At 39.5% G+C, this 288,358-nt stretch overlaps 3 protein-coding genes, 1 non-coding gene and 1 pseudogene across 4 annotated transcripts; 3 read left to right on the forward strand and 2 right to left on the reverse strand.

The window, feature by feature from the left end:
* Positions 1-51,191: 51,191 nt before the first annotated feature.
* Positions 51,192-56,307, forward strand: LOC124777534 (zinc metalloproteinase nas-4-like). Its single transcript, XM_047252989.1, has 3 exons — positions 51,192-51,285; positions 53,580-53,888; positions 56,288-56,307. Exons 1-3 carry the CDS (start codon positions 51,192-51,194, stop codon positions 56,305-56,307), a joined length of 423 nt encoding a protein of 140 aa, XP_047108945.1.
* A 23,345-nt stretch (positions 56,308-79,652) lies between these two features.
* LOC124777543 lies at positions 79,653-82,400 on the forward strand. The gene is made up of 7 exons (XM_047253002.1): positions 79,653-79,823; positions 80,019-80,300; positions 80,333-80,644; positions 80,748-80,994; positions 81,049-81,205; positions 81,828-82,056; positions 82,140-82,400. The coding sequence occupies exons 1-7, from the start codon at positions 79,653-79,655 to the stop codon at positions 82,398-82,400; spliced, it is 1,659 nt and encodes a 552-aa protein (XP_047108958.1).
* LOC124726997 lies at positions 81,414-81,531 on the forward strand (annotated as a pseudogene).
* Positions 82,401-93,281: 10,881 nt separating the features above from the next.
* On the reverse strand, positions 93,282-208,716 carry LOC124747070 (ubiquitin carboxyl-terminal hydrolase 30). The gene is made up of 9 exons (XM_047248949.1): positions 208,464-208,716; positions 184,854-185,006; positions 162,851-163,023; positions 145,789-146,388; positions 137,333-137,545; positions 131,476-131,607; positions 112,283-112,353; positions 100,119-100,220; positions 93,282-93,550 (listed from the first exon to the last, which is right to left on the reverse strand). Exons 1-9 carry the CDS (start codon positions 208,564-208,566, stop codon positions 93,448-93,450), a joined length of 1,650 nt encoding a protein of 549 aa, XP_047104905.1. The 5' UTR covers positions 208,567-208,716; the 3' UTR covers positions 93,282-93,447.
* A 38,203-nt stretch (positions 208,717-246,919) lies between these two features.
* On the reverse strand, positions 246,920-246,994 carry Trnap-ugg. Its single transcript has one exon. It is a non-coding gene; the product is annotated as a tRNA-Pro (tRNA).
* Between the last annotated feature and the right edge of the window lie 41,364 nt (positions 246,995-288,358).

The raw sequence follows: 288,358 nt of genomic DNA on the forward strand, positions 1-288,358 counted from the left end.
TAAAAATTCATACCACACCATATCTTATGGGCTGTATCTCCCTGACTGGTGCTTGGTGTTATAGTGCTCTCGGTCCTTCTCCTGGGCATCCAGAGTCCATATGCAAGTCCGCTGTCTTGCTTGTTTGGTCCTGGTGATGAGATGTTTCACGTAGTCATCCAGAGTTGAAGTGGCAACAGTGTACCCATTGTCATTTCAGCCTCCTGACCATGTAACAGAAAGAATGGAGTGAAGCCACTAATATCATGCTTTACTGTGTTGTATGCAAATCTCAAGACAGGTAGTATTTTATCCCAGTCTCTCTGTTCAACATCAACATACATCAAGAGCATATTTGCCAACATATTAATAAGATGTTTTGTGAGTCCATTCATCTGTAGATGGTAGGTGTGTCAGTAGGCGGTAGGCAGTTGTCATCTTGAGATTTTCACTCTGCAACAGAGTGTGCGCTGATATGAAACTTCCTGGCAGATTAAAACTGTGTGCCGGACCAAGACTCGAACTCGGGACCTTTGCCTTTTGCGAACAAGTGCTCTACCATCTGAACTACCCAAGCACGACTCACGCCCTGTCCTCACAGCTTTACTTCTGCCAGTATCCTGTCTCCTACCTTCCAAACTTCACAGAAGCTCTCGTGCGATCCTGCAGAACTAGCACTCCTGAAAGAAAGGATATTGCGGAGACATGGCTTAACCACAGCCTGGAGGATGTTTCCAGAATAAGATTTTCACTCTGCAGCGGAGTGTGTGGTGATACGAAACTTCCTGGCAGATTAAGACTGTGTGCCGGGCTGAGACAAACTCGGGACCTTTGCCTTTTGCAGGCAAGTGCTCTACCATCTAAGCCAGCATGACTCACGCCCCGTCCTCACAGCTTTACTTCTGCCAGTATCTCGTCTCCTACCTTCCAAACTTTACAGCAGCTCGCAGGAGAGCATGTTTGCTATGTCATGATCTGAAATTACCTTTGACACAAGTCTTGGCTGGGAAATTATTACACGATCACCACAATGTAGCAGGTGAGGTAGTCGATGCAGACTATTATCCATTAATTTCCTTTTGTCAACTTCAGGAACCTCTCCAAGAGATTGATTCCAATTTGGTGGAATGGTGTTGCTGCAGGTGGAATTGGTACCAGACACCCTGGAGGTAATTGCAGCATCTGTTTCTGCTACTGGCATTCCTTACAGTGGCCCATACATTGTCTAAAGGATTGGTAAAGACCTGGCCCGTGATACTAGGGTCTGTTATTGTCACGAATCTTTTTGAATCACAAGTGACCAGATGTTGAAGTTTCATGGAAAAATTGCAGGTTAGTTGGCCGTAGATGAGTTAGGATGACAAGCAACCATTTTCGATCCATTGGTTCATAGTTCCTCTTATACAGTGTTCCATTTATTCATTGGAACCCTTCTTTGACCATTTCTTCCTCCTTCAGAGATATGGTTTCCCGAAATGCTGGATCTTCTCTCTTTTCAGCATAAATATCATTCAGCACAGTAATGACTGAGATTTCATTTCTGGTGTTGCATTCCACCAAACAATTCCTTGAAAGGCAGTTAGCATCTTCATCTTTACAGCCAGGCAGGGAGAATCAATACATACACAAAGAAGTGGAATACAGAAGTACTAAGTAATGCTGAGATGAAGTTCTTCAAAGCAGTTCAGTTGAAGAGGAATGGAAATCTCTAAAAAGGACAGTCACAGAAGTTACAAAGGATAACATAGGTACAAAGAAGGTAACTGCGAAGCAACCATAGGTAACTGAGGAAATACTTCAGTTGAGCGATGAAAGAAGGAAGTACAAAATTGTTCTGGAATGCAGAAATACAAGTCACTGGGGAATGAAATTAATAGCAAATGCAGGGAAGCCAAGACAAAATGGCTGCATGAAAAATGTAAAGAAATCAAAAAAGAAATGATTGTCGGGAGGACTGGGTCAGGATATAGGAAAGTCAAAACAAATTTCGATGAAACTAAAAGCAAGGATGGTAACATTAAGGGTACATTGGGAGTTCCACTGTTAAATACAGAGGAGAGAGCAGATAGGTGGAAAGAGTACGTTGAAGGCCTCTATGAGGAGGAAGATTTGTCTAATGTGATAGAAGAAGAAACAAGAGTCAATTTAGAAGAGATAGGGGATCCAGTATTAGAATCAGAATCAGAATTTAAGAGACGTTTGGAGGATTTAAGATCAAATAAAGCAGATGGGATAGATAACATTCTATCAGAATTCCTAAAACCTGGGGGGGAAGTGGCAACAAAATGACTTTTCACGTTGGTGTGTAGAATGTATGAGTCTGGCTACATACCATCTGCCTTTTTGAAAAATATCATCCACATAATTCTGAAGACTGCAAGAGCTGACAAATGAGAGACTTATCGCACAATCAGCTTAACAGCTTATGCAGCCAAGTTGCTTACAAGAATAATATACAGAAGACGGAAAAGAAAATTGCGTGTGTGTTAGATGATGATCAGTTTTGCTTTAAGAGAGGTAAAGGCACCAGAGAAGCAATTCTGACATGGCAGTTGATAATGGAAGCAAGACTGAAGAAAAATCAAGACACTTTCATAGGATTTGTTGACCTGGGAAAAGTGTTTGACAATGTAAAGTGGCACAAAATATTAAAAATTCTGAGAAAAGTAGGGGTAAGCTATAGGGAGAGACAGATAATATACAATATGAACAGGAGCCAAGAGGGAATAGTAGGAGTGGACGACCAAGAACAAAGTGTTCCAATTAAAAAGGGTGTAAGACAGGGATGTAATCTTTTGCTCCTACTGTTCAATCTGTGCGTCAAAGAGCAATGATGGAATTAAAAGAAAAGCTGAGGAGTGGAATCAAAATTTAAGGTGAGAGTATATCAATGATACAGTTCACTGATGACATTGCTGCCCTGAGTGAAAGTGAAGAATAATTTCATGATCTGCTGATTGGAATGAACAGTCTTGAGTACAGAATGTGGATTGAGAGTAAATCGAATAAAGACGAAAGTAATGAGAAGTAGCAGAAACGAGAACAGCGAGAAACTTAAAAATTGGTTTTGATAATCAAGAAGTAGATGAAGTCAAGGAATTCTGCTACCTAGGCAGCAAAATAAACCACGACGGTTGGAGCAAGGAGGACATCAAAAGCAGACAAGCACTGGCAAGAGGGCATTCCTGGCCAAGAGAAGTCTACTAGTATCAAACACAGGCCGTAATTTGAGGAAGTTATTTCTAAGAATGTACGTTTGGATGACAGCAGTGTATGTTAGCGAAACATGGACTGTGGGAAAACCACTGAAGCATTTGAAGTGGGTTGTTGTAGATGGATGTTGAAAATTAGGTGGACTGATGAGGTAAGGGATAAGGGAGGTTCTCTGGAGAATCGATGAGGAAAGGAACATATGGAAGACACTAACAAGAAGAAGGGACAGGATGGGGGCATATGTTAAGACATCAGGGAATTACTTCTATGGTACTAAAGGGAGCTGTAGAAGGTGTAAACTGTAGAAGAAAACAGAGACTGGAATACATCCAGCAAATAATTGAGGTTTTTAGGTTGCAAGTGCTACTCTGACGTGAAGAGATTGGCACAGGAGAGAAGTTCATGGCGGGCTGCATCAAACCAGTCAGAAGACTGATGACTTAAAAGCACACACACACACACACACACACACACACACACACACACACACACACACACACGCTGACCATATCACTAGTTGAATTGCCAGAACTTTCAGGCAAATCAGCCAACAAAGGGAATGGTGATCCATCACAATGGTGAATGATCTGCCAAATAAACATGGTTGGAACTTGTTGATTGCTTAAACAACTGCAAGGCACTCTTTTTCATTCGTAGAGTAGTTTGTCTCGGACTACGAGAGTACTGTGCATGCATAAACAGTCATCTTATCATCACCTTCCTGAATCTGAACTAGGACTGCAGCTATCCCTTAACTATTAGTGCTTGTGTGAAGTTCTGTTTTGGTGTTCTTGTCATAAATTGCCAGAGCTGGAAAAGATGTTAGCACCTCCTTAAGGACAAGGAAGGATTTTTATTGTACCTTGTTCAAGGACAGTTTGGTGTCTCCCTGCAACAGTACTTGCAAATCCTTTATGAATTGCCAGTAGTAAGACACAATTTGACCAAATTTATCACATCACAAATGTGCCAAAGAGGTGGAAAATCTGTGACTGGTCTGATTTTCTCTGGCGGACTCCCTTCCCATTAACTAGGTGCCCCAAGACTTGTATTTCTATTTCAATGAAGAGGACATCTTCAGATACGGTTTGAGTCCTGCAGTCTGAACACACTTCAACACAGTTGTCAGGTGGCTTACAGTAGATGTTCCTTGAATGTCTTAAAAAATGACAATGTCATTCAATTAGCAAATAACGATAGACCATATAAGGTATCGAAGGAGGTTGTCCATCATATGTCCGAAGCAGGCTGGAGCATCAGGTAGCCCAGATGGCATAACTTTGATCTCATAGGGAACATTAGGAATAACGAAAACAGTCTGATGATGGCAGCATGCTGCCAAAACGTTTTGTGCTGTTAAGTATTAGTAAAAAGTGACTGAAGAAGAAAAATCATTTTATAAATTAATTTTTTTATTTGAAGATCACATGTAAAAGATAATTTTGTTATGATATAAAAGACCATTTAAAATGGCATTCACATTCATATAACTAGTATTTTTAGGTACACAAGTGTGCGTGACCCTGCTGTATTGTATACTATCAATGGCAGGCCTGTTGTCCATAATAATTGTTGAATAAATGATCCTGGGAGTCATGTATTACAAATAAATCTTGGTTCACTGACAGGGGGAGGACCTCAGACACAGCCAAGCAATTTAGCTCGTGTTTGGCAGGTCGCTTATGTACAAACTAAAATAAAATACTGTAAGGTATTGTTGAGAAAACCACCCCTAAAGTTCATGTCACACAATCAACTCAGAATTGACTGGATCAATGGGTACTTATAAACTGAGCATTTTTCACCATGTTTAGATCCACAAAAGTGTGTATTCCTGGAAATCGAGACAAGAAACTTTTACAACTGCCACTTATGCACCCGTAAGGTAAAGACTGTTCATTGCAAGTGCTGCTGGTGTAGTGACCAAAGCATCTGGCTGTTGCAATGGTTTCGCCATTTGATGCTCACTTTTACCTTCAACTCACGGAACTCACCACTTCTTCCATACGTTCTATGTGAAAATTGCTTTTTACAAAGAAGAACTATTCAGCTATTCAGGAAGATTATCTGGTTTTATTTGTCAGATTACAAACAGACTTGAATTCACAACTCAGATTACAACTTGTTAGTAATACAAGTATGACTGACTCTTCCAAGGCTATTGAAAGAATTCCCCTTTACTTCATTCAACACTCTTAGGTCAGCATTGACCACCGTCACGGAACTTCATAGTGGAGGGGCTCCGTGGTGCGACACACAACGCTGTAGACTCTGTAGCTACTTATGATGATATGGTTTCACCATAAGATGGTCTTTCTCCACTGCAAGACGCCCCAGAAGCATCTCTAACAAAAAATCCAAACATATCAAGGCCAGAACTGGGTCAGTACTCTGACTAACCATAATATCATAATTTAAACTTGATTGCATATCAACTAGCCATGATTTGTCAATTATATCAGCTGTTACAGAGCAAGTGTTTTATGAACTCCTGAATTATTAAGTCCCATATTTTTACCCTCAGACGGTGTTTGGTTTCCAAATGTGTATTCTTTTCTGTTTTGAAATTAGTGGGAATAGGTGGGTTAATCAGTAAAGTGAATCAATAAAGAATAATAAAGTAGGCAACTAAATTTCTCAGATAACATTGACAAGTAAAGAATTAAACATTTAATTTAATTTTATCCATATTTTGCAGCTTAAAACATGACTGTATTCAAAACATTAGCGGTATGAATTAAACAATGCCTTCAGTAACAACTTTTTCGTGTTTTATTAACTACACGATGCATTTCGGAGCCTGTGGGTCCATCGTCAGATGTAATTTGTCTTAATACATGTTTTATTTCTTCTCCTGAATTCCTCATTTCTTCTCCTCATTCAGGAGAAGAAATAAAACATGTATTAAGACAAATTACACCTGACGATGGGCACACAGGGTCCGAAATGCATCGTGTAGTTAATAAAACAAACAAAAAGTTGTGACTGAAGGCGTTGTTTAATTCATACCTCCAATGTTTTAAACATTTAATCCTGGTCGCTTTAAAAGTTCTCTTCCACTAACTCTGTTACATGTCCTCAATTTCCTTTGAACAGGTAGATGGATGGTACTCGTCTACAGTTGCATCAACATGATTACTCTGCAATTCACACGTAACTGCCTGGCAGAGGGCTCATCAAAGCACCGTTAAGCTACTTCACTGTTGTTCCACTCTCAAACAGCACACAGGAAAAACGAACAATTAAATTTTCCCATGCAAGCTCTGATTTCTCGTATTTTATTGTTAGGGTGATTTCTCCCTATATAGGTGGGTGCCAACAAAATATTTTCTCACTCTGAGGAGAAAGTTGGTGATTGAAATTTCATGAGAAGGTCCTCCCACAGTGAAAAACGCCTTTGTTTTAATGACTGCCACTGCAATTCCTGTATCATATCTGTGGCACTCTCTCCCATATTTTGTGGTATTAAAAAATGGGACCAGAAGAGGGAGAACAAGCGTAGCATAAGCAGTCTCTTTAGCAGACCTGTTACATTTTCTAAGTGTTCTGCCAATAAATCGCACTCTTTGGTTTGCTTTCCCCACAACATTATCTATCTGATCATTCCAATGTAAGTAATTGTAATCTCCAAGTCAAATAAACATTCAAAGCCAATAAAATGTGAAGAATGCAGTCTTGGTGCAAGTAGATCATTCCTTCCAACGATTTGACAGAAGACAGACTTAGTGTATGTTTAAAAAGATTTCTTTTTCAGGAATTGCATTTGATGCATGTCGTGCCTACAGTAACATCGCCAAAAAATCAGTGCTGAAAGTTGGTCTTGAATTACACTGTGAAACATTATTGCACCTAAACTGTTGGGCAGTTCCTGCCAGGTTTCCAGAACCAGATTGCAATGTTGAAGTCTCAAAATAAAGTTTTTAGCTAGGCAATAAAAATGAACACCACATGGCTGGCACACAGTTCTACAGTTTGGCAATATTACTTCTGTCATCTAAGTTGAAGCACCCTTGTCATTTATAATCATACAGTTGTACATGATGGTCTGAGTCTGTCCACACTAGGGATCAATATTAGACAAAACTTGTTATCTGCAACTTATGGTTTCAAAATGTTCTCAAGATATGTGTTGTAAATTGGATTTGTCAGTTTCCTGGATTTGGAGCAAGTTACATAAACATTTTTTAACGAGTCAGTTAAACAGTTGACTTTTCTACACACTGAGGACCAAATTAATCATTGGTTTCTTGTAAGTACTGGACGCTTTAGGCAACAATTTTCCAGATGCTATGATTGAATAAAGCATAATGTTTAAATCCATTATTTTATGTATACTACCAGCTGTGACAACAGTTCTTTCCTGTGTTGAATGCTTGTCTTCACAACAGTCTCACTTGGAACTGTTTTCATACAACAAGGCTTAAAGTTTTAATTCTTTACTAAAACAAACACACACACACACACAGCGCATCTCGGAAGGCTGTGGATGCCTTTGTAGCTAGACCATGACACTTATTTAATAGCCTTTATCTTATCCGTGCATAACAGCGATCAAACAAGTTTATATCCCCATTTCCCTAGAAAATGTGTGTGTGTGATTCGCATATACGATGATGAAAAATGCTCAATTTTGAATTATTTATCGATCCTGTCAGTTTTGGGTCTTATTGCTCACTATGAACTTTAGGGGTTGTTGAGCCAAAATATCTGAAAAGTTTCTTATTTTAGGATGTACAAAAGTGACCTCCCAGATATGAGCTGAATCAGGTGGCTGTGTTATTTTATAAATGAACATACCCACTGGAACCATGATTCATCCAAAAAGAAAGTTAGGTTATGGTCAATTTCTCTGTCTTGCACCATATTCAAAATCCTTTCACAGAACTTCAATCTCTTTTCCGGGTTACCAAGTTTAAGATTGTGCACAGGTGCTATTTTATAGGGCTGCAACTTTACCAATTTCATAGCTGTTTCAATAGAGCCATAGGAAATTCCCATTTGCTGAGAAAGCTGTGTAACTAAATCTCCGCATTTATCATTATTTGCGTAAGCCTAATAAAACATTCTCCTGCACCAATATTGTTATTATTTATACAAGATGGATACAGATAGCTGCGGCAATCTTCGTGACGGCGCATTACGAAAGTGAAGGTAAGTGAACATGTCCATTTCTTCCCTTGTGGCTGTCATTTCCGTATTTTTTAATTTGGTCATTTACTGCAACACTAATAAGTACAATCTTCATCATTTCTCTTTTTCTAACGAAGTCCAATTCCTTTTGTTATAATTTTTATCTGATTCTTGTTTCCACCATAACCAATATTCTTTGTAATCAGGCTACAAAAAAAGGTAAATCTAAGAAAATACGTGTGTGTGTCTGTCTTTACCGTTTATTTGTCATATGTGAGTAACTTTTACAATAATTACAATTTCTTACCATCATCCCCAAATGCAGTAGTTATTAGACAGCTCACTCACTTGCAAATGTACGCGCCTTTTCTTGTTGTTGCAGCCAGTCTGTTGTTAAATATTATTTATATTTTATTAATATCCTGTGGCATAGTTTCCACTTGTGTATATTGCTATTGTGACAACACTGCTTCGTGATGAGAATTATTTCGTGACTTTATAATTAAACCCATTTTCCAAATTACTGCACTGGCTGGTGAAATAATCAGAAAGGTTAAAAAAAACCCAAAGAAGGTGAACTACAGCACCATGCATTGATCAGCTAGAAGGAAGAGGTTTGGTTGTCTTTTCTCACTTAAGCAATATAATGCTCTAACGACATTGTATTAAGATAGAATCCATCAGAATGCTCCACAAGTTAGACCAGGGAGGATGTGTTTCTTTATACCTCTAAGCTATTGCAAAGGATATTTAAAGCTTAGTCCTTGTTAAACTGGCACTTATTCATTCAAAGATTCAAAAAAAGTTTACAGTGTTTGCAATGAAGTGGCAACAGGAAATGTGTAAATGGATGGCGATGGTCTCAGAAGTACCCTCCTTCACATACTTTGGGGAGTGTAAATGTAGATTTAATTTAGTTAGTGGCAGAATCTTTGCTATTTGTCTTGTATGAAATTAGTGTGGATGGTTCAATCATTGTTAATACAAACAAGAAAGAGCATTTTATTTTAGAGGAAAAATTAAATGTCCACTCTACAAGTAATAGAAAGTGTGTGGAAACTTATTTGTCATATAATATTCACTTTTTCAAAATTGTCAGCTTTTTGTTTGGCATCACTGGCATTCGTTGTGTCCATTATGTGGTATTTCATGTGCGTATGCTGTCACTTGTGATGTGATCTGTTCCTTCTGTCTCATTTAAACATGCCAACAATTCTAACAAGCATATGTGTTTTGTGAAGAAAATGTGCTTCAACACTAATTGAATGGAGCAACTCTCGATTGGGCATGTGCTGAATTGAAGCTGACTTATATGGCTCTCACATAATTACTACAGACATTACCAGTGATGGGGGCACATAATTGGTTGAAATTACTATGACTCATTAGCAGATAGAGTCTTGTGTAGTTTTTATCAGGAAGTTGGGCTTGTTTTTGGAAGCTAAGGCATGCTAATGTTGAAATTACTTATGCGAGAGAGCACAGATTGATAAGTAACTTTCTCCAGTCACAGATAGTGGTTTGATAAAGTGACATGGCAGTATTGCTTCCTTTTGATTAGCTGAAAATATTGCAGTCAGTACCCTACTGCAGAACCCTGAACACACACTTTGGATACTCTTCCTGTGTACAAAGATGATTGTCACCCTTCTAATTGTAACATTTCTGTATTTTGTAGAAACCACTGATTTTAATATTCTTCGAAACACAAAGGCTGCTACAATAGGTAAGTTATTTGATAAGTGAAGCAAATTTAAGTAAAAGTCATTTATACGTTATTGATACATTAACTGTGATCAGATATCCTTTGCTTACTAATTAAAAATCCTTGGTGCTTTGTTGAGAAGTAATAATAAATGAACTAGTGAAATGAGAAACCACTACTTTCACTGAAATTACTGTGAGGGCAAAGTAGAAAGTTCCTGTACATGCAATGAGATATTAAATAGTTTAAAAATTCTTTTTTTTTTTTTTTTTTTTTTTTTTCGTGTACCTCCCATTCAGATCAGCGTGCATTGTCCAACATTTTTTAGTATGTAGGTTTTATCCTTGGAATGTTATTCTTGATTTTATTCTTGAAGATATGCACAATATCCATCTACAACTCACCTGGACCTTAGACATTTACAAGCACAAATTTCTGTAGTTGTAGGAGGTCCTATTAAAATGACAGATAACCTTTCTAGGCAAGTGCAGTGTTGGAAAGAACTTAAGGAAACCAGCTGTTTTTCATGTTCTATTGGAGTATTCAAAGTGCTAGCTGGAAAAAAATTTTCTGAAACAGGTGTAGAAACAACGCACTGGTCAGGAAATTAAAAAAATGTCAGGAATAAAGTTTTGAATACAAATATTATTATCAAAAATCTACAATTTTTGTAAAAGATTATATAGGATTTTTAAGACTGAATGTACTATAAAGATGGTGAGTTCTCCTCTTAACTAAAGGTGTTAGGAACATTAATGCAAAATCAAGAAGTTTGATAGCTTAGGAAAATATACGTTTTAATGCACAGTTTGCTTGATCTGGACTGAACAAAAATATTTCTATTCTTTAGAAAAGTCATCATCATTACTCATATAAGACTACATAAACCCTCTGGTTGTTGTTTCAGAATGCAATGAAAGTATTGCTACTCACTCACAATTTAGTAGATTGTTGGGTCACAAAAAGATTGCTAAACAAGTAAGCTTTCAGCCAAAAGACCTCCTTCTGGATCAAGCAAACGCAACTCTCCCACATGACCACTGTCTCTGGGTGTTGAGGCCAGACTGCAAGCAACAGTGCATATTGTGAGAATCAATCTTGGTGGTGATGTGACGGTAAGGAGGAGGCTGGGGCAGGATTGGGGAGGGGGGGGGGGAGAGGTGGGAGGGGGGGGGGGGGGGAATCAGAGGAGGAGAGAAGTGAAAAGACTGTGGGTGCATTGCTGGAATTGAAGGCTATGTAATGGGGACAGGGGACAGATAGGTGGGTGAAGGATAGTCACCAATGAAGGTTGAGGCCAGGAGGGTTATGGGAATGAAGTATTTACTGCAGGGAAAGGTCTCACCTGTGTGATTCAGAAAAGCTGGTGTTGGTAGTAAGAATCCAGGCTGTGAAGTAGCCATTGAAATGACAACTGCTGTGTTGGGCAGCATGCTCAGTGACTGAATAGTCTAGTTGCGTCGTGGCCACAGTTTGTCAGTAGATTTCATGCGTACAGTACGCCCTTGTAGAATGCAGCACATTGTTTGCAGCTTAGCTTGTAGATCACATGACTGATTTCGCAGGTAGTGCTTCCTTTGATGGGATAGGTGATGCTTGTGACAGGATTAGGTGGTGGTGGTGGGTGGAAGTATGGGACAGATCTTGTATCTAGGTCTATTGAAGGAATATGAGCCATGAAGCAAGGGGTAGGAATATGGGTTGTGTAGGTATGGATGAGGGTATTGTGTAGTTTCAGTGAGTGGCAGAAAACCATTGTGGGAGGGATGGGGAGGATGTGGGTAGGACATCCCTCATTTCAGGGCATGACGAGAGGTAGTTGAAATACCGACAGAGACTTTGATTCAGTTGCTCCAGTTCTGGGTGGTACTGAGTCACAAGGGGAATGCTCCCTTGTGGGCAGATGGTGGGACTTTGGGAGGTGGTGAGTGATTGGAGAGATGTACAGATCTGTTTCTGTGCAAGGTTGGTCTCAGTGAGACCTTTGGTATATTTCGAGAAGGACTGCACATCACTGCAAATGTGACGGCAATGGCAAGGGACTTCTTGTTATGGAATGGGTGGCAGCTGTTGAAGTGGAGGTATTGCTGGTGTTGGTAGGTTTGAAGTGGACGGAGGTACTGATGTAGCCATTGAACCCTGCACACCTCGCTTCACCCCACCATCCAATCGTGATCCAACCCCACTGTCCCAAATCAGAATTGTTAAATTTTCAGAATTTCTTAATCTCAAACCTTGCCTCACCATCATTCCCTAAATCTTTCAACATGTAAGGTAACCTTACATCCACATAACAAACCACAATCCACCTACAAACCCTGCCACAGTGACCCCATTCTAGAAATCCAACACAATCCGCAGTATCTCCTCAAATTCTTAAATCCACCCCAGACCTGTTCCTGGAATCTCTCTCTCTCCTCACCCGTACCACTCCTTACACTCTAACCTTCTACCTGTTTCCTAAAGTCAATAAATACAACCATCCAGCACGCCCCATTGTGGCCAGTTCCTGTGCCTTCACTGAGAGAATTTCTGCTCTCATAGACCAATGCCTTCAGCCTGTTACCCACAAGCTACCATCCTACATAAAAGGTACCAACCATTTTCACCACCGACTCCCAACAGTTCCTATTTCTTTACCACACGCTGCCCTGCTTTTCACTATTGATGCCCCCTCCGTTCACACTAACATCCTTAATTCCCATGGCATTGTGAGTATTGAACACTACCTTTCCCAGTACTCAAAGGATTCAAAACCTACAACCTCCTTCCCAGTCACCACAACCAAATTTATCCTACAAACAAATGTAGGGTAGAGCAGTGGGCATCTGCATGGCACCACCCTTTGCAAACCTATTCATGGACCATCTAGAGGGACCCGTACCAACCACCCAGGATCCCAAACCCCTCACATACTTCAGATTCATTGATGACATCATTCCCACCCTCAGCCACCTACCTTGATGTTGACCCACCTCAAAGATGACTGACTATACTAGTACTTATATCCGTATCAAACCTATCAACCATCAACAGTACCTCCACTTTGACAACTGCCACCCATTCCATGCCAAGAAGTCACTTCCATACAGCCTAGCCACCTGTGTGTCTGTAGTGATGAGCAGTCCCTCTTGAAATATACCAAGGGCCTCACTGAGACCTTCAAGGATTGTAATTACCCTCCCAGCCTTGTACAGAAACAGATCTCCTGTGCCTTATCTGTCCAGTCACCCACCAGCTCCCAAAGTCTCACCATCCGGCCACATAGGAGCATTGCTCTCATTTCTCAGTACCACTCAGGACTGGAGCAACTGAATCACATTCTCCACCAGGTTTTCGACTACCTCTCAGTGTGCCGTGAAATGAGGAATGTCCTACCAACATCTTTCTCACCCCTCCTACAGTGGTATTCTGCTACCCTGTGAACCTATACAGTATCCTAGCGAACCCAACAGAACCCCTACTCCCTAACCCGTGCCTTATGGTTCATATCCATGTGACAGACCTAGATGCGAGACCTGTACCACACATCCATCCATCAACACCTACTGCAGTCCTGTCCTTAAGTATCCCATCAGAGGCAGGGCTACCTGTGAATCCAGTCATGTGGGTTCAGGCTGAGCTACAACCACTGTGCTACATTCTACCTGGGCATGAAAACCAAAAAGCTGTCAGTCCACATGAATGGCCACTGAAAACTGTGTCCAAGAAACAGGTGGACCACCCAGTTGCTGAGCACGCTGCCCAACACAATGTTCCTCATGTCAATGACTGCTTCAAAATCTGTGACATCTGGAACCCTCCTACCAACACCAGTGTTTCTGAACAGTGTAGGTGGGAGCTCCCCATACAGTATATCCTTCATTCCTGTAATCCTCCAGGCCTCAACCATTGTTAGTAAGTGTCATCCCCCCTCCCCCCTCTCCAATCTCATCCCTCTATTCTCCCACAAGCAACACTTTTACATCCTCCACTCCTACATACTACACCTGCTCCACCCCAGTCTCCTCCTTACCGTCACCAACCAGATTACTTCTCCCATCATGCAATTTTGCTCACAGTCTGGCCTCAGCAGTCAGTGTATCTTCTATATCCTGCAGCCTTTGCCGCCAAAACAGTATCTGCCGTGGAAAAGAATTACATGGTTTCTGAGCAAGATGCATCAGCTATAATGTATCGTTTTCTTAAATTTGCTGGGTTATCAAACTGTTGTTTTTACTGACCACAAAACCCATAGTTTCCTGAAGAGATACAGCTTGAGGCATTTTCGCTTTGGTAGGTGGATGTTATATTTGTAACAATTTGATATGGAAATTAGGTTTGTGAAGAGAAAAAGCAGCATAACTCTAGATGCTTTGTCATGGTTACCAGTCTGTAGGGAAGGTGATTATCAGGAAGAGTGACTGGAGGGACTAAACTTGTTTTATTTAATGTGAAATCAGAGGTATGAAAAGTTTGTGGGGAGAGAGCAGAATGCAAATGAATATATTTAAATAGTTTCTACTTTCAAAGAAACTCCCAAAAGTTGAAGTCAAATACAAATAAGGATGTGTTATTTAGGAGAAGGAAGGCTGGTAGGGAAGAATGAAAGTTGTGTTTTCCTGATGAGCATTCCGATGCTGTTATGGGTATTACAAGATGCGAAAATGCATTGCCAAAGTACAGGAGACAGTGATGTTCAATGACTTATGGCACGGAGAATAGAAGTGGGTAACTGCCTGTGTTTAGTGTGAGAGAAACAGATCTGTATCCATACCTTTTCAAGCGAATATATACAGTTTCATACCTCAGGGGCCATGACAGCTTATTGCGGTAGATCTCTTTGGTCCCATACATGCTTTTTGTGGTGGGTGGTCTTTATTTTTGTTGTATTGAACCCCTACTCAAAATATATGAGATTTTACCTGATCAGGAGGGCTACAGCATCAGTATTAGGAAGTAAACTATAGGAGAATTATTTTGTGCATGTGGGCTTGCCAACAGCACTTTTAACAGACAACGGACTGCAGTTTGTTGCAGGAAATTTACTGCCCTGCTTGAAAGCAAGCAGGCCAAAGATGTTCGCATTTCATCATATTTTCCTAAGCTTACTGAGGTGAAATGTGGGCTAATTATTTGGGGACCTTTACATAAATCATAAGTCATTTGTGGCATGAATCAATGAGTGTCCCTCCACATGAACTGATGTTTGGAAAAAAAGCCCTCAAATATTATTGAGGAGGAGGTTATTTTCCACTACTGCAAACTTTAACGACAACACAACTAGGACTTGAAGCTTTATGTAGAATGGAAAACAGAGCCACAAACCAAGTGACATAACATGACAAAAAGGCAAAAGCTGTAATGTTTAAAATGAACAATTTGGTTTTGGTCGAGAGAGGCCACTGCAGATATTAAAAAGTTTCTCCATGTGTATGGGCCTGAGATGGGGTCTGTTGTTCCTTTTCACCTCATTCCACTTTGTTAATGATTATTGAATGATTTTAGAAGCTAATGTGAGCTCAAATTATTCAAATTAAGAAAAAATGATGTGGTAGGAGACCTTTATTGAAAATTTTGTTTGCGTGAAATTCATCTCGTGCTAATGTTTGCTTGAACTATTCAGCAGAAGAGGGTATGTGTTCAAAAGCACTGAAACCCAACAGGGATGACTTTACAGTGCTTTCTTGTTGGAAAGGGGTATATGGCCAAGAAGGAAGAACAAAGTTTAATGCACCATAAATAACAAGGTCATTAGAGATGGAGCACAAGCTAGGATTGGGGAAGGATCGGGAGGAAATTTGCTGTGCCTTTTTGAAAGAAGCCATCTCGCATTTGCCTTAAATGGTTAAGAGAAATACTGGAAAATCTATATCTGGATGGCCTGATGGGGCTTTGAATCAACATTCTCCAGAATTTGAGTCCAGTGTGCTAACCATTGCACCATTCTGCTTGGTGTTTGCCCAGTGGACAGCTTCCAGATACAGTGGCGAATAATACTGCCACTGGTTCCTTAGCTTGCAGTGCAATTTTCTTTTCTGAAATAATGGGCCCCATTTTTTACCTGTCCAGGGGAGAGACATAAAGTAATGGGAATTTTTTAAATATCTTACTAGCATCCTTCATGGAGCTGAAGAGGACGTGAGGCAAGGGGTATGAATTAACTTTAGTAAGTTCCCTGGGTACTTATAGGAAGGCATCCAGTGAAAATAGCATTTGCTCTTCACTAAACCAAGGCAATAAGTAGGGCCACCTTCTCGTTTTTTGGGAGAGTGGGCTGTGACTGGACTCTAAATGTAAGTCTGTGTCAGCACTCGATGAAAACAACAATGTAGCCAAGAGAGATATGTGGAGCTTATCACAACAAGAACAACAGAGAAGCTACCAGACTGCTCTGTGCTCCATCATGCTGTATTACACCAAGGGCATCTTCAGCACTGGTGAATCATCCCAGCAGCTGGTGTTATGTATTCCTTGGTGTTGGAGATGGTGATGCAGCTAGCCAACTTGTCTCATAAGTTTCCGACATGCTTGTACTTCGTGCTTGCATCTCCCTGACCACAGTACTAAAAGTGCTGAGGGCTCCTGGGTCATGATAAATAATATTTTGATTTAAAGTGCTCTAACATTTGGTGAAATTTTGGAAATCATGAAATAATGTCTTAAGACCAATGTGAAAGGACTAAGATTTGGCTCTCTCTGCTTTGCTGTTGGGTACTGTAGTAAATGGTAAGTGTTTTGTTCTTTACATTGTTTTAGCAAGCCACCACCCTTCAAAATAAATTGTTTATTGTCAAAATATGAATCTCAAGGAATAGAGTGTAAATGAGTTAGCAAATAGTGTACTATGTGAAATGAGCTCATGGCTTATATATAAAATTTTTGATGCTGTTGTGGAATGACAGCAGTCATGTTTAATATTTTAATGAAAAGCAGCCCAGACAGTTTCTTTAAAAAAAAAATAATAATAAGAAAAAAAAGTAGTTTGTGACGTGTCAGTTAGTGCTACACAGTGGCTCTGTGAACTGGCTCCTCAGGCCATCTCTAGCCTTTGGTCTGAGTATGACCTTAGAGACTGAAACTGATTACCAGAATTAAATTTAAAGAAAGAAATGTTGGGATCTGGACTTAAAAATAGACAACAGATTTCAAACATGGCAACTTTTACATTTATCTGTAAAATTTACGAAACTGCAGCATTTTACAACTTTGCGGACAAAAATTTGAAACGCTAAGATTCAGTAAGCACTCCATTTCTGTTTGGTCAATTGTTTGCATGGGTTGAAGGCAAGTCTGTAGTAGTCAATAACTCATTCTGTGATATGATTGGTGCTTTTAACCGTGATGTTGGTTTTGTCATTGGAATTGAATTTAAAGCAGGGATAACAGTTCTTGTTCTTCCAAGTGAATGTGTCGACAGGCTCTGCTCCACAAATTCTTTGTTCCGCTGAGTTCACTCATTGTGATTTAACCTATATTCTTTGACCATGTGTGAACTAATTACATTTGTTCCAAGTGTGTGTATGGTTTTTTTTCCATGTGCATATTCTTTCTTCCAAGGTTGGCATCGTGTTCATTAAATGGTTTTTGAGTGTTCATGTTGTAAGTTTATGTGACATTTGTTCTTGGACATTTTTATACATTATATTCCTGTTGTAGGATTCATGAATAAATCCATCAAGAAACAGAACTTCCAGACAGTTAAAGAATCATATTCTGTTGATTTTCCATTTATATTAAAATCAAGAAAGGGAGGAAAATTTGCCTTTTGCACAGTATTAGAATGTGGGTGTGATATTAATATTGCACATGGTGGAAGAAACAATTTAAGTTATCACCTGAAGCATGGTGAACACGTAAGTTATGTTAAATCAAAGGGAAATAACAAGAAAATCACCTTTTTTGCCAAATCTGGAAACGTTGACAGTGATGTAATTAGAGTGGACTGTCTGTTTACTTCCTTTTCAGTGGAACACCATGTGCCCTTAAGTGTGGCTGATCATGCTGGTACTTTAAGGAGATGTCTCCCACATCAGAAGTTGCAAAGAAATATAGTTGTAGACACATGAAAACAACATGCATTGTAAATAAAATAGCAAAAACTGCATCATCTGAAGTTTTTAAGTGCCTTCAGAGTGGACCATTTTCTTTGGCAATTGATGGAAGCAGTGATACAATACCAAGTTGCATCCTATTGTTATTATATTCTATGATATTCTGTGGGAAAAAGTAGTGAGCACTGTGCTACACAGACCAGCATTAGACAGGGATTCAATAGGGCAAAACATAGGTAACCTGATTTTATCACAGCTAGATTCTCATAACCAACTGAAAACTGTCGCTTTCTGCTCCAACAATGCTGCTGTTATGATAGAACACAAAAAATGGGGATCCAGCAGTTCTGAAGGAAGTTCAGCCAGGTATTGGCATCATAGGTTGCATTTGTCACCTGATTAATCTAGCAGCTGAAAAAGATGCTGGAAGATTACCACTTAAAGTGAATGAGATCCTTGCTGATTATATTTTATTTCTTAGAGAAGAGTGTCAAAAGAAAAGAATGTCTTCAGAAATTTCAGAACTCTCACAATAAAGAGGCAAAGAAAATTCTGAAGCATGTGTATACTAGGTGGTTATCTTGAGACAAATGTTTGGACAGACTACTGGACCAGTGGGATTTGCTTCTTTCTTTTTTCAAGGAAGAAGTAATATTATGTACCCATAACATTTCTACAAGACTGACATCTTTCAAAATACCTAGAATTGAACGACGTGGATCCAAAGAGATGACAATTCTTGATTCTGCTATTGCCCCTACAAGAATATCTTTACTCTTCCAAATGTGACACTCCCATCCTAAAAATTAAAGACTTATGATACAACATGTGAGGAAAAATTGTTTTTGTTTCTCCTCAAACTGGGACAAGGCCTTTTGCATTTTCCTTCATGTGACTATTCCTGTATTTCCTAAATTGAATGTTGCCATTCAGACTTCTTCCCCACGAGTTCACTTTTTATTAGAATTTCTAATGGATTTGCTAAAACAGTTGTTCACCAAATTTGTTAAGTCAAAAATCATCAAAAGCTCCTCATTTGCTTGAAGTTCAGTACAACTTGCTTCAAAATCAAAGAAGTGACGATGAGTTAGTTATTGGCATTGAGACTTCGAACATAGTCAATGATCTCCAGGATACACATAAATCCCTTTTGTTCTCATCAGTAAGAAACTACTTTTGTACTGCCTGTGACTACATCATCAACAAGTTTCCACTCAAGATGACACGTTAAAGCATGCTCAAGTTGCTAGGTTAGACAAAATTGTAGATACACATTTCTTCCATTCGTTTTTCTTGGAAAAGTTTCCTCTCGTAATATGTGGGGGAGAGAATGAAAAGAATGAAACAACAGATGAGATGGTGAATGAGCTTCAGAGGCAGTTCACAGGTCTTCAGGTAGATGACACTTTGGCTGCAAATCAAGATGCTGCAAGTGATTCCAGTTGGGCACAAATATCAAGAATTCATGGAGCTGATGGACTTCTTAAGTATAACCGAATTTCTAGAGTAATGCTCTTTATACTCACCAAATCCCAGAATGTGAAAGCATTTTCAGCCTTGTGAAGAAAAATAGAACAGAATTCAGATCATCCATGTCCAACGAATCTCTGGAGTCTTTCTATTTTAAAGACCAGGAGTTCTGTTTCCTGTCATAACAAAATGTTTTCTCCAGACTTTTTGCAGTAAGCTAAAAAGTCCACAACTATGACTTTAAAGTCAAACTAGCATGTAGTTTGCAGTACACATCACATTATTTTTTGTCTGTGTTACAAGTTTTAGTGTGTAAAGCTTTTTTCAATTATTGCATATCTGCTTAATTTATCAGGGAAGTCCTGTTATGTATGCTTCAGACCAATATTCACCACAGCTGCTGCTGTTTAACATGGATTTCTTCTTGATTGTTATATTCATCTAAAAATCATTGGCTTATGATGATTTGATTTCATTGAAGTATCCTGTTTAGAACATGAATTATTGTATCTTGTAGCTCAGAAGTATTATTATTTTTGTCAAGCTGGGTTATGTCAAAAATCGTTAGATTTTTTGTCACGTGTGAGTTTTACTTATAGCCCTTTTCAAAAGTTGTCAGCTATACACTTAACTGCAACACAACACAAATGATTATAATTATTATCACAGACTGGTCAGACCACATCAAGTCAAACATTTAAAATTATTATGACCGAAGATAGATGAAAAATGCAGAAAGTGGAGGCCATTGTCCCCACTGTAAGAATATTCTTCAATGAACTGTGGATGGTTGTTTTCTTGGTCTAATTTTGGTCTGTTATATAGTGTCATATTTTTTTCAGGTTTGTGCACCCAAAACAGTGTCCTTACTGTAGAAAAGAACAGTCGGAATGACCAGATTATCTGCTTTTGAAATTCATGCAGGCTGTTGTATGCAGCTTGATTATAACTCTTCTATCTCAGTAGATATGTAATATTCCATTGTGATAGTTGTGGTTAATAATGAGGACTCATTCAAACAGAATGGCAGCAGTCATTCAGTGACATGAACAGAAAACTAATTTAAATTTGTTTTAACATTTTTTCAACAATTTTACAGAAAGGTCTGCACTTTTCTGCAAGTTCAGATGTTGAAATCTATGTGGAAAGACTTTATTGTGGTAAAATCCTGTTACTCTGTACAGGAATTTCATACAGTAATTTAAAGCCTCTCACTGTAAAGCTCTTACTAATTGACCTATTCAGATATGACTTGCAACTAACCTTCACAATTTCAGTTCTGCCACTACCTGAATCCCACTTTTCAAACTTCACAGAAGCTCTCCTGAACACCCAACAATACTCCTTGGGAGAAAGGATATTATGGAGAAATAGCTTAGCCACAACCTAGATGTTGTTTCCAGGATAAAACTTTGACTCCAAAGGAAAATACTCAGCCACAATGTAGGGTTGTTTCCAGAATAAATCTTTGGCTCCAAGGAAAAGTACACACTTCATGAAAAATTAAAACTTAGTGTTGGAATGGAATGAACCCTCACACTTTCCAGACAAAACTGTTATGACTGAACTGTATGGGGGGCTGTAAGTCATGCCTGTATGTGAAATACAGTTGGCTTTGTGGGTGGTATACAAGGTTATTACAAATGACAGAAGTGATTTCACATATTTGATATAGGTATATTATTTGACATTTTGTCACAGGACATTGCACACAAGTAGAACAACTCAAACTTTTTTTTTACAAGTTATAAGTGCTCCACATGTACCCCACTACTGATTCTGCAGATATCAAATCGATAGTCAATTTCTTCCCTATCAACCTGTTCAAAAGCACTGTTGATATGAGTCTGCAGTTCTGATAGGTTTGTTGGTAGAGCAGGCATTAACACATACAAAAACGTGGGATTAGATCAGGAAATGTTGGAAGCCATGACATGAAATGCTGATCATCTACACACCATGACTGATCAATCAGTTTTTCAGTTCCCTGTTTAAGAATTCACGAATATCGTGATGGAAGTTGGTGGATGAAGCCCACACTGTCAGTTTCCAGTTGTGGCATGAGCCAGTTTACATGCACAACCAGATACAAGTGTCTTTTAATGGTCTTTCCACGAAAGAAAAAAAAGGACTGTGAACTTTAAATGATGAGACTGCACAGAATTCATTAACTTCTCGTGAATGCTGAATGCGCTGCACAATAGCATGAGAATTCTCTGTCCTTGGATTCGGTATAGTGGCTGTTCACTGTGCCATTCACAAAAAATGTTGCTTCATTGCTGAAGATGAAGCAGCTGAAGCAAACTGTCATGTAATATGCTGAGAACTGATCTATGACTGATTTTCACTTTTTCCATTGTCACCTCAATTGGAATTTGCAAGTCATCTTGTGATTCCCTGTACTTCACAGAAGGGTGGTCTGCCGTTTCATGCTCATTATTGAGACTTGTTTGACCACAGGGTGAAGCACCTGTTGCATGTACTGCTGTGACATATGCTTCTGTATTGTTTCTGTACACTTCTACCAACTAGGCCTGGATTGTTACTATGTTGTTGCTCTTCAAATGCAGAAAACGATACTCCACTTTGTCAGTGGGCTCCACCATCTTGTTTTGGCTCCTAAAGTAGTGAATTTTTGTACTGTGGTGTGAGATTTCATTGTTACAAGAACCACAGACATATTACTGCAAACAAACAAAAAATTATGTAATTGTAGTGTGTCAGAGTGAAAATTAAAACTGTATGATTACCCCCTTGAACAGTCACTAACATAGCCACAGGTATCAGAAATATAAGAATTCTTAGCATACCACTTGAAGTCAGTGGTGAATAAACCACCACACATTAACAGATTTAGGGATATATGAGGGCAGTGTCATACATGTACGTCTGAACAGACTACATCTTCGATAAGCTATCCATATTGCCATTGATATATCTCCAGTGTGAAAGAGCAGCCCACAGGAAATTGCAGTGGACATTACGTTAAACCTGACACTACAAAATGAGATGAAAATGATTAAAATTGTTATATGGCAAGCCAGGGAAAAGCTGAATGATCTACCAACTAAAAACCACAGAAGGTCTCAATCCAATAACATGCCTGAAGGCTGGAATAACAGCAAAAATAACAAAATGTGAGAGATTAAAATAAAATGGGGACAGTATTTTTGGCTTGTGTGTTTAATATGGACAGCTATTTTTATGGAGCCACAATATAAATCTTTACTATGAACCTTAAACATGGTCACACATTCTCTCTCTGCATAAATACATGGCATCCCTCCTCACAGCCTGCAATTTCCACCAGAGTAATTATGTAAGACACTAATTCAAAAAATTCTTAATTATGAGGTAGAGTATGACCTTTAAACGATAACAAATATTATCTACCCTTAACGATCTGTACATTACAGAGGCATTTCATCATGTTTATCTTGACACAATCTCCATTGCTGAAAATTTTTTCTTGCGATGGGGTCTATCGAACATGATGTGTGAATGGAATAATGTTGACTGTGTGCAAATGAAGTACGATACAACCTAAAGTTGAACTGCAGTTGATATTCCCCTGGTAAGTTTAGAATTATAAGGAACATTATTGATTGTGATTTAACTTTTGACAAAACTAACCTGACTCCTGAATAAACTTGACCCAACTATCACTGAAGTCAGATGGCTGAGCTCCTGACTGGAAGATTTGAATCAAGATGTATCCAGGAATATGAAAAGGCTTACCTGTTGCTTCATGGCATCTACCACCCAGAACAGCACGAGTTGCGCAGCTTTCAGCATATGTGGTAGTGGTTCAAAGAGCTCCAGGATGAATTTACTGTATTCTCCTGTCCACCATACTCCCCAGATTTAAACCCAGTTTAGAATCTGTGAGATCGCATCAATTGGCCTGTTCATGCCATGGATCCTCAACCAAAAAATCTAATGCAGCTGGCCATGGCACTGGAGTCAGAGTGGCTCCACACACCTATTGGGGCCTTCCGGTACCTCACTAACACTCTTCGTACATGTCCTTTCTGTAAAAGGTGTCCCGACCCCGGTAGCTGTGTGGTCAGCACGACAGACTGTCGATCCTAAGGGCGCGGGTTCAATTCCCGGCTGGGTCGGAGATTTTCTCTGTTCAGGGACTGGGTGTTGTGTTGTTCTCATCATCATCATCATCATTTCATCCCCATCGACATGCAAGTCGCCGAAGTGGCGTCAAATCGAAAGACTTGCACCAGGCAAGCGGTCTACCCGACGGGAGGCCCTCGTCACACGCCATTATTATTATTATTATTATTCTGTAAAAGGTGATTATTCGGGCTTTTGAGAGGTGGTGACCTTAATATGACTGGACCGTTTAGTTAACACTTTGTAGTCCAAATAGTTGGAGAATCTGAAACAAACATGAAGTATCTGGGCCGCAAGTCTCTGGAAATGATAACCAAATCTGGAGCACTTTTGAAAATACAAAAAAAATTTAAATGAAACTGGAAATATATTATTCAGTCCTCATGGATGCTTGTAGATACTGACCTGAATATGAGAATTCGACATGTGCCGTGCATGAAAAACAATTTAAATACAGCATTTGGTATCAACTGGGTATTCTACATGGATGTCTGTAATGCAAACACACACATCAAATGTGGATAGTTTTGAGCATAGAAAACATACTAAACCCAAAATGAATACAAACTGGGCTCATGCTGTGCATGAAAAATTGTTGACCAATAATGTCTTGTAACAGTTACCACTGACAGTGCCTACTGACATGCATAGTGCAAAATTATTCTGACTTCATTTGGAAACAACTGGGGGTTTGAGATGAAAAAATACATTGATTAATGTGCTGATATATGGAACTACAAATTTAATAACTATGGATCCAACAGGGCCAAAAAAAATGGACTCCCCAAAGGGGAAAAAAATAAAGACTGTAGCTCATGAGCTATTAAATGTGGGAAAATCATCTGGTTCTGTGTCAGAAAGTTGGGTGCCTGACACTAGACACTGCAAAGCAGCACAAGGCAGAATTACATAAAACTTGGCTGAATGTCATCACTGCAGTGCTCAGGCTCTATCTCATAGCAATTATATATCGGCTAAGTAGTAAGGTTCTTGCTACACCAACAGAACATCACTGGCACACCGGAAAGAAAGCAAGTTTCTCACATGGATGGAAATTTCTGGGGAGAAACTTGAGGGGATCAATCTCAATGGTGGTGGAAAGATATTCCTACCACCTATGGTGCCTGCCGTAACGAGAGCACTTCAGAGTGTGTCTACCTGTCTGACTACTAGGAGAGGATCATCTTCTAGAGAAGATTGTGAGGGTCACAGGTCCTGAGATGAGAGAGCACCTCACAGGAGACCTCCATCCACATCCTCAAGAGGAGGATGCTAGGATGAAAACGCCAAATGTAGCACTAGTGGCATCAGTGTTGGCATCGTGCGGAGGTGGCTCTTGAGGAGCAGAGTGATGACAGCGAGGCATGTCAGCATGGCAGATGGTTGAGGGCAGCTGACAGCTACCAGGAAGACAGGCAACCCGGAGGATGGTGTGCTGCTCAGCAAAGCAAACGCATGCCACATGAGTGTGAGGTAGCTTGGGCTTTAACTTGAAAAAAGACATACCTGTATGGCACAGTGACTGGTGTACAGCGTGTGTCAGCCTGCCAAGGAGTTGTGAGGTTGCACGTGGTAACCCAGACATATGGGACATGGACGACAAGGTACTGTGTGGCCAACGCATGTGATTCAGTACACGTTGAAGTGCACAAACGCCTGCGGCAGTGGCTGGTGCTGCTGCTGCTGTCTTCCAGAAGCCCTTGTGTAATTCTGTCATGGAAGTGGGTTATGACATTGAGCTCTGGGCACTAAAGGAAGTGTCTGGTGCTACAACAGAGGCAGCAGTTCTGCTGGCGTCAAAGACACCCGAGCATTGCCAGGAGCTGGAGGAGCAGTGCCTGCAGCTGCATTGGGTTGCAGTAGTGAGGTGACAGGCTCCGTGTTGGGTATTGGATTCCCTCCATCAGGCTCTGCGTATTCTGCAATGAAATCTGTGTACTGAGTACCAAGAGCAGGAAGTAAAATGAAAGGGAGGGAGGTTGTTGCATGTGGTTCCCAGGCAACAGGTGGTGGTTTAGCAGCTCTGGCAGGGGTGGTGCCAGTGGCATCACTGGCTATGACACCAGCAGTGTTGGCGGTGGCAGCAGGTAGGCCACAACTGCTGGGGGGGGGGGGGGGCACACAGGCATTATGCAGGGTGACCACAAACGCTGGATTGAATCTATTGACAGAAACAAATGATGGGGCACTGCGGAGACACAGTGCAAAGAATTTGTCACCACTCTTCACGTTAAGGTGAGGGTGTGAGTACTATGGGCAGAGTAGGCAAGCATAAATGCTTAACATCTCATGCATGCACATTGCAAGGTCACGTTTCATAAAAGCCTTCTGCTCACCATGGCGCTTTGAAGAGTTTGGTTGTAACTGGTCCAAGTAATCTTGAAGCTGCTGTACATAGGCTGGGATACAGGTTGTAGCAAAGTGAGGCTAAGGTCCAATAAAATCACCAGGTAGGGCTAGCAGCTGCCTGTAAATTAAGTCAGGCGAGCACATCCAAGTCAGCCTTGTGGGCCACTTGTAAACCTGGCATGATCAGTGGCACGGTGGCAGAGTTTTTACATCATAACAGATGAGGGCAAATGCAATGTCTGGTGGATACATTCCACTATGCTGTTGGCTTGGCAGTGGGATGGTAACCAATGATGAAATGAACAAGGCTGCTGCAAGTCTCTATAAGGGTCTTGAATAGACCAGAGGTGAACCGGTGCCTGCAGTCTGATGTTATGTTGTGGGGGCACCCAAAATCGATGGCAACAGTTTTAACCAAAATGTCTGAGATGAGACTGGCTTGTGGCCAGTGCATAACCTGAACTGTCAGAAAATAGCAACATCTGTTTTAAAATGGAAGAGGGTCGATAATCTCTATGTGTACTTGAGAAAATAGGTGTTCAACATGTGAAATAAAGCATTTGGCGTGTGCACTTGTTGGCCCGCTTTCGTTTGCTGCCACAGAACACAGGTGTGGACTTAGGTGTGACACTCCAGTTGGGTAATAGGCCAGAAGAAATGTTCTTGGACAAGGGCAGCGGACACTGGAGTCTGCTAGGCCATGTAGGTGATCAAATGCTGGTTTGTGGAAGATTGGAGGAAGCTAGGGGTGGGTGCAATCTTTAGAGCTGTTGATGTACTTGGGATCTGTCAGTTGATCTCACCAAATACTCAAGATGTGGACCACACCAGGGATCTGCTGGACTTGGAGGAAAAGGTTGGTATTTGAGTCCAGATGCAATTTGACTTTGGCAGGGTCAGTGGATTGGGCCCTTGTTAGGACCTCATAATCTAAAGGAGGGCTAGGGCACTGGGGGAACTGAGGCAGTCAGCAAAAATGTCATAAATGGCAGATACATGGCATATATCAGTTCACAATTGCACAATGTATTCCTTCTGGTGGGCTGTCAGAGTGAAATTTTGGCATCATTTTTCTGGAAACACCTTGCCATAAGAGATTGGTGGTCAGTTAAGATGGTGAAAGTGCATCCCTCAAAAGTACTTAAACACCTCGAAGATGGTAAGTAATTGCCTGTTGTACATGACCCATTTGCGCTGTGGCTCAAAGCTTAGCCAAGAAGAAAGCCAGCAGCTGCCAAGAGTCCTTGACACGCTGTTGAAGAATGGTACCTATTGCGGATTGACAGTAGCAAGCAGGGTGGTGAGTTGGAGATGTGCCAGAAGGGCCTCATTAGCAAGGTCACATTATGTGCAAAGCTAGCTGTCATGGACAGTGTCCAAGGCATGAGCTTGTTAGCCTTTGTTCGGTCACCTTGCAGTGCAGCCATGAGGGGCTCCAGAATATAAGCCACAGTTTTGAGAAAGCATTTAAAAATCTTGGCTGGCCCAAAAGTCTCCAAAGTTCCTTATATTTTGTGAGGTACAGAAAATTGGCGATCACTCGGACTTTTTCAGACAGAGGTTGAGAGCCAGAAGCAGAAACGATATGGTCTATGTTGTTTTGGTACCAAATGGTGTGCAGAGGACCAAGGGCCTTTCAATGGATGGAGGAGCACAGAAGCAATGGAGACCACAATTTATGCCTGTGCAAATTTGTGCTCATCTGGTGGAAGAGGATAAGCATGACAGTGGGCAGGCATGCCTAGAGTGGTTATGATATAATGCACCATGTCATGGTGCAATTCACAGGATTTTTGGGGGGGGGGGGGGAGGAGGAGGCTGGAATGATGGGTGAGAAGCAGAGTTCATAAAGAAGATTGGAAGATTGGCAAAGGAACTGGAGTAGTTGTTTGATGTTAAAGGGGGTGGCAACATGGGAAGTGCAGGGTATGGAATGACCCAATGTGCTGTCAACTAGGCAACACTATACAAAGTTGAGAAGAAGGTTAAGTGTGAAATGACATTTGCACCAACAAATGGGTCAGAGGAGTCAGTCACAGCGGAGTACTAAGGGAACTCCTTACCAAGGTTGAGATCAACTTAACAGGTGTGGAAACTGTAAGATGTGATTACAGAGCTGTTAGCGGCACTGAGGAGGAAGAGAGGGGGAGGGCCAGATGAGGGCAAGAGTTTGTGTGGGAAAATGGGTAAGTCTGACATGTTGTCAGTCAGCAGGAGACAGGTGAGGTGGGATTGCAGTAGCCAAGCACAAACAGCACGGAGATATCGCCAACAACCAGGTGCACCTACTGCTGACTGCTATTCGAGTCTAGGGACTATGTGCATCATAATCTGCAGTTGGTGACATTACAGCTGAGACACTCGTGATACCAGCACATGGACTTGTTCTCAGCCAGATCCTCCAGATAGCCAGATGCACCCAGGGAAATGCGCTTGTGCAGATGTGTGCACTTGCAGTCATCATTCAGAGGAGTATCACAACTGTGTGAGCCATGTTAATAAGCACAGCTAAGCTATAATAGACCTGGTGCAGAGGTGGATAGATGCAATCAAACGAGGGCAGTGGTTAGCTTAGCCATCTCACAGCTCATGTGTGTCATTTATATGTGCTAAATCGGACTGTATGTCTTGTGGTACAGGTTGTAGAGGTGTCCCTATGGATTGTGCCTTGGAGCGGCTAGGCGACTTACTGCCATGGTGACAAAAAGGAACCAGCTAGGGCAATGGGGGATACAAGGACTGACTGGCAGCTGCTACTTGGGTGGGAGGGGGGTGAGGAGGAATCGAGAGTCAAATACCTGGTGCACTATTACAGTGATGTTAATGTGATACTTCACAGTGAGCGCCCTATAGATCGCAGCTGGTGAATGCGAGTGCCAGTTATGAAGTAACAGCTTGTCTGGAAAAACATTGGAGTCAGATAGGGCACAAAGGTACTGCAGGAGATGCATGAGCCTTATGTTGAAACATCCATTTGTAGAAAGCATTTCCCAAGAGTGTGGCATCTCGGATGAAGCTGACCACATGATTAAGCAGTCTTTTAACTTAATATAGCTGCCAGGCTGTGGAGGATTTCTAATGATATTGTGAGTCTCTGCCTTGATGATGGACTCAAGTTTTATAATAATCATGGTGAACTTTGTTGCATCGTTCATGATTTCAGGGTCAGCTAAGGAAAAGTAACTTGAAAATCCAACATTTAATATTTAACTTCTTGTAGTCCACACAGTTGGGGAAATTTTAAATAAGCAAACATGAGATATCTGAGTTGCACATCTTCAGAAATTAAAACCAAGTCTTGAGCAATATAAAAATGCAAAAACAACTTAAATGAAACTGGAAATATAATTATTCAGTCTTCATGGAAATTAAAATGTATACAGGAATTTGGCATGTGATGTATGTGGAGCATTTGGTATGAACCAGTTAGTCCATGTAAATGCTTGTAATGTTAACATGCACATAATATGCAGCCAGTTCTGAGTGTTGAAAACATACTAAATCAAACATTAATACAAAATGTGGCTTATGCAGTGCATGAAAATAGTTTACCAAATATTGTCTGGTAACGGCTATAGCTGACAGTTAGCTCCTGCAGAAATCATAGCATAAATTATTCTGACCTTGTTGAGAAACAACTGGGGTTTTGGCATGGAAAAATACATTGATTAATGTGCTGGTCTATGGCACTGCTAATTTAACAGCTAAAGGTCCAACAGAGCCAAAAGGTGGACTTTCCAAAATGACTAAAAGGTGACGAGACTGCTACACATGAGCTATTAAATCTGGTAAAAGCCACCTGCTTCTGTTTCAGAGAGCTGGGTGCCTGCTAAGCTGGTCACTGCAAAGCAACGCAAGACCAACTTACCTAAAAGTTTGCTCGAACTCACTGGTGCAGCGCTCTGGCCCTGTCTTGTAGCACTTGTATTCAGCCAAGCTGTAAGGTTTTTCTACACCAACTGAACATCACTAGCACTCTGGAAACAACGCGAGCTTTGCAAATGGACAGGAATTCCTGGGGAGAAACTTGTGGGACCTGAGATGAGAGAGCAGCCATAATTGATTGAGTACTTTATTAATCTATGAAACAATGTATGGATTTTGTCAGTGACCACACTGAAAAATTAATGGCTTAAAATTGATTCCTTACACACTAATAAATTAACACTGAATTTTCTTTTAATTATTATTTCTGTATTTATTATAATACAGGACTTCTTAAATTAAGTAACATGTTTTAATTCTGGTTCTCGATTGCGGTATAGAAGTTTTAATTTTGTAAGTATTTTTTTATTTTAATTTTGAAAGAGCATTTAGAATCTTTATCTTTTATATGTTTTGGTAATTTGTTTCATATTTTGATGGCTTTGTACAATAAACTCTGCTGAGTTCTAACTTTTTTCTGTCCAAATGAAAAATTATAGCTGTTTCTAGTTTCATAATCATGTACTACACAATATTTAATGTAGTAGTTTTACATACATAACACTCTGAAAAGTAAAGTCACAAGGGATAAGTTGGATTTCCAGCACTTTAAAAAGTTCAATGAAGTGAGCTGTGCTGCCACTTTTGGTCATTATATGCACTGATCTTTTCTACAATCTTAATATAACTAGAATATTTTTCCTTTTCAATCCTCAAAAAAAAAAAAAAAAAAAAAAAAAAAAGAAGAAGAAGAGTATAGCTAATAACAAAATGAATGTAAGCAACATATACTGATCAGATACATAAAGATCACATAACAGTGAAAGAATTTGGGGGACATATTGTGCTGCAGAGATTCTATTACTAAGTATTTTTACATGTTCTTCCCACTTTCTGACATTCAAGATGCATTCCAAAAAATTTTGTGCTTTCCACACGTTGTATGAATTAATTATTTATTTTCAAGTTACTTTAATCTGTTTTTTTATTTACGTAGAAGTTCATAGTGATTGTGTTCTTTATATTAAGTGTGACTTTATTGTTCGTTAACCACTTTGTACACAGCTAAATTTTTCCTCAGCTTTTTTGCTTGTACTTCTGGTGACAATGTTCAGTATCCAGAATGAGACTTTCACTCTGCAGTGGAGTGTGCGCTGATATGAAACTTCCTGACAGATTAAAACTGTGTGCCAGGCCAAGACTCGAACTCGGGACCTTTGCCTTTCACAGGCAAGTGCTCTACCAACTGAGCTACCCAAGCACGACTCACGCCCCGTCCGAAATATCCTTTCTTTCAGGAGTGCTAGTTCTGAAAGGTTCGCAGGAGAGCTTCTGTAAAGTTTGGAAGGTAGGAGACCAGGTACTGGCAGAAGTAAAGCTGTGAGGATGGGTTGTGAGTCGTGCTTGGGTAGCTCAGTTGGTAGAGCACTTACCCACGAAAGGCAAAGGTCCTGAGTTCGAGTCTCGGCCCGGCACACAGTTTTAATCTGTCAGGAAGTTTGCTGGCCGGTGTGGCCGTGCGGTTCTAGGCGCTTCAGTCTGGAACTGCGTGACCGCTTTGGTCGCAGGTTTGAATCCTGCCTTGGGCATGAATGTGTATGATGTCCTTAGGTTAGTAAGGTTTAAATAGTTCTAAGTTCTGGGGGACTGATGACCACAGATGTTAAGTCCCATAGTGCTCAGAGCCATTTTTTGTCAGGAAGTTTCATATCAGCGCACACTCCACTGCAGAGTGAACATCTCATTCTGGAAACATCCCCCAGGCTGTGGCTGAGCCATGTCTCCGCAATATCTTTTCTTTCAGGAGTGCTAGTTCTGCGACGTTCACAGGAGAGCTGTAAACTGTAAAGTTTGGAAGGTAGGAGACCAGGTACTGGCAGAAGTAAAGGTGTGAGGACGGGGCGTGAGTCATGCTTGGGTTGCTCAGTTGGTAGAGCACTTGCCCGCAAAAGGCAAAGGTCCCGAGTTCGAGTCTCGGCCCGGCACACAGTTTTAATCTGTCAGGAGGTTTCATAGTGTTCAGTATGTTAGATCATCTACAAACAATATTGTTTGCCCATGTTTGATGCTTTGTCGGAAATCATTAATGTAAAATAGGAAAATACTAGACCAATCACACTACCCTGTGGTCTGCCTATATTTACATATATTTAGGGTCAAACTTATGTTTTTCAATATAGTTAGAGCTACTTGACTCACTTGTAATTTCATCCAACTGTACTCTGTTTTCTGGATATGGCTGGAACCACTCCATCTTATTTAACAGTATTTTGTGATCCACTGTGTCGAATGCTTTACTTATATCAGGGAATATACCTGTTGCTTAGTTCCCTTTATCCACTGCTTCAAGGACATGTTTCGTGAGATGTGCTGTTGCCGATTCACTACCTTACCTAGGTCAGAAACCAAGCTGTTCATTGGAAAGGAGGTTGTATTAGGTGATTACAATTAAACTGCAGCTACTCACAGAGGTCCAGTGAGGGCTGTAATTATCATATGACAGTGAAACTTGGTAGATATGCATTAATGCACAACTGATCTGCACTGGAAAAAAGTTAGGTCCAATTTTTGTCATAAGTTACAAATCTGGCATTGTGATTGCAAGAAAGATGCCTAGAAATGTTTTCATGTGTAATGGGTTTAGGTGTATAATGTGGGCAGAAAAGGTCAAACAAGTGAGAAAGACATAATTTGTTTTTGTTATTAACTGCCACTTATGCAATTTGTTCAATATGAGCAGCAGAAACATTGATGAGATGATGTACAGTACCACGTTTGTAACTGGTGGCCAAACTTGGAACTAATTTTTTTTATTTTTTTATTTTATTTATTTGTTTAAGTGAAAATCAGTTCTGGATTAATGCATTGGCATATATACCAAGTTTCATTGCCATATGATAATTGCTTAATCACCTGATATTTATTTAAATAGCTCATAAGTCTGTCTTTCACAATAGCTTCTATTATTTTTCCAAAGCACTAGATTAGTGAGAGTGGCTTACAATGTTCTCTATTTTCCATGCCTTCCGCTTTGAAGAGAGGCAGTTATTTAGTACATTTAAAGTAGTCAGGAAAGGAACTACACATGAATGACTGGTTTATAATATGAAATAGTGGTGAGTTAGACTCCTTAATCAGACGAGTTGGTACTTCATCCAAACCCCCTGAAACATTATTTTTCAGTTTTCAAAGTGCTCTGTAGATTTCCTCCTGTGTTATAGTCAATAATAACTTTGAATGCATTACACATTTATTTAGCTTTCTGACATAAGGGACTGTTTGAAATTTTTTTGCATGCTGTAATTTTATTCTAATACTGCTAAAGTAGTTATTTACATAGTTTGCCAAATCTTTTGTATCTTTTCTTACGTTTTGTTTGAAACAGTATTTGCATTTGATTTTTGTTTGTAATTGAAGCACAAACACACTATGTATGGTAAATGTATTTCTACAAAATCTATAACATGACTCATTCTCCATCCTTCTGTCTTGGAATATGTTAATAACTTCAGTTTGTATGCTAAGCTTATACAAGAAATCTGTTGTTTCTTTGTAGGCACAAATAGTTACCCAGAGCTTGGAAAATTTTACCAAGGAGACATTATATTTCCTACTGGTTCCAGAAATGCACTTGCTATACCTTCTTTGCTGTGGCCTAAAGGAATAATTCCTTATAAGTTTGATCCAAGTTACAGTAAGTTACTTAATGTAATGAATTTGTTCAAAGAATATAAAAGAAATTGTTGTAGGCAATCTCTCTCTCTCTCTCTCTCTCTCTCTCTCTCTCTCTCTCTCTCTCTCTCTCTCACTCACTCAATCACTCACTATCACTGTCTCTCTCTTTCTTGTGCTGCATATTCAGTGTGGCACCTGTACTTTGGCATACGATGCCATTAATTCCATTGTAGCTATTCACATGTCATTAATATGATGCAGTTTACAGTTAATAAAAGAGCATTGCTTTTAACATGAGGAATTTCAATAATAAGTTATAGGGTTCTCCTACTTAAATGAATTCAGAGTTTCTCTTTTACAGTCGTGTTTCAAAGTGTGTAGATTGAAAGAAAAATACTACTGAGGAATTTGTCATTGGCCATTCATGCAGACAGACAGCTTGTTGGTTTTCATGCCCTCATAGAAAACAGCACAGTGGTTGCAGATTAGTTTGTAGATCACATAACTTCTCTCACATGTAGCCCTGACTTTGATGGGGTAGGAGATGTCTGTGACAGAACTTGAGTAGGTGGTGGTGGCACTATGTCTGGGACAGGTTTTGCATCTAGGTCTGTTGCAGGGATATAAGCCAAGAGGCAAGGGGCTGGGGGAAGGGATGGAGTTGGGATAGACAAGGATAATACGTAGGTTTGGTGGGCAGTGGGATACCACTGTGGCTGGGACGGGAAGGATAATGGTAGAATGTTCCTAATTTCAGGGCTTGATGAGAGATTTTCTGCCAGGGTTCTGAGTACCTCTTGTTGTGCCCTGAAGTGAGGAATATACTACCCACTATCCTTTCCAACCCTCTCACAGTGATATTCTGCTGTCCACTGAATTTATACAATATCTTTGTCCATCCCTACTCTGCCTCTGTTCCAGCTCCTCACCTCATGGCAATAGACCTAGCTGCAAGGTCTGCCCCATGGACCCTGCCTACAAATTAAGTTGCAACCACAGTGCTGCTTTCTATGTGGGCATGAGAGCCAACAAGCTGTCTGTCTGTCTGCATGAATGGTCACTAACAAATTGTGGCTAAGTGACAACTCAAACACCCAGTTGCTGAGCATTCAACCCAACACAATGTGCTTCACTTTGGTGACTGTTTCACAGCTTGTGCCATGTGGACCCTTCCTACTAACACCATATTTTCTGTATTGTGCAGGTGGGAATTTTCCCTGCAATATATTCTACATTCCTGTAATCCTCTTGACCTCTACCTTTGCTAGTCCCTATCCTCCACGAAACTATCTCCTTTCCTGCTACCACTCCAGCACTATGCAGTCTTCTATCTCATCAATGCACTCACTACTATTTTCCCCTCCCCTACTTCTCTCCTTTTCTACTCCCCTTTCCCTCCTAATCCACCCCTCCAAACTCCCGAATGCACCTAGCAGTCCTACCCTGTCCCCACCACATCCTTGCATGCTCCCACAAGCAGCTCTGCACCTTCCTCCACCCCTACCCTGCTATCCCTTTCCATCTTTGCCCCAGTGTTTCCTTGTCCCTACCACTCACAGAATGATTTTCCCCTCAGGCACAGATGCTGTATGCTGTCCAGTCACAGTGGCCAGTGACAGTGGTCATCTGTGTGAGAGTCATGCTTGTGTGTGTGTGTGTGAGTGTGTATTTTTTCTCTACTTCAGAAGAAGGCCTTTTGGCCAAAAGCTGAAATGTATAGCAATCTTTTTGTCATAGCTGTTTGCTACTCAACATCTCCTCTGTGTGGTGAGTGGCAATCTATCCCTTTCATAATATTGTAGTTATTTTTTATATTACTACAATTTTAGTAAAATTTGAAATACATATTTTTGTTAAATCTAACACTGTTACATTTTAAAAACAGGTTCGAAAGCATCAAATTGCACTAATATAAAGTAAGTATTTTAACTGCTTTCAGTTACAGAGTTTCCAGTGCTAATGTTTTATTATTGTATACAAAGAACTACATGTAGAACCACACTGAAGGTTGTTAAAATGCTAAATGTTGATATTTTGAACACTGAACATTTGAAACAGACGAACCGAATATTAATACTTTCAGTTTATACAACGATATAACGTGTGTGTTACATAATTTACAATTAGACAGTGTTTTTACTCATATTGATGAATGGCTATTAAAAAAAAAAAGGTTTTGATCCAGAAAAGACCCAATAAAAAGTTAGAGTGCCTTCTGTCTAAGCAGTTGAAACCAAATCGTGCTTAAGTACTTGCACTGAACTTTGAATTTTATAGTATAACTATTAATAAAACTGACTTTTTATTTAATGATAGAAAACTGAATTGCTTGATAAAGGTTTGAAATGTAATATCAGACCAGCATTTGATTAAAACAGTGTTGCAGAACTGATTTATATTTTAAACTAGGGCTAGATTCACTTAAAACAGACAGAAAACAACTAACTAAAGTGGCACACAAAATGATGATATTGTTATAGGAATGTGGATTCCAGGAGTAAGAATACCACTACTGACAAAAAGATTTTGAATGCACTGGTAATCAAAGCAACACAGCAGTGATTATGTACTAGGTCTGTTCAGAAAATTCAAAACTTTATCTACAAAATTTTTCTGTGATTACCTTTTACTTATTGTGCATGGTCTCCTTTGAAATACTCTCCTCCACAGTTGATACACTGCTTCCAATGCCGTTTCCATTTCTGGAAACAGTCTTGGTATGCCTCTTGCTGTATCAGACAAAGTGGCTTCTGCGAATTTTCTGTCATCTCATCTATTGGTGCAAATCTTTGTCCTTTCAACAGGATTTTCTACTTTGGCTACTTTGGAAATAAAAAAAATTCTGCAGGGGCCAGGTTTGGAGAGTACAGAGGATGAAGCAAGCAGCACAGTGATTTTGTTATTTGTGCAATAGTCATGCACCAACAGGGATGAATATGCGAGTGTCTTATCATGATGTAAAGCCATGAATTGTCTCACCACATTTCAGTACATTTCCTTCTCACATTTTCTCACAAGCGTTGCAGCGCCTCCTGATAATACCATCAATTAACAGTTTGTCACCACGGCAGGAATTCATGATGAACTAATCCTTGAAAGTCAAAGAAAACTATCAGCATGGATTTGACATTTGACCTGACCTGAGAAGCTGTTCTTGGTCTTGGTGAACCTTTCCCGACCCATTGTGAAAGGGTCTCGACATCATAACCATAGACCCATGTCTCATCACCAGTTATGATTCTGTTAAAAAACATTTAGTTCTCATTTGCAAGATCCAAACACTTTTTACAGATTGCTAGGTGACAGTCTTTCTGGTCTTGGCTTATGAGCTATGGGATTAACTTGGTGGCAACACAGTGATTCCAAGTTGATGTGACAGGATTTCATGACATTATCAAATTGAAATGTTATACAATTCTGCAATATCTGGACAGTCAGTCTTCAATTGGGATGCACAGTTTCATTGAAATCCCTGACATGAGTGTTATTGGGAGACATCGAAGGGTGTCCTGAATGAAGATCATTTTTGACTTCCGCCTGGTCATTTTTAAACCATGTGAACCAGTCAAAACTCTGGGTATGACTTAAGCAATCATCACTGTAGGCTTCCTGCATCATTGGTGCATCACTGTAAAGGTTTTCTTGAGTTTCATGCAAAATTTAATGCAGAACTGTTACTCCTCTATCTCTGCAATCTCCTAATTCGCCAACTATGCGACACTACGTTCTACTTAATACAGCACTGAACAATAACTGACAGACATACAACAACGAAACTTCCGGCAGTTACACATTAACCCAGAGGCATGTGCAGGGATGCCAACAACATTTTGCACCAACACACCATTGGCATGAAATTACGAATGTTCCAGAATTTTTTGAACAGACCTCATATAAAAAGAACTATGTACAAAAAACAGAAATTTTTAATGCTAACAACATTTAGTGTATGCTTGTAACAAAGAAATTAGGAAAGTAATTAATACTAGTAAACATCTATTTTACCCTAAAGATAAACATAAACTTATTTATGTGAATGCTAAAATTCCGTCACTTAGAGTCCAAGTCAAGATTCATAAACAACATTGACCCATTTGATGAACAGTTAATTCTATTGGCAAATCTGATTATCAGCTATGTAAAAAAACTAAAAGCTTTATTAAACAGATTTTATAAATACAAAAATAACTATTCAATCAAAAATCATAAAGCCCAACAACTCTATCTTAGTATCATTTGATATTGAAAACATGTATACCAATGCACCTGTTGTGGAAATCATCCAAATCATTGAGAATAATTTTAGAGCACAAAATATTCTCACAAATGATGAAACAGATGAATTTATTAGTTTATTGCACACTGCACTTAAATACAATATTTTCTCCTTTAATAAGGAGCTATTATTTATTTATTTATTTATTTAGTGTATGGCAAATAAGGAACTATATCAACAGCAAGAGGAATTAGCTATGGGCAACTACCTAACTGGGTGTATGGCTGATATCTTCATTAATACCTTGGAAAATAAATTTGTAACCAGTTTCCTAATGTATATTAAAAAACAAACATTATCTTGTATAAACGATATGTTGGTGATATCTTTCTTGTATACCAAGGGCGACCAGCAGATATTCCATACATTAAGGAAACTTTAAATAGTCTGTATAATAATAGCAATTTCTCCTGTGAATTACAAGATGATACAGGCAGTATTAATTATTTATATTTGTCCATCAAGATCAAAGACAATAACATTAATCTTGATATATTTAGGAAACTTAATACTACCAATAGTATTGTTCACAGTACCTCTTGTCATCCAGAAAGTTACAAAAATATCTATTTCAACTCTACGATTGATAGAATTATTGAAGTTCCACTGTCAATGCTCACTGTCAATGCTGTTCAGAAAGAGTTGCAGAATTTGGACCATGTGGCAGCGAACAATGGTTATGATTCCAGTTTAATACAGAAATGATTCAAACAGAGAACACGTACTTCTAAACATGGTACTTGTGATGAAGCAAGCTGGGATCTTGTTACTTCCTCTCTTGTTTTGACACCTACCTCCTTAAATTCATTTTTTCATTTTACTAATTACCATTGACATACATAAATATAATCTGTGTTTCCATGGAAGAGAAAGTTTGGCCCTCAGCATTAAGAATATATCACCAGGTCTAATTCTGTACTAATGATAAACATTTGGAAGAAGTAGTACTAGTATTCTAAAAGTATCAATTTGGCTCTATTCGGAATCATGTTAGCAAAGCCAGCCCTTAATTAATTCCAAAGCAATGACCAGTTTTGTCGAAAGTATTGTTTGTATAACTATATCTGTTAATTTCAACATTTAAACAAATAATTCAGCCTAACCCTTGTAACAGAAGAAACTGGTAAAATGAAGGAATTTTTTGATGTATTCATTTAATTGAATAAATTATGCTTTAATTATAATTTCTGTAAATTAAACATCAAATGATGTATAGTTTCAGTACCTATGATTGTGATGATATATAAAAGCTTGATTTTCGGTCCTGAGACAGTCAGTCCACAGCCGATTTTCAGACGAGGGACCTGTATTGGTTGGGTTAACAACAATGCATCAACTTAACTGCGAAATAAGTGTAACACCATTAGGCTGTGTGTTAAAACAATGACAGTGTCTGTTCAATTTATTTGAAAGACTGTGAACTGTATGGTTAGAATTTTACTGCTCACAGATATACAACAGTAAAATATTGCAGCAGTATGCTGATGTTTGCCTGCTAACTATTAATGAGGCTTATCGAAAGTTAACCAATAGTGGACTGGCCATATTAACTGTGTATATTGGGGGCAATGTGTTAAGTTGTATCATACAACCAGGGGACTTATACAAACAGTAACATCATTTTATAAAATTCTTAACTGTGGAGTCCCTCAGGGAAGTATTATTGGGCCTTTTCTGTTCATTGTGTACATCAATGATATAATAATTCCAAAAAATGCAGACCTTGTGAATTATGCCGACGACACCTCCTTCATCAGCTGGGGTCCTACAAAACAGCTAGTAGTGCAAAATAATATGAATAACACTAGCCTAAACACAGAATATATGACTAAAAATAAATTGACATTAAATAAAGACAATTCTAATGGAGTTTATGCTAAACTACAAATCGAGACAAGTGGATACTGAGCCAGAGTTATCAATTGAAACAAGTGATAAACATAAATTCCTGGGTATTATAGTTGATGAACATCTTACATGGAAGGAGCACATCAGCTACATGTGTAAAAAAATCTCGTGTAATACCTACCTGCTTAAACACCTTTCTAGCATAATAGCATCACCAGTCTTAAGACAAATCTATTTTGGTACTGTACACTCTCACCTACAATACAGTATTGAGATTTGGGGCGGGGCACCAATGGTATACATGGATAGGGCTTTTAGAGCCCAGAAGAGAGCAATTAGGATAATAGCAAATATTAGTAAATGTCAATCCTGTAGAGAATACTTCATTAAGTATAATATACTAACAGTGTATTCATTATATGTTCTAAGGACTATACTGTTTGTAAAATAAAATATGGAGCACAGTATAATACATAGTGATATCCATAGTTATAATACAAGGAAGAAAGAGGATTACCACATAAAATTCAGAAATAAAAAAGCAACCGATCATAATCCATTTTCTGCTGGAAGATTTTTTTACAACAGACTGCCAAATACCATAAAAATGTTAAAAGGAAACAGCTGTTAATTGCTAAATGTTTGTACTCCATCAAGGATTTTTAATGTTGTATGTACTTTATTTCTACCACTAAACTATTATTAATGTTCATGTATGTACTGACTAACTATATCCATTATTATTATTATTATTATTATTATTATTATTATTATTATTATATAACTGTGCATCTGTTGGATACATCATTTACAGTAGTCAGTGTTGAACTTCCACCCCCCATTTTTCAGCCAGTATCACAAAGCAATATGTCAACACCAAGGACCATCAATGAAGAAATAAAGCAGGTGAACATCACATACTTCACTCCACAACACAGAGAAACCAAATTATGCAACTATTCCTTTTCTTGGCAATATATCTTATCAAATCACCAACCTGCTTAAAAGTGAGATATTACAGCAGCCTTTTCTACTGATAGTAAAATCACCCAATTACTTGTTCACAATGAGCAACCAATAAGTAATGCATTAAATAAACCTGGCACTTATCAAATGAATTTCCTAGAAGAAATAGAAATATACAAGAAATCCAAGCTATAAGAGTGTCATTTATTGAATGAACAAACGCCTTTAAAAAACAATTTTTTTGATTGTGTATCTACACTCCTAGGAGACTCTTAATTTACCATTTTAAATTTATTATACTTCCTAAACAGTGAAATTGCTTGAAACTGCAACTTCATTCGTCCTGAGTGTTACTGGTTTTTGTGAAATGCTTTCCAAACAACAACAGCTGTGTGTGTGTGTGTGTGTTTTTTTTTTTTTTTTTTTTTTTTTTTTTTTTTTTTTTTTTTTTTTTTTTTTACTGATGAAGATTGTGGCCAAAAGCTTTATGTAAGTGTTTTTTAATTGTGCCTGTTTGCAACTTAATGTATCTTCTTTACGATAAGTAGCAATCTGTCTTTTCCTATATTGTTGATATTCCTACCTGGGGTTTTCCTTGTGTTACTTTACAGCAACATTGGTTGAAACTGCAACTTATTTATTCCTAACTGTAACTGGTTTTTGTAAAATATCATGTGCAGACATCACTTGCATTAATATTACTATTTCTCCTAGTTATTCACACAATTCCACCCACCACACCCAAATGCCCCCACTGTCTTCCACCCTCCCCACATGGTATGATATGCTCATGCAGTTAAACTTTTCCCTCTTTTCTTCCCCCTACACCCTTTCTGTTTAGTTTGACACTTCCCTGTTTCCTCTCCCATCTCCCCCACTGCTCCCCCCACCCCTTTCAGTGTTCTGCTATGATTACTACAGTGCTTCATAATCTGCCTAATGTATAATTAATTCTCTTCCTGAGATACATATGATGATTTATAAGGACTGTTTATCTTTCATGAGTAAAATCTTCCCATACAGTAAGCCAAAATTGGTGCTACTGCAGTAATACTTAGTGGGCTCTACTCAGTGTTTTGCAGTTACTGTGTTAGCTTCAATAGACAGCTGAAAGTTAGTATAATTAGGTAGCAATGACTTAGTCTGCTAGCTACCACTTTATCGATCATAAGACTCTAGCTGTTACAAGCTAATTCTTTTCACTTGTTCTTGTTTATCACTTCTCCCCCTTCTGCCTCCACCATTCCAACAACTCTCTACACCCCCCCCCCCCCCCCCCCCAGCCCGGTTTACTACATTATTACACTACTCCCCAAACCCCATACCTGCTGTCAACCCACACAGGTCAGCTTCCCATAATTGTTCTGCTGTAATGGGAATGGTTTATTATTGGTTCCTGATATACAATCAGCCCCACTCCTGTATATAATTAGTTCTGGGAACCTATCAGCTCTCATAGGTAGAATGTAATTATTTAGTAAGCTACTAGCAGTGCCACAATCATTCCATTACAGTTATAATCACTTGATTACACTCCATAAGTTACAATTAGTATGTTATTTTCAGCAGTTTGCAGAATGTTGGTACAATCATGTAGCAACCAATTATCACAATTGCCATGCCTTGTCAATTGTAACAATTTAGCTGTGATAAGCCTATTTTGTTCCTATTCAATACATCCCCCCATCTCTCTCTCCCACCTCCCCCAGGGGGTTAACAACTCTTTGGCGAGTTCGTGCATGGCTGCCACAGGGCCACAACTTTCGGAGCAGATTTTCCCTTCCATGCTGCATGTCTGTCCTCCTGCTATTCTTTCACCCCTCCCTTGGGGAACTTGCCTGGGAAATTTTTGGAAATATGGTGTGAATTTTCAGTAGCCTTTTATCAGAACAGTCCTTCCACTGTTTTTTTCTCTCTTTCTTTGCTCCCCTTCTCCTATCATTCCTCTGCCTAAGTGTGTGAGGTTCTGGTACAGGCCAGCCCCAGAGAGGGATGATTGCCTGAACTGATGTTTTCCAACATTGCCCGTTCAGGAAGTGTGACCTGAGGTGTGAACGATCACCTAAGGTGGGTGAGCCCCTATCTGAGGGGGCCCACCAGTTGGAAGAAGTACACCAACAGATACGCTAGAAGTCACAAGGGATTTTATCATAATGAGTCAGTCATCTTCTTCTCAGTCTACATCTACTAAATGTAAATGGAATGACGCTAATGATTCAAAGACTCTCCCATCTGCATTTCAATTCCTCGTGGTTTCACATACTGAAGATGGTCGGTCCCTTGCTAAGGTTAATCTGTCTATTATTCAAAAAGGTGTTGTTGCAATTGCAGGCCCTGTGAAATCTTAGTCTCACTTCCATAATGCCACTTTGATTTTGCAGACTAATTATGATTCTCAGGCACAACAACTGCCTGCAGCTTCTCTCTTCCTTAGCTATCTGTTCATATTGAGGCCTGTCGAAAGCTGAATTCTTCACCTGGTGTTATTTACACTAGGCTTCTCAGTGGTCTGACTGAGGGAGAAATCCAAACTTCTCTCTCTGATCAGGTCATCACTGCAGTCTGTTGGGTAATGAGAAAGGTTGATGCATCCTTACTGCCTACATGCGCACTTTTTTTCATGTTCAGTAGAGTAGTACTTGCATCAAGGATCAAAGCAGGCTATGAAGTCATCACAATCTGACCATGCATTCAAAAGATGATGCACTGCTACCAGTGTCAACATTACTGCCACACTCAACTGCCCTGTCAAAACCCAGACAAATGTGTAACTTGTGGTAGGGATGCTCACAAGGGTGATTGCCCACCTCCTCCTCCTCGCTGTATCAATTGCAATGGCGTCAATGCAACCTCATCCTGAGAATGTCCTGTGTATCTTGATAAGTGGGCCATCCAGGAGATATGAGTGAAGCAAAAAGTTCTTCCCTGTTGCTCCCAAGTTGTTGGCTAGTAGAAAGCCCTGCAATTTACCATCTACATCTACATCTATACTCCGCGAGCCACCTTACGGTGTGTGGCGGAGGGTACTTATTGTACCACTATCTGATCCCCCCTTCCCTGTTCCATTCACGAATTGTGCGTGGGAAGAACGACTGCTTGTAAGTCTCCGTATTTGCTCTAATTTCTCGGATCTTTTCGTTGTGATCATTACGCGAGATATATGTGGGCGGTAGTAATATGTTGCCCATCTCTTCCCGGAATGTGCTCTCTCGTAATTTCGATAATAAACCTCTCCATATTGCGTAACGCCTTTCTTGAAGTGTCCGCACTTATGGTACCATTCCTGCCATGACGGACATGGTCACCCAGACTTGCGACCTCAAATTCTGCACTGTGGTTGTAAAACCACCCAGTGTCATGGTAGCATCCCTGTCTCCTCCAGCTATGCAACAAGCCATCAAATTTTCATGTCCTGCGGCGAAATCACCTGCTCCACAACCAGCAGGCCGAACAGGACAGAAAGAATACTCCTGCGAAGACTTTTTATGTCTTTCCAGCCAAAAAAACTAAATCTTCATCTACCAACTGCAAAGGCTTCAAGAAATCGAACAAAATCTAATGGTTTTCTCCTTCGCCAACTCGGAGAACCTCCTCAACAGTGTCGCTGCATGATACCACCACCTGCCCGACGTCCGTGTTGCCAGTGTGCAGCGCCAACCATTTTTCTACCCTGGAATCTGCAGACTGACCAAGGGAGAATGCTGATGCCTCTGTAGATCTAATGGAACAGGATCCTCCAGACTCTGTGCCCTGTAGGAGAGAGTCTTTGTAGGCTGGCACTCAGCAGCCACCAAGTTGACAACCATTCATTTTTTCCCTCCTCCCCTTTCCCCATCATGACTCTCCTCCAATAGAACATCCATGGAATTAGTTCCAAGAAGGAGAAATTATTTCTGCTTTTGTAATTGCAGCATGCACTTGTTCTCTACCTCCAGGAAACAAAATTGCATCCTCTCGACTGCTCTGACCTCTTGCATTGCTTTCTGGTCTACTTTGACCTTCCCCCTGAGGACGGCATTCTGTCTCATGGGGGGAGTCATGCTGCTAATCCAGGATGATGTTCACAGTCAAACCATCTCACTGAACACATGGCTGCAAGCTCTTGCAGTCTGCATCTCCTTCCTCGCTTCACCTTTTCTGATTGTACCATCTACATCCCTCTGTCATTCAGTGTCACTAGGACAGACTTCCTTCAGCTTATTGGGCAACTCCTCTCACCCCTTTTTGCTGCTGGGTGACTTTAATGCACACCATCCCCTTTGGGCGTGTCCCAGAACCTGTCCAAAAGATGCACTCTTGGCTGACCTTCTCAATAAACTCAGTTTCATTTGCCTTAACACTGGAGCACCCACATTCCTTTCAGACCCCACACATACCTATTCCCATTTGGACCTCTCGTTCTGCACTTCCCAGCTAGCCTGTCATCTCGAATGATCCATTCTCTCTGACACATACTCGAGCAACCATTTTTCATATGCTATCTGTTTGCTGACTCCTACTCTTCCCCCCCCCCCCCTCCCCCCTCCTCCCCCCACATGCAAACCCAACTGGCAGCTTTCTAGGGCTGACTGGTGGCTTTACCCCTCCCTGGCAACCTCCGATGAACATTTCCCCAGTTGCCATGACCAGGTAGAATACCTCAGAAATGTTATTCTTACTGCTGCAGAATGTTGCAATCCTCACACTTCATCTTTACCACACGGTGTCGCTATTAACTGAGGTGTACCGTGATGCAATTCCACATGGAGACGTGCTCTCCATGTTTTTAACCATCACCCTATGATGCCAAAGTGCATTCAATGTTTGTGTGCACAGTATCGTCACATTATTCAGATAGTAAAAAAGCTAGCTGGATTTAATTTACTAGTACCTTTAACAGTTCCACTCCCTCCTCCATTGTATGTGCCAACCTCTGTCAGCTCTCTGGAACCGAGGCCCAGTCCCCAATTTTCAGCCTGACCATAGAAGACGATGTAATAGTGGACCCTATTGCTGTCTCCAATAGCGCTGATATTTTGTGAAGATTTTGAGCTTCACCCCCTATCTCCCACTTTCTTCCATTGGAGGAGGCTTGGGTGACGCCTTTTTACTCTCAGATTCATGAATGCCACACTGTCTCCTTTACTAAGTGGGAGCTAGATCATGCTCTCACTTATTCTGACCTTCTGCCCCACGACCGGATGATGTTCACATTCAGATGTGACAGCACCTTTCTCTTGTGGGCAAGCACCTTCTCCTTCATACGTACAATCGCATCTGGGCAGATGGCACATGCTCCAGATGCTGGTGTGAAGCCACTGTCATACCCATACCTAAACCGGGTAAGGACAAACACCTTCCTTTTAGCTACTTCCCCATTTCACTCACCATCTGTGTTTGCAAGGTGATGGAACACATGATTCATGCCTGTCTGGTATGGTGGCTTAAGTCTCGCAGTCTACTAACCATTGCACAATGTGGATTTTGAATGCGCTGTTCTGCACATGGCCATCTCGTCATGTTGTCAATCCATGTCATGAATGGTTTTCTGTGGAAATACCAGAACCAGACTGTGTCTGTGTCTTTCTGTTTGGAGAAAGCATATGACACTTGCTGGAGGACACTCTACATGTGGGCTTCCGAGGCCACCTGAACCGTTTCCTTCAGGAATTTTTAAAAGATAGAGTTTTCAAGGTACGTGTGGGTTCTGCCTTGTCAGACACCTTTATCCAGGAAAACAGTGTGCCTCAGGGTTCTGTCCTGAGCATTGTCCTCTTTGCAATCCCCATTAACCCTATTATGGCCTGTCTCCCACTGGGCATCTCTGACTCCATTATTGTTGACGATTTTTGCAATCTATTGCAGTTCTTCATGGACTTGTCTCCTTGAGTGCTGTCTTCAGCCATGTCTTGATCATCTTTACTCATGGAGCATCGACAATGGCTTTTCCACTGACAAAACTGTTCGTATGAATTTATAGCTCCACAATGAGTTTCTTATGCCACCATTACATCTTGGGCCTGCTGTCCTTTCATTCACTGAGACCGTGAAATTCCTGCAGTTCATGTTCGATAGGAAACTTTCTTAGACCTCCCACATGTCTTACCTGGCCGTCCACTGTACCCGGTCCCTCAATATCCTGTGTTTCCTCAGTGGTAGATCCTGCGGAGTGGATCAGACCACCGTCCTCTGTTTGTACCAATTCCTTGTCTGTTCGAAAATAGACTGTGGGTGTTTCTTCTATGGATCTGCACATCTGTCCATCTTTCGCCATTTAAAAAGAATCCACCTTTGTGGCATCTGTTCGGCCACCACCTTTTACAGCTGAGTTGAGAGTCTGCATGCAGAAGCTGTCCAAACTACTGCTGTCATACTGACATGATATTCTCATCAGCAGGTAAGCACGCCGTTTGTCTGCTATGCCTGGCCACCTATCCTATGCCTCAGTCTTTGATGACTCTTTTGATTGCCAGTATGGGGTGCTTCCCTCTTTTATGTTACATCCTGTAGTTCACTTTTGGTTGTTGCTCTGGCAGTTTAACTTCACGGTACCTGCCACTTTCCCTTAGCTTCATGTGGTGGCCCGTGTTCAACTTGGACTTCATTTGCTAAGGACACTACTCCAGACTCACTCTATCACCATAAGTTTCTTGACTTTCACACACAGCTTCACGATAGTACATTTGTGTATGCTGCTGTTTCTTGGAGTGATTGTGGGGTCAGGTGTGCCTTCGTCTTTGGCACTGATAATTTTTGGTATCATCTTCTGGAACACTGCTCAGTATTTGCAGCAGAGCCCTTTGCCCTGTATCAAGCCATGCAGTGACACAGGTTTTTCAATTGTATCATTTGCTCCGGCTGTCTCAGTGCCCTTCAGAGCCTCTTGTATGCTGTACACAGTCCATCCTTTAGTGCAATGGGTCCAAGAAAGTTTCCATTTGCTCACTCTTGATCTAGCCTCTGTGGTGCTTATGTGGTTCCCTGGTCACATTGGTCTGATGGGAAATGAGGCTGCATTCCTCCTACCCTGACCCATTAGTTCTTCCCTTCCCTCTGATGATCTCTGTGTTGATGTCTGTCAGCAGATGGTTTCCCTTTGGCATCACAACTGGTTTTCCCTTCATGGGAACAACCTCTGGGGAACTAAACCTCTTCCAGCAGCTTTGCTGACCTCCTCTTGGTCCTTTCGCCATGAGGAGATCATTTTAGCTAGGTTGCATATTGGACACTATTGTTTTAGCCATTACCTTTTGTTAAGTGGTGATCCCTCACCACTTCATGCTCATTGTTGTTGACCTTCACTGGTTCACCATTTCCTGACTGAATGCCATTTTTTTAATCACTTGTGTTCTAATTTATGTTTGCTGTCTGAGTTATCAGCCATTTTAGTGTACGATGCACAGGCTGTCGACTGCATTTTACTTTTTATCTGTTGCAGCAATATGGTGAAGGACATTTAATCTTTAGTTCAGGACCTCTGTTTCCTCTACGGCGTATTTTATGGACCTTTCTCCAAGAGGGAGTCATGTTTTTGGCTGTCTTTCCATCCATTGATTTGATTTAATATGTAGTCACTTTTAACTCCTTTTTTTGTCTTTGTGTTCTAAGGTTCTGATATGGGCATGTATTATCTTAGTTGTTTTCCATCCCACTCCACCATCCATTTCCCACATGGTTTATCATCTCATCACACCTCTTCCTCCCAGCCTGCCACACACTCTCTTCCCCCCCCCCCCCCCCCCCCCTTCCAACTCCCAAGTTAGCTCACACAGTTAAGTTAGCTCACACAGTTTTGCATATATAGTTTAACTTTTCTCTCTCTCTCTCTCTCCTCCCCCTCTTTTGTATATTTGAAACTAATTTGCCCCTTCCCCAATTCCACCCCTACCCTCCCAAAGACCCATCTGCCTCCCTTCGCCCCTGCCCCCCTTACATTTTTCTTGTTATTGGTCCTATTGTTGGTCTCTTATGATTGCAGTGCTGTACAAGCAGAATCTTGTGTATAATTGGATTCCCTAGGTGTAGATAGTTAATTATATGAGCCTATTAATTTTCATAGTTAGAATTTTGCCCATATGTAAGTTACAGTTGCTACTACAGCTATTTGTTTGTAGCTATATTTAGTAAGCTGCAATCATTAGGTTGTGATCAGTATGCTAGTTTGGTAATTCTCAGAAGTGGCTGTATGCAGATAGTCACTAATTTTCTATTCATAACCAATGAATTTTTTGTAGTATTTTACACACATAGCTTGGCCATACACTGTTGCATTTATTTGCTGTTAGCTATATACAGTCACAATGAAAAAACTGCTTACATCTATGAATAGTCCACTTTTTATTATCAGTACATTTGTTGCAGGTAGTTAGTTTTGCAGCTTTTTTTATGCAGTGAGTTGATCATATATAGCTACAGATTATTAGACATATGCAGTTGTAAGTAGTGAAACATTTCCCATTCTAAGTGGTTAGCCACTTACATTGTCAGGTAGTTGACCATTTATTATTGCAAATGATCTATAGACAATCTATTCTTAAAGTTAGAGATGCTTTGCTCTGCAGTTACAGTTAATGATTAAATCCAATAAGCACTTTTATTGATCCCTGGTCAGATAACTAAACCTATTGTGATTATTCCAGACACCTTATGCGAATATCACTAGTTATATTAACTTCAAGAATGTATTTCTTAGTTTGTATACATTTCTGAACTAGTTATTCCACTGTATCAAAAGTGTACAACAATGCCCATGTTTCCTTTTACCTATAGTTTATTTTGAGCCTTTGTTTTACCTATTGACTAGGAATTGTTTCTCCATGTGCACTAATTGCTCCTTCTCTCTCCTTGATGCATCTTGTGCGCTGTTTGTGTTGGTGTATCTCCTGCTGCCAAGCTATTAACATCTCTACACCAACTCACTGATATGTTCTGAAACTTACAGTATCATACAATTTTTATTAATGTATAAAACACACATTTGACTATCAGCTGCTTTCATTTTAAATCCAAATATTGACCAGTTTCAGTCATGGACCATCTTCAAGACAAGGGTTAAAATGCTTTAAGCTGCAACATTACATTTGTCATTTTTTAAATAATGTGTAGAGCATGTCATGAATATCAATATATGACATAGAACTTTTAGATGCAAACATACTAAGACCAAATGTGCACAGAGCAGTACTGAAGAGAAGATTGTGGATATCTTCTGTTCAGTACTGCTCTGTGTACATTTGGTATTAGTATGTTTGCCTCTGAAAGTCCTGTGTCTTATACGCTGATAAATACAATTCTTTCACAAAACGTACTTGCAACATGCATATCTTCCATTACTAGTTATTTCATTATTATATAACTGTGCCCATGCTTCTTTTCCTCTACAGTCACTTTCTGATACTTAATATTAGCTAACGATGGAGAATAGTCTCTCCACCTACTCCAGGTGCAAGCTCCACCCCATGACGCCCTTTGCACTTTGCTTTTGTTGAGAGGTTCCCTATAAGCATGCTACTGACCTCACTACAGCTGTATGGAGATTAGTTCCCAAATTCCCCATCCATAGTGCCACTTGTTGTCAATATTAACTTATTTGATTTATCATTAGGTTTCTATATTACTCAATATACTTCTTATATCCACTTACTTACAATTTTGTGTAAGCATTAGGACAACTATAGTTACCTTATTATATTATTTTATCATACTTTCACCCCCAACTTCAAGATATGCATGTCATTGGCTGATAAGCTCCTGTGCTGGCACTTGTTATTTCATTTCTTTATACTAATTTTGTACAGACAGTATGAACCACATGTAAGCACCTAAGAGCTATTATTGTATTAACATATTCAGTATTGTATTACTTACTGCTCCTGTATATTTTTTAGAACCATGGCATTTTGCTGTATGCATGTTATTGTTGACAAAGAAGATGACACACTGAAAGGCAGAAGCGCTATGTTGTTGATAGGTACACAAACATAAGGTACAGAGCTTTGCTAGCTTTTTCTGTGCTCAGTTGAGTACAGGGAGACGGTGTGTGTGTGTGTGTGTGTGTGTGTGTGTGTGTGTGTGTGTGTGTGTGTGTGTGTGTGTGTGTGTGTCACTTCTGCCTTTCAGTGAGTCATCTCCTTCATTCCTAAATAATTAGTTACTAAACGGAAAAAAAACAAACTTTCTATACATTCTTAATATTGACACTTGCATGTAATGCATGTACCATTTTTTACCTCTAAATTTTTAATCTTTTTGTCTCTAATTTTAATATTATTATCTGAGTCCTACTTATTTGTGGTGTATTTTCCTGTACAGCCTTCAGAGGAAAGGCACTAAGTGCCCAAAAGTGGCAAAGAAATTACATTTTCACTATGCAACTGGTTACCTATTGTTTCATTACATTTGACAACATCATTTCATAATGGTTTTCAGAAACTTCCATTTGAATGTTCTGAGTATTTTATACAAAAATTGCATCAGCAAAACAAACTTCTGTCTTCCCAAATTTAAAAATATTGAAATGACTGAAGAGGAACATATATATACACAAAGTTACAATCTGTTCAGAATCATAATTTTTCATAAGGAACGAAATGATGAACTTTGTACTGCAGGTCATTAAATTTCTCAGGTGATGTTAAACAGTGATTAATGTATGTGGCACAAAAGTAAAACCATCAATATACAACATAAAAAATTGCAGTTCGTTGAGTACTTTAGTATATGCATTTATCATCTACTCCCGTGTGAAAATCTAGTCCTGTTAAATTACAGTGTGCGTCAATGTTGTATCAGCAGCAGAGTGAACTTTTCCTTTGTCATATTCCTATCCACATCCTGTACTACCTCTCTTTCTCAGTGCTTACCTCTCCCTCACTTTCCCATATTCATCACACATACTCGATCCAACATGAGAACTCAATATACTTAGGTCACAAGAGCAATAAAACTGACCTCACTCTCTTTGAATTCAGTTGTAATTATTTTGAGGAAATGAGACCACTCACCAGAAATCAGAAGCATTGAGTCATCAACAAGCATACACAAAAAAGAAAGAAAACTTGCTAGCTTTTGAGCAAAAGTACAAATACACAAAGAAAAAGCACACGTACCTCACCTCCCCACACTCACACACCTATGCCCCTACGTGGGGCACCGGCTGTGCACACAGTGCCAGTGCTGCATTATGGCAGGTGGGCTAGACTGGAGTTTGGGTTGTGTTGGATGGTGTGCTGAGGGGAGGGGGGGGGGGGGGGGGAGCTGGTGGCTCAGAGGGAGGCATCCAGTTTGCCAGCTGGGAATGCAAGAATGCAAGTAGGAGAGGGGGGGAGGAGGGGGGGGGGGAGGTGCACAGGCTAGGCAGCTAGGCATGTGAAGCACAATTGTCACAGCCAGTGGGGCAGTGGTGCATGCTGAAAATTTCGTGGGGATGTGATTTGGCGGGAGGTGACAGAATGGAGGAAAGGGAAACCTCAGCACCTTCTCCATCCACTTCACAAGATCCTCCTCAACCCAACTTGCCACCTTCCTGGATGTTGACCTTCATCTCCATGATGGCTCCACCCCCACATCCGTCAACATTAAACACACTGAACGCCAACAGTATCTGCATTTCAACAACTGACATCCCTTCCACACCAAAAAGTCCTTCCCATATGGCCTGGTCATCCTTGACAATGTGTCTGCAGTGACGAGAATTCCTTTGTCCAGTATGCTCAAAGACTTCTGAAGGCCTTCACAGACAGGCACTATCCCCCAAACCTAGTCCAAAATCAGATTTCCCATATTTTATCCTCACACTCCCAATCTCCCACCACCCTCAATAATCAGCTACAAAGGAGTGCTTCCCTTATCACCCAGTATCACCCAGAACTGGAAAAACTGAACCACATCCTTCGTCAGGGCTTTCATTATCTCTCATCATGCCCTGAAATGAGGGACATTCTACCCAAGTTCCTTCCCACCCCTCCTAAACTGGTGTTCCACTGCCCACACAACCTACATAACATCCTAACATCTTAGTCCATTCCTATGTCACTTCCACTCCCAACCCTTTGTCACAGGGATCATATCCCTGTGGAAGACAAAGGAGCAAGACCTGCCCAGTTCACCCACCCAATGCTTTCTATTCCAGTCCTGTCACAGGCTTATCCTACCTCATCATAGGCTGGGTGAAAGCAGCCATGTCATATACCAACTGTGCTGTGTCGGTATGGCTACCAACCTGCTGTCCACCAGAATGAGTGGCCACCACCAAACTGTTGCCAATAACAGAATTGACCACCTGGTAGCACAACATCCAGGTAAACATAACATGCTCAATTTCAGTGGCTGCTTCATAACCTGGGCAATCTGGATCCTTCATACCACTACCAGCTTCTCTGAACTATGCAGATGAGAGTTATACTTGCAACAGTAGAACACTGTCTCCACACCCTCCACCTAACAGTTTCCCCTTCCTTCATACATCACCTTCAGCATGTGCCCCCCTCCCGGCTCTGACAACTGTGCATCATGTGCCTAGCCTGTGAGCCTGAGCACCTCACACATTCCCAGTCGGTAAATTGACTATCTCCCTCCAAGCCATTAGCCACTCACCCCCAACCTTTCTGCCTGCCTCCCAGCTCACTCCCTCCACATTTCCTACCCAAAACAATCCGCACCCATTGTATTCCACCTGCTCAACTCCAGCTCTGACATTGTGTGTACAACTAGCACCATGTGGGTTTTCTGTCTTTTTTGTGTGTGCCTCTCAACTGCTCAACACTTCTGCTTTTTTGTGAGTGGCCTCCTTTAATCCAGAGTATTTACCTTATACCAGAACTCTTCTACAAAATTATTCTCTTTTGAATTTACTCGTGCTCATCACAAAACTAAATAATAAATTAAATGTAATACTTTGTTTTAGCAAAGAAGGAAGAAAATATGGTTACTGAAGCCATGGAGGGTATTGAAAATAAAACATGTGTCAAATTCACAAAGCAGGAGAAGCAGAAGCAATATATTTTCTTGACGAAAAAGAGAGATGGGTGTTATTCAATGGTTGGCTATCGTGCAACAGCTCAAGCTCATACATTGAATTTACAGTCCCCAGAATGTTTTGATCAGGTGGGAACAATTCAGCATGAACTTCTACATGTACTGGGTTTACTTCATGAGCAAGCAAGACCTGACAGAGATGATTTTGTGAAGATTTACTGGGACAATATGGATAAGGGTAAGGTTTAAAATTGTTATACTAAACTATTGCACAGTTAGCAAAATTTATTACAAAACTGTCACACATAAATGTGTCCTGAAATTTTATCTGTAACATATTATGGAATAGTTATACTCTAATTTAGCTGCTAAAACTCTTCCTCATTACTCCTTACAGACACAACAAATTGTCCAGGTGCACATAGACGACATAGGAACTGAAATATTGGGTAATAAAACAAAAGCAGAAATGCTGAACTCTGTTTACATGGTTCCTTTGAAAAGGACAGTATGGAAGCACTTTCCAAATATAATTATAATACAACTGGAAAGACAAGTGGAATAGATAACACTGTCAGTGGCATTGAAAACTGCTGAACCACGTAAACTAAACATAACACCAAGGCCTAATGTAATCCCTGTTAAGTACAATACAGAATTTACAGCTTAGTTAGCCCACATATACTGTTATATCGACAGTAAATAATTTGCACAAAAAAGTGTTCCCAACATTGGAAGAAAGCACAGGTCACATCTGTCAAAAGAAGGGAAGCGGCAGAGATTCAAAAACTACCACCCAGAATGCTTGAGATTGATCTGCTATACACTGTGGTGACAAAAGTCATGGAATACCTCCTATTATCATGTCAGAGTGATGACAAAAGTCATGGGATACCTCCTCATATTGTGTCTGACTTCCTTTTTCCCAACATACTGCAGCAACTTGATGCGGCATGGACTCAACAAGGCACTGGAAGTCTTCTGCAGAAATATTGAGCCATGCTGCCTCTAAAGTCACCCACAAATGTGAGAGAGTTGCTGGTGCAGGATTCTGTGCATAATATAACCTCTTGATTATGTCCCATAATATTCGATGGGATTCATGTTAGGCAATCTGGGTGGCCAAATCGTTTGCTTGAACTGTCCAGTATGTTCTTCAAACCAGTCACAAACAGCTGTGGCCCGGTTAAATTGTGCATTGTCATTCATAAAAATTCCACCATTATTTGTGAAAATGGAGTCCATGAATGGCTGCAAATGGTCTCCAAGTAACTGAACAGGGCAGAGGACCTAGACCATTTCACGTAAACACAGCACTCACCATTATGGGGCCACCACCAGCTTGCTCAGCACGTTGTAGACAACTTGGGTTTATGGCTTTGTGGAATCTGCGCCACACTTGAATCTTATCATCAGCTCTTACCAACCACAATTGGGACTCATTCCACCAGGCCATTGTATTCTACTCAGCTAGGATCCAACTGATACGGTCATGAGCCCAGGAGAGGTGCTGCAGACGATGTCATGTTGTTAACAAAAGTGCCTGCATCATTCATCTGCTGCCATAGCCCATTAATGCCAAATTCCACAACACTGTATTCACAGATATGTTTGTCATATGTCCCACATTGATTTATGCTTTTATTTCACTCATTGTTACTTGTATGTTTGCTTTGGCAACTCTATGTAAATGCCATTGCTCTTGGTCGTTAGGTGAAGGCCATTGGTTACTTTGTTGTCTATGGTGAGAAGTAATGCCTGAAATTTGGTGTTCTTGGCACTCTCTTTACACTGTGGATCTTGGAATATTGAAGTCCCTAATGAGTTCCAAAATGGAGTGTCCCACATTCAACGTCTGTTAATTCCCATCGTGTGGCTGTGATCAAGTCAGACAACTTTTCATACAAATCACGTGATTACAAAGGACAGCTCCACCAATGCACTGCCCTTTTATACCTTTTGTATGCAATACTACTGCCATCTGTATGTGTGTTTATCCCTATCCCATGACTTTTGCACCTCAGTTTTGAATCTTAAAAAATATTTGGAGCTCAAATGCGATTAGTTATCTAGAACAGAATGATTCCATCCTTGCTACCCAGCTTGGATTTTGAAAAAAATTGTTCATACAAAACCAAACTCTCACTTTTTTCACATGACTTTGTGAAGGCTATGGATTTATGCAATCAGGTGCATGCCATATTTCTTGACTTCCAAAAAGCAATTGACTAATTACCATACTAATGTTTATTATTGAAAAGAAACATTAGTATGGTAATTAATTGACTAATTACCATACTAATGTTTATTATTGAAAATAAACATTAGTATGGTAATTAGTCAATATAGTGAATATAGGAGGTTGAATGAATTCAAGCTCTCTTGGTAGGGAAGATGCAGCATGTTATCTGGGATGGTGAATCATCAACAGATATAGAAGTAACTTTAGGCTTGCTCCAGGAAAGTATATTGGCACTCTGGGTGACCTGTCAGACAATATTAACAGTAACCTCAGAGCTTTTCATAGGTGACTCTCTACAGCTGTTAAATAATATGATGAAAGCATATTTGTACTATCAGCTATACAACTGTATGTTTATTATCTACTGGTTTTGATTGTTACAATCACCTTTACAGGAAGGCTGGGTTATATTTGACAAAAATGTATGATGGAGGAACACTGTTTTTCTCCTGTGAAGATGATTGTAATAATCAAAAGTGGTAGAGAATAAACATGTAATTTTAAAGCTGACAGCACAAATATGATTTTTTCCCCAAAGTAACCTCAGACTTTTTGTAGATGATTCAGTTACATATAGGAAAGTACTATCTTAAAAAGTCTGCACTAATGTGTAGGTAGAGCTTAATAAGATTTCAAAGTGGTTCAAATAAAGGTAAAACATGACTAACAAGGGATATTGAATGTATGCAGCAGGGGTGTCCAATCTTTTTGATAACCTGCACCACAATGGAAGAAGGAGAGTATTTTTGGGCCACAAATAATCTGTTTCACAATAACAATAACTGCTGAGAAAAACATGAGACACTTGCATGGCAGAAGTTTCAAATTGAAAATATTCAATGTAACACGACTTTACATAAACAGAATTTTATGGATTTTCTCTCCCCCCCCCCCCTTTCCCCAAACACAAAACTGCCATGGTATTATTATCAGTGTGGAGGAAACTGATGGTGGTAGTGACATAATATTCTGCGAAGCATGAAGTTATGCATTTATCTCTTGCGGAATCTATGAGAGAACTGTAACTGATTACTTTTCTTTACAGATACACCTACATTTTTATGAAAATTAATTTCATACTGAATGAATTTGCATATTTTTGCTAAAACAGATCAGTACAGTCAGTAATAACTGTTTTCTTTGCTACATTTTGAGCTTGTAAGTTACCATGTTTGGATTGCTGAAGCTTTTTCATGTGAAAGGATTTCAGTTTATCATTTCATAAATGCTGCAACCTTTTTTTTACATGATCTGATTAGTTGCAGACAATGCTCTGTAAATGACTTTGTTAAAATTACTTGTAACACATGTAATGTTTGCATATCTTTTTCATATTATTTTTTGTTTTGAATGACACCTTCATTCACATAGGACTGTTGTACCAAATCATACATTTTTGGAACATTCACAACTAGCCCTTTGTTGTCTGGAAACAATGAAATTTTCAACAACCAGTACATTCCAGATTGAGTGACTAAGCAAAACATGAATAATGTTTAGTAATGATAAGCCATTTGTATGTGCTAGCATTACAGTCATTGTCATCCCAGTCTAAAGCTATGTGCCACTTGTTAAGAAGAACATATAGCCTTTAGGTTACTAAACTGCTCAAAAAAGAAGGAGAAAGTTAAGATGGTGACTTTGATGCTTCACATGTTCTAAATAGTCTCCCCCACTTGAATCTAATGCATAGAACATTCATACAACCAGATGAAACTGTCAGATAAATCCTTCTTTGGGATATTTTTCAACTCACATATCACATTGGCTTAAATGTTAGTTATGTCACGAAAGTGTTCACCCTTTGTGCAAATTTCTGCAATCTGTCATTTTGTGGTAGGTTTGTATTGTTATGCTGCTGAATAATTTCATTGTACATGCCTAAATTTTTTGAAGTTCTACCCGGCCAGCTCAGAGGTGAGGGGGCTAGCTCGGGGCGGTGAGTCAGTTGGTACGTCAACAAGGCATTTTGCCAATGTAGTGGAAGGTTGGGCACCAGATGGGCATTGCCACATAATCTCTGAGCAATGGAAGCAGAAGTGCAAACGCTTCTGTGCTACACAACAGGGTAGTATGAAGCAACATGCCATAACTTCAGCACTAGGACACCACTGCAGTAGCCAAATGTTGCTGAAAGACTCAAGCTCTTCAAACCAGATTAATTACTGACTTGCCATAGTTAGGCAAGGAGTGCTGACAAGGACCAATAAATGAGTGCAAATTTAATCATGTAGCCAGAACCACTGTGTCATAGGTGCAGGCTCAGCTCTTTAAATAATGAGGCTTTCAGAGCTCAAAAACACATCCAGTCCTGCTGCCATTCTGTCCATTTCATTAGAACCAGAGAGAGTGATGGTCTATTGAGTTTCAGTGAAACCATGACAAGCTGATCAATGGTGGTCTGCCCGATACCCACTTGCAGACTTCAACACCAAGACACAGCCAACCTAATGCAAACCACAGCTGTGGTCCACTGTTGCTGCCCACTGAGGGTCAATTGTGGGTGGTCTGTATGCTGTCATATCCACACTGTCCAGGCACTGAGCACTTGCATAGCCTTCTAGCTGACTTGCGAAAATCTACTGCAGTCATGGTCATTCCAAGGTGGATGACCAGAGCCTAGTCTTCACGAAACCCGATGTCCTGGACTATGCACAGTTGGCTGTTCTCACCTGATTGTGTGATGGGCTGTCTATGAGAGCACTGAGGTGAGTGTCATACTGCACCACAAAAAGTCTGGAGAGGCAATGCCTACCCATCCCCACACTACGGCTGGCACAGCACACAGCTGCAGCCACTGGCCTGTGGCTTCAATGTCATGTCTCATCAGCACTTCTTCGCAGTTCACTCTTACTCCTGTCAACTGTCCGATGCACAGAGATACTTTGTTATTTTGTAAACTCATCCTGGAAAATAAATGTTATTGCAGCTCCAGGCATCCTGGACCACTCCTCACACTCTGTGCCTGGCCTCCTACACACACACACACACACACACACACACACACAGACACACACACACACACACTAAGTGACTCCCACTCCCCGGGTTGCAGCAATACTGATAACCACTAATCGCATCACCCATGATAACTTTTTTAAAGAATTGTCTGACTTTTGTGGCAGCATTCGGTCCCCCCCCCCCCCTCCCTCCCCCCCCTCACACGACACCCCTCTGGGAGTCAAGGTTTGTGGCACAAATTTTGCGCAAACTTTTATGTTCTCAAAACATTCTGGAGGATGTCTTGAATACTTGATTTAGAGATGTTGTTTCATTGTGATTTGTGCCACAACAACACTGACACACTACAACTGCATGTCTAGTGCCTACTACTTAACATTGCCGGCTCACAACTGACTGATCAAATCCACATCTGTTCTTTATAGTAGTTTGTTCAAGCTGCCACTGTAATTACTGTGCTGAAACCACTTAAATGCCACAATAAAATCAGTATTTGAACTGTATGCATGGACAGTGTATGTTTCTGCTGGTCAGAAACCTCTTTCACAATAGATCATTACATATAAGAACAACTAACTACTATCATGATATGCAAACCCACAAACAATGTGCGTTTGAAGAGACTAATCACCAATGATAATCAGTCTGTTATTCATCACTCAGAATGGAATTTGTGTAGCCCATCTCTGTGCAGCTAGAGTAAACCTTATGTACAAATGTGAGAACATTTTCTAAATGTTTGTATAGCACGTATCTGAGGCCAGATGTGGGTACTATCCCAATATTCATATATTTGAATGTGGAAAACTGCCCAAAAACTACATCCGTATTGGTTAGCTCACCAGCTCATCATTATTACATGAGGCGAACTCAGTCTGAGTTAGGCTAACCTCCCCATGTTCCAAAATGGCGCACTCAGCTGTCCGGACGGTTCATTGAATGTGTGCCTCATATAGGTTGACTTGTGTCAATAACACTAACTGATGACTGCTACTTACGAATCTTGGTGCATAGGTACCCCAAGGAGAGTGCAGATCGCCTTTTAGGAGACAACTGGAAAAGCTGTGTCTGCCCATACAGTACGCATCCATCTCCACATGAGCAGTTTGGCCCATAGGCATCCAATAGAAATAACACAAAACCCCTGACTTGCTGATGCTTGGAGGAGGTGGCCAAGGGAAAGCACGGAATGGACCCTGGAACAATGCCATGAGATTCTCTTATTGGTGATTCTAGGATTTGTCTGATGATCATTGTAGAAGAGTGTAGAGGTAGCCAGGTATCATTGCATGTCTCAAGCATGCAGTCCCATAGGTTCAGCAGGGAGGTGGCTCAGTCATGTTTTTGGCCAGTGTCATGTACAAATGTACATGTCTCTCACCACTATTAAAAGTAATTTGAAACCTTACAGTCTCAAGACAGGATCTTTTAACTTAGTTTTTCAGCCGTACAGTCAACATTTCAATGACATGTTTATCTTTTGCAACAATAATGCATAAACACACCACAACCACCTCACAAAAACATTTCTCCAGGATCCAGAAATCAACCAAACTGAATGGTCTGCTGCATCTGGTGACCAAACCTAATTGAACATATTTGGAACCAGTTACAATTTGCTTTGTTTCATCATGAGAACCCTCCTTGAACACTAGAAACCTTGGGAATTATTTATCAGAGTAATTTCCTACTCCTATGTGACTGCATCTATGTCTACAGGCTGGAGAAAAATTGTGTTACAAATTTTAACCCTAGATAACTGATGCCAGTAGGAACCAAAACTACGAATGTTGTATAGGTGGAGAATGCACAATTTTAAAACTACAGAAACTTATCGCCACGTGCTCCGATTGGCCACAGGATTGGCCTGTTACCTGATTCTCTGGACAATGTATGACCATGAATGCTTTGCCTGCCTGAGATCATGACATATCGAAGGACGCCCGCATGCTCGGTGGTAGCTCACCAGCCTTCCACACTGGGGGCCTGTGGGTGAATCCACCAGGGTCTTGACACATTCATTGTAGTTTCATGATAAGATGTACTGGGAACAAACCCATCAACAGCTGTTAGTTTGAGAACAGAAAGGCTTTTGCAAATTGTGTAGGCCCTGAAAAGGACCTTTTTTGTAGCTAGGACATTTTTTACTTAAAACAGGTGATGTAACTGGCGACCCTTTCACATGCCACAAGCTCGGTAATGTCGAACGGTGGTTTTCTAAACTCTTTCAAAGATTCCTGGCATTGCCATGATGTGATTTTGCAGCATGTTGAATGCAACCCATTAATTCGTCTTTGTTTCTAGGTGGTTTGCATTCGGTTGGTTGAACTAGAAACTTGAAGAATCCCCATAGGAAAAGTCCGATGGCGTCATGTCTGGTGATCATGGGGGCCACGTCCTACGAGCATCTCTGCCAATTACCCGGCCGTCGAAGAGTTCCTTTAAATAACCACACACAGCAAGACTGTTACGTGCGTGTGCTCCATCATGCTGCAACCACATGTGTAGCCGTATGTCCAGGGGAACATCTTCCAGCAGGCCGGGTAGAGTTTCTTGCAAAAAGTGAAGCTAATTTTCCCCGGTAAGCGAGGGGATAGACGGACCAGCCCAATCAGATGTTCACCCACAATACCTTCCCAAATGTTGAGCAAAAATCATTCCTAGTGTTTGTGGATGTACGTGATGTGAGGTTTTCCCCTTGCCCAGTGATGAACGTTTCAAGTGTTGTAAAGGCCATCCCGATGGAAGGTGCACTCATCAGTAAGCAACACAATGATGGGGAGGTTGGGATCTCATACAGCATGTCGCAGAAACCACTGGAAAAACCCTAGCCTGTGTTCATAGTATGCCACAGGATGTATGTCTTGGACAGGCCGGAAACTAAATGGGTGCTGGCTGCCATCCCTCAAAACCTTCCAGACTTACCGATGAGTGACCCCCAAGTCGTGTCCAGCCGCTCGAGTACTTGCCATAGGTTCTTCCTCAAAGCACTCGAGAACAGTCTCTTCAAGTGCAGCATCCCGTCGTGTTCAAGGTCAGCATGACCATGATATCCTGGTAAAGAGCCTGTTTCACCAAGTCGCTGGTGAATTGCTGTAAACGTTTGTGGGTGTGGGTGGCACCTTGGGGTACCGTTCCTCATACAACCGTTGAGCTTCATGCGCATTACCATTGGCTAGTCCATAAACAAAAACCGTATCTCATTGTAGTTCAAATGAATACTGTGCTGCCATGCTTACTGTGTGACTAAATTGCAGGTGATGTGTGTGTGCTCCAAAGCGAAGCTTATGTGTGAATGGCTCTGACGTGAGGTGGAGACAAACAGCAAGACCTATTCAGCACGTGAGCATATCACATTGGGATAGTGACAATGGAGGGACGTTTGTGTGTGTGAACTGACAACCATAGCGCTGCTTGTCAACCAACGAATGGCAACAGGGCAATCCCATTTCTAATTGGGTTGTGTGGTGCCAAGTTTCTATAGTTTAAAAATGGTGTGTTATTGGCCTACACAACATTAGTAATTTTGCTTCCTACTGGCATCAGCTATCCAGGGTTAAAATTTCATGACACAGTTTTTCTCTGCCCTGTCTATTAAATATTATTGGAGCATTCTTGTTTTTCTTTCTGATTTATGACCACTTTGCTCTTGTGGTTAACTTGACTGGTCCCAACTTTTACTATATAGGATTACTTTATCAAATATTGGGGATATCTTTTAACTTCCATTAATTTCCATAATTTAGTACTGATAATACAATCAAGTGCCTTTCATATTCTATGACTAACAAGGATGTTATTAGGTATATTAATTTCTTTGTTAAATCAACTGCTCTAGCACAAACATGTAATCAGAACATGAACCACATTGTTCTTCTGTTAGAAGGGCTTCACTAGTTCTATTTAATCATCTTGTCACTATTTTTACGAATTTTTTTGTAAACCAAATTAATAAAACTTTTTCTGTGATGTCTTCATCAAATATGCAGTGTGTTACACTTTCTCATACTGTAAATGTCCTTCAACAAACATTTGATAAGCCCAACAGCTTGTATTTAACTTCCAGTGGTGCATAATAAATTAGTGAAGATTAATTTACAGCCCAATCGTGTAAAATGATTGGCTTGAGCTAAATATTTCACTGAGAAAATGCATTATGTTTACAAACTAATTGACATGTTTCACATTGGAGTGCTCACAAGTCTGGTTCATGAAACTTGCAAATTAAGCTAAATTGCTGGCTTCCTTGGGCTCAAAAACCATGATTTTCTTGGATTCTCTCTGGTTATTAGAAAATTCTTACCACATGATTTGCAGAAACAACTACATCCATGTGTGACATGCTAGCACATCAACAACTACATCTACACTGTGGAAACCACTGTGAATAGCTTAGCAGAGAGTAAGCCTGATTTATCAAATTTGGACAAAGGACAGCTTGTGATAACCTGATATCTGGGAAAGAATAGCATGAAAATGCTGTCATTCTTCAAATGATTTGTTGCAACTATTATAAATATGTATTTGAAATAAACAAACAGTGATGGGTACAGTGATAAACACCATTGTCTAAAAGAATGAAAAGGTTATTAACTCATCTATAGTGGACTGATGTGTAAAGATAGAAACATGTAACAGGCAACCCTGTTCACATTACGGTGTGAATAGTATTTCCTGTTATGTGCTTTTATATTTCACACAATGGTCCTCTATAGGTGAGTGGTTGCCCTTCCCTTTGTTTTATGTATTTTTCTATCAGGGAATTTCCATTATTGTTAGACAACAATAAGCCCTGTATATCCATACCACATCACATATTGTGAACATTAGAAGCTTGTCCATGCTATATAGTAGAACAGATGGTAATTTAGAGTGCAGTTGCTGGAGTAATATACAGTAAGAGATACCAGGTCTCTTCAGATCACACCATTCATTGCACATTGCTGCTGCAGTGTATCTGCAACGCATGGGGTAAGAGAATGTTGCCACAAAAAAGAAAATAAACCGAAAGTTCGTCATCTTTTAATAATGTTAATGACTGCTGAAAAACAAAGTTCTTGCAATTTGGGGGTGGGGGTAACTTGGTATATGAATGTGTGACATCTGTTCTTTTGGATGTGCCCCAAAGAATAGACACCTCACATTCATATAATTGATTTTGTTGATGGGTAATAAATCTACCACCTTCAGTGTGGATGCACAGTTACATCTAATGTCCTGTGAGAATTTCAAAATATGAGCATGGAGGGCATGGACAGGGACTGTGGATAGATGGTACTAGATGGGAGTGTGGGTCGGCTAAGAGGTGTGCCAAAATAGTCTACGCTTTCCTGATAAACACTGTGTCCAGGTGGCACAGTGGTTAACGCAACAGCCTAGTAAACAGGGGATTCCAGGTTCGAGTCCAGGTCTGTCACAGATTTTTCACTTGTCGCCGCTGATTCCACATACAGTCCCGATGCAGCTGACAGCAACAGTCCCTTCTTCCCTCCCCCCCCCCCCCCCTCCCCCCTTCATAACTGAACGGTTGCAATTGTATCTAAACAAACTGATTATATATGTTTCTAGCAATGGATGAAAGTAATATTGATGAATACTTGGACATGATGTTATTGAAAATTAAATTTTAGTGTTCAAAAGGTGAAATTATCTACATGGGTACTACCTGATAATATAACTGTTAATTAAGCAACCTGAATTAGCTTTAGTGTCATTTGAAAGATAAGCTATCATATGAAGAATGAGCTGTTACATTTTGCTGCAAATAATTTTTTGTTATGTTGTTACAAAACTGTGTATGTGTGCATGACTGTTGGTCCAAAAAGTTTTTAATTTGTACTTGTGAGTGCAGTAATATTACAGGAAATCAAGGAACAATTTCACCTTCTTGGTTATATAAAAATAGAATGCAGCTTGTACCAATTCTAGTGACAGTATTATGGTAAAATGATCTGCCTTGGTCTTACAGATAGGACCATAAAATTTGTGAAGTGCATCAGTATTAGTGATGGCCATTCATGACAAATGGTCTTCCCCACTGTACTTTGCACTGTACAGTAGGACAGCTCTTGATATAACAAGGCCGGAATCATGCTACAGGATTTTCACAGCATGCTGATGAATTCTAGTTAATGTCCTTATCCCGCCACTCACATTTGTCTGTTTTTAACTTTATCAAACACACTGAGCAACATTCATATCTCAAAGGCTGTCAGCTCATAAGCTTTAGGACTGTCTAACTGTACATGATAATGTGGTAATGTTCACCTCTGAGTGGCTGTAAAAGATGTGTAAAATCTATGCTGTGACAATATGGTGCAATCATGTAAGTCAAAAGGGAAACAATGTATTATTATTAGGCTGGCGGTGTACTCATCTGGCTGATCCAATCATTCTTTTCCATGAAGTGTAGGGCTGAATTTCTTCAGCATAATACCACTGATGAAATATTCATATGTGAATGAACTACTTATTTGCTGAACTGTTTATTTTTCACACATTTGCAAAAATGATTGAGCTCATCCAAATGTAATAGATTAGAACTGTTCAAAAAACTATTAGAAAATATTAATTTTGTTACAGCTTACCATCCCGATTTTATAAAGGCTAAAGAACCTGAGTTTACAACTTTTGGGTTACCATATGACTACAACAGCATCATGCATTATCCTCGTACTGCATTCTCAAAGGATGGAAAGTTACCAACAATTGTTGCTAAGGTACTGTAACCTGATTATAGCATGCTTTACATAACTGAAGTGATTCCTGCTCAGGTTGTACAAATTCTATATTATTATGTAGTGTGAAACAGGAGCACCCTTACCAATTGCCAAAACAGCAGCAAATGAAGCAGGTATACAGAATGAATAAAATAAAATGAATAAAATAAAATAAAATAAATAATGCTAGGTGTAAAGGCAACCATTCAAGACATGACTGAGGCACTGAAGGGTCAACAGACACTTAAATGAAGTGTAAGACACTCTATATTGTAGCTAACTAATTACAACACACACTCACACTCACACTCACACTCACACACACACACACACACACACACACACACACAGCCTCATTGTCCTAGCACAAAAATAAAGCCTATAGCCTCATTGTCCTGGCATAAAAATAAAGCCCGTGTAACTTTCAGCCAGCATCTTAATCAGTTGGAAAATTGGAAAAATTAAGTGGGAGATGTACATCTATGTAAGAGAAAATAAGTTCTATCTTGAAACCAGATATGAAGCAACTGTAATATATAACAATCAAAATTCAAATTTCAGAGTAGGGAGACAACAGCAGTTATGTTACTACCAGCTCCATTCATGCACTTTACTTCTGGTTCAGGGCCTGGAGCAACTTGCTCTTTCCTCCAGAACTGGAATTCCTTCTCTTTACTGTTTTTCCTGTTTCCAATGTGATTGTTTCTTTTCACAAAGAAACTATGTAAATTTTCCAAATCTATTTCCTTACATCAGATTTTTCCATTTCAGCAGATGGTAATTAGATGTTAGTCTTTTCTTTCATGTAATTTTTACAATAATTTTTATTGTTATGTTTTCAATTTAAATCTCATAATGTAATTTATAATTGCACAAAATATGGGAAAGGTAAACTCTTACTTGTCGAGGATTCATATGTGGCGCACAGAAAAGCATAATAGAAAACAATTAACACTAGTTTCAAGATCTTGCTCTTTTCTTTTAATAAGAGTAGATGCATCCACACACACAACCACACAGACACCCAATGTGTACATTTTTGTGTTAATGTGTGTAGTCTTATTAGAAAAAGAGCAAGTGTTTGAAAGATAGTGTTAACTGTTTTTTATTACATGTTCTTGAGTGTCATACCCAAATCCTTTGTTGGTAAGTGGTTATCTTTCCATTATTTTACATATTTTTCCATCCAAGAACTTCCATTATTGTTATTATACATAATTATATAGTCAAAATATGTTTACAATCTTTTTGTGTAGCTCTACTTAATTTTCTGAATTTCAAAGGGATGCCATATTCACTTTGAAATATTTAGCATAGTGAATTGCAAAGATGACTGCGTTACTGTATTACTGAAGAAAGAGATATGTCAAAAACTTGGAGTGAATGTTATTTGTGACAGTGGTCACTACATCAATGTAATCAGTTTATTCAACCATGGGGGTTGTACTTTGAATATGAATAGTAGAAAAATGGAGACTGCATGGACACCATTGCAACTAACGGAAAAAAATATGGAATGAAAATTAACACGAATAAAACAAAAGTATTGGCACTAGGAGGAAATAAGGAAATAAAAATTATGCTGAATGGAGGAACACTAGAACAGGTGCAAAATTTTAAGAATCTTGGAAGCAGGATAGACACCGACTGGAAGTGCACCACGGAAATTAAAACAAGGATAGCAATGGCGAAAGAGGCGTTTTATAAGAAAAGGAGAATCTTCTGCAGCGGTCTGGACAGAGAACTCAGAAAGAGACTCATAAAATGTCTTGTACGGAGTGTTCTTCTATATGGCGCTAAAACGTGGACTATGAGGAAAAAAGACAGAGAAAGGCTGAAGGCTTTTGAGATCTGGACATGGCAGAAGATGGAAAGAATAAGTTGGATGGACAGAGTAAAAAATGAAGAGGTACTGAGAAGAGTGGGAGAGAAAAGATAGTTACTAGATGTAATAAAGAGAAGAAAAAGAAATTGGATTGGGCACATATTAAGAAAGAATGACAGACTGATAAAAACAGTTTTAGAAGGTTATGTAGAAGGGAAAAGGAAGCGAGGAAGGAAGAGATTCCAGATACTGGATGACATGATGGACAGTGCAACATACAGCAGCCTTAAGAAGGAAGCAATGGATCGCAGAAAATGGAGAGCAGATAACTGATGATGATGAGTAGAAAAAGTTGGCCAGCAAGATGAGAGATATAGCAGTGAACATGTCCTGACCAACAGGTTATCTGCCAACATCTCAGGTTAAATTATACTCTCTTAGACTCTTCATAGTAGCTCGTGGAATGAGGAAATAGACAATTTAAAAGTGATCTGTCTGCTGGGTGGGAAAATAAGCTGTTCTGGAGAAAAATGGGTAAGGTTCCCGTCCAGAAATTCCTTATTTCCACAACCTGGCCTCACCCTCCTTGCCTAGGATCCTTCCCCAAAATACAGTTCTCTCAGCAGAGGAAAAAACAACTACCCATAACCGTAAGACACACCTTGATTTTATCATTCTTTTGGCAGACAAAGGCACCAACTCTATCACGCACAGTGATTACCTGACATGAGATATCCTTTCACCTGCAAATCCTGCTGCAGTGATCTCATCCGAGAAGTCTGACATAACCTCCAAGCTCAACTCAAATCCTTAGGCCAATCCCAGAAAATCTCTCCCACCCCATCCCCCTCCCAAATCCATCTCCCTCCTCGCTTTAACTGCTTCCTGCATACCCATATTCTGCATGCTTTCCAAAATCCATAAACCTAACAACCCCAGGAACCCCATTATTGCTGGTTACTGTGCTTCCAAACCTTGTTGACAAACATCTCCAACCAATTGCCTAGCCTCCCACAGCAAAAATGCAAACCACTTCCTTCACTGCTTCTCAACCATACACAACCCCTCTACTAGCTGGATGCCTGCACATTAATGTTGACACCACTTCTTTACACACCTTCACCCTGTGAATGGCGATGTTACTATTGGAAAAAATATCTCCCAATGTCTTACCTCCCAAAGTCCTACCAATAATAAACCTTCCCCACCCTGATGATCTACTACTCTTTTGGGGGAAGATTTAAAAACAACCCTGCAGGATGGTCTTGGACACCCACCTATGCCTACCTGTTTATCTAGAGATGACTTTCCTTGCCACTTGAGATCCTAAACCCTTTGTCTGCTCCAGGTTGATTCATGATATCTTCATAATCTTGACCCAGAGCCAAGACACCCTATTCTCATATCTCTATGGTCTCGTGCTCTTCAACCCAGCATACCATTTTCCTGGAAGTTGACCTCCACATTTCCAGTTCTCGTATAAAAACTTTTGTCCACACCAAGTTCAAGAATCATCAATAGTATGTGCATTTGGACAATGTCATCCCTTCCATACTACAAAGTCACTCACATACCGCCTAGCCATCCATGAATGGCATGTCTGCAGTGATGACCATCCCCTTGCCCAGTATGCTGGCTATCTTGCTAAGGCCTTAACGTACAGGTATTACCATTCAGACCTAATCCTAGAGCTCCCATACCATACCCATGTATGCCCATATGCCCCTAACCCTCTCACCTCCCTTACAAACCAGCTGCAAAGGAGCAGTCCTGTGTTATGTACAAAATATCCTGGGCAGTCATTAAATCACACCTATGCCCAGATGCAATACCTATCCTTTTCCATTGCCGTCAAGGCACATCGTAATCCTAGCATAGGTGACCCCCCCCCCCCCCCCCATCACCACCACCACCACCACCATCACCAATACCAGTCCATGAGAATATGGTTTGTCCATAAACACATCTTTCTATCCCACACTCCTCTTGCCTTCAGTTTCCTGTAGCTTTTGCTTCACACCCACCTCCACCACCATTCGCTATCACTCACAGCCTCCCCTTTGCAATCTCTCTCTCTCTGTTCTATCTCCCATTCCCAGTTCATTCTTAAATATCAATGTGTGTCACACACAACTCTCCTTTCCACACGAAGGTGAGCCCATTGATACCAAATTCCTATACCATCTGCTAGCAGCCTTTTCCTCCCAGTCATAAGGCAACCTTTATCCTCCTAGCCCCACTCCACCCTTCCCCCTCCTAGCCCCTCTCCACCCTTCCCCCTCCCCCTCCGTTCTCCCCTCAACCAATCTACCTAACCCTACTCCTCACCCAGTCAAATTGAAGGGCTGCTACAATGTACTCAGCTGGGAAAATGTAGCCATGTCTTTGTGTATTTGGTACCAGTTAGCTCTGAAAGAGGTCATTATCTGGAAGCCTAGCAACATTTTCAGTCTTGTTCATGTGCCACTCAACTACTATAGAGTAAATTTCTACCTTTGCTCCTTCCATTATTTGTGTACTTATAAGAAAATTATAAATTATATCCATATCAGAACAGAACAGTTTTTCATGACCAGTTATTAATTAAAGCTATTTTCTTCTGTGCAGCATAATGAAGACTTGGAACTGGGACAACGAAAGGCCCCTACAGATATTGATTTACAGAAGGTCCGAAAACTGTACCACTGTACTGAAAAATAGCAAGTGATACATTTTCAAAACTACACTGCGCAATAGAATTAAAGGATCACTTTTTAGAAACCCCATAATTGCCTCCCATTGTGGTACAAAGGTCCCATTGGCTCCAAGGCACCTACAACTTTCCTCTGTAATGATGATGCCCTGCGACGTCACCCTCGGACTTGGCGACACTTCAAACAGCAAGGTACCGATACACGCCACAGGCCATGGCTCAGAAGTTCATGTAAACTGTTACGTGAATTAATGATGTCACATTGGTGCATTTCTCCACAATTCTGGCCAATGCCACCATGGACATGTCACATGGCGAGGTGGTCATCACAGCCCCCTCTTATCCACATTTCACCCCACCTTTTGAATTCTCTGTGATGGACATCAGAACCATGAAATCAAGCATTGAAATTATGTGATTTTCTTATGAGTGGCCGCTCAGAACCAATGCAAAAAGGCCTCTGGGGGTGGCATAAATGTCAATGAAACCACCCTTTCTCTGGGCATAGATTCACACTCATTTTGTGATCAAAAATGACAGTTCACAATTCGAATGAGCAACGGTTTCTTGACAAGCTTTGACACTGCTGACACCCTTGGATGTTTCAACTCTTCCATAAGGACATTGTGGGGCTGCAGCACCAACAAACATGACCACATCCCTTTGGAGTGCAATGCGACCCTACTTTTTGCTCTCATGTACAGCTTGAAACTAGTACATCTACATCTACATGGATACTCTGCAAATCACATTTAACTGCCTGGCAGAGGGTTCATTGAACCACCTTCACAATTCTCTATTATTCCAATCTTGTATAGCACGCAGAAAGAACGAACACCTATATCTTTCCATATGAGCTCTGATTTCCCTTATTTTACTGTGGTGATCCTTTCTTCCTATGTAGGTTGGTGTCAAAAAAATATTTTCGCATTTGGAGGGGAAAGTTGGTGGTTGGAATTTCTTGAAAAGATTTCCATCGCAACGAAAAACATCTTTGTTTTAATGATGTCCAGCCAAATCCTGTATCATTTCAGTGACAATCTCTCCCATATTTCGCGATAATACAAAACATGTTGCCCTTCTTTGAACTTTTTCGATGTACTCCATCAATCCTATCTGGTAAGGATCCCACACTGCACAGCAGTATTCTAAAAGAGGACGGACAAGCAGAGTGTAGGCAGTCTCCTTGGTAGATCTGTTACATTTTCTAAGTGTCCTGCCAATAAAACGCAGTCTTTGATTAGCCTTCCCCACAACATATTTTGTGTGTTCCTTCCAATTTAAGTTGCTTATAATTGTAACTCTTAGGTATTTAGTTGAATTTACAGCCTTTAGATTTGACTGATTTATCGTGTAACTGAAGTTTAATGGATTCCTTTTAGCACTCATGTGGATGACATCACATTTTTCGTTATTTAGGGTCAACTGCCAATTTTCACACCATTCAGATATCTTCTCTAAATCATTTTGCATTTTGTTTTGATCTTCTGTGACTTTATTAGTCGATAAATGACAGCATCATCTGCAAACAACCTAAGACGGCTGCTCCCAAATCGTTTATATAGATAAGGAACAGCAAATGGCCTATAACACTACCTTGGGGAACTCCAGAAATTACTTCTGTTATACTCGATGACTTTCTATCAACTACGAACTGTGACCTCTCTTACAGGAAATCACAAATACAGTCACATAACTGAGATGATATTCCATAAGCACGCAATTTCACTACAAGCCACTTGTATGGAAGTATGGAACAATGTCAAAAGCCTTCTGGAAATCCAGAATACAGAATCACTCTGAAATCCCTTGTCAATAGCACACAACATTTCATGCGAATAAAGAGCTAGCTACATTTAACAAGAACAATGTTTTCTAAATCCAAGTTGACTGTGTGTCAATAGACTGTTTTCTTTGAGGTAATTCATAATGTTCGAACACAATATCCAAAATCCTGCTGCATATTGACGTTAAGAATATGGGCCTATAATTTAGTGGATTACTCCTACTACCTTTCTTGAATAGTGGTGTGACCTGTGCGACAGTCCAGTCTTTGGGTACGGATCTTTCATTGAGTGAATGGTTATAAATCATTGTTAAGTATGGAGCTAATGCATCAGCATACTCCCAAAGGAATCTAATTGGTATACAGTCTGGACAAGAAGACTTGCTTTTCTTAAGTGATTTAAGTTGCTTCACTACTCTGAGGATATTTACTTCTACGTTACTCATGCTGGCAGCTGTTCTTGATTCGAATTCTGGAATATTTACTTCATCTTCTTTTGTGACGGCTTTTCAGAAGGCTGTGTTTAGTAACACAGCTTTGGCAGCACTGTCTTTGATAGTATCTCCACTGCTATTGTGCAGAGAAGGCATTGATTGTTTCTTGCCGCTAACATACTTCACATACGACCATAATCTCTTTGTATTTTCTGCCAGCTTTTGAGACAAAATTTCATTGTGGAAACTATTGGAAGCATCTCACATTGAAGTCTGCGCTAAATTTCAAGCTTCTGTAGAAGATTGCCAATCTTGGGGATTTTGCGTATGTTTAAATTTGGCATGTTTGTTTCGTTGTTTCTGCAACAGTGTTCTGACACATTTTCTGTACCAAGGAGGATCAGTTCTGTCGTTTGTTTATTTGGTATAAATCTCTCAATTGCTGCCAATACTATTTCTTTGGATTCAAGCCACATCTGGTCTACATTTATATTATTGATTTGGAAAGAGAGGAGATTGTCTCTCAGGAAGGTGTCAAGCGAATTTTTATCTGCTTTTTTGAATAGGTATATTTTTCATTTAATTTTGGAGGATTTGTAAATTACAATAATCAGTCTCATTATGACAACTCTGTGTTCACTAATCGCTCTATCCATTCTGATGCTCATTATTAACTCAGGATTCTTTGTTGCTAAGAGGTGAAGTGTGTTTTCACAACCGTTTACTATTCACGTGGGCTCATGAACTAACTGCTTGAAATAATTTTCAGAGAATTCATTTAGCACAATTTTAGATGATGTTTTATGCATACCTTCAGAATTAAACATGTATTCTCACCAACAGTAAATAATTAAAGTCACCATCAAATATAACTGTATGAGTCGGGTACATGTTTGAAATCAAACTCAAGTTTTCTTTGAACCTTTCAGCAACTGTATCATCTGAATTGTGAGGTCGGTAAAAGGATCCAACTATTATTTTATTCTGGTTGCTAACAATGAGCTCTGCCCATTATAACTCACAGGAACTACCTACTTCAATTTCGCGACAAGATAAACTACTTCTGACAGCAACAGACACACTACCGCCAATCGTGTTTAGCCTATCCTTTTGCAACCAACACCATTACGTTCTTGACAAAAGTTTCGGCTGAGCTTATTTCTGGCTTTAGTCAGCTTTCAGTGATTATAACAATTTGAGTAGCAGTGCTTTCTATTAGTGCTTGGCACTCTGGTACTTTCCCATCACAGCTACGACAATTTACAACTGTTTTACCAATGGTTCCTGTATCTACATTCGTCCTGTGTTCGGCCTACACCCTTTGTAACTGAAGCCCTTGTTGTGTTTTCCCGAGACCCTCTAACCCAAAAAACCACCCAGTCCATGCCACACAGCCCCTGCCACCCATGTAGCCGCCTCTTGCATATAGTGGACACCCGACCTATTCAGGTGTAGGGACCATTCAAAACTATTCAACAAAATTTGAATGTGATCTGAAGCAGTCGAGGGTACTTATCGTTTTTCAGCTATCCTGTTTTCTGGCACCCTGTGGCATGACCACACAGGAATGCAACTTTATCATGTGTGTGAATAAAACAGGGAGGTTCCCTCAAGGGCCTCCCCAGTTTGGAAACACTCTTGGTGCACCTAAGCACCTTTGTTGAGAATATAACAAATGTACCTTCAGACATTTCAACAATCAGCCTGGTGGCTCTAGTGCCTGAGGGTTAGGCAACCACTTGGCACCTCTTGGGAGAGGTTTCCCTATTGTCAGGTACTAGAGCACCTGCATGGCTGAATCGGTGTTGAAGTTTCTGACAGAGACATTTGTAACATGCTCAACAAAGTTATGTGGGTGGCACTGAGGGTATTGCCAAACTGTGGGGTCTTGCCATTTTATTCACAGACCTGTTGATGTTGCATTCCTTTGTGATTATGCCACAAGACAGTGGAAAGCAGAAGGGCTGAAAAAGCATAAGTACCCTTTGCTGCTTTGGATATCATTCAAATTTCATCAAATGATTTTGAAAAATCTCTTGCGATTCCTATCTGTACACAAGAGCAATAATTGTGGTCTTGCTGCACTCTAAAGGGGTGCAATCACATTCAGTGGTGATGCAGCCCCACAATACCCTTAGAGAAGGGCTGCAGTGACGGAGGGTGCCAACAATGTTAAAGGTTGTCAAAAAACTTTTTCCTTTTCCTCATTGCACAACGAAATGTTGTTTTCAACTGTGAACTGTGTGAAAATCAATGTCTCAGGGAAAGGGGTGCTCTTCATGCTGCCCCCCCCCCCCTCCCCCCTCCCTTACAGCTCAAATGAACTTTTTCTTGCATCTGTCGACATCTTGCAGCCTGAAGCATCACTGAGCCTGAGGGTGATGTTGCAGGGTACAAAGCTTTTGCACTAGTACAGAGGGAGGTTGTAGCCACCACTGAGGCAAATTTTAAACTTATGTGTCACTATAGGAGACAATTACAGGGTTTCAAAAAAGTGATCCTTTAATTTTTTGTACAGTGCAATTTACTTGGTGGATACCAAATGCATTATGCCAAAGCTGATTATGACAAAGTTTGTATTTACTCATATGTTTTGGATTCACATTGTCACTGGAAAAATAAATTACCTTAAAATTTTGTAAACTATGGCATGATTAGATTATTATTATTATTCAGATTATAATTATTCAGATTGTGAAGGGAGATGAAAATTTAATAGTCGTGGGTGACTGGAATTCGAGTGTAGGAAAAGGGAGAGAAGGAAACATAGTAGGTGAATATGGATTGGGGCTAAGAAATGAAAGAGGAAGCCGCCTGGTAGAATTTTGCATAGAGCACAACATAATCATAACTAACACTTGGTTTAAGAATCATGAAAGAAGGTTGTATACATGGAAGAACCCTGGAGATACTAAAAGGTATCAGATAGATTATATAATGGTAAGACAGAGATTTAGGAACCAGGTTTTAAATTGTAAGACATTTCCAGGGGCAGATGTGGACTCTGACCACAATCTATTGGTTATGACCTGTAGATTAAAACTGAAGAAACTGCAAAAAGGTGGGAATTTAAGGAGATGGGACCTGGATTAACTAAAAGAACCAGAGGTTGTACAGAGATTCAGGGGGAGCATAAGGGAGCAATTGACAGGAATGGGGGAAATAAATACAGTAGAAGAAGAATGGGTAGCTTTGAGGGATGAAGTAGTGAAGGCAGCAGAGGATCAAGTAGGTAAAAAGACAAGGGCTAGTAGAAATCCTTGGGTAACAGAAGAAATATTGAATTTAATTGATGAAAGGAGATAATATAAAAATGCAGTAAGTGAAACAGGCAAAAAGGAATACAAAAATGAGATCGACAGGAAGTGCAAAATGGCTAAGCAGGGATGGCTAGAGGACAAATGTAAGGATGTAGAGGCCTATCTCACTAGGGGTAAGATAGATACCGCCTACAGGAAAATTAAAGAGACCTTTGGAGATAAGAGAATGACTTGTATGAATATCAAGAGTTCAGATGGAAACCCAGTTCTAAGCAAAGAAGGGAAAGCGGAAAGGTGGAAGGAGTATATAGAGGGTCTATACAAGGGCAATGTACTTGAGGACAATATTATGGAAATGGAAGAGGATGTAGATGAAGATGAAATGGGAGATGTGATACTGCGTGAAGAGTTTGACAGAGCTCTGAAAGACCTGAGTCGAAACAAGGCCCCCGGAGTAGACAATATTCTATTGGAACTACTGACGGCCGTGGGAGAGCCGGTCCTGACAAAACTCTACCATCTGGTGAGCAATATGTATGAAACAGGCGAAATACCCTCATACTTCAAGAAGAATATAATAATTCCAATCCCAAAGAGAGCAGGTGTTGACGGATGTGAAAATTACCGAACTATCAGTTTAATAAGTCCAGTTGCAAAATACTAACACGAATTCTTTACAGACGAATGGAAAAACTAGTAGAAGCCAACCTCGGGGAAGATCAGTTTGGATTCCGTAGAAACACTGGAACACCTGAGGCAATACTGACCTTACGACTTATCTTAGAAGAAAGATTAAGGAAAGGTAAACCTACGTTTCTAGCATTTGTAGACTTAGAGAAAGCTTTTGACAATGTTGACTGGAATACTCTCTTTCAAATTCTAAAGGTGGCAGGTGTAAAATACAGGGAGCGAAAGGCTATTTACAATTTGTACAGAAACCAGATGGCAGTTATAAGAGTTGAGGGACATGAAAGGGAAGCAGTGGTTGGGAAGGGAGTAAGAAAGGGTTGTAGCCTCTCCCCGATGTTGTTCAATCTGTATATTGAGCAAGCAGTAAAGGAAACAAAAGAAAAATTCGGAGTAGGTATTAAAATTCATGGAGAAGAAATAGAAACTTTGAGGTTCGCTGATGACACTGTAATTCTGTCAGAGACAGCAAAGGACTTGGAAGAGCAGTTGAATGGAATGGACAGTGTCTTGAAAGGAGGATATAAGATGAACATCAACAATAGCAAAACAAGGATAATGGAATGTAATCTAATTAAGTCGGGTGATGCTGAGGGAATTAGATTAGGAAATGAGGCACTTAAAGTAGTAAAGGAGTTTTGCTATTTGGGGAGCAAAATAACTGATGATGGTCGAAGTAGAGAGGATATAAAATGTAGGCTGGCAATGGCAAGGAAAGCATTTCTGAAGAAGAGAAATTTGTTAACATCGAGTATAGAGTTAAGTGTCAGGAAGTCATTTCTGAAAGTATTTGTATGGAGTGTAGCCATGTATGGAAGTGAAACATGGACGATAAATAGTTTGGACAAGAAGAGAATAGAAGCTTTCGAAATGTGGTGCTACAGAAGAATGCTGAAGATTAGATGGGTAGATCACATATCTAATGAGGAAGTATTGAATAGGTTTGGGGAGAAGAGAAGTTTGTGGCACAACTTGACCAGAAGAAGGGATCGGTTGGTAGGACATGTTCTGAGGCATCAAGGGATCACCAATTTAGTATTGGAGGGCAGCGTGGAGGGTAAAAATTGTAGAGGGAGACCAAGAGATGAATACACTAAGCAGATTCAGAAGGATGTAGGTTGCAGTAGGTACTGGGAGATGTAAAAGCTTGCACAGGATAGAGTAGCATGGAGAGCTGCATCAAACCAGTCTCGGGACTGAAGACCACAACAACAACAACAATGGCATGATTTTATTGCTTTGAAGGCAAATTACTGTGCTTATTTTTTTCCAATTTACTTCATTAGTCAATGCCGCTCCATACGGCTAGAGCAGCAATGCTTGACCTGGAGGTAGCAGTTTGAATGCTAGTGGTGAGAAAATCCTCATCACCACTACTTTAGTACAAAGGTCGTTGAGGTACTTGTCTTCAGTTACTGGTCACTGTATCCCAGTGTCTTAGGTTTAATATAAAACCTTTATTTAATATCTTACACACTGGGGGACTGTAATGCTGTTGAGAGAAATCTGTCAGATGCAGACTTTACGCATGACAGCTAGAGTGGTGCTAGTCAAGATACATATATTATGTGCAAGAGTTAAGCTTCATAGACTCCTTTCATTGCATTTTTATTATCAACAATATCAATACACACACACCCCTATACATTTCGCACAAGGACTCATCATTTTGTCCACTCAACACAGATACACACTTGATATATTGTACTAAGAAAAGTAGAGGAAGTAGTCTAATGGAAACAATATTCACATTCTTGAACTAAATCTGATTTGGCACCTAAGAACTTACCAATAAGTAGTGTATCAGCAGTGAAATAGCCAGTAGGTACAGTTGGGGAAAAAGCTGTAAGCGCCACTCAGCAATGAGAAGACAAAGAAGTGACTCAGTTGTAACAAGTCACGTGACTCACTGAAAATACCATGCTATCATTCAGCCACAATTACTCTTGTATTCTGCAAAGGAAATTAATCAGAATTTCTAAAAGAGACTTGAACAAATGATAATATGGTTTGTGATGTAAATGTATTCAGGTATGTTGCGCTAAGAGATTCTAAGCAGATCAATGTGTGGAGCACAGGAACACATAACAGAAAACAGCATTCACATAAGCATTTGAGCACTAGCTCTTTTTCTAACAATAGTACACACATTCACACACACAACCACACAGGCACCTGAACACGCACTTCTGTGGCCACAGCAAGGCTATATAGTCTTGCCATGGCCACATGTGTGTGTGTGTGTGTGTGTGTGTGTGTGTGTGTGTGTGTGTGTGTGGTGGGGGGGTTGCAAGAAAAAGAGCTAGCATTCAAAAGCTAGTGTGAATGCTGTTTTCTGCTAAGTGTTCCCGTTATAGGTCAGTGGTTACCTTTTCCTTGTTTTACATATTCCTCCTCATTGCAGAGCATTTGTGGAAATGCTTTAACTTCTTAGGATCTGAATGATTTCCTACTCTTTCTAATCTTCCCCTAGCTACCCTTCTTTCTTCCCTGAGGAAGGATTTAGTGGTACCAAAAGCTAGGAACAGTTTTTTTCACTTTTAAATGCATCTTTTGACACTTCTTTAAGGTAAGTACTGGTCACTTCCTTCAGGTAAGTACTGAGCACCAACTCTGTCTGTAATTTTAATGTAAACTCGAGTTTCTTATATATACAGGTGGGGAGCTGCCAACTGTCAGTATTAAAAGAAAAATGAAGTGTATTGTAACATCTGTGTAATGCTAGTTTTTCATATCTTTGTCATATGTGTACAATAGAATCTTGGGACAGTAGAACAGAGGGTGCTCGTCTTTGTCACAAAACTGAACCTATTGTGTGTGTGTGTGTGTGTGTGTGTCAGAGAGAGAGAGAGAGAGAGAGAGAGATCTTATGCACTGTGTAGTCTGTTTTAAATAAATAATCTTAAAGGGCCCAGACTGTGTGTGAACAGCCGTGAACTAATTTTTTGCTCGTGACTAAAACAATGTGATTTTGCCCACTGTTTGTGTGTTTGACGAAAGTGGCAGCCGTTTTTTGTCATTACAAGATACAAGTACAAAAATTTGAAGAACCTGAAGACTGGGTGAAGTGAAAATGGCACATCTCGATGCTGTTATGAGCGTATGTGCTTGAAGACATTGTAAATGGTACATAGGAGTGTCCTGCATTGCCACACGATGCAATCGCTGAGAAAAAGGTGGCACATCAGCATTGGTGGAAAGATGATGCAAAGCAGAAAGTTGACTAGCGAGTGTGTTAGGAAAATCTGTTGCCAAGCTTGTGTTAACATGCACCCGTGCAACTGAAATTTGGGATAAGTTACATGCACAATTCAAACAAAGCAGTACACAATGTCTGAACATGTTGATAGAAGCATTTTTTTGTGTTCAACGAGATGCCAAAGAGGACATTAGCACATGCATCGCAAAACTGCAGAAGCTTTTTTGGATTTGAATGACAAATTGCAGAAGCACAATGAAACTGTTTTGTCTGAAAGAACTTTAAATGGCCAAATTCTCTCCACACTAGGTAAAGAATATGACAATTTCAAGGACCTGCGGGATACGATTCCATCTGAAAATCAAAGTGTGAACCTTTTGATTTAAAAATTGTGCACAACTGAATTGCATGATCAAAGTATGGTCGAACCAGTTGAGTTTGTTACACACGGTTGCCCTAAAAAGAAAATTCAGTGAAACAAAAGTGACAATACTGGTACTGAAAAATCGAAAAAGAATACTGAATGCGCAAAATGAAGATTTTCTTGTCACAAATGTGGGCAGGTAGGCCACTGGGCAGCAGAGTGTCCAACGAAAAAGAAAGATAATCTTCGCATCAATCATTCCAAAAAGAATATGGAAAATAATGTTGCATTTTTGTCACAAGTTTTTAGTGCTTCAGTCGAAAACTGTGTTGGAATTGGCAGTTGGTCCTGTGACAGTGGTGCCACAAATCACATCACTCCAAATAAACGATATTTCATATCATATACGAAATTCGCCATCCCTGAAAAGATTTCTATTGGGAAAAAAGGTGTGAGCATGTTGGCTGGTGGACAGGGAACTGTAAAAACCCAAATGCAATTGAATAATGCCAGAAAAATGGTGCACTGAAATATGTGCTTTATGTTCCTGAAGCAGGTGCTCACTTGTTCTCTGTCAAAGCAGTTGCACAAAGAGGTTTTTGCCCTAGACTTGGTGACAAAAGTGTTGAAATTGAAGACAAAGCGACTGGGCAAACAGTGATGACTGGGCATGTCACCCATGGTCTCTATGTTCTTGACACATGTGTCATTAAATCAATACAGCCTGCTGAAGTGAATTTTGTGACACTGTCAGATATGCTGCAAGTTTACCATGAGAGATTTGGACATCAACACAAACAGCACATAAAATGTACCTTGAAGCAGGTGAACATCAATGTCGATTGGTGCAAAGAAGAATTCTGTGACGGATGTGCACTCAAAAATATGCATAGGCTGCCATTCAGGAATAGAATGAATTGACCAATAGTTACAGGTGAACAAATCCATGCTGTCTACAGAGTCTCTCAGAAAAGCTTGCTATTACATATGTTTCAAAGGTGATTTTAGCAAGTTCCATAAAATTTTCTTTCTTAAGCAAAGAGGTGAAGTCAGCACAGTCCTGGAACAATTCTTGAACGAAGCCAAGACAAATGGTCATGCTGTCAACCAGTTCAGGTGTGATGGAGGAAGAGAGTTCTATAATAAGAAAGTCTCAGAATTGCTGGCAAGCAGAGGTATAGAGCATTGCATCACTCCACCACACACACCACGGTAAAATGGTGTTGCAGAAAGAGAAAATCACACTGTTTTGGAGTGTGCACGTTTTATGTTGAATCCCAGTAAATTGCCAAAGCAACTGTGGCCAGAAGCTTGCAATACTGCTGCATATCTTTTTAATCACACTGGGATGCTCTCTACAGAAAGCAAACCTCCATATGAACTGTGGTATGGTTGACCAGTAGGCAACCTGGATCATCTGAGAATCTTTGGAACAGAACGTTATGTGCATGTGAATAAGAATTTTCATTCAAAGTTGTGCTTGGACATCTGGTGGGGTACGTAAATAATAGAGATGGTTTTTGGGTCTGCATTCCATCTCAAACAAAAGTTGTACTAAGTCATGATGTAAAATTCAAGCCTGGAGTTGTATGCGGGCAATGGCCTTGCCGCAGTGGCTACACCGGTTCCCGTGAGATCACCAAAGTTAAGCACTGTCGGGCGTGGTCAGCACTTGGATGGGTGACCATCCAGGCCGCCATGCGCTGTTGCCATTTTCCAGGGTGTACTCGGCCTCGTGATGTCAATTGAGGAGCTACTCGACCGAATAGTAGCGGCTGCAGTCAAGAATACCATCATAACGACCGGTAGAGTGGTGTGCTGACCCCACGCCCCTCCTATCCGCATCCTCCTCTGAGGATGACACGGATGACACGGCAGTCGGATGGTCCTGATGGGCCACTTGTGGCCTGTAGACAGAGTGGTGGTGGTTTTTTTTTTTTGAGTTGTATGCAATCTACACACCAGTGCTGCTGAATTTGAAGTTGCTGGTAAAGACACTGTTTAACAGGGTCACCCTAACCAGGCTTCTGATGAGAAAAAGTAATCAGAAGCTGTCAGCCATGATGAGAGAAAAAAGTGAAGTGGAAGAAGACTTGGAGACAATGTCAAGTTCCAGAGGAAGTAATAAGGAGGAAGAAGATTTGGATATGGTATCCAGTTCTGGAAGAAGCAAAGTTTTGAGTGAGAAGCAAAAGCAAGAAGAAGAAACAAGAATGGATGGCCAGTGGAGATTATGTGTACACGGCTGGAACTCCTATCATCCAGAGACAAGGATCCAAGCTCATAAGCAGAAGCTTTGCAGTGTAGCAATAAAAATCAGTGGCTGGAGGCCATTCATGAAGGATTACTGGAGGCCATTCATGAAGGATTGAAGCCCCCGAAAGAGAATAATACATGGATATTAGTTGAGCGTCCAAGTGGTGTACAGATTTTGCAAAATCGGTGGTTCTTACAGAAGAAAACTGCAGAAAACAGGAAATTTTGCTTCAAGGGTCGACTTGTGGCCGAAGGACACGCACAAAGACATGGAATTAACTATGAAGAAACTTTCAGACCTGTCATGCATTATGATACAATTTGAACTCTTTTGGCAGAAAAATTGAAGCTCGATCAGTTTGAAGTCAAAACAACTTTTCTAAATGGTGTACCCAAGAAGACGTATACATGGAACAATCTGCAATCTCTGAAAGATCTTCATGGATTGCTTTGAAATTTTGACACTATGTTGCATTAAAATACCAAATATACTTTACTGAAACACCACCTGGTATATATGTAATAAAAGGGGAAACATTATAAAAATGTAAATGCTGGTTTGTTCAAAATGTTTAATCTCCAAAGGTTCTTGACCAATTGCTTTCAAAATTACCGAACGAAAGCACTGGCAGGTCGATAGACACACAAACACAAACATACACACAAAATTCTAGCTTTCGCAACAAACGGTTGCTTCATCAGGAAAGAGGGAAGGAGAGGGAAAGACGAAAGGAAGTGGGTTTTAAGGGAGAGGGTAAGGAGTCATTCCAATCCCGGGAGCGGAAAGACTCACCTTAGGGGGAAAAAAGGACGGGTACACACTCGCGCACACACACACACACATATCCATCCACACGTACACAGACACAAGCAGACACATTTAAAGACTTTAGGTCCCTCCCCCCCCCCCTCCCCCCAAGGCAAGTCCCCCCAAAAGGGGGGTTGTTCCAGTCCCGGGAGTGGGGGGACTTGCCTGGGGGGGGGGAGGGGGGGCGGAGGGGGGGGGTGCTCGCGCACACACACATGTCCGTCCGCACATGTGCGGGCGCAGGCAGACATATTTAAAGACCTGCCTCTGCACTTCTGCCTCGACTGACATCTCTGCCCAAACTCTTTGTCTTTAAATATGTCTGCTTGTGTCTGTATATGTGTGGATGGATACGTGTGTGTGTGTGCGAGTGTGTACCCGTCCTTTTTTCCCCCTAAGGTGGGTCTTTCCTCTCCCGGGATTGGAATGACTCCTTGCCCTCTCCCTTAAAGCCCACATCCTTTCGTCTTTCCCTCTCCTTCCCTCTTTCCTGGTGGGGCGGCGGTTTGTTGCGAAGGCTTGAATTTTGTGTGTATGTTTGTGTTTGTTTGTGTGTCTGTCGACCTGCCAGCGCTTTCGTTTGGTAAGTCACATCATCTTTGTTTTTAGATATATGTTTCCTACGTGGAATGTTTCCGTCTATATATATATTTTCCAGTCCCGGGAGCGGGGAGACTTGCCTTGGGGGGAGGAAGGGACGAGTGTGCGCTCGCACACGCACACGTGTCCATCCACGCATGTACAGACACAAGCAGACATAATATGTGTATATGTGTGGATGGATATGTGTGTGTGTGCGACTGTATACCTGTCCTTTTTTCCCACTAAGGTAAGTCTTTCCACTCCCGGGATTGGAATGACTCCTTACCCTCTCCCTTAAAACCCACATCCTTTCGTCTTTCCCTCTCCTTCCCTCTTTCCTGATGAGGCAACAGTTTGTTGCGAAAGCTTGAATTTTGTGTGTATGTTTGTGTGTCTGTCGACCTGCCAGTATTTTCATTTGGTAAGTCACATCATCTTTGTTTTTAGATATATATTTCCTACGTGGAATGTTTCCCTTTCCCTCTATTATATATATATATAAAGTAATGTTGTTGTGGTCTTCAGTCAAAAGCCTAGTTTGATGTAGCTCTCCATGCTACTCTTTTCCTGTTCATCTTCAAGTAACTACTGCATCCTAAATCCTTCTCAGTCTACCTACTGTATTTGTCTCTTGGTCTCCCTCTTTCCTCCCTGAGGATGGAACTGACATTTTCAAAAGCCAGGATAGCTTTCTTTCTGCTTATGTATCTATTGGCAGTACTTGGCATTTTGCCACCTGATGGAGAATACTGATCACCCATTTAGTCTCCTCGTGATTTGAAAGTTTGCGCAAGTTAATTTTCCTTTTGATACAATTAAAATTAATGAATTTATTGCCTGGTAAAATGGAAGTTGTTAATGTGTTTGAGCACAGCAGAAGTTCAGGAACTGACGTGTTGAATGTGTGAGATATAAAGCTGTCATCAACCTGAAGGTCATTTTAACACTATAGCGCTTTACTCAGCATGGCCCTGTTTGCAGTCGTATGTCGTTTCTTTCTCCAGCCTTTTAACTGACTTACCCAGGTAATTAAAGAGGGACTTACACTTTAACATAGACTCTAAACTGTGGTGCATCTTTGCAATTTTCACATGAACAAATCATTGCCGGAGGTGAATGAAGCAATAAGGGAAAGAAAATATCATATTGTTGACTGGGGATCAGATTCTGGACCTATGGATTTGTGGATTGACACAGCCCACTCAATCATAATGTTGAATACAGAAGACTATACAGTAATAACCTATTTTTGTAGGAAAAATGTGGAGAAAGGAGGAAAGGCCAGACCATGTTGAGAAGGAAAGAGAGGAGGAAGGAAAATCAAAAAGCAAGAGGCGACAGTTGAGAAGAGAAAAGTAGCAAAAAGAAATTCAGGTGACAGAAGAGTTAAAACAGAGATGGTAGAAAAAAGGGTGAGTGTGGTTGCAAAACAAAATGGAACAGAAATAGAGGCTGATCAGAAGAAAAAGAAATAAAAGGGGTAAAGCTGGGAACACTGACTGGAAGCAAGGGAAATGTAGAAGACAAGTTTAGACTGGGTCTGGAAGGGTGGACAGTTGAAAGGATATGTTGGAAGGCCAGATCCTATCTCCACAATTCACAAAATTGCTGTATTGTGGATGATCTTGTGGAGCCTTTGTGAAGTAACAAGCACTTAGGTATCGTGAGTGCTTGATCCACAACTGCATCCTGGATATTCCCAATGCAGTACATTCATGTGTGTTCTTCCATATGCATTACAAGTTGTATGGTAGTCTTCCCAATGCAGAAAATACTGTACTTAATAAAGGACCAGTTGCTATATCATGTGAGGAGTCACAAGTGTAGCCCTACCTTTAATGTTGTAGGTGGGGATATATGGCAGCTTCTAATTAGATTAGATTAGATTTACTTTCATTCCAATTGCTCCGTAGTGAGGAGGTCCTCCAGGATGTAGAACATGTCAGAAAAACAACAATACAAGACAAATATTTACAACTCAAACAGGTCCCAAGTGAAATGATCGTCATTTTTTAATGAACACTATTTTACAAATACTAATGCACTGAATTTAAAATAAAAAAAGTTTATTTATTTATTTATTTATTTATAAGGTAATGAACATGTAATACAACTACTATAATACTTATTTACAATGAACACATTACTGCACTGAAATGGTGCATAAGTTAGATTGTACTTACACACACACACACACACACACACACACACACGCACACACACTTATACTCATTTACAATGAACACATTACTGCACTGAAATTGTGCAGAAGTTATATTGTACTTATATATATATATATATACACACACACAAATCAGTTGGTTCTACTGAGAAATTCATCAATGGAGTAGAAGGAGTTGACCACCAATAAATCCTTTAGGCTTCTCTTAAACTGAATTTCATTGGTTGTTAAGCTTTTTATTACTGCTGACAAGTTATTGAAAAATGTGTGTTCCTGAATAATGCACACCTTTTTGTACAAGACTAAGAGACTTTAAATCCTTGTGAAGATTATTCTTATTTCTAGTATTGATTCCATGAATTGAGCTGTTGGTTGGAAAGAGTGATATATTTTTAATGACAAATTTCATTAAAGAATAAATATATTGGGAAGCAGTTTTAGTTAGTATCCCTAGTTCCTTAAACAGGCTTCTGCAGGATGTTCTTGAGTTCATACCACATATAACTCTTACTGCATGTTTTTGTGCCCGGAAAACTTTAGTTTGGCTTGATGAATTACCCCAAAAAATAATCCCATATAAAACATTATGGAATGAAAGTAAGCATAGTATGCCAGCTTTTTCATTTTTATATCACCTATGTCTGACACAATTTGCATTGCAAATAGAGATTTGTTAAGACACTTCAGCAGTTCTGTGGTGTGCTTTTCCCAGATGAATTTATTATCAAGCTGTAATCCCAAGAATTTAACACTGTCCACTTCTTCTATCTGTGTGTCATCATATGTTAGGCATATACTCGTGTGACACCCCTTACAAGTTCTGAACTGCATGTAGTGTGTTTTTTCAAAGTTTAGTGACAAGGAATTGGCTAGGAACCAGCAATTAATGTCCACAAATATTTTATTAGCTAATCTTCTTTCTAAGACTACACTTGATTTGCTATTTATTGCAATGTTTGTACCATCGGAAAACAAAACAGACTTGGCATCTGGTAATGTTACTGATGAAAGGTCATTGATAAACACAAGAAAAAGTAAGGGCCATAAAATGGAACCTTGTGGGACCCCACATGTAATTAGTTCCCAGTTGGATGATGCCTGATACCTTGATAGATGTCTCTTTCCTAATAACCTAGTAACCCTTTGTTTCCTGCCAAAGACATAAGACTTGAACCATTTTGCAGCATTTCCTGTTACACTATAATATTCTAATTTACTTAAAAGGATATTGTGATTTACAGTCAAATGCCTTCGACAGATCACAAAATATACCAGTTGCTTGCAATTTTTTTATCTAATGAATAAAGCACATTTTCACGCAAGTGTAGATAGCCTTCTCAATATCAGAACCCTTTAGAAATCCAAACTGTGACTTTGACAGTATCTTATTTGAGATAAGATGGTTATAAAGCTGATTGTGCATTACTTTTTCTAAAAATTTTGAGAATGCTGGCAAAAGTGAAATTAGGCAGAAACTTGATGCTATTTCTTTATCTACCTTCTTAAACAGTGGCTAAACTTCAGCATATTTTAACCATTCAGGAAATATTCCACTGATAAACGACTGGCTACACAGATAGCTTAATATGTTACTTAACTCACAATCACATTCTTTAATTAGCTTGTTGATATTTCATCGTACCCACTAGATGTTTTTGATTTTAAAGATTTTATGATGGATATTATTTCTGCTGGGGTAGTGAGGGTCAAATTCGTATTATGGAAGTTACTTGAAATGTCTGGTCTGAGGTATTCCATGGCAGCATCTACAGAACCTGACAACTCCATCTTTTCAGTAACAGTTATGAAATGTTTCTTAAAAAGTTCTGCAACACTATACACACGTCACCAATGTATCATTTACTCTTAAGGCTATTTGTTCCTCTTCATGTCTGGTTCTACAGGTCTCCTCCTTCACTATATCCCATATTGTCTTTATTTTGTTATCTGATATGACTATCTTTCCCTTGTAATATATTTGCTTTGATGTCCGTATTACAGTCTTTAATATTTTGCAGTATTTCTTGTAATGTGCTATAGCATCAACATCGGAACTGTTTCGGATTGACAGATACAGTTTTCTTTTTGTTTTACAAGATACCCCTGTTCCTTGAGTAATCCATGGCTTCTTTGCAGACTTTGCTCTAACCTTGGTAAGTTTTTGGGGAAAACAGTGTTCGAATAAGGTAAGCACTTTATTATCAAAAAAGTTATATTTTTCATTCATGCCAAGAGCACTGTAAACATCAGTCCAGTGAATGTCTCTGAGGAGTGTCCTAAAATAATCAATTATTGGCTTATTGATTACCCCCTTGAGCTCAGATTTAACAGATTTTATACCCTATTCAGTGTTAACATTTAACAGAAGCAACTGCTTGTCATGATCTGAGAGGCCATTGACTATTGGTTTTGTAATATAATTTTGTTCGTTGGAATTTTCTATAAAGATATTATCAATGGCTGTTTGTGAGCAATTGGCTACCCTAGTGGGGGGAGGGAATTAAGTTGAATGATAGTGTCACTAACTCAAATAAGTTCTTATTTGGAGAGTCTTTAAGGAAGTCTACTTTGAAATCACCAGCAACCACTATTTCTTTGTTTTTGGTTGTTAAATGGGCCAGTACAGCTTCAAGGTGGTTTACGAACAGATTAAAGTTACCTGCAGGTGCTCGATATACACTTAATATTATGAAGGATTTTTTGTTAGATTCTACTTCTGTTGCACATACTTCCATATACTGTTCTAGGCAAAATTTATGAATGTCTATGTTCTTAAATTTATGACAGTTCCTGATGAACGTGGCAACTCCTCCTTTCTCCATTTGTGATCTACAAAAGTGAGATGCTAACCTAAACCCTGTAACACTTAAAAGTTCTATACCAGTGGTCACATGATGTTCAGAGAAGTGAGATCAGTTGTAAGGGTAAGAAAAAAAGGAAGTAAGTCTACGTGTAATATTGCAATGGTCTTTAGATGTAGAGGGCAAAGTCAGGTAGAGGAAGGAAATTATCTGTGTCCTATTCAAAGCATTCAATTTCAGGAAGCATTAGAAAACATATCAGGATAATCAGATGGGAATGTGCACCCCATTTCTCTGTCACTGTAGTCCAATTGAAAGGTTTCTACGCTGTCTGTAATTAGAACATGGTTGATAGGAAGGCAAAGATTGATATGGGAGAGGATTGGCGCCAGAAAATGACAATTTGGTAGTAGCATATGACGATATTTTCTTTACGGAAGACTACACGAATAGTCTCAACTGGACAAAGGCAACATTCATGCACTATATAGCACACACATCTTGGTATGTTAGCAATGAGTGTTCTTAAGACAGTAGTCAGTCAGGCAGTAGTAGCCGACCGAGACAGACACAGCAACGGTGAAGTAACTGCTTTTGTGACATTTACAAGTTCCTAACTTCTGTGTGCTTTAATAGTTTAGTTTCTTGAGTTTCTGCGTGCAGATTTTATATCTAATAGCCACTGTTCTCGCGTTTTCGTTTCTGTCGGAAAGTAAACCAATTTTGTGACATATTATAAGTTCCTAATCAGAGGCAAAATATTTAGTTTCACCTGAGTGCTTTGGTAGTTAGGTTTTTGAATATCTGCATATTATTAGATACAGTTCCTGTGTTTTCGTCAGGGTCTACAGTAGAGTTACGTAGCACGCGCTGATAGTCCATTTATCTGAATAGTTTTGTTTTCCACTGTCTTTAGTATAGACAGGGACTGCGACTGTTGTGTGCGGGTGCGAGCCGAGTTGGTGACACTTTGCTCTCAGCTTCAGGCTGTGATGGCTTCGATTACTCAGTTTGAGGCTGCAGTGGATGGGCACCACTGTTGTGGGCTGGCCGTGGGGATCCAACGGACATCAGCACGTCCAAGTCCTCCGATCAGTTCTCACCGGTGGCCAACCCAGTTAATGCTCGCACTGAGGCTGACCCCTCACATGTGGTCGAGTGGGAGGTCACTCTGGGGTGAAGCAGGTGGTGAAAGACTTCCCAGGCGGCCACACGTAAGGCCTCCCTGGTTTGTCTGACAAACAGGTTCCAGGTGCTGTCTGTGGCTGACACTGTCGCTGAACCAGATGCTGTCGCCTGTCCTGTTTCAGAGGAAACCACTCAGCCTGCAAGATCCGGGCAGTCACAGAGGAGGGGAGTAATGGTAGTTGGGATCTCCAGCGTTAGGTACGTTATGGGCCCCCTTAGGGACTTGGCTGACAAGAAGGGTAAGAAAACCAATGTGCACTCCGTGTACATACTGGGTGGAGTCATTCCAGATGTGGAAAGGGTCCTCCCGGATGCCATGAAGAGCACAGGGTGCAGCCAACTGCAGGTGGTTGCTCACGTCGGTACCAATGATGTATGTCACTTTGGATCAGAAGAGATTCTCTCTGGTTTCAAGTGGCTAACAGAAGTGGTAAAGGCTGCCAGTCTTGCTTGCAAGATGAAACCAGAGCTGACCATTTGCAGCATAGTCGACACGATCGATTGTGAACCTCTGGTACAGAGCTGAGTGGAGGGTCTAAATCAGAGGCTCAGACACTTCTGCGACTGTGCAGGCTGCAAATTCCTCGACTTGCGCCAAAGGGTGGTTGGGTTTCAGGTTCCGCTGAATAGGTCAGGTGTCCACTATATGTAGGAGGCGGCTACATGGGTAGCAGGTGCTGTGTGACGTGAACTAGGCAGTTTTTTAGGTTAGAGGGTCTTTGGAAAATACAACAAGGGCTTCAGTCACAAAGGGTGCAGGCTGAACACAGGAAGAACGTAGATACAGGAACCATTGGTATAACAGCTGTAAACTGTCGTAGCTGTGTTGGGAAAGTACCAGAGCTCCAAGTGCTAATAGAAAGCACTGATGCTCAAATCGTTATAAGCACTGAAAGTTGGCTTAAGCTGGATATAAGCTCAGCTGAAATTTTTGTGAATAACATAACAGTGTTCCGAAAGGATACACTAAACATGATTGGCGGTGGTGTGTTTGTTGCTGTTAGCAGTAGTTTAACTTGTCGTGAAATTGAAGTAGCTACTTCCTGTGAGTTAGTATGCGCAGAGGTCATTGTTGGCAACCGGAATAAAATAATAATTGGATCCTTTTACCGACCTCCCAATTCAGATGATACAGTTACTGAATGGTTCAAACAAAACTTGAGTTTGATTTCAAACACGTATGTAACTCATACGATAATAGTTGGTGGTGACTTTAATTTACCCTTGATATGTTGGCAAAAATACATGTTTAATTCTGGAGGTACGCATAAAATATCATCTGAAATTGTGCTAAATGCATTCTCTGAAAATTATTTTGAGCAGTTAGTCCATGAGACCACGCAAATAGTAAACGTTTGTGAAAACACACTTGACCTCTTAGCAACAAATAATCCTGAGATAATAACGAGCATCAAAACCAATTCAGGGATTAGTGAACACAGGGTTGTCGTAGCGAGATTGAATACTGTAATCCCCAAATCCTAGAAAAACTGTAATCCCCAAATCCTCAAAAAATAAGCAAAAAATATAACTATTCAAAAAAGCAGATAAAAATTCACTTGACACCTTCCTGTAGACAATCTCCACTCATTCCAAATTAATAATATGAGTGTAGACCAGATGTGGCTTAAATTCAAAGACATACTATTGGCAGCAATTGAGAGATTTATATCAAATAAATAAACAAACGACAGAGCTGATCCTCCTTGGTACACAAAACGGGTTAGAACACTGTTGCAGAAACAACAAAACAAATGTGCCAAATTTAAACAGATGCAAAATCCCCAAGATTGGCGATCTTTTACAGAAGCTTGAAATTTAGCACAGACTTCAATGCAAGATGCTTATAACAGTTTCCACAGTGAAACTTTGTCTCGAAACCTGGCAGAAAAATCCAAAGAAATTGTGGTCGCATGTGGAGTATGCTAGCTGCAAGAAATAATCAATGCCTTCTCTGCGTGATAGCAATGGAGATACTATCGAAGACAGTGCTGCTAAAGCAGAGTTACTATGCACAGCCTTTCAAAATGCCTTCACAAAAGACGATGAAGTAAATATTCCAGAATTCGAATCGAACATGAATAATGTAGAAGTAAATATCCTCGGAGTAGTGAAGCAACTTAAATCACTTAAGAAAAGCAGGTCTTCTGATCCAGACTGTATACCAATTGGTTTCTTTTCGGAGTATGCTGATGCATTAGCTCCATACTTAACAATCATATACAACCATTCACTCGACAAAAGATCTGTACCCAAAGACTAGAAAGTTGCACAGGTCACACCAATATTCAAGAAAAGTAGTAGGAATAATCCACTATATTACAGGCCCATATTGTTAACGTCGATATGCAGCAGGATTTTGGAACATATATTGTTTTCGAACATTATGAATTACCTTGAAGAAAACGGTCTATTGACACACAGTCAACATGGGTTTAGAAAACATTGTTCCTGTGAAACACAACTAGCTCTTAATTCACATGAAGAGTTGAGTGTTACTGACAAGGGATTTCAGATTGATTCTGTATTTCTCGATTTCCGAAAGGCTTTTGACACTGTACCACACAAGCGGCTCGTAGTGAAATTGCGTGCTTATGGAATATCGTCTCAGTTATGTGACTGGATTTGTGATTTCCTGTCAGAGATGTCACAGTTCGTAGTAATTGACGGAAAGTCATTGAGTAAAATAGAAGTGATTTCTGGCGTTTCCCATGGTAGTGTTATAGGCCCTTTGCTGTTCCTTATCTATATAAACAATTTGGGAGACAATCTGAGCAGCTGTCTTTGGTTGTTTGCAGATGATGCTGTCATTTATCGACTAATAAAGTCATAAGAAGATCAAAACAAACTGCAAAACGATTTAGAAAAGATATCTGAATGGTTTAAGAAGTGGCAGTTGACCCTAAATAATGAAAAGTGTGAGGTCATCCATATGAGTGTTAAAAGGAATGCGTTAAACTTCGGTTACATGATAAATCAGTCTAATCTAAAAGCCGTAAATTCAACTAAATACCTAGGTATTACAATTACGAAAAAATTACATTTGAAGGAACACATAGAAAATGTTGTCGGGAAGGCTAACCAAAGACTGTGTTTTATTGGCAGGACACACAAAATGTAACAGACCTACTAAGGAGATTGCCTACAGTACACTTGTCTATCCTCTTTTAGAATACTGCTGCACGGTGTGGGATCCTTACCAGATAGGACTGACGGCGTACATCAAAAAAGTTCAAAGAAAGGCAGCAAGTTTTGTATTATCACGAAATATGGGAGAGAGTGTCATGTAAATGATACAGTATTTGGGCTGGACATCATTAAAAGAAAGGCGTTTTTTGTTGTGACGGAATCTTCTCACGTAATTCCAATCACCAACTTTCTCCTCCGAATGCAAAAATATTTTGCTGACACCGACCTACATAGGGAGGAATGATCACCATGATAAAATAAGGGAAATCAGAGCTTGTACAGAAAGATAAAGGTGTTCGTTCTTTTCGCACGCTACTGGAGATTGGAATAATAGAGAATTGTCAAGGTGGTTCGATGAACCCTCTGCCAGGCACTTAAATGTGATTTGCAGAGTATCCATGTAGATGTAGATTAATAGCAATTTTTTAACAGTTTCCCTGGTAATAATAACAAACATTTCAAAATTCACACAGCCATGGCATATATTTAGCAAAGACATACATTTTACCCTTCAAAATATTTTCAATACATATTAAGTACAAATAATTACACTTTAAAAAATTTTCACATTTCCGCTTTACAAATAAATATCTTACACATGTCTGTAGACAGGATTCTATTCCTAATTCGTCTGACACTTGTTATAGAATAGCATGTATGCAGATGTTTGAAGAACTTCTGTCAGTGATGTTTCCATAACTTCTGTGTCTGATATGCAGTACCAACTGTAACAAAAAAGTTACTGGTTTTAGAGCTATTTTCATAAAATATACTTCCATACATAAAACATTTACATAGGAAATAAAAAATATCTTGAAAATTTCCATGTTCATAGGATGGCTAGACTTAAAATTATTGGTCAAAGTGAAATAAAATCACAACTGTGGCCATACAAAGGTACTTACTTGCTAACAGAAAGTGGAAGTATTACCACTGCAAGCCCAAAGCACGAAGTAATACCATAGGTGGGTTCCTAAATTTTGAAAAGTTTAAAATTACTGATGAACATGCACATATTTCATTGTAAGTTCAGTGTTGTTGTCACTCTCAGTCTTGTAATCCCAAGGGACGTACTGATGAATGATGCCATACTATCAATAGTATGCCTTATTACATCTTTGTTCAGAGGGTGAGCAGCAGAGCATCTTTGGATGGCTGGTCACACGAGCCAGTCAGATGGACAATTAAGACCAAGTGACCACAGTGCCATTCTCATTTCCGTTTGACAGCTAATGTGTTTATCTCCACAGACAACTGAAGTACTGATGACAACCCTGCAATATACTGATTATATCTGGATATTATTTGGACTGAATATGTTATTTGTTCATGAGGACTGGACCCTGCTTAGAATCTGGGTATATTGATGTCTGCCTACTGCTAATACTCCTGAGGAATGTGATATCATTTCCACCAACTGAACAAGTTTTTGACATGCTTACACAAACTATGGAGATTTATACAGTATGTGAATTTCCAGTTTTCCCGCCCTTAAGGACACATGAGACTTAAAAGCAATTTTCTAATGCTTTGGAGAGCAGAGCACTGCAGTGGCTGACTGCAGACAGTATTTGTTACTATTCAGTTGCAACTCTGGACCTTGAAGGTCAAATGCCAACTAATTTAAATCCAACTGTAATTGTTTTCCATATAATGTTAGTCTACTAATATTGTGTATGTGCTACATCAGTACATTCACTGGTGGCCTGGCAAAGTATGATACTGGTATGAATTGTACAAGTAAATGTTTGTAACAATAATATTGTGAACTGCAATTTATTGGTCTTATAACATTCATAATCAAAATTACTTGACATGTTCTACATGCAGGGTGAGCTCATTGCTTGGCAGACCTATGGAACAGCTAAATAACATTAGGGTTTTTTTGACAGCCCTTCAAAAGTGTCTGAAGGCAAATTATCTAGATTTGGAATAGGACCAAATCCATATCAAAATTTGATGGTCTCTGCATTTAATGTTCCCCCAGTCTTAGTTTAGTTTTGTTCTAGTGGTTCTAGGGGCTCCATCAGCAATTTAATCCTCTGATCCTTGTTATGAGGAGATGACTCCACCCATGAAAGAGGATTGCTGTTAATGCCATAACATTTTCATTTTTTCATTTTCTAAGCACACTGCTGTACAAAACATAAGGACAAAAGTAAATTTCACATTTTGCGTCACTGCCATGTAACAGAGCTTCATGAAACTTGAACAATACACAGTAAGAACTGCTATCATCTAGCACAGAAGATAAGTGAAAGAAATCCACAATGAGACACACAGAAATGACACTTTTATTCAAAGACAATAATTACACTGAAGTCACACTGATTTATGATGGTCCCCTGGACATTACAAAATTTGCAATGTGGTTCTTAATACGGTGTGTTTGATCACCACAGACAGCAGTGTAAGCTGTGTAATGAATGTGCCCCCATGCTGGTCTGGAAGTTGGTATGTGCTACAAACACCAATGTGGTTGACAACTTCTGAATGGTTGTTTGTGTATATGGATCTGCTGCAATATATCTTTCCAATATATCTCACACGTGTTCGATTGGACTTAGGTCAGAGGGTGGGCAGGTCAGTCCATTTGCTGAATATCCAAGAGCCCCTCCACTTGTATTGATAGGGATAAGCACACCCAAGCACGTTATACCTCCCCACATTATAACTGGACCACCAAAACAATTATGTTCTACAATTTTCTTGGGTCCATCATATGTTCCCACCTCACACCGTATGAGGGACCACCTAAACAACAAAAGTCAACAATGTTCTTGGGTACCTCACACCGTATGAGGGTATGTCCAGAATTTCTATACAGACTGAATCTGCTCCCATTCAAGAACATCCCGCACCCCACTCCTTGTTGGCCCAATCCCCATGCACTTAGCACCATCACAAATCTTTGAACATGGTACACTCACTGGTCAACATCACTGTTACACTGTACTTCTTGCCCACATGCATCTTTTCAGGGGTGCATTTGGTCCTGTGCTCATTTTTATGGATGATAACATGAGACCTTATTGAACAGTGTAGGTGGAAGAGCTCTGTCTTACGTTGTCAATAATTACATATCTTTTGTAAGAACTGACAACTTTATAGCTTGACCCATACAGCATCTCTGTATAAAGTTATAAAGCTGTCAAATCTCTCAAAAAATACATAATTGTTCACAATATAAGACAGTAAGAAAATTATGACCATAAAGAAATCCAGTATATAAATATGTTATAAAACTTGATGCAAGTAAACCTGAATCAAGTTAATAAGCTGTCAAAATACAACCAACTATAAAATTTTATGGAAAACACACATTTGTTCATTATATGACAAGAAGAAAATAGCGACCCGACACAGATGCAGTCCATACATACATTATGAGCAACTTAATGTTGCACTAGAAAATGCCCACAATACTGATGGTTGGTTGGTTGGTTGGGTCATCGGTCTCATCGGATTAGGGAAGGACGGGGAAGGAAGTCGGCCGTGCCCTTTGAAAGGAACCATCCCGGCATTTGCCTGGAGCGATTTAGGGAAATCACAGAAAACCTAAATCAGGATGGCCGGACGCGGGATTGAACCGTCGTCCTCCCGAATGCGAGTTCAGTGTCTAACCACTGCACCACCTCGCTCGGTCCCACAATACTGAAATACGCTTATAGTATAAGGGGCGTTCAAACAGAAACGAGCTGGAGGCATAATTACAGAACCAGTACCTGTGTGTTAGAAGTATTCACCCTGGCTGTTGAGACACTTGTTTCATTGTGACACAAGGCAGTGAATGGCTGTCTCATAAAATTCCCGGGGCTTTGATATTAACCAGTTCCGCACATACTGCTGGACGTCGTCATGCGAGGTGAATCATTTGCCCCTCAGAGCCTTTTTAAGGGGACCAAAACTTGCGTAATCACAGGGAGAGAGGTCTGGACTGTATGGAGGGTGGCCAAGAACCTCCCATTTGAATTTCTACAGGGGTGCTGCGACTATGTTGGTCATTTGAGGCTTTGCATTGTCATGGAGCAGAATGACCCCACAGGTGAGACTGCCTGATCATTTTGATTTGATCGCTTGGCGAAGGGTGGTCAAGGTTTGCGAGTAATGCTGGGCATTCACTATTGTCCCATGCTGCAGGAAGTAAATCAGAAGGGAACCATCTTGGTCAAAGGAGGTCAGCATAATGATTCACCTCGGACGACGACATCCAGCTGTACGTGCAGAACTGGTTAACATCACAGCCCCTAGAATTTTATGAGACAGTCATTCATTGCCTTTTGTCACAGTGGGGTAAGTGTCTCAACAGCCAGAGCCAGTACTTCTAACATATAGGTATCGGTTTCTGAAATTATGCCTCCAGCTCGTTTCTTTTTGAATGCCCCTTATACAAAAGAACAATAAAATTTAAGCAGCTAACAGAAAATAACTATTCATTAAAAAGTCCAGTTAGAAAATTTTGGAGGTTTTTCAAGTATACTTCTTGAGTATAATAGTTTTAGGGGTAGTGGTCTCTGGTGGTGTGTTACGAGTAATAATGTCATTACTGTTTATTTGGCTTGTTATCCCAATTACTTTTGTATTTGTGAAAATACCTCCGCAACAGTAAAAAAGGCCTGTAAGCAATCACAAAAATGTACAACACAAAACACAGAGTAAAGGAAACACCTTCAGACAGTTTCAAAAGTACTGTGTATAACAGAAACCTATTTACACTACTGTGTATCACTATTAACATACAACCACTGCTCAAAAAACAAACCTGAGAGAGAACAGAGAAGTATGAAATGGAAGCTTGATGATGACAGTGAAGAGCCTTTAATATTATCAACAGCAAGTACCGTGATGAAATGGAACCAGTACAGGGTTGAGCAAAAATATGGAAACACCATTAGTAATGCTCACTTGAACATAAATAGGAAAACCTGCAGGTGGTGCTGTTGTATTAGACCACGAACAGCATCTGTGTAATTTCAACAAGTTGAAAATGACAGTCGTGATCAGAACAGTATTCTATTTAATTATGATAGTATTATGTCAGAGCTAAATGAATTCCAATATAAGCAAATTGTTGGTGCTCTTATGATGGGAGGTTCCTTAACCAAGTTAGTCGAAGTGTTTTGTGTTTCAAGAGGCACTCTATTGAAGATTTATACAGCATACAGGGAAAGCACGAAAACATCACCTGCAAAGTCACAATGTTTATGAAAGTGCGCGTCAAGTGATCACGACAGACGGCCACTGAAGAGGACTATGACAAAAAATAAGAGGACTATGCTGCAAATGTCACTGCAAAACTGAATGTCACACTCATGAATCCTATCAACACCACAACAGCATGAGGGGAATTCCATATGTTGGAAACTGCAGGGTGAAATGGAATTCCAAAACCACACTTCAGTGATGCAAATGCCTGTAAAAGGAAAACATGGTGGCAAAATCACAAAACAAGACCATAGTGCAATGGACAAAAGTAATTTGGTCAGGTGAGACTTGTTGCACACTGTTTCCAACTTCTGGGTGAATTAATGTCTTGTGCATGCTGTCCCAAGCCTATGATGCAGACTTCTTGCTGCCAAGAATGAAACATGATGGGGTTTCGGTGATGATTTTGGCAGCCATATGGTGGTATTCCATGGATCCCATTGTTACTCTGCAAGAACACACTACTGCCAAGGATTATGTCATCACTGGGTTATCCCCACCATGGTACAAAATTTGTTCCCAAATAGTGGTGCTGTGTTCCAAGATGACAGAGTCCTGTTCACAAAGCTGGCATTGTCCACTACCAGTTTTGTGAGTTTGAGGATGAATTGTTGCATCTCCCTGACCATCATAGTTGCCAGATCTCAAATAATATTGAGTGTTTTATGGTTTACTTTAGAGAGAAGGGTGCATGATCCCTATCCACCTCCATCATCATTACCTGAACTTGTCGCTACTTTGCCATAAGAATGGTATAAGATTCCCTTGAAAACCACACAGGATCTGTATTTATCCATTACAAGATGAGTGGAAGCTGTTTTGAACGCCAACAGTTTTCCTACACGTATTAGGCAAGGTAATGTGCTGTGTTTTTGGTGTTCCATGTTTTTGCCCTCTCCCAGTGTGTTTCCAAACACAAACAAACCATGAACCATTTACATGTGCACTGCTGTGCAGTATTTTCAGTGCAACACAGATACAACAATAAATGGGGGTAAGGAATCAAATAAAACACAATTATCTATAACAAACCACTGGAGACCATGTCCCATATATCATAATACTTATAAAATATTTCTGAGCAATGCCTGAATTTTTTTCCTTGGAGAGCAGGTTCACCTCGTATGATGCATAAGAGAAGAATACAAGACATAAAAAAAATATACACTATGTGATCAAAAGTATCTGGATGACCCCAAAAACAAACGTTTTTCATATTAGGTACATTGTGCTGCCACCTGCTGCCAGATACGCTGTATCAGTGACCTCAGTAGTCACTAGACATTGTGAGAGAGCAGAATGGGGCACTCCCCAGAACTCAAGGACTTCTAACATGGATGTCACTTGTGTCATATGCCTGTACGTAAGATTTCCACACTCCTAAACATCCCTAGGTGTAGTGCCAACAGTAACATTCGGAGGCGGTGCTGTTATGGTGTGGTCATGTTTTTCGTGTGAAGGGAGCTTCCACCCCTTTTTCTTTTGCATGGCACTATTACATCACAGGCCTGTGGTGAAGTGGTTAGTGGTTACACGACAACAACATCCCTGTAATGGACTGGCCTGCACAGAATTCTGACCTGAATCCTATAGAACACCTTTGGTATGTTTCGGAACATCGACTTTGTGCCAGGTCTCACCCACCGACATTGATACATCTTCTCAGTGCAGCACTTCATGAAGAATAGGCTGTCATTCTCCAAGAAACCTTCCAGCACCTGACTGAATGTATGCCTGCGAGAATGGAAGCTGGCATCAAGGCTAAGGGTGGGCCAATACCATACTGAATTCCAGCATTACTGATGGAGGGCGCCACAAACTTGTAAGTCATTTTCAGCCAAGTGTTGGGATACTTTTGATAACATAGTGTACATGTGAAGGAGTAACAATCTATAAGGTAGTGAGAGAAATTATACACATATTAACATTCTATTTTGTCTTGTGAATAAGAAGGGTCATACTTTGTGAACACAGCAAGATTTAAATTGATGTTTTTGAGTTCACATTACAATATTTCACATGACCACAACTTTTATTAATTTGATGAAACTCTAAGAATACTATTGCAGTTTTACTGAGAAAGGTTACCTGTTTGGATGTGCTGCAGATCTCCGGCAGGTCACAAAATGACCATGCTCCGCATTCCCCTTATGTACTATTACAGCAGACAGTCTGTACAAATGTTTGAACCTATTCAGTCCCCAAAAGAAATGAATATTAGTAAAAAAAACACTGTATTTAAAAAGTAATTACAACACGATTTAATAATAATCTCTACAAAAAAAGTTAAAAATGAAATTTAAAATGACAGCAAATTGTTTGAAATAGTGTCTTACAAAGTGTAACATGAGAAAATGGAAATATTTAAATGCTCTGCTGGCAATCTGACATTTACTCTGAACTATGATGACACTTTTGAAAAGCATTTACCATGCCATAATAATGGGGCAGTTGGAGGTGCTGCAATAGTGTTTCAAATGGTAGCAGTGTGAATTTTCCAAAAACGATATTTCAGAGTCATTATTAGCTAGGACATCAGGTAGAGTCCTACCAGCACATGCTGCACAATTTTGGTGAAATTTGCTCAGTCTTGCAAAACAGGACGACGTCAGACAGAGCCCATTTCCACAGTCATGATTACATAAACAATCATAATTTTCATTACTGTTCAAGATTCAAAAGCATCCATATCATAGCACCAGGTTTATAAAATGAGGTGTACCCTGTCTTGCTGGCTTCATCAGCACAAACTGTTAAACCTACAGAAGCTATTACAATGACAGTAATACAGGCCTGCAATATCACACACGTAACATCACAGACATGTGGTTTCACAGGATAGAGCCATGTAAAATACTGCTTGAACACTGATAGCCATTCCAAGATCAAAGTTCCTGCCACATTAAGAGACAGAATTCCCTGAGACAGTGTAATGAAAAATTAGATTTAACAGAGTGAGTACCAGTCAAAAAATGTGACAATCAACAAATAATGGCACTGAAGAACATAAGATTTCAATTCCAGACAGCCTGGAATGTGCATTATTTAAAGTAATGCTAATATCCCAAGTTCAGTATTCATGAAGTCTTTATCATAAAATATGTGCCACGGAATCTTCAGTGAACTGAACAAAACACTTAACAGCGTCTCAATGGCTTTGCCTGTGGTGTAACACAATATAGTGTGTAACAAAGCAACTACAATATTTAGTAATGTATATGTGTATCCTCCTCTACTTTTCTTCTTACATACATGTGATAATAATAGAAATAACTAAAGGCTTCACCATAATTTAAAGAAAAGAATTTCGTGCCACCCATAAGACAACATGAAATAAACTATTTTATTTCGTTTGTACTCTGGTAACAGCAAGAGGGAGCACTTGAAAGAACACTAGACAGGTGGCCAACTGAACGTTAGGAATGGCAGGTCACACAGATGAACACTCAGCAAAAATGTTCATATTTGCTCTGATGTAACACAGTTCTTTTGAAGCACTATTATTTTTTGGACACTGCTCTGTCCACTACAGTGTGTGAGTGGCAACAGGTTATTCTGCAAATATTACACACAGTAACATGTACAAGCAGACAGTGACTTTGAATATGTGTACAAGTAGCATTTCCAACTGTGACAACTATTACAGCGATGTTAGGAACGCGTTCTCAAGTCGTTATGCTGTCTCAATACAATGTGTCGGTGATTTTACCATACGGCTCGGTGTTTGCGAGATTTCTTATGTTTGTGTGTGGAAGGTTTAACCACACAGATGGCCAAATGGTCGTGTGATGGAAGTACTGAATCCTGATCCTTTATTTCATTCATTATGTGCAGACAAGCAAGAGTATAGTTTAGAGCCATCATTGAAAGATCCACCTGGCAGTGCAAAATTGATTAGTACAAGTGCAAGTTTCATTGTGTCATTTTTCCGTGTTGCAACTGTGTTAAACTGTCACGTGCTTGAGATAGAGTTCGAGAAATGGCTAACATAAGTCAAGTTCTCTTTGTAGTGAGTACTTGATTTGTGACTTGAATTATATTTAACGTAACTGATGGAAGTATCACACAAGGCAATGAAGGGAAGACATTCGCCTGATACCTCAGTCTTTCATGTGCTCTCGTCTTAAACAACAGCTGCCAAACACAGCTATCAATCCTTTGCTACTGTAACTGCTGTTTAATAGTGGAAAAAGCACCTCCCACTTACATTTGTAGGTTAATGCAGTTCTGTTGCTTTTATTAGTGACTAGTCAATCTTACTTCCCAGGCCGCCTCAATATGATTTGGATAATTGCAGTGTTTACCTATGAGAGCAGATTATTAGGGCTATTCCCGAGTGCCTTTTCAACAATACAGTGAAATAGTGGGGTTTGTAGTGCTCGCAGCATTTCAAATAGGTAAATAGTGGTACCTTTGTACTTTCACCATAAGGTCACATGCATGGATGCTTGTGCACGCAATGGGCACGTCACTAAAAGTACATAATGTACAAGAGCAACAGTTTAAGTTTCTACAAAAATAATGAAAGAAAAACATGTGATACAAATCATTTTATTGTTTTGCAAAAATAATCACATTTAAAATTTACACAGTTTATCATGTGTTTGAACCAAACACTTTCCCCACTCTATTGTTGGTATGTAAGAACATAGAGTTGGAAGGATTCAACCACCTCCACTTCTGTAACGGCTCTATTCAAACCTATGTCTATTTTGACTACTGCCATCCCTACCACACTACCAAGTCTCTCCTATACAGTCTGATCACCATTGGATGGTGTGTCTGCAGTAACAAGCAATTCTTTGCCCAGTTTGCTGAAGGGAGCTTTCACAGACAGGCCTTACTCTCAAAACTATTCTCTCAAAACAAGTCTACTATGTCCACACATAACCTCAATCCCCTAACCACCTCCAGAAACCAGCAACAAGGGAACACTCCCTCATCACCCATCATTATCCTGGATTGGAATACCTTAACCATATTCTCTGCCTATGCTTAAACTACAATGCCTGACAAAAAAAGTGAAGTACAGGAAAACCTGGTCGGATGTCAATGTAACTTCATACTAAGCACTTCATTAGCAGATTTGTAAATGACTGAGCTGCAATTATCTCTATCAGGTAGAATGGCCACCAGAGTGCATTAGTGTTGTTCATATTTACATTTATTACCGGGTTCAATAGGATATATAAGGGGTGTGAACAGCATCAGGTGTTGAGCGATCACAGCAAAGCCCATGGGGGTGATGCATACTAGTGAGAGACAGCATTGCCAGTACCTGACAGTTTGAATAGGTACCTCACAGTGGGTCTCCATTTGGCCGGAACATCAAATTGTGCAATGTTCAGATTTGTTGGGAATTTGGGTGTGACAAAGGCACAATGTTGGGCTGCATAGGAACGTGAGGGGAAAACATACTGATCATCAACGTTTCAGTCAACCACCACAAGGAAAGATCACCATATTGTGCACCAAGCCCATCATACTTCTTTGACGTCTACGTCTGCCATCCGAAATCATGTAATAGATTCCTTGCAACATTTTGTATGACTTTCCACCATTCGTCAGACACTAGCAGCAGCCAGGCTACGGACTTATCATCCCATGCACTGGCTGCTGTCACACCACAACACAATGACTGCATTTGGAGTGGTGCCACGAGAAGGAAGTATGACCACTGATAAATGGCGTACCATTGTGCTCAGCAATGAATCACAGTTCTGCATTATCTCGGACGATCATTGTCGCTGAGTATGGAGGTGACCTATGTAAACGTCTCATTCCTCCAATGTTTCGGAAAGGTACAATGGTGTTACTAGTGGTGACATGAGTGGAGAATCGTCACGAATGACTTCAGATAATTACTGGTAGTGACTGATGGTACAATATGGACATCCTGTATCCTCATGTACTACCTCTCAAGTGACTGTATTGTAGTAGCATTTTACATCAGGACAATGCTAGTCCACATATGGTATATGTCTCTACAAATTGTCTGGATTATGTTGGGATATTCATGTGGCTAGTGAGATCCCCAGATCTGCCCCTAATCGAACACATGGCGGATCAACTCGGACAGCAACTCTGTCCCAGTGCCTACATCCAGAATATCAGGGACCAGTTAAACAGTTGTGGGCCAGCTTAACTCAGGAGAGGATACAATGGTTTAGTTACACATTTCCCTATTAAATCAGCGCATGCATCCTGGCCAGAAGAGTCCAATGTCATACTTATAAATGGGCTCATTCTGCCCTGTTCTGAGGTAAATTTGACTTGATTTTGTAATTACTGAAACAACATCACATACCTCTTAATCCTTGAAGTTTCATTCTGTTTCCTCCTACCTTTCCAGACGCTTCACTTTTTTTGTCGAGACCAGAAATGAGGAACATCTAACCCAAACTTCTTTCCACAATCCCCAAAGTGGGATTCCACAACCCAACCAGTCTGTACAATGCTACACCTACTCCCAACCTCTTGCAAAAAGGATCATATACCTGTGGAACGCCCAGGTGCAGACCTCTCAAATACACCCACACACCACATCCTATGCATTACCACCAAACAACCTTGTCAATTGAATGAATGTTTGCAGCAACTCTGTGTCCTAGAGCAGAGTTGACCATGTAGAGGTAGAACATGCTGCTGAGCATAACAGGTTCAATTTCAATGGCAGCTCCACAGCCTGTGCCATCTGGATGATACCGCCCAACCCAAGCTTCTCACACTATTGAGTTTGCAGACGACACTGTATTTCTATCAGAGACAGCAAAGGACTAAGCAGTTGAACAGAATGGACAGTGTCTTGAAAGAAGGAGATACGATGAACATCAAAAAAAGCAAAATGAGGATAATGGAGTGCAGTCATATTAAATCAGGTGATGATGAGGGGATTAGATTAGGAAACAAGACACTTAAGTAGTAGATGAGTTTTGCCCTTTGGGCAGCAAAATAATTGGTGTAGAGAGGATATAAAATGCAGTCTGACAATGGCAAAAAAGCATACCTGAAGAAGAGAAATTTGTTAACATCAAATATAGAGTTACGTGTCAGGAATTCTTTTCTGAAAGTATTTGCATGGAGTGTAGCCATATATGAAAGTGAAACGCGGACGATAAACAGTTCAGACAAGAAGAGAATATAAGCTTTTGAATTGCGGTGTTACAGAAGAATGCTGAAGAGTACATGGGTAGATCATGTAACTAAAGAGGTGTTACTGAATAGAATTGTGGAGAAAAGAAATTTGCAACACAACCTGACTAGAAGAAGGGATCAGTTGATAGAACACATTCTGAGACATCAAAGGATCATCGATTTAGTACTGGAGGGAAGAGTGGGGGGATGAAATTCATAGAGAAAGACCAAGAGATGAATACATTAAGCAGATTCAGAAGGCTGTAAGTTTCAGTAGATCACTAGCCAACAAGAAAACAATTTTTGAATGTTTTCTGCACTTCATGAGTCAATTGTTATTAATTTTGGGTCGAGAAAAATGAATATGACAAAGAAAAATTTTTCTTAGCTCTAGTTTCCGTGATACGCACTAGGTGAAAGTATTTAATATTAATGGATTAAGAGAAAAAGATACATTTTAATTACATATGCAAACAACATCAAAAGTGTATTTGATTTTAGTAATTGCATTTTAAGAGTTCTAAATTGCTGGAAGAATAGCTCGCAGACAGTTGTGGCAGACAGTTGTGTCTGAAGACAATCATGTGGTGAGTGCATGACATAGTTGTCTTTTAGCTTGCCTCTTGTAACGGAGTTCTGGAGCATCCCTACACAAAGACCAACAGTAATCCGCAAGCATTGCTTCTTTCCAATGGCCTGATATCTTTGTTCCATAACAGAAATGTCCTGATGGAATCTTTCTCCACGTCCATTGCTGACAGCTCCACAACTATGAGTGAAAAAGTCTAGGTGGGAGTGGAGAAACTGGATTTTAAGGGACATGTTGCATCCAAGGCTACTGTGTTTTTGCAGGAACACTGTCATCAACACAATGTAGTTATCATCTCTTTTGTTGCCTAAAACCCATGAACAATTCCCTTGAAAGCTTCCCAAGCTTCCTTTTCTTTCCCCTCCGAAACTTGGTCAAATGCAAGATCCTTTACAAGTTCTTGAATTTGTGGCCCAATAAAAATACCTTCCTTAACTTTTGCATCACTTAATTTCGGAAATTTCTCTCTTATGTCCTTCATGGTTTACGCCTTTGACAAAATTTTTCATCAAACCCAGCATGATATGCAGGGGTGGAAGAAGAACGTCTTTTGGGTCCACGAGAGGCTCAGCAACGATATTTTTGTCGCTAGGGTTAAGATTTCTTGCAGGCCAGTCTGCTTTAATACAATGTGATTTCCTATCCATACTGGCCCATATACATAAGAAGCTGCAATGTCTTGTGTACCTCACTTCCATTCCTAAGAGTATGGCAATGACTTTTAGATTGTCATAGATTTTCCATTTCTGTTCATAATATTTGACTGAGTCCACGAGGGCTGTCATATCTGCATATGTCTCCTTCATGTGAAATGCCTGACCAACAGGAATAGAAGGAAGACTGTTACCATTGTGAAGTAACACAGCTTTCAAACTAAGCTTAGAGGAGTGTATGAACAGCCTCCATTCAGCTGGATCATGGTTCAAATTCAAAGATTTCATCAAGCCATTAACGTCACAGCAAACAACAAGATTGTTTCTCTTCTCCAAAAAGAAAAGCAGTTCCATGTAACGTTTTCTGTTCTGTGAGACTGTGACATCACTTTCGAGAAGATTCCATTGCTGCAATCAAGACCCAAGAATTTCTGCCTTCTCCTTTGACAGATCAAGGTCTCATGAGATCACTCATTCCGCTTGAATAAGTCTGTTCAGTTTATCACCTTTTTTTCAAAATCAGAGTCACAGCATGTGCAAGTCTTGTTTGGTTGTTGTTCTTCTTCTTATTCTATACTGTCTTCATTTTCTACTTCAAACACACAATTTTCGGATGGAGTAGGAACTGGTAAACTATCTTAATTCGGAATGGGTCGATTAGAAGATCGAAGATTCAGGCACTGAACTGTTCTTCTTTACTTCATAGACAATACTGTCTTAATGAGTGGAGTCAAGCAGCAATAGCAGTCATCTGTATGGTTTGTAGGCTCCCACCAAACCATAGATACAGCATAAGCCACAGATTGTTTCTTATTTTGCAGTCATTCTTGCAATGTAAATGAATATGTGTTGCAATAAATATTTGGAGCTTAAGACTTATCCTGGTCACCTACTTCCATACTGAAATAATGCTGATAGGCAGTCTTCACAAGAGGCACCAGATTGCATTTTTGCGAGGAAAATGTTATTTCACCACAAATGCAACAAAAATTATTCATCTTAATTATGCATTTTTGTGGCATTTTTATGAATTTTACACTACAAAAGCACACTTGAACCAGAAATTCTGCTTTAATTACAGTAAAACAATATGAAACTCACAGCCACAGCAATAATATCTATGTTCATGACTTACAAATAGCTTAAGAGCATTTGTGTTCTATTATTCGACACGTGTGCTAACTCTGAAAACAAAACTTCTCCCAAACTGAAAGTGTTGACTATAAAAATGAAATGTCACTTTATCTCCGAAGCAAGAGCCACTTTTTTTGGTGATTTTTTAATTCAGCAAATGGAAATACATAAGAATTAACTATTTTTGAGCTCAAAACATTTTCATTGTTGGCTAGTGTATTCAGAGATGATACGGCTTGCACAGGATAGAGTAGCAACGAGAGCTGCATCAATCCAGTCTTTGGACAGAAGACCAAGGAGTTATCAGTTGTACATAAGAAGAAATAACTTATTTCCTTCATGTCTTGGAATGTGAGCAATTGAAATTTTAAAAGTACAGCTTCCAATCACACACAACATATTTTCCTGTAGCTTGTCCTACTATAGACTTAACATTTCTGTGACACACACAGTGGCTAACAAACATGAAAAGACATGTAGAGCTGTTCTTTTAATTTTCTACAGCTCTTCCTTGAATCCAACTTGGTATGAGTCAGACTGACATATAACAGTTGAGATTTTTATCAGGTCTTTTAAAGTAACCTACTTCATAAATGAATTACATAACTTTAGGATTGTTGTAACTGATTCCGTTTGTTGTCTGCCTTCATTATAAGTATGTTCACGTAGAGTTACAACCTAATTATGAATGTGATATGTAGACATTTGATGATCATGATTAATTCTCACAACTGCTTGGCTATGGTGTAATCAAGCTAGAGCAGATATTTTTGTCACTTTAAACATATTACAGCCTACAGCTTCAAGTCATCAAGTGACTAATATGAGGGGCATTTGAAAAGTTCATGCAAAAATAAAAACTACTTACGTGTTTGGGGTAATCCTTTTTTATTTTTCGACATAGTCTCCTTTTAGACTTACACACATTGTCCAATGCTGTTCTAATTTGTTGATCCCTTCCGGATAATAGGAATTGTCCAAGTCTGCAAAATAGCTATTATTTGCTGCAATCACTTCCACGTTTGAATAAAATCTTTATCCCGCCAGCCATTTCTTCAAATTGGGCAACGCCGGCCGCGGTGGTCTCGGGGTTCTAGGCGCGCAGTCCGGAACCGTGCGACTGCTACGGTCGCAGGTTCGAATCCTGCCTCGGGCATGGATATGTGTGATGTCCTTAGGTTAGTTAGGTTTAAGTAGTTCTAAGTTCTAGGGGACTGATAACCACAGCAGTTGAGTCCCATAGTGCTCAGAGCCATTTGAACCAAATTGGGCAACAAATAGTAGTCCGAGGGAGCCAAGTCTGAAGAATAGGGGGGATGTGAAACAATATAGAATCCTATTTCCAATAATTTTGCAATCACAACTGCTGAGGAGTGTGCTGGTGCACTGTCGTGATGGAAAAGGGCTTTTTTTATGGTCCAACTGCCGGTGTTTTTCTTGCAGCTCAGTTTTCAAACAGTCCAATAATAATGAATAATATGCACCGGTGATAGTTTTACCCTTCTCCAGATAGTTGATGAGCATTATCCCTTGCGAATCCCAAAAGACAGTCGCCATAACCTTTCTGGCCGAAGGAATGGTCTTCACCTTCTTTGGTGCAGATTCTCCCTTGGTAACCCATTGTTTAGATTGTTGTTTGGTTTCAGGAGTATAGTAATGCATCCATGTTTCATCAACAGTGACGAAACGACGCTTAAAGTCCTGCGGATACTTCCTGAACAGCTGCAAACCATCCTTGCGACACTTCACATGATTCCATTTTTGGTCAAGCGTGAGCAATAGCGGAACCCATCTTGTGGATAGCTTTCTCATGTCCAAATGTTTACGCAAAATATTATGTACCCATTTATTTGAGATGTCCACAGCACTAGCCATCTCATGCACCTTAACTCTTCTCTCATCCATCACCATACCATAGATTTTATCAATGATTTCTGGAGTCGTAAACTCCACAGTGCGTCCAGAACATTCAGCATCACTTGTGCCCATATGACCACTCCAAAAATTTGGAAACCACTTATAAACAGTTCTAATTGAAGGTGCAGAGTCACCATAATGTTTATCAAGCTTCTCTTTAGTCTCCTGAGACGTTTTGCCTTTCATAAAGTAATGTTTAATCACCACACAAAATTCATTTTCGTCCATTTTTTGACAATCACTCGACTTCCTTGATTCACATGAATGCCATACACAAAGAAGTACACCAATGTGGCTGAAAATTGGTGTGCGTTCTTTGCAAAGATGCTACTAACTAAAAATGACCTTAATATTCACCAGTAGTGCCATCTCTCGGACTTTGCATGGACTTTTCAAACGCTGCTAATAATTGCCTTTTAAAATGAAGTAGGTCATAACCTACTATGTACACATGTCTTCCCATAAATAAGTTTTACTTGTGTATTGCGCTGGCTCATTTCACCATGTCACAAAGTACCAACACAATGATAAAACATTCATTAACATGTCCTTTGTTTCCTCTGATTAGAAAGAATAAGAAACAATATGAAGCAAAACACATGCACAGAGTTCCAATGTGTGGATGTGATCCTTAATAATAAATCTATTCCACAGGAACAAAATCAGTTTAACAGGATTTACAAGACAATTGCGCATTAAATTAATAAGTGGCAGCTTACATCTATCTCAAGACAGAGATTTATTTACTTGTACTTGAAAAAAATATACAGTTTTTCCAGTATGCACAGTACCAAACACAGCAGTATACGAAAGCATCCTTCCCCTTCAAATCTTTTGCGAGAAGGAGGAGCCAGTGGCTCTGAAAGCTTGTAAAAGTTAAATCCTTTTGTTTGTGTGTTACCCTGCTGCCGTTTTATTTACCTGTTTACATTATAATATCCATATATGATTTGGAGCAACAAATGACAGGACACAACTAACAGCTCCCCTTTCAGTTATTTCAGTTGAACAAGCACTCCACTGGGCACATGGAATGTACTTCCAGTAAAATGGAGTCTCTCCATTTTCTGCAACACACGTGAGAGAACATCTCCACTGAAGTTTTCTTAATGACGTATTTTGATAGCAGCATTAAATGACCACTGACATTTTTATACTTGACATTACTAATTTGCTTTTACGCTGGAAGAACACCCTACGCATTTCTCAAATTCTGTTTCTAAGCAACTGAATTTGATGGCTTGAATAGAGTTTTGTCGGACAGACTGATACACATTATGAGGTAAGGAGTTTGTGCGTCAAATCCTGTTCTGCTACATGATGAATTGTCACAGCAGCTAAAGATGTTTGTGATGTTTAAGTAAAGTAAAGGGGTCAAATATTGACACACCTCCTGTGCGTAATGTGTCTGTTCCTAAAGAGTGGGCATATGAGGAAAGATGTAGCCACAGCGAACAGATGCCAGGAGAATGCTGATTACTTGCTGGGAGTCTGGTATGCATTCCATGGACCCAGGAGACGTGCACAGATTATGGAGTCTCTAAGGAGAAAAGCAAATGATGTTTTCTGAATTGTAATGTAAGAAGGCCTTTGTTGGTTGGTTTAAAAGAGGGGGAGGCGGGGGAGGGGGGGGGGGGGCCAAACTGCGAGGTCATCAGTCCCTTGTTCCTGGTAAAATAATTACACAAAGGAAGATGGATGCAAATGAAAACACATGTTCAGTCATCATTTGATAATTTGGTATAAGTTGTTAGTTGGATAGCTTTAGCAATTTACTGCAGCAGAGGAGACACTTTGGAGAAGTCTGCAGGGGTGTGGCATAGCATAGATGATCCACAACATTCCAAACAGTGACTGGAATTAGATACAAGCCTGAGTCATCAAAAAAGAAGTAATCCTTTACCACAACATGTGATGCTTGGTGCAGGGTGCAAGTGAAATATTACTGGGTGATACCAAACTAGACTAAACCAACTAATACAACCAAAATCCAAATGGATATATTTTATTTCTTGCCATAGCTTCTACCTACTAGCTGTTAGCAGACTGACAGATGTATAAAAGCTGAAAGAAACATTAGCTTGCACCACAAGGTTCTGAAAGATAAGTTTATGTTAGCTTTTGCAGATGTCTAAGTCAGCTGCCACCTAGCAATTAAATAGTATTTTTTTTAAATACGTAGCTATGCTGTGTTGTAGCTTCATTTTGTATTTATTTTCTTTACAAATACTGTTACTGTGACAAAATGGGTTTTACTCAAAAAACTGCTGAAAATCAGTACAAAATGTTCCTGCTTCCTTAACCATTTTGCACCATTCCTGTCATTTAAGTTTGATTACAGCCATTTTCAATTTCTTTAGGAGTCTGAATAACATTACCATTATGCTTAGGACTGTAAAATGTTCTACTTTTGTACTACGATTCATGCTTTCATTCTTCGGTTTAGGGTCAAATCTGCAGTACTTTTTCTATTTTTTCCCAGTTTTTGACACTAATCGAGCTTTATAATATGAAACATTACAACTTATTCCAGACACATGGTCTATTCTACACAGTGTACAGCAAGTAACACAGAGTTTGTCTTGGTTTGTCCTTATCATATGCCCATAGTTTTTCCTCTGCACTTTTTATTCATCAGCTTCAGAAAAAGAAACCAACATTCTGAATATTTGACATTTCATTTTATCCACCTATGTCATAGTTGTTTCTCAGATACTGCGAGAGTACAGTTATTCAGTGTGACACTAATAATGTTACATTAAAAACTTAATGTGAATCATGATATGCTCATTATATAAAGGAATGCTATAGAAGTTATCACATACCTGTCAATTACAACAGGTGCTTTTCTGCCAGAACCTTCACCTCCCATAATAGAAGTAAGATCATTCTTTTTCTGTAAAAGTAAACAAAAGATAGAATTTTCATTCCACTAAATTACTTGTATAAATTTTATTTTATGGTTAAGTACACTTATAAATGAGAAAATTGCAATGTCATGATGTAACCAGCAAAAGATACAGAATATGTATCTAACACAAAGCTGGATCAGACATACAAATAATTAGAAACTGAGTGAGACTGAGGAACCATACACACAGTATATCATTATTAATGAACTGTGGTTTATACCAGCTCAATGTTAAGAAGTGTCTTAAAATCAAACTTCAGTCTGAAATGGGCTGAATGTCCAATCTGTGCAGAGAAACTGTATATGCTGTAAATATACATGGAGTTAAATGTCACATAATTAACGGAAGTGTTGAACAGTAGAGTAAAGGGAGGTTGTCAAATAAAAAAATTCTATAGTAAGCCATAAACTGTACAATGTCTTGGAATGATAACCATGAACTATAGTTAAGAGCAGTGTGCAATAAATAATAACTGCGCATTCTTACATATGAATACTTTGACTACTTGAGCTTAAGTAAACGTTCCAGTCTGCAGGCTACTTTTTAAATTTTATTTATTTACTTTTGTTAGGATGGAGCCATCAATATGTTGCCTCTTGCAAAGGTCATACTATGGCTCTTAGTGTTACAAGTAATAATTACGACAATCAATAATAATTATAGAAATTTAGTACACTCTTTAGGAGTATTAGTACTGAAAGGATCATGAATTTACTAAACATTATATGTTGTATATGCAACATATTAAAAAATACATGTGTGGGTTTTTACTATTTGAGGCTTTAAAATTCATGGATTGAATAACACTGCTTTTTAGTTTTTTTAAAAGATCTTTTAGCTTTGATTTTAACAGTCTTTGTTCATAGACTTCAGTTTTCCTATTAGTCTTTGTAACCTTTGTTTTTTAATTTTCCATTTTACTGCCAATATAGTTACATTCAAGAAGCGTGAAGTTATTCTTATTAAGTTTTCTCCATTTTCTGAAGTCATTACAGATGAATGAATGGATATTTCCCACAAATAGATAAATTGAAACTTTACCTCACACTTGTCCAGCTTAACTAGTGTGTGTCTTTGAAGATGTCTTTTTATGTGCTCTTCCTTTTTCTCCCTCCTGAGCCTGCTTGATGGGTTGTGGAGAGTTAATACTAGTCTTTAATCAATTGAAGTAAGGGAAATAGAGAGAGATCCATAGTTTCTTTAACACAAAATGTTCTGTGACCGTCAATTGAGCGCACCAAGACCTTAAGAGTGATAGCAGTTTTACAGTGTCAATCAATTCTCAACCTGAGAAGCCTGCTGGTTCATCAAATCCATATCCAAGCTATGCTTGCTGAACCCCACAAGATGCATATATTTTACCACCACTCAGATGACATACACCTTTACAGGATGCTATCGGGATGGTGAGCATCGATCTTTCTTCCTTCCCAGTAACTTTTTGGTTACAAAGACATGCTGACAACCAAGTTCTACAAGTAAGCCATATCAGACACAGCTAAACAATTACATCTAATTCTGACTTAAATGAACCAGCCATAATCAATGTTTGCAGTCAACCAATAACTCTCAAGGCCTTGTTTCCAGAAATGCTGATAACTGCAGCAGTAACAACAATTTTAAAAAAAGATAACCAAATAATGTCTAGTTACACTCACATTACTCCCAATCTTTTTATGATTTCTTAGAAGGTTGTTCAATGGCAGAATAATTATTCATATTTCTGCCGTATTTTAACAATCTCTCAGTTTAGCTCCTGCATGTGATACTCAATAGAGACTGCCATCTCTAACACCATAGTCAAGGATCTTGCCAAGGTCTTTGATGTATAGTAATAACACATCATATCAGTAAATGCATGGCTGAAAAATATTAACACAAATTCTTTATAGATGAATGGAAAAACTGGTAGAAGCTGACCTCGGGGAAGATCAGTTTGGATTCTGTAGAAATGTTAGAACATGTGAGGCAATACAGACCCTACGACTTATCTTAGAATATAGATTAAGGAAACGCAAACCTACATTTCTGGCAGTTGTAGACTTAGAGAAAGCTTTTGACAATGTTGACTGGAATACTCTCTTTCAAATTCTGAAGGTGGCAGGGGTAAAATACAGGGAGCAATAGGCTATTTCCAATTTGTACAGAAAGCGGATGGCAGTTATAAGAGTCGAGGGACATGAAATGGAAGCAGTGGTTGCGAAGGGAGTGAGACAGGGTTGTAGCCTCTCCCTGATGCTATTCAATCTGTATACTGAGCACGCAGTAAAAGAAACAAAAGAAAAGTTCGGAGTAGGAATTAAAATCCATGGAGAAGAAATAAAAACTTTAAGGTTCGCTGATGACATAGTAATTCCGTCAGAGACAGCAAAGGACCTGGAAGAGCAGTTGAATGGAATGGGCAGTATCTTGAAAGGAGGATACAAGATGAACACCAACAAAAGCAAAACGAGGGTAATGGAATGTAGTCAAATTAAATCAGGTGATGCTGATGGAATTAGATTAGAAAATGAGACAAAGTAGTAAATGAGTATTGCTACTTGGGGAGCAAAATAACTGATGACGGTTGAAGTAGAGAGGATATAAAATGTAGACTGGCAATGGCAAGGAAAGCGTTTCTGAAGAAGAGAAATTTGTTAACATCGAGTATAGATTTAAGTGTCAGGAAGTCGTTTTTGAAAGTATTTGTATGGAGTGTGGCCATGTATGGAAGTGAAACGTGGACAATAAATAGTTCAGACAAGAAGAGAATAGAAGCTTTTGAAATGTGGTGCTACAGAAGAATGCTGAAGATTAGAAGGGTAGATCACACAACTAATGAGGAGGTATTGAATAGGGTTGGGGAGAAGAGAAATTTGTGGCACAACTTGACTAGAAGAAGGGATCGGTTGGTAGGACATGTTCTGAGGCATCAAGGGATCACTAATTTAGTATTGGGGGGCAGCATGGAGGGTAAAAATTGTAGAGGGAGACCAAGAGATGAACACACTAAACAGATTCAGAAGGATGTAGGCTGCAGTAGGTACTGGGAGATGAAGAAGCTTGCACAGGATAGAGTTGCATGGAGAGCTGCATCAAACCAGTTTCTGGACTGAAGACCACAACAACACAACAACAACAACAATATGCTGACGGAATCTTCCACCATTATTTTATAGAAAACTTTACTATGTAACAATGAAAACACTAACGGTGAGTGTTCTGTATCAATATTTTGCATTTTTATCTTTAAATATAACAAATAATTGGACTGAAGACCACAACAACAACAAACAATATAAATGGTGCAGAAATCTAACAAAGGAGATGTGAATTATGACGACAAGTGCTATGAATGATTTAATAGAGAAAAGACATGCACTACAAAATTCTATATATCTATATCCAACAAGTGAAGAAGACGTTATGAGAATCATATACAACGATATTCCAGTGCCTCTGTTATTCTGATTACAATGCAATGTTCCTTGCCATTGCAGTGACTACAGCCATGGTGAAACATCATATTTATCTGCCGAAACAGGGCAAGCGACTTTCAAGTACAATGTCTTACCTGTACAGGAATATCCATAATGGATGTACAAATACAGATCATAGACACATGGTTGACGAGATATGGAAGTTTGAGTCTGGCCACGAGTTGTGCACAGATAGCCAATGGTGAGGTGACTACTCACAATACCGAGCGAGGTGGCGCAGTGGTTAGCACACTGGACTCGCATTCGGGAGGACGACGGTTCAATCCCGTCTCCGGCCATCCTGATTTAGGTTTTAAGTGATTTCCCTAAATCGCTTCAGGCAAATGCCGGGATGGTTCCTTTGAAAGGGCACGGCCGATTTCCTTCCCAATCCTTCCCTCACCCGAGCTTGCGCTCCGTCTCTAATGACATCGTTGTCGACGGGCCATTAAACACTACTCTCGTCCTCCTCCACTACTTGCAATAAGCGGGAAATTCGGGTTCGAGTCCCAATCAAGCGCAAATTTTCATTGTCATCATTCCATTTTATACCTTATGGTTGTCCTTATTTGCAAATGCGAATTCATGTAATCATAAACAAGTTGAAAAACACAAGGACCCAGGACATCTATGGTATCTCAAATAAGAGTATTAAACTTTCAACCAAATAGATCATTACCCCCTTGACCAAAACGATTAATGAGGCAATCACAGAAGGACTGTATCCAGATAGTTTAAAAAATGCTAGGGTGCTACCACTTTGCAAAAGAGGTGACATTACAGAACCTGGAAACTACAGACCTGTTAGTATTATACCAGTAACATCTAAAATCTTTGAAGATTTTGACCTAGTTAATCAGAACATTCTCCCTGAAAAACTAAAGTTCTATGGGGTGAAAGGCATTCGGTCTTATAAGATCCTACTTAATGAACAGAATACCAAAAGATGGTGTAATAACTTCAAGTTGAACAAATATATTTCAAGGAAGACGCAATACATGAAAGTCACAGATCAAGTAAACAGAGTAAGATGTGTGTACACTTAAACACTCAAATGATAACTGAGTCCGCGTAACTGCTTGGTGGCACTTTGAAAGATCGGCGAGTCACAACACTTTTCCCCCCTTTGAATTTTTTGCACAGGTCTTGATGGAGGTGGCCTGTAGATTGCTAACGTCCATAGGTGTTGTTTTACTGGCCGTACAGTCTTGAGGAGGAGGCTTCCCGTATGGATGGAAGTGTCCCCAATGATAACAGGTCGAGATGACAGGAGACGTGAGGGTCGAGTCTGCTGGGGCCCCGTGCACCAATCTGCCCGTTGCGGCAAGTCTGGTTGTTATAACAGGAGACATGGACGATGTGTCCGCATCCGTAGGAGAAGGAAGCGAGTAGAGTTGCTCCGACAGATGATGGTCATCTGGTTCCTGCATGGGCACGTCTCCTGTTGGCGTCAGTTCTTGTGCTGGCACCGATATCATGGTGAGAGCAGAGAGCACTGCGTTTTGAGTAACAAGAGATTCCAGTATCCTGAGTGTCAGGTAGAGCTGAAGGTGGTGTAGTGGCATCCGGAACAGCTGCTGACGGCACACAAGGCTGAACCTGGTCCGAATGACGCACTGCAACACCCGTGTCCATCTGGATTTCATACAGGCGTTGGCCACAGTGTCTTAAGATGCTGCCAGGACTCCATTTTGGCGGCCCGCCATATCCCCGTATCCATACAAAGTCGTCGACGGTGAACCGGTCAAGCGAACACACCCGCGGCCGTGAGGTGGAAGGCCACAGAAGATGAAGTAGCGTGCGGGGCTGTCGGCCATGTAAGAGCTCAGCCGGGCTGTGGTCGCCCATGGGGGTGAAACGGTAAGAAGCCAGAAATTGGAGAAGCACATCATCAGCAGAAGAAGAAGTCAGGAGTTTCCTCATCTGAGACTTAAATGTGTGGACCAGTCGTTCAGCCTCACTGTTTGACTGTGGATGGAATGGAGGGGCCGTGACATGCATGACGCCATGGCGGGCACAAAAATCTACAAAATCAGAAGAGGCAAATTGCGGACCATTATCAGTAACAAGAGTAGAGGGAAGGCCTTCCAAAGAGATAATGCGAGCTAGAGCATTAGTGGTTGCCGCAGTGGTAGGCGACGTGCAACGGACAATGAAAGGAAAGTTATAGTAGGCATCAATAATGAGAAGCCAATAAGTACCTAAAAAAGGTCCCGCGAAGTCAGCACGAATACGCTCCCAGGGCTTCTAAGGCGAAGGCCATGGTGACAAAGATGACTTCGGGGTGGTGGCCTGTGACGCACAAGGGCCACAGGCAGCGACCATGTGTGCGATTTCTGAGTCGATGTTGGGCCAGTACACATGACAGCGCACCAGAGATTTTGTGCGAGAGACACCCCAGTGCCCTTGGTGAAGGAGGTGCAAGACCGAAGCATGCAAAGACGCAGGTACCACAACACGCGGCGAAGCATTTTTGGTGGTAAGGAGGATAACACTAACCCTAGCCGTGAGGCGGTAACACAAAGCGTAGTAGTTCCGCAATGGATCAGAAGTCTTAGCAGACGCACAATCTGGCCAACCCTTCTGAATACAGCGTAAAACCCGGGAGAGGGTAGGATCAGAACCCGTAGCAGCCGCCAGCTGGTCCCCAGTGATGGGGAACCCGTCCACAACCCACTGCTTGGCAACATCCAGGTGGAAATACAAAAGTTCGTCCCTATCGAATGCCAGATGAGGACCTATGGGAAGGCGAGACAGTGCATCAGCATTCGCATGTTGAGCCGTCGGCCGGAAATGAATCTCATAATTGAAATGAGACAAGTAAAGAGCCCAACGCTGGAGGCGGTGTGCAGCCTTGTCGGGAAGTGATGTTGGTGGATGAAACAAGGAAACAAGTGGTTTGTGATCCATAACAAGATGAAATTTGGATCCATAGAGAAAAACACCAAAGTTATGAAGAGCATAAATAATGGCCAAAGCTTCTCTTTCAATTTGAGAATACTTTTGTTCGGCATCCGTCAGCGTTTTGGAGGCATAAGCAATGGGTTGTTCAGAACCGTCAGAAAAATGGTGCGCAAGGACTGCACTGATGCCGTATTGAGAGGCATCCGTGGCAAGAGCAAGATGTTGGCCAGGTCAATAAGTAGCCAGGCACAGGGCCTGTTTCAGCATAGTCTTCAATTTCTGGAAAGCCGCATCGCATGACGTGGACCAGTGAAAAGGCACGTTTTTATGCAACAGGTGGTGCAACGGCTGAGCCACCGAAGCAGCAAATGGTAAAAACTAGTGATAGTATGCTATCCCTAAGAAGGCCTGCAGTTCCTTAACAGATGTAGGGCGAGGAAGGGCATCGATCGCAGCGACAGTTTGCTGAACTGGACGAATACCATCCCGCGAGAGTTGAAACCCCAAGTACATGATAGATGCCTGAAAAAATTTTGATTTCTGAAGATTACACTTAAGACCGGGAGTCTGTAAGACATGAAAAAGTGTGTGGAGATTTTGAAGATGTTCGTCAGTGGTGGAGCCAGTGAGAACAATGTTATCCTGGTAATTTATACATCCAGGGACAGTGAGCAATAATTGTTCCAAGAATCGCTGAAAGAGAGCAGGGGCACTGGAAACCCCGAATGGCAATCGTTGGTATTGATAGAGGCCGAAAGGCGTGTTAAGGACCAGAAACTGCCGGGAAACAGCATCGAGAGGAAGTTGATGATAAGCTTCTGACAGGTCAAGTTTAGAAAAATACTGGCCTCCAGCAAGCTTAGTGAACAATTCTTCAGGTTGAGGCGTAGGGTAAGTGTCGACAAGGCATTAAGCATTTACAGTGGCTTTGAAATCGCCACAGAGACGAATATCACCATTTGGCTTAGCAACAACAACGACAGGAGAGGACCACTCACTGGAAGTGACAGGAAGCAAGACCCCTGAAGCAGTGAGACGATACAGCTCCCATTTGACCCAACCACGAAGGGCCACAGGAATGGACTGAGCCCGAAAAAACTTAGGCTGAGCAGTGGGTTTGAGCATGATATGAGCTTCAAAGTTGTTTGCACAGCCTAACCCAGGAGAAAAAAGGGACGAAAATGTCGTCGACAAGGAATCCAATTGAGCATAAGGAATAGCATCAGAGACAATATTGACAGAGTCATCTATGGAGAACCCAAAAACGCGAAAGGTATCAAAACCAAAAAGATTCTCTGCATTACTATGGTCGACGACAAATATGGGAACAGTGCAAACGACAGATTTGTAAGATACCTCAGCATCAAATTGTCCCAAGAGAGAAATCTTCTGTTTATTGTAAGTCCGTAATTGCCTAGTGACAGGATTGGAGAACCCAACTGAAGATTCGTCTGAGAATTGATGATAGTGCCAGCAGAACCAGTATCCACCTGCATGCGAACATCTCGACCAAGTATTTGGACAGTGAGGAATAACTTCCCTGGAAGGGAAGAAGTACAATTGACAGACAACACTGAATCAGAATCAGAATCAGCGACATGTTCAGGAACATCATGTAAGCGGTCGGATTTGCAAACGGATGGCACATGACTCTTTTTTTTGCATTTGTGAAACACGGCCCAACATTGTGGACAATCAATCTTCTTGTGAATGTTTCGTACAACACCGCGGACATGAAGGAAGTTGCCGTGGGTTTTGCTGCAGTTTCTTAGAGTTTTGTTTACGGTTAGGCCGAGGCTGCATGTGGGAGCATACTGCGGCCACGTCGGCCGGCGGGGACACACCGCACGCTTCGTCAACATCACACAGAGGTTGTATTTCCCCGACGTCGCCCCATGCCCCTATTTGCGCTCCAGCGGCACAAGAAATTTCAAAAGACTAAGCGATGGATAGGACTTCATATAGAGTCGGACTTGTCAACTGAAGGGCATGTTGCCTAACTTCTTTGTCGGGCGTCGATCAGATAATAGCATCCCATACCACGGAATCGGCGTAGGATTCTTTGTGAACTTCAGTAACTAATTGACACTTTCTACTGAGGCCGTGAAGTTCAGCAGCCCAAGCGCGATAGGATTGATTCGGTTGTTTTTGACAACAATAAAAGGCAACACGAGAGGCTACCACATGCGTTTGCTTTGGAAAATAGACGGACAGAAGTGAGCACATTTCAGCAAAGGACAGAGACGCAGGATCTTTCAAAGGAGCCAATTGCGACAACAACCAATACATTTGAGGTGAAATCCATGAAAGGAACAGAGACTTACATGTTTGTTCGTCCGCGACATGAAATGCCAAGAAGTGCTGTCGAAGACTTTTTTCGTAATCAGAACAGTCTTCCGCCGTCTCGTCATAAGTAGGAAAAGTAGGTAGAGACAACAACGAGAGACGCCCCACATTTGATGCCACGACGAAATCACGAATCGCATTTGTGAGAAGTGTTTGCTGTTCTATGAGACCTTGCAATAGTTGCTCTAAAGTAGCCATGGAAGCATGTGGCTCAACGATGGAAAAGAAAAATCCCATCCTCGTCGTCAATTGTAATAAGGAAGACGCAATACATGAAAGTCACAGATCAAGTAAACAGAGTAAGACATGTGTACACTTTAACAGTCAAATCATAACTGAGTCCAAGTCTAGCGGCCGCTGGCTGGCTGGCCGCTTAGGTGGCGCAGCTGCTACATGGCTGGCAGACAGCACCGCATGTAGAGGACGCGTGTAATTGCGCAGCGGCACTTTGAAACATCGGCGAGTCACAACAGATGGCAATAACAGATGACGAGAGAAATAAATAGTACTCAGACATAGGGATGATCCAAAATGGTGTGCCACAGGGACATGTCCTAGGGCCACTGCTGTTCTTGATATATATATCAATGACCTACCGGAGGAAATTCCCAAAAAAATCAATTTATTTGGAGATGAGACAAATATTTCAATTACAGAAATGGATCTAGAGAAAGCTGCACATGGAGCTAAAAGTGTATTATGTAGACTAGAAAACTGGTTTAGAAATAACACATGGATAATTGAGTACAAAAAACAATTGACAAAAAGATAATGAGTTAGTGTTATAAATCAAGAAATACACACTTGAACAAGTACCATGTGTAAAATTTTTGGGTTTCCACATTGATGATATATTAACATGGACAGGGCACATCAGTAGTATAAATAGTAAATTAAATTCAGGCTGCTATGCACTACAAAAGTTAGCCAAAACTGTAAGTATTGAAGTCATAAAAATGTTTTACTTTGCACACTTTGAATCAGTAATTTCATCTGGAATAAAACTATGGGGAATGTCAGTACACATGAAGAAGATACTCATTGTACACAAATGGGCTACACGCACAATGACCAATATGAAACAACGAACAAGCTGTAGCTCAAAATTTAATCTCCTAAACATTTTAACAGTAACAAATACACACACACACACACACACACACACACGCACACGCACACGCACACACACACACACACACACACTAGAACGCACTAAGAAAAAACATTAGTAATTTTAAGAAAAATCCAACGTTATGAGAGAAGTGTAACATACCTGGGGATGTACCTATTCAATTGCCTTCTGAACAATATCAGCAAAATAAAGAACAATAATACCCTTAAGCACACAATTAGTGAAATACTGGAGAAAAATCTATTTTATTCGGTAAATGAATTTATTGATTATTGCAAGGAAAAATAAAAAATGTGATAAGTAACCATCCTTCAATTAAAAAATCAATATACTTGTATGTATGTAAATTTAAATATATGGGAAATACTAATATACTATGATAAAACTGAATACACTGTACAATATCATAAATTTATTATGCTGTAATCTGTGCTACAAATGCATTAAGTTGTAGAAAACTGTTACTGTATAATCAAAATGTCAAGGCCTATATGGAATGATATGACATTTATCAACTTAAATACATCAGATAGCTAAATAAATAAATAAATAAATCTGATTGTAATTAACAAAGAGACTAACTCAGCCTCAAATTCAGTACAGGATCTGCTACGGATTCCATCGGGCCCGGAGCTTTGTCTAATTTTTCAGCCGTTTCTCAACACCACTAACGTTAACATCTCTTTCACTCATCATTTTAGTGGTACAAGAATTAAACTTTGCTCCTTTTCCTTTGCTATACTCAATTTCAGTTCCTGTTTCATGCATAAGAGACTGGATGCCAACTTTGGTGCTCCTAATAGCATTTATATACAACCAGAATTTCTCCAGGTTTTGTGAATGATAATTTGACAGTGTTCTACTACAGTAGTCACTGCTCTCTTGACAACTAAACACGTTTCATTCAGCATCTAAGCTTTTCTCACACCTATTATGCAGTAGTCCCCATTTATTTGCAGTGATTGGTGGTGGTGGTGGTTAGTCTTTAACGTCCCGTCGACAACGAGGTCATTAGAGACGGAGCGCAAGCTCGGGGTAGGGAAGGATTGGGAAGGAAATCGGCCGTGCCCTTTCAAAGGAACCATCCCGGCATTTGCCTGAAATGATTTAGGGAAATCACGGAAAACCTAAATCAGGATGGCCGGGGACGGGATTGAACCGTCGTCCTCCCGAATGCGAGTCCAGTGTGCTAACCACTGCGCCACCTCGCTCGGTTACAGTGATTGTATACCATAAATGGTCCCACCCATTATGAACTGTTTTACTGCGTACATATCTACGCAATGCATGGTCAACTATTATTCTTTTAAACTTGATCTATAGTTCCTCCTCATACCCGTCACATGCTAAAAGTTTCTATTTTCTCATTGAGATACCCGTTACTAATTTTTATCTAGTTTGCTGAACATATAAATATTTCTACTTGCTTGAGTTGCCCTTTATGCTCTGGTAATCATTGCTGTCACAATTGCCTCGTGAGCACTGATACCAGTTTCAATTTGGACATCCTCAAAAAAGTCCGGCCTATTTGTTGCCATCGGACATAATATATTTCCTTTACAAGTGTTGTTCCAAACTGTATGTTATAAGTAATTTTCAGAGAAGACATTTAGTAATGTTTCACAGGATGTCTTGTCTTGCCTACCACTAACACAATCGTAATTTTCTCAATTGATTGTAGGGTAATTCAAGTCCTTACCAACAACTACAGTATGACTGGAGAACTTACACAATAATGAACTGAGGATTTCTCTGAAGTTTTTGGTTAAATCAGGAAGTGAGTCTGATGGTCGATAGAAGGATCTTGTTACAATACTCTGTAACAAACCCGCAAATCTTGACAGCAGCTGAAAATCACTGTGACAGGGAGAGCACAAGGTTTTCCTTAAATTATTATCACCATCTTCAAAGACTTCTATAACCTGTGCCACTATGTTGATAAATAATAGTACAATGCAATCAAATAAACAGTTTACAACCTTTTACACATTTCGCAGAACAATGCATACATTTTGCTATTGACTGTGGGTTTCCAAATTGGATAAAACCATGTGAAATAATCTGTGTATTATACAGTAGTTTTCTGTTAACAACAACACTGCTGAAGTCTGCAGGGAACAGATTCAGTAAATTTCACAACAGAGCATTTTTTTTAAACAATACTCATTTATGCAACACCCTCTTCACATCATGCAGACAATGAGGACTGTGTTAGATGATTGCAGAGAACTATTTTGTCATTCATCACAAAAATAACATGAGCTGCATCCCCCCCTCCCCCAACATGAAGTTGGATTATAATAATCAATTAAATAAGATTATAATTTCTGCTGCAGGTTTTCAAAAACCTCTAGTCTGGAGGTTTCCCTTGTTTTTAATAGGAATGGCTAATGTCATCTTCCAATCTAGAATATTAGTTCTAGAATCTCATATTTCATTTAACAGACTGCAGAGGAGTTTCCGTCCTTGCATTGATAAGTGTGATAATATGATGTAAGGAATGTTGTCTACTCCTGGGACCATGATTTTATCCCACAGCAGTGCTCAGTTAAATTCTTTGACCATGATTGGTTCATACAGAAACTAAGAATTTAAGGGTAGATCACATAAGTCACAAGCTAACTGTTCCAGGAAGCAGTTCACAGTATTTGTTGGCAGTATTGATAGAACACTGCTGCAATCATGTGACAGGCATGGGCACAGTTTGTTATCTTATGCCAAACGAAATCCAGCCATGCCTTCCACTCTGTCTGCATGAGCAGTCTCTTAGTTTTTGCCATTTATCATGAAATTTGTGAAATATTTTGTCAGTTAGCACAAAAATAACATTAGTGTAATTTGCTTATAAGCATTGTGTTCTGTGCATCTTTATTGTCTGTTTTCACTCTGCACAATTGTCATCTCACCACAACAATAGAGCAATAGTTTTGTTTATTTGTCTGGAGGATTTAATTTGCAGAACTGGAGATTCTTCGAGCCAACCAACAAAGTTGGCATGTGTCCTCATTTCTTCTAAGCTTTGCAGTTTCTGTGTTGTGATATCTTTGTCCTTATTGAAATCTACTTTTCAGCCATTCCATCTGTTAATAATGTGAATGACATCTAACTTCAATTTTTTTTTCCAGCCAATAAGGAATGCCAAAAGATCTGTCCCAAATATCTCCGTAACTCTGCCATATAAAATACAGTGTCAGGGAAGCTAAAATGTAACACAGCTTCACAATACTTGCTTGCTGGTTTGATACAGCAATCCAAGTATGTGACCCACCATCAAGCAAATTAGGTGTTCTTCATCTATAATTTTGGCTGGTCTGTCTTCTTCCATGTACATTCTCCACAATGAGTGATAAACATTAGTACTACTTCATGATCTCTTAAGGTGAGTTTACACCCGTGAGTTTTTTCAGGCTTCAATGAAATCCTTGGAAAACTACATTCAACTCAGTTGATGACCACTTACAGAATTTGTTTCTCTGGGCTACAAAACTCTTAGTTCAAGCTTAATCTTTACAGTCAATAGTCCAAGAAGATGCAAATGTGTGTTTATTTCTGAACATGCAGCACTGTAGTGATACAGCAAAAGGAAGTGGGAAAAGAACACACATTTCTGTTTATATTTAGTCAAATCACATCAGCACTGGTGTGTGTGTGTGTGTGTGTGTGTGTGTGTGTGTGTGTGTGTGCTTTTTGGGGAAGCACATTTTTGTTCTAGTTTATTTATTGTTTACCTTCGGCCTTCAAATACTACAAAAGAGTGGTTGGATGTCAGGCAAGATTATTTTGAAGTGAGGTGCAATTTCCCACAATGTGTGCAGGCTTTGAATGGCAAATGTACAGTTCTGCAATACTCATACAACAGTGGAAGCAGCTATTTCAAGTATTAGCATGATTTCAGTGTTCTTTTATTTGCTCTCATCGACACAAACTATTTATGAATTAAAGCAGCTAGTAAGTGAACGAGGGTGACTTCGGCACATCAAGGACACTACAATCACTTCTCTTAGCAAACGCTTTTTATTCTGTTCAGATTTGCCTTTGTTGTTTTCAAGTTTTTCCTATTTCTGAGTAGCTGTAGACAGTTATTCTGTTTACCCTATCTCGTCAATCCACAGAATTAATCATCCACAGAATTAACCAAGCTTTGTTGACCGAAAGATCATTTTGTGATAGTCTTTTGTTGTGTCTATCTGAGACTCAGCATCTCTGCTACATGGTGAGTAGCAACTATCCTTTTCATAATATTGTTACATTCCATTCTGGATTTTCCTTTGTTTGATAATACTCTTCAGTTTTCGTTTGTGTCTCCTTGCCCAAAGTGCTATTGCAGAGATAGATTTGAATGTGTGCAAAAAATTGAATCTTTTTACACTATGATGTAATAAAACAACATATTAAACAAACAGATGCATGACTTTTAATAATTTTCGAGTGTGCAGTCTGATCCCTTCGACATTCTGCCACTATATTTCAGCCCAGGGATGTCCAGCCATCTTTAGGTGAGTAGTCAATTACTGAAGAGCCCAGCTGGATTCACACTATTTATGCCAAATCTCACACTTGTGTTGGTGTCTTTCGGTGCACGTGTCACGTGATGACATGGGCGTCACAGCCGAGTCGTGTGTGCTGCCCTCGGTGGTGATATGGGAGATGATCTAATCATTGAGTATTGATTGACCCTGTCAATTCCTCTGTGACTGGGTAATTTTAATTATAGGATTCCAATTTTTATCCAGCTGAAAGCTGTTGTCACAATTTATAAATTTATCGGCAAGATGCATTTCCACTGATTCTTTGATTACTGAATCACAAATACTAAATGAAGCAAAACTTTTTTTCTATTGTATTCCATTGAGCATCCCATGGAAATAAAGTGTTCTGCTTCTGCTAATTTTAACTGCTGCCAAAGACAGATGTATCTTTGATGTTCTGTGCAACGCTCCTGATCACGTCATCTGTCCTATATATATGCAGCACCACACTCGCAGGGAATTTTGTAAACACCCGTTTTTTTTTTTTTCAGTTGTTAAGTTGTCTTTAATGGATCCAACCAGAGCCAAGCTCTTCACTGGTGGAGGGAAGTTAACCTATCATCTACATAATGCCAGAAGACCATGGACTTTAAAACACCAGATTCCTTTAGAAAAATATCTTCACAGCACACAAGAACTGCAAAAATTCTTCTGTCATTTAAACTCATTACATGAGAACATTGAGCTTATGATGGAGACTGAAAAAGATGCGACTTTACCCTTTCTAAGGTGCTAGTGCACTGTAAGAATGACGGGTCACTGGGACATTCTGTGTACAGAAAACACACGCACATGGATCCATATCTCCAGGCATCTGGCTGTCATCATGCCGCACAAATCATCAGGTTTCCTAGCACCTTAATACAATGGCTGTTCAATAAAAAACGATCATATATATATATATTGTTTTTTTTTTTGGGGTCATAATTTCTCGCACTAAAATTTAATCTTATGATATTCTGTTAGCTTAATGTGCAACAAATTTGTCATAGTAGTTTCATTGTTGGGACTCCTGGTTCCCACCTGTGAGAGGTAGGCAAGGTCAGACATGTTCATATCACCTACCGCTGCAATGGAGGTAACACACCAGAAAAAATAGACGACTTTGAAATTCAGCTTTCGTCTCAAGAAATCTTCAGCTCAGTCCTATACAATGTTACAGGAGGCCTATGGAGAATCTGTTCTTCCCTACAGCATAGCTCGAAGGTGGTTTAAAATGTTTAAAGAGGGGAGACAATCAATTTCAAAGGAAGGTGGACCCGGTGCTCCAGTTACTGCTCTTATGGAAGAAAACATCAACACTGCTGCTGTCATTGTGACAAAGGATGACGAATTACCTTAAGATCACTTTCTGGAATACTAAACATTTCATTGAGTGCCACCCACCTGTTGGCGACAGATAAAAATCACACAATTTGTGCACAATGGGTTCCAAGACTGCCGATTCCCAAACAAAAGGGCATTCGTGTGCAGGTCTGCATGCAGTTAAAGTTGATGTTAGAGGAAGATCCAGAGTCTTATTCAAATATAATTACTGCTGATGAAACTTGGCTAAATCATTTTGATCCTGAGAGCAAACAGCAAAGCCCAGTGTGGAAATCTTCATCACCAACCCCCAAAAAAGCAAAAGTGGTTGTTTTTACTGGGAAAGTTATGGTCATCTCATTCTTTGATATTCATGGAATTTTATCAGCATGTTGTACTTGCACACACACCAGTAACTGGACAATACTACTGAGATGTCCTGAAAACATTGCAAGTCCATATCAGGCGCAAAAGACCACATTTCCGTGAAGCAGCTGGATGCTGCACCACGATAATGTGCGGCCGCATTTTGACAATGTTGTTGGTGAATTTCTTGTAAAAATCAACATGAAGTGCATCACTCACCCTCCCTATAGTCCGGATTTAGTCCCATGTGACTTTCTATTCCCTAACATGTTGGAATTTTGTTTCTACCTCTTGTAGTTTGGAAGCAACAAATGTCTGAAATTTGTTCCTTGTTTTTTAATAGCCCTGTACTGAGGCCAAATATAAAAACAGGAGCTGCTTAAAAAACCACAACAACAAAATATATTTTAAAACAGAAAAAATTAAGGACACAATGTAAAATCATGGAGTTCACTTCTAAGGCCACAAAAGAATGAATGAATGATTCTAAATGGGTAAAACACATTTTCAACATCTCTGATTCTAAACCAAAACCAAGAATATGAAAATAAAAAATGATTACAGGGATGAAACAAATACAGAAATTACAATAACAAGGAAAAGAAATTAATATAATTTAAGACATTACAAGAAACTGCTAAGCCTTTGGAAAACAAACGATGAAGCACAGATTCACAAAGAAACTTAACAAGAAGACTGTCAATAATTGGCCAAAATACTGGGAGAAACAACACAGTGAATTCATGAAAAGATTTTAAAAGTATAAGATGAGAAATCATCGTGTCAGTTATCAAGTTTAAACTGGTATGATGATGAATGATGCTATACACTGTTGCTGTCCAATGGACACGTTTAGACCTGGGAAAGCTACATGCCACCATGTGCCGTATTTACTCGAATCTAAGCCGCACCTGAAGTTTGAGACTCGAAATTCAAGGGGAAAGAAAAGTTTTAGACCGCACCTCCAAATCGAAACAAAGTTGGTCCATTGTAACATGAGACACAATTTAGGTCAAATGAATGACGATACAGCTACAGTAGTTTGGTTCGAGTCGTAAGCTTAGCAGTTAAGCTTTACCGGGTGGGCATTGCTATGCGTCAGGCGCTCCGTCCGTATTTATACAGCTACCTTTCCATTTTCACGTGCTTCGTCTGGTTTGAAGTGATTGCTTATTTTTCTTTGATCTGATAAGTGCCGTTCTCTTTGGTATAGGTTTTTACGTCACTCTAGGCTGAAAATGCATTATTGTACTGTGTCATGCATTGTTTGTCGCATTCTGATAGTGAGTGTTTATGGCCTGTCGCCGCTCATGGCACGACTTGCTTTTGTGCGCGCTACCGCCGCATACAATTAAAAGAAAAGAGAGGAATCACCTCATTAGCAAAACAATGGCAATAGACTGCTATTTGTTGTTACCTACACTGCTGCTTTATTTGATAATGATAAACAAGAACCAAATAATAGACCGTAGAAGATGTTATAAAAGAGAGTTTATCGAAAAATTTTCTCCATTTGAAAATTATTGCAGACGCCTCTTTAGTACATGACATTCTGCACAGAAATTAGAGTCATCTTAGAATTAAAAATCTAGTCAGTTGCCGTGCTTCATTTCTGACTGTACCACTATTCGGCATAAGAATAATGCGAATATAAACATGACATGATTCTTCCGCGTTTGCTGTTGTCTCACTCTTAGTTTCGTAGTTTATTAGGCAGACAGTATTTAAATGAGAGAGCAGCAAACACGAAAGAATACATGGCAAAGTGTTTACATTCGAATTATTCTTATGGTGAAGAGAATACTGCATGTGATTCACAATTCATAAAAGTTCCTATTAGCAACCATCTCCTGTCAAAGGCAGGAAAAAATTCAGAACGTAGAGTTAGTCATATTGACACACAAACATCCCAAACTGTCTTGCCAGTTGGATTTTCATAGTACATTGAAAAGCTGCTACATTAGAAGATGAACAATACAGAATTTGTATTTACTTCGTTGGATAATGTATGAAAATGCAGTGGTCGAAACTCGGGGCGGAGAAAAAAGCTCGTCTTTCACCTTTTTTAAAATTTATTTACTGACGCAGAGATTATGGCGCCAGTATTTATCTTTGTGCCTGCAAAGCATGCCTGTGTAGCGCTACATATATTCGATGACAGACGTTAGTTGTGGCGGCACCTACCAACATTTTTCAGAACTTCCACTTACTCTGCACTCGATTCTAAGCCACAGGCGGTTTTTTGGATTACAAAAACCAGAAAAAAAGTGCGGCTTAGATTTGAGTAAATATAGTAGTGCCAAAAGTGAAGTGTGGAGGATGTGGTGTTCCAGTATAAGGTTGTTTTTCCTGGTTAGGGTGGGGACCTCTTATTGCATTTAAGAAAAAGCTAAATGCAGAAGGATATGAACACATTTTACAGCAATGTGTACTGTGTACAGTAGAGGAATAGATTCAAAGATTATGGCATGATTATATCAGCAAGACAATGCACCCTGTCGTAAAACAGCTTCTGTGAAGCAATTGTTTGTGGGCAATAACTTTCCTGAAATGGACTGACCCGCCCAGAGTCAAAACATGAAATCACAGGAACGCGTCTGAGATGAGTCAGAACGTTGACTTCTTTTCAGCATCTTAGCTTTTCAGCATCACTACCTTGTCTAGTTTTGGATCTTAAAGAAGAATGGGCTGCCATTCCTCCACACACATTCAAGACACTTCATTGAAAGTGTTCTTAGCAGAGCCAAGCAGTCAAAGGCGAAAGGTCGAGACTCACCATATTAATGTATACTATACTTTTGATCAGATAGTGCATTCACCTGGAACTAGTTTGGGGAAACCATGGCAAAACAGAATTATGATGGGTGGATCAAGTAACAAAGCAACTGCTAACCTTAAGAAAAATATCCTAAATTCCATTTACTTAGTATAAGTCTGATAAAACTGATTTAAGTCTCAAAACTGAAATACCCCAGAGGGAGTAGTTCTGCCTTAAATGTACATGGAGTTCAGTTTAACTAAATGAAACTTCATAAATCACAGAATTATGTTTAAACCAAATCTTACCTTCTCTGTTTGATTATAGATATATGAGTGCATGGATAAAATTTCTGGGAATTCTATGTAATCATGCCTTTTTGTCATTCCATTACTCTGCCACGTAGTGCGTTGGATATGAAAAATAAGGCATGGAGGAAGCTGAAAAAAAGATAAGGTTCGCATAAGTGACAAGTTGAAAACTGGAAATCTAAGTAACAGCTGTTAAAAGTGAAGGCTTTTCTCAATACACACAGAACATAACTTGATCGTGATCATAAGTATAGTCAACTGAAATATATTTCTAAACAGCTTCAGCAAAACTCTCTCTTTCTAGAGCTCCATTCAATTATTTCTCACTCAGTCTTTCTGTTCTCCTTTATCATATTTTCTAATTACATGAATTTTTAATGTACCTTTATTTATTTCCCTCTTTTTATTATTCTAGTTGAGAATCTTACTTGCATTTAAATTGAGTTCAATAAAAAGGAGATGATGAAAGTTACTTTTTGAAGTGCCATGTGTTTTTCTCATTCGCTGCCCGAGGCAGTTATGTAATACACTAAAGAATGAAATGAATTTGTCTTCTTAACACTAAGTGGTTAAGAAATATTTTCCAGAACCATTTCTGCTATAGGATATCGGCGTCAACAGCGCTGTTGATGTTCGCTATGCATTAATAAACACCGATTCCTGGAAAACTAAGCCAAATATTTCACAGGAAACTGTTAAGGTTAAGAACCCAAAGTAATACAAAAGCTCAAGTGTCAAGCAATTTTTCAGGTTGGTTCAGCAACATTTTCTGACATCATTTGACACAATTCATGTTATCTAGTCAACTGAACATCTGTTTTTAAACTTTGCTACCATTTTTCTTATATATCTCGTATTACTATTTGTAAATAGATTTGAGATGCTGTTTATTGTTAGTGTAGATGCACAGTGTGTCATAAAACCTGACAACTAGCAACCCCCTTTGAATGTAGCAGCTCGAGTTTTACCGAGTCCCAAGAAACCACTGAGCTTCATTTACAGAATAAAAATGCTGTACAACTTTTATAGATAATGTGTAAAATGTATAAAATGCATGTTTGACCATCAGTATTATGAGAAGGAAAGTTGCTACTCACCATATAGCGGAGATGCTGAGTCGCAGATAGGCACAACAAAAAGACTCTCACAGTCAAAGCTTTCGCCCATGAAGGCCTTTGTCAGCAATAGACACACACACACACACACACACACACACTTTTTGTGGTGCCTATCTGTAACTCAGCTTCTCTGCTATATGGTGATAGCAACTTTCCTTCTCATAATATTGTTACATTTCATCCTGGATTTTCCACGTTTGACCATCAGCCACTTTTATGTAAAACCCAAATATCAACCAGTTTCAGTTATGGACCAATTTCACAGATAAGCGTTGAAATGGTTTAAGCCACATTACATTTGTCATTACTTAAGTAATGAAAAGAGCATGTCATGAATATCAATATATGATGAGGACTTCTAGCAGCAAACATACTAATAACAAGCGTACACAGAGCAGTCTTGAGTACTGCTCCGTGTACACTTGTTATTAGTATGTTTGCTTCTAAAAGTCCTGTGACACATATTGATATGCATGACATGCTCTTCACATTACTTAAGTAATGACAATTGTAATGTTGTGGCTTAAACAATTTTAACCCTTATCTGTGAAGATGGGCCATGACTGAAATTGGTGGTATTTGGGTTTAAAATAAAAGCAGCTTATGGTCAAACATGCATTTTATACATTACTTGACAGCCATTACAAGTCACCTACCAAAATGTATTGTTGATAACATCACATTAGTTTTACCAATGTCAATGCAGAACTGGTGGTTGGTAGTTTGTTTAGAATTAATCTGAGAATTTATGAAGACTCATATAGACATTACATTTGGAGCATAATTATAAGTTTTGATCTTATTGCATTTATAAGTTTTGATCTTATTGCATTTTCTTTTTACTAGATTTTTGTGCTTTTACTATTACTGATCTGATGATATAGTTTAACTGGCAGTGTGATAGCTTGCACGACAGGGAGGTGAGCCAAACCTGTATCAAATCAGCGTGACATATTAATGAGTGTGGTACACTGGCCGGCCTTACTGTAGCTTTAGGCAATTTTCACTCTCATTTAAGCAAATGCTCTGCTGCTCCCCCATCTCCATCTCAAGATATATTACACACAGAGAGTCAAAATATAACAACACACAGAAAAAAGTTTCCATGATTCTCAAACAGATGGTGTAAATGACTTCCCTCCCTAAAGATAACTGACTGTGGGGCAGAAAGGGCATTCAACCACAAGCTGAATAAAATATATTTGCAAAAATCCTGAAAACAGCAGATGCCATATGACGTTGTGAACAGTATGGTATTATTATTATTAAATTATTATTATTATGCTGAAAATAATCATAAATTTACAAACATACTAAGTGAATATCATGAAAAGGGTAGTCGTTACCATACAGAGGATATGTTGCATCACAGAGAGGCGCAACAAAAAAGACTACTATTCATTTTAGCTTTCAGTCAAAAGGCCTTCTTCTGAAGCAGAAAACACACATACATTCACACAAGCACAATTCACTTACCTGCACATAAACTCATACTTTGTGTTGTTTGTGCTTTTGTGAATGTGTGACTCAGACGAAGGCCTTTTGGCCAAAAGCTAAAATGTATACCAGTCTCTTCATTACACCTGTCTGTGACTCAATGTCTCTTCCATATGGTGAGTAGCAATCTATCCTTTTCATAATATTGTTGTTATTTTATCTTGGACTTTCTGTTATTTACACGCATGACATGTGTTTACATGACCTGATTTGCGAAATTAGGGAACATGTTATGTAAACTGATAGCCTTAATAGATGTTAATGCAATGTTCGCCTTTCCAGGCAACACATTTTGTTGGTTGGTTGATTGATTCAGGGGAGGGGACCAAACACCGAGGTCATCAGTCCCATCAGATTAGGGAAGGATGGGGAAGGAAGTTGGTTGCGCCCTTCTGGAGGAACCATCCCGGCATTTGCCTGAAGCGATTTAGGGAAATCCTGGAACACCTAAATCAGGATGGCTGGACATGGGTTTGAACCACTGATCTCCCAAATGGAAGTGCAATGTGCTGATCACTGCACCATCTCGCTCGGTAATACATTTTGTTGCAGAACCAGCCATTAACTGTAAAAGGTGGTAAATTACACCAAGGACAAATCACAGACAAATGAGTATCCCTTTTCAAGATAGTCCACAAATGGCAATAAAGTAGGCAGTTGTTTGGTATGAAACAACAGCAGTTTACAAATGTGTACTTCAAATGCATTGCTCATTCAAGACCTCGTGTTGCCTGAAATATTAATTCCTGACCATTGGTTCCTTATCTAAAAGTATTCAGTTAAGGACCATCTGCATAATTTTGATCCTAAATATTTTAAACACTCTGCATGTTTCTTGGAATTAATAAAACATACTGAACAGCATCTGAGTCCTTTACAGTGTTCAGTTGGTAATGTGTATTTTTTTCACACACACTTTAAATAGATGGTTACACCCTAGTATGAAGTAATGAATAAGACATCATTTGGTATTGGAAGATGAGTACGTAGTGTAAAGGTCTATGTTTGAATATATAATCTGAAATTACATTACAAGTCCAACTGTTACAGTTATTTAAAACAAGTTACAGACATAAAAATACAGATTTACAATAACACGGAATAAAAAGGTTTATTTGGTTCCTAGTGAAAGTAAAAAATATATTTTTAAAGGGCGGGTAGGTTACAGTGTGACAGAGTAGTTGTTGAAGGAATATACTATAACTCTGTATATATAAACCATCCCAGTGTTTTCCAAAATTAATTTAGAAAAACTGCAGCTAATCTCAACGATGATTGTCAGGAAGGCATCTGAATACTCAGGTTTCATCACTTTTTCTTATTGCCACTATGCACATCCACAATAGACAACACTAAGCATCACAAGAGATCTAACAGTACACACTCTATATGCGAACTATAATGAAACAAAAGAGAACACAGTTAATGCTGACATGCTGTTAACAACAGGAAACTGAATATCTGTGGTGAGTGATTGCGTCAGGTGGAGTTGCAAACAGGAGAAAGGAGTTGGGCAACGGGAAGGAAGATTGGGGAAGTATTAGTGAGGGCTGGAAGGTAGGTCAAGCAGGCACACAGAATAGGAATGTCACACTGATGAGTTTATTCTGCCTTTGCATTACTCCCATTGCTTGCAGCTAGAATGAGCTCACTGGTGCCACATTCCTATCCCATGGGCCTGTTGGCTCTCCCTCCCAGATGCCAGTGAACTTTTCCCACAACTGCCTCCCACTTACTCCCCTCCTTTGTACTCTCCTCCCAACACAACCCCTCACCCTACCCTAACAGCACTGCAGGTGCAATGATGTCACCAGCAAGGATGTAACCGTATATATGGTTGTGTTATTGCTCAAGAAGTCAACATCCCTTTGTTTCAGGAATGAATGAGGTATCATTAGTAAAGTTTTTTAGCCAGTTTCTGACATTGCATACTGATTTTCTACTAAAACTTACTATCTGTGGAAACTTTTACCATAAAGGAGACTTGACTATCACTGGCAAAAGGGCATCATAGACACCCAGCTGCATACCTATATTTTATGGAGTTAACTTATTAATCACGAATAAGGACTCCTTTTTAACATTATTTTATTACAAATATCATTTCATTTGTTTTAAAGTACTTATAACTGGATAATTTGTATACAGCTTTGTCACAGATAATAACCGTGACAACTGTGGTAGTCCATTATTTCTGTCTGTTGTGTACGTTGACTTTTCTATACAAATATTCTTTCCAAAATGACAAACATATTTCTCACTGTCACCTTGAATTGCCATTTACCTATTGCTACAATGGCCTAACATGCTTACTGTAACTGACAATGTTTGTCGAGTTAAAGTTCTAGGTTATGCTACCATACTGACAGTCCCTGATCTGGTCATACGAGCGAGGACAAACAATATGAATTCAAAACACATTTTTTGGACTTATGGAAATATATATACAAGGATGCACCACAAATTCATGTTTATTATTTCGTGTCATTTGATTTATTGTTAAAAGTCTTTTCTCTTCATTCCCAGAATTACCCTTACCCCAATGACTACACTTATTCCAAACACTGTCATTATTGAGGGAGGGAGGGGGGGGGGAGGGAGGGAGGGGGGGGGGGGAGAGAGAGAGAGAGAGAGAGAGAGAGAGAGAGAGAGAGAGAGAGAGTTCCCATTTGGAGTGACATCTATTGAGAGCACTGAGCCACACAAAATTATTATTACCAGAATGTATACATGTCTTCTTTTTCCATACAAATTATAAATTAAAACCCTTTCAGTGTTTTTCTGCACCTATGTCAAGGGTAATCTTAGGAACTACTGTAGGAATTTTGATACTGTTTTCACTGATAGACAAATTAATTCACAAGGAAGCTTTGTGTATATAATTTATAACACTATGCTAGACAAGTTGTCTGGCTGTAGGACTTAGTGCTACAAGTGCGAAGCTGGGATGGGTCACTAGTTTGAGTAATAGTACCTGCCTTTTGCAAGCAGTACTCTTTCAACTGAACTCTCAACACACAACTGTCACAAATATTTACATCAGTAGACACTAGAAACAAATTTTATTAAAATACTATGGGAAATTGGTCAGAGTATTTTGATATCTATAACTTACAAAAAGTCACAAAAATCAGGTCACAAAACCAAACAGTTTGGAAGACGTAATTTCTAACGCAAAAACATAGGATAAAATACCAACTCAAATGTTATAAATGTTACATCACAAAGATACAACACACCTTTCCTAGGTTACAAGTTTTAAAGATGCTAGATCCTGAAGATCTTGAATCGCCAAACACTTTTTCACAGTTCTCACAGCTTACACCATTGATTAGCTCTGGAGACATGAACTTCTCCAACAGTTGATATAATGTCGTTTTATTACGAAATACGGTTTCGTTGGGTGGCAGTGTCAAAGATATGCAGCCAAACTTGTCATATTTCACAGGTGACTGCAACAAAACGATATGATAAGCTCAAATTATAAACATATGGTAAAATCAATATTACATAGCAAGGAACAAAACTGAATAAAGAAATTACTCTCGACATGTCCTTAGAAACACAGAAATATGGTATTGACAACATGCTACTTGAACCATAAGACATGCAGTGACAATGAAATTAATCGCTTCACTGAAATCAAGTACCAATGCATGCTCTTTACTATAACTGTAACACTAAGTAACAACTACAGTACAAACTAAAGGACTGTTTTCAATACAAAATTATGCATGCTGCCACATCATCTTCCCTCCCTTCTTTCCTTCCTGGAAACAAATCACTAACATATTTGACAATAGTGTAGTAAGTGGCAGGCACAGTAATTTTTTAACACAGCTGAATACCTCAAAGTAAATCCATGTGTAATTCAATCCACCCATAAAAAAGGGTCAAGCACAATTACCATATAGTCCAAAGACAGATCACAGGTATGCGAATTCATTCACGAAACGGAGAAATTGGTGGTTGTGGTGTACAGCATTGATTGTGTTCTCCAGTGACAAAATCAAAACAAGAAATGGGATAGCATTGAGGTGATATGTAAATGTGTCACTAAATTTACAATTACTAGTTCTCATAAGTAAATCTACAAAAATCTGCAAAGAACTATTCATTTTCTAATATGCTGAAGTCTCTTAAAATTGTTTGTTATATTATATTTAAAGATAAAAATGCAAAATATTGATACAGAACACTCACCGTTAGTGTTTTCATTGTTACATAGTAAAGTTTTCTATAAAGTAATGGTGGAAGATTCCATCAGCATATTGTTGTTGTTGTGGTCTTCAGTCCTGAGACTGGTTTGATGCAGCTCTCCATGCTACTCTATCCTGTGCAAGCTTCTTCATCTCCCAGTACCTACTGAAGCCTACATCCTTCTGAATCTGCTTAGTGTATTCATCCCTTGGTCTCCTTCTACGATTTTTACCCTCCACGCTGCCCTCCACTACTAAATTGGTGATCCCTTGATGCCTCAGACCATGTCCTACCAACCGATCCCTTCTTCTGGTCAAGTTGTGCCCCAACTCCTCTTCTCCCCAATTCTATTCAGTACCTCTTCATTAGTTATGTGATCTACCCATCTAATCTTCAGCATTCTTCTGTAGCACCACATTTCGAAACCTTCTATTCTCTTCTTGTCTAAACTATTAATCATCCACATTTCACTTCCATACATGGCTACACTCCATACAAATACTTAAAGAAACAACTTCCTGACACTTAAACCTATACTCGATGTTAACAAATTTCTCTTCTTCAGAAACGCTTTCCTTGCCATTGCCAGTCTACATTTTATATCCTCTCTACTTCGACCATCATCACTTATTTTGCTCCCCAAATAGCAAAACTCTTTTACTACTTTAAGTGTCCCATTTCCTAATCTAATTCCCTCAGCATCACCTGACTTAATTTGACTACATTCCATTATCCTTGTTTTGCTTTTGTTGATGTTCATCTTATACCCCCCTTTCAAGACACTGTCCATTCCGTTCAACTGCTCTTCCAAGTCCTTTGCTGTCTCTGACAGAATTACAATGTCATCGGTGAACCTCAAAGTTTTTATTTCTTCTCCATGGATTTTAATACCTACTCCGAACTTTTCTTTTGTTTCCTTTACTGCTTGCTCAAAGTACAGATTAAATAGCATCGGGGAGAGGCATATTATTAGTTACAATCCACCAAAAATACTGCCAACAATATTATGAAAAGGATAGTTGCTACTAACCATATAGCAGAGGTGCTGAGTTGCAGGTAGGCACAACAAAAAGACTGTTACAAAATAAGCTTTTGGCCAACAAGGCCTTTGTCAAAAATAGATGACACACACACACACACACACACACACACACACACAAGTGCAACACCCATTCTGAATTCTGTCAACTGTGTTTTGTCAGTAGCTGCCTCTCCTCTAAAATTTGATAGTGAATCCCTACCATTGCTACACCCCCCACCCCGCGACTGGATGTGTAATTGACGCTTTTCACACTTTTTCCACAACAATTTCATTCTTGGCTGCCTCCCTCCACAATGACACATATTTCATGATTCACTATTTACCTTCATTTTTCACTAGCAATTTGACACTCAGATTCCATGAGGAGCTTCTCAGCTTCACAGGGCATAAACTTTGTGTTTATATGGCAGTTAATTGTTTGATTTATAACCACACACATTCAACACCACTAAAATAACAATGGTGTGACTAAAGCTGCCCAGTTTCATGCCTGTATCTTTTTGCAGTTTCACCGATGACATATACTGGAAATCGTTGCTTATACAATGCACCCTTCTTCAAATCTCCACAAATCACACTTCATCTTTTCAGCCACTGAATAATTGCAGCCCTTCTCATTGTCAAAGTTAGCAACATAATTGTGCAGGTCATTACACATAAACACATTTCATAGCTTTGTGAGATTCATCACACGGGATGTTTCAAACCACTTCTGGAAAGTTACATTATCCTCTTATTCATGATAACCACTTGTATTTTCTTAGCAAAACCTTGACTGAGAATTTGAAATACAGCATTCCAGTATGCAATGCAAGTATTAATTTGTCCACCACTTAAAGATTGATTCGAAATTTAACTGTTACACAATATTAATGAAATTTCCATCAGAAATTCCTCGGCAAAATTGTGCATAACTAAGAAACATTTGAAATTTTCATAAATATTTTCTGTCAATTAATAGAAGAGTAGCTGAGATGAATATCTTCTGGCTCTTCACATAGTGCAGACTTCCTTGCTTTTTAAAATATCATCTTTTGAACTGACATGAGTAATATCCATAAATTATAATGTTTCTTTCTCTCATAATTAATGTAATGTATTGCAAATACATAGAAAGAAGGATCCTTTACTGCACGATTATATGATAGCACAACAAACACTGGTAGCAGTTACTTCTGTAAAATATCTGGGAGTATGCGTACGGAATGATTTGAAGTGGAATGATCATATAAAATTAATTATTGGCAAGGCGGGTGCCACGTTGAGATTCATTGGGAGAGTCCTTAGAAAATGTAGTCCATCAACGAAGGAGGTGGCTTACAAAACACTCGTTCGACCTATACTTGAGTATTGCTCATCAGTGTGGGATCCGTACCAGGTTGGGTTGACAGAGGAGATAGAGAAGATCCAAAGATGAGCGGCGCGTTTTGTCACAGGGTTACTTGGTAAGTGTGATAGCATTACGGAGATGTTTGGCAAACTCAAGTGGCAGAGTCTGCAAGAGAGGCGCTCTGCATCGTGGTGTAGCTTGCTGTCCAGGTTTCGAGAGGGTGCGTTTCTGTATGAGGTATTAAATATATTGCTTCCCCCCACTTATACCTCCAGAGGAGATCACGAATGTAAAATTAGAGAGATTCGAGTGTGCACGGAGGCTTTCCAGCAATCATTCTTCCCGCGAACCATACGCGACTGGAACAGGAAAGGGAGGTAATGACAGTGGTATGTTAAGTGCCCGCCGCCACACACCGTTGGGTGGCTTGCAGATATAAATGTAGATGTAGATGTAGATAATAGTGACCTATATGACAATGAACGGCTTCTTTCTACAAGCTGCTCAAACATGTCTCTTGCTTCTTCCTCAGCCAGATTTTTCCTGACGTACATAGCTTTGTTGTGCCAGTCTAACAAAATCTATGATGCACAATTCTTCTCCTGTTGTTACAACAGTGTCACTGTGCTTCATTTCAAATCTGTTGCTGTTCTGATTACTATCAGTGCAACAGGAAATAAGAGCTCACCATTCTCCTTTCCTTTCTCAATGCATTTGCTCACCAAACACATTTTTGTATGTCACTTGATCTATGTGGTTTCAAACAATTGTTTTATTTTGCCTTTGTGAAGACTTCTGTAGTCTTTGCAAGAAACCAGTTGGAGTCAATGTACTGCCCTTATATTGGCCAGTTCAGTGACATAATCTCAGAATCTTTCAGAATGGAATTAGATTGTTACAGAGTGCTTATCATTGGTATTGGGGATACAGATAAATGTGATACTCTGGAATGAATTTCTACTTTGCAGCAGAGTATGTGCGATTCAAAATTTGCCACAGAAACTTTGTGCCCGGCTGTAACTCAAAGTTTGGAAGATGGGAGGGTGGCAGTGGCAGAAGTAAAGCTGGGAGGGCAGGTTGTTGGTCATGCCAGGATGCTACTGGCTGCAGTAAAATTTTGTTTCCAGGTTCTAGCACACAGAACCCTTACATCACATTTTCAAATGATGTTTATTGCTTTCATCCGTAGTGCTCTCATCACTCAGTGGAAGATTGGTACACCATCTTCAACACCAGAATCCAGATAACATTTAGTTCCAGATCCTTTTCCTTCCAATTAAAACTACTGGCATGTTTGACAATCTCTTCACGCCTCTACGTATAGCTTATTGTAATACCTGTCCATGCTACCTAGGACCTGAGTCTTATCAAACCAGATCCGATGGTCTTCTGGCTGCAAAGTAGTATCACAAGGTATTTGTGAATGGTGAAAAAACAGTAACATACAGAAGTCAACAACTACTGTGAAGTTATACAGAAAAACGTACCTATCATTTGACGAAGTGGTTACTGTATCTAAAACTGTCAAAATAACTACACAAATTAATTTCATTATCAATTTTAACTTCCCTATCTATACAATAGAAATGTTAAGTTGAATGTACAATTCCTTTTTATAGAAATATTGGTGATAACTTTCTATTATTAAAAAATAAAAAGAATTAAATATACCTCTTTGTGCAGATTCTACACGAAAACAGCCAAGCTCTTTTCAAACAGTTTCAAAGCTGACAAAGTCCTAACACGAGTCTCAAAAGTTAACTAGCCTATTTTATTTTCATTCATATATTTGAAGCTAGTTTCCTGGATCATTTTTAAGTATGTTCTAATAGGAGATAGATGTATGTATGAAACTACCGGAGGTCATTGATTATCTTAATTCCCTCCAAAATAAAAGTGACACCCAAAGCAAATTTGATACCTAACAACAAATTAACATGACCCTTACATCAAAATTTCATAAAAAGACTACACACAACTGACCATTAAAACAGCAGCACCATGAAGATAGCATGCATCAAATGTTAAATTAGCATGAAATGTACTGCACACGATATGTGCAAATGCTAAGCATTTCAATGCAACCACAGAAATTACATGGAAGTAATGCTGTCTACATTCTGTACATAAGAAAATATAATACAGCAGATTTCTCATTCAGAAGTCACAGCTGAATGTTGTTTGTTTGTAAGCTCATGTTATGCCTTGTGTAAGATGAAGAAACCTTTAAGAGTAAAATGCCGGAATTCAACAATGGCAGAATCACAGCCTCTCGAGACTGCAGTTCATCGTTCTGTGATACTGCTGCTTCAACTGGTCAGAATCCCATGTTTGTAATGCAAATGTGGAAGCAAAGGCTTCATGAGGGCTGTACACAATGCCAACAGGATATCAACGACCCCACAAGACTGATGTCTCCCTCCAGACACGTCACATACCTCGAGACAGGAAATGTAATTGTTTGCAGTGAGACAAGTATCAATACAGACAGTGCACAATGTCTGGAACACCAAAGACTGTCAGCATGGCAACCACTGTTTTGGATTCCCTTGATGCAGCATCAGAGTAGTGCTGCACCCGACAACAACTTTGGACATAGAGTAGCACCTCATTAACTTTCCACACGATTCCCGATTATGTGTACAGCATCACAATGGAAATATCCATGTGTGGAGGCTCCAAGCAGACGGACCATTATCTGATCGCATTTTTCATTGTCAATGGTCCAGCACCCGGCTAGGTAGTATGGAGTGCCACTGCATACACAGCATGATCACCTCTGTTTCGCATAGTCAATAATTTGTTTACCAATTACTACATATCTGATGTGTTAAAGCCGGTGGCTGTGCCTTATCTTTGAGGTCTTTATGATATTTTTCAGCAGGATGGTGGAAAACTGCAAGTGGCCAGTGCTGCCCTGATATACCTCATACAAAGGTCTGGGCAGCAAGTTCTCCCAGTCTCTCACCTCTCATCTGGTCATGGCTAGCTGAGAAACTGGGACATCACTGATCAACAGCCTTACTTTTGATGAACTCTGGTGTTGAGTTAAGGCAGCATGGAAAAATGTACCTGTACCTGTTAACCAAGCTCAGTTTAAATCGATGCCCAGTTAGGTCGAGTTGCTGTTGTTCACAGAGGTGGTAGCTCTATGCACTAAATTTTCACCCTCTGTGCCCCCAAATGGAAATATGTATTATTTTTGTTACACTGTACATGCACATTAAGTAAAATTTTGTTGTTACTTACTATCTTCATGGCGTCGTAATTGTGCGTGCGTGTGTGTGTGTGTGTGTGTGTGTGTTTTCAGTTTCTATCTCAGGTCACTTGAATGCTATCATTAATAGTTACAACTTATTAAATCACCAGCAGATAACCTGTTTAAAAAGAGGGATTTTAAAATACTGTTGCTGTTGTGGTCTTCAGTCTAAAGCATTGTTTGACATAGCTCTCCATGCTATTCTATGCTGTGAAATCCTCTTCGCCTCCAAATAACTATTTCAACTTAAATCTTTCTCAGTTTGCTTTCTATATTCATCTCTTGGTCTCCCTCTACAATTTCACCTCCCCCTTATCCCATCAACCCTAAATTGGTGATCCCTTGGTGTCTCAGAATGTGTGCTATCAACCAATCCCTTCTTATAGTCAGGTTGTGACACAAATTTCTTTCCTCACCAGTTCTATTCAGTACCTCCTCATTAGTTACATGAGCTACCCACCAAATCTTCAGCATGATTCTGTAGCACCACATTTCAAAAGCTTCCATTCTCTTCCTATCTTAACTGTTTATGGTGTATGTTTTACTTTCATACACACCTACACACTATACAAATACTTTCAAAACAGATTTCCTGATGCACAAAGCTGTATTTGATGTTAACAAACTTCTTTTCTTCAGAAACACTTTTCTTGTCAGTGCCAGTCTACATTTCATACCCTCTCTACTTTGGCCATCATCAATTATTTTGTTGCCCGAATAGCAAAACACATCTACTTTTTTAAGCGTCTCATTTTTTAAAATCTAATTCGCTCAGCATTACCTGATTTAATCCAACTACTTTCCATTATCCTCTTTTTCTGTTTTTGTTGATGTATATGATGACACTGTCTATTCCATTCACCTGCTCTTCAAAGTCCTCTGCTGTCTCTGACAGAATTACAATGTCATGAGCAAACCTCAAAGTTTTTATTTCTCCTCACTGAACTTTAATTCCTTCTCCAAATATTTCTTTTGCTTCCTTTAGTGGTTGTTCAATGTACAGATCGAATAACAATGGCGACAGGCTACAACCTTGCCTCATTTCCTTCTCAAGCACTGCTTCCCTTCCCTTTCATGCCCTTGAGAATCTTCTAACCACTATCTTTTTTATTTACAAGTTGTAAATAGCCTTTCGCTTCCTGTATTTTACCCCTGCTGCCTTCAGAATTTCAAAGACAGTATTCCAGTCAACAGTCAAAAGCTTTCTCTAAGTCTACAAATGCTATAAATGCAGGTTTGCCTTTCCTTAACCTACCTACTAAGATAAGTCATACAGTCCGTATTGCCTCGCATGTTCCTACATTTCTCTGGACTCCAAACGGATGTTCCCTGAGGACAGCTTCTACCAGTTTTTCCATTCTTCTCCACAGATTTTGTGTTGGTATTTTGCAACCATGACTTATTATACTGCTAGTTTGGTACTGTTCATAACTGTCAGCACCTATTTCTTTTTTAAATGGAAGTATTACATTCTTCTTGAAGCCCAAGGATATTCCACCTGTCTCACATATCGTGCACACCAATTGGAACAGTTCTGTCATGGCTGGCTCTCCCAAAATACAAGGGAAACTAAATTACAAATCAAATTAATTTCATCAGTTTCGTAGCACTTTACTATTCCACTTTTTATTACCTTTTAAACACATCATCTGATGACTACCTGGTAATAAGTTGAAACCAGTATTGTTCGCTACTTGAGTGTCCTGCAGCTGAAACGTATAACAGATTTTTTTTACACAATGACGCTATGTTTTGCTAAGATAGTGTACACAGTCTGTGTTAATTACTGTCTGCAGCATCTGTTACTACACAATACCATAAAAAATTAACAGAAACAGAGGAACTGCTTCAGTGACATATTTACCTTGTATTTGCATCTTGTGCATGTAGTCTTGCCAGCTAGCAGACCTTCACAAGGTGGTACTGCCCACACAGATCCTTTTACACCAGGTAGGTGGGCATTTTTTAAGCCTGACTGTATACACCTGACAATGCCACTGGCTGACAATGACTGCCTACTTTGACTGTCTTTATTCTTCCAGTCGCTGGGACTTCTCTTGTCCATACAATGTGGATGGTGATGTAGATGTTCTTTACTGCCAACACTAGGCATATCACCCTGTGCATGGTTAACTTCATTGTTCAGGACACATTTTTTATCAAAGTCATTTAGTTTCACCGTCGTAGAACCAGCAATACTTGAGCAATCATTCCCACCTTGAACTATGTGATTACTCTGAGACTTGTTCTCAACAGTCAAGTCAGTACTCTCTGTCAGACAAACAAGTCCTTGCCCTGAAGATGCATCCAAATAACTGTTTACAGTGGCAACATTTTCTTTATCGCTGTCTGAAGTCAACTCAAAATCGCCACTCCCTTCACTTTCTGGCAAGCTAGATACACTTTGATTGGTTTCCTCTTGTTCTGCTTCAAAATCAAGCAGATCGGCAAGTGTAGACACTTTCTGAAAGACAAAAATAGGAACATAAAGATGTTAGATTGAACATATGACATTATAAAAACACTTGCAAAGTTTTCAAAGTTTTTCAAGAACAGAGCAAGTTTTTAAAATGTATCAGAAAACTTCTAATGAGCCTTGCACAACATTTTGCAAAAGTATTAAATGATTTAGGAACTCTTCTCATTTCCCCACTAAAGCACATTTACATAATGGCTCAGAAAGAGAGAACTTTTAACTGTGTGGGGGCATTTTTCATTTACTGTCCATAAAAACAGTGTGGTTCTAAAATGTATCAGTAACATCCACAATGATTTTTTCGTGCTGTAGAAGTGTTTGTGTTGTGTGCTCTAACCTCCCCTTCCTCCCCAATTTTGACTGCCATAACAGACATGACATATGACATCATAGCCAATGTTTGCGAGTAGTTTGTGGGAGTTCTGAAATGCAGTACCATTTGCTTATTACAATACTTAGTGCAAAAATTAATGGTTTAAAACAAATTGTTCATTATATTTACATCATTAATATCAACAAGGGATCACACAATTGCACCAATATTCATTAAACAGACTGAAACACTTCAGAATACCTTTACAACAAAGTGTATTCATATGTACTATATACAATTTACAGTACTGTACGTTCCCTGTGAAGTTTCATTTTTAGTCACAAGAACAGGTAACAAACAATAGGTACACAATCAATCAATTACAATTACACAATTACAATGTTTAAGCAACAAAATAGAAAAGAATCTAGTACAAATTAACAATAAAGCCACAGATCCAGTTGATGAGTTTGTGCTTGATATTTTCAAGTGTGGTGGAAATGGACAAGTGGCCATGACAGGTATCATGCTTGTGAAACCTACAGTAAAACTGGTTGAGGAATCTCAAGGTTTCCTAATTTTTCATCACCACATTTCAATAAGCTTCTGACACCATCATCGTTGTCCCAGGTGGTAACAACCACTGTCATTTTCTGCCTCACAACTGAGGACCAGAAAGAATGGTGTGGAGCCTGTTGAGTCTTGCTTCATTGTGTTATACGCAAATGTTATGACGGGCAGTATTGTATAATCTCTCTGTTCAATGTCAACATAAAAGGAGAGCATATCTGGCAATGTTTTATTAAAGCATTCTGAGAGGCCATCTGTCTGTGAGTGGTAGGGAGTTGGCATCCAGTTAGTTATAACACAATGTGGAATTACCTTAGTCTTGAGCAGAAATCTTTTCCACAGACTTCATCATCACACAGGGCACTCTGTGCTTCAAAACGATGTCTTCTACAAGGAACATTGCAATTTACGAAGCTCTGGCACTTGGCACAGCTCTGGTGTCAGTGTAGCAGGTGAGGTAGTCAGTGCAGACTATTATCCATCAATTCCCATTTATTGAGATGAGGAACATCCCCAAGAGGTTGATACAAAACTGGGGGAAATGTGCTGATGCAGGCAGAATTGATATGAGATGCTCCAAGGAAACAGCGGCAATTATTTCCATCAGTGGCATTCCATTACACCTGCACATAATGTCCAACAGATCGGTAGAGACCTGGCCAGTGATACCTGCACTTGATCTTCTTTAGAGTCTTCATGAATCCCCGGCAACCAGATGTTGGAATACCATAGAAATTCTTTATAGTTCCTCTTATACAATGCTCCATTTATTAACTGGAATTTTCCTTTGGTCAGTTCCTCCTCCTTCAACCCATCTATCGTTTTCAGCAGTGTTGGATATTCCATATGTTCAGCAGCGATGACAGATATTTCACCCATGCTGCTCTGTTGCTCCAAAGGGTTCCTTGAAAGGAATTGGTATTTTCGTGTTTACATCTGATTTTTTGTACCACTGTGATATTGCACTCCTGAAGCCTTAGTGTTCATCTTGCCAGTTGACCCAACAGACCCTCAAGACTAGTCAGCCAGCATACAGAATGTTGGTTAACCACAATGGTGAACAGTTTGCCACATAAAAATGGCTACAACTTGATGGCCCAAACAGCTGCAAGGCACTCTTCTTCGTTGTAGAGTACTTCATCCTGGACTTTGAAAGTAGTCTGGGAGTGTAAGCTATCGCCTCATCATCATCTTTCTGAATCTACACTAGAACTGCATCTATCACACAACCACTAGTATTGGTGTGAAGTTCTGTTTTGGAATTCTCGTCATGCATGCTAGGACTGGAGAAGATGGCAGTGCCTCGTTAAGAAAAGGAAAGGTCTGTCTTGCACTGTATTCCAGGAAAATGTGGCATCTCCTTGCAGCAGTTCCTGCAAGGGGCATGCCTTTGTTCAGAAGTTCTTTGTGACTCACCCTTTGTGCACACTCTCAGGTGGCTTGCAGAGTATTAATGTAGATTCAGTAACAGCACATTCTGAGGAAACTACTTAGATCACAATTGTTGTGGTCTTCAGCCCACCAGAAACTGGTTTGATGCAGCTCTCCTAGCTACTCTATCTTGTGCAAGCTTCTTCATCTCCAAGTACCTACTGCAACCTACATCCTTCTGAATCTGCTTAGTGTATTCATCTCTTGCTCTCCCTCTACAAATTTTACCCTCAATGCTGCCCTCCAATACTAAATTGGTGATCCCTTGATGCCTCAGAACATGTCCCACCAACCGATCCCTTCTTCTAGTCAAGTTGTGCCACAAATTCCTCTTCTCCCCAATTGTATTCAGTACCGCCTCATTAGTTATGTGATCTACCCATCTAATCTTCAGCATTCTTCTGTAGCACCATATTTTGAAAGCTTCTATTCACTTTCTGTCTAAACTATTTATTGTCCATGTTTCACTTCCATACATGACTACACTCCATACAAATACTTTCAGAAAAGACTTACTGACACTTAAATCTATACTCGATGTTAACAAACTTTTCTTCTTCAGAAACGCTTTCCTTGCCATTGCCAGTCTACATTTTACATCCTCTCTGCTTCGACCATCATCAGTTATTTTGCTTCCCAAATAGCAAAACTCATCTACCACTTTAAGTGTGTCATTTCCTAACCTAATTCCCTCAGCATCATCTGATTTAATTCCACTACATTGCATTATCCCCGTTTTGCTTTTGTTGATGTTCATCTTATATCCTCCTTTCAAGACACTGTCCATTCCATTCAACTGCTCTTCAGATCCTTTGCTGTGTCTGACAGAATTACAGTGTCATCAGCGAACCTCAATTTTTTTTATTTCTCCTCCACGGATTTTAATTCCTACTCCAAATTTTTCTTTTGTTTCCTTTACTGCTTGTTCAATATATAGATTGAATAACATCGGAGATAGGCTACAACCCTGTCTCACTCCTTTCCCAACCACTGTTTCCCTTTCATGCCCCTCGACTCTTATAACAGCCAATTAGTTTCTGTACAAATTGTAAATAGCCTTTCGCTCCCTGTATTTGGCCTCTGCCACCTTCAGAATTTGAAAGAGAGCATTCCAGTCAACAACGTCTAAAGCTTTCTCTAAGTCTACAAATGCCGGGAATGTAGGTTTGCCTTTCCTTAATCTATATTCTAGGGTAAGTCATAGGGTAAGTATTGCCTCACGTGTTCCAACGTTTCTACAGAATCCAAACTGATCCTCCCCGAGTTTGGCTTCTACCAGTTTTTCTATTGGTCTGTAAGGAATTCATGTTAGTATTTTGCAGCCGTGATTTATTAAACTGATAGTTCGGTAATTTTCACACCTTTCAACACCTGCTTTATTTGGGACTGGAATTATTATACTTTCTTGAAGTCTGAGGGTATTTCGCCTGTCTCATACATCTTGCTCACCAGATGGTAGAGTTCTGTCATGGCTGACTCTCCCAAGGCTATCAGTAGTTCTAATGGAATGTTGTCTACTCCCGGGGCCTTGTTTCAACTTAGATCTTTCAGTAATATGTCAAATTCTTCATGCAGTACCGTATTTCCCATTTGATCTTCAGCTACGTCCTCTTCCATTTCCATAATTCTGCACTCAAGTACATCGCCCTTGTAAAGACAAGAACTGACAATTTGCAACACGTCAGCCAGTGACGCTATATGCTACTCCACACTGCACGCAGCATAGCTCGCAGCAAAGTGTTTGAATATTAGTCAAGAGAGAACATTACATAATCAGAGTAATGAAAATGCTGCCTCAACTAATGCTTTGGGTACCTGATTAGAAACTGTGCAGTACTTTCCAGCAACTGCACACCTTCACAACTAGTGAAGCCAACATATCAAAGAAAATTCCAATGGTGATAATCCTGTCAGAATCTTTATGTCATTTCAAAGAACCCCTTGACCCTAATACATACTTCTAACTTAAAACTATCATTCATGTTAGAGATATTTGTTAAATGGCAGAGAGAATTTCTGCATGCATTCCATTCTTTCAGTCATTTCCACATGGTGAGAATCTGATGAAAGCAGACAATAGTCACAACAGCAGCTTTCATTTGCAAATACAGGGTGTTACAAAAAGGTACGGGCAAACTTTCAGGAAACATTCCTAACACACAAATAAAAAAAAGATGTTATGTGGACATGTGTCCGAAAACGCTTAATTTCCATGTTAGAGCTCATTTTAGTTTCGTCAGTATGTACTGTACTTCCTCGATTCACCGCCAGTTGGCCCAATTGAAGGAAGGTAATGTTGACTTCGGTGCTTGTGTTGACATGCGACTCATTGCTCTACAGTACTAGCATCAAACACATCAGTATGTAGCATCAACAGGTTGGTGTTCATCACGAACGTGGTTTTGCAGTCAGTACAATGTTTACAAATGCGGAGTTGGCAGATGCCCATTTTATGTATGGATTAGCACGGGGCAATAGCCGTGGTGCGGTACATTTGTACTGAGACAGATGTCCAGAACGAAGGTGTCCCGACAGGAAGACGTTCGAAGCAATTGATCGGCGTCTTAGGGAGCACGGAACATTCCAGCCTATGACTCGCGACTGGGGAAGACCTACGCTCAATGGAGCACATTATCATGATTTCATACGGGATACTCTACCTGTGCTGCTAGAACATGTGCCTTTACAAGTACAACACAACATGTGGTTCATGCACGATGGAGCTCCTGCACATTTCAGTCGAAGTGTTCGTACGCTTCTCAACAACAGATTCGGTGACCGATGGATTGGTAGAGGCGGACCAATTCCATGGCCTCCACGCTCTCCTGACCTCAACCCTCTTGACTTTCATTTATGGGGGCATTTGAAAGCTCTTGTCTACCCAACCCCGGTACCAAATATAGAGACTCTTCGTGCTCGTATTGTGGACGGCTGTGATACAATACGCCATTCTCCAGGGCTGCACCAGTGCATCAGGGATTCCATGCGACGGAGGGTGGATGCACGTATCCTCGCTAACGGAGGACATTTTGAACATTTCCTGTAACGAAGTGTTTGAAGTCGCGCTGGTACGTTCTGTTGCTGTGTGTTTCCATTCCATGATTAATGTGATTTGAAGAGAAGTAATAAAATGAGCTCTAACATGGAAAGTAAGCGTTTCCGGACACATGTCCACATAACATATTTTCTTTCTTTGTGTCTGAGGAATGTTTCCTGAAAGTGTGGCCGTACCTTTTTGTAACACCCTGTACACGCATTTGCTCAAAATTTTGCTGATAAACCTCAGTTGCCACTTACCTTTACCAGCATTTTCTTCTTACCGCAATAATTCAATTATCTTACAAGTGGTTATTGGTAAAAGTGGTTATTTAAAGTGGTTAATTAAATAATTATTAACCATATAAGGAAAAAATAGATTGCTATTCACTGTAAAGATGACACATTGAGTTCAGATAAGCACAATGAAAAGACAGTTGCACACTAGCTTTTTGCCACAGCCCTCTTCAGAAAAAGGATACACACCCAACCCCACTCTCCCCCTCCCCTCCCCCCCCTGACACACACACACACACACACACACACACACACACACACACACCTTCACCCACTCATGACCACCATCTCTGGCAGTTCGGACCAGACAACAAGTGTCATGTAGAATGGGAGCAGCGATCTCGAGGGGGCGGGAAAGGGAAGGGTTAGGATGGTACAAGTGAGGGAAAGAGAAGAGCGCTGTCTGGTAGAGTGTGCAGGGATGACTGTCAGTCGACTCAGCATCGGCAGACTGTGGGGCAGGGAGGTGGTGGTGGGAGGGCAGAGAGGGGAGGGAAAGAGATCGAAAAAGAAGAGGAGTGGGAAAAGGGGAAGATGGCTGGGTGCATTTACAGAGGGTGAGGGGATGAGAACATGGAGAAGATGATAGGGCAGTGGGGGTGGAAACTGTTGGGTGCTGGCTGTGGGGATAGTGGATTACCTTAGGTTAAGGATGGGATAATTTCAGGAGCTGAGACTGTGTTTTAAGGGTAGGAACTCCCATCTTCGCAGTTCAGAAAAGCTGACGGTGGAGGGGAGGCTCCAGATGTATTGGTTACTGAAGCAGCCACCTGAAATCAAGCATGTTATGTTCAGCTGCATGTTGCGCAATAGGGCCGTTTACTTTGCTCCTGGCCACAGTTCCATGAAGTCTATTCATCAACTATCTGTCCACCAGGATGAATAGCCACCACCAAACTGTGGCCAACAGCAATGTAGACCACCCTGTGGCACAATACGCAGCTGAATGTAATCCCAGCCTCAACCTATGGTAACCTTCTCTCTCCAAACCTTCCGTCCTATCACCTACTCCCTATTCTCGTTCCAACCTCTCCATGTGCCACCCTCTGCCAACACATCTGCCTATCTTTGCCCTTCCCTGCTCTTCTCTTTTCCTGCTCCCCCTCCCCCCAACCTACCCCACAGACTGGCAGTGCTCTTCTCCCAAAGCCCCACCCCTACCCTGGTATCTCTTCCCTTTTTTCAGAATGAGGCTTTGGCAGAAAGCTAATGAGTAACCATATTTCTGTTGTGTCTGCCTGTGGCTCAACAAGTCATCTTTACAGCGAGGAGTAATCTATCTTTTCCTTATATTGTTGATATTCCAAAAGCGAGTTTCCAGTGTTGAAATAATCATTAAATATTTCCCCTATTTCGTTGCAGTGTGGTAGCTTTATCATGCCCATAATTATTGCTGGTGGTTCTCTTGAATATATGGAAGAGGGAGACAATACCTCACTATAAATAAAAGAACCATACACAGAAAAAGTACAATGTTTCACTGACACCATTTTCAAAATTCACTATGAAAAGATAGAGAGAGAGAGAGAGAGAGAGAGAGAGAGAGAGAGAGAGAGAGAGAGAGGGGGACCTACATACCAATGAGAATGATCCAGAAGTAAAGTAGAGAGGTTAAGTGCAGGGAAGCAGTCCAAAGGAACAATGGATCAACATTTGCGATTCACGATCCAGACTATTATGAAGCCAGTTTTTCACTTATTATTTATAACTGTAGCTTTTTAGTGCATTCAGTGGAAAAAAAGAGCACTGTCTGAATGGGCCTTAATAATGTACCCTTTCCTTCAGCTTGGCTTATAGCTGTTGTCTTCCTTAAAAGTTCTATAATCAATAATTTAGTTTTTTTAAATTTTTATTAAATCTCTGGTTACCTGTTTAACATCATTCTTATTTTTTTCGTCGTTCTTATTTAGGGCTTAATGTTCCATGTTCCACACTTCCATGAAATGTGTTCCTAATTGTAATCATGTTTAAATTAACTGATTTTTCCATCGGTGCTTGGCAGAACATGATAGTAAAGTTAAAAAGGAAAATAACTTACTAATGTTCTGCAAACTTACATTCACTTGGTCATGAACTGGTTTTCAGCTTCTCAGGCTATCTTCAGGTGACAACTGAATGTTGCAAACACAGATGTACACGATGTGTGACTTACACAGATATTATTTGTACAGAAGATACATAAATGAAGAAGTGTTTACATAGAAAAATGTTAAAATAATTATATTAACTAAAATGGGTGGGTGGGTGGGTGGGTGGGGGGGACAAAGTTTTTACATGAAGATACATGTGATAAATCAGTCTTTCAAACAGATTCTTCTATCGCCCACTAGACTCATCTGCTGATGTAATATCAGTTCACTTGTACATAAGTTCCCCAACATTTAATTGGAAAAACCACAGTATTGTCAACAGTGGGTGCAATAAGACATCCTGTGAAACTTTAATAAATGCATTCTCTGAAAACTGCCTACAACAGGTAGTTAGGAATCCCACTCTCATGATAGAAATGTATTGGATCTAATGGCAACAAACAGGCCTGACATCTTTGAGGATGTCCACATTGAACCTGGATTCAGTGACCATTACATGGTTTTTTGTTCTTTGGGGCCTGCAGCACAAAATATATCTTTCAATAACATGATTATTATGAATAAATCCCGATACACTCCTATGTAAATTGTTTATATTTTATCTAATTCACAATGAGCCATTTTAGCAAACTGCCATCGTCAGGTGCTCTGTAAATAAGATAGTTTTCCACATACGCTGTTTTTCTGACAGCTTTGATGACAGTGGGTCAGTGATATTACAGGGATCGATAGAATCCTTGTCAGATTCTATATCGAATTTGCGGCTGAGTTAGCCGCCTTCTAACTGCAATTTACTGTATACCGCTCATGCAAAAAACTGTGTCCAGTTCTTGGGAAAGGGCACAAGTCATGCCTGTCTACAAGAAGGGTAGTAGAAGTGATCTATGAAACTACCGTCCAGTATCCTTATCATCAATTTGTTGTAGAGCCTTAGAACATATTCTGAGCTCAGACTCACTGACAAGATCTCAAAGTGGCGCAGAGATTGGAAACTTGCTTTAAATGTTCAGAAATGTAAAATATTGCACTTCACTAAATGAAAAAAATGTAGTATCCTATGGCTGTATTATTAATGAGTCACTGCTGGAACTGGCCAACTCATACAAATACCTGGATGTAACACTTTGTAGGGACATGAAATAGAATGACCACACATGTTCATTCATGGGTAAAGCAAGGGGTAGACTTCAGTTTATTGGTAGAATACTGGGGAATTGCAATCAATCTGCAAAGGAGACTGCTTACAAATCACTTGTGCAACCAGTTCTAAAATAGTGTTCAAGTGTGTGGGACCCGTACCAGACAGGACTCAGAGGGGATATTGCACATATACAGAGAGGAGCAGCATGAATGGTCACAGATTTGTTTAATCTGTGCGAGAGTGTCACAGAGATATTGGAGGAACTGAATTGGAAGACTCTTGAAGACAGATGTAAACTATCTTGAAGGTCTATTAACAAAGCTAAAACGGGGTGTATACGGAGACAAGGAAAAAAAATTCCCAGATTTTTCCTGAATTTCTGGGTTAAAAATACACTTTCTCCTGACTGAAAACATGCTTCTTCAGTGTTAAGTGACAGTATATTTTCCCTTATCAATCCTTTGAATGGTTTTGGTTTTATACATGGGTGTAGAAATTCCCGGCACTTTAGAAAACGAAACTCAGGGAAAAAGACACATTTTGGAAATATCGTTGACGTGCAGCAACACGTACGCTGTGTATTTTGGGATTACGAAAGTATAAATCGGAATTCCACCAAACACCGCATGCTACTTTCCGAATCATTGAAATCGAGATTGTGATGCGCTTTTGTAAGCCAGTCATAACTCATGTCATGTGATCTCGCCAGCGGATATTCAGAGCATAGGGCATGTGACGTAGTCAGCCAACAACAACATGACTGTTGAGTAGCATGAACACACAACCACGGAAAGTTAATAGTTTAAATTAATATACATAGTGTTGCTACAAGAAAAGCAAAGCTTTCACATACAATATGGTCTCTAAGGTTAATAAGCTGCAAGAGAAGCTAAGCTTTCACATATAATGTTTATCTTTTTTTGCATGTGTTACACTTGAGATGTTGTTGTTGTTGTTGTTGTGTTCTTCAGTCCTGACACTGGTTTGATGCAGCTCTCCATGCTACTCTATCCTGTACAAGCTGCTTCATCTCCCAGTACCTACTGCAACCTACATCCTTCTGAATCTGCTTGGTGTATTCATCTCTTGCTCTCCCTCTATGATTTTTACCCTCCATGCTGCCCTCCAATGCTAAATTGGTGATCCCTTGATGCCTCAGAACATGTCCTACCAATTGATCCCTTCTTCTAGTCAGGTTGTGCCACAAACTCCTCTTCTCCCCAATCCTATTCAATACCTCCTCATTAGTTATGTGATCTACCCATCTAATCTTCAGCATTCTTCTGTAGCACCACATTTCGAAAGCTTCTATTCTCTTCCTTTCCAAACTATTTATCGTCCATGTTTCACTTCCATACATGGCTACACTCCATACAAATACTTTCAGAAATGACTTCCTGACATTTAAATCTATACTTGATGTTAACAGATTTCTCTTCCTCAGAAAAGCTTTCCTTGCCATTGCCAGTCTACATTTTATATCCTCTCTACTTCGACCATCATCAGTTATTTTGCTCCCCAAATAGCAAAACTCCTTTACTACTTTAAGTGTCTCATTTCCTAATCTAATACCCTCAGCATCTCCCGACTTAATTCGACTACATTCCATTATCCTCGTTTTGCTTTTGTTGATGTTCATCTTATATCCTCCTTTCAAGACGCTATCCATTCCGCTCAACTGCTCTTCCAAGTCCTTTGCTGTCTCTGACAGAATTACAATGTCATCGGCGAACCTCAAGGTTTTCATTTCTTATCCATGGATTTTAATACCTACTCCGAATTTTTCTTTTGTTTCTTTCACTGCTTGCTCAATATACAGATTGAATAACATCGGGGAGAGGCTACAACCCTGTCTCACTCCCCTCCCAACCAATGCTTCCCTTTCATGCCCCTCAACTCTTATAACTGCCATTTGGTTTCTGTACAAATTGTAAATAGCCCTTCGTTCCCTCTATTTTACCCCTGCCACCTTCAGAATCAGAAAGAGAGTATTTCAGTCAACATTGTCAAAAGCTTTCTCTAAGTCTACAAATGCTAGAAACGTAGGTTTGCCTTTCCTTAATCTAGCTTCCAAGATAAGTCGTAGGATCAATATTGCCTCACGTGTTCCAATATTTCTACGGAATCCAAACTGATCTTCCCTGAGGTCGGCTTCTACTAGTTTTTCCATTCGTCTGTAAAGAATTCGCGTTAGTATTTTGCAGCCGTGACTTATTAAACTGATAATTCGGTAATTTTCACATCTGTCAACACCTGCTTTCTTTGGGATTGGAATTATTATATTCTTCTTGAAGTCTGAGGGTATTTCGCCTGTCTCATACATCTTGCTCACCAGATGGTAGAGTTTTGTCAGGACTGGCTCTCCCAAGGCTGTCAGTAGTTCCAATGGAATGTTATCTACTGCCGGGGCCTTGTTTCGACTCAGGTCTTTCAGTGCTCTGTCAAACTCTTCACGCGGTATCATATCTCCCATTTCATCTTCCTCTACATCCTCTTCCATTTCCATAATATTGTCCTCAAATACATCACCCTTGTATAGACCCTCTACACACTCCTTCCACCTTTCTGCTTTCCCTTCTTTGCTTAGAACTGGGTTTCCATCAGAGCTCTTGATATTCATACAAGTGGTTCTCTTTTCTCCAAAGGTCTCTTAATTTTCCTGTAGGCTGTATCTATCTTACCCCTAGTAAGATAAGCCTCTAAATCCTTACATCTGTCCTCTAGCCATCCCTGCTTAGCCATTTTGCACTTCCTGTCGATCTCATTTTTGAGACGTTTGTATTCCTTTTTGCCTGCTTCACTTAAGATATATCACATAAATGTGCCAGGAAAATTTTTAATAATGACATAAATGTCTGATCTTCAGGGTTTGAAATTCTTCTAAATGGATCATCATCAGAATTGATTTTTAAATGAGAGTCAAACGCTCTGCGATTTAATAAATTCATGGTACATTATTGCACACAGTTCAACTTACGTAAAAGGATATTTACTTTGAAAGTAACGCTTTTCAAACCACTATTCACAATATTTTCCCGCGAACTGTTAGAAATAGGTTCGTTTCAGCAGTTGCAAGAGAGCTACCATGATGTAGGAAGATTGTATGTACATAGGTGTAAAACATTGAAACTTCATACGTTATGTCATAAAAGAAAGAAGACATCAGAGGATACTCCAAGAGCATCAGAATTTCATTCAAATGGCTCTGAGCACTATGGGACTCAACTTCTGAGGTCATTCGTCCCCTAGAACTTAGAACTAGTTAAACCTAACTAACCTAAGGACATTCGAACCTGCGACCGTAGTGGTCTTGCGGTTCCAGACTGCTCTGCGCATCAGCCCCAGAGCTACGATATTTGCGAACCGGGTCAATACTAAAAAACATCGAATTTTCAAAAACATGTTCATCTTGTAGCGCACATCTTTTTGAAAAGTCTGAAACATAAAACACATGTGTTCGAGGAAATGTAAGACATATTATTTGGTCTTAAGTACGCCAAAGTGCAGTGCCACGCCTCTTCATATAGCATTCTTCCACTGCACGTCACTGTATTTCACTCTGTGGAATTGAAACGTGTATATTTTGTAATGCATACCATCAAACTATATTCAGGACAGTAGAAATTGGAATGACTTGCCTATTAGCTAATAACTTGCTGCTTTGTGTGACATAAAATTAAATATAGGTTACATAAAACCAATAAAGACAAGAGATAAGCAAGAAATTACACATTTCTTCAATCCTTAGCTCCTAGCATGTTTTCCTCTCTAATCTTGCTACAGCTTTAAATGGTGAGCTTTCCTTTCTGTGAAGGAATCTATTACCTCATCAAAGTTCGTCAAACGTTTTGCTACATGAAAAATCGAAATGTCGTTATCTTATACTGAAAAAGCTGTTAACACAAATATTACCCAAGACCGGTGTGGTTTCTGATTACATCTATTTGGTCACTGTCTGCTAGATAAAACAAAATAGGCCTTTCTAATATGGCAGCAATTTTGTAACACACACCAAATAAACGAGACTGTTTTGGCACAAATAGTCATTTTTATAATGCAACAGAATATAATTCACGAAGAACCAATATCAAATGCCTATTAGGCCTATTACAAGCAAAAAGCTTTATGTTAGGAAATAGTTTCACATTTCACGTTTCTCAAGCACGAGATCAAAAAGTAGTATTACGAAATTTTTATATAAATTTGGGATTGTCTTATTCTTCCATAATTTGTTATGTTACCGTTTCTTCTCCTTCCTTGTTCTAACAACCAATCTTGTCATCACCAATTCTGTAGCTATTCCTGCCATTGTCAAAATTTGTTCGCCGATTAACTTCTCTAACCCTGCCAGAATCACAGGTTTAGTTATTCCGCGATTATTTTCCAGTTAGGTGTTATTGTATGTTCGTACAACACGTTTTCCACGTTACTTCCAGAATAGAACTTAAGCGGCTGCTAGTCGGGGGCTGTGCTACTGGTGTAGCGATCTGGTCAAAAAATTTCTGTCAAAATTTCATTTTCTTGGATACAGCGATAAGATAATACGTAATCTTTCTCACCTGTTATTCCTGTCTGTTGTTTATTTCCATTGTGGTAGTCTGAACCTATGGATTTCGCTAGTAGTTATAACAACACTGATCATTCGTAAACCCAATCAACGACATAATCAGACAGAGATTGGCATTCATCTGTTCAGCTTTACTCTGCTCAGCTCGTATAGCCCCATCCCCTTTTGTCTGTGGAAAGTTTATTTCTAGATGTGACGAGGATTCTCCTGACAGAGACATCACGTACACTACGCATGAATTCAAAAATCAACTTATGATTCATTCAGAAATCAACTTAAAATGTGTTCAAAAATGTTCATAAACCAACAGGGAAGCATTTCCAAATAATATGAATAATCGATAGACAAACATGTGCTGGATGCTAGGCGCTTTGTGAAACAATTTTTTTTCCCTCAATAATATGAATTTGGCGCCCCCTTTTCCCGGTAGCATCTAGCTGCTTGCTGCAACTGCTAGCACAGCCAACAGCCACATTCCTGTTGCCAGAAGCGGGAGACTACTACTCAAACGCGACTCAACTGAGCATGCGCATGAGCCCAATTGTAACAGCTAAAATGTATCTAATGTAAACAGTTGTGACTGCATGCTCATTGGTGGCAATTTGTTGTTATGAAGCATTCCATAATCTTCCTAAAGCCTTTGACACATTTTGCAGTTGGCAGACGACTGCATGAGCACTGTGTGTCGTGGTTGTATATGGCGCATTTCCTTTGCAATTTAAGTTATTTTCGTTTTTTCTCTCATTTATATTTTATTCTTGGAGTATTATTCTGCAGTAGCAGGGTACAGTAATATCCTTTGTTAGAGTATCGGTTCTTACCAGTCAAAATTACAAAAATTTAACTGAAAAATAAAACAATGAAAAATTCCCGGAATTCTAGAAAAATCCCGGGGTTTATCCGGTTTTCTCCTGGATGAAAAAATTCCTGGGTTTTTCCCGGATCTCCCGGTTGTCCCGGGTCGTATACACACTCTGAAAGAACTGGCATTAAATGATTACACTAGGACTATACCACAACCCCTACATACCACTCACTTACGGATCATGGAGATAAGATTAGAATAATTACTGCACACAAAGAGGTATTCACGCAATCATTATTCACACACTCCATACGTAAATAGAACAGGAAGAAACCCTAATAACTGGTACAATGGGATGTATCCTCTGCCATGCACCTCACAGTGGTTTGCAGAGTATAAATGTAGATGTAGATGTAGAACTATAAACCATCTAACAAACTGCTTCATGCATTGTCCACATCTCTGTCCTGACTGATAATATCTACAAAAGAAAAAAAAAGAAAATGAATAAAATTACACCACTTCTGTATGCTGGCCAACAGCAAATCACTTAGCAGTTACAAAGCCTCATGTCCAACAGCAAATCACTTAGCAGTTACAAAGTCTCATGTAAAATTCCATGTATTGGCAGCATTTCAAACCATCTCACAAAAAGAAGTTAAATTTCGCAATTACAGACCAACGCCAATAACATATAAAAATTTTTATTCAATAACAAAGACAAACTGAAAACCTAGGCACAGAGTGGTATATATAAAATCACTTGCAAGCAGTGTGGAAATGTGTATATTGGTCAGTCAGGCAGAGCTGTGGCAATCAGGCTATGTGGACATATTTATTTACAACTGGTTTCAATCATGAAGCATCCTCACAGTGGGAAAACATCAACTGTGACAACTTCACATGTCATACATCCTATTTAACCAGAAAATTATATGCCATTGCTGACTTGAGAACATCAGAAAATGATACTTAATGTAACAATACCAGCTTAAGCAAGCAGAACAATTGAAAACATGTAACATCACTAAGTGCACAAGTGTTAACTTACTGCGTGGTGTGTATGAGCACTGGTACTGTGCACTTACTGCTGTTATATGTTTTTGATGTTTTCTTCGAGCTTAAGCTGGTATCATGGTGGTAAGTATCATTTTCTGATGTTTCAAGTCATTATGGAGTATACTTTTCTTGTTAATTAGCATGTATGACATGTGAAGTTGCCACAATAGCTATCTTCCACTGTGAAGATGGTCCATGATCAAACCTGATTGTGAATAAATATACTGTAAGGCAGCACAGTGAACTTCATGCATTTCTCCAAGTGTATCGATTATGTTGACAGATGACTGAAAAAAAAATTTTTGATTAAGGAAGAAAGATTCGACCTTTTTTGATAATCTTATATCAAAAAACTATTCATATGATGTAGAATGTGAGGTTTTACATTCTGTCAAAAAAAAAGCATAAAAGATGACCCTAATGGAGATACTGGAAATCAACAAACACGTGACACTGAATGCCAAACTAGTATTAAATTTTAGAATTCAATTTCCATCTTACTCTTTGTTAAATTAAGTTTTTGTTACAAATACTAGTTTCAAATTGCAAATACAACTTATTTCTTATCATTTGTCAAAAGTAGCTCCACATGAAACTTTGTTTATCATTACTTTTTTTAGTTAATGTAATTACTGTAATGTTTTCCTTTGTAAACACTTTGTCACTTGTGTATTTCTGTACAAAAATATCTGTGTATGTTGCTATCATGTTTATTTGATTTGCGACATTCAGCTGTAACCCAAAGATGGCCCGAGAAGCCGAAAGCCAGTTCACGACCAAATAAATATAATTTTATAGAACATTAGAAAGCTTTTTCCTTTTTAATAACATTTAAATTGTTTATTTAAGGAAGACTGTTTACCCATAGCTAAGAAAATAAAAAGCTCGTTTGGTTCTACTGTGAAACTAAACTAGTCACCACGGCACGATTATTGTTGATTAAAATATGTTTGTTACCCATACAAATAGGAAGGATGAAACATTGATTGCTCTTTATATTTTATAATATGTACTATACAAAATGTGCTAAATCAAAGTAGAACTTAGAAAACAAAAATCTTTTACCAAAGGGAGACAAAAACAAGGAAAAAGACAACCACCAGCAATTACTCATTTTAATTGAACTGAAAGTATCCAATACCGTAGTATTAGAATGATGGATCTCTTCCTCAATTGTTGTCATTATCACGTTCAGAAGTTCATGTACATCATGCTCCTCAGGTGAAATTGTCCAGCCCTTGCTGAAGAGACATTTAATAACATTTTCCGCTGTGTACGGATCTTCAGATACGTTTGGATGCTGCCCATTCACAACTGAAAGTAAACAGATACAAATATTACCTACGAAAGTAACATAAAATGTAATTTAGTAGCTGTACAACAATTGTAATGTTTAATACATCACAGTCAGGGTAGCATATTTGGACATTTTCTCTGTAATGTATGCATCATTTACGCATTCAAGTTGTTGACGTATTTATTACATTTATTTAATCAGGTCCTTCAGCTGTTTCTTACATCAGCACAGGATAGAGTTATGGAAAAAAGTTCAGATACTTTCTAACATGACATTGCAGATAACAGAATTGAGGTCTGCAGCTTTGTAAATCAAAATGACATGTTTTTAAAGTAAAATCATCAGTCATATAACCAATTTGATCTTATCTTCCACCCTTCTCAATTTTATGTTGATCTTTTTAATCTATGTATCTAATGCAAACACTATCACTTTCACATACTACGATCTTTATCAGCCCCTGTAAATCCTCTCCAATACAGTCCCAGGTCTTAATGTAAGCCCTACTGACCTGTTTTCTTCTGGTGAGGGTTTCAATGTGATTCTTTCCTTGCCTATTGTTTATCACTTCATTTCAGACACACTACTGGCTATCAGCATGACAGCTAAGTGCGGGATGGGTAGCACATCCGATATCAGCACATCTGACTGTAGACAGACAGTGGTTGCCAAATATATGCAAGTTAAGTGTTAAGAGGCACTACGATTTTCACAAGCTACTGTATCAAGAGTGTATGGCGAGCACATCAGTCAAGGAAAACTGTCACCACTAGTGTCACTGCCACAAGCAACAACATGTTGAAGAAAAGTGTTGCCATCAATTATCTTGGGTTCTAGCAGTGAAAAGATCAGCAACCGTACAGCAAATTAGTAACCAATTCAATGCTGGATAATAACGACTGTGAGGAGTCATACTGTCCAAAACTATCTCTACACTGTACCTATAGAAACCACCACAACAAGCATGTAGGTCTGCTCACGGTCTGACTCTGGGTACAGGGATTAGCATCAATGCAGGAACACTACCAACAGATACCCCAAGCACAGAAAAAGGACCTCGACTGATGAGTCACACTACACTTTCAAACTGGTACATGGCAAAGGACAAGAACAATGAAAATCAAATGAGGTGATGAATCCCTCGTGCCAACAGAGTACTGTTCAAGAAGATGGAAAAAGGATTTTCATGTAGCAAGTGTTTACCCAGGTTGAACTCTGGCTGCTGATATATCTGCTGTAATTTATTTATGGTAAAACATACAGTAACCACCTGACATGTGCTTCTATCTGCTTGTTTACAGTACTACAGAGATGACCTGGTCCTTCACTGAGACAATGCGTCACCCCTTTCAGACATTTCTTCTGAAATGTGTCAGAGTAGTTTGCGGAACATTCCAAAGATATGAAAAATCTTTGTTGTTTGATAGAATCTACGCCACATCATCTCACTGCAATTAAACTGCTCAGGAGTACACTTTATTGGGCCATGTAAATTTGCGGCTTGCTTCTGTAAGTGCCATATTCCAAATGATTCCAGTTTATTCTTCCCTACTTTTATAACAAATCATGTTACACTGCAGATGCAAATCAGGGAGGTTTTTTCTCAAATTCATAATATTATTTGATGTCATGGGGCTCTCTTCTTGAACAAAAAGATCCATCCTCCTGCGAAAATTGGCTATTGATTTCTTTCTTAGTTTGTCCACTTTGTGAAATTACACTTTCTAAGCTGCAGAATATTTTGAAAGGCTGTTTTACCCAAGTCTGGTGTTTACCAAGTCACTGTACTGCTGTGGCCCACTGGCTACATCTGTTTCACACTAAAAATCTTGAAGTTGTGTCTTCAATTGGTGTTGGGACTTTTTCTGGCACTCTCTCCTCCAGTAGTGGACTGTGTATGTAAAAAATGCCTTATTGCACAGTAATTCATATTCTACATTAACCTGTAGGTCTCCCTACATGAGTAACTCTCTGAAAGAGGCAACTGTCAGGTCAAGGGTGGTAATGACACAATTTTCATTAGCAATGTGCCTAACACTGGTGGCCTTCAAAATAATCAAGGCTTTCTCTCACTTATTCATCTTTCAAACAATGGAAAACAACAATATGATGGAAGAAAGTTGCTACTCTCTATATGGTGGAGATGCTAGGTCGCAGATAGGCACAACAAAAAGACTGTCACAAATAGGTTTTCAGCCAGCAAGGCCTTCGATGAAAATAAACGACACACACACACACACACACACACACACACACACACACACACACACACACACAACTGCAGTCTCTGGCAACTGAAGCGATACTATAGTGAGCAGCAACTTTCGTTTCACAATAGTATTCATCTTTCAGTTTGATATATTTACTTTTGACTTTGTTTTCCTTACACTCACAATAAATTCTGTGCTAAGTAAACCATTTAAAACGTCCAGCAGCTTTTCTTTGCCTCCTCCGATTGATAAAATCCTGGCAGTGGTATCTATTTTGTCCTCCTCCAGCTGAGTGGTCATATAGATGGCTGCCATGCGGAGGACTCAGTTTCAGTTCCTGGTACTGTCAAGGATTTCTCCTTGATGGGAGGACTGGTATTGGGTGCACTTAGCCTCATGATGTCAACTGAGGGATTACTTGATTGAGAAGTAGCAGCTCCAAGCTCTGGAAAGTCAGCAAAATGGTCAGATGAGTGGCGATCTGCCCCTCCATATCACATCTGCATTATGTCACATGGCAGAAAATAATGTGAGAGCCGTTTGATATTCCTTGGGCCATCAGGGCCTGGATGAGAAACTTGTATTGGCATCTATTGTGTTACACTTTCTGTCTCCTGAAATTTTCTTTCAGTGTCTCCAGTGCTTCTTCAATAAATGAACCCAACAATGACAATAAGCTGCAACCTTGCCTTATAACATACTTGACACAAACTTCTCTCTTCCCGATGTTTCATTTTCGTCATTTCCATTTGGTTTCTATGGTTCATTCAACTGACTTCATGCTTCATCCTCATAACTTTTAACAGTTCATTACACTTTATATAGTTGAAAGCTTCATTTGGGTCCACAAATGCTAGGAAGATAGTCTGGTATATATTATCTCTTCCACGACTAAGCACATGGGCAGAATTGCTTCTCTGATTTCTTCACCTGTCTTGAAGCTAATGAATTTATCTTTATCCACAGTCTTCTCAATTTTTCTTTGTGTTATTGTGATCATGAACACACAAATGTTTGGAAAATCATGGTTTGTACACAGTTGTCTTGTCACTTCGTTAAACAATAAATTTCAGTCTGAAATGGACTATCCTCAGGTACAATGTTATATCATTAATGAAATGCATGACAACATAACTACTAACAAGCATCATACAAAAAAAAAAAAAAAAAAAAAATAAATGTGTTAAGTCCAACTAGTAAATACAGCACACAGTAGCCAAGACACATCATGTGCTTTGGCACATTACCTACTACGTGCTGGACTGCTGGATGTAATCCAATATTATAGTTGGATTTAAAATGTTGATTTACTGCATGATGCTCTTCAATAGTTATGGTTTGTCACACAGCTCACTAATGATGTCACGTTATACCCAAGGATGGTCTGTTTCTGACCAAAATTGGTTGTTTGATAAAGTGACAATACAGTTGTGTCCAAATCATGATTTCCAAAAGTTTCTAGAAGCTGTAAATCATCACCTCCTCAAACTAACAGGTAAATATGACATATCAGACCAACAGTCCACCACTGAGATGTTGCATTGTGGGGTAGCTCCATTTGCTGCAATTATACTCCCCAAATGCATTCTTTTTTCTTTTTCTTTTTACAGTTTGCACATAACACATACATGACAGTTACCTGAAATAGCTGATCTCTTATTCACACTGTATTTCATTAAAATTTGATATCCACAGGATAGTGTTCAGATTACTTATGATAATAGTATATTTGGTTCTTACAGAAAAATTTTGCTTTAGATGATTATTCATGATTTACTAGATGGGTGAAGGTGAAATGTTCCTATGAGCAAATAGCAGTTTCTAAATGAGATAGCTCAATTGAAACCCCTCATTCTCTTCCTCCAAACAATTCATATTTCATAAGTTATTTGTATTCAAAAATTTCATGTTCCAGAATGTTCCAATCTTAAATTGTGATTATTTCCAAAATTCAGTACCTCAGTTTTATAGTCCTGATTTTCCTGATTCTGAAAACATCTACTTTCATTAAGAGAACCTGTATATTAATTATTGTCAAGATTTTATTAGCAAACTTTCTTCTCCTTAAGGCACCTTCTTCTGAGAAAGTTTGGTGGTCCACACCGACATCTTTGGACGTGATGTTGCAGCATGGAAGGCATCTTCCGGTATGTAATTGCACCCTTTCCGAAGTCCTTCAGCTATAAGTTTCTTCCCTTCCAATAGGCCTTTTCCCTTGTATTTTCCCTTCAATGACGAGTTGTAATAACTGGTATCATTCACCTCTCATAATGCATCCTAGATATTAAGTCTTCCTTTTTTTATAGTAAGGAATGGTTCTTTTTGTTTTTTCATCCAATGGAGGACCTCATTTGAAATTTTCAGCACCCAAGGTATGCGTAAGAGATGGTGATATAGACGCATTTCATTATTTTCTCTAGATATTGGTAAAGGATCCAGCTTTCACATCCTTAGAGAAGAAGGGAGAACGTGTAGCAACGAATCATTCACATTCTCCATTGCAGACTAAGATCTGAGCTTATGAAAAGTTTTTCATGCTAATGCATTGTCTCCTGATCTGTCCTATTCCAGATCTGAGCTCTTTCTTTCAGCCACACTGCTTATCCATCACAGTGCCCAAGTACTTCAAGGAGAATACATATTCAATCTAATTTTCTTGTCAAAGAAAATAAGATTGAATAAGGTTGCTTGGATTCTTCTTATAGACAAGACTACAACTTTGATCTTGGAAGTGTTGACAAACGTGCCAAACTCTTTACTGCACTGAACTAACTTGTCTATCTTGTGTTGGGGCACAGATAGGCCATTTGGTATGGCAACACTGCCATTTTTGTACCTAATATTAATAATAATCTTTCCACTTATAATGACCCGAGTGCTTTCTTCCACCAACAGTCCCCTGAAAATTGCTTTGGATTAAATGTTGCACAAGAGAGGTTGTAGTATAAAGCAATGAGGAATGCCTTTACAAATTGTAGTTGCTTATGATGTTCCTTGGGCAGTTTTTACATCTGTGGTCTGATTCTGATGCAGAGTGTTGCTGATACGTAAATCATTTAGGTCAGTACCAGTGGAAGTCAAAATTTCCACCATTTTTTTATGTCTCATGTAGTCAAAGGCTTTTTTATAGTTAGCGAAACAAGCGTACACATCAACATTCATATCTCTGAAACTATGCACTAGTATTTTTTAGGGAGAAGAGTGCTTCACAAGTTCCAACCCCATTTCAGAAGCCAAACTGAGTCACATCCATTTGTGATTTCTTGTAAATCCACATGTGTATGATTCACATAAACATTTTGAGTACATGAGACATCAAACTAATCGTACGATAGTCATCACATGGGAAGAGTTGGTCTTCTTTGGCACTGATATAAAAGTAGATCTCAGCCAATAATAAGGTATCTTTCCAGCTACAAAGATAACATTGAACAATGATGTTAGGAGGCTGAGACCAATCGAGTTCTATTCAGCTAAAACATTAATAACTTCAACACAGACCGCGTCTGGACTGGTGACTTTACCCTCCTTCTGCAGTTTGATGGTATGTACAATTTCACCGTTTGTGACTGCAGAATTGACTTCACTGATCCTTGCATCAGGTGAAGCAGATTTCACCTGTATCCTCTTTGAAAAGGGCTTCAATGTACTCCTTCCACTTTTTGAGTTTTCCTTCAAACTCTGTAAATCCCTTATTTGGTAATAGCTATCTCCCACAAAATTGTACAACTACTATAATTTCTTAATTATACAGCTATTAGTTAAAGAAAATGTTCTGTCTTTGTCTCTCTCATTTTTCCATGATCTTATATTATTTCTATATATAAAGTCAATGTGCTGACTGACTCTCACCATCATCGTCCAGCCCAAATTGCTACGGATAGAAACTCGAAATTTGAAGGAGGTGTTGATCTGATACTGTAGCTGTTGTTTAAGAAGGGATTTTCTGAAATTCCAACCCTAAGGGAGTGAAACATGGGATGAAGTGTTTATTTGAAAAATGTCGCCATTAAGGCAGTTTTGAAGCTAGACCTACGAATATTGGTATTTGGTTTCTCAGTCAAAAATAAAGAAATACATGTTTCAGCATTTTTGGAAATTAAACCCTATAGAGGTGAAATAGTGGGTGAAAGCTTTTTTTGCAAATATATCATTATTGAAGAACAACTAAAGTATTTTTAAAGCTACATCTATGAACAGTGTTTCAGTGTTTTTGGAAATTGAGCCCCTAAGGTGGCGAAATAAGGGGTGAGATTTTTTATGAAAATATTTTATTATGAAAGCATTTTTAAAGTTAAATCTATGAAAATTTAAATTTGACTTGTCAGTGAGGAGTAAAAATATGTGTGTGTCACTGTTTTTGGAAATTCAACCCCTACATGGGTGACACAGGGGATGAAAATCTTTTATGGCAATATTTCATTGTGCAAGCATTTCCGAAGCTAAATCATATGCATATCACTGTTTTTGTGAAATTCAATCCCGAAGGTGGTGAAATAGGGGATGAAACATTTTATGAAAGTATTTCATTTTGAAAGCATTTTAAAGCTAAAGCTAAATCTTTGAAAATTGGCGTTTGTCTTCTTGGTTAGAGATGAAAAATATGTGTTTTACTGTTTTTGGAAAGTCAAAACTTCAGGGGTTGAAACAGGGTCAGACTGATTCAGGGACTCATCTTTGCCCAGCCCAAACAGCTAAGGGCATAAATTTGAAGTGTGGACTTTACACTACAGGCACCATTTAAGAATGGATTGTCCAAAATTCCACTCCTAGGGGGGTGAAATAGGGGATGGAAGCCTTTTTGAAAGTATGTCACTATTACAGGAATTTTGAAGTTAGAACTACGAAAACTGACATTTGGTTTCTCATACAGAAAATAAAAAAATGCATGCTTCAGTATTTTTGGAAATTCAACCACTAAAGGGGTAAAATAGTCTCAGTGAAATTTTATTTGAAAATAGATAATTACCAAAGAACTACTGAAGGATTTTAAGCCTATATCTGTGACAACTGGTATTTGACTTCTCAATTTAAAAAAATATATATATAAAGAAAGAAAGAAAGAAAAAAATACACGTTTCACTCTTTCTGGAAATTCAACCTTTAAGGGAGTGCAATAGGGGATTAAAATTTTAATGAAATATTTCGTTATATTAAAAAATACTTAAAGCTAAATTTATGAAAATAGGTATTTTACTTCTCAATTAGATATAAAGAAATTTTTGCTAGGGGATAAAAGAGGCTATGGAAATATATCCACAACACAAAAGGCATGATGAACAAAACTTTTGGACTCCAGCTACCTGAATCACTTTTTGGTCTGAACTACATTCTGAGAAGATCATGCTTGTATGGCCTTAATTAGTATGAAAAGCTTAGAAGGTATTGCAATATGTGAATAACATAAAAACTCAACCAAACAAACACAAAAAAATCTCTGCAGGCCATACAGTTTACACAAGTGAAGCAGCAGGCACTAAGCTAGTTATTAAATATGTTACGCGTGTGATTATGGTACTACAAGTGTCTATAAATTGGCTTCTCATATGAAGACTCAGTCCAACAGTAGTCAACTACTAAAATGTAAACTTCTTTGTGAATTTGGATTAAACTACCAAAATGTACAGTTCCCAGGTTTCTGCATTTAGTACTCAGTAAGTATATACAGTAACTACATCCGTCAAAGTCAAGTTTGAACAGTAAAAATATGCACTACTACATAAAAACTTATTAAACATTGTGTTATTCATCTGTCACAACTCGACAGTTACACTGCAAAATAAATATGACACAACTTTTTAAAAAAAAAAAAAAAAAAAAAAAAAAAAAAAAAAAAAAAAAAAACCCTCAGTCACAAAATCTTGGTTTAGATGAAGTGTTGACCTTTGATATATTAACTGTCTAAATTATTGAATACAAATCGATCACTGCAAAATTATGTGTGCCAATAAATATGAGATGATCACAAATTAATTTCTGCAGTGCAGTGCTCATTATTTAACAACTTGACACCAAATAAAATAATCACAGTATGACTAATCAAGAAGAATTTTACCTAGACTTCGAAGGCAAAAATCCATATCAGTAAAACTTCAGCTTTTATGTTTATCTGGTTGTATTGTCTTTGTACTGTGGAATTAATTCTTTCCAGGAAATTGGTGACTGTAACTCACATTTCATAAATTCAAGACATTAAATTAAATAACTTTATAGTTTCTACACTACTCACTCAGTTTAGTAATTCCAAAAAATCAAATTCTGCTAAAATATCATATTAGTGGAAGATTCCACTAAATATGGTACATTACTAGATCTTGGATTTTTAGGTGCAAAAATGTGTCCCAAAAGTCATAAAAAAGGTGTCAATTCAAAATGTGAATACTTATTATGGAATGCATATATAAATAATTAAATCATGGACCTCCTAAAAAGAGTTCACTCAAGCAATGAAAAACCTGGATTAAAACATCGCTGTACACATTGATCTACTTCACTCAATCATTCTGAAAACTGTTTAAACAAATAACATTCAACATTTTCATGTTTTAATTGCTTACAGTCACCCTCCTGCATGAGTGAATTCCTGCTTATATATGCAAGAAAAAGTACCACCACAGCTGTATCTTGAGAATGACTATATTGTCTCACACGACTAGTTTCGGCGGCACATTACCACCATCCTCAGGCCCCACCACTGCCAAAGGGGTATTCAATTTCCTTGGCGCATTTATTGTGGAGTCCTTGTTATTAGTACACGTGAGCTAGCTTTCCTTAGGAGTCTCTGCTCAACACCACGTCGTCTCCAATGCATTGGAAATTTAATACTCTTTTGGTAGTGTTTGGGCCTGAGGATGGTGAATGTGCCGCTGAAACTAGTAATATGAGACAATAAAGTCATTCTCAAGATACAGCTATGATGGTATCTTTTCTCATATATATCGTCAGTTGAAGACCCTCATCAATGCAATAGGACAGACATCCATAAATTGAATTCTTGCTTCATAGTCCTTCATATCACTGAGTCCATCATCAAGGGGTTCAAGAAATGCTGCATATCAAATGCAAAATGAATTGTAGTGAGTATGAAGAACTGTGGGAAGATAACGAAGGAAATCTGGGAGGGAGGGAGGGAGGGAGGGGGAGGGGAGAGAGAGAGAGAGAGAGAGAGAGAGAGAGAGAGAGAGAGAGAGAGAGAAGTGAAATAAATACCAGTGCGGATAGTGATGAGAATGAATAAGACAAAATAAGATTGTTAGGTGCCAATGTGTTAAATTGTATGTTAGATCAAATGTTTACCATACATGCTTACTTCCTACAAGTAAGTAGGAGTATTTACAGTATTCTGATGTAAGCACAACATGGATTCCAATAAGGCGAATCTTCAGGAAGACTTATCTCCAGCCTAACAGACTATTATAGTTGTGAAACTTCCTAGCAGATTAAAACTGTGTGCCAGACCATGACTAGAACTTGGAACCTTTGCCTTTCGCAGGGAACCTTTGCCTTTCGCAGGCAAGTGCTCTACCGACTCAGCTACCCAAGCGTGACTCACGACTCATCCTCACAACATTTTAGATGCATTAGACAAAAGACCCTTGGTATCTGCTGTTTCTGAATTTGTCTGAAGCTTCTGACAAAATCACTCACGCAGTTATAACTGAAAAATGTAGTGCAATGGATATAACTATATGTTAACAACAAAAATAGTAAGTGACTACAGATTCTGGGTGCAGATCTGAAATCAGTGCCATTAAGTATGGTGTACTTCATGGACCTGTACTTGGCCCCCTTTTTTCAGCTTATTAAAAAAATATCAAAGTCACTGAGAAGAAACAAAAAAATGCAGTATGCTGATGGCATTAAAAAACAGAGAAAAAGCTAGACACACTTGATGACACATTTATTTCAGAACATAACACAGTGCACTGACTCAAAGAGACTGACTCAATAATAAATCTAAAAATGAGAAAGTTCATAATATTCACTGATAAAGAAAAGAAAAATCACATAGATATATTTCTAAATGAAACAAGATGGAAATAGTTACCTCTGTAACATTTTTTAGAATAATGGCAGACAACGAACTCCAATAGAGACAACATATAGACCATGTCTGCTGTAAATTAAGCACTATTTATTAAGAAACAGCTTGCAAATTATGGAAATAAATAAGTTACGTATACCAAGAACCTAGCTTTCTTTGAACCATACTCACAATATCAAACTACATTTTAGGAAAATCCAGTACTAAAAATGATGCTGCTGTTGTGATCTTCAGAGCAAACAGTCATCTGATGATGCTCTCCACTCTGGCCTACCTTTTGCAAGCCTTCCACCTCTGCCTAGATACTGCACTCTTCATCAATCTGAACATACATACTGTAGTCAAGTCTAGGTCTCCCCTCTACAACTGGTACCACCCCCCGCCCCTCTCCTCTAACTTACCTTGCATTACCAAACTCGTGCCTCCTTGATGCCTCAAGAAGAGATCTATGAACTGATCCCTTTTTTCATTCACGTTGTGTCTTTCCCTCATCATTGGTAATCCAATCTACTCAACTAATTTTCAGTGTTCCCCCAAAGCACGACATTTTAAAAACTTCTAATCTCTTCTTATCTGACCTGTTATCATCCATGTTTCGCTTCTGTACAGGTGTTCATTCCAGACAAATACTTTCTGAAGAAACTTTGTAACAATTAAATTTACATTCTTTGTTAACAAATTTCATTTTTTTCAGAAACATTTTTCTTGTTATTGTCAGACAGCACATCCTCTCTACTTCGGCCACTGTCAATAATTTTACTGCCCATATAACACAGCTCACTGACTACTTTTAGCCTCTTATTTGAGAATCCAATTTCCCTAGCATGACACGATTTAATTCAACTACATTGTATCAGCCTTATTTTAATTTTGTTAATATTCGTCTTATTACCTCTTTTCATGACATTTCCATTCTATTCAACTGGTCTTACAAGTCTTTTTTCGTATCTGAAAGAATTACCATGTCACCAGCAAACCTCAAGGTTTCATTTCTGTTCCCTGAACTTTAATTTCCTTTCCAAATGTATCCCTGGTTTCCTTCACTGCTTGCTCAATTTACAGATTGAATAACGTCAGGAATAGGCTACAACCTTGCCTCAGTCCCTTCTCAATTACTGCTTCCCCTTCATGGCCTTTGCTTACTGACTGCAGTTTAATTTCTGCACAAGTTTAAATAATCAATTACTCAATGCATTTAACCCTCTAGTGCATAGTGATGCATATATGCATCAGTTTATTTCCTAGAGTATTTTCATTCACTGCAGCTTTACTGAGTGCTGTAAACATGCTCGCGCATTTATGAATCGTTCAGCAATTGTTTCCTGGCCAGAGAAAATATTTATTGTGAAGCAGCTGCCTGTTAGGTAGCATTATCTTTGGTAGTGGCATTGTAAACATTGTTTATGCTGTTCACCATTTTCGGCTGATTGTAGATGAAGCAGTAATTCAAGGTAAGTGGCACAAAAATTACAGCCATAACTATAATAGTTTTTGGTAGGAATTATAGGTATTTATATATTTTTTTGATGTTTCGATAAAAGATGTAATATGAATGATTCATATATGAATCATCGTGTGTAAAGGAAAATAACACACACAATATTTGTTCAATATAATAGAGGGAAACATTCCACGCGGTAAAAATATATTTATTTTTTCCTGATGAGGCAACAGTTTGTTGTGAAAGCTTGAATTTTGTGTGTATGTATGTGTCTGTTTGTGTTTCTACCGACCTGCCAGCACTTTCGTATGGTAAATATACAATATTTGTTCACTTACATTTCACGTAGCTATTTCTTTTTACTGTTCCTTATAACATTATGTTTGTTTTATATATGAACACTGTCTCTTGTTCTTGATCACCTAAGTATGGCTTATATAATATAAATAATAAATTATAATTTATAATTGTATAGAACAGTTTCACTACTGATATTAATGCTGTCAAAAATGCCACTCTTATAATGATTTCATCTTCTTTCTAGATGTCAGTTCACTACATAGATGAGAAAGGAATTAGAAGAAAATTGGATGATAAGGGCATCTCTTTCTTATTGAGTAGTATCCCAAGTGACAGTGAGGATGATTTGGATTTAGACAGTGGAAGTGATACTGAAGAAATTGAAGGGAATAATACAAACAGCAGTGATATACAGCTCAGGGAATCACAGTTAACATCATTTTTATTGGACACAGCTGGAGATGCTTTATCTGAAGAGCAATCTTGTATTGACAATATTCTTGGTGAAAATGACTTTGTGAACATGTTGTTTGAAAGCTTATCAGGTGATCAACTTATAGAATCTGAAGTTCAATAAGTGCACAGATTCACAAACAAGCATGCAGTCAGTCAACAGAAAGTTTGTGCACCTATGAAGTGAATCCTCAACCTTGTTCCAGCAACCTCACGAAGTAGTGGAAGACAGTTAGATAAAGCACAGCAGCCAAAATCAACAAAACAAAATACTTCAAAGAAGAAAACTGGAAATGTGATTTGGAGGAAAACAACTCTAAATATGCCAGAACAGCAAAAGAAGTCCGTTGGTTGTAGTGATATTCCTGAATTTTTACAAGCACTTGACACCCATTTCAGATTTTCACGTACTTTTTTTTAGCAAGGAACTAATGAAGAAAATTAACGATGAGAGTCTTCTTTACAGTATTTCGAAGGACCCAAGCAAACCACTGGATATATCAGAAGATGATCTACACAAGTTCCTTGGAATTTGTATTCTTACTTCTGTGTGCAAATATTCTAAAAAGCTTTGTCATTGAACATGTTTGAAAAAATTCGAGCTAATTTACATTTCAATAACAACTCAAAGCAAGTACTGAATAAAGAAGCTGATGGAGATGATAAGCTGTACAAATTGCATCCAGTTCTTGATGAAGTTGGGAAGAATTTTCTTTCTGTTCCTAATGGAAGTGTTTATCAATTGATGAGCAGATGTGCGCCACTAAGGCTAGACATCACCTAAAGCAGTATATGCCTCAAAAACCTCATAAATGGGGCTATAAGTTATTTGTTCTCTGTGGTGCGTCTGGATTTGCCTATAAATTCGAAATATACACTCGAGCTGAAAATGAGTTGAAAAACAGACTTCATCATGAACCAGACTTGGGAGCTAGTGGAAACATAGTTGTCCAACTGTGCAGAGAGATTCCAAGAGGTGTGTTACACAAAGTGTACTTTGACAATTACTATACCAGCCTTTTACTAGTTTCATACTTGGCTGAGCAAGGTATTCATAGTTTGGGCACTGTCAGAAGGAATAGAATCCCTCAGTGTTAACTTCCAAATGATGATTTGATGAAAAAAGAAGAAAGAGGGTTTTTGATAGAGTACTGCACAACATACAACAATGTTGAAGTCAGCAATTTGTTGTGGAAAGATAACAAGAGTGTGTGTTCATTATCTACATTTGCTGGAACCCAACCAGAAGGAACAATTGAAAGGTTTGATAGGAAAGAAAAGACAAAGAAAACTGTGAAATGCCCAGCAGTAACACGTGAATACAATCGTCATATGGGAGGTGTTGATTTGCTTGACAGCTTGTTGGGACGTCATCACATTTCTATACGCTCCAGTAAATGGTATATGCGATTGTTTTATCATATTGTTGACGTAACTGTTGTCAATTCCTGGTTGCTGCATAGAAAGCTGCATGCTCCCATAGACTCAATGAAACTGTCGACGGTCAGAATTGAACTTGCAACTACTCTGTGCATTATTGGACATTATGCACTGCCAAAATGAGGGAGAACTTCCTTCTGAAGTACGGAACAATTATGCTGCAAAGAAATGTAAAGGTCCAACAGCCCCAATTCCTCCTCCAGATGTGCGATGTGACCGCGTGAGTCATTTTCCAACATGGAATCCCACAAGACTATGGTGCAAGTTTCCGACATGTGCAAAGCAAACCTTTGTGGTATGCAATAATTGTGGCGTTGCACTTTGCTTTAATAAGGATACAAATTGTTTTCTACAGTTTCACACCATGTAAATTATAGAGAAAAAAGTACTGTCAGTGGTGTTGAATACTGATGTTAATACAATTTCAGAATTAATTAATGTTTAAAAATTAAATGTTTATGTTCTAAATGTAATGTACTTCTGCATTTACTGTGTGATCAAGAAATGTAAATGGCTTTTAAATTTATACCACGTGTTTTTTCCAAGGTAATGAGTGTAATAAAACTTCTATGACACAAAATACTAAGAATGATTCATATATGCATCAAATGTCCCGATACACGATGATTCATTTATGAATCAAACCAATAAAACATCTAAAATATAAAAATCAACAGTAGAATTTTTTAAACATTTTCCCATTACTAAGTTTGCATTGGCCTATCTGCGAGATTTTTTTCTTTAAGAAAGAAAAAAAATCATGCACTAGAGGGTTAATAATGGCTACCTTCAGGAATTCAATGAATGTATTCTATTCAACACTGTTAATAGCTTCTTCTAAAGCTACTACTGCTACGAAAGTATGTTTGCCTTTTTTCAATGTATCTTCTAAGATAAGTTGCATGTTCCTATATTTCTCTGAAATCCAAACTGATGTTTTCCTAGGTTGGCTTCTTCCAGGTTTTCCAGTCTTCTGCAAACAATTCACGTTAGCATTTTGCAATCGTCATTTTACAATCACGACTTTTTAAAATCCACACTCATCGGCACATACCTGGTTTGGAATTGGGAATATCACACTCTTCATGATGTGTGTGGGTATTCTGCCTTTTTATGTAACAGTAGCTTGCATACTAGGTGGAACAATTGTATCATTGTTGGTTTTCCCGAAGATCTAAATAATCCTGAAGGAATGTTGTCTATTCCAGGGGTCTTGTTTAGATTTAGCTCTTTCAGAGTTCGGTGAATTTGCTTTCATAGTATCATATCTTCCCTCTCATCTTCATCTACTTCCTCTTCTCTTGCTGTAATGCTGTCTTCAAGCCTGTTACCCTAGTACGGGGTGTTCAAAAAGTTTCTCCGCAGTGCCGTATGATTGTTCCCCTGGCTGGGTTTTTCAACGAAACAATAAACACACAACAATACTGCCATGATATTCTGTACCCATTCATAGGAGAACTTGTGTTAAGTGAAATACCGAACAGTTACTTTAAACAAGACGGTACAATCGCACATACAGCTTGCGTTTCAATGTCACTGCTTGCTGAGGTTTTTGGTGATTGCATAATTTCACAGGGACTTTTGCCTCCACGTTTGCCTGACCTAACATCACCTGACTTTCTTCTGGGGTGCAGCAAAAGCAACTGCCAATAAAAACCATCCAAAATCCATCGATGAATTGAAAACTTCAATATCTACTTTCACTGCTTCTGTTACAGATGCAGAACTACCTTCCAAAATTTAACAATGGAAAATCCAGGATGGAACGTAAGAGCGTTATAGAAAGGATAGTCGTTACCCACCATTTAGCAGAGATTCCGACTCACAGATAGGCACAACAAAAAGACTGTCACAAAACGAGCTATCAGCCAATAAGGCTTTTGTTGAAAATAGACAACACGCACGCGCGCGCGCGCACACACACACACACACACACACACACACACACACACACACACACACGCAAGTGCACAAACACAACTCACGTACAGATGACCACAGTCTCTGGCAGCTGAAGCCAACTGCCAAAATGTAAGAATATCAATATTTCCAGGTATGTACACAGTCAGAACAATAGCTCCATTAATAAAAGAAAACACATTACTATAAAACAATAAATAATGAAATAGAAGTAAGGAGAGTCGTTAGGTAGGGGGGGGGGATGAGAAGACATTTCACTTCTTAAGGATTATTTAGTGTAAACAGAATTTTACAGTGCACAAAAGTATATATGTAAATAATGGGTAATATTCTATTACCTATATGTATATATTGTACTCATCTGTATGAAAGAGTGTATCAAAATAATAAGAACCGAATGCAAACCTACAGATACATGTAAATTATTGTACGTGTCCTATGTTTTCATATGTCTGTGCTGCAATAACTCAAGTTAAAACTGTATAAATAAGTGAGATACAAATATAAATCTAAAGATAAATGCACATAAAATTACTATCATTTCTATCAATCTGATGTAAATTATGATATGTATGCCACATATTTCAAGAAATTAGGTGAAACCGGCTTCTCCTGTACTACAAGTATATACACACAATGTATCAAATGAGACCAATCAATACATGATCACTCAGTAAATATAACTGATTTACTAACAGTTTTTACTAGCATTATATCACTGTTCTCTTGCATATCTTTTTACATATCATCATCATAATTTGTTAGTTTGTTATCCACAATGCTGTGACAAAAGTGTTGTGTGTCCAAGTCCCAAAACATTTCTGCATAAAGTATTACAGTACCTTTCCTACGTCCGTTGTATCAACAACTGATCCATAAATGTTCAACAGCACAATGACAATAAATTGCTCAGAAGGTAACAACATTCCCAGTTATTGTACATGTCTTTCTGGGACCTAATGTGTGTCAGAAGTGCAGGAGGACAGTGAAGACCCCACAAGCAAGCTTTCAGCCTTACAAGATCCGAGCAGGTTGTCCAATGATGTTGGTGATCCCCAGAAGGTATGTATGAGTGTTTCAGATAACAAAGCTAAAACTACATTAACTTTTATGGCATAATAAGTTATTTACACTTCCTGGAGTCAAAGTCATGTACTTTAAGATATAATCACAAAGAAAAATACTTAACTGAGTAATAACTTGAGAGACAAATTGAAGCTTTAGATTGCTCAACTAAAACAGTGTAGGTGAAGCATGAATTTCAATTAAATATTGCAGATTTCTACTTTTCATTAGTACATCTACATTTATACTCCGCAAGCCACCCAACGGTGTGTGGCGGAGGGCACTTTACGTGCCACTGTCATTACCTCCCTTTCCTGTTCCAGTTGTGTATGGGTTGTGGGAAAAACGACTGCCGGAAAGCATCCGTGCGCACTCGAATCTCTCTAATTTTACATTCATGATCTCCTTGGGAGGTATAAGTAGGGGGAAGCAATATATTCGATACCTCATCCAGAAACGCACCCTCTCGAAACCTGGACAGCAAGCTACACCATGATGCAGAGCGCCTCTCTTGCAGAGTCTGCCACTTGAGTTTGCTAAACATCTCCGTAACGCTATCACGGTTACCAAATAACCCTGTGATGAAACGCGCAGCTCTTCTTTGGATCTTCTCTATTTCCTCTGTCAACCCGACCTGGTACGGATCCCACACTGATGAGCAATAATCAAGTACAGGTCAAACGAGTGTTTTGCACGCCACCTCCTTTGTTGATGGACTATATTTTCTAAGGACTCTCCCAATGAATCTCAACCTGGTACCCGCCTTACCAACAATTAATTTTATATGATCATTCCACTTCAAATTGCTCCCCACGCATACTCCCAGATATTTTACAGAAGTAACTGTTACCAGTGTTTGTTCTGCTATCATAGAACCATACAATAAAGGATCCTTCTTTCTATGTATTCGCAATAAATTACATTTGTCTATGTTAAGGGTCAGTTGCCACTCCCTGCAAAAAGTGCCTATCCACTGCAGATCTTCCTGCATTTCGCTGCAATTTTCTAATGCTGCAACTTCTCTGTATATTACAGCATCATCCGTGAAAAGCACCATGGAGCTTCCGACAATATCTACTACGTCATTTATATATATTGTGAAAAGCAATGGTCCCATAACACTCCCCTGTGGCACGCCAGAGGTTACTTTAACGTCTGTAGACGTCCCTCCATTGAGAACAACATACTGTGTTCTGTTTGCTGAAAACTCTTCAATCCAGCCACACAGCTGGTCTGATATTCCATCGGCTCTTACTTTGTTTATCAGGCGACAGTGCGGAACTGTATCGAACACCTTCCGGAAGTCAAGTAAAATGGCATCTACCTGGGAGCCTGTATCTAATATTTTCAGGGTCTCATGAACAAATAAAGCGAGTTGGGTCTCTCACGATCGCTGTTTCCGGAATCCATGTTGATTCCTACAGAGAAGATTCTGGGTTTCCATAAATGACATGATACGCGAGCAAAAAACATGTTCTACAATTCTACAACAGATTGATGGCAGAGATATAGGTCAATAGTTTTGCGCATCTGCTCGACGACCCTTCTTGAAGACTGGGACTACCTGTGCTCTTTTCCAATCATTTGGAACCTTCTATTCCTCTAGAGACTTGCGGTACACGGCTGTTAGAAGTGGGGCAAATTCTTTCGTGTACTCTGTGTAGAATCGAATTGGTATCCCGTCAGGTCCAGTGGACTTTCCTCTGTTGAGTGATTTCAGTTGCTTTTCTATTCCTTGGACGCTTATTTTGATGTCAGCCATTTTTTCGTTTGTGTGAGGATTTAGAGAAGGAACTGCAGTGCAGTCTTCCTCTGTTAAACAGCTTTGGAAAAAGGTGTTTAGTATTTCAGCTTTACGCGTGTCATCCTCTGTTTCAATGCCATCATCATCCCAGAGTGTCTGGATATGCTATTTCAAGCCACTTACTGATTTAACGTACGACCAGAACTTCCTAGGATTTTCTGTCAAGTCGGTACATAGAATTTTACTTTCGAATTCACTGAAAGCTTCACGCATAGCCCTCCTTATGCTAACTTTGACATTGTTTAGCTTCTGTTTGTCTGAGAGGTTTTGGCTGCCTTTAAACTTGCAGTGAAGCTCTCTTTGCTTTCGCAGTAGTTTCCTAACTTTGTTGATGAACCACGGTGGGTTCTTCCCATCCCTCACAGTTTTACTCGGCACGTACCTATCTAAAACGCCTTGAACTTCTTCCATAAACACTCAACATTGTCAGTGTCGGAACAGAAATTTTCGTTTTGATCTGTTAGGTAGTCTGAAATCTGCTTTCTATTACTCTTGCTAAACAGATAAACCTTCCTCCCTTTTTTTATATTCCTATTTACTTCCATATTCAGGGATGCTGCAATGGCCTTATGATCACTGATTCCATGTTCTGCACTTACAGAGTCGAAAAGTTCGGGTCTGTTTGTTATCAGTAGGTCCAAGATGTTATCTCCACGAGTCAGTTCTCTGTTTAAGTGCTCGAGGTAATGTTCGGATAGTGCACACAGTATAATGTCACTCGATGCTCTGTCCCTACCACCCGTCCTAAACATCTGAGTGTCCCAATCTACATCTGGCAAATTGAAATCTCCACCTAAGACTATAACATACTGAAGAAATTTATGAGATATGTATTCTAGATTTTCTCTCAGTTGTTCTGCCACTAATGCTGCTGAGTCGGGAGGTCGGTGAAAGGAGCCAATTATTAACCAAGCTCGGTTGTTGAGTGTAGCCTCCACCCATAATAATTCACAGGAACAATCCACTTCTACTTCACTACAGGATAAACTACTACTAACAGCGACAAACACTCCACCACCGGTTGCATGCAATCTATCCTTTCTAAACATCGTCTGTGCCTTTGTAAAAATTTCGGCAGACTTTGTCTCTGGCTTCAGCCAGCTTTCCGTACCTATAACGATTTCAGCTTCGGTGCTTTCTATCAGCGCTTGAAGTTCTGGTACTTTACTAACGCAGCTTCAACAGTTTACAATTACAATACCGACTGCTGCTTGGTACCCGCATATCCTCACTTTGCCCCGCACCATTTGAGGCTGTTGCCCGTTCTGTACTTGCCCGAGGTCATTTAACCTAAAAAACTGCCCAGTCCACACCACACAACCCTTGCTACCCGTGTAGTCACCTGCTGTGTGTAGTGGACTCCTGACCTATCCAGCGGAACCCGAAACCCCAGCACCCTATGGCGCAAGTCAAGGAATCTGCAGCCCACACGGTCGCAGAACCGTCTCAGCCTCTGATTCAGACCTTCTACTCGGCTCTGTATCAAAGGTCCGCAAGTCAGTCCTGTCAACGATGCTGCAGATGGTCAGCTCTGCTTTCATCCCGCTAGTGAGACTGGCAGTCTTCACCAAATCAGATAGCCGCCAGAAGCCAGAGAGGATTTCCTCTGATCCATAGCGACACACATCATTGGTGCCGACATGAGCGACCACCTGCAGATGGGTGCACCCTATACCCTTCATGGCATCCAGAAGGACCCTCCCCACATCTGGAATGACTCCCCCCGGTATGCACACGGAGTGCACATTGGTTTTCTTCTCCTCCCTTGCTGCCATATCTCTAAGGGGCCCCATTACGTGCCTGACGTTGGAGCTCCTAACTACCAGTAAGCCCACCCCCTGCAACCGCCCGGATCTTGCAGACTGAGGGGAAACCTCTGGAACAGGATTAACATTTTCAATCAAACAGACCAAATCTTCAGACTAACTCTTCCACATAACAGCCTAATTAAGGTCCAATGGAATACACCTGTCCCTCTTTTCAAAAACCAAAATGTTGGCCAAACTTTTGAATATGCGTCTTCCATGAAAAATTCTTTCAGGCTAAAACCCAAACATTCAGCAGTGGGTTTAAAAAATAGGGTAAATGGAATTTGTAATGAAGAGTTAAAGAAGTGGACAAAGAAGAAACTGCAACAAAAGATGCTGACTGAAAAAGGTACAACAAAATCACAATCAAGAATGATTATTTGATGTTTTCTTTGCATGACAAGTCATTTACAACATCACCAATGGCAAAACATTTAAGTGCAGCACTTAAAAATTCTATGTTTCTATATTACTAAGCAGTCAAAACAGTCATCCAGCTGGAGGGGCAACAAAAATTAGATTTTCACTACTTCATAAAATTATTGGTCAAATTAAAAAATGTACGATGCTGGCATAATATATTCATTAAGTGGTATAAATATTATGTTAAAGGCTAACACAATAAGTCAAGTATTCTAAAGATTATGCTGCCTGTATTCAGCCAGCATTTGAGAAAGAGAGCACGTAGCAACTTCCAACAAATTTTACACGTAATTTCAAAACAATTCCATACTTTTTTCTTTTTGCTTAACATGAAATATTTAAAGCATTAACTCACTAGTGTTTGAAGCTGTTTTATACGTGAGAGTTTGATTCTTTGAAGAATTGGGGTTGGGGGTTACTGGTACACAATAATTAGTTGCTCAACACAAAGTTCAGTGTTGTGAGTATTCTATATCACATTTTTAGTTTGCAGCTATTTCATCTCGTAAGGCCAGTTATTGACTACTAGTTGAGATGTCACAAAGATAATACAGTACAGTTAAGGTCAAAATTTTGAAAAACACTTTAAGGTTTATATTTTATTTATAATTTCAAAACTTGATCTCATTAAAATTAAGGCCTCAGCGTTTAATGCTACAGAAACATCAGCAATCAAAAAATTCTGCTGGCAAGTTTATATTTTTATAGGTTTATATACAGTTTCCTGATGTGTAGGGCCCATGCCTTATTACAAGATTACAAACCCTAGATTTGGTGCTTTTTTTATTGGTGCAAAATTTCTCACACATAAAGAAAGAATGGAAAATCTATGAGAAAAGGGTAGTTCAATCCTTTACTAGAGGCATTATATGAAATTTTTAAAATAATCTACTAATACTACATTAATCAGGATACAAAATGAAATCAAATATCTCTCACCTAGAAGGGCTGTATGCAAAGCTTCAATGAAATTATTCTTCTTATTGGCATATCGTGACAACCATTCCACAATGGCTGGACAAGAGGCCAAGGCTTGCAATAATGAATTAATAAAACATGTGTTTCCTAGGTTCACAAGACCACATATTTGGCCTGAAAGGAAAACAGCAGGAGTGTTGGATTAAAAAAATGAAAAACACTGTAAATATTGTTTCAGTAACCACATTCTTGATAAAACAAACACTGCTTATTCACTAATCATAGACAAGCTGCAAACAGAAAATCAATAGGCAAAATGTTTCTGTAGTGACTCCTTAAAACATTTCATCACATCTGTTCATTTGATTTCTTCTTCAACAGCTTTCAAAAGCATTAAATACAAAGATTATCATGCCTCATCTAGTCAGGTACCTTTGGAATAACATACAACTGAATATAGTAACAAGGGGCTCAATTTTCTCTGATCTGTGGGATAGATGACAACAGTTGCAACACTCATATTCACCACGAGTATCTTGTAAAAGCCACACATGGACTCAATGCTGATAGATTCTTATTAAAAGGATGTTAAAATGACTGTCAATCGTATCAAAAGCTTGACTCACAAAACAATTGGCACCCCATATGACCTAGCAACTCATAAACCTCAATGAACAAATTGTTAACAAACTTGATGCTCAAAATACATATAGCTAGTTTCACAAGCTGCGACACTGTCGCGGATAAAACAGTGACCCGTATATACAATAAGGTTCCTTTAATTTACGTCTATGGTCACAAACTTTTTGTTAACAGATTACCAGTTTCGGTCTATAATGACCACCATCAGATCTGCAGCAAAAAATGAGAAAGAAACATAAATACACTATCAGATTGTCTACGGCTTAAAAACAATAAATAGACCATAATGAAAAGTACTACTGGCATGTATATGCATTTAAGCACTTCAAGTATGAAGAGATATAAATGTTTTATAAAAACAAAGTCCTAATGTACTGCAGTCATAGTGGCATCGTCAAATGTTAAATTGAAAATCAGCACCAGCATATGCACGAGTCACGTTGTCAGTAGCACTACTGTTCAAAACAAGCTGCCATACAGTTGCCACAAGATATTTGTGTTGTAGGTTCACCAGATGTTTCTAATGTAGGCATACACTAATTTTCAATGATTAATTGAACAGCGTAAAATAAAGGGGGATACAATAGTTGAAGTCTGTAATGAACTTATAATGTATAAAAGGCAATACAGTAATAAAAAGCAATGAAACAGAACACAATACAAGTCAGATTGTTATAAAGAGAAAGAGTTAAGAGACAGTAGTTGGCATATGCTCAAGTGCCAATATTCTAGATAATGACATAAGTTATAAACACCTTTGATTGTGCATGGAATAATATTAAAAAAACTATAAAACAAATCACTAAAGAAGCCACAATGAAAGAAAACATAATGTTGCACATAATCAGTGCCCTCTGTTAGCACTAATGCCAGAATTACGCATAGACGAGAAATGGTTGGAGGAACGTGACCGCCAGAGGGGCCCTCCTACCCTGCGGCACTCCGTTGCAAGCAAAGAATGATAAAATTCCGTAACAGTATACGACCAACATTATCTAGTTAATGCAGTATATGAAATGGACAGAGAAGGAACAAGGAAATACTAGAGTCATGCGTAAAATGTATGAAAAACGAAGTAAATATGTAAGGCACACAATACTTGGTGAAACTATCAACAAACTATATATAACAGAGACGTGCAGTGATTAAAGTAAAACACTGTCAAACAAAGCAAAGTAGGCATTGGGCACAAAGTCACTCTGCCAGTTAAACAGTTTTGTTGGTTCTTTCTTTTTTGCTTCATAAATTTCAAGCTCCTCTAACAAATTAAGAGCACGACCTTTTTCCACTCTGTGGAGAATACACACATAATTCTCAATGCTGCCCATCGAATGACCAGTTTCAGTTAAATACTGTCCCAAAGCAGTTTTGTTCTGTGGCTATGAGTGTTCTTTAAACCTTAATTTAAAAGAGCGGCCCGTTTGACCGATATAATATTTGTCACAGTTACTGCAGTCAACCCTCTATACTCCAGAGCCATCAAATTTGTCATTACTTCCTTTTCAGTTTATGTTTTATTCGGAGTTTTAGTGTGTTGTTAATGTGAAAGCCACATCTGACATTAGACTTTTTAAAACATTTTTCTATTTTCAGGGACTTTTGCCGTTAAATTTCATGGGAATTCTATCTTTTCATTATGGCCTATGTATTGTTTTTAAGCTGTAGACAATCTGCAAGTGTATTTATGTTTTTTTCTCATTTTTTTGCTGCAGATCTGATGATGGTCATTACAGACCGAAACAGGTAATCTGTTAACAAAAAGTTTTTTGACCACAGACGTAAATTAAAGGAACTTCATTACATACAGCTAGCCTGTTCAAACATTGCAAACAACATTTAAAGATGTAGAAGGAATAGACTCTCAACATATGCATCTATAATTGAGGTAATACTGTAATGAAGTCATGTGAAACAGGGGCAATGTGCCTAATGCTGTTTAACAGTATTTCCGGTCTCTTAGGCACTCCAGTTAGAAAAAGTTAATGAATACAAAGCTGCAAAATGTTCTCAATTTCCTAATAATTGGACAAGTCAAAAATAATATTAGGTTGGGGCATAAGTTTGTCGCACATTTTGTTTTCAGTTTACATATTGTCATTTGGAGACAGTGAGTGGAGCTGTAGACACAAGAAAGTGGAGTGCCAAGTGGAGAAATTGCAATACTTCTGACATATTCTTTTGTTTGAGTTCAATAGAAGGGTGACAGCAGGGGAGGCGGCCAGAAACAGTGGTGCCATGGTATGGGGCTAATGCCATTGGACAGAGCATGGCAAGAATTTTTTTTAAGGAGGATCATTTTGACATTAATGACTCTCCATGTTCAGGGGGGCCTTTGAGGTTCGATGATGATCATTTAAATGCATTAATCCACAGTGACCTATGTCAGTGCACTTGAGAACTGGCAAATGCAATGAACTGTGATCATTCCAGCATCATGCAACATCTGCATGCAGTGGGGAAGGCTCAGAAATTGTGTGTATAGGTACCACATGCTTCAAGCCAAAATCAAAAAAGTCAGCAGGTGGCCATATGCACATCTATGCTTGCTTGTTATCAATTGCCTTGTGAACAACACTGACCACTCCTATACTGTATCATTACTGGTGATGAGAAATGGTGCCTTTGCACTAACATCAGGAAAAGAAAGGAATGATTGAGCTCAAATAAAGCAGTAACTCCCCATACAAATGCCTATGTGCATCCACAAAAGATAATGTTATGCATCTGATGGAACAACGATGATGTGCTATGCTACGAACGGCTTTTCCTAAATGTAACCATCACTGCTGACATTTACTGTCAGCAACTGAGACATCTTGTAGACATGAGCCAAAAATGACCAGGAAGAATGCATGAAGTGATGCTGCTCTGTGATAACCCCCATCCACATTCTCCCAGACTGACTCAGAAAACTATACAGAAGTTGGATTTGGAAGTCATTCCGCACCCACCTTATCCACCAGTTATTGCACCCTCAGATTTTCACTATTTCTGCTCTCTATTGAACAACCTTCAAGAAACTTCCTTTCCTGATGAAAATGCACTCCAAACATGGCTCGACAAGTTAACTGCCTGAAAACCACATGGTTTCTACAGTTGTGGAATCTAAAAGTTACCCCAACATTGGCGGTCTGTCATAAATAGTGAAGGAGAATATATTACCAATGACTATAGTCTCTTTTATGTGTATCCACTGTGTTCATTAAACTCGTGGAAAGACACTATAAACTTATGCAACATTCAAATATATATAAGCTTCGAAATTAACAATTCAGATCAACAAAAGTAAACATAAGCACACCGCCCAAGTATTAGTCCCGTCCTGGTGGACACATCATGCTAGTACTGCATCTCGCCTTGACAATGGCTTCAGTTTGGTGAGGAAGAGAGTCAACAAGTTTCTTCAGGTATGCTGTATCCAACTGAAACCACTCACTGATGATAAGACCTCGTAGAGCAACCAAATTTTTGTGGTGTTGATTGCTACACTTCAATTGCTGTTCGAGACCTTTTCTATGGGATTAATATAAGATGGTTTAGCAGGCTAGTCGAAGTGAGAAACGGTGCCTGCATGTTCATAAAACCAGGAATGTATGCACAGAACCCAGTGAACATGACTATTGTCATCTTGAGTGACATCAGTGTCTACAGCCTGAAGAAAGGGCAACACTTGGTCACTGAGGATACTGAAATAAACATCCTGGTTCATATTCATGACAACCTTAATGAGTAGGCCCAAATCGTGGTATGAAAAACATTCCTAAAACATCACAAAACCCCCTCTGGTCTGAACTATTTCCTTGATATGCTGCACGTTAAACGTCTCATTAGGTTGTCAGTATATTATCTGAAAACAGGCATAACCATTACTCTTCAGACCAAAACCATGATTTTCATACCACAGTGCACATGTCCAGTCAGCTAATGTCCAGTTTCCATACTTTTTGCTCCATTGAAGACATACAGCTTTATGCGTCACTGTGACCAACGGCCTTTTGCAAGGAACCCGACTCCAAATGTCCACTGCATACCTTTCTCTTCACAATGTTTTCTCAGAAACTGGTTGTGATGGACCTAAATTCACAGACTATAGCAATGCCAGTTGGGTATGAAACCAACTGTCAGTGACAAGGCATGACTTCTTTAATTCCTGTCAGTTACAATCTTTTTATTACCACTGTGTTACAAGGCTGCAAGAGGTACATCATTCCTTGTAGACAAATTGCACAGTTCACATAATTACATTAACAAATTGTACTATTTCATGGACAGTATGGTAATGGACACATCCAAAACCAATAGTTCCCTGTCATGTCTCTACGGTGACACATCTTAGTGTGCCAGTATATATATAATTAACTTCCAAGACTTACAACAGGTGGCCACTTGACAGCCTGGTACAAGGATTATGCTCTCTACAGTGCTCCAAAGCAATCAATGTTTTGTCAGGGCAGCTTTCATCAGTTATATTTGAAAGAGAAACCATGAAATCAGCTAATAAATGCAAAACCTTCTTTATTAAAAAAAAAAAAAAAAATAGCCAACTAATAAGTGAAATAGTCAGGTAGTCAACATATCACAGAGGTAGCTCAGAAGAATAGCAAGGGACAGTTCAAGCAATAAAGCAACAGAATACACACAAGTAATGTCAATGCCATATGCATAAAGCCAAATCATAGTTACTCCATGCTCTGCTAAAGATGTTAAGAATGTACTGAACACTATATAAAAAATCCTCACAAGTTCATAATACCTCAAGGAAATTATTAAAGTCCTGTTCTTCATATAATCATATACAACCCATTCAGTCACATGCACATTAGGCCTACCTCATTATAACATAGCATATTTCCAGTTCAGTAAAAGTGCAAACTTTCGGAGCCAGCTTCTTGGCAGAAGGGATGAAGGGATACAAAAATGGATGAAGGAAAAGGACTGGCGAGGTTTAGGAAATGCGGAGGTTCTTTCCTTCTCATCCTGTTCGTTAAGTCTCCCCCGACCCAGGGTTCCGGGCGACTTCTTCAAACACTCCCCATTTTCTAAGCCTCATCAATACCTTTTTGTTCATCCCTCCAATGGACTTGTTACGATGAACCAGTTGAGAAACAAGCTCTGACCGGGCAGTGATAGGCAACAATGTTCCTTCTAGAATGCTGGAGAATGTTCCAGAGTCTTCCAGAATGTAAAATCTCTTCCAGAATGTTCCATGATTTCGAAGAATGTTCTCGCATGGAGTTGAGAGTCTGGAGGAATGTGGAAAGGGTGTACTCAACCTCAATCTAAATCACGAAGATGTCATCTGTGAATCTAACCCAGGTGAGGGTTTTGGGATTCTAGATGGTTAGAAAGGATTCCTCTACATGGCCCATGAAGAGGTTGGCATAGGATAGTGCCATGCAGGTGCCCACTGCCATACTTCAAAGATGAAGTAATTGTGGGTGAGGATAGTTGCTCATGGTGGCCAGGAAGGAGGTTGTAAACTTGGAATCCGTCAGGCACTGGGGAAGGTAGTGTTCAATAGCAGCAATGCCAGAGGCATTAGGGATGTTAGGGAAAGGCAGGTGGCATCAACAGTGGCGGGCTGAGCATCATGTGCTAAAGGAACAGGAACTGTGGAGAGTCAGTGGAGGAAATGCTTGGTGTCTTTTATATAAGAGGGAAGGTTGTGGGTAATAGGCTGCTGGTGTTGTTGATCCATGACAGCAGAGATTCTCTCAGTGGGGCCCACAAAGGAACTTCCTGGGTGGTTGGATTTGTGGACTTTAGGAAGCATGTAGAAACTAGGAGTGTGGGGTGGGTAGGGGTGAGGAGATAGACTCCGAGGAGAGGTTCTGGGATGGGCCAAAGGATTTGAGAAGAGACTGGAGACACTACTGGATCTCTGGAATGGGGACACTGTGGCAGGGTTTGAAGTTAGTAGACCTTAGTATAATGGTATGATGCATTGCCAACTCCAGCTACTGCTGTAACATGTATTGACTTTCCACTGACCTGTACACTACTTATGAAATTTCCCTAAGAAAATAAAACAAAACTGCCACTAGCTAAGGCTACCCCTCCCCCCCTCCACCTCCCCCCCCCCCCCCGCATTTTTTTAAATATTCTGACAGATATAAACTTATTGTGCTGGAAATGTAACTGACACTATAAAACTATAAAAACAGTTGCTTGATAAAAATTAAAATCTATTAATCAAGACACAGTTTACTCAATTACATATCCTCATGAGATTGAAATATTGCTGCGTTAACAATGCTTTATAGTTTACTTTGTCTTATAAACTGAATTATTGTTCAAAGTCATTTTCATATGTTACTCAATATGTGAATCCTTTCTCTGCCTAATAGAGATCCACAGCAGTGGTGCAAAGTATAATGGATAGTATAAATTGCATTCCTCAATGATCTAGTAAAACTAATCTAACCACCACAACTAACTATAGCTATTATTACTATTGCATTACAACCATTTTCGCTACTGTACACTATATGTGACTAAAACACATTACAAACAGTAATAACAAGTTTTTTGCCTGCCATATCCCATAGAGCACTCCATCACTTCTCGGTCCATAGGTCCAGATTCTGTAAGGTACTCCGTCACTTCGCAGTCCACAGGTGAAACATGATGGTTCCTTGGGCACTGCAGAGGGTGATTTGGTGGAATCTGACATTTCTGTTGTCTCCTGGCTCCCAGCATTCATGGGAGCATCATTGCAGCCAATGAGCAGCAATGTCACATGCCAGCCCGCATTACCCTGTTATTGGCTCTTTGAGTGGAAAGGACCAGGCCTATAGCTGCACTTCCACTCTGATGTTACAGTCATGTTTGCCGAGCATGTGTTATCAGCTGTTCGTACAACGAGAAGACAAAAAGTCATGGAATACTTCCTAATATCATGTCGGATCTGCTTTTGAATGGCATAGTGGAGCTGCTCAATGTTAAAGTCGTTGGAAGTCCCCTGCAGAAATACTGACTCATTTTGTCCCTACAGCTGTCCGTTACTGTGAAAGTGCAGCTGATGCAGGATTTTGTGCACGAAGTGATCTCTCGATTATGTCCCATAGATGTTTGATGGGATTCATGTTGGGCGATCTGGATGGCCAAGTCATTTGCTCACACTGTCCTGAATATTCTTCAAACCAACTTCAACTTCAAACAATTGTGGCCCGGTGAAATGATGCACTGTCATTTCTAAAAATTCCATTGTTGTTTGGGAACATGACGCACATGAATGGCTGCAAACGGTCTCCAAGTAGCCCAACATAACCATCTCCAGTCAATGATGGTTCAGTTAGACCAGAGGACCCAGTCCATTCCATGTATACATGGCCCACACCATTATGGAGACACCACCAGCTTGCTTAGTGCCTTGTTGACAACCTGGCTCCGTGGGGTCTGAACCACAATCAAACCCTACAATCAGCTCTTACCAACTGAAATTTGGACACATCTGACCAGGCCATGGTTTCCAGTCATCTAGGGTCCAATTAACATGGTCCCAAACTCACAAGGGGCACTGCGGATGATGTTTTGCTGTTAGCGAAGGCACTCGCGACGGTTGTCTGCTCCCATAGCCCATTAATGCCAAATTTGCAGCAATGTCCTAATGGATATGTTCATTGTATGTCCCATATTGATTTCTGCTGTCATTTCATACAGTGTTGCTTATCTGTTAGCACTGACAACTCTGCGCAAATACCACTGCTCTCGGTTGTTAAGTGAAGGCCATCGGCCACTGTGTTGTCCGTGGTGAGAGGTAATGCCTGAAATTTGGTTTTTTCTTGGCAGTGTTGGTCTCAGAATATTGAATTCCCTAATGATTTCCAAAATTGAATGTCCCACGCATCTAGATCCAACTACCATTCCACATTCAAAATCTGTTAATTACCATTGTGCGGCCATAGTAATGTCAGAAACCTTTTCACATGAATCATCTGAGTACATATGACAGTTTCACCAATGCACTGCCTGTTTATATATTGTATACATGTTACTATCATCATTTCTATATGCACATATAGCTATCCCAAGATTTTTGTCACTCCACTGTATGCCATGGTTGTTGACTTCAACTGTCTTCAATGGTTTGCTTCCCTATCTTCCATGACAACCTCCCACAGTGCTGTGTGTGGTAGTTGACTGATAAGCTGTCATGCTACACAAGCCTTTCTTACTACACGAACCTATCTTGAAATTGGATTGACGATATTATCCAGGATTTGAAATGTTATCTTGTAATGCCATACCTCCTTGACGTCTTCAATGCCACATTAGTTGTTATGATCTGGCATTAACTACAGCTGCATACAGTGCAGGCAAAGAGTGTGTTCTGGCATGCTTTCTTCACCACAGGCATGGAGGGATTCAAGTATTTCATTCAAAGTCTCCATTTTACAAAACTTCCTGGCAGTTTAAAACTGTGTGCCAGACCAAGATTTGAACTTGGGACCTTTGCCTTTCGCAGACAAGTGCTCTACTGACTGAGTTACCAAAGTGCGACTCAAGACCCGACCTCACAGCTTCAATTCTGTCAGTACCTCGCCTCCTACCTTCCAAACCAGGAGACAAGGTACTGGCAGAACTGAAGCTGTGAGGATGGGTCATGGGTCATGCTTGGGTATCACAGTTGGTGGAGCACTTGCCTGCGAAAGGCAAAGGCTCCGAGTTCAAGTATCGGTCTGGCACACAGTTTTAATCTGCCAGGAAGTTTCATATCAGTGCACACTCTGCTGCAGAGTGAAATCTCATTCTGGAAACATCTCCATTTCATGTTGGGAAAGAATCTGTATGTGCACCTCGCTGTCTGGAAATCATCCTGTCACTTCTGTCATAGGAAGAGGATCTGACCACAAATTTCCTATGTGGTTGTGGTCCATACTCCTATTATATTCTACTTGTGATAGTATTCCTCTCTCTTCTCATAGCAGATCATCACTTTCTTTTGTATCTGTAGAGTGAATGAAAATATTTCAGATATGTCTTAACTACGTGGAACCAAAACCTCCCATAACTTGAAGAAGTATTCCGTATTGCACTCTGACTTTCGCGGTGGCCAAGCGGTTCTAGGCGCTTCAGTCTGGAACCGCGCAACTGCTAGTCACAGGTTCGAATCCTGCCTCAGGCATGGATGTGTGTGATGTCCTTAGGTTAGTTAGGTTTAAGTAGTTATAAGTTCTAGGGGACTGATGACTTCAGATGTTAAGTCCCATAGTACTCAGAGCCATTTGAATCATCTGAACCGTATTGCACTCTGTTAATTTCCCATGCTGCGGTTATGAGCAGACGCCTGTGCACACAAATGCTAGCACAATGTTTCATTAACATAGTTCGGGTAGTGTCACAACATATCCTTATTGTTCAGACATGTAATCATAACTGTCTAAATCCTCCCGCCCAACAGTCTCTCTTGCTCACTTCTTCCATGTGTGCACTACAATTGTGTATCCTGGTGGTTCTAAGATAATTGTGTTTAGCCAGCTTCATTAACACGTTATTTGCAGCTCCTTAGTCAGTCAGTCACCTTTTCTAGATTTATTAGTTCTACACCAAAAACTTTATGAGCATTTAAGTTTCCCAGTAAAAGGAAACATAGTGTTAGTTGACCCACTAGGTCCATATGTTTGAAAGGAGACAAATATTGCACAATCTGTCATCTGCAGCATCTGGATTTGGACTGCAACTTCTTTTGATGTAGTGCTGAGAAATAATTGCTCACTGAAGGTGTCTGAGCATACTAAAATTCAGACCCTTTGAGACACCCTTTGTGTTGACACAGTTTTTGTAATAAACGTGAGTGATCAGGACGTTCATTTTCTAAAAAAATATTGTTTCTTGAGTAGTATTGCATACTGATGATAGCCATCACCCATCCAAGGTCGGAAAAGTATCCTTCACAGTTCTATTAAATTATCATCACATGTGACACTGACAGTGATGCTAAGAGAATGGCAGTATGGGTTACTTTCATCTTCCTTTCTTGTTACATCTTTGATGGAAGTACCATGTCTGTATTCATGTAGTCAACTTTACATGAGGTGGGATCCACCTCAGCCAAAGATACCAGACCAGTTTTTGCTTTTCGTTTCTTCACCTTGTCCCTCTCATTTGCTTGGGTCTCCCTGTTTTAATTTCAATGACAGGGAATGATTTAAGCTACTCTATGGCCTGGTGCTCAATGTCAGCTATTGGCTGATATCAGGTTGTAGGCCTCCTGTTTCCTGAGGAGTGGACACTGGACGACATCGTTTTACCAGCTGATTCTGAACAAAGCCGTTTCCTCTCCAGCTGCATCAGAGGAATGAAGTTCTCTGATATGAGTGGAACAGGGGCTGTCATAATGGTAGGATGCAATTGTTCATACTGTTCCCTGGTGTCACAGTATTATAAGCAATTAATCTTCTTCTTTCTCTCTCTATTTTCTCTATTCTCCATACTTCTGCTCCATATAGTAACACTTGTCTGACAATAATTTTATATATTCTTATTATGGTTGCCACTGGCAGAAATTTGGATGATAATAATTTGTTAAGTGAATATGACACACTGCTGGCTGCTTTGATCCTCACTTCAATTTCTTGTTACTCATAATTTCTGTTGTTCACTGCATCCCCAGATAATTCAACTCATCTTTTTCTTCAAACAAGTGGTTATCAATTTGCAGAGTTTTCTGATTTTTGTTTTGTAATTTCTTTGTACCCTCAAGAATTTTGTTTTATTGTCATTTCTCTATAATCCAATTTCCCTCTTTTTTAACAGCATTCTTGCCAGAACTTTCAGGTTATCTAGATTTTCAGAAATTAATGCCACATCTTCTGCAAAGGCAAATACATTCATTTACATTCCGATGCAAACTCCCTCTTCTGCTTTGCCTGCTGTGCCCAGTGTTTGCTATATTATTATGTTGAACAAAATTGGTTATATTCCATCTCTTTGTCTAAATCCTGTTTATATGTTGACAGTCATGGGATATTCTTGTTCTGTTTTTACTATCCCTTTAGAGCCTCCCAATGCAACTTTCAAACAATTTCTAATCTTCTTCAGTATTCCAAACTTCATTTTCTCCCACAAATGTTCCCTGTTTATGTTATCATGGGCTTTCTTAAAATCAACAAAGAATATCACCATTACTTTGTTGTATTCCCAATATTTTGTTATAGCTTGATCGATTATACGTAAGTCCCACTTATTTTTCAAATATTAGCTCTTTTAAATGTTATGTAATTGAAGGTGAAGGGGGAAGAAAGGAAAAGAAAGAGAAGGAACTAATGATATCAGCTGCATCATAACTTTGTGCAGAGACAGCTGAGGATTCAAATCAGGGATCTCCTGCCTACTAGGCAGTAGTGTTAACCACTACACCATCTGGATACAGTGTTTATCGCAAATGCGCTGACTATCTCAGCATGCTCCACTGCTGACCTACATTCCCACCTAGCACCAGCTATCCACAATCCCCGCCCATGTCCTAATTTTAGACTCCCACTGGAGGTCGAATGAAATGTGCATCTGCAATGAATGTTGTGGACTCATTGCCCACTGAGGCAAATAAATTATATGAATTCTAGGTGTCTGTTCTTTCTGATATGTACCAAAGAAAAGACACCACACATTCACATAACCTTTTAAATGTGGTTCCAATCTTTTCCAGAGAATCTTGGCAAATATGGGGGGGGGGGGGCTAGTCTAATTAATGAGAAGCCTCTATAATTTATGCATTCTCGTTTATTGCCCTTTCTATGAACTGGTTCTATGATCATTTCTTTCCACTTAGCTGGTATTTGAGACCTCACAAACTTTAAATCTCTCATTATTGAGGGCTTTATAGTTTAATGTTGCACTGGTAAATCATGACGTTTAGCTTTTCTGATACTGCACTTTCTGCAAACACTATGATAAAGGTACCAAAATCATGACCTTAACATTTCTTGATATCTCCTCCCAACAAAAGGAGAAAGGTACCAGAACCTATTCCATTTCCTTTTAGATCTCTCTAGATGTGGCAGGTAAACTGGACTTCTTATGACTAGCTGCCTAACATACTTCTACATGACAAATTTGGACATCAGATCCCTCTTGGACTGCATTGAATACGAAAATCAGCCATGTCTATCCCATAATAAGAGACCTGTAGAACCACTCGGGTCAACGCTGTGACTGCTATGAGTATAGGTCTGCTGAGGTTTAGTATTGCTACTGTGTATCACTATCCCCTTCGGCAGCCATCAGGTTAATGTACAGAGGGAAGGGTTGCTGGGAGTTCAATTTTATGGTCTGTGACAGAATACATATGGGGAGTAGAAGACTGAGAGGTCTCAGGAATTACTTCAAGCAATGAGGAACACCCACCTAGTGTCATGGCCACCCCTTGAAATACAAAGTTGGGTAAATAAACAATAACTAGGACCTTAAAACACTAACTGCTTCTACTATTTTTTGTTTAGGGAAAATAAATTGCAGAGCTTTGGGATTCAAAAATGAGTCAGTGGAGTTGGAAGAGGAGTTTAAGATCAAATATTGTTTGGGTTACGTCAAGTACAACGATAATATCAAGACCAAACAGAATTAAAATCAAGATGAGTTTTATTGCAGTAAAACACAGTATAGAGGAAACTTGGGTATAGACTTCACTGCAAAATCAGAAAATCAACAATAATATTACAGATACAAGACTCATTTTAAAAACAAAGAGAAGATACTCCAGGGAAATCATTCACCCCTGCACACCAATGAGCTCACATTCTGATGAAGAGGTAGAACAGCTCAATGAAGAGTAACAAAAAATATCCCACTGCAATGTAATAGCAGAAGAAAAAGAAAAACTGCAGAATGATTCTTCCCTCGAAATTATGGGTATGGTACCAGAAATGATGGAGACCATATACTAACAGCATTTGCCAAACACATTCATTCAGAATAAAAAGATACAGTGGTCAAATTAAATGTTGAGTATCACTGAAATTTTAATACTGAACATTGCAGTCCAGAAATTAGTTATGATATCAACACAATGGTTTATTTGTAATGTGATTTTAACTGAAACAGTCCATGTTTCTATCGTGAGGGAGCAGTACATGCAGTCTATGGCAACCATGTCATCTGTAAACATTGAAATACCTGTGCTGCGTGTCATTATGAGAGTTGTGTTGGTTCAGGATGATTTCGACAGCAATACATACAGCCAGAGGCTCCGTATAGTCACCCTAACAGAGCATGGAATGAGACTGTTGGGCATTGCAGTGAATGTTGCTGTGAGTCAAAGTGAAGTCTGTAGAAATTGGAAGAAGTTTCTAATGACAGGATCAGTTGAGGATCATCACTGAAGTGGCCACAGAAGAAAAATGACAGGTGTCCAGGACCAATATCTGTATATAACAATAGGCAGAAACCCTCAACACAATGCCAAATGTCTCCAGCTACGGTTCCAAACAGCTACAGGAGTGTAGTTGTCAACACAAACAATACAAAATAGGCTCTATCAGCAGGGATTACATGCCAGAAGACCTCTCAAAGCTCCTCCTCTGATTCATGTTTGGAGAGGGGCTCGTATTGCATGAATGAAACCACTCTCTGTGGACCAGGCAGCAGTGGAACACAATGCTCTCTTTCTGATGAGAACCATATCAGGCTTTAAAATGTGTTAAGTTTATTTTTCTTTTATTACAACTATAGCTCACAGAAGAAAATCAGTTTTGTTTCCTATTATGTCCACTACTGTTAAAAGAGAATGTGACAGTTTAAGGCAAACTGGGATATAATACAACAAGCTAAATAACACACAACTACTTGTAAATGACTTTAAGAGGATGTGAGAAGATAAAATGAAAATATGGCAAGAGAAGCAACTGAAAACAATAAAATTATGATGAAAACATGGAATCCTTACAATTCATATAGAACGAGGGGTTAAAGTCCAGATCAGGGCCAGTGGCAGTCATGGTGGTGTTCCCCAACTGCTCATAGGATGGCAATGTGTTGGTTTTGCATACCAATGGGATGCTACTTTCATGTAACCAATGAGAAGTGAGGAACAAAGCAATATTTCTAGCGCCACATTGAAATAATTTTATTGTTCACTGTTTATTTGTGGTTTTCTTCAGATTTTTATTTTTCAACTACAGCTATGAAATCCATTAACTGGAATGCTCAGTGATTTGGTGATCTATGGTGAAGTAGTATGTCACATGGTTTAATTGATGATGATTGGTTTGTGGGGCGCTCAACTGCGCTGTTATCAGCACCTGTACAAATTCCCAACCTTTGCTCAGTCCAATCTCGCCACTTTCATGAATGACGATGAAATGATGGGAACAACACAAACACCCAGTTATCTCGAGGCCGGTGAAAATACCTGACCCCGCCGGGAATCGAACTCGGTGGTTTAATTGTGAAATAACAAAAATCTATTAAGTGTGATGGCGAAATGATCTAAAAATGTCAAAGGTTACAATCAATAGCATAGTGTCTAAGTACAGCAAAGGCTGCTATTTTTCATATGTTGTGTCTAGAAGAAGTGCTGGTTTGTTGGAAGCAATTAAAAATTGGCACAGTTCTGGAGTTTACATATTTGTGTGTTTGTATGTGCAGATTTAAGTTTATATCCTTTGAAATGGACATGGCTAAGCACACTGCTGATGACTGTAGACAAGTTTTAAGAGATATTCATGTAGAAGTGTGCTGTAGGTGTACAAATGGGATAATACAAATTTTCTGGATATAATTAAAGATAACATTTTGCCAGACAACAATAATTTCACACTGTTTCTTTTTTTTAATATAAGTGCCTGAAAGATGAAGGTCTTCAGTACCTCAAAGTCAACTACAAATTGACTTTTACGGATGCCATGACAGGTGCTCATACCAATATCACAGAGGGCATATGGGCTGCTATCAGTCAGTCACTGCATGTCACAAGGCAGCGCTAGGCATTTTTTGATACCTACTGGTCTGAATGGGTGTGGAGAAAGCAGAACCGAAATGAATCAGATAATTTTTTTTTTCTCTCTCTCTTTTCTGAGAGTTGCTGCCTTAGTTTACAATTCACATGACTAAAATTTCTTCCAGATTCATTTTTGCTTTTTTTAATTCACAACTCTTATTCCTACAACAAGCAGCAGTTCTATTAATAATATTGGTTTCCACAAATATCTAACAGTTTTTCCCAATTATGATACTATTATGAGGTTGTCGTCACACTGGAATGTGGCAGTTTGGTTGTGAGTTGGCAAGGCTAACAAATTAGAAAACTGAAGAACCTAGCTGTGGTGAAAGACTGTTCTTAGCCTAACCTGAGGTCTATGTTTGGCTGAACTGCGACAGTTTGGTTGTGAGTTGGTGAAGCCAATAACTCCGAAAGCTAAAAACCTACTTGTGTTTAAAGACTGAGCTATGGCTTAACCCGAGGTCTAGGTCAGGTTGGAATGTTACAGTGAAAGTCAATAATTTTTGTTGGTACAAATATTTCATTGCTTTTTTTCTGAACATGTCACTAATTATGAGGATGTAGTTAGGTTAAGACCTAAGAACATAGCATACATTGCTGTCAGTGAAAGCAACAGCAATTAAATTAATGATCTTGTTTGTCACAAACATTTATCTCTTTCTTCCAAATGTATTACAGTTTCCGAGGTTGTGGTATACCAAGATGAGGAAGCTGTAATATCCGTAAGTCTTTTGCTTCCAAACACATTACCAAGTGGGACAGTGCAACTGACAGCCCACTGGACTCGCATTCGGGAGGATAAACCACTTAAGGTAAATGTCAAGATAGTTCCTTCGAAGGGCACTGCCGCTTTTCTTCTCCATACTTCCCTAACCTGAGCTTGTGCTCTGTCTCTAATTACCTCACTGTTGATGGGATGTTAAACACTAATCTCCTCCTCCTACTCCTCCACACACATTGTCTGTCAGCTGCTCTCTCAACAACACCATAGAACCAGCAGCTGACACACCCTTTTTTGTTCCTATCATCCCTCATGGTGAGGGCTGACACACTGCTGCACAAAACATGTAAGTGCAACATTGGTCCTAATAGAGACTTTTACAGAATGAGGCAACGAGTGGAATGTAAATAATTTAAGGATTAAAGGTAAAAACACACAGAATAGCAGAGGCGGTGAGCCATCAAACGGCTCATAAACAGTATTGAGAACTCTGATAGCAACATTGTTACACCTACTCCTTAAAATTATCTTTGATCGAACGCCAATGAATACATTAGCTATGTCCGTGCTGATGCTGCTGAAATGTTCGCCTCTTGTGCTGATAAACTTCAACAACAAATGGAAGACTTTTATAGAGCTGGATTGAAAGTATGCCTGAAAATAAATCGTAATGAGCCTAAAATTACTCATCATCAACAATCAGATCTAGTACAAATTAACAATGACATCACAGAATCAGTTGCTGTTATTTTGTATTTAAAATGGTTGAGGGAACAACTTAAGACACAAATTAAATGAATACAAGAGTAAAAATAGCCTGAAGAGCATTTGATAAACAAAGTACAGTTTTCAAAAAGATTCAATTGTCTTGGAAACAGAAAAGTATCAGTCACTGTATTTTACAATAATGACGTATTGACAATTAGTGTGACAACTATTTAAAAAAAAAAAAAAAGAGACATTTTCAATAAATTATATATACGTCCAACCATTTGGCTGTATACATCATTTACTGAAAGTTTATTAACGGTTGCTGCTGTCAGCCATTTTAAAATTGTGCAAAAAATTTAGAGATGTGCTGTGGAGTTTGGAGAAAGGGTCATTCCATGTCAAGTCACCCAGGCCTTGACACCAACCATGTCAGATTTTGATGAAACTTGGTACAATTACTTCTTTTATCATCCTGAAAGCACTTGTAAAATTTTTTTTGCTCTATCTCTTATAGTTTTTTTTTTTTTATAAATTTTTAAAGTTTCTAGATTTGGCTTTGTTTCAGCAGTCGGAAATTGTAACTTAAACGTGTCCTCACAACTAAAAAAATTTGTATATTAAAGAATACTCAAGATATCAGTATGAAATTTTGGAATAAGTTTGTGTATTATATCTAAATGTCAAAAAAAAAATTACCATAAAGATATATTAAATTCTTCCAAATGAAAAAAAATTTATAAGTTGTTTTTTTTTTTTAAGCTAACGGATGTTTAGTTTTACAAAAACTGCAATATCTAGAGTCTCAGACCTGATAGAAAGCTCAAATTTGTTTTAAAATACTCTTAATTGTATAGGCTATTAGATAAAAGAAAAATTATGTTGGCTTTTAACCTGTTTAATAATCTAATTTTTAAAATAATATTAATTATATTTTAAAAATAAAAAATGCCAAGTGACTTAGACACCGAAAATAAGTTTTTGTCTTCTTGGAGTAACAATGTACACTTGGATTTTGTATTGTTACTCCTGTGTTTTGAAGTAAAAAATTATTACAGTGTTAAATAGTGCTTGGATAGTATTTTATTAAGTTTATTCGAACTCTCAGTAAGTACTGTTGCTTAGTTTACAGAGATTCTTTTCCAATATCCTATAAAAGTAACCAGAACAGTAATCAGACCAAAAGTGAAATCAGTATGTCAGATATTCAAACCTGTAGTGTAGGGTTATTTAAAAAAATCTGACTGTTTCCAAACAACCTACACACCTTCAAAAAAGTTACAACCGGTATCAGAATTGAGTGAGGAAGAAAAAGATTTGATCCACTTACGATCTGGAATTAATCTGTGTGAATTTAAGAATATATGTTCACACCACAGCTACTACTTTTTAAATGTTTTTGAAAAGTATCAAACAACATGTGTAGACCCACAAAAAAAACACAAAAAGCCCATCAAAAAATCGTTGAGAAGTGTAGGCTTGGATCTTTCTAAACAATTACTGACAAAAAATATTAGCATAAAACCTGGACAAAAGCTTTGCTCAACATGCCGTAACTTTTGTGAGGAAAAATTAAGCGTTGAAGTCAATGAAAGTGAAACAGATGATGAAGTCATGGTTGAATTAGAATCATTGGAATCCAGAAATGAATCCCTCGTACAAACAAACATTGCTCTTGATTATTTAGGTTTAACACCGATAAAGTTTCATGGCTTGTCAGAACAAAGTAAAGGGTCTTATTTTAAAAGGAAGGTTAGCAGTATTGAAAAGACTGCAAAAAAGGCGGTTTCAAAAGCATTAAAATATGATGCACCAAGTTCTGATGATGACGAAGAAGATAAAAGTGTGGTTGAGAAAGCAAAGGATTTTGATGTAATGATTTCTCTTATGAAAGAGAAGATTTTATCTGTTGGGAGGTCTAGAAAAATCCAGATTCTGACCTTGGCTCCAAATTGTTGGACTCGAAATAAAGTGATGAAAGAATTTAATGTAAGTGAGTACATGGTGCGACAAGCTAAAAAGCTAAAATCAGAAAAGGGTATTTTGGAAACTCCTGGTCCAAAAAAAGGTAAAACTCTTTCTGAAAATACAGTAAGACTTGTAACAGATTTTTATGAAAAGGACGAAAGTTCCAGAGTGCTACCTGGAACAAAAGACAAAGTAAGTGTTCAAAAAAATGTGTACATGCAAAAATGACTCATTTTGTGTAACTTGAGAGAACTCTATTATTCTTTCAAATGGGAGAATACCGAGGTAGAAGCAGGATTTTCAAAATTTTGCTTCTTGAGACCTAAATGGTGTATCCTTGCTGGTGCTGCAGGCACACACACTGTATGTGTATGCAGTATCCACCCGAATGTTAAACTATTACTGGATGCTGTGAAAATTGAAGAATCTGGAAATACGGAAGCGTCCGATCCCACCCGTCTGCTTTGACCCATGACGTCACAAATATGGCGGAAACAAAAACACACACACACTTTCCACAAGAAGCCTAATGACACTAACGGGACAAGCGCGGGAAATGGGGTGTTTTGGGTGGCGTGCAAACTAAATATAAACAAATTTAGACGCCTTGCGTAGCTACAACGTGTAAGTGAAGACAGCCATGCATGAATACCCATCCACCTCCCCAGGGGTCGTAACCCCTGCAACCCATAGAAGATAAAGATGCTTCAGTAGCTGATTAGTGTTTTTTGTCTTTGTAAAAAAAAAAAATCTCACGGGATAGAACGAACAGATCAGAAAGATAAATATAATAAACTAAAACAGAAATTCGAGGAAGCACATAATTAAAATAAGTAATAAGTGTTTTTAAATTTTAAAAAAATCTCACGAGATCAGAAAAGTAAATAAAATAAAACAGAACTGGAGACAGCCACACTCAAACCAAACTCTGCTCCGTCATGACGTCACACACAATACCCTTGCGTCATGGGTCAAAGCCGACGCGGCGGATCGGACGCTTCTGTCGACCCAAGAATCTTATAAAGACCTAATTAAGATGCTTGTGTGCAACACAGAAAACCAAAACTGCATGCTACATCATTGCAACAGCTGTCCTGCAAATACTGCACAAACAGAGTGCTTAACTGAAAAACTAAGTGAAGATTATGATTTAGAAGAAGAAATTGTAATCAGTCAGTGGGTTAACACAGACAGTGCAGAAATGATCAAACAGTCTATCAGTGTTGAAGACTACATTTCTTTATTGGTTAGGTCATTGGAAAAGCTCACCCCACACTCACTTATAGCAAAATCCCAATCAGCAGCCTTTAAAAGATTGAAAGAAGACCCACCACCCAAAACAGCAATTATTGTGATGGAGTGAAAATTATTCCTTTGTTATACAAAATGAGATCCAAAGTTACCACTGGAATAGAGGTGGTTGTACCCTACACCCAGTTGGAGTTTTTCTAAGAAATGAGGAAAACAATGTTTTTGTTTCCAACCACTGTTTTATTAGTGATGACCAAGAACATGACACTGGTTTTGTTAACTTTGTACAAAAAGAAATTACAAAGTGGCTGTCATTACATCATACTGACATTGACTCAGTTCACTACTTTACAGATGGTTGTGCTGGGCAGTACAAAAATAGAAACCGTTTTAAAAATTTGACTGAACACTTGAGAGACTTTAATTTGAAGGCCCAACACTCTTTTTTTGCAACAAGTCATGGAAAGTCAATTTGTGATGGCCTAGGAGGAACTATTAAAGAATTTTAAGGAAAGCCAGTCTATAGCTTTCAGACAAAGAACAAATAATGACAGCAATCGATGTGTATAAGTTTTGTGAAAAAAATATTGAAAACATTCATTTTCACTTTATTGACAAAAAAGAAGCTGATTTGCTACGGTTAAAACTAGAAAAACGTTTTTCAGCAACCCGAACCATTCCTGGAACTAGAAGTTTTCATAACTTCAAACCACTTCCAACAACCAACCTTGAAATTAGAAGGACTACAGATAGTGTAAAACCCTCCTTAGTCTTTTCTTTCCATTCTTCTTCTGATTGGGTTCGTGTTGAACCATCCATAAATTGCTATGTGGCTGCAAATTATGATGGTAACTGGTACTTTGGACTGGTAAAAACAATATACAATGATGAAGAAGATGCAGAAATTCTATTTCTACATCCTTCAGGACCCGCTGCATCATTTTATTGGCCTGAAAGAGAAGATTCCTGCATAGTGCCTTTGGAGCACATAGTCTGTGTAGTAGACGCACCTCAATCAAGCGGCACTGGGAGAATGTATTACTTCAAAAAAGACTGTATCAAAAGAACTGAAAGCTCTTGGATGAAATGGAAAAACAGTTTGAATCAGCATTAATGTTTATTAAAAAGACAAAATTACTCAAAAAATTCAATGTTTCAAGCAATCAGTTGGGTTATACATAAGTGTCGTAAGTAAACTTTCTACATAATTCTAATGTAATCTACTATAATTAATAAACATGTTAAAAAGCCATCATTATTTTTGTTTTATCAAGTAGCCTATATGTTTAAGAGTAAATTAAAACAAATTTGAGCATTCTATCAGGTCTGAGACTCGAGATATTGCAATTCTTATAAAACAAAACATCCGTTAAAAAAAAAAAAAAAAAAAATTATATATATATATATATATATATATATATATATATATATATATATATATATATAATTTTTTTTATATATATATATATATATATAGAAAATATTAATATATTTTAATAGCATCATTTTTATCTTCAAATATGTATAATAAATAAACTTGCTGCAAAAATTCATGATGTTATCTAAAAGAGTTTTTAAGATAAGCAAATTTAAAGTTTTGAATACAAATTAAACTGACCATTTCCGAAGGTTCAGAAAACGCAAAACATAAAAACTTTAAAAATTTATAAAAAAAAAAAAACTGTAAGAGAGACAGCAAAAAAAAAAAAAAAAATTTGCAGGTGTTGTCAGGATGGTATTAGAACCATTTGAGCCAAATTTCATGAAAATCTAAGGAGGTGGGTGTAAAATTTATTTTTAATTGGGTGATTTGATACGGAATGACCCGAAATGCATTTGGAGATTACCGGCAAAGACATGAAAGCAAAAGAATGATCAGGAAACAAAGTGAACTGGAAGATATTGTTATTACAGTACAATAATAAAAATGAAATGGAGGTTGGTACAACATGTAGTCAGGTCAATGGATGCTGGATTCCAAAAGATAAAAAAGTCTGAGGACACGATGGTGAAAGATGGTTAGATGACAGTAGAAACATACGGTAGCAACATGGACGCATGTATTTAATGACTGTAATGCACACAAAAGACTACAGGAGGTCACTATCTAGCAGTGAATATCAAATTCCTGGTGCTTTTGTTGATGAATTGATGTGGTTAAAACATGTAGGTCTAGATAAACTCAATAATCAAGTCTGGCCTGTGTTAAATCTTTCATTCAGACTGTGCTTAGGTGAAGATACAGTACTCTGGAACTGGAAATTATGTATGTACAGTGAAATGAGCACATGTATGTAACTGAAAGGAGGATATGAACTTTTACATTTTTATACTCATTAGATGAAATCTTTCTCCTACAGACTTGTCTGTGCATCACGACCAACAATAAGTAGTTTCATATCAATTTATCTACTGATTCACTGGATTTGAAACCAGTAGGTAGGTCAAATAGGAAATCTATTAGCCTCTGGTTCTTCTTGTACATGTTGTATACCTTTACAATTCGGTGGTAGTTCCTAGCACTTGGGCCTCATAGTTTTCATAGGTTTTTGCCCACGAAAGTCACAACACCAAAATTCTGTACGACTATCAAGATATCAAAACTGAAATTGCTTCCTAATGATCACTATACAAAGTGCAATTTCTATACCTCACTCATTTTCATTATATAATCAATATACGCGACTTCGTAGTACCAATGCGCTGCACCCAATTCTATAACGTAGCCTAATCAATTATAAAGGAGTCGAGTATCCTATTTCAGGTCGTCAGGATAGCTCGTGTCAGTTTATGCATAATTTATGCTTACACCATTTTCCTTCGACTGTGGTCATCATAATCACGAAAGTAACCCCGAAAATTACAAACTCTGAATCATTAATAAATAACAGAGTCTACAGCTAGTATCGCTTGTACTGCCCACTTCTTTCCATGTCAGGCTACGTACCGCAACTTCTGTCCGAATCATTAACGCTTGTACTGTGCCGGCAGCTTAAAGTAGTAGTAACGCGAAATATTGATATGAACTCACGCATTACATGTCTCAAACACCAGTGAGACTTGTTTATTAGCCTATTTTTTTATCGCTGGTTTTTATGCAGCACACAACAAAATTGAAACAGTGCATATTACGAACTCATTGTTCCTTCATGCCGTATGATTACATGTGTTGTTCGAGTATAGGTTTATTAGATCGTAGCAGAACGATTTTCTACTCTACACCAAAACTGCGCACCTTTTCCATGCTCCTAATAGTTATTTGTAAGGTATAGACGTAGATACAACGTCAGTAAGTTAACTACGTGTTGTCTGCCCCCTTATATAATAACTGAATCAGATTTTAACAAATAAACAAGATCACAAAAAAATGATGGCAAATTAACAATTATCCATCCTGTACCTCTCCTCCGCCTAGGGCGTGTGGTAGGTCCAAAAAGGATGAAAGCCCCAACAACTATCACTAACCCTAGTCCAGATATCAGTATTACTTTCTCAGTATCCATTAGCACGTAACATTAAGGAAACTAGATATTCAAACATGCATTTCATCGCAAAAAATTGTAGTGTCAGTGGATGACGAACTAAAATACATTAATTTTCCTTTCAGCAGATACATCTTATTTATATAAACACAAACACACTAACAAGCCTCCAAAGAGTACACACAGATAGTACACACTTCAGTGTAAGCACCAGTGTTGATAGACACGGAAATCGATGAATCGCCAGGAGACTCGATAGTTATGATGATGATGGTGACGATGACATCCCATACTCTAAGGAGTGTATGGGAAGATGCGTGAGACCCGTACCGCCGAATAGCGATGATGATCAAGATGACACAAAAATGGTTAAATCAGCGCAGTAATCATTGAATTGGTCTTGGAATCACAAATGTTCATCAGTACACTCATTACCGCGTATGCGAAATCCTTCTACGAATCCGCCAGAAAATCTTAGGGAACAAGTTTTTGGTTCATCAGTGGACGCTGGCGGATGTCCTGCATAAGATATACAGTACTTCATTTCGGCACACTCAAGACTTTGCGTTTTTAGACGAAACTACTGAGCCGGACGGGTATTGCAACAAGCTGCTTCCATATGTACTGCAGAAACCATTGTAATAAGGGACTACACACAAGCAGCGACACCATATCGATTATCAGAGATACCTAGAGAATTCTTAAAATACTATTTATTTATTTTCTCTGTTTGTTCAAAGGAGTTATTTCTCAAAATTTCTGCTCAGTGTACTTTCACTGTTAGCTGTAAACACTTCTTTTTCAGTTGTACTTGCATCCGGCACCATAATAAATGAGCCAAGACTTACACTCTACTACGATCGCAAATAACGTCCAGCTTTGCCGAGAGGAGACTCCACTTTTGCATGTTGGTCTGGCAACATGACACTTCCACCTTCACCCACTTCACAAGACAGGGGAAGTCACAACCAGTAATAGACTTTTCTTTTGCAAAAATGTTTGGTTTTTCTACTTTTGTCCTTCATATCTCCAACTGGTGGCTCTTATATCATCTAGCATCCAAGTACTTTATAGGAAACTTTTGCTATACTGTGGATTTCTCCCAGTACTCCTACCTTCGTCTTCCCCACATATGATAGTGTGCTATCTCTGAACACATGAGGACAAGTTGTGTCAATGATAAATTGAAGATTTTACTCAGTAGTTAGCTTTAGACAGAGATCAATGCTAATACGTTAGCAGAGCTAATGCATTAGACTTGGCTTGTGCAGAATCATTCTTTATCGGTGCAGTGTACTTATAGCAGATACACACAATGCCATAACAAAAATTTATAACAATCTTGGATTGGCACCCTTTATCCTGCACCGTACTTCAGTCATCTAATTAAGTTGCCCCACCATAAACATTAGCTTCAATGCTAATACAGTGCTACCTGAAGGCCAGAAAGTGGTTCCAGAGACAAACTCAGATATTTAAGGTGTGACAAATGCTGTTACTGATTCACCTCTTCATCACATTTAGTTTTCGTCCCACTTCTGTGTTACTGACATGGAAAATACAGAACTGTGTTCGCAGGGTTTGGCTGCAGGTCGTTAGCCTCATAAAATAGGCAGAGTGATTAAATTAAGTATGTGTCAGTTGCTTTTCTATCTCTGAGAATCTCAAGCTTTCTGCTACCACTACTTTATCGCCAACACACATGAGTTTCCATATGTGATCTGGAATTCATTAATCATCTACGAATATACAAACCAATGCTGGCGCTATGGCTCTCTTTTGTTTCAATTATTCTTCTGGTTCCTCCACCTACTACTTTTCCCCATAGGTTGAACCACAATTTCCTGTTACAAAGGGGATGTTCCATTTAAGGATGTCCCATTTTCAGTGTCAATATTTCAGTTTTGCAGAACACCAAATCATTCCTAATATGAGAAGCACACTGGGCTGGAATATCCTATGTTTTGACAACTATGGTTGTACAGTGGGTGCATGAGTACCGGTACTGTACATCATGTCATTGTGTTATGGAATACTGTGTACACCCTATGACCTACATGTTTTTCTAAAGTGCGAGTTGCTCACTGTGCACCCATTATACGCATGCACTTTCTAAGAAGACTCTCAGTGAGATGGCTGATTAAATATTTAAATAAACAGAAATCAAATTACATTCATTAGTATTAAATGTTTCAGATTGCTACTAGATTTAAAGATCTCAAATTAGATCCTCAGTCAGTCGTAGGGTTTTTATCTGCCCCTTATTCCTTCTTTCAGACCTGGCTATGTTTGTTAGTGTGAAAAACGACGAACTCCATCAAGGATAGGGGTTCATGTTAAACTGTAGGTTACCCTATAACTGTCTGGATAAGTCAGTTTAAGTATTGGGAGAAGGTAAGTGTGCACCACCCCAAATAGAACAATGCTTATGGTGTTTAAACCAACCTTTGTGTTGATGGCAGCCATACATTTTTTTTTTACTTGAGCACAACAAACATGAATTCAGACACAACTGTAGTGTATCTACAAAACTGAAAGCTGAAGTGATATGCTGAGTTAATGAGCTCTCAAATGTTGTGCGTATTTCATTGTGGTATCATCTTATTTGTTGAGATGTCTGACCATTCACTGTCCAAAGTTGGTAACGAAAGCAGTATACCGATAAGGGGCATTCAGTTTCAAACGGTACAGTTACTCTAATCATTCACTTTGCCACAACTCTTCTTAGAGGCACCAGTGGCTTGTATTCAATGGACGCCAGGTAAGTATTGTTCACCCAGAAGATAAGCACAATCTGAAAACAATGGTGAAACTAATGACAGCATTTAAAGTTTAAAAGCATTTGGTTCTTCACATGGCGCCAACAAACATAACATTATGCAATGTTTTAGCATTAGTGCAGATGATCTCTTGTGATTCTCAGCAAACTTTGTAAATCAGTGCACATTGCTCTCTCAGGAGACACCATCTTACATATAACGCTTGTGTGAGAGGGTTTGCATGCTCCTATGATGTGGAAGGCAACACTGGCAGTATCGTAGCTAATGGTAGCAGCACTCAAACTGGTTGGGTCTCAGTGGAGGAGTCAGATTAAGTATGTCTCACAACACCCTTTTTTCCTTTATTCTAGTCTGATTCTTCATATTGTTTTGGAGGTATGGACTTTTTAAGTATGGCCATACAATTCGTACAGGGGAAGGACATCTCCAATCTAAATCTCAGAATTGATAAGCATTTCTGTTAGATGTGATGAATGATGGCTGTATAAGCCACCTTTCATTATTGATTAATCTACATTAATCAAGATTCTAATATCATCTTCAAAGGAAAGTACCCTCCTGTGAACAGAATGGGCAAGGTGTGTGTGAACTTTATTTCATATTTTGGCCAGATTCCTTTTAACTACCTCTTCTCTAGTTCCACAGAGAATCCATAGTTAGGTAATATCTGTGAGTCTGAGAGAATGGATTGATGCAGGAAGGCAGTTCAATATGAGGGGCACTACCATTGCGCATTAACTTTATGTCAAGGACTCATTTTTAATCACTCATCCTGATCGACCGACTGTAGACACAGTAAACGAACCAAGTACTCTCATAAGTTTTGTCGACCTCGTCTTAGGATTTTCGTATTCAGCGAGCTTTTGTGATGCAGTTGTAAGGGGTGTTCAGGTGGTATGGTTCAAGTCATAGTGGGAGGCGATGTGGTCAGCCATAGCATGGTCTGCAGTTAGTTCTGCATCTGTCATTGACAGTGCTGGATTATGTGTAGGCAGTGGCTAGAGTAGTGGGGAAGTTGCAGCCAGCGAGCTGCTTGGAGAGGTAGCTGGTAGAGTGATCATGAGCTCTCCTGTCAAGGAAATCCGTGAGGACGCAACTGCAAAATCCACTGTTGTCGGTGGGCAGATGGATTGGGCGCGACTAGTAGCAATTGGCGAAATCATCGAGTACAGGCCAATATGAGTGGCTTCTACCCAGACTTCTGTGGAAACTTGTTTGACCATGACACCATCTGGTTTAAAGTTATGGATATTGACTGTGATCATTTTTGGATTGTTGGACTCTGATCCAGTCATATGCCAGATGTCAGAATTGTTGGAATCCTCCCTGATGACGAGGGTCCACAAAGATTTCAGCAAGTTGGTGGAGACTGTCATAATGTTGCACTTATGTCAATATCAGATGTGTACCTGTCACGTTTCAACACTTGGAATGATCCATTCGATGGAGGCTGTAAGACCAGCAGCATGATATTGTCACAGAGCATGACATATGAGGGCCATTGAAAAGCCCGTGCAAAAATAAAAACTACTTACGTGTTTGGTGTAAACCTATTTTATTTTTCGACCTAGTCTCCTTTTAGACTTATACACTTTGTCCAACGCTGTTCTAATTTGTTGATCCGTTTCGAATAATAGGAATTGTCCAAGTCTGTAAAATAGGTATTAGTTGCTGCAATCACTTTCTCGTTCAAATAAAATCTTTGTCCTGCCAACCATTTCTTCAAGTTGGGGAACAAATAGTAGTCCGAGGGAGCCAAGTCTGGAGAATAGGGGGAATGTGAAACGAGTTGGAATCCTATTTCCATTAATTTTGCGACCACAACTGCTGAGGTATGTGCTGGTGCATTGTCGTGATGGGAAAGGACTTTTTTGGGGTCCAATCGTCGGCGTTTTCCTTGCAGCTCGGTTTTCAGACGGTCCAATAACGATGAATAATATACATCTGTAATAATTTTACCATTTTCCAGATAGTCGATGAAGATTATCCCTTGCAAATCCCAAATGAAAGTCGCCATAACCTTTCCGGCCGAAGGAGTGGTCTTCGTCTTTTTTGGTGCAGATTCTCCATTGGTAACCCATTGTTTAGATTGTTGTTTGGTCTCAGGAGTATAGTAATGTATCCATGTTTCATCCACAGTGACGAAAAGACGCTTAAAGTTCTGCGGATTCTTCCTGAACAGCTGCAAACCATCCTTGCAACAATTCACAGGACTCCGTTTTTGCTCAAGCATGAGCAATCACGGAATCCAGCTTGCGGATAGCTTTCTCATGTCCAAATGTTTGTGCAAAATATTATGTACCCGTTCATTCGAGAGGCCCACAGCACTAGCAATCTCACACACCTTAACTCTTCTGTCATCTATCACCTATCATGGTTTTTATCAATGATTTCTGGAGTCGTAACCTCCACAGGGCGTCCAGAAAGTTCAGCATCACTTGTGCCCAAATGGCCACTCCGAAAATTTTGAAACCACTTCTAAACTGGCCTTCCATAAAGTAATGTTTAATCACTACACAAAATTCTTTTTCGCCCATTTTTTGACAATCACTCGACTTCCTTGACTCACACAAATGCCAAACACAAAGAAACAGACCAATACGGCAGAAACTTGGTGTGCGTTCTTTCCAAAGATGATACTAACTAAACATGACCTCGATACGTGCCGGTGGTGTCGTCTCTCGGACTTTGCACTAACATTTCAAAGGCCCCTTGTATGTAAAATCTGTGGATCTCTTGTGCATGAATGGCTTTGTGACCGATTGTGCAGATGGAGCAGGCACCAGCGAGTTACAGATGTGGTTTTTGACCCATTGCATCATCACAGAGACTTTCAGTATGTCAGGCATTAGGGTCAGTAAAACAGATTCTGCTGGCAGTGTGAGCGTCTCACCATTGAGAATTTCCAAAAGAGAGGCACATAAGTCATCCTTGAACACTACGTGGATGCCGAGGAGCACATATGGAAAGGCATGAGACTATGTACCCCCATGGCACATGTGTGCTGACTACATCATCTGGTGCCATGATTCCACTGGGTTGTTGGTCTGGCAGGGCGTATACATGGACAAGGAAAAAAAATTCTCGGATTTTTCCCAGGTTACCCGGTTAAAAAATACACTTTCTCCAGGGTGAAAACACGTTTTTTTCATGTTAAGTGACAGTATATTTTTCCTTATCAATCCTTTGAATGGTTATGGTTTTACACACTGGCATAGCATTTCCCGGCACTTTAGAAAACGAACTCAGGGAAAAAGATACATTTTGGAAATATCTTTGATGTGCAGCAACATGTACATTGCGTATTTTCATATTACGAAAGTACACATTGGAATTCCACTAAACACCGCATGTTACTTTCCGAATCATTGAAATCTAGATCACGATGCACTTTTATAAGCCAGTCATAGTTCATGTCATGTGATCTCGCCAGCTGATGACAGCGGATATTCAGATCATAGGACATGTGATGTAGTCAGCCAACAGCAACATCACTGAAAGTAGCACGAACACACAAACATGGAAAGTTGATAGTTTAAATTAATATAAGTAGTGTTGCTACAAGAAAAGCAAAGCTTTCATATACAATATTGGTCTCTAAGGTTAATAAGCTGCAAGAGAAGATAAGCTTTAGCATATAATGTTGATCTTTTTTGCGTGTTTTACTGTTTAAGATCACACAAATGTGTCAGTAAAGTTTTTAATAATGACATAGATGTCTGATCTTCAGAGTTCAAAATTCTTCTAAATGACTTGTCATCAAAGAGTTGATTTTTAAATGAGAGTCAAAGCTCTGAGATTTAAGAAATTCATGGTACATTCTTGCACATAGGTCAACTTATGTAAAAGGTTATTTGCTTTGAAAGTAACGCCTTTCAAACCACCATACACAATATTTTCCCGCGACCTGTTAGAAATAGGTTCGTTTCAGCCCTTGCCAGAGAGGGCAGATAACAGGCGACACTGTGCTTGCGCAGTTATCATGACATAGGAAGCCCATATGTATGTAGGTGTAAAACATTGAAAGATCATAAATTATGTCATAAAAGAAACAAGACATCACAGGATACTCCAAGAGTATCGGAATTTCGTGAACCATATTAAAATGTAAACATTTAAAGTGCATACTTAAAGTGTACATTCGTATGTCCAGATTCCCAATGAAGTAGACCTCGACCTGACATTAAGCTTTTCAGTGTGGTTTTCGGGATGTAAGTTTTCTTGGAGCACCAGTACTGTATTATATCATGTTTGGTTCTTTATTATGGCATACAGCTAAACATGCTAGAAAATGAAAACATGCACTTGAAATGCAGCGAACAGTTGAAACTAGCCAGTACAGTGGAATTAAACATTTCGTTTCAAATACATTGACTGCCTCTGAGGAAAAGGTTAATAAAAGTCAAAGTTCTTTAGCAAACAGACAAAAATAACTTCATTATTCTGCAAGGCAATTAGTGCTTGACTGTCAGAAAGGTGGAAATAAAAAAAAATCTGAAACTAATGACATATTTTAGCCTTTCGTAACTATTTGAATGCATTTTAATTCACTTGATAGCTCCCGGTCAGAGATATCTGTTTTGTTTTCATCTGACGCGAGAGTAAACGAAGAGGAAACAGCAAAATCACTAAATGTAAACACGGGTCACGTGGAGACTACCCACTATAACTCAGACTGCTCTGAGCATCAGCCCCGGATCTGCGATATTTGCGAACCAGGTCAATACTAAAAAACAAAAATGAATTTTCAAAAATATGTTCTTCTTGTAGCGCACATCTTTCTGAAAAGTCTGAAACATAAAACATACGTGTTCAAAGAAATGTAAGACATTTTATTTGGTCTTAAATATGCCAAAGTGCTGTGCCACACCTCTTAATACAGCATTCTTCTACTGCACATCACTGTATTTCGCTCTGTGGAATTGAAACGTGTATATTTTATAATGGATGTCATCAAACTCAATTCAGGACAGTGAAAATTGAAATGTCCTGTGGTGTGTCTCCTGCTCCCAGTCGGCCGGTTTGACAGCCTGCCCCTCTTAAAAAAATATCTCGCAATTAATAACGGAAGGGATTATTTGTAATCGGGAGAACAAGAACTCTTCAGAAAATTTGCACTCTTTATTGCCTATTAGCTAATAACTTGCTGTTTTGTGTGACAAAATTAAATATAGAATACATAAAACCAATAAAGACAAGAGATAAGCGAGAAATTAGGCATTTCTTAAATCCTTAGCTCCTAGCATTTTTTCTCTCTAATCTTGCTACAGTTTCACATGGCATGCTTTCCTTTCTGCGAAAGAATCTATTACCTCATCAAAGTTCGTCAAACGTTTTGCTACAAGAAAAATCGAAATGTCATTATCTAATACTGAAAAAACTGTTAACACTAATAATACCCAAGACTGGCGTGGTTTCTCGAATTACGTATATTTTGTCACTGTCTGCTGGATGAAACGAAATAGGCCTTTCAAATATGGCAGCAATTTTGTAGCACATACCAAATAAACGAGACTGTTTTGGCACAAATGGCCATTTTTACGACCCGACAGAATATAATTCATGAAGTACCAATATCAAATGCCTATTAAGCCTACTACATGCAAAAAGCTTTATGTTAGGAAATAGTTTCACATTTCATTCATATGCACCAGTTTCTCAAGCATGAGATCGAAAAGTAATATTTCGAAATTTTTATATAAATTTGGAATAGTCTTATTCTTCCATTATTTGTGTGTCTCTCCGTTTCTCCTCCTTCCTCGATCTAACAAACAATCTTGTCATCACCAATTCTGTAGCTATTCCTGCCAATGTCAAAATTTGTTCGCCAATTATCTTCACTAACCCTGGCAGGATCACAGGTTTAGTTATCCCGCGATTATTTTCCGGTTAGGCGTTATTACGTGTTCGTACAACACGTTTTCCCGTTACTTCCAGAATAGAACTTAAGCGACTGTTAGTCGGGCCGAGGACTGTACAACTGACCCTTACTAGTGTAGCGATCTGGCCAAAAATTTTCTGTTAAAATTTCATTTTCTTGGATACAGCGAGAAGATAATACGTAATCTTTCTCACCTCTTATTCCTGTCAGTCGTTTATTTCCATTGTGGTAGTCTGAATCTATGGATTTCGCTAGTAGTTATAACAACGCTGATTATTCGCAAAAGGGTAGCGTTCATCTCACGCTAGATGTGGAGAACCCTACGTCATAGTGACGTAACAACACGTCATCGTGACGTAAATAACCTAAATCGACTACATGAGTGCGTAAATCGATCTTTGCGGTTGAACCGATAACGTCAAAGCTAAATGTAAATACATGTGTACAAGCGAAGTGACAGGAGTTATCTGTTACGCTCGTCCCAGTTGAATTAATTATTAAGCTGTAATCCCAACAATTTGGGATGGTATTATGTGTTTCAGGAACATAATGAATGTCTGAACAAAGGAACCATAACGGAAGTTAAAAAAAAGCTTTTATTCAATTTTTCTTTAAAAATCCGATGAATCGTGCATAAATCGTGTGGATAGAAACGTGAAATAATTAATTATTAAGCTGCAATCCAAAGAATGTGGGATATTATTGTGTGTTTCATGTACATAACGAATATCTGAATGAAGGAATCATAACCATAACGAAAGTGTCTAGGCATTTTTAGTCCGATTAATCGTGCGTAAATCATGTGGATAAAAACGTGAAATAGGGAGAAATTAAAGTGTTTCGTATTTTTATAAAAGCCAATGAATTGTACAAAATTCATGTGGGCAGAAACATTAAACTGAGAAACTAAAGTTCGAAGTAGTTCCGAATGTTGCTGGAAATATTATATCATCTAGGCCGATTTAATTTTGCCTTCATGTCGTAAATCAACTAAGAACAATGAACAGTGCAGATTCAAGACGCACACAACAGTCGATGCATACAGAATGCACTAGAGATGGGCAAACTGAAACACGTAACTGTTTCGAAACAAATGAAACAGTACAATGTAATGTTTCGATACGCTGTTTCGAAACAGTGAAACAGTTTGTGTTTTGTTATCTAATAAACCTACACATTTTATCATCTTGAATGTCTACTGTATAAGTTTGTCCATATAAACACAAATGAGGCGCGAGAGCGCTAATCATATCGCAGAAAGTATGAAACTATCACTTAGGCGTCTTGGCAGTTTCGTATTTCCTGCAGCAAATGCGCTGCTTTCGTGTCGTGTGACTTTCATACTTTTCAATTGGCTCAGGACAGCCATAGCCTAAGACAGAAGAACCACCACGAACGGAACTGGAGGTGGGAGCAAACTGCAGACACAATGGATATGCTACTGGGATTCCCACTTTCCGTTAGTATGGGTAATATACCCATCCTGCTAATTTCCATGCACACTAAGGGAATCATTGTGGATAATAGGCACAGTGACTATAGTCTCACAAATAATGCCAAATAATTCGAATAAATAACAAAATATAACAGAAAAAAATTTGTCTTTCAAGGTGTTTCGAACCTTTACTATAAATTGACCATGCTTGCCAGCCCTTCCCGTTCACCATTACACTATCAGTGATATGTCAAACAGATTGCTTGCAATTATACCTACATCAAATTTATGTATATGTCTAATAACTGTCACTCTACGCCTTTTTTTATTCGAAATGTTGTAGGCTTACCTGCGTTTCTTAATATGATAACTGTACATGAACAGAGAAGCGTATGTTATAAAAAAGTGTAATTTAACTGAATGATTTTCACCTATTTATTATTTTCAATGTGAATAGTATGCGTTGTTTTATTGTTTGGCTAGTGTTTATAAAGCAGATGTTACGCCATTTCGGCAGAGGACAGTCAGCTAGAAGCGAAGCTTTATTTTCGGATATCTTAAGCTTCATGCTATTGCTTGTCAAAAAGATTTCGACACTCTTGAAAGTGTTTCACGAAGTGGTATGCTGTGTTTCAGTACCTGTGCCGAGCCCGAATCTCACCCGACACAGAGCGGAATGAAACATCACTGTTTCGATACAATTAGTCCGGTCTAAGCACAGGTGGACTGAAACAGCCTTATTTTGAAACAACGATACAGTTTCTGTGTCTGGCTCGAGATCGAATCTGGTCCGGTTATCCGAGACAGGGGCGGAATGAAACACCACTGTTTCGAAACAGTGAACCACAGCCGTTCCGAAACACTGAAACAGTTCCACGTATCGATACACTGTATCGAAACATAGAAACAGTGGCCAAGTCTAGAATGCACACAACAGTCGATAGGACAACTCATGAAACTCATGATGACGCGTGCTTACGTCACGTTGAGGTAGGGCTCTCCTCCCATAGCGTGAAATGAATGCTACCCATACGCAAACCAAATCAACCTCATAATTAGACAGCGATTGGCATTCATCTGTACGGCTTTACACCTCTCAGCTCGTATAGCCCCGTCTCCTTCTGTCTGTGGAAAGTTTATTTCTAGATGCGACGACGATTCTCCTGACAGAGACATCACGTACACTATGCACGCATTCAAAAATCAACTTATGATTCATTCAGAAATCAACTTAAAATGTGTTCAAAAATGTTCAAAAACCAACAGGGAAGCGTTTCATAATCTTATGAATAATCTATAGTCAAACAAGCGCAGGGTGCCAGACGCTTTGTGAAACAAGTTTTTTTCCTCAAGAATATGAATTTGACGCCCCCTTTTCCCGGTAGCATCTAGCTGCTTGCTGCGACTGCTTGCACAGCCAATAGCCACATTCCTGTAGCCAGAAGCGGGAGAATCTACTACTCAAACGCGACTCAACTGCGCATGCGCATGAGCCCGCTCGTAACTGCTAAAACGAATCTAATGTAAACTGGTAAGCAGTTGTGACTTCACGCTCATCGGAGGCAATTTGTTGTTATGAAGCATTGTATAGTCTTCCTAAAGCCTTCGACACATTTTGCAGTTGGCAGGCGATTGCATGAGCACTGTGTGTCGTTGTTGTATATGCACATTTCCTTTGCAATTTAAGTTATTTTCATTTTTCTCTCGTTTACGTTTTATTGTTGAAGTATTATTCTGCAGTAGCGGGATAGAGTAATGTCCTTTGTTAGAGCATCGGTTCTTACCAGTCAAAACTACAAAAATTTAACTGAAAAATAAAACAATGAAAAATTCCCGGGTTTTTCTCGGTTTTCTCCCGGATGAAAAAATTCCCGGGTTTTTCCCGGATCTCCCGGTTGTCCCGGGTCGTATACACCCTGTCTGGGGATGATGGTATGCTGTGGCATGACGCCAACAACAGAAGTTGTATAGAGCATTGAAGAGCGAGGAATCATATTGAGCTCTTGATCCATGGTGATGGTACATGGACAACCAGAACATGATATACAACCCATTACGAAGGTCTGGGCATGGATTCCACCCATCTGTGATTGGAAAAGCTCCCACTCAACATGAAATGCAGCCAGTCATGGAGAGAAGGTATTTGTACCACTCTAACTCCGACAGGGGTCCAACGAGGTTCAAGTGCACCTGCCAGAAGCATTGACGTGGAATCGCACAATTGATGAGGGATGTCTGCACATACTGGGCCTGGTAGTCGAGGCATGTCCACGACCATTCACAGCAGTTGCACCTGATCTGACGCTTGGCCAAACGAAGTGTTCAGTGACAAGTTGGATTGTCAGTCGAACTTCTGGGTGAGTGAGGTTGTTTAGACGATCGAAAATTGACCATCACATCGACTGTGTCGTAATATGTTGCAGAAGACGCTGAACCCTGAACTAGGAATCGATCAGCACTCGATTTGGAGGTGGAAGGACTGTCATCAAGTAAGGCATGAATTTTTATTATATATACAATAATTTATTTTAGTTTAATATTAATATTCACTTAAAGAGTATAAACACTTGTCAATCAAGAAATGTTTTAGTTTCACTTTGAATAAGTTCCCTTTGTGGCACCTTATAGAGCTCAGTAATCTGTTGTACCATACTTGACCACTAATGCATGGGCTATGGTCTGTTGTTTTTAATTTTGTTCTTTGTCTGTAGTAGCAGTCTTTATTTCTTGTGTTATACGCATGCATATCAGAGCACTTTGTTTTGATGTGTCACAAAAAATATAATTAATTTGTAAAGATACAGTGAGTAGACTGTGAGGTATTTATGACGAACAAAGATTTCCCTGCATGAATCTCTATACCCTAATCCATGGATAACTCTGATTGCTCTTTTCTGTAGGGTTAATATTCTGTTCATATGTATGTCGGCAGCACAACCCCATATCTCTATCCCGTAATTAATCTGTGGAAAAATGGTTCCATAATAAATTGTTTTTAATGTCTGATGTGGAACTACTTTTGATAACTGGCTGATTAGATGTAATGAACTGCTGATTTTATTGCATAAAAATTTGATATGGTTTACCCATCTTAGATTTTCATCTAGGTGAATACCTAGAAATCTGCAGCCTTCTGTGTCCACTACTTCAATTCCACCTATGTTACTGATAGAGGTTTGGTGTGAGTTTGTAAGTTTAAATGGCAATAACTGAGATTTACTGATATTAACTTTCAAACCTTGATCTTGGAAATAAGCAGTTATTTGCTGTAGTCCCTCAGTGGCTACCAACGTTAACTCATCATTTTGTTTACCAAGAAATAACAGTGAGGTATCGTCTGCATAGGTTCCCAATTGGGAGTTGAAAGGTTGCTCTATATCATTTATGTACACTAGGAAAAGGAAAGGGCCCAAAATTGAGCCCTGGGGTACACCTTGTGTGACTGTCTCATATTTGGACTGGAAATGAATGATCTGATTATTGATTTTGTAAGTCAGCATTGTACACTGCATGTGGTTAAATAAATATGTAGCCAGCAATTGCATGGATGCAGCGTTTACATTGTATGACTCAAGTTTACTTAAAAGTAACTCATGGTTTACCGAGTCAAAGGCTTTAGTAAGGTCTAGAAATATGCCATGTGTTTGCATTCCTTGATCAAGGGCACCGTACGTTTTGTGAAGAAATTCCGTAATTGCTGTGATAGTACTATGATCTTTTCGGAATCCGTGTTGTGTCTCTGTTAGGAACTTATTTTTCAAGAATTAGTCACTAAGTTGTGTCAGCAGCACAACTTCAAATACTTTGCTTAAGACAGGTATTAATGATATGGGCCTGAAATTTGAAACCTCTTCCTTGGATCCTTTTTTATGCACTGGTTTAACTGTGCTCCATTTCAATACATTTGGAAATTGGAATTATCAGCTGCCACGCTTGTTCATTTGCCACACTGCTGTAATTGAGAGTGAGGGAGATTATCTGCACTAGTGAAAGGTAATTAGTGACAGTGTTAACTTCCCTATGAAGAAACCAGACGTCAGTAGAGTGTGGGCGACTAGATCGAGATGACGGAATTTTTTTGGGTTGACAGTCATTGACAGGTGGTGTATGGCGCGCCCCCCAGTGGCTTGTGTTATTGGAGATGATCATGTGGCATCCCTTGCTGTCCTCCTGAAAGTAATGTACAGACTCTTACATGGCGAGGAACTCATGAACAATTGCTAAGCATATAATTCGCATTTCATTTAGGACACTGTTACCTTCCAGGAGAACAATTATAGAGGTGGCACATCACCAGCCACCTCTTGCTGGAGGTATGTCCCAATAGCCAAGTAATTTACATCCGTGATGATAGTAATCTGAGCGACAGGTATGGTGTGTGCCAGAGAAACAGCCATTACAAGACATTCCTAAGAGCGGATCAATGCCACTCTCATATCCATAATCCATACCAGTTCCTGTATGCCGAGTGTGTGGACCCGCAGCAGTTTGGGCATGGGTGCTTGAACCTCCATGGTGTGCGAATAGTGTTACCAGTAAAAATTTAGGATTCCAAGGAACCAGCAAAGATAGTGGCATGTTTGAGGCAGTGGCAATTGGCGAACAAGTTGGGCACAGTCTGGTTGGCGTCAGTTTGATCCCCTCAGCTATGAGTGTGTGTCCAAGGAAAATAAACTGCTGCTTCTGCAATTGCAATTTGTCCTCATTAATGGTCACTTATGTGTCATGGAGGGCAGTGAGGATGAGTATGAGGTGTCGTTCGTGACTGGGGATAAGTGGAGAAAATTAAGATGCCATCAAGAGATGCATAACAAAGTCAAACTTCAAAAGCACCCCTTCAATGAATCGCTGCCGCATTTGTGCTGCATTTTTTGGTCCCTAGGGACTTGAACAAGCTAAAGGGTGTAATAATTGCTGTCTTGGGAACATTGTTTGGATGCATGGGTATTTGATAATAGGCTTTGCGGCAATTGATCACACTAAAACTCATAATCCCTGGTGAGCGAATTTGTGAAATCTTGTATATTTGGCACAGAACAGAGATCATAAATTGTGTGGAGTTCTTAATTTGACACCAAATCTGTAGTTCCCACAGAGTCTTAAAAAAGTGTCTTTTTAAGCACTAATTTTAAGGGCGACGTTCAAGCACTGTCCGAAGATCGAATGAAGCCTGCTTGCAACATTTGCTTCACTGCTGTCTTAACTACTTGGGGGAGAGCAGGTGGAAGGCGCCATGCATTTGGTGAGCAGGTGGGCCCAGGATTGTATTGCTGCGGTGCGTCATGCTGTTCCTGACAGCACGCTGGTAGAGCCTAATTCGTGGTGTGTTGTAGGAGAGACTGGAATGTGCTTGCTGAAGTGGTAGAGATGAAGCAGAAAGCACTGTACTGACCTATGTTGTTTGTTGGAGCAGCACTCGCGCATTGTGGTTTCCTCAAGCTGGAAGTGGGGGGGGAGGGGGGGGGGCATCCATTGGGGGCATGGTCAAGTCATCTGAACCACTGCGGCGTGTGGCAGGCGTCGGATTTGATCCTGCACATGTGGCATAAGTGAGAGACTTCTCGTATGTATCCATCAGAGCAGGTGATCGTTTCTGGAGCATAGCAGCTGCAAGTCTTTGCAGGTCACGAGGAAGAGACATCCATGGACTTTGGTGATAACTTCTATCATTGCAACACATTCGTAAAGGATTGAATAGCAGTCAGCAGCAGCAGTGATGTAAGTTGTGGACAGACAAGGGCATTGGTTTGTGGCCCATACTGGTGCCAGGGCAAAAAGCCAGGGAAAAACTGCTGTGTTGTATGGCGAAACAGGGCAGCATGGTTGATGTAGGGGAAGACACGAAATTTGTGGAGAAAGTCGATTCCTAGCACAGGTTTACCAACATCAGTGACGTAGAAAGTTCAAGGGTAGCACAGCTCGCCTGTTTGTTGAATGACATGATTCATAATGTCATATAAACGGATGCTGGCATCATCAGCTGTGTGGAGCCACAATCTAAGAACTTCTAAATACAGTCTGAACAACAGTTGCGCTGTGCATATGTCTGAACCCATGTCAATGAGGAAGTATGTGTTTGTGGATTGATACTGGATATACAAACGTCCTTCAGCAGGTGTCAGCACCATGGGAGGGAGGCGACTTGTTGTGGCGTGAGCCACCACATCTACTGTGGCCCCCTTTTGTTATTTGGGCCGGCTGGAGTGGCCGTGCGTTTCTAGGCGCTACAGTCTGGAACCGAGCGACCGCTACCGTCGCAGGTTCGAATCCTGCCTCGGACACGGATGTGTGTGATGTCCTTAGGTTAGTTAGGTTTAATTAGTTCTAAGTTCATAGTGCTCAGAGCCATTTTTTTTTTTTTTTGTATGTTATTTGGGTAAGAGCAGGACTGCTGTCAGTTGCGTGTGGTGTCTCCAAACTGCACGTGGTACCAACAGCAGTGTAGCTGTGAGGTGTCAGAATCAGCTGACATGACATTGCCTGCCAGCAGTGTGGTGTCATGTGCATTCTGCAGCCCAGCACTCTGGAGGGGATTCATGACATCAGCTATGCATTGAGTCTGGTGATGTCTGACTTGTATGGGGATGTGTGTTGGCTGGGTGTGTGGTATGTTCAGGCAGGTGGCAGATCAGCATAACAAACTTCAAGTTGCATTCACTATGCCCAGTGAAGAAAAGACATCCTCGGCCATTTGCAAACCACAGTGGTGCTTGATCAGGACAGAAAGGGGGATGTTAAGTTGAGTTGTAGCTTGACACTGTGCTGCATAGTCTGGTGGTGGCTGTACCATAGAAGCCAGATAGTAATGTACGATCAGGACCACCAGCAGCATCCGCGATGCAGTTGTAGTATCGAATAAGGCACTGATATTGCACAATGGTTGTGCATCCAAAATGTTTGCGTCAAATGACAGCGATCCCAGCATGATAGGCATGTAAGACGTGGTTGGTGGTTGGGATGGTATTTCTCTGTACAAACACTGAACCCGAAGTATCATTGACACTTGCTGGAGTAAGTTCAGAGTGCGAGTTCACTAATTGTTATTTCATACTTATTGTGTCTTGTGGAACAACGTTTGCACTAGTATCCTGTTTGGATATCAGTACCGTTTGCTGTTGAAGGCAATAAGAACACTTAATGGTGGCCAGTCCTGATGAATTCAGTACAGGAGAGCTGCAAGGAGTGGCGAGACTGCATGATACAAAAGCAGCCATGAAATTGCATCACGCAGCAGTTCAAAACACAGACGGTCCACTCCATTGCCTGGCTGTGTTGGACAGCGATGTTATTTGTCTTGATAACCCCACAAATTCTTTGCTACGGTATTTACTGTTTAGGTGTGGGGGGAGGGAGGGGAGGGGGGAGATTGTGTACTGAAAATTGGAGCCTCACTAGGCAATGCACAGATTGATAGGGCCAAGAGTGAAAAATTTAGTGATGTGATAATAACATTTGTAGTCTAGAGAACCTAAGAAGAGAGGCAAAAGAGAACTTGACCAGCAGGCCAGCACTAGAGAGATGCAGGGAGAAAGTTCACGGAATTCAAACAATGCGGTATCTGCTGCATCAGGGGGACAAAGTGAGGTATGTGAGCCTGAACTGGCAGTTAACAGTAGAGGCAGCATGGCCATGCCAGAAAAGACAGCCGACAGTCATTGTCCATGAGGAGGTGGAACACAGCTCAGTGGGTGGCATGTTGACTCCCTCTGTTCCTACTGCACTTGACTTAGCTGCCCTCCAAGCATTGTTAGTACACATAAACAAAAACCTTATGATTAAGTGAAGAGAATAAGGAACAGTTTGCAAGGCTAAACAAACAGAATGAAGAACAGCTCACAAATCAAATGAAACTGCATAAGCTAAATTGAAGAACAAGGACAGACACACTGAGCAGGAAGAGGGCTGAACCGCACAATAACCCTGGATTCAGTGTGGTGTGGCGGGGGGGGGGGGGGTGGACTTTAGTGGCCTGTGACCTGCTGTGGGGTTGTGAACAACTGAGGGTTAGGGCAGGATGAAGCCTCTCCACCGTTTCTAGGTCCCCGGTTTAATACAATGCAATATAATACTCCAATTAATAACTTAAAAATAACTTTAGATTGAAAAGATAGAAAATTTAACTAAAGCTCATATGATGAGGATGGAAAAGAAGAAGGAACTAGAGTAGAATGTGTGACATCCCCACCACCAATACCATTCCAAATACAAGGACCTCGATAGTACACTTTTAGCCATTTGTCTTTGCAAGACATACTGATTTCTAATCTTACTGGTTGACTGACTGTAGGGAAGCATCCCCGAATGAATTTAAAGTCATGGTATTTAGTCTGTTTTCTATGCTATTCTATTCTAATTACTATTCTATTCTCATTTAATGTAAGTCTTTTTATCGTTCTATGTGTGTGGTTTGTCTATTTCATTTATACATCTTTTGGTTATCTAGTGGTACTGAAATGCCAGTTCATGAATCTAGGTATCTCTAGCTGCGAAGAGGTTTTAATAGCCCATGTTTGTCAGCTCGCATTCAGCAACACTGGCTACTCCAAAACCTCCCAAGAGCAAAATGCCAGTGACAGAAATGTACTGGAACTCACGACTTTTAAAAGCTCCAAACGCTGATGTGAGGCATTTTCAATATTATCTTGCTGATTGTGATCTTATTCTCCTCTTGAGCTCCTTGAATGTATGTGTTATTGTCCGTTGCACTCCACACAAGAATGGGCTCCTGTTTAGTGCTCATAATAATCTGTCTCATGTGCTCTAAGCACCCCATAAGCATTTTTAGAGGTATGCATGCAGTAAATTGCTTGTACTCTGCAACTGTTCTATCCTCTGGATCGTCTATGAATCATCCCGCATTTTCTAATTTGCGGGTGATGCAGAGATATATATTTTAAGGGTCAATGTTATATTGACATTTTGTGTACAGTCAATCTCAGACCCATTGAGTTCATTGGATTATTTGGAGCTATCACTGGAAGGAAGTGTAACCTTGGATCTCACTGTATCACTGCCATCAGTTTTCTTGAATGACCCCTCTAGATATATGAAACTCTTGCATGGAAGTGTGAATGCATCTTGGTGCTGGATGACAATCCTAATTTCATCTTTCTTGCTAAATGTGGTTGAAGCGTAAGGTTTATGAGAGAAGTATTCCTGATGTGTAATTCTCTCGTCATACTCCACCGGACTGGTTATATTGAGTGAGAATGTCATTGCATGGTTTCAAGCCAACTGATTTAAGAAACTTGCACTTTGCACATGTTATCAGTTTGCTGTTCAGTAGTGAAGTGACATGCTGTGGATTGCGTGCCTTAGATGTAATCATACAAAGATCTCCTCACCAAGAAAGTCAACAAGTTGGTTATTCTGGTCCACAAAATGCAGCTCCAAATAATCCAATGTCTGAGCTGTCACTGGAAGGTATATTGCATTGGCAGGGATCTCAACAATCTTCTACCCTGTTGCAACTGAGAGGAAGAATCTCTAAACAGAGTGAATCAGACTATCGCTGAGATAGGAGTTCGTTGCAATGTTACACTCGACTTGGATTATGCTGACGGGAAGTATGTCCACAGTCTGATCTGACTTGTAAAATTTACCTGGATCCTTCTTCCAAACCTGCCCTTTTGTGAAACCCAGTAGGTGCCCTATTGAACCTTTCTGGTTAAAGTCAATCATTGCATTTACAGTCCTTATTTCAGATTTCAGTGTATTGATGTTTGCACGTAGTTCAATACCTATTCCAGACTGCTTTAAGTCTTTGTTTAAATCATCAATATCATATGCATCTGATTCTATCACCACAATATCTTTTTCACCATTAATATCCAGATGCAGTTTGTTGTTAGTCTCTGTGATGTTTGGGATGCTGTTGTACGTCTCCAGTCCAATAATTGCAATACTCCATTCACCGATACTCAAATCAATTTGCGGGAAGTAATTTGCACACAATACAGATGATCATTCTTTTAACATCAAAGTGTATCTGAACCTCAACTGATGAAGGAATGTTTAAAGCTCCTCCTTATACAGCATGCTTCTTCTTCTTTGCAAACGTCAAGAGAAACATGATGCATAGATGTCCACAGAGGTATGTATTAAAGTCCTGAAAGCGCCGATAATTGTAGAACACACATCTTCTGTGAGTATAAGTATTGTTGTAATTCTTCTGGCAGTTGCAGGTCGCCAGACGAGTTGAAATAGTAAACAGTGTCTGGATTTTTCATCACATATGATACCCAGTGGGTGCCAGGGCCTCCAGCAACATCTAAATCCACAATGCCTCATTCACCAGTTTTCTACATAGTCTTTGGTAATGTATCCTTCATAAACACACCACGGAATCTTGGTTTGTTGAATTTGTTTCTAACAAACTTAAGAAGATCGTTATTTGTGAATGTTTGATCTGGTAGGACCGTTAATGGACTTTCTTTTATTTATGAATATACCAAGCCCTTTCCTGTATGGTTTCAAGTATAGTCCTTTTCCAATGGCTGTGGCTTCCATCATGCAGTTATGTCCTCTTGCCTCTTCTAACTGTGGTTGGGAGTTTTGCATGTTCTTGAGCGGTCGAGCAATAGCTGCAGCACCACCAGTGAGTGATCCTACCGCCAAGAGTGCGGAGAGTGCTGGGATGAGAAATGGAAGAAAACCGCCAGATGTCTTGGGTATTAGCAGAACTTGAGGTGCTTTAACCAATCCACTTCTTCTTCTTCTTCTTCCCACATCTCTCTGCTTCAGTGCTTTTTAGATGCATTCATTGCTGTCAGGATAGTTCTTCAAACAGCTCTGCTTCCCAACCTTGTCCTTCTTATTGTTTAGAGCACGAAGTGCAGCATTCATAACTCACTTGAAATTCATCACGCCTAAACCCAACTTAATTTTTCCTCTCATGGTTTTATCAACTGCAAATAATGCGATCTGTTGACCTATACTATTATCCTTTCTTCTCCGTATTGCCTTAGCCTTATCAGCTAAAATCATATCTGCAATTTGACGACTTGATAGATATTTATGTGCAGCATATGCAATGTCATGTTCCATACACACTTAATCCAGCAGATTAACCCCTTATCTCTTCACATCAAGCGTTTCTGAAGCTTTGTCCTAGGTCCACAGTAGTTATACCCAGGGATGCATAATTCCTCTGGCAGTTTGTCTAGAATACCACCACCTCCACTAATGCATCTCCTAGCACGCATGTTATGCTACTGCAATAGTTGCAAACTATGCGCCCCCATTATATAGCAAATCGTCAGCATCAATCCAACTGTTTTGTGTAGAAGGAAAACCAAGCAATTTGAGTAGTGCTTTATTTCCGTGAAGTCTTATGACTCTCTCCTCAAGAAAAACGTCTGGTTCTGACCTTTTCTGCAACTCCTCGGTGTAGAAGCAGCCTACAATTTCTTCTCCTTTACTATCCTTCAATATATAAGTTCTAGCATTCGTTCTTTGCACCTTTGAAACTATAAATATCTCTGTTGACCAGATCGGTACGTGTGATTTCTCAAATGCCGTCTTGTGTTTTGAGATACATACCAAATCACCTACATTAAATTTATGTCTGCGTGGATCCAGCATTTTAATGTGACAGTACACCGTTTCCATGATTTATTGTGGTATGTTTGGTTCGATTATACTGAGCAATTATTTCTGGGAGGATATCTTTCCATTTGTATGATCTGTGAATGTTAAAACACATCCACATTCAACCTTTTGTTGTTCTGTTCAGATTCTCCATGATACTTGCCTTCAGGTGAGTGAATGTTGAGTAGTGATGTATTCCATACCGCCGCATCACGGTGTTGAAATATCTATTGCAAAACTCTCCACCATGATCGGTTTGGAGGTTGTCTGATCATCGATTTGTCCCTGTCTGTATCAAACACTCAAAAACATCTGCGGCATTTCTACCCATTTTTGTTCTGACAGGTAATGCCCATGCAAATTTGGAGTATGTATCAATAACCATTAAAATAAATTTCAACCCATTACTCTCATGTGAATATCCTCTCATATCTACAAGATCAACTTGCCATAAGTCATCCAAACCTTTAACCATAACATGCCTACGAGGATATGGTTTGTGTGCTGTTTTGTGCAGTTCTCGAACTACTGTCTCCATACTTATTTGATGATACCTCTCTCTCTAAACTCAGAGATTATTGAAACAATCTCATTCGAATGAGCTGTATTACCTGCAGCAGCTGAGCCATGAGCAGTCGTAGTCGATCTATTAGCTTGTTGGTGTTGTCATAATATATATACAGTGGGATTCGATTGTTCACTGCTTTATGCTCAGTGTCAATACCATCACCGCTGTTGTTATTGTTGTTGCCATTTTTGCCTTCAAGTATTTGTTTTATAATGGTTTTATATTTCTTGTTGCTCAGGCTTTTCATGATCTTATATACATCATTTTTTTTTTTTTTTTTTGCAAAAACAGACATAATGTCTTATGGGATAACAGCAATCAGTGATTTAAAGTAACATTATATACATCAGTCATCTGCAGTATTTCACGGTACATTTCCCTATCATTAACTGAAATATATATATATATATATATATATATATATATATATATATATATATATTTTTTTTTTTTTTTTTTTTTTTTTTTTTTTTTTTTTTGTAGGTCTTAGGAAAATAAGATTCATTAAGCCTGGTGTTCTCTCAAACTGCATATCACCAATCTGTATTGTGTCATCAGTTACAGTTATAGGATGCATACCCAATATGTACGGTCTTCCCCTGCGAACACTGAATGTTCTATCTATCTGACCAGGGAGGTGACAGATAATGAATTTGTTAATGACAACACCATCGTTACTGTGTGTTTTTGTCTATGCTGAAAGCGACACATGTATATACACAGACATACAGAAAACAGAACAAATGTTCTCCAAATGTGTAGGTTACTGGATACAGTCGAGTACAGTGCTATACTAAGCCTCCCAATCAGTGCATTTGGACTGAGGTATATTGGTTACATGCCACCTACTTGTCAGTACGTGGCGTAGTTAGTATCATGGCAGGGTGGGTGAAACATACTCATCACAAGGACTTTGTTGTCAGTGACTGGTCCTGTGAAGATGCAAAATATGACCTGAAGAAGAAGAAGAAGAACAGAATACTCCTTTCTGATAGTATACAAGCAATTATTGTACGTCCATCAAATTACGGGAAGACTAATGTCCTCATGACACTGCTGACACATGTAGATGGAGTCCGATTTGAACATGTTTGTGTATTCTCAAAAACTCTGTTTCAACTTAAGTATCAGCTATTACAGGAGATATTGCGCGGTGTAGATGGTGTTACATACACTACATTTGGTGAAAGCAGTGATACCCCTCCACCTGAAAAAGCAAAGCCAAACGCAGTATTCATATTTGATGATGTTGCTGTGGAAAACCAAGACTAAATTTGAAAATATTTCTGTTTCGGTCATCATATGGGTGCTGATGTATTTTATCTAAGCCAAACACATTTCAGAACTTTAATACATACCTCTGTGGACATCTATGCATCATGTTTCTCTTGACGTTTGCAAAGAAGAAGAAGCATGCTGTATAAGGAGGAGCTTTAAACATTCCTTCATCAGTTGAGGTTCAGATACACTTTGATGTTAAAAGAATGATCATCTGTATTGTGTGCAAATTACTTCCCGCAAATTGATTTGAGTATCGGTGAATGGAGTATTGCAATTATTGGACTGGAGACGTACAACAGCATCCCAAACATCACAGAGACTAACAACAAACTGCATCTGGATATTAATGGTGAAAAAGATATTGTGGTGATAGAATCGGATGCATATGATATTGATGATTTAAACAAAGACTTAAAGCAGTCTGGAATAGGTATTGAACTACGTGCAAACATCAATACACTGAAATCTGAAATAAGGACTGTAAATGCAATGATTGACTTTAACCAGAAAGGTTCAATAGGGCACCTACTGGGTTTCACAAAAGGGCAGGTTTGGAAGAAGGATCCAGGTAAATTTTACAAGTCAGATCAGACTGTGGACATACTTCCCGTCAGCATAATCCAAGTCGAGTGTAACATTGCAACGAACTCCTATCTCAGCGATAGTCTGATTCACTCTATTTACAGATTCTTCCTCTCAGTTGCAACAGGGTAGAAGATTGTTGAGATCCCTGCCAATGCAATATACCTTCCAGTGACAGCTCAGACAATGGATTATTTGGAGCTGCATTTTGTGGACCAGAATAACCAACTTGTTGACTTTCTTGGTGAGGAGATCATTGTACGATTACATCTAAGGCGGGATGAGCATATGGCATAAAACAAGTGCACGCAATCCACAGCATGTCACTTTGCTACCGAACAGCAAAGTGATAACATGTGCAAAGTGCAAGTTTCTTAAATCAGATGGCTTGAAACCATGCAATGATGTCCTCACTCAATATAACCAGTCCGGTGGAGTATGATGAGAGTTACACATCAGCAATACTTCTCTCATAAACCTTACGCTTCAACCACATTTAATGAGAATGATGAAATTAGGATTGCCATCCAGCCCCAAGATGCACTCACACTTCCATGCAAGAGTTTCATATATCTTGAGGGGTCATTCAAGAAAACCGATGGCAGCAATACGGTGGGATCCAAGGTTACACCTAAAGCTTTATCATTCCTCTTCCAAGAGATACGCTATGAACTCAATGGGTCTGAGATTGACCATACACACAGTGTCAGCATAACATCGACCCTTAAAATATGTGTCTCTGCATCACCTGCAGATATGCATAGTTTAAAAAATTCGAGATTGTTCATACATGATCCAGAGGGTAGAACAGTTGCAGAGGACAAGCAATTTATTGTGTGCATACCTCTAAAAATGCTTATGGGGTACTTTGAGGACATGAGACAGATTATCACGAACGCTATACAGGAGCTCATTCTGTTGCAAAGTGCGACGGACAATAACTCTTATATTCAATGGTCTCAAGAGGAGAATATGATCACAATCAGCAAGATAATATGGAAAATGTCTCACATCAGTGTATCTGATGAGGAGTGTTTGGAGCTTTTAAAAGTCCTGAATTCCAGAACATTTCTGTCACTGACATTTTGTTCCTGGGATGTTTTCGAGTACCCAGCATTACTGACTGTGATCAGACAAACATGGGCTACTAAAACCTCTTCGCAGCTACAGACACCTACATTCATCATACTAGCATTTCAGACTGGTAGAAGAGGTAATATAGCAAATGATTCTACTGTTTTTGACAACTGTAAGTAAACTAATGCCAAAGTCTACTTCAATTCAGAATTCTATCCATATGACAATTTACATCTGCAGTGGAATCAAAATGTATACAGTCTAGCTTATGACATGTATGCAAGATTTCGTGCTTCTTACTATGGAACTGCCGAAGGAGAGGGAGGAAGGTGTCTACTCAGTCCATGTATGTTCAAGGAGCTTTCAGCTATCATTGTAATAGACTGCTCAAAACAGTATGAGATAATTAAATCTGGACCTATAGATGTGTGAATCGAATTTGAATCATTGACAAATTTCCCAGAACACACTGCCGCGTATTCTCTAGTTCTATATGAGCATGTGATCAACTACTGCCCGCTCACCGGTGTTGTGTAACAAGCTGTATAAATGAATAGGTGCTGCACCATATCTAGAGCATTTCACAATGGTGTCTCAATGTGTGAACATCATTGCAGATGCTCTGGGTTTCTATGATGGTGAGCGTAGACAGTTCATATTTAAAGATGTTGCATATGTAGTATACACACAAGATGTTGGAATAATAGAGACATTCTCAGCAAACATCACATCACCGAGGTCTTTCAAGTACATGAAGTGTGCTAAAACATGGAAGAGTGCAAAGTGGTGAACACATTTCTACCATGGAATTCACTGGGATGATCCTAGCATACCCTATAAAGATATGGTGACGACGGTTAAATTATTCGATGACACAGATACCTTCGTCTACGTGAAGGGGAAGGAGAAGATGACATGGATGCGTTGAATCTTTAAGTTTGCTGCTATTCAAGACCTGGAATTCTACGGGTGTCCTTCTCCCCATTGACTCAAGAACATGTATGAAGATAGTGTTGCTGTGTCTGCTTATGAATAGTAAAATTACTTTTAAGTTGGATCAGAAATAAATGAATTTTTAACTCATAACCTTTGTGTTCTTTTTTCTCAACCCTGCTCCTGCTGTGACAGTGTACAGTTTTTTAACCGCATGCTATGTCTGTGGTTTTCTTCAAGTGCAGGAGGTATAATTTTAGACATGTCTGCTATATATCTTTGGAAGCGAACATGATCATGTGGCTCCTGCTCTGATAACCCAATTTGTGCTGTATGATAGGCATAATTCCATGCAACCATTATATACATTTTATTATCTTCCATCTTAACTTTCACCTCCTTAATGGCTCTCATCTCAAGCAAAAGCTAATGTCATTTGAGACGATGCTCCTACACTGGCAGCAGCAGCAGTTTGACAGGTAAATTCATCTACATCTACATCTGCATTTATACTCCGCAAGCCACCCAACGGTGTGTGGCAGAGGGCACTTTACGTGCCACTGTCATTACCTCCCTTTTCTGTTCCAGTTGCGTATGGTTCATGGGAAGAATAACTGTCTGAAAGCCTCCGTGCGCACTCGAATCTCTCTAATTTTACATTCCTGATCTCCTCGGGAGGTATAAGTAGGGGGAAGCAATATATTTGATACCTCATCCAGAAACGCACCCTCTCGAAACCTGGCAAGCAAGCTACACTGCGATGCAGAGTGCCTCTCTTGCAGAGTCTGCCACTTGAGTTTGCTAAACATCTCCGTAACACTATCACGATTACCAAATAACCCCGTGACGAAATGCGCCGCTCTTCTTTGGATCTTCTCTATCTCCTCCGTCAACCCGATCTGGTACGGATCCCACACTGATGAGCAATACTCAAGTATAGGGCGAACAAGTGTTTTGTAAGCCACCTCCTTTGTTGATGGACTACATTTTCTAAGGACTCTCCCAATGAATCTCAACCTGGTACCCGCCTTACCAACAATTAATTTTATATGATCATTCCACATCAAATTGTTCCGCATGCATGCTCCCAGATATTTTACAGAAGTAACTGCTACCAGTGTTTTTTCCGCTATCATATAATCATACAATAAAGGATCCTTCTTTCTACGTATTCGCAATACATTACATTTGTCTATGTTAAGGGTCAGTTGCCACTCCCTGCACCAAGTGCCTATCCGCTGCAGATCTTCCTGCATTTGGCTACAATTTTCTAATGCTGCAACTTCTCTGTATATTACATCATCACCCGCCAAAGCCACATGGAACTTCTGACACTATCTACTAGGTCATTTATATATATTGTGAAAAGGAATGGTCCCATAACACTCCCCTGTGGCACGCCAGAGGTTACTTTAACGTCTGTAGATGTCTCTCCATTGATAACAACATGCTGTGTTCTGTTTGCTAAAAACTCTTCAATCCAGCCACACAGCTGGTCTGATATTCCGTAGCTCTTACTTTGTTTATCAGGCGACAGTGCGGAACTGTATCAAACGCCTTCCGGAAGTCAAGGAAAATAGCATCTACCTGGGAGCCTGTATCTAATATTTTCAGGGTCTCATGAACAAATAAAGCAAGTTGGGTCTCACATGATCGCTGTTTCCGGAACCCATGTTGATTCCTACAGAGTAGATTCTGGGTTTCCAAAAACGACATGATACGTGAGCAAAAAACATGTTCTAAAATTCTACAACAGATCGATGTCAGAGATATAGGTCTATAGTTTTGCGCATCTGCTTGACGACCCTTCTTGAAGACTGGAACTGCCTGCGCTCTTTTCCAATTATTTGGAAACTTCCGTTCCTCTAGAGACTTGCGGTACACGGCTGTTAGAAGGGGGGCAAGTTCTTTCGCGTACTCTGTGTAGAATCGAATTGGTATCCCATCAGGTCCAGTGGACTTTCCTCTGTTGAGTGATTTCAGTTGCTTTTCTATTCCTTGGACACTTATTTCGATGTTAGCCATTTTTTCGTTTGTGCGAGGATTTATAGAAGGAACTGCAGTGCGGTCCTCCTCTGTGAAACAGCTTTGGAAAAAGGTGTTTAGTATTTCAGCTTTACACGTGTCATCCTCTGTTTCAATGCCATCATCATCCCGGAGTGTCTGGATATGCTGTTTTGAGCCACTTACTGATTTAACATATGACCAGAACTTCCTAGGTTTTTCTGTCAAGTTGGTACATAGAATTTTACCTTCGAATTCACTAAACGCTTCACGAATAGCCCTCCTTACGCTAACCTTAACATCATTTAGCTTCTGTTTGTCTGAGAGGTTTTGGCTGCGTTTACACTTGGAGTGAAGCTCTCTTTGCTTTCGCAGTAGTTTCCTAACTTTGTTGTTGAACCACAGTGGGTTTTTCCCATCCCTCACAGTTTTACTCTGCACGTACCTGTCTAAAACGCATTTTACGATTGCCTTAAACTTTTTCCATAAACACTCAACATTGTCAGTGTCGGAACAGAAATTTTCGTTTTGATCTGTTAGGTAGTCTGAAATCTGCCCTCTATTACTCTTGCTAAACAGATAAACCTTCCTCCCCTTTTTTATATTCCTATTTACTTCATTATTCAGGGATGCTGCAACGGCCTTATGATCACTGATTCCCTGTTCTGCACTTACAGAGCGAAAAGTTCGGGTCTGTTAGTTATCAGTGGTCCAAGATGTTATTTCCACAAGTCGGTTCTCTGTTTAATTGCTCGAGGTAATTTTCGGATAGTGCACTCAGTATAATGTCACTCAATGCTCTGTCCCAACCACCCATCCTAAACATCTGAGTGTCCCAGTCTATATCTGGTAAATTGAAATCGTCACCTAAGACTATAACATCCTGAGAAAATTTATGTGAAATGTATTCCAAATTTTCTCTCAGTTGTTCTGCCACTAATGCTGCTGAGTCGGGAGGTCGGTAAAAGGAGCCAACTATTAACCTAGTTCGGTTGTTGAGTGTAACCTCCACCCATAATAATTCACAGGAACTATCCACTTCTACTTCACTACAGGATAAACTACTACTAATAGCAACAAACATGCCACCACCGGTTGCATGCAATCTATCCTTTCTAAACATCGTCTGTGCCTTTGTAAAAATTTCAGCAGAATTTATCTCTGGCTTCAGCCAGCCTTCCGTACCTATAATGATTTCAGCTTCGGTGCTTTCTATCAGCGCTTGAAGTTCTGGTACTTTACCAATGCAGCTTCGACAGTTTACAATTACAATACCGATTGCTGCTTGGCCTCCGCATGTCCTGACTTTGCCCCGCACCTTTTGAGGCTGCTGCCCTTTCTGTACTTGCCCGAGGCCATCTAACCTAAAAAACTGCCCAGTCCACGCCACACAACCCCTGCTACCTGTGTAGCCGCTTGCTGCGTGTAGTGGACTCCTGACCTATCCAGTGGAACCCGAAACCCCAGCACCCTGTGGCACAAGTAGAGGAATCTGCAGCCCACACGGTTGCCGAACCGTCTCAGCCTCTCATTCAGACCCACAACTCGGCTCTGTATCAAAGGTCCACAGTAAGTCCTGTCGATGATGCTGCAGATGGTGAGCTCTGCTTTCATCCTGCTAGCGAGACTGGCAGTCTTCACCAAATCAGATAGCCGCCGAAAGCCAGAGAGGATTTCCTCCAATCCATAGCAACACACATCATTGGTGCCAACATGAGCGACCACCTGCAGATGGGTGCACCCTGTAACCTTCATGGCATCTGGAAGGACCCTTTCCACATCTGGAATGACTCCCCTTGGTATGCACCTGAGTGACGATCGCTAGAAAGAATGCACTCTGTGCTATTCTGGTAAGCATTGGGGCATCTATCTCGGCACTAGAACTGCACCGCAGCTATGCGTCATCGCGCCAGCATCGGTACCTAGATGAACACGTGTTTCGACAAGAATTTCTCGGGTGTCATGTATGAAAGAGATGTCGCCGCCTCAACCTTGCGGGACCTGAACTGACACCTATGCGTCGCTTGGCAGCTGATGGCGGCAGCAGCGGCAGTGGATTCGGAGTTCTAATGCTGGGGGGGGGGGGGATGCATTTTTTATTAGCGATATTTTGTTTAAACTATATTCCATCAATTTGACCAACCAATAGGATGCTGAAAATTAAAAAAAACTACCCCATACATGTGAAAAATATTGATTTAAGTAATTTGCATAAATTTTGTATGTCAACGTATTGTTAGCTGTACATTAGTTAAGGGGGGGGGGGTGGAGGGGAGGATGTGAGTGGGTGACATGGAGCAGAGCAGCAGGGTAAGTGCATAACACTGGGTTAATTTGCATAATTTCTGTATGAAACGCAGTACAATAGTTTAAGGGGGTGTGTGACAAAGAAGACTGCACCAAAAAAGGTGCTCAAAAGCATGTAAAATTCGTAAAGTGTGCCAGAAAATGGTGGGAGGACATAACTAACTACTTAATTTGACATCAAGGGTGGTACAATAGTTTGAAGAAATGGGGTTGACATGGAGAACCACTTAACAGAACAATAGGTTAGGTAAGGCTTATGTCCATCCTATCCAGCACAGGCTGAGTCCTTTTCTGGCCAATTCCTGGGAAGAGGTGGCAGTCAGATGACTCAGGTTAGTGTAGGTAGCCCAAGTTCCTTTTTTTCCCACCATTTTCTTAGGTTAGTAGAGGTTAGTGTTGCATTGTCCTGATGGAACTGAGCTTCCTGCCATTTTCTGAGGGAGGAGAGGGGAGGGGGAGGGGAGGTGATTTATCAGTGGGTGAGAGGTTAATTAATTGATCAATTTAATTAAGTTACCAATCAAATTAATAAGTGTGAGAGGGGGGCCTATTCCAATAACTCAGACCTGAGCGTGCCTGTAGCAGCGAGGGGGGGGGGGGGATGTGGGAGGGGGACGTGGCAAGGGGGGGGCAATAGAATAAGTGCCTGTCAATCAAAAGGAAATGGGGACTTAACGGAACAATAGGATAAGTACCTGTCAATCAAAGGAGAACAATAGGTTTGCCCCTGAGTGCATACCTGTCCCTGATGTAGCCAACCCACACTAACAAAATGTGCTCATACATAGTTTTTTTCTACTACTCCTGTAGTGCATGTTTTGCAGATTCACTTACCAGGATTTGTAAATGAAGTCTTGTCTGTAATCAACATATTGCTTAGGAATACTGGATTACCTTGCAACTCCTGAAGTGCAAAATGACAGAATGCAATGCAGGATTCAAAGTTGTTCCCATATAGTTCTTCGTCAGTGAGATATGGAACAGATGAAACTGAAGCCGATGCAAGATTCTGCACACACTACTGTGGTTTATTCCTGCACCTCTTGTAATTTCTTGTACAGCCACCTGAGGATTACGTGCTACAGCAGCCAGCAAATTTCATTTCCATTGCCAGTCTCTGGCATTGTACATCAATGTTTTGTGGGAGCCCAGCTTCCTGTTTCCGTGAGTGTCTTGCAGATGTTGCCAATGGTTCAACGTGATGGACACCGCCAATCTGGGTAGTATTCAGCATACAGTGTCACAGCTGCAGTTGCATTTCTGTGACATTCACCATAAATTAAAATAAAATCTAGTTTTTCTTCATTACTGAAGGCCGGCATATCATCTAGACGATGGCAAATGTAACAAGCCAGAAGAAAACAGGTTTTAATGTGGCAACGTAAGTGAATTACATTACAGTATGAGAGCAGTTCAGCAAACCAGATTAGAAGACACTTATACACAGAAGGTAGAGCGTTTCTATGGTGATATTGGTTTCTTTACGGCAGGATACAGGCACCAGTGCAGGCATCCCCTGCTCTGAGCACAGTACTACATGTGATGCATTACGTCAGAAACTGTGACGTCATTGCCATCTTTTACAAGCCACATATTTCACAATTTATGAGATTTAGAAACACGAAACCAAGTGTGTTACCACTAATTGTATCTCTAGTTGTCATTTCGCAACAATAAGCATTATGCTCTGGACATCCATCATTCTGATACTGCATTATTTGACACATTATAAGAGGTGAACCTGTTCAAGCAAGATACAGCTCAAGAAGGGGCTAAACTGTCCCCCTTTAGGAGTGCCATCAATGAAAATGAATGCCTTTTATTGTGGCACCATACACAATCATTAACCTGGCTCCCGGGAGGTAGTGGCCCCTTCCCTGTTCCTCCACTGGGGTAATTCCTGTCTGGCGCATCCACGTCGCGGGGGTGGGCATCCTACACTTCAGTAGGCTGGAGTGATAGGATGGCTGAGTTCAGGCAGGGACTCAATCCCGTGGGGTATAACATGGAACCCATGTCCAGGGTTATGGGTGGAGAGCTTAATGGCAGCAATGGTGGAGAAGAAAGACTTCAGAACAGTGTAGGTGGCAAATGAGGCAACCCTCCTTTCTGGTGATTAAATGAGAAGGGAACCACTGCCTTGTGGTGGAGGAGAAACTCCAAAGGTCAATGGAGACAACCCCAACAGAAAATCCTTTCTTGCTTTAAGTCTAGCAAGTCAGTAGGAAAGTCTTCATATATTGCTTTCAAAACACAGATGAGCCAAGGATAGAAGACGGATACATTAATGTAATAAAGACAATGTACAAAGGACACAATTGTAGAATTGGAACATCATTGGGGAACTCTGAATACTTCGAAATAAGACAAGGACTTAAACAAGGAAGTATTCTATCTCCTGCATTTTTTAATGTTGTGATGGAGGGAATGAATAGGGCAGTTAATAATATAGTAAAAGAAAAATACAAAAAGATGATTTTTGCAGGTGGTATGATAATATGGGGCGATAAAGAGGTAGATGTACAGTTACAACTTGATGCATGGAAGGAAATAATGAAAAGGTATGGATTAAAAATAAATAAAGATAAGAGTGAAGTAATGGTATTTGGAAGAGACAAAGGGATCAATGGAAATATTACTTTGAATGGAGAACATCTCAAAGTGATAGACAATTTCACTTATTTAGGGAGTGAAATATTTAGTGATGGAAGAATAACCAATGAAATTAATAGGAGGCTACAGAAAGAAGGCAATTTCTACCAAGCAATAAAACACCTGATTTGGAATAAGGAAGTTTTAGAAAAAGCAAAACTCCATATATGTATAAGAGTTATTACTTCCCTATTGTCACCTATGGAGGAGAAACATGGACAATGACGGAAAGGGTCTGGAGCAGACTGTAAGCAGGTGAAATGAAATTTCTCAGAGCAGTTAAGGGAAAAACAAGAATTGACAGAGTAAGGAGCACAGATATCAGAAAGGACCTTAAACAAGAAAGTATGAGAGAAGAAATTGAAAAAAAGAGATTAAGATGGTATGGGCATGTTAAGAGGATGTGTGGGCAGAGAGACTCCCCAAAATTATGGAAGAACTAAATGTGGATGGAGAAAGACCTAGAGGGCACCCAAGAACGCGGTGGAAAATGGGAGTGAGAATATCTATGGCAAGGAGAGGTGTGACCTGGCAGCAAGTGGAGGAAGAAAAGTGGTGAGAGGACCGAGCCAAATGGAGAGGAATCGTCAGCACCCAGACCCGGCAGTAGCTGGGGCAGGATCCGGATATAGATGGATCAATGAAACATGGGCCAATGATGTGTCATCATACAATACCACATCTTACATTAATACTCCACTGACGTAGTAAGTCAGTCACATCACGATTACCGGCAGCGTGAGGTGCACACTTGAGTGTCAGGACGTGCGCTAGCTGTGTGCTTCATTTATTTTAAGCATCAACTTTGCAATTTCTTGGGATGTAATTGACATATTGCGATGCAACTAACGCCATTATTTTTGTGATTTTTCATGCTATTGATTGCATATGAAATAATAGGGGGTATCCATTAAAAAATGCACTAGTTTGTGTTGAAAAAAGTATTTGTTTATGTTTTATAATTTCACATAGTATTTGATTTCCTAAGCCCCTGCCGTACATTCATGCTGGTGAAAACCGTTTTTGAATATCTATTGTCATTCCAGATATAACTGAGGTAGCAGAGTTTGGTGAGACACCCTGTATAACTGTCGCCGGTAAATGTAACGAATAGTGAGAGCAGGCAAGATGCTGCATAGACCTCTCACAGAACAGAAAACAATGAATAAACGGGTGTGAACTATGTTAGAACATACAAATTCAAGAGTCAAAACTACCAAAACGGAACACAATCATCATAACATGTGGTACTTGTGTAGAACAAATAGGAGGTACGTACGTCTCGATGTCCATTCCTTACACCAAGTTGTTGCAAACGTACATTACACCATGACACAGATACGAATTTGAAAACAGCAAACAGACATGCCAATGACAGATGGACAGTTCATAATTTTATGAAAAAAAGTGTGGATGCGTGTGGGAGGTTTAACACAGATCTCCTGCTTCGCAGTCCAACACCGTGGCCACTTTACCATGATGCCATGGCTGATGAACTTCGCTAGGTGTTGCACATCATAACCTTGGACCATTCACTGTCCCTGTTTTGCTTATTTTTTTTTATAGTTCAGTTCACCTTCTTCCTGTTTTCTAGTTTTTCAGTGGACAAGAAGTGGTTGTGGGCTCCAAAAACTTTCTTCTAGCCAGGATGCTGACCAAGTATCCTGACTTAGACTGGGCATCTGCTGCATAATTATCCATTATGGCGCTGGCCTGAAACATAAATACTGGCTGGGAAACGTGTAGCAGTGTAGGCCTAAACAGCTGTTATTTATTTTATTTTACACATCTAGTTCCATGGTCATAGAATGAGTCAGTACATGAAAGTAACGTAGATAAAATAAAATGTGGACGAATCCTATGAAGGTGGCAAGCTGTGAGTATATACCACCATAATCAACAATATAACACAGAAATTAGCTTACTATGTTCCAGGAACTCCCTATCAGAATAGGAGAGATCTATAAGAAAATTCTTCTGATTAGACTTGAATGTGTGATGCTTACTGCTGAGGTATTTTATTCTTGTGGTAGTTTATTGAAAAATGAATTCACCAGAATACTGCATGCTTTTCTGCGCAAGACTCAAAGTAGTGCGATCCAAATACAGATTGGGTTTCTGCCTAGTATCAACAGAGTGAAACCTGCTAATGCATGGGAATTGTTAACAACAAAAGACATCAAAGAAAATATATATTGAATGATCAGTGTTAGAATTTCCAGAACAAGAGATTCACAAACTTACAGCACATATTGCTCAAACTGCCCATTTCTGAGCCACAGCTACCGTTTGTGAATGGGAGGAGTTACCCCAAAATATAATGGCGTATGACATAAGCGAATGAAAATAAGCAAAGTAACCTAATTTTCGTGTTGGACCCTCACTTATTGCAGATAGTAGTAAATGCAGTAGCATCCAGTGTTTGAACAAGATCCTGAACTATTCAGACTCACTAATCATATACCTATTCTGTGTACTCAAAATCTCAGTTTTAGTAGAATTGCACTTTAGAAACCATAAAAACTGAGTTGTACTGTGATTTAGCATCAATTTATTTTCTGCAAACCATGAACTTCTGTCTTGAACTGCAGTATTTAATGCATTGACTATACTGTATTCAACATTCTTCAGTATTAAGCCAGTGACACCAGCAGACAGAAATATTTTAGAATCACTCGATATGTGAGAAGGTACATCATTTATATATACAGGGTGTCCCATTTATCTTGACCACCCTAAAAACTGTTTGTCCAGATGCAAATTACAAAATGTTACAAGCAAATGTTCTTTAGCCATCAGGGGGGCATCAATCAGCATGATTGCTTTCATTGTAGCTTTGTTTTTTACACAGATATGAACAGATGCATTACTTTTGTAAATGGCACCCAGTATTTTTTATTCAGTAATTCATTTCCTCTCCTAAAGAACTATTCAAAAATGTGTCACAATGTACCATTCACTGAAACACAACATTATTAATTACATAACACAACACTGACTTTGAGCCCGGGATCACAAACTCGTACACTTGCTGGAGTTGTCAGAAAACAACTGAAAACCAAGTAAAAACATAACACAAAATTGACTTTGACTATCCTGTACCATTGCCCAGGAGTAGACCACTCAAAGGTGCTCAAAGTGGTGACCCTGGACAATGATACACTGGTGTACTCATTGAATGGAAGAATTATTTACTGCTTCCAGTGTTGCCTGCCGAAGAGAGTTACAAGCAAGCATGATACGTTCCTGCATGTCCTCTGGCGTTGTTGGAATATCGCAATAGACAACGTCTTTAATGCATCCCTAAAGAAAAATGTCGAGAGGATTTAAATCAGGAGACTTAGCAGGCCAAGTAACTATTCCTCCTCAACCAGTCCATCTGGCAGGATACCTTTGGTTCAGAACACGACGTGCATGCAAGGCATTATGTGCTGGACATCAATCGTGTTGATACCACATAAGCATTCTGGTTCTTAGTGGCACTTCATCCAGAAGAGGAGGAAGAATTCATCTGAGGAAGATGGCATATGCTGTGCCGTTTAGACTACCATTGATGAAATAAAGGCCAATGATTGTAGTACCAAGCTTCCCACACCAGACGTTAACTCTCCATTGACACTGATGTTCCATCTGTCTAAGCCATCGTTGGTTGTCACTGGACCAATAATGCATGTTCCTTGTATTTACCTGTCCTTTGTTTGAGAGGGAACATTGATCAGTAAATAGAACATTGGAGAAGAAGTTTGGGTTGACAAGGATTTGCCGCTGTACCCACTGACAGAACTGTACATGATTCTGGAAATCATTCCCATGCAATTCTTGATGTAGGTGTACATGGTAAGGATGGAAATGGTGACGTGTAAGAATATTATGTACACCTGTTTTTAGGAATACCAACCTCATGTTCAAGCTGTTGTGTGCTCACATGTGGATTCATAGCAACGGAAACGAGAACAGTAACTTCAGCAGCTTCGTCTGTGTGAGTGCTATGACAACTGCATTGTTGTGAGTTGAAACTTCCTATTTCCTGAAGCATCACAACAAGACAAGAAAACATCCATCGGGAAGGTGGGTTCTTGTCAGTATATCACTCTCTGTACAGTTCTGCTGCTTGCGTAGCATTTTGCCCACCTTCAACAACAACAATAAAAGAAACTTTATGTTGATGCAGTTTGTAGGAAGGATAGGATAGCCTTTACTGTATGCCCACTCTGCACAACAGTATTTAAAAGGACTAAACTACTGCACTAAATGTACTCATACATAAGAAAATAGTACTGCAGTTACTGTTCTGCTAACTTGCATTCCCCATAGATGAGTAGCATTTCTACCTTTTCTTCATTGGTGTACATTATTCTCAGACAACTTTTCAACTGACGATGGTTGACAGAATGATGTTTGTCCTCTGTGAAAGTCAGCATGTGGAAGCGTTCCATTACCCCAAGCACCTGCACTAACCGCTGGGAGCATCAACGTCAATGTTGTGTTATGCAATTAATAATGTTGTGTTTCAGTGAATGGTACACTGTAATAGAGTTTTGAATAGGTCTTTAGGAGAGTAAATGAATCACCGAATAAAAAATACAGATTACCATCTAAAAAAGTCATAGCACTGTTCATAATCATTCTCATTACTGTGGAGAATGACCTTTTTCTATCAATTCTTAAAGTATGAGGGGAACCAATTGTGAGCTATTCCCCTTATTCCATAAAGATCCAACTTCTATAGTAATATTTTGTGATCCACGGAACTAAACGCCTTAACTAAATGAAGCCTACTGTTAGTAAACTTTTTGTTTAATCCATCCAGTGCCTCATTGAGAAAAGAGAATACAGCATTTTTAGTTGTTTACCCTCTTCTAAAACCAAACTACACATTTGACAGCAAATTAGGTGAACATTTATGCTTACATATAACTTTTGCAGACACTGATGACATAGAAATAGTTCTGTTATACGAAACTTCCTGGCAGATTAAAACTGTGTGCCCAACCGAGACTCGAACTCGGGACCTTTGCCTTTCGCGGGCAAGTGCTCTACCAACTGAGCTACCGAAGCACGACTCACACCCGGTACCCACAGCTTTACTTCTGCCAGTACCTCGTCTCCTACCTTCCAAACTTTACAGAAGCTCTCCTGCGAACCTTGCAGAACTAGCACTCCCAAAAGAAAGGATACTGCGGAGACATGGCCTAGCCACAGCCTGGGGGATGTTTCCAGAATGAGATTTTCACTCTGCAGCGGAGTGTGCGCTGATATGAAACTTCCTGGCAGATTAAAACTGTGTGCCCGACCGAGACTCGAACTCGGGACCTTTGCCTTCCACGGGCAAGTGCTCTACCAACTGAGCTACCGAAGCACGACTCACGCCTGGTACCCACAGCTTTACTTCTGCCAATACCTCGTCGTCGGGCACACAGTATTTATCTGCCAGGAAGTTTCATATCAGCGCACACTCCGCTGCAGAGTGAAAATCTCATTCCAGTACTGTTATACATTTATCCTTTTTTATGAAGCAGTTTTACTATTGATTACTTTAATCATTCAGGAAATTTACCATTCCTAAAGGAAAAATTACAAAAGAACCTATGTACTGGGCTAATATTGCAGCACAGCAGCTTAGTATCCTGTTTGATACCCTACTATGTCCATGAGAGTCCTTAGCATTCAGCGGTTTAATTATTGACTCAGTCTTTCCCTTGTCAATATCACGCAGATGTATTTCAGATAGAAGTCCTGTAAAGCCATTTTCCAAGAGGGTTAAATAATTCCCTGGAGAAACTATGTTTTTATTTAATTCACCTGCTCTAATGAGAGAATTATCATTAAATACTATACATGTATCTGACTTATTGGTAGCAGAAACATCTTTGATATGTATTGGCTTTACATGCTCAACCTTGCGCTGTCGACCAGACACTTCTTTCATGGCTGACCATATCATTTTAATTTTATCCCCAGAAGTAGCTATCTATTTGCATAACACATGCTTTTGTCTTCCTAATCACATAATTATTTAACAACTTTACAGTACGGTTTGTAATGACCTATTGCAGTTTCATTGTTACTTGTACTATCCCCAATTTTTTGATATAATAGCCACTTTGTTCTACATAATATCTGTATCCCATTAATCAGCCATCCATGTTGCCTGTAAGTGTCAGTATCCTCTTTTAAAGTTTTAATAGAGAGCAACTTTCAAAGAGCATGAGAAATATGTTGAGGAAAGCATTCTACATATCATCTATTTTATCTGCACCATTAACTTCCAATAATCTTTTCTTGCCCGAGCGAGGTGGCGCAGTGATTAGGACACTGGACTCACATTTGGGAGGATGATGGTTCAAACCCACCTCCGACCATCCTGATTTAGGTTTTCTGTGATTTCCCTAAATCACTTTAGGCAAATGCGAGGATGGTTCCTTTGAAAGGGGATGGTCAACTCTTCCCCATCCCTCCCTAATCCAATGGGAGCGATGGCCTTGCTATTTGGTCCTGTCCCCCCCAAATCAATCAACCAATCTTTTCCTTGCACAATCACTTTTAAGATTAATATTAAAGTCACCACACACAACTAATTTGGATGCTCACTATATACTGAACCAAGAGCGTCTCTAGTTTGAGAAGAAAGGTACTGACATCAGAGTTATGGGATCTTTAGATAACTGTAATTAAGAGTGTAGTACCACTAAATTCAGTTGGCCCTGCACAACATTCATTGACTAGTTGAGTGTAGTTCTTTGATAAGTCAATAGTTTGAAACTGAATACTGTTTTTCACATATATCTCCAATCCCCCACTCCACAAATAGCTCCTTGAAAAATAGCTAGCTGATCTCAGAATGAGATTTTCACTCTGCAGTGGAGTGTGCGCTGATATGAAACTTCCTGGCAGATTAAAACTGTGTGCCCGACCGAGACTCGAACTCGGGACCTTTGCCTTTCGCGGGCAAGTGCTCTACCAACTGAGCTACCGAAGCACGACTCACGCCCGGTACTCACAGCTCTACTTCTGCCAGTACCTCGTCTCCTACCTTCCAAACTTTACAGAAGCTCTCCTGCGAACCTTGCAGAACTAGCACTCCTGAAAGAAAGGAAACTCCTGAAGGAGTGGAAACATCCCCCAGGCTGTGGCTAAGCCATGTCTCCGCAATATCCTTTCTTTCAGGAGTGCTAGTTCTGCAAGGTTCGCAGGAGAGCTTCTGTAAAGTTTGGAAGGTAGGAGACGAGGTACTGGCAGAAGTAGAGCTGTGAGTACCGGGTGTGAGTCGTGCTTCGGTAGCTCAGTTGGTAGAGCACTTGCCCGCGAAAGGCAAAGGTCCCGAGTTCGAGTCTCGGTCGGGCACACAGTTTTAATCTGCCAGGAAGTTTCAGCTAGCTGATCTGTATCCCCCAGAACCTGTCTACCATGGAAAAACTTTGCACAGCTCTGGGCTCCATAGGTGTGGCTTTGTAGGTACTTAAATGGATGATCAGGACTTCCTCAGTGGACACATAAATGTTAGTTTCTCCTTATATTTCTTAAACGTCCACACCACACAGTATGATTTTCCATTGAGAGTGAAACAGAGGGTGTAAGGAGTACTTGACAGTGTTTCGGCCTCAGAAGGACTGAAAGGCTGCAACACATAATTATGGTCTGTTATCAGAAAGCAAAACACATGGGAGCCATTTGATGACAATCATTCTGCACAGACCAGCTATTGTGGTTTCAGACATATTACTGTGATGTGTACAATAAACAGAAACCTGCAGAAAGCCTTTAATACTATCAATCAATTTGTGTAAAGAAAGGAGCCCTCAAAAGCTAAGCTATGCTGTTCACCTCTAATATTTCTGCAACTGTCTAAGATATCATAATCCTGTTTTCATGCAGATGAATTGTGAAAAAGTTCTCTTTGAATAACGTGCAGTCTCTTTCCATAGCTATATTTATCACAGAGGTACTGTTATCATCTTCATTTTCTGAAATGGAGCTACAGTAATTTCTGCTGATAGTATCATAATTCTATACAGGACAAATTGAAAGATATTTCACACTTCAAAGTTTGATAACTACTTATGGGGAATTTATCTGTTCTCACAATGAAACCGCTTGCTTTCTTACGCAGGGTTTGTGGTTTTCATACCCAAACAACGAAGTTCCTCACATTCGATAAGGAGAAAACAAAGTGTGGTACCGCCGCGACATCTGTATAAAAGGAGCACAGAAGAAATATATTGGATGGCTATAATTAATGTGCAGGTCCATTGTGGGCTTTAATTATTGCATGGCAGCGTAACTTGGTGATATTCTAATGCATTGCTGAAGCGATTTATGCTGGAAAAAAATTACTCCAAATTTTGGCCACTAGGTGATAATCTGCCACTGTACAACATCTTGTTGACATCTCCAGTGCTTATAATGATCAAATTGTGTAATTGGTGGTTAATAATAATGTGAACATTATGACTTTCTCATTTTTTTGGCCTTATCTGTCCATGTTCCATTCCTAATGTCCACATTCCATTCCTAATCAATTATGTACAAAAACATTTCTGTGTGTCTTCCTTGTATTCACAGCGCCATGTTGCCACCTGGTGGCCAAAACTGGAACTAATTTTTTTTCCATTGTAAATCAGTCTGCATTAGCACATTAGAATATCTACCAAGTTTCGCTGCCATACAATAATCACAATCCACACTGGACGTCTCTGAGTAGCTGCACTTTAATTTGCATCAAGAGTTGAGTTATATACACAAAGTTATCCCAACAGACGGTGTCCAAAAGCAATCACCACCCAGCAAAAGTGTGTCTTCATCAGCAGATTAATAACGAGAATTGCAGAAGGGGCTTGGAACTCTGTTGATCATGGGGTGTATTTTTCCCTCTTTTCCTGCTGATGTATATTTTGTAGGGTTTGTGGTAGGTCTTATACCAGCACTAGTGGGAAGTTGCATCCCCAGCCGATATAACTGGGCAATATTTTGCCGACCCTAATACACCGCCAGATGAAAGTAGTATTACCTTTATCCTCTCTTCTCAGAGTAGTTGTTTGGTGGTCCAGATCCTTCCGTGCCACCTCCCTGTCGATCCACTTGTGATGAAGATTCCTGGAATGATTCCGCAAGTTCTCTCTACTGTGCTACTAAATAAATAGCCACACTTCTCACAAACAGGGGTATATTTTGCCCAACATTTTCACTATTTCTTTTAACAACACAACAAACAATTGCTACGGTAATACCACTCTCTTGAGTACATTAAAAAACATCCATACATACGTACTTTAGGATCTGAGAGAGCAAACCAGATAAACAACTGCTGCTGTTCAATTGTTCATTACACCCTTGTTGGCGCATTGTTTATTCCATGGCTCTTGGACTCAGGCACTTGCTGCACCATGGCATAAATGACTCCCAGATGATTAGTGGTTGTAATTCCATTTTTACTGCTCCCCTTCTCGCCGCCCCATCACTGCTCCACATTCACTGCATACAAGAAAGGGAAGCACACAGTTTCCCTTTCCCACTACATTTATCCTCATTCAACTTACGAGCATCTCTTGCCAACGGCTTTCCAATGGCGTGTTGGGATGTTTACAAATATCCTGAAACACTACATATCCCGCCACTTAGACAAGAGATCTCGTGCTTAAGTCTCTAGTTGCATACACATTTTTGTTAACAATTCTATTATTATTATCCTACCCTTACATCTTAAAGCTGCCTTTACACCTTTACATAATCTCTACAACATAACTTTTTATAATCGTTAATGATAACTTGTGACTGTATCCACTTAATTACTTAACTACTTTGTTCCTGTTTGGCAGTTTCATTCATCTTCTTCATACTCGTAATATTATTTCTCATATCTTATTACTTTCTTTAATACTATGGCTAGCTTTTCTAAATCACCCAAAGTATCTGAGAAATGTGCATAGTAATACAAAAATATTACTTGTCAATAATGTTGTTCTTAAGTTCCTTTTAATTTGTGATCCTCTTGACTCATAACCAATTAACCATTTTCGTTTTTTGATTTAAGACAATATTATGATCTATCTACTGGATACTTGTGAGACATTTATTCTGATACCCGTAGACAACATAATATTATTCATCTTTAAATAGGTAAAGCAATATTAACCTTCTTTGCATAGATAGCTCATCTTTCGTTATTATACTGACTATAAACTTTCTGAGTTTCCATTCTATTTACATCTAAGTCTTCTTGTTTTAGAGAACTTAACTTCTTTAATATCCCACCTTCCAAGAGTATGGACTTGTATTGCAAAGCCTTTGCGCGCAATAATGTGATGTGCAAATTGCCTCCACCACTGCACTAAAATCTTTTCACTTCTTTACTATAAACCATTTGGAAAAACCTCTTGTTATTCATTACCAATTTTAAGAATAATTATGGATTGTCCTTTTAACAAAACATATTCCTCTTTCCACCAAAGAACACTTCTGCGTCTTAGTGCAGTAAAATATATCTATTTCATTCAGTGTGGTAGTACCCCATATTAATTCCTATTCTACTATGGTACTACAGTCAATACTTCAGAATAGGTCCTCACTTCAAAGAGCTCTCTTCACTGATGAAGCTACCTGTAAAACATGGAAAGTTGAACCTAAGAAATATGTATGATTGGGCCACTGAGAATCGGTATTGGCCAAGACATGTTGAACATCAGTGGTAATGGTGTGTAAACGTTTCATGTAGATTGCTGGAGACTATGTTCTTACTTCACTGGAGGAACCTTAAAAGGTAAAAGACATGCACAATTATTTGCTGAAGTGGAACCAGCCCTCGTAGAGAAAGTAATTCTTGAAGTACGTAGATATTTGTGGTTCCAGCACAATGGGTGCCCGGCTCTCAACTTGCTTGTGCCCAGGAAAGTGCTCACCCATATCTTTCCATGCTGCTGGATACGACGTCAAGGCATTATGAGTTGTACTATATGGCAGTGCCTGTGTTGTTAAGAAGAATGATGCAGTGTTCTTTCGGGGACACACACACATGTGAAGGAACAGGTGCTACAGCAGTTATGAATTACATGAAATGTATTTGCAGTTGCGAATATGAACAACCATCAGTTGTATAAGGGAGGGAACTGAAAATTTGTGCCAGACTGGGACTCGAACCCGGATGTTCTGATTTTAGCAAGTGTTCGCCTTAAACATGACTCATGGCCAGACTTTCAATTAAAATGTCCTCCCCTGTATGGAACCTACATAATCTGTGTATACAAGTAGAGGCTGTGATGCAGGAACAGTGACATATGGCAGTTTGAGTCTGGCCATGAGTTGTGCATGGATAGCCAAAGTAGTTAAGGTCTGACAGAAATTTTCATTCTGGTCATTCCCTTATACAGCTAATTGTTGTTCGCAGTCACAACAGTGAATACATTTCATGCATTATCACTTCGTCTGCATGTTCATTTGATTTGATGCTACTGGACTATTTTCTCTGGGGTAAACTTAAAGATGATGTCTGTGCATAAGTTCTGATGACCCAAGAGGATTTAAAACAGCCCATTGTTTCAGCATGTGCAATGATATCAAAAGGATCTCTTCACCCTGTCAAGAAGTCTGCAAATGTGCTGTTTTCTCACCAAATACCCTCCTAACCATTAGTGAACAGCAACAGGCAGATTCCATATTCACAGATTTGGGAAAGCATTTGACACAGTGCCCACTGCAAACTGTTAACTGAGGTCCGAGCATATGGAAAAGGTTCTCATATATGTGAGTGACTCGAAGACTTTTAAAGTAAGAGAATCCAGTACATTGTCCTGGATGGCGAGTGTTCATTGGAGACTAGGGTAATCAGGAGTGCTCCATGGAAGTGTGATATGAGAACTCTTGTTCTCTATAAGCATAAACAATCTTATGTATAAGATGGATAGTAAACTCCGACTGTTTGCTAATGATGCTGTAGTGTAAAGAAAAGTCTCGTCATTGCTTCGTTGAGTGAGTAGGAGAATACAGGATAACTTACACCAGAATTTATATCTGGTGTGATGAATGGCAGCTTACTCTAATGTTGAAAAATGTAAGATAATGCAGATGGCTAGCAGAAACAACCCTCTAATGTTCGAATAATGGTGTACTGCTTGAAACAGTCATATCAATTAAAGTAACACTGCAAACTGATATTAAATGAAACAAACCTCTAAGGTCAGTAGTACAGAAGGCAAATGGCTGACTTTAGTTTATTGGGAGGACTCTAGGAAAGCATCACTCATTTATAAAGGACACTGCATATTGAACACTTGTGTGACCCTTTCTCAAGTATTGCTAGAGTATTTGAGATCCCCTCCAGATTGGATGAAGGAGTACGTCGACACTTTTCAGATATTTGCTGCTGGATTTGTTCCAGTAGGTTTGGTCGAAACGCATCTATTATGGAAATGCTGCGTAAACTCAAATGGGAATCAATGGAGGGAAGAGACTGTTGTTTTCACGAAACATAATAAAATTTAAAGAACCAACATTGATGACTGCCTGCAGAACGATTATGCTGCCATCAATGACATCTTGTGTAAGGACCACAAATATAAGAGAAATTAGGGGTCCTATAGAGGTATATAGGTGTTCATTTATCCCTTGCTCCACTGATGAGTGGAACAGGAAAAGGAATGACTAGCAGCGGTGAAAGGAACCCTCCTACCATAAACGTAAATGGAATTTTAAGGAATTGTTTATGACTACTTTCTTTTGTGATTTCCTTTTTGCTGCCGTTGCTGATGTAATTTTGCAATGTAAAATTGTATCCTAACATTAAACTCATGATGTGAAGTTATTATTTAATAGTATTTGTACGTCAAGTCCCTGTTCTACAAATCCATTTAATTTTTGTCATACATCTTTCTTTCAGGGCTTTGGCAGAAAGAAGAGCAGAACAGTTAACTGGTGAATTATCCTTAGATGTCATATCCTTTGCCTTCCACTTGCTGTCTCACGCTCACCACATTTAGCCAAGTGTGATTAGTATCAGTTTTGAATTAAACTTTTCTCCACTATTTCAATTTTCACGACAACCACATCTGTGATGTTCTAACTCATAACATCAAGCGATTGTGGTTGGATACATGACAAGTGTTTCCAGCATATTCAGTCTAAATTTCACTGTTTCTATTTGACAGAGGTGGATACATATAGAGTGACTTCTGATGCTGGTGACTTTCAGTAAAAGATAATCATTTTATTGATAGACATTCTCAGTTAATTTAATTGTCAATATAATGTAGCTTTTTTCAAAGACTTAAGACATGTACTCCCCATATATATGCAATGTGAATGAGAGGGTCGTGCATTTAGATTTGAGCATTGAACAAAATTACACATCGATCAATGCTGTACTGACTGCAGTAACCTAGTGGAAAATGAAACAAGATGGAATACGGGACTATTGTGGCAATGAGAATTATGTATTGCCTATTTAATTTGGAGGACCCCTTACAACTTGGGAAATACCACTTTCTACACTACTGCTAGCATTGCTATCCGCCTCATAACAACTCTCACATTATACTAACTACTTGAGTAATGTCAATGTAAGTGGATACCCCATGGATAAAATTCCATTTTATAGAGACAATTCCATTTAATATTTCCTACTATTGCATACAGGGAAAATTATAAAAAATAATGTCAGATGCTTCAGCAGTCTGAATCAACCAACATAACGTAAAAATTAAGTAGTTAGGGACTACTAGAATCTGAGCAACAGTTTTTGTGTTCAGAATAGTTTTCTATGTTGAATATCAGCAATATTCATGAACAATGAATACTTCAGTGCACTAACCATTTTTGATATAAGTGTTACTCATACTCTCTGAATGATATTTGTGCTCACATCGTGAAATTTCATTTTATAGAACTTTAAAGTTAAAAGAAGACAATCAGTAAGAAAAATACTTATATTTGTTTATACAGATATAATGTCACAAATGAAGTAAATATTTAGATACATGTACTCATTTTGTGTTTATAAATCAAGATTTTAAAGTTCTGACAGACGAAAATTGATGCAATAAGCTGACTTGTTGTTTTCCATGAAATTGAGGGATGGTTTCTCTGATGACTGGGAACATATCTTGCAGTTTATGGTAGTCCCCCTGCTGCCACATCTGTGAGAAAATTTAATGTTTTAAATTTCAGTCAGCATTCTCTTATGTTATATTAAATGCTGTGCAAGAAAAATCTCATAAACCAGTGTAATTTATATTTCATTTTTATTTTTAAAAGTTCACAACAAAATGTAGAAAACGTAACAAGTTTTCAGAAAAAGATCGTCATTGTAATAATGTGTTTCTGTCAAATCCCATCAGCGTCCATTATTATGGATTTTCATTGTTGATTTTACAAATTAAGCTGAACATTTGTCAGAAACATATCTATACTATTGAGAACTTAGTAATTAGATCATATATAAAAGGCATTACAAACTATGAAATCAGATCCTGTTTTGAAGAAACTAGCTGTCTGACTGTATGCCTAGTTTAGTAGCACATCAAGCTGCAGTTGTGTCTGATTAAAAATGTGGTGTACAGGTCGCTGTTTTTCTGTGACCACACACACTACTCCATTCTCCCCCCCCCCCCCCCCCCCCTCTCTTTCTCTTTGTCATCTCTCCTTCTGTGTATGTTGTAATTTCTATTTTCAGGAACACATGTTCACCTGTTGGGATTGCAAGAGATTTATCCAAAACGTCTCAACATGTGGAAAGTACTGTTCCACCAGAGGAATTGTGTTGTTATGGAATACATCAAGCAGATTGAGTTGGGTGTCATTTAAAATCCTAAGAAGATAACTTTATGAAATTCATACTTGTGAACAGTCAGTCTACTCATCCTTATGTGGAGAAATTCATAAGAGTATTTCACAAGGACTGTTGTAGCCAGCCACTGCTGTTTTACTCTACTAGCCCATTTTACTATAGAGACAACTATTTTTGAAATTTGGTACGGTGGAGATCATCATCAATGATGATTTTTGATAAATTGATAAGTCAGTTTTTGTAAATGACTACCTTTCTACTTAATTAAAGGCATTATAGAGTAGTTTAAGTGATGAGCTATTATAATTGAAAAATTAAGAAATGTAGTATTCTGGTGGGAATAAGTGAGGTAGACTTTTCTAAGGTTGTCGGCACTTACAATTGACAACTTAAGCTGAAAAATCATACTGATGATCTGAACAAGTCCAGTTACTCTTACAAGAATAATTGCCTACTGTAGGAGCTGATCATAACTTCAAGATGGCAGCTGATGGTGTTAGTAGTTAATCAAGTGGAGTATTTAAACATGATAATTGCAAATAAATGTGTTGAATAAGTGAAAATATTCGTGTAAATGGTAGAAAGTATTGTGTTCTTTGAGACTCAGGTGCAAAATACAGCATAAAAAGCGAAGAGTCTTTACACAGCTACAGCTCCACAAATTCAAGTGTAGACATGAGCGATGCATCAGCGATAAAATCGGGTTTTGTGCTCATAAGAAACAGAAATGAAGAAATCACTGAAGAAATTTCATATTTGCAAGGTGTCACGGCTACGTTTTGTGATTCTGCTGATCTGCAGAAAGAACTGTGCAAACTTGATCCTAAAGATAGGATTACTGTGCAACTTAACAAATTAAGGGAAAATTATGTAACTATACAAATAATATAGCTCAACAAAACTAAAGGGGGTACCAAATGTAATTCAGGAATATGTAAGTTCTGAAACTAAATGTATAAGGAAATGGACAAAAGTTTTCATCTTTCAAAAAATAAAATGTTATACATTGTGAAAACATGGGTATGACACGTAATATCACCAAAAAGAAGTAGCAGACAGGAGCAGCAGTGAACTTTGAAAAGGTGACAAAAGAAGCACACTTACGCCCAGTACCATGAGCGACAAAAAACACTGAACACAGGTTCCTTCTTTTGCAAGAAACATGCTATCACTGTTATAATCCACTTAAATTGTAGAACTGTATTGTTTATCACATTAAATGTGCTAATATAAATCTGAAACTAAAAGTGTGGCTTTGCACAAAATGTGCGGAGCTGAGCAAAAAACTAACAGAATTATTATAGTGTTTTTTAGAAAAAAAGCATATTGTAAAACACACATATTATGGTGGGAATACAAGCAACCAAACAAAAATTGCAACAATGAATCATATAGTGATAAGAAAAAATATGGAAAGTTCTTCAGTTTTACAGCTCAACAGAATCCAAGTGCACAGTGATAAAAATGTGCCCGTCTACCAGATTGAAAAAAAATTCAAAGCCACACTGGTCCAAAATTGCAAATAATGTAGTTAAAACATTAATTTTATCAGGCAACCATGAGTGTGGACTAGCTGAAATTAGTAATCAGGTGACAAAGCTGAATGCAACCAGAGAAAACAAAGTGCCCCATTGTCAGAGGTAGGAAAGCCACTAAAATGTATTCACTGTGACAGTTTAAGCCAATATGATTTTGTGTCTTAATAGAGGGTGAAATGATGTATATAAAAATGAATCTCAAATGGCTACATGATACCTTAAATGATACTTGAGCCAGCTCCCACACATATCTGTAAAATTCATTGTCTGCAACATAATACACAGGTATGACTTAATGCAATGGTCCTGTGTAAACAAACAAAACACATTGGCTAATATATTTTGCTCAAATATTAGCAGTTATTTCAGAAATGTCCAGATTCAGCTTTATTGGCCACAGGTTCCCACTGCACATGGCCTATATCTTAATAAACTGCGTAAGCCACTCACAACAAAACAAACTGGCAATATTGCTACAGTAACAACAAAAGCAGCTGTACCAAGGATAGTATTGGTAGCAACAATATCATCAACAGCATGGTCACCTGCAGCAGCAAAATGATCATCTCTGGATTCAAATGAGGAACAGTGCCTTTAATATCCTGCAGCTGATAAATCATCACCCTTATTAGGGACATGAGGAAAAACAACTGAAGATACAACAGAGACTACAATGGATGCAGTATCTACAACAATTTCAGCACCGATATAACTAACAGCACCTCCACCAACTCCAGCAGAAACATCAACATTGTAACGTTACATTTATGTAGGCAAACTAATGGGCCACTTTATTGGTACGAGGTAATATGACATTGTTGTATGGCTGAATGCTAGTGGGCCCAGGCCTCAAGGCACATTGCAGCAGGTCTAGTGAGGTGATCAGTACAGGTGAGCCCAAGTACAAAGACGAGGAGCTTCGTAGGAAATGGGTACATCCCAAAGCAGGGAATTTGGAAGGCTGTTGCAGCTCTTTGAGAATCTAAAATAATTTACAATCAAGTATTAAAGCAAATCTGAATACCTTTGTGATCTCAGAAAAATGAGTGACAACTAATGACACAACAGTCTCTTCAATATCTTCAAAATTACAGAAGTTAATATTTCACAGTGACTAAACATTTTCACAATGAACCCCTGAATTAACAATCTTTAAACACTTTGTGCAATTTCGGCAAACGATATCTCATATCAATCAAAAACAAACTCTTAAACTTACAAGTAGCTATATACAGCAATGGTATAAGACTACTGTTCTCTGTGTAACTGAACATTGGCTAAAAAACAATGAAATAACTTGTGTAAACTTAGACAATTATAATTTAGTATCATACTTTTGCAGAAAGAATTTAAAAAATGGTGGTAGCTGCATATTTGTTAGAGATTGCATCTCTTGCCCTGTAGCTACAATTCCATTGGAAAGGTATGCAACTGAAAAACATTTTGAGTGTAGTGGTATAAGAATTGAACTACAAAATGTAACCTATGTAATGATGTCTATACAGAGCTCCCAGTGGTGATTTCAGTGTGTTCATAAAAAACCTTGATAGGCTGCTATCACAATTTTGGAAGAACAAGTTAATTTTATGCAGAGACTTGAATATTGACTCCCTATCTGAATCAAAATATAAAGTGGAACTAGAGAGCTTACTTATAATGTAGGTTTACATAACACAATTCAAAACTATACGAGAACAGGCATGAACAGTCAAACAAATATTCAGTCTGGCAGATATAATTGCCTTATAGAAGACATGAATTTATCAGATCACAGCTCAAAGACAGTAATACTAAAAGAAGTAGGTAAATTAGATTCACTCAGCTATATCCCTTACAGAGATATGAGAAGTTCTGACATAACAGCCCTAAAGATAAAACTACAAAATGAAAAGTGGCCAGAAATGTAATTATCTAATAGTGTTAATCATAAATATAACAGTGTCCTAGATATCTATTTAAAAATCATTGAAGAGTGTTTGCCAACCAAAACTAAACCAATAAAGAAAAAGTGAGGAAATCTGCCATGGCTAACAAAAGGTCTATTAGTATCCTATAAAAAGTTGAAACTTCTTCATGCAATTTGGAAAGCTCCAGATAGGCCTATTCATTTTGTTGAATATTATAGAGCCTATAAAAAGATTTACAATAAAACTTTAATAGCAGCAAAAAACTGTATAATGGAAATGTTATAACACAAGCTCCCAACAAAGTCAGAAGCACTTGGAAGATAATAAACAGAGAAACAGGAAAGTCATCAGGAAATAAGAATAAAAGCTTATGCCTAAAAATCAATAATGTTGTAACAGAAGATCCAATTATCATTAGCAACACTTTCAACCAATATTTTACCAGCATCTGCCAACAACTTACACAGGGTAACAATACTGATTCTCTGCAATCCCAAAAACTAGTTGAGAATAAACAAAAGTTACCCAGTAACTCATGTTATCTGTCTCCGGCAACTGAACAAAAGATAAGAAAAATAATAGAGAAACTAAAAAATAAAGCATCCACAGACGTAAATGGCCTGTCAAACAAAATTCTGAAGTTAACTACTAGGGAAATTGCTAAACCCCTCTGTCACTTAGTCAACTCATGTCTCGAAAAAGGAATCTTCCCAGATAGAATGAAGATTGCCAGAGTACTACCACTATTCAAAAAAGGTGATCACATGTGCCCAGATAATTACAGACCAGTTAGCCTCCTTCCCATTTTGTCAAAGATCCTAGAAAGAATAATATTTGTTAGGTTGATGGCATTTTTTTGATAAAAACGGTATCATAAATGGTAGACAGTTGGGGTTCCAGAAGGAAAAATATATGTTGTCAGCTGCATTTGAACTTATTAATATAATCTCTGCAGGCCTAGATCAAGGCGAAATCCCGGTTGGTGTCTTTTGTGACTTATCTAAAGCTTTTGAGCTTGTCAATTACCACATATTAATAATGAAGCTACACCACTATGGAATTAGAAGAACTGCTCTTGATATCATAAAGTCATTTCTTCAGAACAGAAAACAAGCAGTGGAAGTGTCACACAATCAAGGGAAACAGCTATCAGAACTACAAGATATAAAACATGGGGTGCCACAGGGTAGTATTCTAGCGCCTCTCCTTTTCCTTATATGCGTAAATGATTTACCTTGTTACATAGACAATGAACTGGTACTCTTTGCAGATGACACAAGTGTAACTGTGAGACCGAGCTTACAGGAGGCCATAAGTAAAAGTAATCAAACAGTTGAAATGCTCACCCACTGGCTTGAAGTGAATAGGTTAATTCTCAATTATGAGAAAACTAATGCAGTCCTATTTAGGAAAAACAAAAAAAAAACAAGTGAACTAACAAATTTGCAAGAGCCAGATGTAACAGTAGTTGAAAGTGCTAAATTTGTAGGGATCACCGTGGACAGTTGTTTAGGATGGAAAGATCATATTTCCAATATAAACAATAAACGCAGCAGTGCTGTTTTTGCTCTGAGACAAATTAAGCCACTAATAACTGAAGGTGATGTGCACATGGTGTACTTATTTTTCATACTTCAATGCTATAATGAGCTATGGTATAGAAATCTGGGTCCACTCGCCTGAGGCAATTAAAATATTCAAATTGCAAAAGAGAGCTATTAGAACAATAGGAAACAAAAGGACAAGAGATAGTTGCAAACCTATTTTCAAAAAATATAAGATTCTAACCTTCTACAGCTAGTATATATATAAAATTCTGCTCATTGCTTGGGATCATAAAGATAAATTCAACAAAAATGAAGATGTACACCACCACCACACCAGAAACGTAGTAAGTTCTAGGAAAAGAAGTTTTCGCCATAGGGACAAGAAAACCCCAACAACTTCTGCTGAACAACAAACAAATAATACAGCGCTAAATACAGATATACCATGCAAACTGCCACAGACAGTGACTATCAGATCAACTCCTCCAACCAATGCCATCTCAGTAGTTGGAAATTCAAGTGTTAGTGACAGGAAAAATAAAATAATAGGCACTGGTGATGACCAAGGAATGCTGTATGGGGAAAAGAGAGCATGGTTTCATTTAGGAAAGGTGAAAAGTGGAACGACAGCAGAAAACGTAATAAACTTTTTGAAGAAAATCCTACCAGGTCATAGCAACTTTCACGTAGAAAAATTGGAATCTAAGGGTGTAAATAGTAGTTTTAAGATTGGTGTAGACTTTCATCTAAAAGACAAGCTAATGGACACTGCTGTTTGGCCCAAAAATGTTGTAATTAAGCGTTTTTTGTTCCGGAGACCATCCGTTATGCCAATAAAATAGATTATGAAGTTAAAAACAAGGACCAAGGATCACTGCACAAGAATGTTTCTAGTACTGAAAACAATACGCCAATAATCATTGCAAGTGTAAATGTGCAGTGCATAAGAACCAAAATGGATCTCCTATCATTTTTTATAGAAGAAATTAAACCAGATGTTTTATGTATTTGTGAACACTGGCTAGCTGAAGCAGAAGGTGATTTCTATAAATCTGTTGAATACTTAGACATGGCCAGTGCTTGGTTTCGAAGAACTGCAACCCACGGTGGGGTCTCTGTGTATGCCAACAGAGATCACAGCATCAAGGAAATTGATTTAAGCAGTTTTTGTGTGGAATTTGATCTTGAATTAGCTGCACTGTTATTAACAAATATTGATTTAGTTGTTGTTTCTGTGTACCATTCACCAGATGGTGACTTTGAGAATTTTATTGGACATATGGAGAACTGTTTGTGTTACCTAACACGCCTAAAGTCAAAAATCGCACTGTGTGGAGATTTTAACATACACATAGGTGATGGAGATGCCAGAGAGAGGGTCTTTATGAGATTAATTACCAGTTATGGGTTGTTTATTGCAAATAAGCTCCCAACAAGGGGTGGTGCATGCCTGGACACCATAATCACCAACCTCAACATCTGGGATTATAAACTCAGTGTAGTTGAACCTATGATAGCAGATCACTGTGCACTAGTAATGGAAACCAGTATGAGGAGCAAACTGCAGATAAGCACATGGCATTCAAATTACACATTCAAAAGAAGATTTGTTAAAGAAGAGAGACTAAATGATCTCAAAGCAGCTCTATCTTGTGTAAACTGGCAGCAGAAAATTGCAGAGTTAGTAGGCAGTGATTCTTTCTTATGTCTGTTCCAAACCTTAAAAGCAATATTTGATGACATGTTTCTGGTAAGACCAGTGAAGAATCCTCTGGACAAATCACAAGGCAGGCAGAAAGTTATCAATGTGAAACAATGGTACACCGCCGAACTCAATAAATTGAAGTGTATTGTAACAATGTGCAAGGACCGAATGAAATCAGCTTTAGACATTCCAGCTAAAGAATTACATCACCGCAACTACCTAAAAGCCAAAACAGCTTATAGGAAGGCAGTAGAGGAAGCAAAAAAGAAATATAACGATACATACATTAAAGAGGCCCAAAATCCTTGTAAAACTGCCTGGAATCTTGTAAATGAGAACAGAAAGAAGACTACCTCCTGCTTAAAGTCGTGTAGCCCTGATGGCTTCAATGAATATTTTGTCAGAATAGTGGAAAAGACAGTGAGTGAAATTCCACACTCTGACCTAGATCCAACTGCAAACATAAGAAATTCAGACAGTTGCAGTATTCAGAAGTGGAAGGAAGTACACCCTGAAGACATGATAAAAATTGTGAACTCCTACACTAGCCAAGCAATAAACAAATGTCTATCTTCTGGTGTCTTCCCAGACTTCCTTAAACTGGTGCGCACAGTACCAATATATAAGAAGGGGGATCCTTGTGAGGTGTCCAGCTTCAGACCGATCTCAGTGGTACCAGTACTAGCCAAAGTTACTGAGTCTGTGATGCACCGCCAGGTACTGAATTACTTTGAGGAAAACAACTTATTCCAAAACACACAGCACGGATTCCGCAAAGGGAGATCAACAGTGACAGCCACACTGGACTTATTAAAAACAATTCGACAGAGTTTTGAAGAGAGAGAGAGTGTGGCACTGACACTCTGTGACCTCAGCAAAGCCTTTGACTGCATCTCACACACAACACTAACAGCCAAGTTAAGATGCTATGGTGTAGGAGGTGTTGTCCTATCAACACTCCAATCTTATTTGGAAAACCGAAAGCAGGTAGTATCAGTGCATGGAGCAACTTCTCTTGAACAAAAACTGGAACATGGAGTGCCCCAAGGATCAGTCTTAGGACCTCTCCTATTCCTCATATATGTCAATGATATGAGCTGTAATAGTCAAATGTTGCAGTTTGCAGATGACACTACCCTTATTGCCAAAGGACATACAGCCGCAGAAGCTCTTGGTGCATCAAATTTGATGTTTGAAGAAATAAAAGAATGGTTCGTAATAAACAAAATGAAGATCAATGAAGAAAAAAACCAACATTTGATATGCAGTCTAACCAACATTGAAGACAAAGAAAACATGGAGACTGTCAGACTACTGGGCTTCAAGATTGACAGCAAACTCTCCATGAATGATCACACTACATGTGTATGCACCAAACTTTCTTGTGTGATATACCTCCTGAGGGAGCTGAAGAGGGTAATAACTGACCAGTTTCTCACAATAGTCTACCATGTACTCTTCCACAGCCACATTAGCTATGGACTGTTGTTGTGGGGACACTCCTCAGGCAGCAAAGATGTGTTGCTATTACAAAAAAAAGCCATCAGGATCACATCCTCTAGCAAAAGACTGGACCACTGTAAGCCTATTTTCACCAGGCTAGGCATAATGACTGTCTTTAACCAGTATGTGTATTTCTGCCTCATGTATATAAAAGAAAATCAAGGGAATTTTAGCATAAGACAAGAAATACATAATCATGACACTCGCTGTAAGAGGAACATTAAAGTGCCAAGGTGTCACCTATCAAGTACACAAGACAGCTTTCCAACAGTCGCCCTAAAAATGTACAATCAACTGCCTCCAGAAGTGAAATCCCTGCCACCTGAATTATTTCGGAAAAAATTGCTCAGGACTTGAAACAACATCCACTATATTCATTGGAAGAGTTTTTCAACAGCGGTTCTACTGAATGGACAAAATAATAAATATCGTTATGTCTTATATATAATTTTGCCTAAATTTAATCTTCTTCTTATGTTAACTACACATTTAATTTTGTGTTTTACTTAAAGTACATATTTTGCCAAAATTAAACTTTGTGTGTGTGACATTTTGCTTTATGGTATTTTCATTTGCTGCTATGAAGTTTTACTTTCCTGTTTAGATATATTTCATTCCCGCTATGTTCTGTGTGTTTTTGTGCACTGCATAAATATTTTCTTTTATTTGTAATATAAATTTTGTATATGGTGTTGTATAAATGTTAGTTGATAAACATTGTATTTGTGACGCAGTCTGTCCAGCCATGGCTGGTAAATGACGAAGATATAGTAAAGTAAAGTAAAGCAAACTAAAGTAAAGAAATTAAGAATTCCGCAGCATAACACAACTGAATATGAGAGAAGCAGTGGTTACTTGGCAATAAAGTTGTACAACTCTTTACCACCATACATCACTAATGCCAAATCGCAGGATAAGTTTAAACAGTCAATCAAACAACTGCTATTAGAAACCCCTTTATATTCAATTCAATTTATTAGCGTCCTTGTAGTACATTATCAAAATGACATAGGACTTGTCAATAAACATTACAATTTAAAATACATGTACATGAAAATTTATAATTGAATTTACTTGTCACTTAGACAGTACAATTTTAATAGAACTATAAGAACATTAACATAAAAATATACAAGTAGGATAACAACATACAAAAAAAAGTTGGTGATTCTCACATCAAAGATTATTTACATTCTTACATTAACACTGTTTCACACTTTCATAGAAACAGCAAGTATTTAAATGTGAGAAATTACACATATTTATTATGTCAGGGAAATATTAACTGCGCTTTTATTGTCAACTATTCAAAAACTCTTCAATACTGTAAAAACTATTGCTCAATAACATGTTTTTTAATTCTCTTTTAAATATGTGCAGTTTTGGTATCATTTTTAGTTCTTTGGGGAGAGCACTGTAGAGGATTTTGGGTTGGTATAGTACACTTTCGTGATACATAACTGTTTTATGAATTTCTCCTTGGAAATCATTCCTATTCCTTGTTTCGTAGTTGTGAAATTCTCTGTTTAATGTAGAAAATTCCTCGTGTTCTTTTAAGAAACATACGCTTTCATATATGTATAAGGATGGTAGCATCATGATTTTTAATTCTTTGAAAGCATGCATACAAGAGTCTCTATATCCTATACCTTTTATTATTCTGACTGCCTTCTTTTGTAGTCTAAATGAGTGTTTTGTTAGACTGATGTTCCCCCAAAACTGTACACCATATCTTAATAAACTGTGCATGAATGAGAAATAAACACATAACACTGTTTTAACATTACATGAGCTTTTAAGCATTCTAAGTATATAACATGTTTGACTTAATTTTTTGTTCAATGATATTACATGCTTTTCCCATTTTAAGTGTTCATCAAACCATACTCCCAAGAATTTAGTGTATGATGCTTGTTCAATCTTACACTTACCCTGTTCTACTGTAAGGTTAGTTTTTATTTTATTTGTAATATGTCTGAAGTTGATCCACATTGTTTTTTTGGCATTCACAATGAGTCTGTTTTCATTAAACCATCTGTCTGCTTCGTCTGTTCCTAATGTGACTTTTTCCTGTAAGTCAGCTTCACTATTTGCTTTAACAAACAACTTGTATCATCAGCAAACAGTACTGCCTCAGCTTCAGATAGTTGACTTGGTAGGTCATTGATAAATATTAAAACCAGTAATGGCCCTAATACAGATCCCTGGGGTACTCCATACAAAACTCTCTCAAATCTTGATGAATATGTTCTATCTGCATGGCTTTTCTCCACCTTCTGATACCTGTCCGACAGATATGATTCAAACCATTTGTGGGCAACTCCACGTATCCCAGAGGCATATAACTTCCTAAGCAGTAACTTATGGTTGATGACATCAAAGGCCTTTGATAAGTCTAAAAACAATCCACAATTTAATTCCTTTCTATTTATGGAATTTAGAACAAGTTGCAAAAACTGAAGATAGCTGTTTCAGTTGATTTATTTTTATGGAAACCATTTTGCGCATTAACCAATATTCTATTCTTAAAAAGAATCTAGAATATGTATGTGCTATGTGACTGTATTATACCATATATATATAAAATGATGGACCCATAGCATAGAATTATTGCAATTAAATGTTATGTAATGTAGGTACAAATATTATGTATGCCTCAGTTTACAGTATCTAAAATTTTGTAACTATGATGTTAATTTTCAGAAATGTTGTGGCTAAAATGTATTAGTTGTCTTAGCAAAACTGTAGTTATAATCAGTAAAAGTAATGTATTTTATGGGAAAACTGACAAAGCAAATATGTACTTGGGCTTACTTCATAGATGTACATCATAAGCTGCTAAATAAATAAATAAATATGATAGAACTGCATGATAGCTAATGTACCAAAAATCCACTACCTTCATATATTTCATTTATTGACTTATGACGTCCTTTATATCTTTTTTCTTATGCAAACGTTTGTCAGAATATTGTATTCTCCACAATTACACAGCATATGAAAGCAGCATGAATGCCTCATATCTTGACATACTTATGTAGTTATTTAATGAACAGTTTACTATTTTACCTGCAATTTTATTTAAGTGTTGACTGCCAGTGCTATTAAAAAACATGCAAATTTAAATGTGATCAATTTCACGTGTTAGCAGACACCACTACTGTGATGCTTCTGTCAAGAAAACATAAATGATCATTTAAACAATATTTAATGACAATTCATTGTCATTTAACATAAGATCACTTGCACAAGAATACCAGTTTATTTATTTATTTAAGAACAAACTGGTATTGTGAATGACCCGAGTGAGACTGAACATTTAAAACATCTGTTTACTTAAATATTGTTGTAATATATTATTTTAGTCTGGGAAATGGTGAAGTTGAGTCAAATCATGTCTGCAGAACTTAAGAACAATGTATTTTTAGTTGTGATGGCCTTCAGCCAACAGAAAAACAGATTATGGGAGTCAAGTTGAGACTGGGGATTTTCAGGTGAAGAACTCAGGGGAGGATTCTGGACTCTTGGGTGTTCATTTTAGAAGAAGGCAGACCTGCCTGTGGTAATGGATGATATTTGATTACGTGGGTGATAGATTCTGGACGATGAATGGCCACTATGAGACTTTATAATTTTTAGTTACACATTTACATTTTTGCTTGAAGGCGGCAGAGCTGCCAGTGGTAAAGAGTGGTATTCAATTATGTAGTTGATTGGCTGGTGAGCGGCTGCTATCAAACTTTAAATTCTGAAGGGACTCTATATTTTGAGAGACCTGAATGTGCTCCAGAGTAGGAGCACTTGCATTATGGAAGGAGGATAGATAGAGTTTGAGATTCGGCTCATGATTTCACTCATATTAATTTGTAAATCATCATGTTGAACTCTGAACAGTTTTGGGCTGGCGAATATTCTGAGTATTGTGATTACAAAATAGACTTAGAATTCATGTATCTTTTATGACTATTTAGTTTGAGGATTTTGATATCATTCTCGTGATGCTCTCGATGTAACTTTACTGCATTTGATAAGAATACTTTCTGTCTGTATTTTAATTGAATATCATAGGACCACTTCCTGTTTTTTTGAGATGTCCTTTTTGAATAAACATTATTCAACATAACTCTGTCATCTACATCAATTACAGGTGTCAGAACAGATTCCTTGCATTATTCATTTAACTTCTATTTTGTATTTCTTTGTATTTTATTAACATATAAGTCTAGCCAATGCATAGACTATTTGACTGCAGTGTCACAGCTACAGCTTATTACTTGCAGTGAATTATGTGCGGGGCATGAAACTAGATGTATGTGGCTCGATGCTGTGACTACATCAAGCTACTCTTTTTAAACAGAGCAAGACTGCTGCAAGATAGGTTAGTTGCCCATGCATTCTGTGATATAAAGGAATTTATCAAGTGCAATACAATATGTAATGTCAATAATTAGCTTCCACTTTCACTTAAATTATCAATTGCATTTTATTATGAGTGTGACGATATCTATTGCTGTTATGGTCCATGAATCTGTTTTGTACATTGTTTGTTCATGTGATATAGGACAGTGGGAAACCTAGTTAGTTTACAATACAGTAGTCATTTTGACTACATTGTTGACATAATAAAAATGCATAATATTGTAGGTTGGTGTGCTGCACTGCTTCTACATGTGATAATAGCAGTTATTAAGTGAGATGACATGATAAGCACAATGTAAACTATATTATGAATTAACAATTAGTGAAATTTGATAAATGAGGTTTACTTATTATGATGTTCCATAAATTCAGACAAAGAATAGAAGCAGTGGTCAAGCAAGAACTGTTTTCTTTATTTTAAATGTTGGTGTGAATTTTACGTAAGAAGGCTTGCTAGTGAATTCAGTCTCTTATTTAAATTGTTTAGGTGTACCTCGCACTTCAGATCTGCCTGAACATGTACACCTAGAAATTTTCAGAATGAGATTTTCACTCTGCAGCGGAGTGTGCACTGATATGAATACATCATATCAGCGCACACTCTGCTGCAGAGTGAAAATCTCATTCTGGAAACATCCCCCAGTCTGTGGCTAAGCCAAGTCTCATATTGAAATATGTCTGCTTGTGTCTGTATGTGTGGATGGATATGTGCGTGTGTGCGAGTGTATACCTGTCCTTTTTTCCCCTAAGGTAAGTCTTTCCACTCCCGGGATTGGAATGACTCCTTACCCTCTCCCTTAAAACCCACTTCCTTTCGTCTTCCCCTCTCCTTCCCTCTTTCCTGATGAGGCAACAGTTTGTTGCGAAAGCTTGAATTTTGTGTGTATGTTTGTGTTTGTTTGTGTGTCTATCGACCTGCCAGCGCTTTTGTTTGGTAAGTCACCTCATCTTTGTTTTTATATATAATTTTTCCCACGTGGAATGTTTCCTTCCATTATATTGATATTATCAAATAACTTATTCGTGCCGATTACATGATCTTTTTCAACTACACTTAGAATACCATTTCACTGTATCAGAAAACTCCACCAGCACTAATAGAAAAACAAGCTTTATCTTGTAAATTTCTGAATCAAAAACAGACTGGATCTTGCAGAAAAAACTTCAAATTCTAAAATATGTTGTCATTTCCTTCTGTGTTCATCATTATAAATGATAATATATTACTAGAAAATAATGTAGCTGTGCATTCACAAGATAGAGGTAGCCTACAACAGGACTAGCTGACAGGTGTACCATATAGCTTTGAGTGTTGGAAAACACCATCAATTTTCAGTTGTTCAAAAGTAAACCGTCTACCAAAGATGGTAAAATACAGAATAACTGAGAATACCTTCTTAAGGATTATTTAATGTCACAATAGTATTGGGTGGGTTATATAAGATGTAACATCCCTTTTATTCTGTGAAATTAAGTTTCCACAAATGGCAGTAGGAAGAGGGATAGGTATTATTCAAGATATTGAATCCAATAAGGTTTTCATTAAAAGGAACAGTATATTATTTTAAAACATTAGGTAACTCTTGAAAAGCTACAACATTAGCAAACATTATATCACAGTCTTCATATTTCCAAGGCATTTTGAATGAGGTACTGGCAGAAGTAAAGCTGTGAGGACGGAGCGTGAGTTGTGCTTGGGTAGCTCAGTTGGTAGAGCACTTGCCCGCGAAAGGCAAAGGTCCCGAGTTCGAGTCTCGGTCCAGCACACAGTTTTAATCTGCCAGGAAGTTTCATATCAGCCCACACTCTGCTGCAGGGTGAAAAACTCATTATGTTTGAAAAAGTTTATCATTCCATTTAAAAACCTGTACTTGGTTCAATATCTCCGTTGATATAAGAGTTAAATGTATTAGCAACGCACCAAAAATACTTGCCCCCTGCAAGCAAATAACCCAATTTCAATATCTTGAACCTCTCACAAAATAAAAAATTAATTCAAAGCATATACAGAACTATCTACGAAAAAACTGATGTCAAAAGATTACTATAAATTTGAGAATTATAGGTTATTTTTCATAACCTTTAATTTTCGTCTCTGCTATAGAAAATCATTCTCCCTTTACTTATTAGTGCACTGTGTTACATTTGTGTCACAGGTGATAGAGTTGGATTTTTACAGTTTTTGAACCTCACTGAACTTCTGCACCAGGCAAAACACATGAGTTTTTGTGCTCTAAAAAAGGTAAGTTATTTAGATTATAATGACAATTAGTTTAGTACAGATTACTTAGTAAATACACATATTAGCTTCCCATACTTTTAAAGGTTTACTTTTCTTTATGTACTATTCCAGAAAACACTAAAATATCGTAAAGTTGGGTTGCAGTCGAATTTTTGTAAATGTTTTGGTGCTGTGCACTTACAGAATCTTGTTGAATGATTCTTTTTTCTTTCCAGCAAATTAAGTGGAGCACATACATTCATTATTTAATTCAAATTTCCCGAAAGTAGCGTAAATTTTAAGTTGTCCAATTCAGAAACTATGCATTAATATTTCGTTTGTAAGCACTTGCCTATAGGCCTAATTTTTGTAAACATGTTGTCTTTTTTATTGTTAACTGAAATTCCTTTTTATCATGAGTGAGAAGTGCCTGACTCACCATAGAATTATTAGTTCTCGTGTTTGTGTGGTGGGTGCTGTAGCAATCTCCGTTGGGGTGACTGTAAGGGTGAGGGAACTGGGTAAGTAAATGAGGCCCTTCAGCAGTTTTGTAGGATGTGTAGCAGAAATAGGTAGATAGCAGAACAAGAGAGAAAAACAGCTACCCTCAGGCTGAATTAGACAAGGCTAGGAAACATTTCTGGACAAGTTTAGGAGGGAGAAGAGGAAAGAAAGGTGGGAAGTGGGAACAGGTAGCAAAAGGAATACTCTTAGAACTTCATCTGGCAGCTTTTTGATGCAAGTGAAACATACTTTTGACCTGTTGGTTCAGTTAGAAACTGATGAGCCTCAAGCAGATGTAGGTGTAGACAGGGCACAAAAAACTTTCCAAAATAAATTGAAAAGGAAGAATGTAGGGGAGCCAGAAAAGAGAAAGAAAGGTTTGCTATTAGATAGTTATCATGCTAGAGGTGTAGGCCAACTTTTTCAGGATGAACTAGGATCAAAGTACCAGGTCATCAATTTTTTTTAAATCTAATGCTGCTCTAGATTTGGGATCACTTGCATAGACTTCACCAAGGAAGACACTGTAGTTAACAGTGGGTGGGCTGGACAACATTACTGACAGAGGTGCTAGGTACAATATAGATTATGGCCTGGTAAAGACTGCTTCACCATCAAGACATGCCAACATCAAGTTTATGTCTATTTTGAGATTTCATGACTGACCTTATTTAAAGTCTTCTGTTAGGAGAGTTCTTTTGTAGTTTGAATGGCTGCAGTTCAAGGTCACATATTGGCGTGATACATTTTGATTCTGTCAGTAGATGGGATTATACTAGGCATGGCCTACACCTCAACAGGAAAGGGAAGGGTAAATAGCTGGGCTAATAGCAGAAAATGAAAGGTATTGGGGGGCACTGTCATGAGTGTTAAATACCAGTGATTACAGGTGCCACAGCAGAACTTTTTTTATGGTGGGAAGGACAGAAAGGAAACAAGTTTTAAAGAGATTAGAATTGAAACAAACATTTAATTTGAGAAAGAAATTGAACAATATAATTCTGGAATATTGCACCAGGACAAATATCTATTGGTTAAAAGTTTCCAGCAATCAGCAGAAATTTTATTTCCGCCCAATTTTATCTGCCAGCGTGAAATGACAACTATCTTCACTCCATCAAAATGTTCGAGAACTAAGAAGAAAATTAATGAACTACTTATCTGTATTGATGAATTAGCCACCAAACCCCTTAATATAATCTGCCTGTCTGAACTTAATATGACCACTGGTATAGATGTGCTAAGTGTTACAGGTTTAAGGTTAGCTTCTCACATCTGCAGGGATAAAATCCAGAAGGGAGGAGTTACCACATTGATCAGGAAACATCATAAATTTAACATTCACAAATTTTGCCTAGAGCATCATACAGAATCATGTGCAACAGAAGTAGATTTTCACTGTAAATCCTTCATAATAGTAAGTGTGTAGCACCTGTGAACACCTGCAGGTAACTTTAATTTGTACTGGCCTGTTTAACAGCAAAAAACAAAGAAATTATGCAAATATTGAAGAAAATAGGAAATTACTAAATTTCAGTTCAAGAGGGTAGTCAGTAAGGCAGAAATGGTTTATTTTAGGACCCTCTTCAAAGACACAAATTTAAGTGATGTACACAGTCCTCATAGCATGAATGAACAATACAACACTTTTAGTAATAAAGTCCTTAGCTTATCTGAATATTGCTGTCCCTCAAAGCTAATGCAGATTAGACCAAAACTACAAAAAAGCTATAGATTACTTGAGCAATAAAGATACCATTACTCGAGCAATAAAGATATCTTGTAAAACAAAAACCAAACCGTATCTGTCAGTCAGAAACAGTTCGATATTGATGCTGTAGCTATATGCAAACATTCTGCAAAATATTAAAGATACAGACACTGCAGCAACTGCATTATGAGGTAAAGATAATCACACCAAATAATAAAAACAATATGGCATATACTGAATGAGGAAATTGGTAGAACTAGACACAATAAGCAGCAGATAGCATTACAAGTAAATGCTACATTGGTAAGAAATGTGTGCAGTGTTGCATGCTGCCATGGAAAAGTTATGATCACTCATTACAAATAACTTTAGTAATATGAATATGACCCTCACTACATCAGTAGAAGCAACATTCACAACAAAATCTTTGAAATCAAAGAATTCTAGTTGTTGTAATAAAACAAAAAAGGTAGCAATGTGCTTCTGAGTTTAGTAAATATTGAGTTATCTGTGTAGCCAGTTAATTATGAGCGGAACATTTCCTGAATAGTTGAAACGTACTGAAATTAAGCCTTTGTTTTAGAAAAGAGATAAAGAAACACTGTCAAATTTACATCCAATTTCACTTTTGCCAGCATTCTCAAAAATTTTAGAAAAGGTGATATACAATAACCTTTTAACTATTTCACAACAAAAAATATATTGTCAAAGTTACAGTTCAGATTTCTAAAACATTTGGGTATTGAGAAAGCTGTCCACAAATATAGCAAGACTCTACTTAATTCATTAGATGCATATTGTAGGCTACTTGTCTATTTTGTGATTTGTCAAGGGAATTTGACTGTAAATTGCAACACCCTTTTAAGTAAATTAGAATCTTGCAATGTAACAGGAAATGGTGCCAATGTTTCAAATACTCCGACATGAAAAAAAAGGTTGTCATTTCGAGAGTGACATCTATTAAGCTATCAGAGACCATCCAAATGAGAATGAATTATATGTGGTGTCCCACAAGATTTAATATTAGGGCCTTTACTTTTTCTTTTGTGTGTTAATGACTTTTCACATGTAACATTACCAGATGCCTAATTTATTTACTTGCAGATGACACAAACATTGCAATAGATAGCAAATCAAGCATAGTCTTAGAAATTGCAGTTGTTAAAATTTTCCTGTATACATTATGTGATCAAAAGTATCGGGACACCTGCCTGAAAATGACTACAAGTTTGTGGCGTCTTCCATCAGTAATGCTGGAATTCAGTTTGGTGTTGGCCCACCCTTGGCATTGATGACAGCTTCCAACTCGCAGGCATACGTTCAATCAGGTGCTGGAAGGTATCTTGGGGAATGGCAGCCCATTCTTCAAGGAGAGCTGCACTCAGGAGAGGTATCGATGCTGGTCAGTGAGGCCTGGCACCAATTTGGCATTCCAAAACATCCCAATGGTGTTCTATATGATTCAGTTCAGGACTCTGTGCAGGCCAGTCCATTACAGGGATGTTATTGTCATGAAACCTCTCTGCCACTGGCCGTGTATTATGAACAGGTACTTGATCATGTTGAAAGATGCAATCGCCACCCTGAATTGTTCTTCCACAGTGGGAAGCAAGAAGGTGCTTAAAACATCATTGTAGGCCTGTGCTGTGATAGTGCCACGCAAAACAACAAGGGGTTTGAAGCCCCCTCCATGAAAAACAAGACCACACCATAACACCACCGTCTCCAAATTTTACTGTTAGCACTACACACGCTGGTAGATGATGTTCACCAGGCATTTGCTAGTCTCGCAGTCTCTCTCAGTCAACAGATGAGGATGGCCTATAGGCTTTTGTGCTGTACATGTCCCTTCATGTATCCACTACACTATCGCATTGGAAACTGATGTTTAGGAGTGTGGAAATCTTGTGTACAGACATATGACACAAGCGACACCCAATCACCTGACCATATTCGAAGTTTGTGAGATCCAAGGAGCGCCCCATTCTGCTCTCTCACAATGTCTAATGATTACTGAGGTCGCTGATATGGAGTACCTGGCAGTAGGTGGCTGGGGGTATCCAGATACTTTTGATCACATAGTGTATTAATAAATCGTTCCTAGACAATTCTTTGTTACTAAACTTAAGAAAAACACACTAGTTTAGAACTTGTAAGAGGTTTTCTACCAGGCTATGCCTAAAATATGACAATGAACAGACAGTAGAGGCTGACTGTTAAATTCTCAGGATCACAACTTGATAATAAATTCAGTTAGGAACAGCAGACCACAGAACTGCTGAAGCACTTAGACAAATGTCTGCTCATAATGCATGTATAGCCAGACATATGTGATATAAAAATAAAAAAGATAGCATAAGATGCTTATTACCATTCTGTAATGTCATACAGGATTATTTTAGGGGCAACTCATAGTTTTCCATGCCCAGGAACATATAATAAGAATTATTTGTGGTGTGTACAAAAGAACATCCTGCAGAAGCATGTTTAAGGAAATAGGAATACTAATTACTGCTTTTCAACATATTTATCCCTTAAAAAAATTTATTTTGAAAGTATATCTCTTTTTCATACCAACAGCTCAGTTCATTGAATCAATATTAGAAATAATAATAATCTTCACCAAGTCACTTACATTGACCCAGAAAAGTATCCATTATTCAGGAACGAACGTTTTCAATAACTTGAAAGGAGCCCTGAAAAGTTTAACCACTAACAAAGTTCATTTTAAGAGGGGCCTAAAGGATTTAATGGTGGCCAACTCCTTCTACTCCACTGACGAATTTTGAAGTAGAACCAGCTGATAATAATATCAAATAATGTGATTAGTACTATAATCTGACTTCCGTAGAAATTCAGGACAGTAATGTAATCATTATAAGTCAGTGTTGTAATATGATTTTTCTATTTGATAATGCAAGGCCTCAATAGCCTAAGAATTATCATATGCACCTCAGTGTACTGAACATTTATAAGTACATGTTTTATGACAAGATATTTATTATCTTTTGAATGAAAATTGTTGAAGATTTTTTTGACTTATTCCACATCCATACAATCATTCCACTTGGGATCTATTGAAGGTACATTGGCAAATTTGTTTTTGTTTGTAAATATTTATTATTCATTCTTGTTTTTCTGACATGTTCTACCCCATAGAGGATCTCCTGATTATGGAACTAGTACAACAAATAGTAAATCTAATCTACTCTAATTTCATCTTGTTATGCTTATTGAAGGATTGTTGAATACCTGCTCTTTCATTCCTGTTTTATAAGTTGTGAGAAGCAGTCCATAACTGGAAACAATTGGCATCTGAATTTAAAAATGTTTTATATTCAGACTGTCCTGCAGCTTTGGTGTAGGTGATAAATAACATTATTTGTGTATATGGATAAGGATAAGGCTGCTCGTTTGTATATTTTTATTTTTCTGGACCGGCACTGAGATATATGCTCATCATCAGGAGTCATGTATATTGTTTTTATGTCCTCAAAGAATTTTTGGCAGCTATTTATGAAGATGTCGTGATTTTATCTGGTTTCCTGCAGGCCCTCATTTTGGTATGATAAAGGGCATATAATAAAATATGTGATCACTGACAATGAGTGTGGAGCTCAATACTGGTTTAGAAAAATAAAAATACAAAAAAACCAGCCTTATCCTTCTGTACATATACAAATAACTTCATTTTTCAATGAATTTAAACATCATTGCTACAGCCTCAATCTCATCACACCACAGATTTACATTAAAATTATAGTATTTTATCATTCAGGTAAAAAATGGGGGATATTTCCAGAATGAATTTTCACTCCAGGAGTGCTAATTCTGCAAGGTTTGGAGGAGAGCTTCTGTGAAGTTTGGAAGGTAGGGGACAAGGTACTGGCAGAATTGAAGCTGTGAGGACAGGTTGTGAGCTGTGCTTGGATTTCTCAGTCAGTGAAGCACTTGCCTGTGAAAGGCAAAGGTCCCGAGTTTGAGTCTCACTCAGGCACATGGTTTTAGTCTGCCAGGAACTGCAGAGTGAAAATTTAATTTCTGAAACATCCCCCAGGCTGTGGCTGTCATGTCTTTGCAATATCCTTTCTTCCAAGAGTTCTAGTTGTGCAAGGTTCGCAAGAGACCTTCTGAAGTTTGGAAGGTAGGAGACAATGTATTGGCAGAATTGAAGCTGTGAGGACACGTTGTGAGTCATGCTTGGGTGGCTCAGTCAGTAGAGCACTTGCGAAAGGCACAGGTCCTGAGTTCGAGTCTCGGTCTGGCACACATTTTCAGTCTGCCAGGAAGTTACATAACTACTATCATCCTGTGTGGTCTGGCCATTTTTCCAGGTGTACCTTCTCTTGTGATTTTTGAAAATGCTTTTGTTATTGCTAATGGATCCTTACTGCAGAACTCAACTAGTCTACTGTCTCATTTACTTTTTATGAGCATATATTCCCTACAGCTGTCTTCTATTCATATCTTTGTCGCGCCAATTAAATCGACACCAACATCGATGCATCCATCTTTGAACTAAGCTAAGGTTATCTTTGGGCTCTTCCGCCATGTTCATTTCTTTGTGAGCCTTGCTTGTGTGTGGGTGAATAAATGAACTACTGCTAAATAAGTCAGGAGTTCATTACACTCAGCTGGCAGCTACATGGGTAGCACAGGCTGTGTGGCGTGGACTGGGTGGTTTTTTAGGTTAGAAGACCTCAGGAAAGTACGGGGTGGACTGCAATCTCAAAAGGGTGCATGGCAAATACCGGACGTGCTTGGATCAAGGAACAGTCAGAATTGTAGTTGTAAATTGTTGTAGTTGTGCTGGGAAAGTCCCTGAGCTTCAAGCGCTAATAGAAAGCACAGAAGCTGAAATTGTTATAGGTACAGAAAGCTGGCTAAAGCCTGAAATAAGTTCTGCAGAAATTTTTACGAAGTCTCAGACGGTGTTCAGGAAAGATAGATTAGGCAGAATTGGTGGTGGAGTGTTTGTGTCTGTCAGTAGTGGTTTATCTTGTAGTGAAGTCGAAGTAGATACTCCATGCGAATTGGTATGGGTGGAGGTTATACTTAACAGCCGAACTAAGTTAATAATTGGCTCCTTCTACCAACCCCCATTCTCCGATGATATAGTTGCTGAACAGTTCAGAGAAAATTTGAGACTCATAACAAATAAATACCCCACTCATACGGTTATAGTTGGTGGGGACTTCAACCTTCCCTCGATATGCCGGCCGTGGCGGCCGAGCGGTTCTAGGCGCTACCGTCTGGAACCGTGCGACCGCTACGGTCGCAGGTTCGAATCCTGCCTTGGGCATGGATGTGTGTGATGTCCTTAGGTTAGTTAGGTTTAAGTAGTTCTAAGTTCTAGGGGACTGATGACCTCAGAAGTTAAGTCCCATAGTGCTCAGAGCCATTTGAACCATTTTTCCCTCGATATGTTGGCAAAAATACTTGTTCAAAACTGGTGGTAGGCAGAAAACATCTTCTGAGATTGTCCTAAATGCTTTCTCCGAAAATTATTTCGAGCAGTTAGTCCATGAACCCACACGAATTGTAGATGGTTGCGAAAACACCCTTGACCTCTTAACCACAAACAATCCAGAGCTAATAGAGAGCATCATGACTGATACAGGGATTAGTGATCACAAGGTCGTTGTAGCTAGGCTCACTACCATTTCTTCCAAATTCACCAGAAACAAACGCAAAATAATTTTATTTAAAAAATCAGATAAAATGTCAATAGAAGCCTTCCTAAGAGACAATCTCCATTCCTTCCGAACTGACTATGCAAATGTATACGAGATAAGGCTCAAATTCAAAGATATAGTAGCAACAGCAATTGAGAGATTCATACCTCATAAATTGGTAAGAGATGCAACTGATCCCCCATGGTACACAAAACAGGTCCGAACGCTGTTGCAGAGACAACGGAAAAAGCATGCAAAGATCAGAAGAATGCGAAATCCCGAAGATTGGCTAAAATTTACAGACGCACAAAATTTGGCTCGGACTTCAATGCGAGATTCCTTTAATAGGTTCCACAACGAAACATTATCTCGAAATTTGGTAGATAATCTGAAGAAATTCTGGTCATATGTAAAGTACACAAGCGGCAAGATGCAGTCAATACCTTTGCTGCGTAGTGCCGATGATACTGCTACCGACGACTGTGCCGCTAAAGCGGAGTTATTGAATGCAGTTTTCCGAAATTCCTTCACCAGGTAAGATGAATGGAATATTCCAGAATTTGAAACCCGAACAGCTGCTAGCATGAGTTTCTTAGAAGTAGATACCTTAGGGGTTGCGAAGCAACTCACATCGCTTGATACGGGTAAGTATTCAGGTCCAGATTGTATACTGATTACGTTCCTTTCAGATTACGCTGATACAATGGCTCCCTACTTAGCAATCATATACAACTGCTCGCTCACCGATAGATCTGTACCTACAGATTGGAAAATTGTGCAGGTCGCACTAGTGTTTAAGAAGGGTAGTAGGAGTAATCCATCGAACTACAGACCTATATCATCGACGTCGGTTTGCAGTAGGGTTTTGGAGCATATACTGTATTCAAACATTATGAATCACCTTGAAGGGAACGATCTATTGATACGTAATCAGCATGGTTTCAGAAAACATCGTTCTTGTGCAACGCAGCTAGCTCTTTATTCGCACAAAGTAATGGCCGCTATCGACAGGGGATCTCAAGTTGATTCCATATTTCTAGATTTCCGGAAAGCTTTTGACACCGCTCCTCACAAACGACTTCTAATCAAGCTGCGGGCCTATGGGTATCGTCTCAGTAGTGCAACTGGATTCGTGATTTCCTGTCAGGAAGGTCGCAGTTCGTAGTAATAGACGGCAAATCATCGAGTAAAACTGAAGTGATATCAGGTGTTCCCCAGGAAAGCGTCCTGGGACCTCTGCTGTTCCTGATCTATATAAATGACCTGGTTGACAATCTGAGCAATTCTCTTAGGTTGTTCGCAGATGATTCTGTAATTTACCGTCTAGTAAGGTCAACCGAAGGCCAGTATCAGTTGCAAAGCGATTTAGAAAAGATTGCTGTATGGTGTGGCAGGTGGCAGTTGACGCTAAATAACGAAAAGTGTGAGGTGGTCGACATGAGTTTCAAAAGAAATCGGTTGGAGTTCGATTACTCAATAAATAGTACAATTCTCAAGGCTGTCAATTCAACTAAGTACCTGGGGGTTAAAATTACGAACAACTTCAGTTGGAAAGACCACATAGATAATATTGTGGGGAAGGCAAGCCAAAGGTTGCATTTCATTGGCAGGACACTTAGAAGATGCAAGTCCACTAAAGAGACAGCTTACACTACACTCATTTGTCCTCTGTTAGATTATTGCTGTGAGGTGTGGGATCCTTACCAGGTGGGATTGACGGAGGACATCGAAAGGGTGCAAAAAAGGGCAACTAGTTTTGTATTATCACATAATAGGGGAGAGAGTGTGGTAGATATGATACGCGAGTTGGGATGGAAGTCATTAAAGCAAAGACGTTTTTCGTCGCGGCGAGATCTATTTACGAAATTTCAGTCACCAACTTTCTCTTCTGAATGCGAAAATATTTTGTTGAGCCCAACCTACATAGGTAGGAATGACCATAGAAATAAAATAAGAGAAATCAGAGCTCGAACAGAAAGGCTTAGGTGTTCGTTTTTCCCGCGCTCTGTTTAAGAGTGGAATGGTAGAGAGATAGTATGATTGTGGTTCGATGAACCCTGTGCCAAGCACTTAAATGTGAATTGCAGAGTACTCATGTAAATGTAGACATAAATGGGGGTTGTTTGGTGTAACTAACCCAAACGTCTCCCTCACTGGTGACCCTGAGTTGTAACGTCTTCCGTTTTCGCCGTTTTACTGTGTCTGCGAACTCTGCATCAGTTATTTTTGCATGTATTACACCAACACAGCATTCGAACAATGACTTCAGCCCAGTGCCTAACGCCGGATTTTGTGATCGACACACATAGTGTTTTGGGCGATGTACACCCGCCAGGACTGCAACACAATGCCTCTCACTCGACCATTTCGCCGGATGTTTCGAGCCTGCAACAATAAGTGAGGTTAGGAGTGTGCATGACCCTGGCTATCAAACGCCTTTGTTCCCACCATATGTGCCCTCCCTCATCGACTGTGCAGTTACCTCTTACGGATCTCCGTGCAGTGTGGGACCAATGCCGATTTCTGCAAATGCTTCGTTGGACAATCTACCATCGCCAGGACAACGATTTTCCATGCCGCAATCCGTGCAGTACCACGCAGATACCTGCCATGTGGCCAGAACTGCTTCGTTCACAGGTCAAGCTACTCAGCATCTGATCATGCCTGCCTCGATTCAGCATCAGCACTTGCCTTCCTACTTCGATACCTCGGCCTGCAACAGGAACAATAACTTGTTATCTGTGCCTGACCTCCACCTCCGTCCCACTGCTACGCCTCAGTGTTTTGTACCACGACATTCACCTTATCCGTACACCGTTTTGAGTGGAGTGACTATGGACAGTGAACATTCACACATTCCGTCCCATGTTCGACATCATTTCCCATACTGTGCTTCTGGACAGCCCACACCTCCGCAGCCTCCCTTCAACACAGATGGACCTGGCTCTGATCATATGTCAAGCTTTCCGCGGACTAACACGCGTTCTCAATTTTTGAACTTTTTCTCACCTGTCACCCCCACACCAGCTCCAGTCAAGCTTCCGCTACTGTTCTCGGCACATCTCGGTGCCTCATCCGTGTCGGTCTTCTGCGACACGTCAATCTGAACACACCCGCAACTTGTTGAGCTTCCGCAACCACAATCGACACATTACAGTGTCTCAACTGAGTTGGCCTTCCGTGTCGCGATGGATCGCGCTCAACCACAACATGTCACCTTCACGCTGCCACCCGAACAGCTGTCGTTGCCATATCCTCTGGAAGCACACTCTCCTGGAATACTACAGCAACAACAGCTCATTTTAGGCAGCGCCCCAACGAACTCAACTCAACCTGTTCTTCCGAATATTCTACAACGCTTACCGACGCTGCCGCCATTTAATCCCGACAGAGCTACAACCTGGTTCAAAATTGTGGACGAAGTGTTCGACCATTACAAACTCAATGAGTCAACCAGGTTTCTGTGCCTCATCACCCACCTGCATGACCAGGAGGACTTGATTGCTGACCTGGTCGATGCCCCGGACTGAGCTACCCGGTACACTCTAGTCAAAAAGACAGTTCTACGTCGGCTTGCACGCTCAACTGAGGGAGCAATATTGCAAGTGCTCCACATCGAGCAACTAGGCAATGACAATCCTTCCCAGCTCTGGAGATGGCTACGCACCCAGGTCAGTGCCGATCTACTCTCTGACACAGCTCTCCTTGCCATCTGGTCAGATAAACTATCTCCTCACATCCGCTTTGCTCTGGGTCAGGGGTCTCCCGAACCTGTCGAGAAAAGAATGACAATTGCTGACAAGCTACACGATGCATCACTGCTCTATTTCGCCAGCCACTGCCTACCTGACAAGTCTCAGGTTCAGGCTCATCATCCTGTGGCCGGGGCTGCACTGTGCCGACCGTTCCGCTCACTCCGGGAAGCAGTGAACAAGCTAATGGGATGTCACCAGCTCCACCCGCAGTCACGCCCCCTCCTGCAACCAAGCCTGCTGCGGCCACCGAACCTCAGCCACCACCACTGGCAACGAACGTTCCACAGGAAATGCAATCGCACTACCCGTACTGTTACTTCCACACACGGTTTGGTGAGGCGGCACAGAAATGCAGATCACCCCGCTACTTCCCAAATGCCAATTGCAGGTAGGTCCGGGTGCCACCTCCTGTGCACATGACAGGCACCCCCCAGTGCTCCATTCTGTCCGGGAACGACCGGATAATTGCGGACGACTTTACATTAAAGACATTTCGTCGGGATACCTTTTCCTAGTACACAGGCGCCGATGTTTCGCTGCTGCCTACGTCCTTAGTGTCGTTGAACATCCATTCTCATCATACTTCACTGCAGGCCGTGAATTCAACTAAACTACAATGCTCGGGTTCAACTTCCCACGTCTTCTCACTCTCTACAAACTGCAAACTCGAGTGGACTTTTTTAGTGTGCAAAATTGACGAACCTATACTAGGCATTGACTTCTTGCGACACCACAAACTTTCACCGGACCTAGTGCGAAACACCGTGTTCCCTCACCCGTCCAAGACTCACTTCCCCTGTGTTCCGTTGAGCAAACCCCCCTGTGACACATCGGTCTGGGCTCATCTCATCCGTACATGCTCGTCTCTGTCGACAACATTACAAGAAACAACGCACAAGTGCCTTGTCGAGCTTGAAAACGTCAGTCACCTATGCAAGGAAAACCTTGAGTTCTCCCTCCAGCTCCACGAAACTCAGCTCCATCTCTCTGAAGCAGCAAAGGAATTACAGACACTATAGCAAGGACAAAGCAAGTTCAGTAAGTGCGCCGAATCTGCTTGCAGTCCCAGCAATCGAGCCTCTGTGTGTTTACCACCCACTACCCCTCGCAACTGTGCTATCAAGACTGCCATAACATGTACTGACAGTTCCGCAGTGCCACACCTTCCTAATGCGGCAGCGTTTGACACTCGGCCGGACACAAGTGCGCATAAGCGACGAGTGTCACGTGCTCCTACCCCACCCCTCGCGGACAGCACCTCAAACTATGCAGCTTAGGCTCTTCCGCGCCGCCTTGCGACCACCATTGACAACACAAACAGTGCACTTGCGCCAAGTGTTTCGCCCGCGACTGTGCTGCCACAGGCCGCACCCTCGGACAATGGACTCACTAATGGCTCACAAGCTCTACTGAGCTCACCCAACCATGGTGCCACTGCTTCGGGCCAGCGGCCATCTTGTTACGTTGACTCCTGGGTCACTTTGCCGCCTTGGCTCCTGTCGGATCTGCCGAGTGGCCCTGAACACCATGACCACGCCTCGCCTGCCCCGCCCACCACTCATTGTAAACAAACCACCTCCCGCACCCCTGGAAACATTTCCGTCATCACCAACGGCACGATTCACAAGCTTTGCCTCACGCCAGGTCCCCTGATCTCCAGTAAACCACGTCAACTTTGTCCTGAGTGCCTCTCCGACCTTAAAAATCAGATTTCTCAACTACTAGGCTCTGGCGTCATTGAACCCTCTGCCAGTAGTTGGTCTATGCCCATACATATGACACCCAAGAAAGACGGGTCCTGGCGCATGTGGGGAGACTACCGTCAACTAAACGCACGAACTATTATGGACACCTACCCCATACCCAACATTGCCGACTTTACCAGTTCCCTCGCAGGTGCGACCACGTTCTCTGTCACTGATTGCAAACGGGCCTACCACCAGATCCCCATGGCACCTGAAGACATTGAGAAGACAGCAATCACCACCCCAATCGAGTTATTTCAGTTTCCATTCATACCCTTTAGTCTGAAAAACGCAACCCAGACCTGGCAACGCTTCATCAATGACGTATTATTGGACCTAAAATTCTGCTTTGCATATCTTGACGACATTCTTGTGTTCAGCTTATCCATTGAGGACAACATTCGACATGTGCAAACTGTTATGAACACTCAGCATGAACTGTTATGAACACGGCAGCAGGCATCAAGACCAACCAGGACAAATTGCAGCTACATCAACCCGCTGTCACTTTTCTTGGTTTTCGGGTCTCTGCCGACGGCATTTTGCCGCCCCCTGAGAGAGTACAAACAATACTAAACCTACTCAGACCTACGTCATTCAAAGAGCTCTGGCACTTTCTGGGGATGGTTAATTATTATTGCCAACATCTACCTCAGGCTGCAGAGATTCAGGCTCCACTGATGGACACCGTGGCAGGCACCAACACTTCTGGATCTCGGTCCATTCCATGGACCCCTGCTATGACTGACTCTTTCACTGTCCTCAAAAATCTTCTTTGCAAGGCCTGCACCATCGCTCATCCTCATCCCAATGTGCAGATTTTCATCACCACAGACGCAAGCAATACTGCCATTGGCGCTGTCCTTAGCCAGACAATTGACGGCCAAACTTCGCCTCTGCAGTTCTTCTCGCGCAAGCTCACCAATGCACAACGGAAATATTCCGCATTTGACAGGGAGTTGCTCGTGGTCTACGAAGCGATTAAGCATTTTAAGACTGACATTGAGGGACATCCTTTCTATGTTTTAACGGACCACAAACCCTTGGCTGCTGCCATTACAAACCCGCCAGCTGACCCGCCTCCTCGCCGCTTCAGATACATGGACTTCATATCTCAGTTCACCACTGATGTCAGACACATAAAGGGTGCTGACAATATAGTTGCTGATTTCCTTTCACAAGTTGACGCCGGCCATTCCCTGTTAGACCTCTCTGAACTGCCTAACCTCCAACCCGCTGATGAAGAAACACAAAAACTGATTTCAGACTCTACCTCTTCACTACACTTCGTCTGCACCACATTCCCTGGCATTTCTGGTGAGATCTGGTGTGACGATAGTATGGGCATGTTATGTCCCCTCATCCCAGCCATGCTCCGTCGAGCTGTCTTCAACACATTGCATAGTTTAGCCCACCCTGGTGTTCATGCGTCCGCCTGCCTTGTAGCGGAGTGCTTTGTGTGGAGAAATGTCAACAAGGGCTGCGAGCAATGGGCACGCTCCTGCATCGCGTGCCAACGCTGCAAAGTACACAAGCACACTTCACCCTCCCCCTCCCCCCTCGGGGCTTTTTCGATCCCTCCTGGGCGTTTCCAGCATATTTAATTGACATTGTCGGCCCTCTCCCCTCCTCTAATGGCTTTCGTTATGTTCTCTCGTCTATCGACCAAACAACTCGCTGGATCGAGTCTGTCCCCCTCCCCAATATTATGGCAGAAACTGTTGCTCGACCTTTCGTCGAGTCATGGGTATCGCGTTTCGGATGTCCAGCTATCGTCACAACTGACCAGGGCAGACAATTTGAGTCGGCCCTGTTCAACGAGATTTGTAACATTTGCGGCATCAGGCGCATCCATACCACAGCATATCACCTGCAAAGTAACGGGATAGTTGAGCACTGGCACCGCACTTTCAAGGCAGCTCTTCGATGTCACGACTCTCTATGGACACAGGCCCTTCCCCTTGTGCTACTCGGCATTCTTGCGATCTATAAGGAAGACCTCAAAGGCACAATAGCCGAGTTCGTATATGGCCAGAACATTGCTCTCCCTGACGAACTTGTGAGCCCTTCCGCTTCTCTCCCTCAGTCTGACTTACCTTCCTTCGTGGGCCATGTCAGATGCCACTTCATCAACCTCCATATCCCTCTGCCCGCCAGCCACTACTGCCCTAAGGTTCACGTCCCGAAATCTCTGGACAATTGCGAGTACATCACGCTCTGACTCCTCCATATACCGGCCCGTTTCGAGTTCTCTGGCACTCAGCCAACACCTATGACATCCAGATGAAAGATTCAGCTGTTACAGCTTCTCTCAACAGACTTAAGCCTGCTCATGTCCCGCCTTCTTCTACCCCCCTTCAGGCCACGACCACGACACACACTGTCATGGCTCATGACGCTCCGACCACTCCCTCCACGTCGGACTTACACACTCAGTTGAGTGACTTCCAGCTCCAATCGTCAAGCTCTCCTCCGACCTCACCCTCTACTCCGGTCTCACGCACTCCGTTGAGTGACCACATGCTCCCCACGTTGAGATTACCTACGATCATACCCTCATCGCTGGGCTCTTCACCGGTCCCTTCAACCAATCCTCTGTCGCCTGCCTCGCCCTGTCGAGGTTTCCACGCCTCCCCCATCTTGAACGTGCCCTCGCTCGAGGTGTTTGTGCTTGTCCCCCCAGACATAATCCATGACATCTCAATAATACTGCACGATTATACACTGTTCGTCGTGTGTTTCTCTTCATCCAGTGCTCATGACACAACCTCTGCCACCTGGTGAAATGTGTTTCCCTCCCACCCGACGTCGACCTGGACATGCTTCGTGTGTTCGCCACGCCCACCGGAGACATCATCGTTGTTGCTCCGTTCCACCCACAAACCGCCGGCCTACCTGTCACCGCACGACCAGCACGCCCAGTACGGCACCCGGCTCGCTTCAACGACGACTTCCAGGTTTGGTGGCCGAACCTTCCTTCACAACATCTACCCACACAGCTTCCTGACGACGCTGTCAAGCTGACCATGGTCGGGCTCCCGCGGACCACTCCTGCCGATGCCATAGTCCCCCCCCCTCCGGCCTATCAAGAGTACTCTGAACTGGGGGGGGGGGGGGGGGGGGGCTTGTGGCGCCGATGACATCGACACCAACATCGATGCATCCATCTATGAACTAAGCTAAGATTATCTTTGGGCTCTTCCGCCATGTTCAGTTCTTTGTGAGCCTTGCTTGTGTTTGTGTGAATAAATGAACTACTGCTACATGGGGGTTGTTTGGTGTAACTAACCTGAACATCTCCCTCATCTTTATACAGCGTTTCAAGTCACATTACAATGTATTCATCTCATTTAACATACTTATTCTCCATATCATTATCTTCTGCTTTTGAAGTGGGTGTACATTCCAGAACAGTTGTAGTATCAATTTGGTTTCTGTTCTGATGAGAAGTATGTTATTGCTGAACTGTTCACAATACCTCACTCTTTGCCCTCCTTTACTTTTCGTAACGACTCTGTTCTTTTTATTCCATTTCCTGATGATGTTGATGTTACTTTATTTTTGTCTAATCAAATGTCTTTATCTTCTTTCCATTTCCCTTTGCTGATTCCTACTACTTCAATATTCAGCATTTACATTTCCTTTTTCAGATCTTCTAACAGGCCTAACAATATCAGACTTCTGAAATTCAATGCTCTGACTTGTATAATGCTATCCATTT

The sequence above is a fragment of the Schistocerca piceifrons genome, chromosome 1, assembly GCF_021461385.2.
Source record: "Schistocerca piceifrons isolate TAMUIC-IGC-003096 chromosome 1, iqSchPice1.1, whole genome shotgun sequence".
NCBI classification, from domain to species: Eukaryota; Metazoa; Arthropoda; class Insecta; order Orthoptera; family Acrididae; genus Schistocerca; species Schistocerca piceifrons.

Excerpts from the sequence above, each read along its gene's own strand:
- LOC124777534 (XM_047252989.1), top strand. The coding sequence starts at position 51,192 with ATGACTGAAGAGGAACATATATATACACAAAGTTACAATCTGTTCAGA. Across the intron at positions 51,286-53,579 it reads TGATGAACTTTGTACTGCAG|CAAAGAAGGAAGAAAATATG; the intron begins GTCATTAAATTT and ends ACTTTGTTTTAG. Across the intron at positions 53,889-56,287 it reads CTGGGACAATATGGATAAGG|GAAGGCTGGGTTATATTTGA; the intron begins GTAAGGTTTAAA and ends TCACCTTTACAG.
- LOC124777543 (XM_047253002.1), top strand. The coding sequence starts at position 79,653 with ATGCATCGCAAAACTGCAGAAGCTTTTTTGGATTTGAATGACAAATTG. Across the intron at positions 79,824-80,018 it reads TTCCATCTGAAAATCAAAGT|GTAGGCCACTGGGCAGCAGA; the intron begins GTGAACCTTTTG and ends AAATGTGGGCAG. Across the intron at positions 80,645-80,747 it reads TAAAATGTACCTTGAAGCAG|TTACAGGTGAACAAATCCAT; the intron begins GTGAACATCAAT and ends ATTGACCAATAG.
- LOC124747070 (XM_047248949.1), bottom strand. The coding sequence starts at position 208,566 with ATGGATACTGAGAAAGTAATACTGATATCTGGACTAGGGTTAGTGATA. Across the intron at positions 137,546-145,788 it reads GCACAAGATGCAAATACAAG|TCACCTGTGAAATATGACAA; the intron begins GTAAATATGTCA and ends GTTTTGTTGCAG. Across the intron at positions 112,354-131,475 it reads TCTATAATCAAACAGAGAAG|AAAAAGAATGATCTTACTTC; the intron begins GTAAGATTTGGT and ends TTACTTTTACAG.